The sequence below is a fragment of the Chelmon rostratus genome, chromosome 3 (assembly GCF_017976325.1).
Source record: "Chelmon rostratus isolate fCheRos1 chromosome 3, fCheRos1.pri, whole genome shotgun sequence".
Taxonomy (NCBI): domain Eukaryota; kingdom Metazoa; phylum Chordata; class Actinopteri; order Chaetodontiformes; family Chaetodontidae; genus Chelmon; species Chelmon rostratus.
In genome coordinates this window covers 20,098,040-20,384,225 of record NC_055660.1, presented here as the reverse complement: position 1 = coordinate 20,384,225, position 286,186 = coordinate 20,098,040, and the positions used below count along the sequence as shown (strand labels likewise).

Genomic DNA, 286,186 nt, shown 5'->3' with positions numbered 1-286,186 from the left:
TATGTGCACACCCCAGGACAACACCCATACGTGGTTGTTGACAATTTCATTATAAGCATCACAAATTTCTCTCTGTCCAGTTGGTGTTGGATTGGGTTGAGGTCGGGCTCTGTATCAGCCAGTTCTCTCACACAGCTATTTCTTTATGGACCTTGCTTCGAGCACATGGGAACAATGTCATGCTGAAACAGGAAAGGGCCATTCCCAAACTGATACCACAAAGTTGGAAGTTGGAAGTACAATTCTCTGTGCTAACAGAGGCCTCGCCTAAACCAAGAGTATCCCGGAGTACAACAAAAGCTTGTGGACAGGACAAGCTGTCCACATGCTGTTGATCATATGGTATAGTGTATGTCACAATGAAAATAAATTACTTGCTTAATGTACATTTATTTACATTCATTCCAATGTAGTACAAGGATCTATTTTATGGATTATATAAGCCAATTGTGTGTAGTTTAAAATTCATGTTAATTATTCAGAACTGTTTATTCTTTGGTCTAATTTATATATATATTTTTTAAAAACACCAGCTCTGAAAATGCTTCTCCTCTGCTTCACAGGGGGATGCAGTAATGTGGATCCATAGTGGCTTATTCATGTGAGTCAGTGTGACAATCAGCTACCAACACTATAGACATATAACATAAACTGTACTTGCAAATATAGTAAACCAGTAAAAAGCTACATGATTTGGCTAAAATAAGAGTGTCTGTCAGGGCTGATGGACAGAAGGAAGCGGGTTATCCATGCTGCACGAGTTGTTTGAGAAGTTCCTTTTTTTGCAGCTAGGGGTCACTGTTGGATCGTTAACTTTACTGAATCTAAAACAAGAATCACTTTTCAAGCCTACATGCGGTGAGTGTTTGATTATCTAAACTTAATTTTTTCGTCGGGTTATTTCTATAACACTCTTTAAAGTGGTTTTAAAAATCTAACTCTAAAAATATGATATTGTTTTTTTGTGTTGCGCCTCCTATCGGCGTCATACATCCTATTCGACTATGTGGGCCTCCTGATGAGTGAGCTTCACGGAGGAGGCTTCAGGCCACGGTACAGGTAAGTTAGGAAGTAGCGTTAGTTACATTAAACTGAAGGCAAAAGGACTTAGTGTTAAGTTATGAGATTCATTGTCCATTTTTATTGGCAGTTGCCGTTAGCTTTGTGATTTATGTCGTTCACTGGACAGTTTGTCCCGATGATATGCTCATTAACTGTCAATAGCCGACATGACGGTAGCTGTCAATCACAACGCTAGCTAATGAGAGAAGTTAGCTAAATTAGCTGTTAGCTGTGAACTGGCGCAGAGCCAAAAGGGTAATTAAAAGTCGTTCATTAGAGTTGGGAAGAGCGGATACGTTTTGTACCACTGTACGACGTGGTGAGAAAACATTTTAAAGTTAAAGTTACTGAGTGTGTTGGCCGTTAAAGCGAACATGGCTGTATCGAAGAGGAAAGCATCACCACAGTAAAGCCGGCACAGTGACAAGAACCAACAGTGAAAAATGAACAAAGAATCAATTGCTAGCTGTTAGAAAATGTCCACAGAGCCGAGGGGATTACCTTCAATATAGCTGTCATACCAGGGTCAGCTTCACAATTAAGTCAGTTTATCAGCATACAGCAGCGATTTCACACGAAAGGGATACTTGTGTACTAGACTTAATTTAATGAATAGATTGGAAAATTCGGAATATATTTTGGACACAGTGCAATGGAAGGATACTCGCCACTGTATTTGCCATTTGGAAGTTTTCTTTCAACAATGTCCTCCATGTTCCTCAGTTTAAACACGTGGAAGTATCTCGGATATGTTAACAGGTTCATGTTATGCTCATCTAGTTGATTTTATCGATTTTGTTTCTGCGTCTCCGTTGAATGGGTTAAATACTACAATACCCATGAGTCTCAGCCACTGTTGCTATGGAGAAGAAGCCAAGCAGAGGCGTGACTCAGACTGAGCCATAGTTGCTTAACACGTTTAACACTGACTCACAATCCAAATTATTTAAACTGTATTAACAGGTTTCTACAAAGTTAATCTTTAGACTCAGCTCACAAACAGGATTTAAGATTGGTGATTGGACTTTTCTTATTGAGATGTTATGAGTTTTAGTAGACTTCACTCAGTTTTTTTTTTTAGTAGAACCACTTATTTTACAGTGCTCACCTTAGTTTCATGTCCATCCGAGCCTTGGGAGTAAACTGCAAGTCATCAGACATTCATGTCATTCAAGTCTATGCAGAAAATATCGATGACTTTTACTTTCGTAACCCTGGAAGTCCAGAATAACTCCTCCCACTTTGTTACTCTGTTGACAGTAGTTTTGAAAGTGCATGGAAAACATATTTGGGTTATTAAAGTGGATGCTAAATGAATTATACTTACCTAAAATACACATAAAGAAGTACAAATTGCATTTCAAAGTAATTCATTTTGCAACAGATTTAAAAATATTCAGGATGCAAGTTACATTTGCTCGTTTTATTATTTGGGTTTTTTTGTTTCATAGTTTTTGACCAGGAAAACCAAAATGTATTAAGTATGAAGGGGTCTGGGTCAGGAGATCACCAGAGTCATTAGTATCCATCCTTTTGGGACCATGATGAATGCACCTTCAGTGAATGTAGATACCAAATATAGTTATTCCCAAGTATCTACAATAACTGCTGATATATCAGTTTTCTACGTATCTTAAATTGATCTTTTTTCTACCATTGAAACATCATGCCCCACTGTAAAAAATGCTATTTTTATTAGTCATTGAACTTTTGTTTCATTCTTATATAACTTATATCAAACCCTCCAACTATACATTGCAGGTGACGTGATGCCTCAGAATGATATGAACCTTGAGCGTAGCAGAAGAGGAACGTGTTGCAACACCTGTAAAGGCACCGCTCAGGTCCCAGGCGCAGGTTTGGTTAATGGAGCCGTTGTTCGCAATGGCTGCCAAGCAGCTGCCACTAGAACGAGTGAGAGCACACCAGCTGGCACACTGAGTGGTGCCAAACCACAATGCATGGTTAATGGTTATATTAACCATAGGCACAAGGGCAAAAGCAGGAAAGCACCGCGGCCAAGGACTCACAGGAAGCAAGAAAGCACGATTTCAGCTGTCACTGATGCCTTGGCAGCTGGCAGGGTCAGCAGAGCAGCCATTCCTGGTGGTATTTCAGTGAATGGGGCCACCAGTCTAGACACCGTTGCTTTGCCCTGTAATTCTGACCAAATGGCACCAGAGCCCAGCCGGTCAGCAGCAGCAAGGAAGATGTGGAAATGTAAGAAATATGGACGTAAGAAGAGGTGCGCCACCTATCTTACAGCTGCTTTGAATGAATTATTCAGTCCAAAATATACATTCATGCATGGTTACTGACACCTGGCAGCCAAATCCTCCCTATATAACTCGAGTTTGAGCTGTGAGAGGGCTGGTGAAGACGGTTACACCTGTTAAAATGGAAATGTGTCTGTTCTGTCAGACAGGAGACTGAAAAATACTGCCTGACTGTTTTTTAGCTGTGCCTGCCAAGATGAGTAGTTTCAACTGACAGGGAAGAATATTAAATGTCTGAATTTTCATGTTTCACTACCTGCTGTCTTTGCAATTCAGCGTTAAAGCCTTTCTTGCTGAGAGGTAGTTGAGAAGATTGCTACTCCTCTCATATATGTCTGTTTGGTTATTTGGTTTGGTTATTGTATGGATTAAGCGAACCAGGAACAAGGTGTTAAGTAGTGAGCTTTAAAGCCACTGGTAACCTCTTTGGACACACTGGCAGGCTAGCTCTTTATGCCAGGCTCAGATAACCCTCTGCTAGCTATAACGTTATATAATGAACAAATATGAGAGTGGCATCAATATTTTCATCTGACTCACAAAGCAAATAAACGCATTTCCCAAATTGTAGAACTACTCCTGTAATCACTCCCACTGCTCCCTGACTAAATATTTAATGACCGTGTATTGAGAAGAAACAACCACAATGTCAGAGAATCAAAAATAATGCATGTAATCATTTGGCTAATATCCCTGTTTCTCTGCAGAGATTACATTTTCCTAATTGTGGAATGTTTAGGTTAGTCTGAGACCTTCAATACCATCTTTTATAGACCCCCACCGATGCCGCCACAGGAGGAGGAGGACTGGGAAAATGAGATCCAGGATGTCACCCTCACTGACTGGGAAAAGATGTGTTTCGGAGTCAGACCCTATGGTAAAGAAAAAACATTTAAATGTTAATTTAATAATGTAAGAAATTAAAAAACAGTTTCTTTGTTTCCTCTGTTTCACTTGGATCGCTTGTCAACAGCACTAGCACTAGTCAGAATTCATTGTCAGTCTCAGCCTGCTGGAGCCCAGGCGATGGTTAACGGCTATGAGCAAGTGTTGCTAATGGCAAAAGTCAGCATTTTTCAATTTTTATCTCACAACAAGTTGTTTCTCCTCAGGCTGAGGTTGGATTTCAAAGCTGTTTTTAGGATTCAGGCCAAGCACGAGTGTTTTATCCTGTGCCTCCTCCAGGTCCAGAGGATGTACTCCATTTTGCTTTGCGGGATTTGACACTGAAGCAAACGGACACAGTTGACCCACCTGTGACAGCCAGCTACAGCCCAGCTATACACCACCCACGCCCTGTGAGATGGTCCTGCTACAACATGCCCACTGAGCCTGACCAGTTCGCAGACGCTGACGAGTAAGCCAGATGTATGCTGTTAGGGCATTGATCAATGTTCACAGTCCAAAATTAACTGAGGAGTTCTGCTTTGAATGTATTATTGTATTATTGGCATTGTGAAGATTTTCCGGTCGTGTGACCTATTTGGGGTTTGCTTAGATTATTTGTTTGGTCAGCATTTGTCTGTTTTTCTCATCTAAAACATTAGTGGAAGAAATTCAGTTAAAAACTTAGTTGGGTTCAGAATCATGTTGGTTAATACTGTCCTAGGTGAAATATTATAAGGTGGAGTCTAGGTTGCAGTCAGGTTGTTTTTTTAATGTCGGTTTTATTTTATTATTTATATTAAGATTTTCTACATGTTGATTTTTTTTGCAACATGTTCATTTGTTAGGCTTCTATGAGTTTAAGGACTTATTTTTTAGCAAACTCCCATACATTGCAATTGTACCGCTTCAGTTGTTTCTGGAAATGGTCATGTGTTTGCTGTTCGTCCATTTCATATATTCATATTTTGTTAGCCTTCCCAGTACTGAAATAATAGTTTTTATCTAAGTTTATCTGAAATATGAACACCGCTGGCATGATAAGTTGCTCTTTAGAGCTATACGATCAATTTTATTGTTTAGAATTTGCACGTGTTCACAACAAATGCATTAGGCATCTTTTTCAGTTTTGGACAGCCAGCCTCACTGAGGACTAGTAGTTTGATTATGTAACAACAGCACATCAGTTATCTGCCATGTCAGACCATCATTTTCATTTTCACATCCACAATAAATCAAATTTTCTTGTACCTTGTGGTCGAACTGTGCTCGTTCATCACCACTGCTCCCGTCACAATGAGCTTCACCTGTGTTTCGGGGCTGTCCAGGACGAGCAGGTCCTCCACTGTTTGGATCTCTCGCTGCCACAGATTGACTCGCGCTGCCTGGTTGAAATCTCACTGTTTTCATTTTTGGTAGATTCTTAGACGCAATGACAGCATTTGGCCACTAGATGGGAGAGTGGGTGTCAGATTTTGTTTTTCTCTGAGTTATTCCACACACCTTTGGGAGTTCAGTGGGTTCACTCCCAAGGACTTGGGAGGCATAAGGCACTTACTTACACACTGTTCAAACCCAATTTCTCCTTGGAGTTTCAATCAGAATGCAACTAAAGATGGAGGCAACTGTTACGAAGCTGATTGTGTCATCTAAAATCTAATAATATTAAATCATTCATTTCCACAGACACTATGTCAATAATAGATTGAGGTCATGATATCTGGTGAAATCCACAGCTCTATGTGCTCCAATGAGACTCTGTAGTTGAATTTTAAGTAGAGCTCTGGGTTTGTTTTCTTTTTTCAAGCAAAGGTATGCAACATCAGATCCGTCACTATCAAAGAGATGAAGGAGCTTTTGATGTTCCCAGGCCTTCTTTGTGAATTTCATTGTTGATGTTGAGGGCAAATGTGAGCGCAGGAGCGGTGATGGTAGGGAAAGATGATGATATTGCTGTTCTTTTGTGGTGTTCGCGGACGCTTACGGTGGGGATCGAATGGTCAGTGAGCTCCATGTGTGTCAGTCTCACTGAACTGTTCGTTGGCGTTTCAGACTTATGAGAGTGGAGTGTCATAAATAAGAGAAGCATGACATGAAGTTTTCTAAAATCCCACAGGGAGAATTCTGTTAAGGTGGAGAAGTGTCTGTGTGGTTAGCACTGACCTGTCATAACAGGAGGGTGGAGTTTTCACGTCCTCCCGTGTTTCTGTGGGGTTTCTTGAGGTACTTCATAGTAAGACGACTTGCAGGTTAGATGAACTCTAAAAAACTGCATTTCTTTGTACATACACGAAGGCCTTATGAGCCCTGCCTCTCCATCAGTGCATGCAGGGATCTCCTGAACAGGATAAGAAAGAAATTTATAGAAAATTGATGGATTACTGTTTTTTTTTGTTGGTTGGTTTGTTTTTGGCATTTCTGCATTCTTTGTGAGATTGACAGCTCAGACCTTGATACATGATATGTGCTCTACCAGGTGAGCCACCTGGCTGCCCTGAATGTCAATTTGAATCTGTGTTTGACTTTATCTGTTTGAAACACCGGTTCAGGAAGCTGATCCACACTGAATGTCATTGCACATTTACTCTACCAGTGATCACACTTTTTGAACTCGCCCTAAAGTGAAAATCCACTCCAGATCAGAATTCGCATATGTTATTTGTTTGATCTCAGATGGTTCCATAAATATTTGTGGGCATGGATAACTCTATCTCTTCAATATCTGGAAACCAGAAAACCCCCCCCAAAAAAACAGAATTTTGTCATGTCATCATGAAATCCGGTAGTTAATTCTTTGACAGGAAAAGTTCCACAGTCACTGTTTTTGCATCCGTGTGTCCTATGTTGTTTAGAGGTAGATGCTACTCAATATAAATGTGCACATTTCCTCTTTTAAAGTTCCCCTTAACCCTATTAATCTGTTCCCAAAATCTGTTTTGTGGGCGGCGGCTTCACATTCACAGTTCTTGACTAAACCGGCATCATTTTCATTGTGTTTGCCTTGGATTTCCCCTTGAATGCTGCAGTAGCTGTAAAAGTCTTGCATTAGAATTTTGTGGGGGTGGTATCAGAGTTACATTGTTAAGAAATAGTGTGTCGCTTACATTTTGTAATCTTGGTGAGTGATTAATGCTCCTATATGTGCCTCAATGGACTCTTTCTCCATATCCTGTGTTTGGAGGAATAAGTAGCCCTGCTGGAGGTCTGTACTGTGACCAGCCCTGCTTGCCCTCCAACATGCACACATTAGTTATGGTATGGGTCACCTTCAGCTCATTGGTAGTGCACCAACCCAACCATGATATATTATAGTATTGAGAGCTAGATAGGCTTTGATTATTATACAAGTTGCATTTCACAGTGGTGAGATGGCTTTTAGAAATCAGCTCCAGGCCTTTAGCGCCACATTTCTCAGATGTGAATCACCACCGGTTGTTTCATCTGTTCCCAGTATGACCAGTCATGTAGCATTCAGTGTCTTGATTGATCTGGTAATTTAATGGTTTGTTAGTCTGGCACAGGAAGAGACTCATGAGGAGACAGGAAGGAGGAGTGTGGTCAGTTTAACCCCCTGCAGCTAACCAAAGCAAACAGATTGCGGTCGTGGACACAATCGCACAGAAATCAAAGTAATTTAAACAGTAAATGGCGAATCCTTCCCGTTGTGGAAGCCGCAGCCCAATGCCCAGCCTAGTGGTAGGTACAAGTCGATACATCAGGTCAAGTTAGGTGACAAATCTGGCGATATTCTACTGCATATTCATCTTAATGTAAACAAATACCAAATAATAACCAAAAACGAGAATGAAGAGAATCAACCAATAAGTATTTTCTGTTTTCCAAAATGTATTAAAAAACCTCAGTGAGACACACCTTTGCAATGATGAGCACAGCCACTGTTGTTTATTTTTAGAGTCAGCCCAAATCCACCATCCTGGTGCCGTAAACAACCAAATGTATATTCATTCGCCACTTAAAGTAGTCCCCAACAAATGAACTATTTACTCCTGTTTGAGTAGCATTGGCTAAAAACTACAGTGGCCAGCTGTTTTAGAAATTAATGAGCTTTTTTGTTTTTAAAGACTTTCAACTTCAGTAGGGACCAGTGGACATTTGGACAGAGTGCCACAGACATGGTCAGGGATTTGGAGAGTATTGATAGACATACTTGTCAGCTTTGGTCTCTCAATAGGATTTGTGGACAAAACAAAAATATAGAATATCAATAATTGATATGGATGAATATTGACTTTGTGTGATGGCAGTTTAAACAAGGTATCAGATTTGAGCTTGGGTGTCGTAAAATGTTAACATTCATATAATGTTGGACAGTAATGGCGTTCACATATTGATTGGCTGGTTTCAGACTAATTCATAGGTTGTGGGATAAGTTATCGTGTTAGGTTAAACATGGAAGGGAACTAATATTCTATTCAAGACGGGCGGCCACAAATAAGCCAAGAAGAAGAAGTAGAAGAAGAAGATACTGCGCAATAGAAATATAAGATAAATATAAATAGCACAATATTACTCTAATCTTAGCCAAAGTAATGTGGCCTAAACCAAGAAACAGAGCGTGTTGTGTTTTATAACAATATGCATCAGTCCTACTAATCCAGAGGGCTCTACTGATGCAGGGTGAAATTAGGTCGCCTTTCGGGGAGAATGACCACTGAATAATTTCCTCTGTTCCTTCAAATGTTTCCATACAAACAGCAATATGTGGTGTATCAATAAGATTCTCCCTCCTTTAAATGACCTCGTGCAGTGCATGATGAATTGCGCACCCAGTTCAGACAGGCAGTTAGCTGGCTTTGTCTCCTCTGTGACTCACCCCCAGTCATGGCTTTTTCGTCTCTCCTCAGTGTGTCCGGTCATTTTCTGTGCCTTCTCTTGATTGATCTTGTAACGGTGAGTTGGCAAGTACAGGAAGATGCCTGTGGTGAGCTAAGCACAGCCAGAGCCCACCAGTACAAAAACATAAATAAATTGGCTGTTTTGGGGAGCAGGGATTCTGGTAAATTACAACAATTATCTTCAGTCCACTATTGAAAATTAGTAAAAGATGGAAAACTACAAGGCCCTTTAGGAAAATTTGCCTCAGTCAGGCTCTATCCATGCCAGTGTTATTTAATTTGGGATTTTTTTTTTCACAGAAATTTGGCAGCATTAAATTTAATGACTCCTTGGCACTTTAAATTCTCTCAACTTTCTGGAAATGGTGGATAGTATTTAATAGCTTGTTTTAGGCTGTGAGGATGTGAACACATTGATTTCTCAGTGGTTTCTGTAAAGCCAGTTGTATCCTTCCCAAAGAAGACGGTCCATGGTTTCCTGTCATTGTGACTTGACCCAGTAGGAAGACAGCCAGGGTGAAGGGATCTGGGTGACAGACCATCGACTGAAAAAAAAAAAAATGCACATAGCCTGTGGAAATAGCTGGCAGGAGTGACCGTAAAGGTTACAGTCGCCTGATGACCAAGCACACTGTTTCTAAACTTTGTGATGAAAGAAAAAGTGCTGCAATGCTCCCGAAGGTTCTTCCAACTAGGTTAGCTTGTTACATACTAAACCATTTGTGGGCCTTAACCCTGAGTCAGTTTATTGGTGTTTATTTTTTAGAACTTGGGGGACTGTAATTAAGTTTTAGCATATTTAGTGTTTTTGGTTGGATGGTTCTAAAAGAGATCGTTGCCACATCTGGTGAACAGAGGAAGGGCAGCAGATTTCGCTGAGTCAGAGTGATGGAATCAGAGGGCGTTTGCCTGGAGCGAAATTTTCACCATATGGTGAAACTGGAGCACTGCACCAGAGCTACAAGCCTGTGTCTGGTAAATTCACTTCCTGAGTGTCACTGTAATACTATTCTAGACATTCTTGATGTAACATGATGGCTTTTATTAGAGTACAGTTCAGGAAATACATCTGTTCTAACAGAGATTCCTCCTGACTTGAATAGCAACATATTTCAGCTGTGCTCTATGATAGTCCAGTTTGTGGACACTCACAGCTGTCTCCAGTATTACCAATGAGACAGAAAGCATTGTGCCATCTTTGAGTGTCTAACATCACGTTAACACAGACAAACAGACTGGAAAAGAAAACAAGGAAAATGTGACAGTACCAGGATCATGGGTTATGGGTACATTTTACGCTGAAGAATATTTCAAAATTCTTGCGGATAGGTCGTCTCCATTTCCAAACATAATAGGCTTGGTACAGCCTGAGATCATTTTTGCTCTTGTTTAGACTAGTTCTTGTTCTTGTTCTTGTTCTTGTTCTTGTTCTTGTTCTTGTCACGGCTTCCTTTGCAACTTGGAATAATAATTTCATTTTAAATTGGCTGCAGTTCCTCTTTGAGGTCTTAGTTTTGGAAGCTACAGTTTAAAGTCCATTCAGTTTATTCATAGAGGAATTTCTTTAAGAATTAAAAAACTGGATATTTTTTGAGATTGAAAGATTATTCTTTATTGTCATCTTACACTCAATCAATCCAGTTGGGCTGCAACTAACTATTGTGTTCATTATGAATTAATCTGCAAGTGATGTTCTGTTTACTTAATTCATCATTTGGCCCATGTCAATAATTAGTGCAAAATGTCCACCTTAATTCCCTTATGCCTAACATGACATATTCAGACAGCTTGTTTTGTCAGACCAACAGTCCAAAACCCAAAGGATTTCATTTTGCTTTCAAAGAAGACTGAAAAAAGAGCAAACAATCACATTTAAGGAGCTGGAACCAATCACCTTTGAGCAAAAATACCTCTGTCACAATTCACCAGACAATCAGAATTGTTGCAGATGTATTTCCTGTTGGAGAGCTGAAGCTGTGTTAATTTAATTTAATTCACAAATTTCCACTTAACATTTTTGATATTCTGTGTTGAGTTAATGCCTAAAGCCCAACCTGACCTTAATAATTACTATTCTGTACTATTCCTCCAGTGTCCTCACTCCAAGCCTTACTCCAGGCTTTAGTTGGACATAAAATCTCCTCTTTTGTGTGTTTGGCTGAACATACAGTACTTAAAGGGTTATTTGTCTCGATGCAGGCATCATTTAATGCCTGCAGTACCATGCCAGGCCCAGACAGAGGCAGTGTTTATTAGCCATGCAGCTACTGACCCTCTGGCCCTTTGGGATGCTGGGCTCGTAGCTCGGCTGGCTGCTACGTACCGGCCCTTGACGACCTGCATGTCTGGCTGCTCTGCCTACCTGTCTGCCTCCTACTTGCCTGCCTGTATCTGTCTTCCTACCTGTTTGGTAGTCTCTAACTGACAGCCACTCTGTCTTCCTGTCAGACTACTCGCCTGGATGTCTCAGTGCTGCCTCTCTGGACGTCTCCCATCCAGTTACGTTTTTTATTTTTATTTTTTTGCCTCTCCTCCTGCCTGTCAGTCTAGCTGCAGTAGCTGCCGGGCTGTCAGTCTCTCCTCCTCTCTGGTTTGTCATTCTGTCTGCCCGGTTGCTTCTCTGGCTTGTCTAGCTTCCCAGCTGGGGGATGTCTGGATAGGTGCCGGATAACAAGGACCCCGCAGACCCACCACTCACATACAAGAAAGGAGGCGGGGAGGGAGGGTGCGAGGAAAAGGGGGAGGAGGAGGCTGTGACAGATGAAAGGAGAGATAAATGGAGAAAAAGAAGGAGGAGAGGAAGAGGGAGGGAGCACATACAGTAAGACAGGGTGTGGAGAGAAAAGAGTGAGAAGGAGGGAAGGAATACATGGAGATAGACGTTCATTAAGAGGAGCAGAGGGAGACAATGAGGGGAGCAGATGGATAGGTGGGAAAGCAAGTGAAAGAAGTAGTGATAAGAGAGATGGGGAGACACACACTTAGACACGGAGGCTTACACTGCTTCTTTATTGAATTAACATGCAGATGCACTTTTAGTCTGAGGAGCAGAGCGGTGACTCTATAGGGACTTTATATGCACAAACACACATGCACGCTGTCTGTCTCACACCTACCTGTACACATGCACACCCACACAGGCACTTCATATAGTGTCTGTGTGCACAGTCAGTGCGGTGAGACCCGCATCTACACATGAGACCAGCTAGTGTAAAGTGCTGTAGTCAGAGTTACACATTTACAACTCATTTGTACAGTGCATCATTTTGACTATAGTTAATCTCATGAAGTAACCTGCCCCTGCTGTGTGTCTTTGTGCATATCAGCCTGCTCTGACCCCATTAAAAATGAGTATTTAGAGCCACAATGAGCATGAAAGAAAGCTCTTCATGAAAAAACTTTAGCACTGTAGCATTAGCCTACATGCTATTTGCTGAGCTTGTAATTCTATGTTTGTGTGTGTGTATGAAAGAGCTGGAGAGAGGGGGGTGGGGGGGTGGGGGGGTGCTTTTGTATCAGCCTCTCTGCTTGTCTTTGATGAGCGGGGCAGAAACCAGAATCCTCATTCTCCACATTGCTCTGTGGAGCGATAAGAGGAGTTATAGCTAGCTAGCTTACACCTCCCACACCATTTTCTACAATACACAAACACACACACACACACACACACACTGCACACCATACATCACCCAGGAATCTGCCCTTTTAAAGATGAATTACATTCTCTTTCCTGTCTCAGTCTGCCTCTCCCTTTTTCTCACTCAGTCTCTCTCTCTCTCTCTCACACACACACACACACACACACACACACACACACACACACACACACACACAGTCTACAGACTGAACAGGCTAATACCTGATAAAGTCCAAGGCTCTCCGGCTCTCCTGCCATCCATTCAGAAAAATGTAACCGTTTTTCCACGCTCCGTCCTCCCTCCCGTCTATCTCAGCCCACGTGTTGTCTTTCCATGCCTTTTGTAGCTGTGGTCAGCGGAGCCATCTTTGCAGCTGCATCCCCAGTTATAACCAGCTTTCCATCGGGGAAGGCCCATCAGACAGCACATAACAAAGGAATGTGACCTCACTGTCACAGCTGATAGAGATATCTGCAGCCTTGTGTGTTCATTTGCACCCTAGCAGTAGCCGGTGGCGGAGTTCAGCTGTTTCCTCCTTTATTACAGTATCGGGTAATTATCCTGTGATTCAAGTCTGACTTTGTAGTATCACAGCGAGCAGTGAGCCTTCCTCACTCTTTATCTCCCTCGTATAACTCATGGCTCAAAATGGTGGCGTATGAAATATATTTTTTGGAGATGAGAAGCTGCACGTCTCATTTAGCCGTGGCATTGCAGTGTGTTTTTGGCCACCTGCTGTGTTGGGATGCTGCCAGGGTTTGTTGGTGACACTTTCTCTTAAAGTAAAGCTGTTGTGTCATTCATGCAGATTCAAATCAGTGGGCTGTCGGAGAACAACATATGTTTGTTTAGTTAAATTTGAGTCTTTATTCACTTTATTCAGGATGACATGCAAAGGAGTATACCAATGTGACGATTTTGATCAGGACTGAAGCAATTTGTTTTTTATTTGATTAGTGGATCAACAGAAAACTGAAACTTCAACAGTTTTTGTAATCACTTAATCCTTTAAGTAATTGTTTTGAGCAAAAATTCTCTGGTTTCAGCTGCTCAAATGTGACCTTTTGCAGGTTTCATTCGTCTTTTATGATAATTAGCTGAATACTTGTTGGGACTGTAAATTCAAACAAACAATTTGATTATTTGAACATATGAAATTGTGATGGGCATTTTCACTATTTCCTGATCAGGGCTGAACTAATAAATCGATTAGTTGATCAAGGAAAATTAATCTGCAACAATTTTGAAAAAATAGGTTAAAAAGGCACTCGTCGTTGTTATGAGTTTCTGCTTCTCTCTGTGCTATATCATTGTGAAGTAAATACATTTTTCAGACCAAAAAATAACAATTTTAAGATGTAAGGAAATTGTTACGGGTGTCGTTTTAGACCAAATGATTAACTGGGAAATAATCTACAGATTAATCAATAGTGAAAATAATTATTTTCAGCCCTGTGTGTACCAAACGATTAATCAATCAATCAAGAAAATAATTAGCATAATAATCAATAATGAAAATAATTTAGCTGCAGGAGTAATTTTGATGCATGTTTAGTTTCAGTAATGTAATCTCCTGATGGGTCACAGCAGATTATTGTTGAGTTGCTGCATCGGTTCCACTCGGTTATCCCTGATTGTGACTGATTGTGTCATTTACAGGATTTCCTGAATGATGCCTGATATACATGTTTTTTTTATTTATTCACAACACTGTTAAGGAATGACTCTCACTCATTCCCTCCGTTTCACTTTGGCATGCATCCAGTTTACCAAAACTGTCCCTTCACGATGAATAAATCACTTTGTAGTAGCACATCATCATTGCATTTGAAGAGGGAAAAGATCCCCCACATACTAATTAACCTGGGCATGTCTTGTCATGATCCCTGTCAAAGACTTCTCTTAACGCAATACACTGACGTAAAACATAGTCTGTCTGCCATCGAATTTTGGCACAGCGCGGGCAGAAAAGTGGGCATCTGGTGGAACGGCACCTCTGTGCTCGTGGCGGTGTAACCTGGCACCGGCTGCGGTGAGATGGCAGCAGGATGGCAGCATAGCAGGCAGTCAAACAGAGGGAGCGGGCACCGTATCCAGGACGAGCAAGGTCGCCGGCAGGTTGATTGAGTGCTTGTAGGAGTGGGTGACCTCCTTCGCTTCCCCTCAGTGGCAGGAGAGAGGAGGAGGAGGAGGACGAGGGGAGGATGGAGCAGGAGAGGAGAGGAGGGAGTTCGTATCGCTGCTGTCTGTCCCACTTTCTCTCTCCCCTCTCTCTTTCTCCATCTCTGTCCCTGTGGTCACACTCACAGACACGTTCTCTGTTCCCATACGCTCTCATATTTACACAGCACATTACAGTATACCTCCACGCACACTTATCGGGCCGTGGTTAAATTCTCTTCTATTTACTTCGTTTCTCCATGCAGTGCACATGTTGAGTGTGCTTTGGTGTGCCTACACACCATGTAGAACACCTTGGACCCTGACCGTGTTCATTATGTAGCGTCAAAGCAACGCCCTGTAATTTAGAGCCTAAGTTAAGTCTATGTGTGACTTTCTCTTTGTCTCAGCCACCTTATTCATCTCAGCCAGCTCCTTTTTGTACAGGCAATATTATTGTACATTAGCACAGCCATGGTTGCCGCGCAGCATTGATCACACTTAATCACTGTGACAGACAAGCAGGTTGGTGAGTCAGCGGGCGTGCGCGTCCATTTGTGTCAAGGGGGGCCTGCCACTGAAATGTAACAGGCAGGCTTAAAAGCTGGCCATCGTGTGCAAATGTGAAAAGCGCAGCGGGGCTGATCTGTGGAGGACAGAGAGGAAGATGAGGAGGAGGGTGAGGATTTAAAGGAATAGTTGAACATTCTGGCACATGAGCTTATTGGCTTTTTTTGCCAAGAGTTAGGCGACAGGATTGATACCACACTCGTGTTTGTACATTAAATGTCAAGCGACTGCAGCCAGAGTTGCTGGAAGGCAGATTTTTTAAACTTTGGACTGAGCCAGGCTAGCTTTTTTCCCCCCGTTTACAGTCTTTATGCTAGGCTAAAATAATCTGGCTGTAGCTTCATATTGAGCATACATAGTGGTGTCAATCTTGTCATCTAACTTGCAGCAATAAAGCAAATCAACGTACCTCCCAAAATGTCAGGCTTTGCCTTTAACACTGCAGCCATTGATGTCGGTGCTTTTTTTCTTGACATTGAGTTTTTTTTAAGCGCCCTATCTGTTTCATGCCTCGTTTGCCCTTTGATTCCTTCTGCCTCTGTCCTCATGCGTCAACCCTTCACTCCTCTGTGGTCTCTCTCTCCTCTCGAAAATCTCTCTCCCTCGCTCTTTTTCCATTCTCTCTACCTTCAGGCCTTGGAACAAACCTTTAAACTCCCACACTCACGCTCCTTTTTGGCCTCCATTGCAGCCCGAGTTTGATTTGCTCGTTTTATCTCCTCATGCACAACCGCACAATGCGATTCAGCTGCAAATTGTCGAGTTGCGGGGCTCCGTCGTCTCCTGGTTTTGAGGAGTATTTCTCGCGCCTTCTCCCCTATCGCGCGTCCGCTAACGCCTACCTCCAGGCTTGGGTTTTTGGTGCTACGATAGGTTGTCTGGAATCTAGCCTTCCGGATGTTTCTAACAGGTGCCTTTAGACCCCCTGTATCTATGTCTGCTGAGATATGTGGCCTGGATGATGTGTGTGTGTGTCCGTGTGGGTGTGTGTTTGTGTGCGTGCTGGCAGCGACTCCTGCATCCTCTGGGGGGTCATCGGGGGCACTCACTGTAAACAGATCTTTGTTGGCATCAGCAAATCCCCTGGCTGGAGCACGTGCTCTATACCATTCTATCATTTACTCTTCACACACACACACACACACACACACACAGAGGCAGGCACATAAACACTCCCACCCATGCATTCACACATATTCCTTATCTGTTTAGCAGAGGTATCAGTCTCTCCCTCTCTCTCTCTCTCTGCAAACTCTTTGTCACACAGTCTCTCTCTACCCCTCTCCCTGACGGTGGGGCCTCCTGCTTGCTTTACCGTTTCCAGGAAGCGGGTAAAACCAGTCTTGAGTTTCCCTGCCCTCCATTCCAAGCTTCCAGGTGGAGAAAATAGACTCCGCTGTCACCCTTGTCCAAATCTGTCCCCACGCTGGAGTGGAAAACAAACAGTGGAGCTGCCTGACAGGTCCGGCGGGACATGAGAACCTGCGGACTGTTTGAACAGAGTCCAAGACGAGAAATGAGGGGTTGTACTTCAAAGCTGCACTGCCATGTTTCACCCCGTTCCCTTTTTCTACCTTGTCACTCATTTGTCATTTCTTCCACCTTCTACCCCTTGCCAGACAAACGGGACGGTAAGCCTGGCATCATGGCTGAAGCTTTCTCTTACGTCGCAGCCTGCCGTACGCCATCATTTTGAGTCTGATGGTTTAGTTGCTTTCAAGGTATGAACTTGATGATATGCTGCCACAATCAATGTAACCTCTAACGTCGAAAACTGTTCTAAATTAAGCTGTCATGATTCCTAGAAGGGGAGCAATTCAGGTGCTTCTAAGAAACCATCGTCAGTCATGTGACAGCATTGTCTTTTCCCGCCTTCTTTCACATAAAGTCACAAGAGGCAGGACTTGAAATTATATTTTAGTCACAAATGATGCAATTTAATGGGACAAGTGTCATAACATGACCACAAAGTCCTGTAAAGGTGTCATTTGTTTACACAGAGCCATGTATTCTACAGGTGGCACTTGAAATTATATATTTTAGTCACAAATGATGCAGTTTAATGGGAAAAGTGTCACAACATGCCCGCAAAGTCCTGTAAAGGTGTCATTTGTTCACACAGAGCTATGTATTCTTGAGGATTGATGATTTTAGGTTGTCACTCAACATCTTACCTCTAATGCTGCCACACAATTATCTGTCATCGGAGAAGCATTATTATTGCTTTGAGTCACAGTTATTTTCAGAAAAGATTGTGTGTACGCCACTCTCTCTCATCGATTTTATTATTTTTTTAAAGATTGTATTGAAAGTATTTTTGTCAGGCTGCCAGGCAAAGAAAACAACAGATTCTCCGAAAGTCCTTGTAAACTTCTCACACAACAGCTTTCTTCCATTTTGGCAGGTCTCACAGTGAGCAGCATTTTGGCAGATCTCCCTCTTGTGTGTGTGTGAGTGAGATAGTTTGCTGAGTTTCAGGAAGGCTCACTTTGCCAGCAGAGCCTGAAACAATAGAGCACGTTTTTCTCCGATTGTTGCTGCTCAGTGTAGGCCTTCGCCTGCGAGAGCAAGAGGGAAACTCCGGACTTGCCGCCTCCTGCTTCTCCTCCTCCTCCTCCTCCTCCCCCCCCTTCTTCTTCTTCTTCTTCTTCTTCTTCTTCTTCTACTTCTTCTTCCTCTGCACCTCCTCCTCTTTCTCCTCCCTCCCCCCCACTGATGACTCAGAGAAATGTGCTTGGCTCAGCTCCCGCTGCCAAAGCGCAAACCGAGGTCTGATGAAAACGGAATGAAACTGACAGAAGATTCCTTTATAAGAGTTTTGGCTGGATTAAGGCCCTAAGCTATTTCAGATGTAGCGGGGTTCAATAAGTGCAATAAAAGAGAAAGATTTGTTGAAGATAGACCAAATGGTTTCATGTTTCTAAACTTATTCATACATGTTTATGTGCTGCAGTGTCGTGCTGGAGCTGGTTGAAGGCAGCCAGTTGCTGCCAAGCACAGTTGCAAACATCGTAGCAGCGCTTCGTGGCTGTGGGCTCTTGAAAAAAATATGCTGATAAGATTTAACTGACTTATGCTGTCTGTTTTTGATATAATGGATTTTAATACCTTTCTGACACATCGATGTCTGTGTTTTCAAGTATTTATTTTCCTTCACCGTCAGTTCAGTTTCAGTTTGTTCACAAAATATTTAAAATGCAAGTACACTCAAATGAGACATGATGGAGATTTGTGAAATGGGACACTCTGATCAGCTGTCTGCGGCGTGAGAATAGGGGCTCAGACAATGAGATGATGATATTTCAAATCTATGTCTACTAACACAATGTCTATATTTGAAAAAGTGCATGCATTACACAGTAACATTTACAATCTACAAAGCACCCAACCGAAGACCGTAAACAAAAACTATCCTAAACCAAACCCTAAGCCTAAACTGAACCCTCAACTACTAAAGGCTCCATTTATTCCTCAGTCTCAACATTAAATTAAATTGATAAGACACGATAAATAGGGACATGTGGTGACTGGAAATAACCACAATTTAAAAGGATTTTAAGTAGCATAAGCTTCTGTAAAAAGAAGACATTTGGCTTGAAAATAAAACATCAAAAGTTTTTTATGAGTTTTATGAATAAGAAAAAAGTCATCTGATATAGTTAAACAGATGCAAGTGTTGCTTTGTTGTACTTAATTTATCTGTTTAAAAGGGTTGCCTGGACAGAAGAATATAATCAAAATAATCAGCCTCATCATAATAAGCTTTGTGTAATCTTTTCAGACTGTGGTCAAGGTGATGGTATAAGAATTACACAGAAACTAAATAAAATGAATCCAATCCAGTTATTTCACTAAAATATTTCAGATGGATTATTAATTATTCAACTTTGAGCAGAATCATTTTTAAAGATAAAAGCTCATTAAAGACAAAATCCAGTATGTGGGGGAGAATTTTAAAATTATATTTTCTTTTCCTGTTAAACAATGTTTCATTAATTCAACAAATAATTACTCCCTTGAGAAGTGATTGCAGTCAAATAAAAACATTCAAATCAAGTCACTCAAAAATAGATCACAGTGATACTGAACAGTATATAAAACCAGTTACGTACTACAGGTCTGCTGCTAAAGTAGACAAAAATGTCTTGATTCATTTCACTGTTTAACACATTAATCATTTTATCACAGGTGCAATTACCAATTTTCTTTTCACACATAATCATAACTAACGGCATCAGTTATTCTCTTAATTGTAGGGCTGACCAATATATCAGTAGTCAATATAAATTTCCCTCATATGATTCCTATTATACACACTTATTCCCTTTTTTTATTTAGTGAATAAAATGTACTGTCTCTCCTCTATAATAGAAACATGTAAAAACATGCAAGCCGAGGCTGAGGAAATGGAAACAAACTCCTTTGTCGAGAGGTTTCATGAGAATAAATGGATTAACAGGCACAGATTTATTCGATCTTTTTTTTTTTTATAACCAAGAACAATATTAGAAGTGAAAATTAACTATGTCAATCACATGTGTTATTTGTGGTTTTCTGTCAAAAGTTAAAGACAGTTGAATGAGCAGGAAAGAAAATTAGGTTTTAAATTTTAAATAGATATAATAATCATATATAAATATAAAAAAATAATATATCTGAAGCAGTTTGAGTGTAATGCTGCTAAAACACAGATTTACTGTTTGCCAGTAGGATTTGAGATGATTTTGCAGAGTGACTCAGAAACGGTTTTGCGGATGACTGATCAGTCTTGTTGTTTCTTGTCTGACCGTTTGGCTCTTTCGTTCAGGTTTTATGTGTCATCATGGCCGATCTGAAGCTCCAGAACACTAAAACGGTAGCTTTGGCATATTTCTGTCCAGTTGGCCTTCCAAACTTGGCTTTTCTCAGCGAAGTATTTTTAAGCAGTCGGACTGTGAGCCAGCAGTGGTGTGAAGGTATGTGTGTGTAAGTCTGACAATGCATAGTTTCTGTTCTTGTTTGTCTTTAGTTGTGTGCTTTTGTAGAGACCCTTTCCTCATCCACCAGTCTTTCCCCTCCCTCGTCCTCCTCTTTTTGGTTTCTTTGGCCATATCTCGCTCTCCTTCTCTCCTCACTTTACTACTACAAATTATCTGTCTTTCACCAGCCCTCCCAACTGTTGCTCCTCTAAAACTCCATCACACACTTGATATGTGTCTCTAATAAGAACAACTTGTACTTTGTGACCGGTCTTGTATGATCATGCACTCTTTGTGTCTGTTTATGTTTGAATTCTGCTTTGCTTTATCATTCCTTTTCTTTCTTTATTCATCGCCCACCCTCTGGATGCCAGAGATCTGACACAACAATAAACCAAAAACCCCTGATAGTGTCTGTCAGAACTATCAACTCCTTGTCACATGCCCTCCTTTTGGGAGGGAATTCAACTCTATGAATAAGAAATTTGGACAAAACCCCCCAAAATTATAATATTAGAGCACACTTCAGACAGATGGTTAAATGTGTCGATAATAGCGCAGCAGATTTTCTTGGCAGTGCCTGATATTGTATTGGGTTTTAGCTGTTGGCTGTAATATATTTGGCCAACCACAATAGCTGCTCTGAAGCTAGCATTGTTGAGGGTGGTCCCCCAGGGCTTGCATGTTGGCCCTGCACAGTTTCTTCTCTGGAATAGCATCTGCTTTGTTCTCGAGTATCATCCTTCAGATCGCGTATCTAAACCACTATACTGATCTTAATAGCTCGAGCATACGGCCCCCTGATCACACTCACAGGCAAACACCCACAGAGACACCATCACAGAAGCTCTGTTGGTCACTCTCTTACATACAGCGCACGCACACAGTCATGCACAGAGCGAATCGATTGGCTGGTGCAACACCGGTGATAAATCTGCTTAAGGAGATGGCCCATTGTAAAGGAGAGAGCAAGATCCTCCTCATGCACTTCGGGTGCTATTTAAATGTGTTCATGAGAGATAGAGAATATATTTGCTTCTTTATCTATTAGCACTCTTGTGTAGATGTACAGTATGTTTACACACAGTTGTTCCATATGCAAACTATTAAGATAGATAGATAGATAGAGAGATAGAGAGATAGATAGAGAGAGTGGGTGTGAGTGTGTGTGTGTACATGTGTATGACAGTCCTTTCCATTGCTCTTTTGTGTGTTTGTTCCACAGGAAATTCGCTTTTTCTGCAAGCTTATCTGTATGATGAACCTGTTTTGGCCTCTGTGAGCAAGCTTTATGCAGCTGCTGTACATATGTGTTTATCTGTGTGCATGTGTCATTGCACGTGTATGTGTGTGTGTGTGTCACACAATGCAGCATGCTCAGAGGGACTTTATACGGCGGGCCCTGTTGCTGGTAGACGTCCCGGTGTGAGCAAGAGAAGCAGAGCAAGACAGCTCCACAGTGTGTGTGAGTGTGAGCGTGCGCGTGTTTGCATAATGTGTGTGGGTATGTGGACGTGTGTGTGGGTATGCATGTGTTAGACAGAAGCAGGACAACAGTTTGTTTGAAGCCTGCCACTGAGACTAGCATCAAATGCCACCTCAACTCTTTGCCCTTCGGCCTGTAATCACACGGACGCACAGTTGCACATCCTCAACACATCTCTGATGCATTCAAAAACACACACTTCTGTCCTGATCTACTTCTGATACTGGTATAAAAAAAAAAAGGCACAGAGGGAAGTAGAAAAAAAATCAAACAGTCCATCTGCAGGTAGTTTACAATCTCCTCTCCTTCCATTCCAGGCAGTTATCTGTCCTGTCCATCTGCCAGACAGACAAAAGAAGACAAACACAGGTTGTCTTGTCAATCAAATTGTATATTGGTTTGTTAAGACTCGCATGTTGGATCCATCTGGACTCCTCTGAGGTCAGCATATATCAGGTCTGGGAAAAAATGGAAGTGGAGTGAAAGCATTCAGTGGAATAAGACCACAGAACTACCATTAAGTAATTATTTTAGACATTTTCTAATTTCCATAATTGCTTGACTAAAACACTATAATCATAGAAAAACAAGTGAAAACAGATTTATTCATGTTTAGATGATCGCTAATGTGTCTTAAGTGAAGCTGAAACTTGCAGGCCTTGGTGCACATGACCTAGATTACTTGATGCCACACTTCTCCATACAAAGTTCAAAGTAAGAAAGACTGTCTTTGGTTAAAAAATGTGTCAGGGAAATTCCTTTGTGACTCATATTCAGTTGGTGCCGGCTCGTTCTTAGTCTGGGTTGGTGCAGGGTTTGGTAAAGTCCACCACCCTCTGGTCTGCTCCTCACCCTGTCTGAGTGTTTAGGGATGGGTGGATGGGAGGAATGGAGAGTGGGCGTGGGGAGACAGGTTTTCACCCCCGCCCTTTATAGTGAGATACAGTCTGGGGTGATGACACTGAGTCATCCTCGCTTTCTAAGCTCTCTTTCTTATTAGTATTCTCCATCATGGCTCCTGTTCTCACCACACCCTATCCTGCCAGTGTTACACACACACACACACACACACACACACACTGTTGAGTGTGCTGTAGGTCTACACAGTCCCCTACAGGCTTTTTTTTCTAAATCTGGGTCAGGACCCAGTTGAGAGTTAAGGGAAGATTAAAATGTGCCTCGAATATTCAGAGAAAATTGCCATGTAAAACTATTGCCTTTGCTTTTGAGAGACCTAAAGCCTTTCCTGTACCCCGTGCTATGTGCGGATGAAATACGCAGTAGCCTGTAGATATGTCATTTTTCATGCCAAGGGAGAGAGTTGCATCATTTGCACAGTACAGTACTCCAAATGATGCAACTCACGCTGCAGATAAGCAAACACAATAGTCTGAAAAATCTGTCTGTGTCCACAAGGAGAAATATGTTGAAAATGTGTGCAGTCTACCGCACAGTCTCCCTGACCGTTTGCTGATTGTCAGCTTTACTCAAACAGCGCTGTGCTGCCATTACAGCGTGCATGGATCTGTACTCCATCGATGCTCACTGAAGGCCTCTTATGCAACATGCTGTTCATTCATTCAGTTCACAGAATCATAGACACTGTGTTGTCTTGTTAACATTGCTTCAGGGGTGGCAGTGTTGGTATGTCAGTCTGTCAGTGTGTTGGCTATCACGTGGATCACCAGTAGATTTTGTACAGACTTTAATGTGTCTCAGACGAGGAATGGTAATGACTGTTGATCACCTGACCTTTCTTCTAGCGCCACCACAAGATTCACATGTGTAGTTTTGTTTCAGATGTCACAATGATTATTAGATGGATTGCTATGACATTAGTTACAAATGAATCTAAATTTCCATCATCAGGTCAAAATTTAAATTGACCAAATACCTGCAAAGCAGTGCTTTGTGTTTAGGTCCACTTAGCAAATGTTAGCATGCTGACACACTAAGCTAAGATGGTGAACATGGTAAACATTACCTGCTAAACTAAAATCGCATGCTAAGATCAGCATTTATCTTAAAGCACTGCTGTGCCTGAGCACAGCCTCACAGAGCTGCTAGCATGGTTGCAGACACTTAAGCTTATTTGACACAAAAACTTGTTGTAACATCTGGACTGTGTTACATAAGAATACACACTCCTGGCACATACATTTCAATTCCATCGGCAGTATTAAGCCAACATTTTCCTGAGTAAGATCTCCTGGGTCTGAATGTTTCATTTCGAAGAAAGATCTGCAAACAGTATAAGTTGGTCACCCCAGGCAAAAAACATCAAGAGGTAAAATGTACTGGCATGCTATTCATGTCCATAACTTTATAACCTAGATCATGAGTGTAAGGCTGCGCATACACTGGACCTTAGCCAATGTAAATATATGTTTGGCTGTGCTGCCGCAGTTCATTGAGCTGAATAAAATAACTGAAATACCTCTGAGTCACAATTATATCACTAATGTAATTAATGGGAATTTGATCTGCAGCATATTTAAATGTTTGTTTTTTGGAATTTAATGGAATCTGATGTGAGGAAGCTCAACCCTTAACGTGCAGATGCTTGACTTGATTGAAATGCTCTTTCACACGTCGCGTGATTATATGTTATGTTGTGTAAGAATGGATGTATGGAGGACTTTTTTGCATGCATGTTTTGTATACAGCAGATAGCAAGAGAACATGCACAGACCATTTCCCCGCAGGAATGGAAGAAGGCAGCGGATGCTTTGTTTGTGTATAATTGTCTAAGATCTCATACTTACACAGTTACCCTCAGGGATCACTCCTGCCCCCCACCCCCCCCAACCCTCATCCTTGCAATATCAAAGCAAATATGCTGAATAATCTACTTGCTTTTTGACTGGGAAGTCAACCCCTCATGCCTGGAGAGAACAATCAGGCACAGAAGGAAGCTTTTCCAGGCAAATTAGCTCAACTGAACTCTAGCAGAAGCTATTTCTTTGAGAGGCCTCTTCCATCCCTCATTTCATTTTGTTCAGAGCTGTCGCTCATGGGAACAGACTTTTAGTTTAAAACTGAGCAGCAGAAGATAAAGGTTACCATTACACTAGCAAGTTAGGCTAACAGAAAATGATCAGAGAATAAGATTTTCACTATGAGACACACACTATGAGACAGGATTGTGAAAGTTTCGTCAGAAATCTCTGAACCGTAAAGAAGGTCAAGATATAGACGATCATGAGATCAAAAGGCCACAAAACTGCAGTTAACTGTCTCCTTATGGGCCTATTATCACAGCCTATACACACACACACACACACACACACACACAAACGAGTGTGTGACTCAAACTCAGTGACCCACAGAGATTCCTCCTATGTTGGCTGCTGGTGTGAATACTGGCACAGTGCCCAGAGAAATCATGTTTGTTGACATGATAAACGGGTTTAGGTAACATAGCAGAGATCCTGGAAATCCCTTTAAACAAGCACATCAACGAAGACAGGGTTTCACAAGCACTTCTGAAGCTATATAAGTAGACAGTTCTTCATTGTTGTTTGTTCACTTTAGTTGTCAACGAGGTGTACATTAGCAACCAGGTGTATATTAGCAGGAGCAGAAAGCAGCTAAGCCAATTTACTTATGTACTTGCATTTTACTCTTTTTTTACTCTTACTCTACTCCATTTTGTTGCTTTATACAGTGCTACTATATTTTATTTTTTTCTCCATTATTGCAACCTTTGATTTCAAAAATGTTGGGACGCTGTGTAAAACATGAATAAAGCAGAATGTGACAATTTACAAATCCTTTCTGACATTTACTCAACTGAAAATAAACCAAAGACAATATATTTAATGTTCTACCTCATCAACTTCATTGATTTTTATTAATATCTGCTTATTCTGAACATATTTAAAACAAGTTGGGACAGGCGCAACAAAAGACTGGGAAAGTTGTGGAACGCTCCAAAAACACCTGTTTGGATCATTCCACAGGTAAACAGGTTGATTGGTAACAGGTGATAGCATCATGATGGGGTATGAAAGGAGCATCCTGGAAAGGCTCAGTCGTTGTCACATCATTGTATAAAAGATGTTACTACATGGGCTCAGGAACACTTTGTAAAACTGCTGTCGGTAAACGCAGTTTTTTTTGCAAATGGCTTCATTCTGTTTTATTTATGTTTTACACAGAGTCCCAACTTTTAGGAACTGGCATTGCAATTGCTCCACCTTAACTAGCTACAAGATTAAAATGCTGCCTAAATTAATAATTCAATAATAGTAATGTCATTTTGATTTTTGACTTTTGCATGTGGAAACCTTGGTTTGTATTGAGTTCCTAATTTTCATTTGATTGAGCGCAGAGATCAGTTATAATACATGCTAAAAAAACACAAGCGAAGAAACAAAACCCGACATCACAAATTCATTTTGGGATTGCTACTCATATATTACCAAAGGACAAAAAAACTGCAAAAATTTGATTTTTTTTTTTTTTTTTGCTTGCTGTGGTGAGTTGCAGCCCAGAGCGTAGGTCTGTGAAAAGGCCTCAGAGTGTGTCATGCGGGACAAAAAAGGCAACTGAGGCCTTGTTTGAGGAAGGAAGTCATAGTACTTCGAAATAGATTTGGTTTGCTCATATGGTTTTTATCTTTTTATCCCGCTTTCTTTTCTCGGCCTCTCTCTCACTCACACACGCAGCCAGCAGGCTGTGCGATGTGGTGGGAAGACCTCAGGAGGTTTGGCTCCTGGTGGTTTCTGGGAGCAGCACCAGCATGGTGACTTGACTTGATCCATGCTCAGCGACTGGATTGGCTCGATCTGGACTCACCGCTGCCATGGCGAGCTGGTTTTACCTGGGGATTGAGAGGGCGGGGAAGGGCCGGGGGGGTTTCATTAAGAGGCAGCCTGGCTCGAGTTGATCAGGAGTGTGTGTGTGTGTGTGTGTGTGTTTTGAATGGGGCTTTTTGTTCCAACGTGACTCACCGTGTTCTAGCCACGGTTGGTGCCTGAAGGGAGAGATGGAGGGAGGATGAACAGCACAGAAGAAAAAGGGTTGATGTGGTTAAGTCATTAGGAGACTGCATGTTGGGCTGCTATGTCAAGCTTCGGCCTACTTCTCTGAAGAATCAATAAGCCAAATGTCTGCCTGCGAAAGAGACTCACAGACAGGCAGATTCGATCTATCTTCTGGTTGGCCTGGCCTTCAGATCATTTAAACTTCTAGCCAACTCCTCTGCAGACCGTGTGCGCTAGCACGGCTAAAAGGACTTTCGATACGACGTTAGTCAAACCAGATGGTGCATGTGATTGCTCACTACTGCCTATAAATTTGTCAGCGAAATTTTATTGAGTTGACGTTCATAAACCCTTTTGTCATGGTTCTGATTACTCTGTGAAAACACAAGTGAATTCAACCAGAATGATTTCTTGGTTATGTTTCTTAGAAACCACTGTTTGCCTGTGTTTGTTTGTAAGTGTCAGATAGAACACTAGGATACTGTAAGCAACTTCCCCTCACTTTTTCCCCTTACATTAATTAGTAATATCCATATGTTTCAGTTCTTGCACACCAGGAAGTCTTATTGACGAGTACGTCTGGTCAGGAACTCAGTTTTTGAAGAAAGCCAGAAATCCTGCACCCTCTCGATTGCTTAGAGCCAAAGTGGAGCCGGAGCTTCAGGGTCCAGTTTCGCAAGTAAGAGAACCTTGTATGACATTTGTAACAACACTAATAACTAGAGCAGAACTGGAACAGAGTCTTTCTCAACAGCAGGTCATGTGAGTCTTTTTATATGTTTAGATAAGGGTGGTGTCATTTCTGCTATTTCATATTTCTGACCTTTGAGGAACACCATTTCCCATGTGCCATAGGCTGAGATGGGGCTGTCGAGGGGCTGCGATTCGCTAAGATACTGCATGCATGAGCTGTTCTGGGCTCCGGGCTCACAAAGTAACTGTCTAACTTAACAAAGGTTGAAATTTTCAATGGCAAGTGCCGAAGCGGCTAAGAATTTGTCTCAAAACATGGAAAGTAACCCCTGACGTGACGCCATGAGTTCAGCTCTCTGCATCCATATGTTGAAATGTTATGAATCAAATGCCCGCCACCTGTTGCAAGCACGTACAAGCATGCACACATCACCCCTCCTTTGTTCCCCGGCACTCATTGTCATCCAAGTGTGAAAGAAACCTCCACTTGAGCCCCACCCGTGACCACCTCTCCGGAGCTCTCCAAGAGGTGGTCACGCACTTGTTGGCTCCTCCACCCCTCCACTCCAGCACCGTTTGCCATGGATGTTTCAAAACCATCTGACCTGGCTGTGCTAACGGGTCGCTATTTTGGGAGAGGGATGGCAAAACCGTCTGCTACTCGCGACGGCAATTGGGGGAAAAAAAAAAAGAGAGGGATCGCTAAGAGGGAGTGCTCAGGGGCGAGTGGAGGGTCCTCCTGTGTATGAGTGTGTGCAAAATATGTCCGTGTGTGTGTGAGTGTGTGAGAGTGACCATACCAGTGACCAAGTGTGGTGTTGCTGTAGGCCATAGGGACTGCTGTTGAAACTGGAGATTTCATACTCTTGCAAAACCGAGACAGACGCTTAAGTTCAGTCTCTGGCAAACTACTTGTTGCCAGTTCAGCCTTTCACCCACATCACTGTCAACATCTTGGTTTCATAAAGGCCAAAATAGGGTGTTTGCTCACTGCAGATCAAAACCCTGCTTTTTTTTGGGGGGGGGGGGGTTAATCAGTGTGCGTGTGCATAAGTTACACCGACAATATGCCCAACTTATGGAAAAATTAACATAAATACATCCATTTAGCTCGGGGCAGTTGGCAGACAACACCACCTGGTCTTGGTGCTGCTTCTGACAGAAACAGCCCATAGTGAAATGAGCATTCAGGCCCTTTGGGAACGAGCCTGATCAACAGGTTGAGCAATGGAACATGCCAGCGAGTGATCGTGGTATCTCTCTCTATTTGCATCTGAAACATCATCTCCCTCTGTGGGACCTGACTAATGCAAGTAAGAAAAGCATTTGATGAGCGTGAAAGGCATGAGTCATTATGCTTGTCGCTTTTTATGGTAACTTAGCAAGTAGAAACACCAGTCATGTACTCAAGGCTTAATAGGGATTTCTCTTAAATGGCCTAATTTTGAGATAGTTTTAAAAGTGAACATGAACTGTGGGCAGAGCTGAATAATGTGACGTTTCCTGAGAAGCTCTTGGTTCATGTTCAGTATTTGAAAATGGATTCTGCTCCCGCATTAGTTCATCTAACATGCTGTACCTTTAAACTCTGCAGGCATGTTGCAATCCCTGTGAGTTGCAGTAATATTTTCATCCCACTCTTAAGGATGAGGACATTTTACATTAAATACTGACACACACACACTTAGAATAGGGACTGGTCTGTAGAGTGAGTGGGCCAGTTCCTCCTACTATTTCTCTTAATGTGTCCCTTGTGCTGAAGGTGTGGAGCTGCCAGCATTGTTCACTAGCTACACTGGACGCTAACAGCTGTGTGTATTTACCGATGATAAACACACAAGTTACTGCGGACATTTTAGCCTTGTAACCACATTTAGATATTGTTAACAGCGGGTGTTTTGAGCCCAGGCTATGAGGAGCTGGATTGAAAGTTTGTAGGTGTGAGTTCATCTGGCTCTGTGCCTTTGCCGCTTCATCTGCGAGTGTCTGATCGGCGTCTGGCAGAAACGCAGCACAGATAAGGCGTGTCTGCGTGTTTGCAAATCATAGACTGGTCCCGCTGGACTATGTAAGCAGTTCCTCCGATGCGGCTCCGGGGTGTGGATTGCAGGCTGTGCGACCGGGCCTCCTGATGCAGCTCCTGGCTCATGCTCACTGGTGTTCTGGGTAGACCTCGAGATGCTCCAGGGTTTGGCCCATAGGCTTTGTGAATGGGCCATGTGATGTAGCTTTTTGAGTGGGGCGTGTCACCAGCCTCCCACACTTAAACTGCTTTCCAGGTCTTTGTCGGAACCTCAGGTCTTTCATAAATATTGGATAAGTAGAATAGTTGGCAGGTAAAAGATCTTTTTTCCCCCACTTTTGTCTTTGAATGTGTCGGTTAAGTGTTTTCCCACAGCTCAGGTGTGGGGCAAGCTTTCATGTGGTTTGATAGCACATCAACTAGGATGGATTAATTTTAAAATCGCAGTTCTCCATGTTAAGATGAGCCACCCTGCCTGTGTCCATCAACTCTCTGTTCTATCTAGGCATCATGTGATCCAAGCAGTTTACAGTTTGCTTTGTTTGGAGCAGTTAATAATTTGGCGGGGTCGCCTCAAGACCTCGCACGCCACGGATTCTTCAGACATGAATAACAGTGATATCAGCACATACCAGATAAGGCATTGAAAACTGCTGCAATTACAGTGCGTCTATTTTAAAACGTCTCAAAGTATTGCTGTCATTCCTCTTTCTCTGAGAAAACACCAAACTCTTTTTTTTTCTTCTTCTTTTTTTTGATTTAGAGTGTTTCGCTGGCAAACAGCAGCATGTAGCATACCACAGAAACTCCAACACAATGATCTAGCTTATCAAACATTTGTGTGAGAGAGCAGCGTATTTTATATGCATGGAATGTCTGACTCATTAGTTGTGTGTGTGTGAGAGAGAGAGAGAGAGACTGTCATATTGTCAGACAGGCTGAACTAAACAAGTTTAGTTAGATCATTTACACATTTCTTCTCCCTTCCGGGATCACGGGACTGTCTCTTTAGCTGTCACTTTGCATAGTGAATGGAGGCTGAACTACTCTGTTTTCCATACTGTAGCAGCTGAAGCCTGATAGCACAAGTAATGTTTTCAAGAAGTGGATAAGCCTCTTGCCTCTACCTCAAATGTAATGGTGTGTGTGTGTGTGTGTTATACTGTAAACGATTCTGAATTGTTACATCAGTGTTTTCAACCATAACATATGTTCTAAATGAACAGAGAATATTGTGTGACTTTCGTTGTCAATGGAAAGCTTAAAGCTGCATGTGACCCACAATGAATGAATCAGACTTGCTGTCTTACTGTGTTTATTGGAAGCAGGGTACAAACACTGCAGCCCAGCAGCCCCTCATCAGAGTGGTTGCACAGCAACTGAAGAAACTTTGTATGGATAAGTAGAATTTATGCAGAGGAGCAGGTCACATGACCTATCATACAGGCTTTTTTAATGGGAGATATGTGTAACGATAAATCTGGTGATGTTATTCCGCTGCTGAAAGTAGTACTCAACAGATGTACTGTTACTCCTGTTTAAGTAATGTTAACCAAAAACTACAGTACCTAGCTGTATTCATACATTACACTGTTTTAATTTAAGTATTTTTGTTTCTTTACAGATTTACACCTTCAGTAAGAACCAAAAACAGAGTCAACACCACTGTTATTAGGACTTTGAACAGGATCTTTATTCAAATTATTAACAGTAATTAGTACACATAATCCAAGAATGAAATGTTTTACAAACCTTGTTTTACTTCACTGTATTCTCCCTGAAGGCAGCCGTCACTTAGTGGGACAGCGTCCGCCTTTACATCCCTCGATCCATCCTGTGGCTCTTCAGTTCACTCCACAATCAGTCACGGTCACATATATAGGCCTGCAGTTCAAAGCTTTTTCACTTCGCTTTCATGCAGCCATCAGCGCTGCACCAGACAATCGGTCCTTTTTTTTATCTGGACATTGGATGAAACCAGTAAGCTTGTGCTAGCGAGCACTGCTTTGATTTAAAGTGCCCTAAGTGGACTGCGGCCTGCTGCCTGGGGGGCGCTGCTGCTCATTGAAGCTACCTTGTCATGGGACAGCCGGCTTTTACACAGACACACACACACACGCAATAGCGACTGGTATCCTCACACATTTCTGCTCAATTTGATTTCACCCTTTTGGTCACACTTTGCTAGCCTGTTGCAGCCGTCAACCAAGTCAAAGAGGGAACAATCTGAGAGGATGTACGGCAGTAAACTTTTATTACCTTCATTTCCTCTCCTTTTGTTCTCGCTGGCCTCCGTTTCACTGATTTCTAAAAAGATACCTTGCCCTGGTTGTGAAACAGGTTGCTTTATTATCCGTTTTTAACACCTGCAGAAGCATTTTAACTACCTGCCTAGGAAACCTACCGTGCAACATTAAAATATATGGTATGTTCTCAAGTGTTAGCCTCATTGGGCCCCAGAACTGTTACAGAGGTTTCAGTGCAAACATCCGTACTGCTTGAAAGTCAGTCCTGTCACTGAAACCGAGATTTGGTGAGGTATGACTCACAACGTTGAGGAGACTGTGAGGAAATGGTCCCTGTAAGACATGAGACACACGACTCATTACTCCAACATACAGATATTATCACCATTATGACAGCTAAACGATACAAACTCTTCAGCAAGACACGGAGAAGAGATCAGTAAATGAGATAAAACAGCATAAAGCTTCTGTTATTGGAATATTTGCATTTAGCTCTGCATGACTGCATAAGCATTTGGAGGCTTCAGGGTAAATGCATGAAATATAAACCAACCCTTCTCACAGAGGCACGAGGCCCTCTAGGTGAGACATTTATAGCAAGCGACAAAAAATTCAAAGGCTTCATTCTTGCAAAACACGGCTGAAAAATAAGTCTTTTGCACGTCCCCCCGCCCGGTTAATGCCGCTCTCCTCGGGCTAAGCAGCTGATTTATTGACGAGATGCCGCCAACATTTTATGGTCTTTGAACCACGAGACACAGCGTGGCGAACGGGATGGAGACCTCATGACTGCCGATAGGCAGGGAGGCACAGTCTCCCCCATCAGCTCGCACTGTGGGACGCTTTTGTCCGATAAGAGGTCATGCACCACGGCGATTTAAGTCATGTGCTCCTCGTTGCATGACGAGCAACACAAGACAACAGGGATGTGTTCTGCCGTGTATGTGTGTTTGTTTGAGCTAAGTCCGGCGAACGCATCAACATCTGTGGCTGGTTACTACTTGTGCTCATCTTCTTTATCTGAGAAACGTATGTTTGTTGTTTAAGTTCATTTCCTTCTTGTCTGTCTCCTGCCTGCGTTTGTCGTGTTCTTTGCTGCGTAGCCAAAGTATGAAAGCATGAGCTGGGCTGGAAGAGCGTTGCTGTGTCCCTGTGAGTGGGTGTGTAGGGTCTGGGTCAAGTCTTCTTAGTACTTTAAGACCTTAACTCTGCTCCGAGGGACTCTTATTCTACACCCACGTCTTGTTCTGTTACTCTGTGGAACAACATCAACATTCCTGGGATTAATGTAGACACAAGCTCTATAGCTGCTCATGCACACGCACACACACAAACACAAACACACTGTATTATTGTTGTGAGATACATTCGTAGAGCCAATGAAAAACAGTTTGTCAGCCCCCTTGTGCGTGCTAAATGTGGTTATGTCCAGATACAGCTCTGTTGATATGATAACCACGCTCTGTAATTGAAGACGGGTTAGAGGGTTGTGTCACTCAGATGTCCTTGAGGTTCTCCTGCCAGTTTTGTTGTCTAAAGGCCCCGATAAACCCAGAACACAGATGCAAATATGCATCAACTCCGTGCACTCCTTGAGAAAAAAAAAAAAATCAAAATTGATGCACCACAACCAGTGACATCGCCTTCTTTTAATTTATGCATTCTTCTTCCTCTACATTATCCAGAAAGCAACTCAAGCAGTAACACTTCAATTGGAGGGTCCGGTGGTAGCGACTAATGTAGCGTAGATGTATGTTAGGCTTGCTTTCTAACTCCTCAGCCCGTGGTTTTATTCATTCTCGATCATGTTGTCGTCAGCCCGAGCCTATGCTGCCTCGAGTGACATCACTGGAGGCACTTCTTAAGATTTTGCACAGCTCCCTCTGGAACCACAAAAGACAACTTTTTTCACATGCAGTAGTACTCATCAATGCCTCTAAACAGACTTCTGTGTGTACAATCGAAGGAGGTTGCCTTTTTAGTTGCTCAAACTTAGTGCACCTTAACCTTGTAGTTTATGCATAAAAACCTTCCCCTGGCCTTAAAAAGGACTTTTGGTTACATAATAAAACCATACATCAACTATACTACAGTTGCCACTTGTGGATGTCGGAAACAAAGGTTCGCAGTGAGCGATCAAAGCCCCTGAGGTCTAGTCAATGATGTTATTCACGTTGCTCATGACGTTCAGTGACCCAACGACTGTGCCTTGGGGTAGATTTGTTGACACACGGTTGGGTGATGTTTCCACCAACTGTGTGGTAATGTAGTAGGTACAATACAATTCATTCTCTTCAGTAAATACGGTTACGCAAATAGTAGCCTCATGGATGTAGCCACAGGAACCTTTTCCCTCACACTGTGTGAGCTAAGAAAGGCAGTCCTTGATGCCCTGTCTCTAATTGATTTTAAAAATGGAATTAATTTGGAAGGGCATGACATCATGGATTTTTCTCAAAAAATCATGAAAACATGTAATTGTAGTACAAAATAAGCATGGAAATCGCCATAGTTTGCAGGTAGGCACATACATGCAGAGTGAAGCATTAAATGTGTTTTATCTGCACACTTTTCATCACTAAAAACAGACAATCCATCGTAGAGATACTTTTTTTCCATTTAAAAAAAAGAAAAGAAACAGTGCACTGAACCTGGAGCTTGTAAACTTAAGCTGCTTGCTTCATCCCATCATCAGACGGCATGTAGATGATCCTGCCTGGGCCATGATGAAGAAGAGGGTTAATTTAGAAGCACATACTGACAAACTTATGCAGCACATGTACTGTACGTGCACATTGCTGTCTTTACGCAGTATATATACAGTCACATATTGATTGATGCTGTTCCTCACTGACTCACTCATGCACACACACACACACAGACACACACACCTTCTGCTAAGCCCTTAATTGCAAGCATGCTCATTTTCACTTTACATGTTTACCCAGACAGATCAATCCAGCTGATCCAGCAGCTGCCAGACCTTGACCTTAAACTAACCCTGACAGAGAGAGCTCCTGTAAAAGGACAGGCTCACTTCACAACATGCATGCAAGCACGGCATTTGTTTTGTGTGTGTGTGTGTTTAAGAGGTCACTGTGGCGCTAACTTGAATAAAAAGGTTAGGAATGTGAGTAAAGGCACATGCAGCGGCCATCTTCATCTACCATCTGGTCCAGTGGGGCTACACTCACTGCCAGTGGGGTATCATTACGTGGGTGTACTTGCATGTGTGCATACATTTGCATTCGTCTGCATGCCTGCAGACAGTATTTTTTTTTCACATTATGTGCTCCCTCAATGCATGCGCCTGCATGTCTACATACTGTACACGTTGAAATCTGTATGTGTGTGTCTGTATGAGCATGTGTGTCAGGAGCATGGGCTGTAACTCACTCTGACTGCGAGCAGAGGCCCCTGGCAGGGAAAGCTGTGGGTCTGGCAGGTCTCAGCAGGGCTTTAGAGCAGCTCTGCAGCTCAGCTCGGCTCCGCTGGTGGCTGACGGCCCGTCTCCATGTCACACCGAAGAGGCACTCAAGAGAACTCCTTACTGGGAGGCCTCCAGCGTGAACACAGGACAAAGTCTTCATGTCTCATTGTTGGCAGCCATGTTAGCTCCACAATAGGTTGTGAGGCACCGGGCTGAGAAGAAGCACGGACATTTATGCCAGTTGATTTGTACAGTGTTTGCCATTTTCCCATGATGAATGGTAGCAAGAGCACTGTTATAAGTCCTGCAGGCCTGCCAGGTCAGCCTTGGAGAGTAAGCATCAGGGTGTCACCTCTTAAATCTTCAATCAAACTCGATCACTGGCTCTTTAATGGTCTTTGAGCAACAATACATCCCATTTCCCATAATGTAAAGGGCTCGTATGGTCAATGTACAGTTTCATGGCTTAAAGGTTTCACCAGGAGTTTTTAATACAGAGATCGACATGTTTGGCCTGTGTCGCTACAACAAGCAAGACAACTAGCACCAGAAAAGATGCATTCCAGCAACTGCACACATTGCATACTGCACTTCTACACTTGTTGGAAAAAAATCAAAGTGCTGGAAGTTTTGATGTTTTCTTTTAGCAGAGGCTAACTTTTCTCCCAGCATGCCAAGATAGAGATGAATATAGGCAGAGTTGAAACTGATATCAGTTTCCAAGCCTGTCAAGCCTAATTCCCAAAATAAGCATTTATTAAAATTATGTTTACCATATAATATGAGTACCTGAATTTTATGTCCTGTCTAAGTGCTGCAGCGACAGCTGCGCCTGGTTTTTCGTCAATGCTATGAAGTAGAACTGAATAGACTTATTGTAACATTCATAACTCGTCTGGCTGCCACTGGACCTGCATATGAATCATATGGCTTACACCCGCCTCCAATTTTCTTAATTCCTCATGGGAGAAGAGCAATATTTAAAAGTCCACCACTGTATTGTCAACAATTTAAGTTTAAAAAGACATTTCTAGATTGTTTTTACATTCTCATCTCCTTCATTTACCATGCAGCTAATGTGATCTTAATCTGAAGATGCTGTCTGTGAGAAACAACACAGGCAGACGGTAAAGCTGCAGCCTCTGCAGACGGCTCAGGCGGCACATGCTCGGCATATGGAGAGAAAGGAAGACGAGAAGGAGGGAGGAAGGTAGAAGGAGTGAATGAAATACACGCAGTAAAAAAGATGTGGATATGTAAAGTGGGTGAGGAGAAAAGACAAAGAGAGCAGCAGTGGGATGAGATGAAGGAGAAATGGGGTGCAGAGGAGGGAGTGTAGAGCAGTGGTGAGTGAGGGAGAGGTTACAGCTTGGACTCTGACCCAGATTTTAAATATGGTCTCTGACAACCTGATCTGACCGTGCTGCTGTGTGGTCTTCCTTTCTTTCCACTCGTTACGGATGCACGGCGACCACACGCCTCTCCTCTCGGCGCTCTGTGCAGTCACTCGACGAGTTGAAGCACGTTCATTTAATGCAACATTAAAATGATGACAAGCTCGAGGTCACCAGATTCTCTCTTCCAGGGGTTTTCAAAAACCACATTGCGCCTTTCAACATATGCGTGTGCTCATCAAACACCAGATTACACCTCAGGCATAGAGAGAGAGGGAGAGAGAGGGCTAGAAAATGTAGGTTCATGTTAATTACATTGGACGGTATGTAGCTGCGCTCAAACGTATGTGTTATGAATAAAAAGATTTTTCACGCAGGCATAGAAATTCTGTAATTCAAATAGGTAGGCAGAAAATTTCTCTATGTACCAGTAAGAGAACAGTGGGTGCAAGCTGAAGTCTTTGGCAGAGGTTGTTGGCATTCGTCTTTTGCCTTTGCTGGTTTGCTGGCAATGCACCGTTTGGTTGTTTTATGGCCAAGCAGGAGCTATAACGAAGCCAATTCCTTTAGAAGAAGAAATCAAGATTTTGGTTGTTTGGCTGGGTTAATGGGATTGTTTTTTAATAGCCAGTATTAATAATTCATAATAAAATCATATCAAAAAGACACCATGTCACAATAGTCTATTGTAAGGACGCAATTATTATTATTATTATTCATATTAAAAGGAGGATGCACATGTCTTTATATGTGCGAGGTAGTCTAGTCTCTTTAGCGCGGCAAAGTGTCGGTGTACATTTCTTGAATTTATAACCCGCCTGCCTGGATAAACATGAGCGCACACACAAACGCCTCCTGTAATGTGTGTGTTGAGATCCTTGGGAGTTAGGTGACAGATACTGAGAATGTTTGGACCTAAATTAAGCCCACTGCTTCATCAAAAACATCAGGCCTTCCTGCTCGGACTGAGATCGTGGTGACTTCTCATGGGCCGCGCAGGTAAACTAGTGGGAACAAACACTCGTGCACATGGATTCAGTGCGTCTGTGGCGGGTTAAATCCCAATACGTTTTGTTACAGCTTCTCTGAAAAAGACAGGAAAGTTGTCTTCACAGTTTATTTTTAGTAAAAGAAAATCACACACTGGTGATTCTAAATATTAACAGTCACTGTGATTCAGTTTGTTTGCGGCAAAGCTGCAGTCATTTCAAACAAATTGAGCTGTTTCCTAGTAAATTGCAATATTGCAAGCACTACTTTTTCCTTAAATTGCAACATGTACTTCAGGGAGGAACTGCACCACATGCACAAAAGCCTCAGAGTGTACTGTATAGATTCTATAGTGTAAATGATTACATAGGGCTTAGGCTGTTCATGCATAGACACACACACACACATGCATGCACACAGATAACAGATGTGAAAAGAGCAGAGGCAGAGCGTTGACAGAGCACAGTTTCTCAGTTTCTTGCGAGTTCTGTGCATCTCAAAGTCGTGTGAACTCTTCAGTGACACCATAAGTTAAAGAAAAGGGGGTTCCACATGCAAAACATACAACAAGCTCATAAAACTCAGGGCTCGAAAAGGCAGCGTTTCAGTGATACTACATCGATGCTGAATGGCTGCTGAAACACTGGAAAAACTTATGGATTAAAGTATCAGTATCTTGAATTCTGAAAGGCATCAACTTTCACAACAGTACTTTCTGATGTAACACTTTTACGTAAGTATTAGTTTAAAAGCCTGACCTTCACTTTACAGGCAGCATTGTTCTACTGGGTTGCTACTTTTGCTTAAAGGTAAAGGTTTGGGTACTTCTCTTCATATTCTCCCTGGAAAAGAACATATTTACCAGCGTGTACACACAATTGCAGTATGACCTATATACAGTAACAGAGAGCACAAAAAAAAAAAAAAAAAAAATGGGTGGGAGCAGGGAGCAGAGGAGACGAAGGAGGCCTGGAGGGAGGAGGAGGAGAGTTCTGCACCACTCTGCTCCAGCTCCGCTTCCACTGGTGACCCCGTGGCTGTAAATCAGAAAGTAGAAGACCATTCCTTACTTTTTTTTTTGGTTTGGGGGGTTCTCTCTCTCCCTTTTCACTTTCCGGCACTGCACGTATCACTGACAAGAAGTGACTGTCAGTATTTAATATGGACTCATTCTAACCTTTTGGCAAGTCGTAGTCAGATGTTAATCTGTTTGACAAGTGAGTTCAGAAGGTGAAATCTCAGTGTTTGGTTGCAGATGTTTTGGACTTGTTCACAGAAAGTATGAAATTAAATAGATACGATCGGGCTGAGACAACAACAAATGTCACTTTTGGTCTCTTCGTGTTAACCGACAACTTGATTAAGCAATTTCACTGCCCTGACATTCAGTTCAGTAAGCGGGGCTCCAGTTACTTTAAAAATAACAGAAAATTAAGCCATTTTTACTCTTGCTCATTAAGCATGCACGTCTTCTTATTTACACCCACTCCAAAGCTTCCTGTGTGACAGTTGCCAGTAAGAAAAAAAAAATGAAAGAAGAGGTGAGAATAAAGAATCTTGCTAATGCAGTCAACTTCCAGGAAAACTAGACTGTGACCGCTTAATTATCTTGAAGCCTGCGACACAACACGTCCCTCTGAGCCCGAGCCAGGCGGATCACGCAAAGAACGAGGCAGTTAACATTGTGGTTACCAGCTGAAGTTTGATTAAGGCCAGTCAGAGCTTTTCTTGCAGCCCCCACTGACTTTGACAACCAAGAGTGGATCAGGTGGGAGTTAAAATGAGTCCCCAAAATGACATTAAGACATTGGTATCTGCAGCAGTGTTACAGTGCCCTGCCAGAGCCAAATACGTCTTGGTAATATAACATAATCTGGATGAAACACTGTTCGCCTGTAGATCTGCAGCCAACATACAAATTTGATGTTTGCCGAACTAATTGCCTGCAGCATGAGCGAGGGACTGGTGGAAAGTCGGCCTAAACGTGTCCCACACTTGCAAAACTTTAATGAGCTGCTGTTTTGGTGAATCATTTTTGGGTCTCGGGTACACTACCTGTCTTCCTTAACTACATCAGCATTTCTGAAACGCAATCCCAGGCAATCCCTGGAGCCACAGGCCTGTCTGTTTTGGTTTGGCATTATTGGATTGAGTCTCATGTTCTATTGAGCCATAGATCCATGTGCAGCAATCTATTATGCATTCTGACAACTGTGATCTTAGATTATTGCTCTGGCTTTGTGCAGACGCTGGAAATGTGTGCGCTACTCTTCATGTAATTGCTCCTGTATTTGCTAACAAAAAGCAAAGACGCGCTCAAAGCCGCCTCACAAATCTTTCTATATGCTAATTGCACGCAGCCACGAGTTGGACACAAGCAGAATGACAGCAACACCTCGGTAAGCAACTGAAAGCAGCACATGGAAAAATACTCCTTTTTTTCCAGTTTTCTCACATTAGAAATCAATCATCATATTGCTGATTCTCCTCGGCACACGCTTTCTTCGGTCCCACCAAGATCATGCAGAGATTGTCTGTGATGTTTGTAGCCAAAAATGAGTTAATCTATGGCCACGTTCCTGAGAAACAACAAGGCCTTTTATGACACTTTTTTGACTTATTTTGCAATAAATTTAGATAATGTTTAAGAATGGAGAAAGGCTTTTAAAAACTGAAAGAACACACTGGTAATGCATATGTATGTGTTCCAGTAAGAGCATAAATGGTCTTCAGATGTTTCTGCCGGTGCTTCATATAAGTATGTCGAGTTCAGACTTCAGGATACAGTATAAACCCAATGACGGCCCAACCCAACATATGCGGGGCGTTGGGCAAGAGAATGAGATTCAGGCGCGGACTCGTTTTTTTTGTCACAACTGATGCAGCCTGTGAGACGACTCACGGCGCCCCAAAAAATGGACATGTTTGCTTGAAGGGTTTGATCTTATCTCTCCTGGTCGAGCAACTTCTGTGATGTGTTCCAAAATAAAGTGCATTCAGCACAAAAATGAAATCAGATGTAATGATACTGTAACATCCTGCACACCAGGTGCAACTCCCAACATGCTCCATTAATCAAGAGGTTAGTTTCAGGTATTAAGAAGTTGATGGTTAAGTGTGGGTATGAGGTTACTAATGGCTGGCTTGCGTTTCAGCTGGTAGAGCATGTTGAAGTTGATGCTCAGTCTGAAAGTAAGCACTGCTTGAGAAGCCCTCTTCAGGGGACTGATAATCCTCTCTGCATTAACGCTTTTAAAATTAAGTTTAAGTTCCAGGTTTGATTTTATTTGACCTGTGCTTGATCTACTGGTACTGAATTGGATTATTTCCTGTGAGAAAATGCAGTCGCTGGTGAAATTCTGCGAGCGCCCTTCAGACAAAACTGCAAGCACACACAAATGAGGAATGTTTGAATTTGTGTTAATTATTCCTGGAGGGATTGTTTATTGTGCAAAAGGGTGCTTATTCAAGCTTTTGACATTTAAAATAATGAAATGAAATTGCTCAGGCTGGTTAATAGCTTTTTAGACACAGACTTCGTTAGCTTTGCACACTGTATTAGAGCAGGTTAATATGGACGGGTGGAGACAGGAGTGGCGGGATGTGGGCTGATAAGGGGAATTTGGATACACTGACAAAGTTAAGCTGAGTTTATCCTCCAAACACACAATTGCACACACAATCCCCCCCATCCTCCCATGCAGCCTTGGGAAAAAGGGAAGTGGTGATTCTACTATGTCTATTTTCCTTTAGAACAAATGGATTTTGAAATGACTGTAGCTGTTGCTAAGGCTCTGCTGGCAGGACAAGGACTATATGCTTTTTATATTGATTTTAGTCTCTATTTCCTCAGCTGATGTTGCCTTGAGACATCTTTATCCTCCCCTTGCTTAATAAAGCCAGAGGCTTTGACAATTGAGTGCACAGAGAGTTTAAAATGTCACCAGACATGAGCATATGGAGACGATGAGAGATCAGACTGATGCAGGTGGTCAGAATCTGAACAGACAAGTATTACTTGAACAGTGTCGTGGTTTCCACTTCAAGGCGTGCTCCAAATGAAGTCGAACAGTGTTAATTAGTGAGCTTAAAAGGTGCTAGTAGGCAGATTTCTTTATACCTTTGGATTGAGCCAGGCTAGCCGTTTCCCTTTGTTTCCAGTCTATATGCCAAGACATGTGAGGTATCAATCTTCTCATCTAACGCTCAACAAGAAAGTGAATAATACCAAAAATCTCATTGAAAAATAAACAAAAGGCAAGAAAACATTTATAGGAAAGTAGTCAACGTCAAAAGTTGTTACTTGACATGACGAGTGGAATTTGCCACCATCAAACTGACATAGAAAAATAAATGCACACACTGTTCTTGCACATAGTCATACTGTATGTCATGCATAGTGTTGATCTGACACATCTGCACGCACTGCCCAAAAATAACCCCTCCTGTATACCAAGGAGAGGAGTCAAAACAAACAAAAAAAGCACGGGAGAAATAAAGGAAGAAAAATAAAACACTGTCAAGTAAGATTGTCTATTTGGGAGGAGGATTTAAAAGATATTTCCAAAACTGTTGGTTTTGGAGTCAGATTGACGCTGCGCCACTGTTCTTATGCCCATGGAATGAGATGGAAGTTCCAAGAAGGCACGTTGCTGGGCTTAAGGTCGCCTCGGGCCTGCCTGTCACACCGGGGCTCCCATCACTCCGGTGCCAGCATAAAACAGCTCTTCATTCAACGCTTTACAAGGTACACTCCGCAGACGCAGGGAGTTTATTCATGTCCACATGAGTTGCAAAGGTTACAGTGAAAAAAGAAGTGCAGATGCCGATATTTCACAGACCCGTCAGCTGCACATGTGCTCTGCAGATCAACAAGACTTGCATACAACACCAAAGAGTATCAAGGGTAGAAAAACACATGCACATACACACAGTCTGCTTTTCTTCTAAAAACCAACCATGGAAGGATCATGCTGTCCCCATGACTGATGATTGTGCCAATATGAAGACTGAAAAAAGCAGCAGTTGATGTGTTCCAAGTGGCTTGAATAACTTCCATTGACAGCTACGATAGAAGCGGAAAACCTAATTTCTGTAATGGAAGAAGGTTTTGGGGAAGATGGGTTTTCCCTTTTTGTAATACCCTCAGAGCCAAGCTTGGCACAGAGGCCCTCTGGAGTGGAGGATGTTGGCTCGGGCCAAACAATGGGACTTCAAGTGAGCCACAGCGAGTAGAAAGGAAAGATCAGAGCAGCCATGAGGCTCTGTCACGCCCCTGATTAGCTGAGGATGTTTACTTCATCCCCTTGTTAACTACAAATGGAAGTTTAGGAAAACTGCAGCTTACCTCCACTGCTGTCTCTCTTTATTTTAAATGAGCACCACAGTGAAAAAGGCCTAACACAGCTCGCCATTAGCCCTCTTAGCTCACAGAAGAGTCGTGAAGAGGTGGATGTGTGGACTGAAATGGCCATCTTTCCACTATCACTACTGGAGAGGTTGGCCAGATAAGGCGCTCACCGCCGCAGGTTTGTTCGGTGAGTTTTGGCAGCAGAACCACTTCTTTGGCAAACGTCCTTCCTGCCAAAACACACACTCGTTTTTCCTCACCCCTTATGCACAAACACACGTGAACACACGCACGTTTCACTTGCTGACTCCACACAATGGCATGACTGTATCTGCAGCAGGCATCAAACAGGCATCTGCCAATCGCCCCGCGGAGCTCATTGTTACTCAACACCGGGGCACACAAGCGCTGAGCCGAGTTCAGCCTCCAACAAATTTTGCAATGCAAAGAGAAAGTGCCGATGAGGTCTGCCAGCATGCACTGTTGAGCCCAAATAGCCAGAAAACAACTGGAAACCAACGTGCCCCCGCCTATGGTTGGCGAGGCAGGGGGGACAAGAGAGGAGGGATGACTTTTCAAAAATATTTAGGCTGAATTCAAGCTCAGCCGGTGGAGCACCTCTCAGCTATGCGGGCTGCATTTCTCCTTACGCTGTAGTGAGAGCGCAAGCCGCTGCAGAAAAGTTCACTACCTCCGAGCAGGTTTGACAGTCCACATAAAAAGCAAACACAGTAAAGAAGGAGGTCGAGAGTGTGTGTGTGTGTCCGGCTGCATGCATTTGTAGTTGTTGTGCGTGTGACTGAGTATACGTGTGTGTGTACACAGTGCTGACCCCCGAGTCTAAAGATCTCGTTTCAACACACGTGTGAGGGACCGACACGCCTTTTACACCTATAGCTGAAGCCTGGGAGTCATGTGGTGTTTGTTTTGACCTTTCAGTCTAACCACCGCCCAAACCTACTGCACTGCACTGCACAGCCTGTTGTGTTATTTGTTTACTGTTGTAGCATACTGCTGCCAGACCTTTGCAAAACGATTAACTCCATCCTCCCGAGTTTGTTTATTGATGCTGGAATCCATCAGTGCATCTCTCACATCAGAGAGTTTCACAGGACCAGGACTGGATCCTATCAGCTGTTTGTAAATGTAACTTACTAACTACTAGCTAGTTTCAAGCTAGTGTTTTATTAAACTGGGTTGCACCGCTAAACATGAAGAAATGTCTTAGCAAGTTGAGACTTAAGTGATGTAAATTGGTTGCTAGGAAACATCTGTAGCGCCATCCAATAAAAAGCAATCAGCTATGTAAACAAAACGTCAGTGTAGCATCACAGGCTGTAGCATAGCTTCCAGAAAATAACAGCTTCCAGAGGCCAAAGGATGTATCAAACTGCCAGTCTTCTGTAAATGTAGGTATCACTTTCTTTTGCTACAGCAGCATTCAGTTGGTTTAAAATTTATGGGAAATAAATAAGGCTAACCTAGCTGAAGTCATTTGGTCATTAATTGTATGGCATGTCTACAGAATAGGCCACGTTATTTAATCATCTGTCTCGCTCGTCCCTCACTTTTGCGCTTCAAATCCATTTTTTTCTTCTGTTTCATTAACGCACATAACCACAGTGATCATGTGTTGAGCTCTAAGCACAGCCAAACACAGGTGACCTACGCTCAGCGCTGTGCCTGAACACATCCTGTGTGGACACACAGGAGCACTGAAGCTGCCGCTGCTGCTGCTATGCTAGCATGCTGCTTTTGCTAAGCAGGCTGCGTACACATGGTGCACGTCTAAAGCTGTTGGCGTTTAATTTAAATTCTTTTGAGTTCACACCATTTTTACAACATTTGAAGTGTCTGGACCATACTCACTCTAAACTAGTTGCCTATTAGCACGCTAACATTAGCTTTGTGAGTTAATTCTGTTAGCTGCTTAACAGTAACACCTGGCAGTTATTCTGTGTAAATATTTAATAACAACTTATCTCTGCATAAGAACAAGCGTGTGTGGTGCAACCCATTTTAATTCAGTGATTCATTGTAACAGGGCACAACAGCAACAGCCACCAGCAAGAAGCTGGTAAAATATGCAAGTGGCTGGTAGATTAGCTTCACTCACCAGCCAAAAAACAGTGGCAGACTATTGAGTGGCTGGTAAAAATTTGAACATTAAATAGCCATTCAGTTTGCGACGAAAAAGTTCATTTTTCACCCTGCGTGGTAAACATTCGACATTATAACTAGCCTAAGTTTGAACCAGCCACAAAGACGGTGGACAGCAACAACAGCTTCACACTCTTCTGGCTTTTATAGCATTATTAAGACAATGAAATGATCGTCACACATATGTGAAGGCTGATTATCCTCCTCTCTGTTAAGTCATACCAAAGCCCGGTCTCGCCCGGCTGATTGGCTAAAAGCAGGTCAGGTGGGTTCAGTCTCATTTTTTAAGAAGGGTGCTGCAGGGATCCACACCGGGAAGGTCTGCTCCACTTTTTCTTGCCCTCTCGCTTTTGTCTGCAGTGTTTGCTCTGGATTTGAGTGGTTCTTCTGGTGTCGGAGCACTGTCAGTCCACGCCCTAATGGCAACTGGTAAGGGGGGGGGGGGCTAAACTAGTCTTATGGGCGTGCCCCTTTCACCTGTTGAGTCATGCCACCATGGTGCACTCATCACCATCTTTTTCGCTGAATAGGCAAATATTAAAAGCTGTTTACAACCAAAAATCTTGGTGACAGGTGTACAGAACACACAACACATGCAGCCTGGGTGACTGAGTTTACAGTCACACAAACTTACTGCTCACTCCACCCCCCTTCACCATTAAGCTGTGTGTTAACGTCTAATTCAGCACCACTCACATTCAGGGACATCTGCAGGTCCGTGCTCCTGAGTCTCGAGTAGATAAAGAGAAGCCCCGGTGCGCGTCGAGCCGGTAGTCCTTTCACCCGTCCCTATTCTCTGTCTTGTCATCACTCAGTACAACTTTGTCATCCACAGGCTCGCTGTAGTGGCACATTTATCGGTGTAAGGATGGATTTACGCAGCCATGAAAGAGCTGTTCTGTAAGCTGAACGACAGAGAAGAAAAGAAGCTACCAGACTTAAAATGTCACCCTCTATTCACTGCATTCAGTAGATGCATATTCATGAAGCCGGTTTCAGTTCTCCTATAGAAAAGTGCCTTTGATTAAACATTTTGACAGTATTGCCTAATTTGGAGCAAGAGCAGACAGACCTGCACCGACTTGCTGTAATTTTAAACTCAAATATAAGCAGACAGGGACTGATCTGAAACTCCTGTTTCAAAATGCCTCAATATTTATACTTGATAACACCTCTCAGGTCCTGGCTAAAACCGGGACCTGAGCCAGTGTGGCCTCCCACACTCAGGTGTTTCTAGAAACTACAGCATGCTACTCCCCTAAACTCGAGCTCTATGATTTCACACATTCTCTTCCGCCCAGAATGACGCCAGGCGCATGAAGCTGAAACATGCTTATCAGGAGGGCCGTTCTAGCCTCTGCTGACATTCAAATGGCTTTGCCAGATAATGATGCAGTATTTTCAGCACGCACACGTCAGTCGCACCGAGGCTGCAGAGAGCCAGGTGACCGAGACCAGAGACATTTGGAGGGGCGGGGGAGTCGTGTGACTCTCCGCTACTGGGGTGGATTCGGCTTTGATGAAAGAGTTTAAAAACTCATTTATTGTCAGTTTGTGCCTCGTGACGCCCCGGGGTGCCCGAACTGGACGCTATCCAGCTTTGATGAAAGAATTGAAAGGAAAAAAAGCCTCCCGTGTGAATTCGACCCTGGGCTCACCCTCATCCCCGCCGTCACTCCGCTCTCGGCCGGTATCGGCGAGGCTGGCTGGTGCCTGAGGGAGCGATGGCGGCTGAGCGGCAGCCATGGGGGAAGCACACTGTCAGTCCTGTGATAGCCGTATGAGATTCCACATGTTCTGATGAGTAATTCCTCCCTCCCTCCCTCCTCCATCACCATGTGGTTCGTGGCCCTGAGTCATCGTCCACACTTTCCCTCACTCCCTCTCCCCTTGTCTGTCTCTCTGTCTCTCTCTCTCTCTCTCTCTTTCCTTCCCTCGATGTGAAGAGGATTCTTCCTTCCTTCCTTCAGCGGCAGCCGTCCCACAGGGAAACTCAACAGAATAGCCTCCCTCCGATGACTCACTCACCAACATCGAGAACTACACTCCACACCACCCGCTCTCCAGCCACGGCAGCCCACCTCACCACACCCAGGCCTGGATCCCAGTCCTCCACGGCCTGCTTGCCTCTCTTTCTCTCTGCCTGCATCGCTGCATGTCTTCCTGCCTCTCTCGTTCTGTGTCTTCCTCATCTGCCTGGTTGCCATTTTCGATATCTCGCTCTACGGCTGCTGCCTTGTCAAGATGTCTCGTTGTTTACCTGTTCTTATACCTCCATCTGCCTGCCTGTATTCCTACCAGCCTGTACTGTGTATCTTAATACTCTCTGAATTCGTCTAGGTCTGCTTCCGCCGCTTGCCAGCCTGTCTTATTTGTCAGTCTACCTGCCTTTCTGTCTCTGTTTTCCAGTCTGTCCCTTGGCACTCAATTGCAAAGTCAAAATACAGAAGGACACAGAGCGTCGACTCCCCCGTCTGCATGTTAAACTACCAAGACTTGGGCAGAAATATAATGATGGCGTAATTCATAAGTCTGCCAGAGGGAAACACAGGTATCGTTAGTAAAGAGTCGCTTTTCATTCTGCCAGTGCAGCTCCCAGATAGAGTTGTTAACACATCCAACTTTGTGCTAATCTGCATCAGCAAACGTGTTGTGAAACGTCTGACGAAGGTTACTGTTGTTACTGTTCGATTTCAGCAGCTCCCCCTGAGACCGGATCCCTCCGCTCGAGCGCTCTGCGTTTCAGTGAGCGCTGTGACTTCTACAGTTGGTTTAACCGAGGTTAAGATTTCCTAACCCATGCAAGCCATACATGCACTGTACACGTACATGGCCCTGCGGTGCGACAGGTTGCTTGATGTGAATCCCTGTGCACTGCTCAGAGATCCTCTGCAAGTTGTAACAGGAGATTTGTTGACCATTGCAAGAGCAATAAGGATTTTTAGGGGCATTATGACTGGGTTAATAAAACACAGCTGCCCCTAAAAGTCCCTCACTTTTCTTGCTGCCTTTTCTTTCTCTCCCTCCCTCCCTCCCTCCCTCCCTTCCTCCGTAATCTTTCTATGTCTCATTCCAGACTTTTGAGATCAAACTACAACATTTTGCTGGCTCCCCGAGTGCGATTTGGTGCATAACTTTGGTATCTGTTCAGTCGTGGCTGAGGAAATGCAACAACCTGGAGTGTCCGCGCGTCTCAAGTTTGACCTTTTAAGGGGGCTTGGGTCATATATTTCACGAAGCGCGAGCATGCTTTCCAGTATTTATGAATTGTATATTTATAATGGCAGAGTTTTATTGGGTTTAACAGTGACGTTTTTAAAGGGCGGTTGAATGAGTTCAGAGCAGAATTTCCGAGAAGGAGCGCTCCCTGCGTTCATTAGATGTTCGGCTTTCACAGAAAAGGTAAACACAATCTGAGGCCTTTCGCCGTAGCAGCGCCTTCTATATGATGCTCACAATAACATAGTGCTGATAGAAACGGTCAGTTTGAGAACTAAGTGAACCGAGTGACCCAGAGCAGCGAACAACCCGGGAAATGCAGGGAAAGCCTATTTAAAGTAAGTCTCACAACCCCACGAACAAATGGTGTGAGGAGAGAATATGAGACAGCCGTGGAAGAAAATAAAAAGGTGTAAGCAACACTGCGTAGCAAGTGGCGAGATGAGTCCGATCGGGCCTTTTAAACAATGTGAAATGCCACTGAGAGGCTTGGCAGGCGGTAGCAGCCAGCACTGTTTAATATCACAACTTTAATCAGCACACTTGGTGACTATCCCAGAGCTCCCCGTAGCCACGCTGCTTATTCAAACCAGGCTCATTCCACCAAGCCTCCCTTACTAGGCCCTCAGCTCTCATACCCGCACTGGCTCGCACTCTTCCTGCAGCATATATGGAGAGCTTTTGGCTGGAGTGGTTTTATCTGCTTTCTGTGATGTGTCATCGCGCTTTAGTGGGCTACGTTGGAGGGAATCGGTGCTGATAATTGAGTGCATCTCGACCGATCTGAGGTGCACTGCAAACGTTTTCATGAATTCTTTATATCTGATTTTAAGTGCGCGTTATGGTTTGTACAACTATCTTCCGTGTTTAGCGTGAATTAGCAGCGGGATGCCACCTACAGTTACAAGAAATTTAATTAGGACTTGATAAAGTGTCAACTTTCCTCACAGCAGCTTATTAGAGACTTAACAGGACATAGCAGGCTTGTAAAAAACAAACGACCTGCCACTGATCTGTCACACACGGCCTGCAGAGTAACACACGATCAAGTTTGAACTTCTTCACAAATGAAACCGACGGAGACATTAATGCAGTACTTCCCGCCTACCGCGATGTCAAGGGAGTCTGTTTGGTTTACAGGAGCGTTTCGAGGTGTGTTTTAATAATCACAGAGGTCTTGTGTTTTTAAAATAAAAATCCCATGCTTCAGCGAATGTCTTACCTATGTGTCACTTGCAGCATGGAGATGCCACCATGGCCCTGCGCTCTATTAATTACATAAAGCATCTCGTGTCGGGATGCTAAATTCATTAGTGAGGTATGTACGGCATGCTAGGGTCAGGACGGATATAGAAACAGGCTTCCAAAACAACTTCTTCCCCACTTGACACACTTGTTCGACATAATAGAGTATGGGCACTTATGGGCATTTTGTTTTATTTGTTTCAGTATGTTTATGCAGAGGCTGAGTTGTAAGCTTCCACAGAAATGGTTAAACATTGGATTAGATTGCTCACCGAAATTCAAGGAGGACGAGTAATTTGCTTGTAATGCGGCTAATTTAAGTGTTTGATCATGTGGGGTTCTTTGAAAAGAGATTAATTCAATAAGGTAACTGATTTTCCCTTTAACTTTTTTCATTTTTTTCCAGTTTGCCCGAAAAGCCTGAAAATATTGATTTGTTTGGAAAACTATTTATCAAGAGCTGTGCAGCAGAATGGCGCCAGTTTCTTTCTTTCTTTCTTGTTGTTAGAGAAATGGCACGTGAATGTTCATCACTGTATGAATCAGACAGAAACAACCTCTGCTCTGGTGGAGGCATGCTTCTCTTTCACAAGGCTGTAAAGTTCAAGTTGAACAAATCAAAGGTTTTAGCCAATTATTAAGCAACGATATTCACCGTTTGACCCTCTGAGCTATTAAATAGTTCATTGTACATGCCTTTACATTTCCTTTGGTAGAGGACCTGCAGCCCTCTTTGGCACTTTAATTCTTAGTGTAGCTCACACATTAAACCTTTCCAAAATTAAGTATAATATTCCCTGCAACCTACATTGAGTATGTGGTATTTATTAGTTTGCCATAATATTCCCCCAGAATTCTCATGGATCACATTATAGCCTATATCAGCGGTATTAAATGGTGCGTTTACTGACCTTACTGAGACTTTCACTAGGCCTATTTCGCCGCGATAGCCTACATGTCCTCTCCGCAGGACTTCACGTCTGCTCCCTGTTTCTGTGCTTTAATAGATTAATATGTAACGGAAGTGTATTTTCTATAACTTGGTGGTCACATGAGCCAGAAACTGGGACTTTGTAGGCCAGTTGAACGAATTGAGGACTCACCTTGCCCGCAAAGACCCAGCCTCTGACACACACCATCATCATCAGCCCCATCGCCGGGGACTCTATGTGGAGGAAACCCCAAAGCTTGACCTATAGATTCTGGAAACGTCTTCTGCACCACAAGATTTTGCTTCCAGAGCGGATAATGAAGGAATGGTAAGGGTTTAATGTGTGTCCACGCCGATACATACCCGCTGATCCGCCGCCTGCCAGCGTCTGGAGGAGTCTGTGATGCTGCCCGGCCGCTGTTACCTGCGTACCGGGCAGGTGTCAGCATCCCGGAGCCGTGCGGGGGACTGTGCGTGAAAAGCGCCGGCTGTCTGCTCGTTCGTCTGGCTGCCTGCAGGACATCACGTCTGCGAGAGAAGTTGAACTTCACCATTCCATCCACCGCCAGCACCAGCACCACCGCCGCCCCAGTAATATCTGATCACTTGGTGCTGCACGCATCCCAAATTTAGCAAGATTATCCTTTTGGGTGGGGGTGTGGGGGGGCGAATTGTCTCTTGGAAGAAGTGGGACAGTCCCTCTCGGTCTCTATCCCCCCCTCTGTCCAAGGAGGACAAACATGCAGACGCAACAGTGTCGCGCCTTGTGCCAGTCTAACCCCCTCCTCCTCCTCCCTCCCTCATAAAAAAGAGAAGAAGAAGAAAAAAAGCTGCGTTTACCACCGAGAGATCCCCGGTGCGCACCCAGCACCCAGGCACTCACCCAGTATCCATACCGGGAAGAGACAAGCGGGGAGACGGGGGGAGAAAGCAGCCTGCTGTTGCTCCTGCCATGCTGCAGCCTCGATATGCGCGGGGTATTCCCAAACAGCTGGAAGGAGCTGATATATGGTGCTGCGCCCTCGTGCTGGGCCCTCCCCAAAATGGACCGGTGCTAAGTGGTAACCTGGTTATTTTCAGCGCGTCACTGGCTCGTCTCCAATTATAGATTTCCGTCGGGGTTGGTGGGGCGGAGGGGGGCGCAGTAACGTGGCCCCGTATTCCCAATTATTCTGAAAGAGGACTTTAAAAAAAAAACGGCCCAGAGCGCTGCACGGAGTAATGTTCCAGCGTGCGTGTTCGCGTGGAACCGCACACATTCCTGCGGTGTGCCCGTCCACATGCGCCACGCACGGCCGTGTCGCGCTCGTCTGCGTCCCCGGCGGCTCGTCTGCGGCTCCCTCAAGGTGTTCCTCTGTTTTATCGATGCTGCTCAGGAGGCTATATACATCCCAGGTTCATCGCACCTCTCATGTTACCTCTCTGGCCGGCAACACGTTAGCGTGCCGCGACACCTGGTGGCGGCGCGGCGCCACGACGCCTCGCCGCGTGCATGGGGCCGACACAAGCTTTTATTGTTTTCTTCGATCAGTGTGCGATCACGTGAAAGCAGCACATCGGGAGGCGATTACAGCAACACAGCTGGATTCTGTTGGATACATTTAGTGTGATGTTAAGTTTCTATCCCGTCTGTCTTGTCTTGTATGTGCGCCATAACTTGACTTAGTTTTTCTACTACTACCATGTGCCATTTTGGATTTACTCTAATGTTTTCTTTTGCTCTCTTTTACAGTTACATTTACATTACATACAGAGTCTATTCTTTGTGCTATCTTGCTTTTTTCCCGATTCTGTACTATTCAGCTGTTTCTATTCTAATTCTATTGTGATATTTTACATTCTTCTCAAATGTCAGATTTTACCTATTCTGCTGTGATATGTTGCATTTTATTCTAATATGTTGTTGCATTTTTACTCTATTGTGATCTTTTGCATTGACATATTTTAGAGAATTTTACATTACTCTCTAATCGAATACATTATTTTACATTCTACTCTATTGTGATGTTTTACATATGTTCTCTTCTTATTTTGCATTATATCCTATTCTATTGTGATGTTTTACACTTTATCCTATTTTGAGTTTGCATCCTATTTCTACGCTGTTCTCGAGGTCATGGTCCACTTTCAGTGCTTGTGGTGACGCTCTCATATGGCATCAGTCAGCTGCTTCATGTGGACAAGGAGCCCGCAATGGCACCGGAAATGTGGCGGATGTCTCATCAAGATAAAATCAATGACCTGACACTTCACTCATTAGTGATTTGAATAGCAATTTAAACTTTCGACGTGATGGGTTTCGGCGTCACACTCGTTCTTCCACACGTCTTTCGGCTCTTTGGGACACTTTCTCATACTGAAGTATGCAGTAATTGATGTTGGCACGGAATCGTTTTATTTTTTAATAAATTGTCCGGAAGTGGTGCGTTTGATTCGGGCTGACTTGACGCCAAGTAGCAATGTCCGACTTTGTACCTGACAGGAACAGCCCGGCTTCTCTTAAATAAGACATCTCCTACTCCAGCAGCAGCAGGGCGGGTGTTCAGCATCACCTGTGTCATCACATTAACATCTGACACCCGTCGGTAAGTTTGGACTCCGTTTATAAACGTCTCCGCCTCGCAGCCCGTGTGTTTCGCTCTCTGTGTTGCTGCAACACCGTTCCCGTCTTGTTCCCCATTTTTGCTCAAACTCGGGTTCCTGTTGCACTGCAGATCCGAAGTTTTCTGACCTTACAAGACCAAACGCCGGATCACGTGCAGCCAGTTCAGTCCTGGAGCAAGTTTATTAATAATGTAATGACGTCAGCATATGTTGAAGGAGGCAGTGGAGCACTGTAGAGACCCTCAAGGCATAAAGACACAGGCAGATGATGCTTCATAGTTATGTTGCAGCTGTTACTAACTGGACTTCAGTTAAAGAAGAAGCACCTCACAGCAAACATACACCAGTGCAACATACTTCTTGTACTCAAACTGCTGTCAGAACTTTAGCCTTAAAGTACATAAGGTAAAAGCACCCAGAATAATGGCTGTCTGGGTCTTATTTTTATTATAAACTGTTGCATTACTAATGATGCTGTAGTGTGTAATTAAATCTGTGTTTTTAATGTCAAGCTGGTGTTCATTTGTCTACTTTTTATGCTGGGTAGTTTTGTCTATAACAACATTTTATAAGCAGAATACATGTTTTGGAAGTAAACTCTTAATCTGCACAGTAACTATGCCTGTCAGATAAGAGTAGTAGAGTAAAAAGTACTTGAGTGAATGTGCTTTGTCACTTTCCACAACTGAGATACATAGATGAAACCACAATTATCAATAGAACACAATCAAATGGCAACTATACATTTACTGAAATCACAAAAAGTGTGAGTTTAGCCCAGTTCTGTTCCTGAATGTCCTCACAGGAAGAGAAAATGTAAAGATGGCTGCTTTTAATCAGAGGTTTCACTCTTCTCAGATTTTTTTTGTTTCTTTTTACTGATGCAGCTCCTCAGGATCAAATGTTGTGTTCATGGTTGTAAATATGTAACTGTGGCTGCTGTTTCGGAGGCTGTGAGTATGCCCACACGCTGCTTCCTCCTCGCTGCACCATGTGTCACCCTCTTCTCTCTCTGTAGTGCAGTGGGGCCAATAGGCAGCGGATGCGGCTGGAGCCCAGCTGCAGGCGGCCCTCTCAATGGTCTCTCCCACTATGAAAGCGTTGGTGGATGCCGTATGGGCGGTGTGGAGCATCGGGGCCTCCATTTATGACTACATCCACACCAACGCCATGGAGGAGCGCATCCACGCCCTGGAGAACGTCATCACCATCCACCAGTGTGTGATTGGGCTGCTGTCCGCAGGCGTGTTGGTACTGCTCACCTACGTCCTGTTCAAGAAGCTCTAAAGATGTGTGAAAGGTGGAGGACGTGGATCGACCAGAGTCAGACATTGGTGTCTATCGTGGTAAAGCTAACACTCACCAGACAGGCAAAGGGGAATTTTTACACATAAGGTACATAACACAAGCATATAAGAGCGGGAGTTCACAGGCAACACACACATGGGTGCACTGTCTTTGTTCAGACATGGTGCAGCATCATGTAAAAAAAAAAAAAAAACACTTCAAATGATCAAGACACTAAGTAGCGTTTTTAACATCTATTTAGTGCCACATTTTCCTAAACTGTGGGGAAAACACAATGAGGTTCATGTCCTCCGTCAGTGATGTGGTGGCTGTGGAGGAGGTGAGCATGTGGGGCTCCGGGGTCCGGCTGTTTTTTAAAGGTCTTTTTTTTTTTTTTACTGACGATGACAGATCTTATGTGCCCTTATTCAACATTGTTCCATTTTCATTTAAAATGTTGAGTTGACTCAGTGCTTAATTTTAATGGCTTTCCTACCAAAATGATTAATTTTCCACCCCAAAAACGTTTTTCTTAACCGCCTCTGAAAGGCATTTGGACCATCATGGGACACAGTGACTCAGCAGCTCATTGCAGCCTGAAGCTGTTGACTAAACAATGTCCTCGACACATTTGAACTATTTGATAGATAAAAATACCCAGTGTCAGCACAGTCACTCCATTATATCTGCAGTAAACAACTGCCCAATTTTTTTTTGCATTTTTTTTAGCCGATAGCCCAAGTAGCTCAGTATATCAGCAGACCTCTACACACACTGTAGTAGAAGTGTGTGTGAGCACTACTTCAACCATTTCCATAGACTAGACTCCAGCTGACAGTCCGTGTCTGTGCGTGGCCTCGACTGAGTAGGTCACTCATTCTCTAAAGGGATCATATTGACAGTAATCAGTCGCCGTAACAATTTGTGTCCTGAAGAACTTTCTTTTCACTCTCATGTTTCCTTGTTTGCACTAATTTCCTCAGAGCCTGACTGAGATATCAGAAGCTAATTCCCCTGAAACTAGAGTCTGTGAGTGCCAAGGTACTTTAATTAAACTCAAAGAGTGTAATTCTTATAGGTATCTTTAATTCATGTCATACTCCCCAAAAACTGGCCCCATGGTTCTCTAATGAACACGTCTTTCCATGAATAGAGGAGGCCGATCAGTAACCCCGTTAAACTGCCCAAGCCTGGAAGCATATTTGTGTCAGATGAGAGAAAAGACGTCGTAAAAGCCCTCGTGATACAGTTTAGAGGTCTACATGTGCATTGTCAACGTTATCAAAGTGCAACATTGTGATCCATTTATATAATGCTTTTTTCCATTAACGTTTTGTTATACCTCAAAGCTGTTACATTACTGTAGGTATCACCACTGTATAAAACAACGACTTCAAGTGTCCTTAAAAACTGTAAATATATTCAGATGTTTATGGACAGTTTCATACATGTGTAGCTGTCCCATAGTGCTACTGCTGCTTCATATTTTTGTTATGATAATAAAAGATGATACTTGGTACTGACTGCAAACAGAATTTTAGAGGCTAAAATATGTTTTCTTTTTGTCATAGTAACTTAAATCTGTGTGTAAAGAAGTGGTGGGTCGTTGAAAGCTACTGCAGTGTGAGTGTAGACGAGAGTGTGTGTTTATCTGTGTACATGAGTCAGAGGGAGCACAGCGAGAACAATGAAAGTCTGCTTTAATACTATAAGAACAGCATTGAATTTGTATTTGTCCACTCAAATAAATGCCAAATAAAAGTGGAATTCAGTTCAACTGGACGTCCTCTCAACATTACATGTTCCCAACGTCAGTCTGATATCAAATGCAGCACAAACTCAAAGAACATTTCTCCCCTCAGCACAGCTGGAACCTGTGGAAGAACAGGCCTTTTCCTGATGGACAGCAAACTTCAGAGATTTCAATACTCGCTTTCCATTTGACGGCAATGAAACAATTCATGAATGGACAGAGCAGCGGTCTCCAACAGGACCAGGAGGAACGCCTGCTCCGAGGACGCGCGCTGCCTCTCCAGCTGATAAACGTCTACACAGTTGCTGAACATTGGCTGAACTTACAGGCTGATCTGAGCTACCTGGACCTCTTCAGGGCCGCTCATAAGTGTCCGGTCTGAAGTAGAGTATATTTGGAGGTGAACCTCTCCACACTCTCCCCCTCCAGAAACTTCATGGCTCTCCAGTGGATCTTGCCACAGTTCTCTGGCTGTCCGAGAGGTCCCAGCTCCTCCTGGATGTACTGCAGCCACAGATCTTCAGGGAAATGAAAACAACGGCTCAAATTAAAGCTAGGAGGTGCACAAGGATGTTCCAAATAAATAACACGACACTCAACAAGGGTTCTTCAACTTCCCGTATCCCAATTGACGATTGAGTTTTTTCTAGAGACCAGACTAAAGTAGTTTGTGTGGGATCCACCCTCTGACCAATTTTGAGTCACTCTCATCTTCCAGATAGCCTCCAGATGTAGCTCAGATAGATCTGAGCTACATCTGGAGGCTATCTGATCTATCTGAGCTCAAATAACTATTCAAGTATTTGGCAGCGACGCTGTTTTGGTGCAGTTGTTTTGTTAGTTGGAAACCTGGAATTTAGTCCTCGACACTTGAAAAACAGGAATAAATATTTTGAGCTAACACTACTTTTCCCTTTGACTCTTGTCTTTGCCAACGTTCAACCAGTTTATATTACTACAATGAGGATATTATATGCAAATACACAATGCTAAACATCCCTCCATATTGCCTGAGATCAGCAGAAGCTGGCTCCCGCCCTCTCCGATCCAGACGGGGTCGACTCATGACTCGAAACTCAGATCAGACAGCCCAGTTTATGAAAAATTCTGCTCACCATCGTCTGAGGTGCTGAACTCCTGCAGGGCCCTCTCATAGTAGTCTCTCAGATTGTTCATCTTTGGAGTCTCCTGGAGGAGCAGACAACATCGTTATCACAGCTCAGGATTGTCTCGGCTTATCTGTCCCTGCAATTTCTTTCAGCTATTTGTCGCTCGTTATCTGTCCCCTACCTAAAACCCCAGGGTTTCAGACTGAACTGTAGTTTCCATGTGTGACACAGTACAGTAGCTGTACGTACCTGTTCCTTCTCGATCTGGATCATTCTGGTGAAAAAGGCCTTGGACAGGGGACGGTTTTCCTGTAAGCTACAGAAGAAGAAAAAATGTTTTTCCAAGCTTAAAATCTACATCTTTGTTCCAAGGCACACTTACAATCTCAAGAGTTTGTTTTGTGTTTTGGGAACAAATTACATTTTTTAAATCCTTTTGTGTTATTTGCCATTTCAATTAACGGCTATGCGAGCAGACAACGGTTATTTGCTTTTACCTTGTAAAGGTCCTCCTCGCTTTCTTATAGCCTCCAGTGGAGTACGACCAATCAAGGTAGCTCTCTTTCATCTCCATGGCAACAGCCGCCACTGCAGACAGCAGGCCTCTCTGGGAACAAACGAGAAAACAAAACAGTCTGCGAGGCATTCTTATTCTGGAGGACAAAACACTGTGCAGACACGAGGGGCTATTAACCTTCTCTGCCTCATTTTTAAGTTTCCTTCTGGGGGTGTCGTCGACAACAACACCTGCTCGGCTCATCTGTACACAGTTCTTTACATGACTTCTGCACACGTTTTCCTTCTGAGATCATCAGCAAACAAGAAGCCAAGCCAAACATTTTCGTACAGGTATAAACTAATCGACAGAGGCAGGTCGTTCTGTGCCGGGGAGCTCTTCCTGTCATCTGTCATTGAAGAAATACAAAACAGTAAACGTTGTGAAAAGCGGGGAGCAGGTTCAGGTGCGCTACCTTAAAAACAGCCTCCGTCTCCTCAGGACTCCGGTTGGCTACGCTCCACTGGACCTGCAGCCGCCACAGTGGTAGACTCTCCTGTTGAGACAGAACGGACAAGATTCAGCTGTTAGACGGTTTCTGACCAGAGACCCGCTTGCTCAGCGGGGGGTCCGCTTGCTTGTTGTCAATGTCCAGTGGTTGAATGTAATTAAGTAAACTTGTAAAGTACTGTGCTGAAGTACAATTTTGAGGTACTTGTATTGTACTTGAATATTAGCATTTTATGCGACTTCTACTCCACCGCAGTTCAGTGGTGATTAATCTTCTTTTACATAACAGAGAGAATCATGTTACAGTCACAGGGGACATAGTACTGCAGAATGAGTACTTTTACTGCTGATACTTTAAACGCATTTAGCTGATGATACTTCTGGACTTTTACTTCAGTTGGATTTTGAATGCAGTACTTTTACTTGTAGTGCAGTATTTTGACAATGTGGTATTGGTAACTCGACTAAAGGATCTAAGTACTTTTTCCACCAATCAGTGTTGTACAAAATTTGCATCTGCTTTGAGCCTTAGAGCAAACATGCCCAGTATGCTGAGTTTAAATCAGACATGCTGCAGATTTTGCTGCCCTGTTTTTCCATCATATACAGACATGTTAAAAAGGAGTAATAAGTCAGAAGCCTCTGAGTGAAAAATGACCTCGCTCTGCTCCCGGCTGCCTTAAAGAAAGTTCACAAGTATATAATATCAAGCTGGATTAACATTTTCTTCGTTAATGTATCTATACTAATGTGCCGTGCAGTACGGAGACATTTTATTGTTCAACATACCAGACACAGCCCCCTGGGAGTTTACGCCCATTTCTAAACACTTAAAGAAAGTGTTTATCTTGAGAGAAAAGCCTTTCCTAATCAGCAGCAGTGTAGTAATCCTCCTCACACAGCTACTTCTCAGGGCCACACTCTTGTGAAACCCGCACCACAACAATAACCAGCTATTCTGCTCACTGCTATAAAGGCCCACGGCGAGTCAAAGCATGTGTATTCACAGACATACAGCATGATACTGTGATGCGCCGTGCAACAACGTGGGGGGCAGGGGAAAACGTGTTGCTTACATTTTTAATGTGTCATAGAAGTTGTGTTCAGCTAAACATATAGCATGAGAAAAGCATCAGCGCTAGCTTACCTGGAACATCTGAGGTGTCGCATAACAATTAGTTCATTCTTAACGCTTATAAATCTGTCAAGAGTAGAGCTTTAAATAGTAACTCAGCTTACATGTTTATTTAAGATAACATGTGGTTCTGACCTCAGATAATTAACAATTACACAAATTACTTATAATAATAATAATAATAATAATAATGATAACAACAATCTGAGTTTTTATGTTGTGTTTATAACTGAAGGCTTAAATGAAGAGGAACTTAGTAATAATGGAATATAGAGTAACTGGGACAAAGAGGTGGCCCACTTACACAGCAGTGCGTGTGTGTGTGTGTGTGTGTGCGTGCGTGCTCTGTGCACCTTGGGATTAACATGTGTGAGAGCTTCCTGGAATAGCCTTCCCACATCTCCGTTCCCCAGCTGTATCAGCGTCTGCAGGCTCAGACTCCACACTGACACCGATTGGCTGTAGTGCTGCGTGGCTGCCGTGGCAACGCGGGCCGCTCCCTCCGCATCTCCAGATGAGAGCAGGATCTGCAACTTTATTTAAAAATCAGAGAGAAAGTTACATCAAGGAAAGACTTTCCCCCACCTCAGTGATAAACATGCTTTGTGTGAACAGACATTTGACAAGTCATTATTCAAATGAAAGGAGACTGAACCATTAAGGCTGAAGGGCCCCTATGATTCCAGCTACACTTTTAATGAAGCCATTATCTCACCCAGTTCTTATAATAATCCTCCTTCAGCAGCGAGGAGTCGTGGGCGCGCTGCAGCACTCCCAGCAGCCTCTCCTGCCTCTGCGATACACAAACACATAAAACCATGTTAGGATTTGCCCATTAAACATCCACCTCCAAACACAATGAACACATTTTCCCATGTGTAGTTTTTACCCTCAAACTGTTGGACTGACAAAGTGAGAATTAGATGGACACGTTTCAGACTGAAAGATTATTCACTCACCTTTTCCTTCAGCTCTTGGACGTTGGTCTTCCTCTTCAGCCTTTCCAAGCAGAAGGCCACGTAGCAAGTCCACATGGGCTCTTCAGAACAGAGCACACAAGCACAGAGATGGTTTTTCACACTGATAGCTTAGGTGCGTTGAAATTCAAAGCTAAATTTAAGATGTGTTAAGACTTTTTAAGCCACCAAGATCAGATTTTGTTGCATGAATTTGGCTCAATTCAAATAAAACAATGGAAATGTTGTTGCCAATATGTGCAAAAGAAACTTTGAGAAGGGAATTAATAAAAAAAGTAAAGTAAGTATGTAATAAAATGTTCATTCTAACTATTCAGACTAAAGCTTTGAGTCAACGAGTGATTTTGTCTTTTGGAAAAACAGCCCACATTACCAGGTCTATTGCCCTTCTGTGTATGTGTGAACTCCTACCGGTGTTCAGGCTCTTGACCCCCTCCTCATAGACCTGGCAGCAGCGCTCCTCCCTGCGGTTGATATCGGAGGCCCGGCCTTTAGCTGTCTGCAGCTCCTCCCCTGCCCCCGGAGCCTCCATCTCCCTCTTAGCCATGAAATCCCACGTCAGGCTGTCTTCTGTGTAGTTCTCCTGTAAGCTGCAAACAAGGGGAAGGGGGGCAGGTACTTCCATGCTTAGTGATGACGAAAGCCTGAGTTGGAGAATGCAGAGAAATCACATGGTGTCTTACTCTTGCAGGATGAGGTCCTGGAGTTCTTTGGTGAAGTCAAAGATAGCTGCTACGTTCAGAAGTGAGATGACGAACTCTGCTTCTGTTGGACAGAAAGATCAGAAACAGAAAGGTTAAGTGACCGGATCTGGAAATGCTGAAATTAGTTATTAAAGGAACGTTTAGGGAAGAACGCTTATTTGCTTTTTTTGCTGAGAGTTAGACAAAAAGATTGATACCACTCTTATGTCTGTAGCTTGAATGTGAAGCTGCAGATGGTTATAGCTTAGCTTAGCTCAGCTTAGCGCCAAGACTGGAAGTGAGGGAAACAGCAAGCCTGCTTCAGCATTTAGTATTTGGAGAACTTTTCTTTCTCAAAATACAAAGGGACAATACAAACTGGGAAATTTCTGGTTTAAATCAGGAAATATCATAAGAAAAAAAACATTGTTCCAAGAATAATACTTCAACAGACACACTCTCAGTTGGGAGCACTGATGACACCCAGCCCTAGTTGTTAAAAGTACTGAAAATGTGAAAATGTGACAGCAAGCGATTTTTATGTCTTTGATGTTTTTAGCGCAGAATTGGAAATGAGTTTGAAAATGCCTACCTTTGATTTTCCCTGTAGCATCTCTGTACACCACCTCAGGCAGTTTAGCACTCAGGATCTCTGGAGGAAACTCATATTCCCCCTGGAAGGTGCAAAGAGCAGGTATAAAGGCACTGAACAGGAAGTGAGAGCTTCTGTGTGCGCACGTGAGTGTGTGTGTCGACTTTTTGCATTTCCCACAGTTTGCGTTCGATTGGTGACGTACTCACCAGATCCATCTCTGCTTTCTCCAGCTCTTCCTTCTGCTTCCTCAGTTTCTCACAATGCAGCAGCTCCATACGGAAGTACTGACACGTTGAGTTGTTGGAGATATTCAGAAAAGAACATTTGGCAAACACACAATCGTCACTCTTTCAAAAGCAGCCAAAATCTTTGGGTTAAAAACAAATAAACATGTATTTAGCTTCTGTTACCTCCTGGTAGACTTTCTTGTTGTTTGGATGGAAGCGTAGCGCCCTCAGAAACAGGAGACGGGCATTTTCAGAGGAACCCCTGTCCTCCAGCTCACTCTTGGCTGCCATGATCCACAGGGCTGAAGACGGGGAAGTACAAAGTTACTACTCATATGTATTTATAGGTGATATATCTAATTTGCCTGAGCACGCACAGGCTTAAAATTGGGATTAATGCACTGAAATGCGACAGTGGATGGTACGAATGGGATTTACAACAGGTTGAAAAAGGCAATCTTCCGCACCTGGCTTGTCAGGGTGTATGGCAAGCATGGCTGAGAACACCTTACTGATCTGGCCTTTGGTGGCCTGATGAGTGAAACCCAGAAGAAAAAAAAAAACCTCTTATTAGCATGAGAAGGCACAGTGTTTGGCTTGAGTCGCACTCAAAGCAAATGACGAGCTCATTACTTACCCATTTCTTAGAGAAAGCGACATGTGAGAGCCAGAGCTGCACATCATCCTGTGGGAAAAGGCGGCAATGCAATGATTTAATTGGCACACTACAAAAACACAATATAAATGCTTTGTATACAGTACCTTCCACTTATTTGTGGCTCTTCTGAAGACACTAGTTATTCTGTGGATGATGGGGAACTCAATCTCCTCCTTTTTGAACTGGTAATGTATGTGCTGCAAAAGCAAAGTTGCGCACAGTCAAACGATGCAACACTGAACAGGCTGCTCGTGCCCAATCGAGCTGCCCCACGCTGTTCATCACTCACTCTATTCTGTTTGCACGTGTGTTAATAAGTAGAGTTTAACACTAGAGTATGAAAAAATATGTCAACCATCAAACGAATCCCACCCAAAGTAAATATGAACATTTGATAAAGTAACACAACGCTTCACTTACCGCTCTTCTCTTCTTGATCAGCTCCAAAATGTTGATTTCATACTGTAATTAAACAAAATGTTGAAGTTAGTGTTCGACTCAGATCCCTCATAGCCTCTATTTTTAACACAGTCATGGCATGCTACCTGGACATATGCAATGAAGTCCTCTTTGTTTACGATCAACCTGTGGAGCTTGTATTCCAGGGCCGTCATTCTCTTGATTATGGATCTGAATTAGTGGGGAAGAAATATAGATATTTTATTTTATCTATATAAAAATCTTTACATGTATATATATATATATATATATATATATATATATATATGTGTGTGTGTGTGTGTGTGTGTGTGTGTGTGTATATGTATAATAAGGACTGTAACTGTGGATTTGAAAATGTACCCTGTGTAAACGGTGGACTAATTCATTCATCCACTAATTGTTTCAGCTGCACTTGTGTACATTGTTGGGCAGTTTAATTTTTAATAAAACATTATATTTCGAAAGTCTTTATTTGTAAGTAGCTAAAGTTGTTCAACCACTGCTTTTAAGCACCTCTGGAGCAGCTCCAGGGTCTGTTCCCAGATCTGTCTAAATCTGTTATGTCACTGTACAGCTTAACAGCTTAAAGAGAATTTCACTGATCAAATCTTCGATGTACAGTCTTATGAAAACAGTACACACTGTCTGAAACATATTTTAGGGTTTATTTTTCTTTATATCTTTGAATCGGGATAATAAGATGACAAAAAACGGACGTTCTTGTCAGGCTTCTCTCTGCCATCTCTCCATGTTTCAGTCGACAGTTGCCAAATACTGCCAACAACCAAACACTTCCACTCTCAGGTGGGTGGACATTCCTGCGACTGAATCTTATCTAAACGGTGTCCCGTGGTACGCTGGTGTGTTGTTCTGCTGAATAGAAGCGTTTCATGTTGTCTTACTTGACTTCTTTCTTGGTGAACAGTCCCACTCTCTCCAGCTGCTCCAGCTCGGGGATTCTCTCCTCAATCCGCTGCTGAACGATCTCCGCCATCTTGACGACGCAACCGTTACCTGTTCAGACTCGACTGTTATTTGGTTAAACTAAAGTTACTGATGTCAAGTTTAACTCGATGTACCGTAAGACTGTGGGTAATGGGGCTGACTCTCTCCTCCACACATGTGTGGAAGTTGTGATTCGCTCGCTCTTCCGGTTCCGTCTGCAAATAGTTCCGTCGGGAAACAGAGGCCAGAGCGGCGGTTGTTACTGTAGGAGTCACGTACGTAAATCCCGGTGGCCGACGCACGGTCATCACTGCTTGTTGATGGCATGTAGTAACCAATGTGTGTCAAATACTTTGAATACATACATAACAATAAATAAGTAATTGTTGATGTTGAACTTCTGGGAGAGATTAGAAGACAGTTTGAACATGTTTAATGCCTCAAACACCTATGGAAACTATTTCAAAATTCTTCATTTCCAGATACGAAAGTGCAGGCCTGGTTATTGTTCTGTTTGTGGCCGATGAATCTTTTTTTGTTTATTTTTCAGTGTTTAATTTAGTTTGATTTAATCATATATTATTCAGTGCTTCTAAAGTTTTCCACTCCTGTATCGTGAAAAAAACAAGGTCTTTTGAGTGAAGAGTTTACATAGTCGTTATTTGCCTTCTTTGAACTAAAGATTAATAGATCCATTAAACGCTGCAAAAATAGATTAGAATAACCCGACTTTTTTTCTTCGAAAATTGTACTTTTATTTCGTTATATATTTGTTTTCAGTAATAGCCTGATGCATACAGTTGAAACACTTGTACTTGAGGCATTTAAAGACACAACAGTATTATTACAAATCCCCTAGCAGTCAGTTATTTAAAATTAACTTTTAGCTCCTGACTTTTTTTTGTAGATTGATTTTTTTGCAGACTATACTTGCATTTTGTCGTTGTATTTTTACAATGAATAACTTACTTTCGCAACGTACAGTTAAGTAGAGGATATTCATGGCATGCATAATGACATGCATTATGGACTGTGCAACAAAAAGTCAAATCTCTTGTGAATAGGAGAATTTCAGCTGCAGCGTCCTCCTGATGTGGACGCTGATAAACTCGATTTCCCGCAAAATCGTAGAAAGCGAGAGCGGGTTGTATGTCATCTCCGGAGGTCAGTGGCCAATCACAGCGCCGCATTCTCTTAGTCCGTCTCCCATTGGCTGACAACTGACTAATACTCTGTTGTTCAGTACAAATTGAAGGAAACCACACCGACAATAAATTACAGATAGATAATCAATTATTTGATCCAAAAATACTCCAGCCTTTTCCGATTTCAAACGACATTTGTGACAGCTGAATGCGGGGGGACCTCAGGCGCGCGGAGGCTTGTTTTCTAGTAGACCATGCTAGCACTGCTAGCTAACTAGCCAGCGTCTCGTCGCCTCCTCTTCATCTTCATGGGTTTCTGCTGTTGAGTCTGCCAGGCTTGTGCTGGAGGCAGCGAGGCTAACAAATTAATGCCATCGGCCAGGGTGGGTAGCCTCTATTTATGCCCTACATATGTCGCATGCCGATTTTAGGGGTTTCGTTAATAGTAGTTGAGTAAATGAATGAATTCTACGATGAAATACCAAGCTAACTAACATGTTAGCATTGTGCTTTTAGCCGAGCTAGCTAGCTCGACTGTTAACGCAAGTGTTTGCCTCCTGGCTAAGCTAACATGCTGTATTGCCACCAGTTTTTCTGTAATAATAACTGTATGAACATCACACGCAGAACTCAGGTCATATTATGAGTGGGGCGAGTTGCAAAGCTAACGGCGCCGTGTACCCCGCCTCATCAGCGATGATGAACTCCGTGAAGAAGCCGAAGATGGAGCAGATTCAGGCCGACCATGAGCTGTTCCTACAGGCCTTTGAAAGTGAGATTTCACCACTCGTCACTTTGTGTTGCTGCTTCTCTGTGTCGGTAACATGACAAGAACTTTTCCATTCTTTCAGGAAGCACTTAGCTACCCGCTCAACTTTACTGTCACTTATTTTGTTTTCAGTATTTGGTTTTGGATGACAGGCCTCTCAAGTTAAACTGGTACTCGAAAGGGAGTCCCAGATTTTGTTTGTTGTATCTAAACATGTCGTATGGTAACTACATATATGTTGCAATTATCACACTGGAATTAAAAAAAAAACACATGTGTTGCTATCTGATCAGTTTTTCTTTGGTCGTTGGACATTTGATCTAACCAGCCACCACCTGTTAACACCCCTTCTTTTCTCATATGTTGGTAATAAAATTGATTAATCTCTCAGATGCTGGCATTGAATGTCAGCAGACTGGTGGAGGGGTCTGTCTCATAAAGCAGCTGTGTTCTGTTAAACTCAAGATATTCCAGATTTTAGTGGTTCCTGGTTGAACTCGGCAACGTGATCATGGAATTGTAGTGATAGGTCTATGTGACAGTGTCCAAATTACACATCTCAACAAGGCTTGTTTCTATTTTCAGAACCAACTCAGATATACAGATTTCTCCGCACAAGGAACTTGATTGCAGTAAGTGAATAACTATACATATGTTTTCTTTCAGTCACTTTATTGATTAGCCAATCCGCTTAAAATGAATGATTTATTAATTCTGTGTATTTCCCTTTTTTTAGCCAATATTTTTGCACAGGACGCTCACCTTCATGTCTCACAGAAACGGTCGATCAAATGCCAGAAGGTATGAAATCTGATGTGTTTCCAGTTACTATGCATGAACAGCGTTCCTTCTGATGCACATGAAGGTGCAACAACAGAGTTTAAAAGATGCATAGGTGATATGCTTGTAATCTCATTTGCGTTCCGTCCCAGTGTTAAATTCATTTTTAACAAGTGTAATTTTGAATCCTTCCTCCCAGGAAAGCATTCAAAGTGGATGATATGTTGCAGACAGTGGAGAAGATGAAGGGAGAGCAGGATTCTCCAAGGTAATGGCTCGGCAAGCGTAGAGTGCCCATTTAGTGCTGGATGGTTTTTAGGGACTAAAGTGCCAGAGAAACTGTATTAATACAATTTCTGACCATTCATATTAACAGTCAGAGCACTTGATGTGACTCAATTTCACATGTGAATTTTTCTCTTGTTTCTCTAGTTTGTCTTCGCATCTACAGTTAACCTTCACTGGGTTCTTTCATAAGGATGGTAAGCCGATTTTACACTTTACCAAGTACTTGTGTTTAGTGTGTTTAACACTCGTGCCCTGACTGGCATCAGACATTCCAACAAAAAGCACTTGTCATTGAGTGCACTTACATGCATGCTAGTATACTCATTGAAAAGCCTGATATGCTATGTGTAGTTCTCAGATAGAAACACGAAATCACCTTATTCAGGGTTGTAATCATTCCGTGCCAGGACAAAGATGCCAGTTTTAGAGCGATATAAATAACCAGGTTTCTTGTGCTCCATGTAAACATCATATCCAGAGTAACGTCAAAACCAGGATATTAGTGCGCATGTACACACTCATTGGAAGCGCTGTGTTGCCATGGCATCACCTGAAGCAAGCAGTTTTGCACGCACTGATACTGGTGACAGAAGGAGTACATGCACAAGATGTTTTGTATACCAATAGATAGCCTTACAACTACTGCATAGAATGAAAATCATGACGGCTTCACTTGAAATTGTGCATCAGAAAATGGACAGAAGGATTAACACCTAACTCTTTTTGTTGTCATACAGAAAAGCCATCTCAAAATTCAGAAAATGAACAAAGTTCTGTGTCCTTAGAGGTGCTACTAGTCAAAGTCTGCCATAAAAAACGCAAGGTAAAGTGAAATATATTATTGAGCCAGTCTCTCACTTTGGCAAAAGGTCATTCCATCTGCAGTTACTTACTTGTGATTGTGTTTGTTGATTTAAGTTTGGTCATTCTTCTCTCAGGATGTCAGCTGCCCGATTAAGCAAGTGCCTACAGGTAAAAAGCAGGTGCCTTTGAATCCCGACAGTAACCAAACCAAGCCTGGCTCCTACCCTTCCTTACTAGTCTCCAGCAACGAGTTTGAGCCCAGCAACAGCCACATGGTCAAGTCCTATTCGCTCCTGTTCAGGGTTTCACGCACAGGGAGGAGGGATACAAATGGTCTGGTCAACGGAGAGGCCAACGAGAACATTGGTAGGAAATCCACTATCTAAACCCTTTGTGTGCCGTTTTTGCCGCAGTATATTTTGTGTCGGGATGAATGATTTAATGGTACATTTTCTCAGACCACAATAGAGAGACTATGATAGATCAGATTTGGACCCCAGCAAGCTGCTGTTTAAGTGGAGCCAGCCTTTTTCTGGCCACATCATCAAAAAAACAAATGTTGGATCTAACTGAAATGCCTGCTGCCTGGATATGAAACTCATCCCTCTATTTTTGCATTTCCATTTTTTTTTTGTGAAAAGATGTAACAGATACGCCCAGTAGAAAGAAGAGAAGTTCATCCCACAGAGAGGACGGAGAGGCCACAGAGACCTACGTTGCACAGATGACTGTCTTTGATAAGAATAGGTAAGATTTTACCGTTCGTGCTACACAATCACCTCTTGCTGAAAAAAATCATGGCTCTTGATTTGATGTCCTCTGCAGGAGATTGCAGCTGCTGGATGGAGAGTATGAGGTGTCAATGCAAGGGATGGAGGACAGCCCCGTCAGCAAGAAACGAGCTACGTGGGAAACGATTCTCGATGGAAAGGTGGGGGCGTTTATACGTGTGCCGGCATGGAGTGTGTGTCACCCTAACCCTCTTCACATTGCTGACTATTACTCTGTGTGACTGTCTGACAGAGACTGCCACCTTTTGAGACATTTTCTCAGGGACCCACATTGCAGTTCATGCTGCGCTGGACAGGTGATGCTAGTGGAAAGTCCACCGCCCCAGTGGCCAAACCCCTAGCTACCAGAAACTCTGACAGCTCCGGCCCCATGGAGACTAGAACCAGCAACCACCGAGCTGCCCTCATGAGTATGTACAAAGCCACCACAGGGTAGTTTCAACTTTGTTTAAAGAGGAGGCTGATTTAGAAATGTGCTGTAATGTGTTGGATTTCTAACAATATTCTTGTGCAGAACAGCTTGAATTCCATTTAATCCTGTATTACATTGAAAAGCAGGAGGCAGAAACCATCCATAGATGAAGATGATGAAGGATTTCAGTTTACATGTCCACCTTCTGCCCATAAAAGTGTTCTCAAAGGACACCAAACAGAGAACTGAAGATCATTTATGTCGTGCCAGAGTCTCTGAGCAAAGCTGTATGGGTCATGGTTTTGGATTTTTCACCCACTGAGATATTTGTGTGGGATGGTCTATTTGTAGCTGAGTTTGGCAAAAAGCAATCTGAGTCATAGCCGTTGAGTCCCTTTCAGACACGTACTTCACTCCATGAATGTACCGGCAACGTAACATGTCAGTCTGTGAAAAAGGCCCGGGTGATGTTTCTGGAGAAGTACATGAAGTACATGTGTATGAAGAGTCAGCAAAATTGCTCCATTCAGGCTGTGTCAACTTGGCAGAAGATTCTGTAATAAGTGAGGAAATTTATCAGGGTGTTTAGGCAAGTGAGAAGCGGGGGTTGAGCCTTCCTCCAGCACTAATAACATGATGGTTATTAATTAAGCCACAGAGAGAGAGACAGTCATTCAGCTGCATAATAAGTTTTTTTTTTTTAAATCCATCACTGATGCAACCCACGAGAGACCTGTTAACACTCTTCTTCCCTCTTATTACATTCCAACTGTAACTGTAGTAGGAAGGATTGGAGCTTTTTGTCCCTCTCTTGTGTACCAAACGACAAATATTGCACGAACACTGCTGCTGTATTTGCTGTGTTTTGCACAGAAGCATAATTTCCATGACCGAGACCCGTGTTTGAATGCCAGGGAGCCGCTACTTTAACAGCTAGACAGCATTGTTGTATATTCCTTGTCTGAAAGGGGACTTTTGCATCAGGCATATGTGTGCTGTCGTTTCATATCTTAATATTGTGGTGAAAACGGTGCAATTTCTGCATTTTTCTCAAATCAACCCTGAATGTATCAAGTGGAATTTTACGATTTGGCGATTCTCCAAGAAATAATCTCTCCATCTGTCAGCAGTGAAAGAGTCAGTCAGCACAGACATTCAGACGAGGAAAGAGCAGGTCCCGTGTGAGCCGCGGCAGAAGCTACGTATATTTTATCAGGTACACCACACTACAATAACAATACACAGCTGAGCCTCTGACACTGATTTACAAGAATCTTTGAAGTGGCTGAAAAGCAAAATGTTTGTAATTACTGTCACATTTTCAGACCTTAAACATAACTTCATCTATGACCTGTTTTGACCCTGCTGAGCACTCGGCCCTCAGGTTTTGTTTACCAAAATGAGACATTAACTCTGATGTTGTGCAGTACTTTTAGAATAATCCTTTCATGTCTGCGGAAGGCTGGGCGTCTCTGCTTTACAGTGTAACTAATGTCACCTGTCCTTGTTTAGTTCTTGTACAACAATAACACACGGCAGCAAACGGAGGCAAGAGATGATCTTCACTGTCCCTGGTGTACCCTGAACTGCAGCAAACTCTACAGCCTGCTCAAGCACCTCAAACTCTCCCACTCCCGCTTCATCTTCAACTATGTGGTAAGGAACGGAGAAGGCTTGTCTCTGGCTCTGTGTGTGGTTGACTCAGTCACGTGTCTTTGAAAGATTTCACCTGATTTTAAGCAAGTCCACAAATGTAAAATAATGGGAGATGCTGTGCTGGAGCTCTGGTCTGCAGCGGTTGTGTGCATGTAAAGCCATGTCTCAACTAACAACTAACGGCCGGGACCCACCGACAACCTTTGCCTGTGCATGACGGCTACCTTGCTGGACTGCCACGGCTTGCGTGCATGTGGTGTACACTGCATTCAGTTTGCCTTTGATAATGAACACCCCCCGTACTCTGCAGGCTGTGTGGTTGGAAGTGTGGCAGTGTGTCCCGGGCGTCAGTAACTTGGTGGATGAATGGTAAAAAGCAAGAAGCGTGCTTAGTTTATCCTCCAACAGTTCTTTCAGGAGAGCAGCTCAATGTCAGGCTAGTACCAGGCCTTCTATGTTTCAGCTTCATGTAGAATTTCACTAAGTAGTCCTTTGTTATTTGCAGCCTCACCCCAAAGGAGCAAGAATAGACGTGTCCATCAATGAGTGCTATGACGGCTCATATGTTGGCAACCCTCAGGACATCCACAGCCAGCCTGGCTTTGCTTTCAGCCGCAATGGCCCAGTCAAGAGGACCGCTGTAACTCACATACTGGTTTGCAGGTAAATTTGTAACCTCTGTTCATACACAAAGTCAACGCATGTCAGACAATGTGAGCCATTAATTTTAAATGACTGCTTTAATTGGCTTTTCATTCAGTCTGGTGTAGTGAAGAGCTGTTAATGAATTGAATTAACTTTAATGAGTTGTTCATGAGCAATGAGGTGCATTAGAACCGAACAAGAACAGTTTGTGGCATTTGGCAAAAAGTGTGACCTTTAAATAAATCAGCTCTTTTCAGCTGACAGGTTTCTCAAAACATGTGCAATAATTATATAATATAATGTGAGAATGTAACTAAAATGTGAATAGACCAGTATTGAGTAAAATGAAGTATCAGTAATATGCAAAGACTAACAAATGAGAATAGGACTACTTGAATTTCCAGCGTACATGATGTACATGCAGGATTTGTTTTCTCTCCCCCTCACTCCACAAGGCCCAAGAGGACCAAACCGAGTCTGTCCGAGTTCCTGGAGACTGAGGACGGAGAGTTGGAGCAGCAGAGGACCTACGTTAGCGGACACAACCGTCTCTACTTCCACAGTGACAGCTGCATGCCCCTGCGGCCCCAGGAGATGGATTTGGACAGTGAGGACGAGAGAGATCCAGAGTGGCTCAGAGAGAAGACCGCCACGGTGAGAAGCCATTGCTTATTGTGTCCTTCGTGTCGGCCGTCACAGGACTTATGGCGACGCCTGTAAAGGTCCAGAGAGTTGCTACAGGGCAAAGTTTTTACCGCCTACTGAAGCAAACATCTTTTCTGGGTCTTTACACTTGTCTTACTGTATCGACAGTCGTTACTTTACTTAATGCTGCACAATTCGAAAGCTTTGAGTCGGACTTGAGAGGTATTGATTCAAGTCTGTGGTAATGATTGTTGTTGTAGAAAGAGGGAAAGGAAAAACTGAACAAGTCTTCTACTTACATCCTGTCAACATGCAGAAAGCCATCTGGGCAGTTTCTTTAGCTCAATAATGCAGTTAACCTCGTAACACAATGTACACTTCAGCTTACATTGCAATGCTTTACAGCGATACATACTTGAGATTGACTTTGAAGCACTTGAAAAGTATTATGACTAGGGATGCACCGATTCCAGCATCTGGTCCGATACTGTGCTCATGTACTCATAATTGTAATCGTGAAACTACTCGGATACAACAGCACTCGATACCACTTTACAGCAACATAGCATTAACCTCTCGTCAGCTGAGCAGGAAGGCGGAGGAGGGGCAGTGTCAGTAGTTTGGAGATGTAGATGCTGTAGGATAAGCAATGATGACAAAAGTAGAGCAAACTTTGCTTTTCTGAATAGTCAAGAGCTGGGCTGAAAAGTACCCTCTTCAATAAGCAAATTGCTAAAACATCTAAAGAACCGGCACAACACAGAGTCCAAGAAGTTTGCTGTCCAGAGACAACCAGCAGGCGGGAAAAGATAAGAGAAACTCTTACCCAGTACATTGCTCTTGATGAGCGACCCTTGTCAGTTGGAGGTAATACAGGATTTTGTCATCTTCGCAGTGTGAGACTCCAGCCGTCACCACAACACAGAAACTGTATTACCAAGCTGCGTGGCTTTGTGAAAATGCACATCAGCAGCCCGTCGCAGGACATTTCAGCCCTCAGCTTCACGTTATCTTTGCTGTAATCCAATGAATGTGCTACAGGCTACATTTAAGTAAGCTGTGTAAAAAAACCTAGAAGTACTCATATCGATTCTCTGTATCGGTGAGTACCCAAATCTAAGTCCTTGGTCTCGAAAAAAAGTGGTATCAGTGCATCCCCAATTATGACTGGAAAGCTTATTTCTCAGCATCTCATGTGGCTGGTAATTGTCACTGATTCAGATGGACAACAACACTTTTATCTCTTAAAACATCTGTGTTCATTTCACTAATGGAAGTAGCAAGAAACCAGTAATGAAATCAGTCAAAGGAATAAATTGTAGTAACTTTGACTGTGGCCAGTAAACCAGCACAATCAGACTGTTTGTGAGGTTTTAAGATGAGGAGGAAACATAAAAATGAACCTTTGGAGTACTGATTTTGGTGTTGGATTACCATGGCAACAAAGAGTCACAACATTTAGGTCAGCCATGCTCGCCATGAATAACTTAAAGGTGCTCAGAGCAAAAACTGTTGCCAACACGGAACACTTCTTCAGCTTGTTCTGATATTTTTAGCACTTCAGTATTGATTTCCTGAACCTGCCAACATTACTTACTGCAGTGTACCACTGTTCATTCCACAATCAGGGCCAGCAGAAAAGGTCTTTAATGAATTGATCACTATCAAAAGTTCAGCTCTAGTATTGAGTAGAACAAACATTAGTTATTAGGTATTCTCATTAATCCACGGAGGGCAAACGGCCCCTTATTTCACTGTTGTGCTGTTTCATTGGATGTGTTCCTGCAGCATCATTCCAATTTTATCGTAATTTGTTAATGTTTTGTTGTTGTTTTTTTCTACTTGCAGCAACTGGATGAGTTCACAGATGTCAATGAAGGAGAGAAGGAAGTGATGAAGCTGTGGAACCTGCACGTCATGAAGCATGGGTACGTTCAGTATAGTATCACAGTGCTGGGAAGTGATGGACATCTCTTCATCTTCATACAACATTCCTGGAGCTTATATTTCAGCAATATAATGTTTGTGCAAAGTGTGTGTATGTGTATATATATATATATATATATATATATATATATATATATATATATATATAATATATATATATATGATGCTGATGATGATGATTTTCAGCATAGTCTGGTGTTCCGTCTACACGGTCATCGTCTCCTGGCGTCGAAACCAGCAAGCATCAGTCACGATCAAAGCATACAGTCAAAGCTAATATGAACAGCTGGTAAAATAAAGGGAGAATATAAGGTGATTGCTGTGGGTGTAAAGGAATTCTGTAAACTTTATTTTTCACTGTTGCATTTGAAGAAAAGATTTAAATGTGATGATGAAGGCTTCAAGAGTCTGGCAATGTTTTGCTTTGGGCGCCTTGAAAGTGCTTTAAAAAGTGCTTGAATTGTACTCTTTAAACACCGTATTGAACCCTGGATGACTAACTTTCCTAAACTCATGAGAATTTCTTGAATTTTGTTGCAATGGAAAACGGTATCACCAAATATTAAGCAACGTTCAAGCAGGACAGTAACTGCAGGTTGAAAACAAATCCGGAGTATCTATTGGAACTGTGTCATCAGTTTAGTCAAATATACAGTAGTTATTTGTAGTTATTTATTATAGTTATATCTATAATATATGTAGTTGCACACACAGCTACTCTTGTCCCATCATTCTATAGAAACACTAGACACTGAACTCTTCTGTCTCTATTTTCCCTGCAGGTTCATAGCGGACAACCAGATGAATCAGGCCATCATGCTTTTCGCTGAGAACCGTGGTGCTCACATCATCCGCCGCAACCTCTGCCGCAACTTCCTCCTGCATCTAGTCAGCATGCACGACTTCAACCTGGTGAGCACGGCCACCATTGACCGTGCCATGGCCCGCCTGCGACAGATCCGAGAGGAGCTGCCGGACGCTGAGGAGGAGCAGCAGGACCAGACTCTGGTGTCAGCGGGGGCCTGCAACGGCAACGCCGTCTCCTCCACTGGAGGCAAACAGGGCAAGAGGACAAAAAGCGCACTAACGGACTGATGTAGGATGGATGGAACAATGATTGTCATGGGTTTTTTTTTTTTTTTTTTTGGTTGTTTTTGATTTTGGGTTTTTCTTTCCTTTTTTTCCAATGAACCTTACCAACCCTTTGGTGCTTAGATAGATGGGAGAACTGGTCACCAGAGGATCTGACCTGAAGCAGACCAGTATACAAGGTAAACAAGTTTTTGGAACTTGAGAATTGAACCAAATATGAACAATATAAAAGTGAATCACCCACACCTACACAAACCAGGAATTTGAGGACTGGATGATGCAAGTTGAACCTACTTGATAAGCATTTTGTAGGTGCCAGTGACGCATCGGCCTTTGGGGGTGAGAGTGTGAACAAACTCAGAGTCTTCTGATGTGGCACGGCTGTCTTTGGTACCGTATGTCCTCGTTCTGGACAACTGTATCAAGACTACAGTTCAGACTGAACTGCTAACATTGTCACTCTTGATTATTTGTACACATACACAATAACCTTGTTGAGAACGTATTCTTTTAGCTGATTTATTTTAGCACTTGGTGTTTGTATTTAGAAAGCTTACGTTGAAATTGTCTTTTTTTTTCTTTTCTTTTTTTTTTATTTGTGCTGCGCCAAATGTTAAAAGCAGCTTTTCCACTGTCACCAGTGGAGAACTTTTAGTGAGTTTGATTTCACTGTTGTGAATGACATTTAATTTGAAGGGTCATACAATTAAGAGAACATTACAGTATAAATCTACACATGGCATCAGTGTCTAGAGTATATAAAAGCCTGTAAAGCTTGTGTTAGGACCCCACAGTGGATAGTGGGTTTTACTGGTAGGTTGCCATGACAATAGTGTTATACTGTAAAGCCTTGGATCCTGGACAGGAGAATACATTCAGAACTCCCACTCCATCACCCCTAAGCCTTTTGGCCTGCATTGATAAACGCTCAAGGAAAGCCAGGGAACTCAACTTTTCTGTAGATTTAAGTTTTTCCTAAGATTTACTGAGACAACCAGCAGCACATCACCTCATGTATTGTGCAGAGTGCATTCAAGATAGAAAAGTCAGCAGTCTCTGTTGATACTGGCACCTGTAGTGTCTTTTCACTTTGAGGTTTGAACATTTAGACTTTTAAACACGGGTGGGAGTATCAGTAGTGGACTGACAGAAATGTGTATACATGTAACCACATCAAATGTTTAGCTGTGCCCCGTTCTGAATCCAATAATTAACAGATTGCAGTCTCTCTCTCTCTCTCAAAGCAATATGCTGTTTATTGGATGGTTTTCAGCTCCAAGTCAGTCGTCTGTCCTGTTAGGTGCAGTTTATGCCAAAGGGGAATATTTTCATCAGACTCTTTAGTTCTTTTTTTTTTTTTTTTTTTTTAAAGTGTCTCTTCTTTTGTTTCGCTCCATGAGAAGTTTTTGAAAAAAAAGCAGCAGTAGTTGAGTTTTATAGTGTGCACATAAATTGGTGATACTCACCATTCATTATTTCATCAGTCTTCCCTTACGGACAACCAAATTTAACAATTTTATTTTTCTCCCTCCACCCTTCATGGAGGGTTTCTGTGCTCATCTGGAAAAAAAAAAAAGGCTGACATATTCATCATTATTGTCAAAACACCCTGTTAGAAATTGTGAACTGTACACTCTGGCTAAGGGGATTTTTATATTTAAAGAAATAAAATACATTTGACTTTACGCATGTGTGTCATGATTCAGCAGTTTAACAATCCCTGCAACAAAAAAAGCTTCATATTTCATGAAATGTTCCCCAGTAGCAAGGCTGTTTCCTCTTGCTTGGATGAGAAAATCCACACCACCAAAACACTTGAGTTTGAGCTGGCAAGCGAGCAACTTTGAAACTATTTTATCAACTGCCCCTTTTCAAGTTTGATGTTTAACATTGGCACACAATTTCATAAAAAAAATGTTCAGCAAACTTTTTTGACATTTTGTTGAGGTTTCATGAGGTATGCTTTGCATATCATGATGTAAATAAAGTGCAAAGGTGCATCACAGTGGCTGAGGTCCAGACTGGATGAGACCTCAAGATCAGACCTGATTTCAGAGTGAATATTCTAGCATGCTAACTGGAGTTTGGGTTCATCCTCGTTTTCTCCCGGTATTCACTGCAGACCTTGCAGATTTCCCAGATACATCAAGTGTCTTCAGAAAGAAGTCTTAGCAGACTCTAATCTGCCTTTCTTCTACAGGGAGGACTCCTCTTATGCCTCTTGGAGTCTTTCTGTTTGTTTCTGGTTAATAATCAAGCGTTTCTGCTCCTGAGAGCTGCCCATTGCCTTAAAGTGTCTAAAGAATCTTTCCTCCCTCAAACTCAGGTGTGTTCATATATATCATATATATATATATACGTATATATGTATATATACGTGTATATATATATGTATATATATATATATATATATATACATATATACACACACACACAACTTTGAGGTACTTGTACTTTGAGTATTTCCATTTTCTACTACGACAAACTTTGACTCCACTTGTACTTTTTACTCCACCACATTGCAGCGCTACATAACAAATAAATGATGATGTAATAATATCCCAGAGGAGAAATTCACAAGCTGTTCAGCAGATAAACTATATAAAGCAGTGAAACCACCTTTACCATCTTCACCATTAAAGTGGTGAACACATTAATGCATCAATAATTATAATCCAACAGTATAATGTATACATTATGCTGAAATATGCCATTCTGCATCAGGAGAACTTTTTCTGCTCAACATGTAAATGCATGACTTTTACTCATGACAGAGTATTTTTACACTATTGCTATTTTCCCTTCAGTAGAAGATCTGAGTATTTCTTCACGTCTGATAGGAAGCACCTGTTCACTGCTGACACCTGTTGTCTCATAACTATTAAGCAGTATCCTTTTCAAGAGACATACAAGTCCCTGACAACCACACACCAGTCCTGCATTAAAGGACCTTTCCTGCAGGTCTCTGTCCAACACCTTCTGCTACTGGTCAGTCTCCTGTTTGCAGCCTGTCAACTTCCCCCCACTTTCTACCACAGCGCTTTCAAAAATCCCACATTTCTCTTTTGCAGCCACTCAAAGTCGAGGATTGACGTACTCTCTCAAAGTAATGCGTGTTAAACACTGCAGCAGGCTTTATTCTCTGATGGTTAAGACAGCAAAATCACAAAAACACAAGATCCAGAAAGATGCACACAGCAGCTGAATACAGTGAGAGCTCCCACTCTGCACTACACAAGAAAAACTGGTTTATGGCTTGAGAAGAAAAAATGTCCACCATGAACGTTAAAGTTAATTTATGCCATCAGCGCTTAAAAAAAAACAATGCATGTTTTCGTGTGATGTGTAGCTTTAACTTTAAGCTCCATCATACCTGAATCAGTTCGTTTCACTTGCTGGACTGTCCGAGAGCCTCCAAGTGATCAGTCTGTACATACACGATCTTTGATCAAGCTCAACTTTCTCGCGCCCGCTTTAAACGTCATCGCTAAAGTTCTGCGCACGTTCTCGACGCATCACCAACCGTCACGGCGTTCAGAGGTTCGGTGTGTTTGTGGTGTTTACCCTTTTCTACTTTTGTGAATTTAGCTAGCTAACACTCGTAGTTAGCTGGCATGGTCGCTGTAAGAGAACATCGACGCTACTGCTTAAATTTGACGTCGCACAAAGTGACGTTACCGCCGCATCATGCGTGACAGCCAAGCGCCAAAGTCAAAATGCCTCCAGAAAGTCTTTAAATGTGAAGTCCTTAACGATGCGAAACAAACTCAAGCGGACCAAGAAAGGTGAGGATGCTTCGTGGCCAAGGGAAGTCCAGCCGAGACCCCCCGCAGTGATAACAGTAGAGTTATCGAGCTGCTCCAGCGATGAAACACAGTCAGCCTTGTTGACAGATACACACACGTATGTATCAAATGTGGCTGCGGCAGCCATCTCTGCCAGAAAAGATGAACCATTTCAGGAACAGAGGAGCACTTTTTGCGCAAAAGACCTTAAAATTGCGCCCATTTTCTTGCGTGCAACGCAGCACAGCAAGAGTAACCGAAGCAGTGATGGGAAGCTGGATCAGCCTGCAGAGAAGCTGCAGAACCAGGTGCTCCCTGCGCAGAGTGAGGGTGTGCAGCATGCGAGGAGTCAGCAGCGGTTATCAGCAGTTTCTCATCTGACACAGAGGTGCAGAGGACAGCTGTCGCCCTCAGCTCTGCACGGCTGTCTGGAGGAAATCCAAGCATCCAACCCTGCATTTCCTGTCCGAGCGGTGTTCAGCACTTTGCAGAAGAAAACACGTCTGCAGGATCTTGGATCTACAGGTGAGGTTAAGCAACAGTGTGTTATTATTCTGAATGTGCATTTATTCCATTAAAGATTCCCTCCAGACATGTGTTCAGACAAACATAAAAAGTGCGTGACTTAAATAAATGAATGTGCAAGCTTCCAGTATCCACATCACGCTGAATGAAATGCTGAATATTGGACCAGAATTATTTGTGATGTCACAAATCCTGCGCATAGGCCTGCGTCTTAAAAGCAGATGAATTAGCAGTGAATATGAAAACAGCCTTCTGGTGTCAAACTGTGCACAGAGTGTCATCATTCTGCACAGTGACGCTCAAATCTTCAAATGTAGGAGAGAGGCACATTTTTGACTGGAGGGAGACTTAATCGTATTCATCATGAAGCGTGATGAACGTTCTAATTGCATTTAGCCATACATCTGAACTTGTGCTGCCATTACTAGTTATGTAGCTGTCTCTTTTCCAAAGCAGAGAACTCCCTGAATCTGAGCCCCCGACAGAACCACTTGAAAGAGAAGAGGAAACGGGGAAATGAAAGCTCCGACAGGGTGCCCAAACGTCTGAGGTCTAGCATCATTACAGACAGTGCTAATGGTATGGGCCACTGTCATGAATCAGCTCAGGGTGTCCAGGAAAGTACCGTCCTGATGGCCGGGAAGCAGCCCAGAAGCAACAAGCTAAGTCGCACTCACAGACTGAGGCATCAGAGTGGGAGCCCTGCAGGCCTGGTGAACAGCTGTGATCTGTACTCTGGATTGATTCATCACACAGAATCTTGCAGCCAGCCAGTGAAAACCTCTGCTATTCCACCAAGAGGTAAACTTGTCATACGCTGATTGTTTGTCTTTTAATACCAAGATGTGTTTTACGCTGTATAAATGGCAGGAAATTAACTTTTCCCCCCTTTCCTTTGACTAGATTCAAGGTTTGAAGGTGTCCTCTGGACAGACAAATACAGTCCTCAACATTCAAGTGAAGTGATTGGCAACTCTGCCTGTGTGAATAAACTGCAGAGGTGAGTTTGAGACAACTCTGATTCCAGAACAGTTGTGACACTGTGAAAAAAATAAATATCATCATTTGCAAACAAACTGTTTACTGACAACAGTTTTACAAAGTGTTACTGAGTCCATGTAGTTGCATTCTTTATACAATCCCGTGTTCACAAAGTGGTGAACCTCGCTCCATCCCTGCTTGTGAACGACTGAGCCTTTCCAGGATGCTCCTTTCATACCCAATCATATACTATCACCTGTCACCAATCAACCTGTTTACCTGTGGAACGTTCCAAACAGGTGTTTTTGGAGCGTTCCACAACTTTCCCGGTCTTTTGTTGCTCCTGTCACAACTTGTTTGAAATGTGTTCAAAATAAGCAGATAGTTACAAAAATCAATGAAGCTGATGAGGTAAAACATTAAATATATTGTTTCAATGGTGTATATGTCAAGTAGGATTAGCAAGTGATCACATTCTGTTGTATTTATGTTTTACACAGCGTCCCAACTTTTTTGGAATCAGGGTTGTATAATGTGCTGCCTCACCCTTTCACTGTTATATTGAACTTAAGTCCAGTGTGAGTAAAACCTTTTGTTTTGTTTTGTTCTCTGGAATTCAGTTGGTTGAAGAAATGGAAACGAAGAGCAGAGTGTGACGAGAGGAGAAAAATGGAGGAAATGAAAGAAGAAAACACCAATGGTACAGCGTGAGCTACCGTTTGTCACACTTTACTTTTGCTCTTGTGTCTCAGCTCAAGGTCAGATATTAATGTGTTTTCTGATGAGCTATGACCAAACATTTGTCACTTTGGCTGCTTATTTTCGGGTATCCCCGTGAGTAGAGTTCATTTCAGAAACACATAATTTCACAGAAATTTCCATATGTGGGTTTTTTTTTTTTGTTGGAAAAGTAACAACTGTCCTCCTGTGCAGACTCATGGGACTGTGGAGACTTCCAGGGCGAGGCTGGGGCAGAGGACGACAGAGAGGAGCTGCTCTGTAACACCATGCTGATTACAGGACCTCCAGGGGTGGGCAAGACCGCCTCCGTGTATGCATGCTCTCAGGAGCTTGGCTTCAAGGTTGGAATCAAACTTGACCAATATCTTTGAATCCAAGGATAAAGATCTCACTATTAGCTCACCAGTGAGAAATGTAATAACAAAAACATGAGCACATGTCAAATCTCCCACATATAACCAGTTTATAACTGACTGTACAAACCACCAGTTCTCTGGTGTCAAGCACCTCATATGACCCTAACCCAGAATGCTGAAAACGATAGGCTATTTAAAGCATTAATATGCCACATGGCTGCATATGCCTTTAGTCATTTTATGGTCTCTGCATACATGACACAAGTCAGATATCTGGTTTACCCGGCAACATCAGCTTTTTTCTTTTTCTAAATCTGACCTAACTGTGAGATGAAACCATCGTCTTGCTTGGCCATCCTCCGTCACTGCCATCTCGTTCTCCATGGTATTGTGGCCTTTGAGGACACATGTTTTCTGTTCTATACAGAACTATGTTACTTATATTTCCATCTGTGCTCATAATATATGCATGCACAGTATAGCTGTTCTTACACTGCTATAATGCCTCCTGACACTTTTATCTGATCTTTGACCTCAGAGAAGATCAAGAATTTGAAATACATTGTGTCACAAACATCAACAATTACACCACTGCTAATTCTAAATGAAAGCGAGTCAAAAGAGCACATTTTAAATTGATTATCAAAGTGGATTACTTGGCAGATGTTGGTGTTTTGTGTTGTGTTTCACCAGGTTCTAGACTGCTTTCAGGGCAAAGTTATCCTGTAATTTTTCTTGTCCCTTTCAATCAAAGGTATTTGAGGTGAACTGCTCCTCACAGCGCAGTGGCTACCATGTTCTGTCCCAGCTGAAGGAGGCTACGCAGTCCCACCTAGTGGAGATGTCAGGGAAGGACCCACTGAAACCAACCTACTTCAACAACTACAGCTCTGCTCCTAAACCTGACACTTTACCTGGTAGGGCTTGGATATAAAGACCCAAATAATCGTATAGAATCTCTTACTCACTAATTCAATTAGATGGGTTTGCAACAAAGATTGTTTTGTGAAAAATCTAAAAAAACAAAAGCTCTCTGGTTTATGTAGTGTTCAAATGTATATCTGTAGACAGTCAAGGAGGCCTTGGTGTCATATTAACATCCTTTACAGGCTTTTGCGTTCTTTCCTTCAACAGGAAAAACTGTGCCTCTGAAAAATGTCACCTCCACCTCGAAAAAGAGAGCAGCACAGAACTGTAGCCGTTCCAGTCGCAAAGGAAGAGCTAATCCAGCCACAGTCACTTTGGCCAACTACTTTAAGATGAAGGCCAAAGCAGATCACTTACACTTTGGTGGCCCGTTGCCATCTGAAACACCAGACAGCAAGACATTGTGCAGCCCATCACCAGGCTGTGATAAATCAGTGCCACAGAGCAAAAAGACAGCCACATCACTCATTCTGTTTGAAGAGGTAAACCATTCGGCCACTCCACACTAAGACATGTAATTTAATGGCTATGAGACCAAACATAACCCAAGCCTGGCCCGGGCTGATTCATTTGCAAACTGTCTGCTCCTGCAGGTTGATGTCATATTTGATGATGATGTTGGTTTCCTCGCTGCCGTCAAGGCTTTCATGACGACCACTAAAAGGCCCGTCGTTCTGACCACCAATGGTAAACACACACTGTCATTGTGCATTGAATAGATTTGAGGACAAGCCCTGATGCAAATTAAATGTCGTCCTCAGATCCCTCATTCAGAGAGAGATTCAACTGCAGCTTGGAGGAAATCATTTTCAAAACCCCATCAGCGGTAAGTTTTTATCTCTACACCCTTGTGCAGCTTCAGTGCGAAACGTGTGCGTGTTTCCTAAGCAGCTCACACTTTCCTTGTATATTTGTGATTAGAAATGACCCTCTGCTGGCTGCTCAGTGTGCTCCTAAGACTCCCCACATATGCAGAATCATTCGAGCAACTATAAGCAACAATGAATTGTCATAGACTTACTCCATCTATTCCAAGGTGAATGTGTGTAGCTACCTGCAGCTGTTGGCTTTGGCTGAGAATGTGCGGCTGGAGTTGGACGACGTCAGCGCCCTCCTCAGACTGTCCAGAGGTGACATCAGACGCTGCCTGCTGCAGCTGCAGCTGTGGTTGCACAGTGGTGGAGGAAGGGCATCTCAGAGTGGAGGCTTTTCTGAGGGGCCTACACGTATACAGGGTAAGTTGCTTTAAATCAGGGGTTCTCAGAGTGACGGCCCTCAGAAACAATTTGTACAGCACGCGAATGTGACATGAAATGCTTGCATTACATTTCAGTCATCCCATTTCAATACTTTCACATTCAATAGCCTACATTTAATGCACTAATTGGCTGCTAGATCAAAATGTGCCCCTGTAACAAGCATCTGTCGGGGTAGGAATGGCAGCATGTAGAGCCTTGTGAATGTCACAGGAATTATGTTCTGTCATCAATGCTAGTGCTGCAGCTGTGTGGTGGACAACTCAGCAGTTTAATGTTGAAGTGAGGAAAAAAAACACTTTGAGGAGTTGAGGAGACAAGGAGATTTCAGGAGAAACTGATCAATTCTTACTTCATCTGTTCAGGGCCAAATAAGGTGATCTGCCTTATATGAAAACGGGTGAATTCAGTGCTCAAGGAATTCTAATGTAACACCAGCATGAGATCGATCATAAATACTACAAGTTCATGGGTTTTCCTGTGCTCATTTGCAGACTCCTTAAATTGGCACTCAGACATTAAAACTTCCAGAACCCCAGCTGTGAATGAACCACAATCAAGCCCTTTGTAGAAGGATTTTGATCCCAGAAATGTTCAGTACTGGCACAGATCAGGAGTTTTCTCACTTTTCTTATCTAGACTGGAGTGTTCCTGAAAGAGGAGACGATGTCAACGGCCAGCTTCCTGACTTTGACACCAGCTGCACTGCGAGCATGCTGGGTCTCCACCCTGTGACCCAAAACCAACTGCTAACCCTTCTAAAAGCAAGTATAGATATATGAACTCTATAAGTTTTTTTCTAAATAAATATTATTTTCAGCTGTAAATATTTTCTTTCTTCAATTCTTCAGTGTCAGTTCTGGTCTGAGATAGACATGATCAAGCTCCTGAGGCTCCTAGCTGAGAGCTGGAGAGGAGGCGTGCCTCTTCTGTACTCCAACCTAGAGCTCTTTCTACCCATCTGGGCTATGGGAAAGTCAGACCACTTCCCGGACAAGGGGCCTTATTGCAGGTCGCACAGTGAGCTGGCACCCGCTGATCTTCACATCCAGCAGCTGGATGGAAACGTCACTCCAAAAGCATCATTCACCGACAGCAGATCTGTCAGGAATATCTCCAGGCTTAGCAGAAGGAAATATATCCCAGCAGTGTTTGACTCCACATCATCTTCCAGTCTAACACAAACTCCGCAAATAACGTCATTATCGTCAAAGAGGGCCGATTCAAGAGCCCCTAGTCGGAGAGACAAGACTGAACAAAACGCAGCCAAAGTGGCAACCAACTGCTTGGATGCCTTGGCCGACTTCTTTGACCTCATGTCATACCTCGATGCCACGATGCCGCAGGCTGCAGCGCCTGATGCGTTTGTCTGGACGGGAGCTGAGGTAAAGGATGGCATGTTGGATGAGAAGAGTGAGGAGGGGGAGAGCAGGACTTGGAGCCAGGAGAGTCTGTTGGATATGCAGGCTGCTGTTGAGGGCCTGGGGTGTCACAGGTGCTTGTGGCGAGCATCTGAGGCGTGGACTGAAGCCCAAAAGTACAGACAGGAACTGGGAGGTGCAAGCTGGGGGAGGCTGGTGGAGAGACTGATGTTCCCTGCCTCTTCCAAAAGACAGAGCCTCAGCTTTAGTTTTCAGCCTCTGTGTGCACCAAGGTGAGTGTGTTCTCCAACTGTTTGGCATTTCAGTCTGTTAAATAACTGATATGAGTTTTGTGCCATCATATTTCAGTTGTCCAATTAGCTTTATTCAGTCATTTGGATGTGTATCTGTAAAAGCAGAAAACAAAAATGTGTCATTCTCGTGCCGGTCTCCACCAGCGTGTCCCAAAGGAGGTATGAGCTGAGCAGAACGGTGCTCTGCAGCAAGTCCTTCAGCCTGCTGGGGAACAGACGAGCTGTTGGTGTCGACTACATGTCGTTCCTCCGCTGCATCTGTCGCTTTCAGAGAGAACAGCGACAGAAAGAGGAGCCAGCCAGGTGAGACAGACACAATACATGCTTAAATCAATGTCCACTTCAGGACTGTCACTTCAAATAGTCATTTAGATACAAAGAATTGTTTTTAACAAGTTATTTCATTATGAACAAAACATGGTCGCATCAGGGTGGTCAGTGTGACAGCGAGCGTGATACCACACTGCTTCCTCACTGCTTTACCATTGCTTTTTGTTACATCTGAGCCAATTTATGAGCCAAATCTTCCATTTTAATCATTGTTGGATTGAATGACATTTTTTCTCCCCCCAAGTGTGTATTTACAGAAAAAAATCTCATGATTTATCCCCCACGTCAGGTGTCTGAATTACCTCAGGAGCACACAGCTGGGCCTCTCAAAGTCAACTATTCAACTCCTGGCAGAAGATTTCTCATGAAGACAAGTCTGGAAAAAGACTGTAGAAGCTCACTACCTCACCTATCTGCAGTCTCTATTTATTTTACTGTGCCTCCATCTAAACACTGTTGAGAGAATGTAATGCAGCAGAGATGAGAAGTCACTTTTTATTTATATATACATACAACCATGAAAATTAAATAAAAATTTGATTGTAGTAAATTATGCTGATGATTTTTAAAGAATGTGGGATCAGTGCAGTGCTTTTCATTCTTGAATTATTTCATAATCCTAAAAATCCTTGTTTCCCAAACGAACAGGAGTGAAAATCCCCAGACAGCAGGAAGATGGCAGACAGCTGTTTATGCAGGTGTCTGGATCGAACGTCGACAGCAGAAATAAAACATCACAGCAACCCTCACACTCACTGTCCCAAAAAACAATACTTTTATGTAACCGAAAAAAAAACAACTTAATACTTTACATTTGCCATCAACCACCACCAAATCTGTCCAGGAAGTTAACATTTGCTAAAAGTCCAAAAGGGCTCAGACTGCCTCTCAGGATGCTTGTTTTAAAGATAGTAGTGCCCAGCTGGGGCATGAGATCAGTCCATGTGGTGGCTAACTTGAAGATTCACTGAGCAGCTCGTAAAAAGCGACAGCCTGAAGCAGGGCGTCGCAGAGTTCCTCCCCTCCTCTTCTGCTGCCCATTTGGAAAGAATTCCTGTACTTCACCAGCAGCTCTGGGGGGAAGTTTATCCTGGGAAACTTCTGCGTCACCGACTCGGTCATCAGTTTTTGGACTGTCTGCGCCCCACTGGTCCGCGACTCGCCCACCATGAGTCCAAAGTGACGTCCCACAGGAGTACGCATCATGTTCAAAACCCTGCAAAGGAAGGAAGAAATGAAGGAGGGAAGTCATTTCACAAACCTGCACTGACTTCAACACTCATTAAAAAAAAAAAAGCCAAACTCATTTCAAAATAAATTCTGTGCGTTTGTGCAGAATTTTGGTGCTTTTCAGTGTTTCCCCTTTTTCCCCACCTGGGAGGAATATTGGCCTCAGGTGGTGAGTTTCTTGGCTCAAGCAGAGCAAACAGCATGGCCTCCACAGTCCTCATGTGGGCCATGACGGGGAACAGAGCGGTATTCTGGACTGAGATGGAGGATTTCTCAATTATGTAGAAATCAGCTGATGGAAGGAGTTCCACAACTGCAGAGACCTAACGGCAGAAAATGGAGAAAAAGATTAATTGTGCACTTATTTATGGTTTTCGATTCTGCACACACCATCAGTTCCACACAAATGTCAAGTTAAAACACAAGGACCACGGCTGATAGTTCCTCAGGACCATTCAACTAGTCATGGTACAACATTTCAATAATAAGATGGACTCTGACTGTCATACTCACATCATTCAAGTAAGCAGAAGCCATGTACGTTCCCCTCAAGAAATTTGGACACTCCAGCTGTTGCCAGTCCAGTACTGTCATCCCACGGTCCACATGAGTCCAGGCGATTTTATTAGTCCCACATACTAGAGACACAATGGAACTGGCTTCCTGAGTAGACAAATACAGAATCTTGAGAGGTGGTCATAGTGAATTACCATGCTTTCTGTTTTTACATTTAACAGTTTGACAACTGAAATGACGTGAACTGAGTCTATCACAGGGAAGTCTGGCATGTCAGTTTATTAGACACAGGGACTACTACAGGGCATGTGAAAACTGTTGTATAATATCATCTGTGGTTCATGGGAAACTTTGTCAAGAAATATAAGTCAGCTGACATTAGTTGAGCAGTCTTGGATAGGGGACTGCATCTTTTTAACACAAATCCTGTTACAAACAGGGGGCGTAGAGTTTGAAAGGCATGGCTGTAACAATGATACTGATTGTGGGAAAAGTAGGATCCAGCATATTTACATCTTAACCCACACTGAGAACTAAATGTAAATAAAGACATGGGCAGGTGTGTGAAAACATGGTAGTTCTGACCAATAAACATACATAGAAATCAGGACCCCACCTCCAACCAGGACCTGTCCACCTCTGGCCTGATGAACTTGGCCAGCTGGATCTTTACTTTCTTCTCCTTCTTCGCCGGGTTGAGTATGCAGTTGAAGACCGTGACAGCACTTTTGTGCTTCAGCAGCGGCACGTTCACCACACTCTCCAGAGTTTTAAAGGGTCCGTTTTTAGTCCTGTACTCGACAATGTTGAGCGACTTGCGGCCTCTCAGGAGCTTGACGCCGGCCAGCTCTGACTGTGTGGCGTTGTTGAGCAGCTGGAGGATGGCGTCTCGTTGCTCGGAGGTGTAGCAGGCGTCCAGTGGCCTACTGTCATCTTTGCAGGGCGCGGAACTGGGGGCGAGGGTGGCGTCCAGGGTCTCAAAGCCCGCCACGGGGACCCGGCTCCGCCAGCAGCATGTGCACTGGAGGTACCGCGGCTCCAGCTCAGGGAGGGAGCAGTGCTGAGGGCGCCGGAACAAGCCGGGCTGTCCTGCATACTGACCTGCAGAGGAAATACACGAGGGAGCTCGGATGTAGAGAGAATGAAACCTTTCACACGAGTGGAGAGTCTTCGTGTAACTTAATATGAACTACAAATATATGCCAGGCTGCGTAAATTCACGAAGAATGAGTAAAACAGTCGAGAACGCTAACCTTTAATTGCTAATTGTACGTTAGCGATTACAACTAGCAAGTTAGATCATCTTAGTTTGCTAGTCTGTGAATTCAACTGTATGCAGAAAGTACAAGACAAACCAAAACACCTACTCCTCTGAGCGACCGACGAGAGGACTCGCCTGGTGAACCACATCGTCGCTAATTAAAACGAAATGATGAGATTTTAGCTACAACATTGTACAGGCTAAACAACTTTGTCCTTTAGTTGTTGTCCGACGGTTCTCTACGGGTCGGCGTGGCACCACAACACCGCTACGATTGGTTCCGGAGTGCTGCTTCTTCTTCGCTGAGTTTACTGGATGGTGTGTACCGCCATCTACTGTATGACAGTGTTTATCAAACGTGTTGGTTCCATATAGATTAAAGTGCGAAACCATATACAGTATATAGTTCACATTTTCTCCACCTTCAAAAGCTAAAATAGGAGAATGCACGTTATACAGTAATACAACATTGAGAGAGGCTATTCTGCTGTATAGTCAGCACTTTTAATACTTTAGGCTCATTTTGCTGATAATACTCACATACTTTTACCTAATCAAGATTGTGAATGCAGGACTTTTAGTTTTCAGTAAGTATGTTTACACTGTGGCTACATTTGCTTAAAGGGTCTGTGTATTTTTTTTTTCCACCTCTGCAACCTGCAGCCTCCAAAGAGACCATAGATTTGAACCAACACCTCTCCAAAACAGTTTCAGTAACCTTCACAAAGGTGGGATTTTTTTTTTTTTTTTTGCATTTTTTTTGCATTTTTCGCATTCAACTGGGAAGTAAGTGTGAGTCAAAGCTTTGTCTCTGTCAGTTTGTTTGTTAGGTCTCCTTCAATACGTGTGCTAACGCAATCCAACATAGTTGTGAGATAGTTAACGGCATAGGTGCGCAGAAGACCGTCCTTTCAATGTGATATGAGAGGTGGATGTGGTAGTGGCAGGTCCTACGACCACCACAATCATGTGGATGTGACTTCACACCTTTATGAAAAATATGTCATGGTCTGTGAACAGGTAAGTGGCGCCATTTTTGAATGACTGTAGCCAGCTATTGTAACCGGAGGGTAAGAGAAAAAACTGGAAGTGAGGCCAACTATAAAAGGGCGGGCCGCATAAAGTCAATACATTGTCAGTTTCATAAGTAACTTATTGTAGATTTTGTACATTTTAGCAATTCGGCTGAATTCACACACACACAAAACCCATGCACAGTTGAAAATGGTATATTTAGTATATAATTTGTCCTGCCCTAACAACTACAAATAAAAATCTAACTCAGATGTAATAGATGAAAAAAAATGTGTAGAGCCTTCTAAAACTTCTTATATAAATCTCAAAATTAGATTTTACACAATGAGCTATAACATTGTTCCAGTTTCCAAAACGTGAGTGTTAAATTCTTATTCATCTACAAAGTACACAGAAATGATTTTGTCATGTGTACCCTCTGTTTTAATTAACTGCAAAATATGCTTATATGAACAAAATTTGATTTCACATATTGACAGTGTGCCTCTCCTAACATGGTAACACCTCGCCCACACCAGTGAAAACTATGAGTTTTCTATGAGCTACATGAAAGTGTATCAGCCTTTAACTGTAAGTCAATCACCCCGTTACATGCTGACGTCTGTTTCACTTCCTTTCTCTGTTATTTCTGGACCTCTGCGTTTGTGTGCAGAACAATAAACTTCATGATGCTGTGCTGGTAAGAGGAAATGCTGGGCCACTGGCCAGTGAGGAGGAATTACGTTTTTCACCTGCTACAGAGCTCTGCACCATTCAATGTGTAGAATCAATATGGAGTCACTACCTAGTAGCTCCTTTGTTGGGACTCGACGGTCAGTCTGACAGGAGTAAACTGCCTTCACCTATGGCCAATCTGGAGAGAAATAACAAAATCCTGTTCGATTTGGTGCGGCAGCCCGGCAACAACTTGTGCGCTGACTGTGGAGCTCCTGGTGAGTACACCGCCAAAGATTCATAACCACAATATATTCATTTTGATATGACAACGCTATCATTTCACTGATTCCCATCAAAACACGTTTTGTCAACAGCCATTCTGCCTGATCTCTGTGCGAATTAACATGTTTTATTTATTAAAGTCTAAAGAACGGTGAACAGCAACCTGCACAACAGGCCACGTGATGTTGTTTGTTAACAGAACTGTCTTTAAAGGAAACTTTTAAAGCCACGTTTTATGATAAACTTAATCAAGGGGAAGTGTTGATCGCTCTATATGCTGTGCTATGACCTCACTGTTCCCCCTATAACAGTCTCTCACCATCACTGGCAAGTTCATAGAGTGACAAACAAGAAATGAGATACTTAAATTCCCTGTTTTGTTTTAATGCACATTAACCAACAAAAGGAATCAATAATGTTACTCTCACTTTACTGCCGTCTGTACTTGCTGCTCACACGACTAGTGTTCGCCCTGCTTTTAGTTCCTTCTCACAACGCTGTGATCTGTTCACAGAGCCTGACTGGGCCTCCTACACTCTCGGGGTTTTTGTGTGCCTGAGCTGCTCAGGGTTGCATCGTAATTTGCCTGCTGTCAGCAGAGTGAAATCCATACGTCTGGATCGCTGGGAAGATTCACTAGTGGAGGTATATAGTTTGCATTCCTTTTAAAAGGATATCTAATAAGATGTGTTTATCATTTATTCAGTTTGTGCAAAGGCCCCTGAATAGTAGGACCGTATATGAATATGATGCGCTTTTTTATATTGATTTTTTATCCTGCATTTTACCGCACATACAGTGCGAGCATATCATATAAAAACCTTTTACATGTTGAATCTTATCTGTCCACCATGGTAATGCTCCATTTATATCAACAGGTAATTGTTAAAGAGCACTCTCTGATCTCCACATGGAGCCATGTTTTGAGTAGACCCTCATTAGCTCTGTCTTGGATAGTTGCAAATTGAGTAGTGCTGCTCTGCGAGGCAGATATCCACAAATATGAAATGAATATTAATTGTCTTGTCGTAACTTCTTAAATGTCACCCTGTTGATGCAGTTCATGCAGGAGAGGGGAAATTCTGCAGCCAAAGCCGTTTATGAGAAGTGTGTGCCTGCCTTCTTCTACCGGCCACAGGAGAAAGACTGCGTGTGAGTGGCTGTCAACACATTCACCTCATTAGTGCAGTGGAAGTGCAGTGAAGAATCAACGACACAGTGTGTCATTGTGAATGTGAAAGGGGAACAAACACAAAGAGTTGGGTGCAGAGGTGGAGCTTCTGCCACAGTGATGAGTCTACACCTTCTCAGTGGCTGGTATTTACGTTTCATCCAAAGGGAAACAGTAATGGGTGTTTTGCTTTGCTTTTAGTGTGCTTAAGGATCAGTGGATCCGTGCAAAGTATGAAAGAAGAGAATTCACGGGAGAAAACTGCTTTCAGCAAGCTTACAGTGCTGGTAATCATCCTGTGTTTGGACTAACACAATTATTCTTCACATCAGCCAAATATTCAGAATTCTGCATTTATTTCTATGCACAAGTTGCAGTTTAGGTGCTTCTCATCTATTTTATTTACTTGATGTATCTAACCCAGACCTGTTTGAGTCAACGGTATGGAAGAAGGGCAAAGACAACAAGCAGTTTCTGAAGAGGATCTTCCTGCTGTCCAGGAAGGACTTCACCCTCAGATACTTCATTAAAGAGGATGTGAGTAGCTCTTTTGCCGTATCATCATCATTTATTCTCTGTGCTTTATGAGCAGGCACGGGTCACAGTCGAGTACCTTGTTTCTGAAATCCACCCTCAATCGTCTCATTAAAACCAACCCAGGCCAAGGTTCCCAAAGCTGTCATCTCCATGAAGGATCTGAATGCAGGTTTCCAGCCGGAGAAGATCAGTCACGCTCACGGTCTGCAGATCTCCTACCTGCACGACGAACGGATGAGGAATCTGTTTGTTTATCACGAGAACGGACAGGTGAGCTCCAGTGCTCTTGGCAAACGCATCAAACAAAAACTTTAGCACGGACACCAAATCAGTGCATGTATAGAGTCGCTTACCCTCGAATCTTATGGTTATGGTTAGATCTGAGAAATGCAGTGTGATCCAGACCGTGCAAAAAAAAATCCCCCATAGGCTGCAGTCCTGCTCAGGGTCCAGGGGCTTTCCCACCATGTATGAAGCAGACAGTACACTTGCATGAATGAATTCCAGATATGCTCTCCTGCGTCTGGTGTCTTGCAGGTCATCGTATCCTTGTTCAATGCTATCAGGGCGACACGCTTGGCATACCTCCAGAAGAAACACCCCACTCTTCGTGATAATGAAGTGAGAAAAATATTAAAAATATATAGCTCCGATAGATTAAAGTTAAACAGTTAAGCAGCAAAATGCAAATCTGGTTCAGTTAACGGTGTCACCTGCCTTTCTTTGCACAGTTAATACCTCAGATAACAACACATTGCCTGAAGGAGGGCTACATGGAGAAAACTGGCCCGACGGTCTGTCAATCTGAATTTATTTCAAAAATCCACTGGACATTCTTTTTTTCTTTTGTTATACCTGGCAAAGTAAATTGATCCATTGTTTTCTCTTTCTATTTGTGTGTGTGTGTGTTCTCAGCAACGGGAGCCATTCAAGAAGAGGTGGTTCACTCTGTGCTCCGTAAACAGAAAGCTCCTCTATTTTAAGACCCCACTGGTAATTAACAATAATCCCACAGTGTCTACAGCGTGTGTGAAAAGTGACTGTGGAAAGAAAGATATATCTTTTTTTTTAATTTAATAACAAATAATAAGAAAGTAAAAAAAATCCGTGAAATTTGTAGGAAATAAAAAGATCATGTATTCAAATAGCTTGCTTAACTGGTTTTAGAAGTGGACAACATTTCCAGGTTTTAATCAAATGCAGATATGATATAAAACAATACTGCAATGAATGACAGCTGTGCTCTTTTTTAAGCGCCTCTGTGTGCTGTATCCCTGTTAGGATGCCACAGAGCTGGGTGCCGTCTTCATCGGCACAGAGAGCCATGGCTACTCTGTTTCGGACAGCAGTGGGCGGTGCACGAGGGGAAGCCGCTGGCACTGGGGCATCACGCTGCAGACTCCAGGCAGGCAGTTTGTGTTTATGTGTGAGCAGGAGCAGGAGCAGAGGGAGTGGCTGGAGGCCTTCAGAAAGGTCATCTCTCAACCCATGACCCCAGAGGACTACGCGAGTAAGATGCTGTTATTGCACCAGATACAGCGTCTGTGTTCATCAGACAGCATGTGAATGCCCACTCCTAACTCCTTCATTCTTTGATATACTGCAGATGAAGCCAACTTGAGAAGGGGGAAGTGACTGGAAGAGCCTTACCTGCTGGTTTGCAGGAGTCCAGGATGCAATAAGTATCCTTTTGGGACATAGCAGACTGAAAGCCTGACTCCCACAAGATGCTCCTGAACCTGTCAGTGGAAAGTGGACACTAACTCTCTGTTTAACTGGCAGGACTGCGTGACACCACTGACGAATGACCAGCTCTGACAGTGTCTGGGATTACAATGTGACATTTTGGAGAAGCAATATCTCTTGAATTTAGTGTCATTGCCACAATGACACCACATAAAAGAATTCTTCGTAATGCATTATGAATACACTGGAACCCAATATTGTATTTATTAAGAATAAGGACTAGATTTTTTTTTACATAATTCTAGGTTTTTGTACTGTATGTTGTATGCTACACGTTTAACTCAATTTGCACATTTTGAAAAGATTCATTTTATCTTTCTCACACACTTTCATTTTAGCTGTCTGTATGTACCTCTGTGAATCTGAACACTCTTTATGATTTTAATAAATTGAAGACACAATTGATGTCTGCAATTAATAATTTATGTACACACACACACACACAGATAGATAGCTAGATAGATTGCTAGATAAATCTATCTATCTAGGTAGATAGATACCGACCTGGCCAAACACACAACTGCCATTGGGCCCCCAGACCCACAGGGAACCTGAAGACATCAGGTTCACCATGTAACGATTAGTTTGTGGTTATTTGATTTACAAATGGGTTAATTGTGTAAAGCACACTATAAACTGAAAAGACAAGGGCCTTAAAACACCACCTGCATGATACTTAACCTTGAGACCCTCACTAGACGGGCCCTTTTTAGGCCTTTATTATTTCCATTTATAGTGTGTTTACATGGTACATTGCTCTCATTTGTGCTTAATACACAAACTATGCAAAGTAAAACATATATACTTAGTATAAGCAGGCAGTATCTAGTTGCAGCTGTTAGTTTTAAGGACTGTGTACTCCTTTCTTGCCTGTGTCGCGTGTTGCCAGGCGCTGTCGAGCTGGGGAAAAGCACACAAGACGTCTCACTCTTCGCTATTATCAAGGCACCAGAAATGTAATCGCGTTAACCAACCAACGCAGCTAATACTGAAAAATATTAAGATATCGATTTGTAATGTACGTTAGAATTTGTCATAACATTTCTTACTTTAAACTGATTGCAAATTTCTCACATGCGGGACGCGTACACGGCCAAGTTTTTACGTTATTCTTGTAACGATATACGATCTTTGCGCGCCCTCGGAGTCAGCTGAACGGGAGGGGCGTGGCGGAAAGCTCGGTTGCTAGCACCGCTAACGCTCCTGTGACGGTCAAGTTTGTGTGTGTGTAGATTAGCAGGTTGAACGCAGCAGCTGCTGCACTGTTTGACGGTACCTGGCAGGGGGGATAAAGCGGGTGAAAACGCCTCGTTAGTATCAGACGGTTGAACAGATATCTAACAGTCCGCCGCCTGTTCTGAACCAGCGCAAAGCGGAGCTGAGATGCGAACGTAGCCGTTACCAAGCGAGCCAGGCCGAGGAGAGAGCTGGCTGGCTGGCTGTACCCTTCATCCAGACAGGAGTATAAATGTTTCACACGTACCAGTTTACCGAGTTTGTCGACGCTGGAGAGGATGCGCAAGGACGTGAGGATATTATTAGTGGGAGAGCGTAAGTAAAGCTGTGTTTAACCCGCGGTGTCGGGCAGCAGCGGTAGTCCGCAGCGTCAGCCGCTAGTGTTCACTTTGCGCTGATGCTGCCTGCTGGCCATGTGATGCTGACAGCCGCACCAGTGTCTCATGACGATGGTGTTCGTTTCAGATGAAAAACTAACAGGAAATAAATAAGAATGCATGTTTTTAAAACGGTGGATATTTGCTTTTCCTATTACCCAACTACAAATGACACGAACACTGAAAACTGTGCAGCCTGCAGAGAGGCAGAAAAGCCAAAGAGATGGATGCTGTTTTGTTCTCTCTGGTCATTAAATTCCTGGAATATCCTGGAATTTAGGGGAGTGAACTTTAGACAGATGGAGGATTTGATTTTCCACTGTGGCTTCTTCTCCACAGGAGGCTCAGCTAATTTGGAAATTATGTTGTTTTCAGGATATTAACAGAGCAACTAGGTATAAAGTTTGTAGTTAATTGAACGGCTGTGAAGTTATAGAGAAGGCCAGTAGGTTTAAAGCAGTGCCAAGATTAAAGCTGCAACTCATGGATCGCACACACCCATTGAAGATGGGCCTGTGGTGTTCATAAATAACGTTCTCACAGATTAAATGTTCTCATGAACTGTAATAAGTGTATGATAGGATCCACTGAAGAACCTGTATCATTTCCAATTCTTGTCTCTTCTTCCCTCATCAGCCAAAGTGGGGAAGACGTCTCTCATCATGTCTCTGGTCAGCGAAGAGTTCCCAGAAGTGGTATGGAAAAAGAATTATGCCATCAGTTTTTAAAAACCTTGATGACGCCTCTTCACCTCCAACTTAATGAATGCTTTCCTTTTGTGGAGATTAACACCATTGATTTGGCTGTATTCTTGAAGCGGTGTAAGCAGCTGTAAACATTATTCACCCCAGGTTCCCTACCGAGCTGAGGAAATCACCATACCTGCAGATGTCACACCAGAGAGAGTCCCCACGCACATTGTGGACTATTCAGGTGCATTAAGCCCGCCGTTCCTGTTTGTTTTTCGCTACAGCGACTGACAAATGACAAAAACAGGAGAGCACTCTCCTGATTTTAACTGTGGTGTCTGTGTTTTTGTTCTCACAGAGGCCGAGCAGACAGATGAACAGCTGTTTCAGGAGATCTCCAAGGTCAGTCAGTGCATTTTGCTTGTCTGTTAACTTGGAGAGAAGTGCTGAGTCCAGGTAATAGCCTAATGGACGTCTGTGCCGGTCTCTCTCACAGGCAAATGTGATTTGCATTGTCTACTCTGTGAACAACAAGAAGTCCATAGAAAAGGTGAGCGTCTTCTGCTCCTAGCATTTCCATAATTTGTTTTTATAACACATAAACAGTGCAGCATGTGGGACTGTCAGCCTGTCATCTTTTCAGTTTTTTTTTTTTCTGCCCTTGTTTTCCTTAGGTGACCAGCCACTGGATCCCTCTCATTATTGAGAACACAGACAAGGACAGCAGGTGTGAGCTTGTGTAAAAAATAGTCCAGAGTTTTCTCTGTCAGCTCATTTTTGGACAGTGAAATATGGGGCGAAGAGGGTGCCGGTTTCTCCATTTCACAGCATGACCAGCTCCTAACGCACCATCAGCCCAGTGGAAAGTCTGCCAAAGACCATTTTGTGTAGCGAGAGGCCGCACATGGAAATGTTCTGCTGTGTTTTCTGTGTTTGGAGTGATGACTAGTAGTCACAGGGTTGAGAATGTCTCACCAGTGTTACTCTGTAGACAGGGAGCAGCAGTGGAAGAGCAGCATTTCACACGAACCCGGTCCCTGTTGTGCTGTGAAATGAGCCACTGCTTTTCCGCGAGGGAAAATACTAAATTACATTAAAAGAAATGTACTCTTTTGAATAAAATGTGGCCTTCAGGGCTGCAGCTAACGATTATTTTCATTGTTGTTTAATCTGTCAGTTATTTTCTTGATTAATCGATTAGTTGTTTGGGCTGTAAAATGTTAGAAAATGGTGAAAAACGTTAGTCAGTTTTTGACAAGTAGTAGATTAATTGTTGCTGCTCTGGTGTAGTTGAGTCACATCTTTTAAATTTCATGTTATTTATTATGTTTGTTTTTGGTGTGCCCAGGGTTCCTCTAATCCTGGTGGGGAACAAGTCAGACCTGGTGGAGCACAGCAGCATGGAGACCATACTGCCCATCATGAACCAGTACAGTGAGATAGAGACTTGTGTTGAGGTGAGCGGGTTATTTTAATTTTAAGATTTTAATTTAGACAACAGACAGACACAAACATGGTCCAGTGAACGGCAAATGGAAACTAGAAAATTCCCCCTGGGAAATTTTGAAAGGGACACGGGGTGTGTTCGAGCCGACAAAATTATCTACGTTTTAAAGTTTGAATGAAGTCTCTAGGACAAAGTATGGCCGAGCAGCGGACAATTGAAAAAGGCTGAAATTTGAGGAAATTTCCCCATTCATTTCTTATGGGAAATTTATCGCAGTTGTTCGCGTCTTACGTCGGCCTTCGATGGTCATAGCTCGAAAACCGTAAGAGATATCAAAATGTGCCGAGGGTCATTTGGAGCCGACAAAATTATCTACGTTTTAAAGTTTGAATGAAGTCTCTAGGAGAAACTATGGCGAAGCAGCGGACAATTGAAAAAGGCTGCAATGTGAGAAAACGGCAGATATCAGAGGCAGTCAGTCCCTGATTAATGAATTGCTCTCAGCTGTGTTTCTGTGGCTTTCTCCTTGTCTGTCTCTGTTGATCACCTCAGCTGTCTGTGTCTGCTTCTCTCCTCTGCTTCATGTCTCTGTTAACATGAATTAATGAACTGAATCAATAAGCATGAATGGAGTTAATGCTAACAGAGCTAACAGAGCTAACACTAACGGAGCTAACACTAACGGAGCTAACAGCTAACGGCGCGAATAGAGCTAACAGCGCTAACGCTAACAGAGCTAACTGTGCTAACAGAGCTAATAGAGCTAGCGGTGTTAACAAGGGGGCGGGGGGATGGGGTTTTCATTATGCATTTGTCTGTGTATGTGTGTTTATGTATCTGTCATTGTGTGTGACTGCGTATGTGTGTGTCTTGGTCTGTTTGTGTGTGTGTGTCTGCTTGAACTACACAAGCAGCCCAACCAGCTCCTACATGGAGATGTGTATAGTATATATGTGTCTGAATGTGTGTGTGTGTGTGTGTGTGCGTGTGTGCCTGTGTAACTTCTGCCCCACCTGCTGATAATTACCTCTCTACCTCTCCCACTTTTTACCTGTTCCTGTTCAGTTTTGACGTGCTGTTTTTAATCACTTTTTAGCTGTTGGTTAGCCCTGCTTGTGTGTGTGTTTGTGTGACTACTGTCTCAACCTTTTTGGCAAAGCGCTTGGTGAAGCTGAGTTTAACTGTTTGTTGGATGGAGATTGTTTTCAAACAATGCCCTTGTTTTGACTGAGCTCGTTAAGATAATCATTCTCAGGCTTGTTGTCCTGCAGATGTGTGTGCGTGGGTTATTGACCGGTGTGTGTGTAAATGACAGTTGCACCTGTTAAACTCTTCCCTTGAAAAGCGGCTTTTTCGCTGTCGGTTTCTTCCGAACAACTTGCGATTGTGTCAAAACCGTAGCTGCTATCAAAAAACCGATTACACTGTGAGATGCGGACAAGTCTGGGCCAGATGTACGTGTGTTTTATGTCCAGATATTCTTTAGAAAAATGACAAAATGGTCGACTTAAAAAGACTCTGCGACTCAGAGAACAGGAGTTTGTATTGTATGCAGTGAGATTTGGGTTCGGCGAACCTCCCGAACTAAATCCTCTGGTGAGAGAACCGTACCTCGTATCAGAGTGTACTATAGATCATCGGACTCCCGAGAACTTCCTGAGTCCGGCCATCTCCTCGTTTTATTCCTGACACAACAACTTTTCGTTTTATGGCGATCTAAAGACAGGAGGCATTTCTGCTTTGCTCACAAAACAGCTCTGAATTTTAACATGGGACTTAATGGGAGAACAGGAGGGCGCTGGCTGCACAAAACGTCTCACTATTTAAATTCAGTAAGTCTCTCGGCTTTTTCGAGGACATCACACGAAAGAGGACAAGTTTGTCTACAAACTGATCCCAAAATTATGCGTGTAGAGTGTAATTTGTGGTCGTAGCGACGAGAAAACGAGAAGATTTTCAGATCGTTTTTAGACTCTGTGCCACTCTAGCACGCACTCTAGCACGAACATTCCGCGCAATACACACCCATTATAATCTCAAAATTTCCCGCCAAACGATCACTGTCATTGAACAGTGACTGATCAAAAACTATAGGACCAATCAAAATGTGGATGAACACACCAATAGACCAGACTTGGGTCTACATTTTAAAGTTGAAATGAAGTCTCTCGGTGAATGTATGCCTGAGCTACAGATGTTTGAAAAACTCCAATTTCAATCTTGTTTTTTTCGCCCGTCCCATTCATTTCTTATGGGAAATTTATCGCAGTTTTTCGCGTCTTACGACGCGAAAAACTGCGATAAATTTGAGAAAAGTAATAGCACACCGATCCCGAACAATACGCACGTTTTGATATATAATTTGCGAGGGTTTTCTCAAAGCTGTGGGACGAGTTTGAGGACGAAAACTTGGAGGAAGATGAAAAATAACTAGAAAATTCCCCCTGGGAAATTTTGAAAGGGACACGGGGTGCGTTCGAGCCGACAAAATTATCTACGTTTTAAAGTTTGAATGAAGTCTCTAGGACAAAGTATGGCCGAGCAGCGGACAATTGAAAAAGGCTGAAATTTGAGGAAATTTCCCCATTCATTTCTTTTGGGAAATTTATCGCAGTTGTTTGCGTCTTACGTCGGCCTTCGATGGTCATAGCTCGAAAACCGTAAGAGATATCAAAATGTGCCGAGGGTCATTTTGAGCCGACAAAATTATCTACGTTTTAAAGTTTGAATGAAGTCTCTAGGAGAAACTATGGCGAAGCAGCGGACAATTGAAAAAGGCTGCAATTTGAGAAAACAGCAGATATCAGAGGTAGTCAGTCCCTGATTAATGAACTGTCCCAGCTGTGTTTCTGTGGCTTTCTCCTTGTCTGTCTCTGTTGATCACCTCAGCTGTCTGTGTCTGCTTCTCTCCTCTGCTTCATGTCTCTGTTAACATGAATTAATGAACTGAATCAATAAACATGAATGGAGCTAATGCTAACGGAGCTAACAGAGCTAACACTAACGGAGCTAACAGCGCGAATACAGCTAACAGCTCTAACGCTAACAGAGCTAACTGTGCTAACAGAGCTAATAGAGCTAACGGCGTTAACAAGGGGGCGGGGGGATGGGGTTTTCATTATGCATTTGTCTGTGTGTGTGTGTTTATGTATCTGTCGTTGTGTGTGACTGCGTATGTGTGTGTCTTCGTCTGTTTGTGTGTGTGTGTCTGCTTGAACTACACAAGCAGCCCAACCAGCTCCTACATGGAGATGTGTATAGTATATATGTGTCTGAATGTGTGTGTGTGTGTGTGTTTGTTTGTGTGCGTGTGTAACTTCTGCCCCACCTGCTGATAATTACCTCTCTACCTCTCCCACTTTTTACCTGTTCCTGTTCAGTTTTGACGTGCTTGTTTTTAATCACTTTTTAGCTGTTGGTTAGCCCTGCTTGTGTGTGTGTTTGTGTGACTACTTTCTCAACCTTTTTGGCAAAGCGCTTGGTGAAGCTGAGTTTAACTGTTTGTTGGATGGAGATTGTTTTCAAACAATGCCCTTGTTTTGACTGAGCTCGTTAAGATAATCATTCTCAGGCTTGTTGTCCTGCAGATGTGTGTGCGTGGGTTATTGACCGGTGTGTGTGTAAATGACAGTTGCACCTGTTAAACTCCTCCCTTGAAAAGCGGCTTTTTCGCTGTCGGTTTCTTCCGAACAACTTGCGATTGTGTCAAAACCGTAGCTGCTATCAAAAAACCGATTACACTGTGAGATGCGGACAAGTCTGGGCCAGATGTACGTGTGTTTTATGTCCAGATATTCTTTAGAAAAATGACAAAATGGTCGACTTAAAAAGACTCTGCGACTCAGAGAACAGGAGTTTGTATTGTATGCAGTGAGATTTGGGTTCGGCGAACCTCCTGAACTAAATCCTCTGGTGAGAGAACCGTACCTCGTATCAGAGTGTACTATAGATCATCGGACTCCCGAGAACTTCCTGAGTCCGGCCATCTCCTCGTTTTATTCCTGACACAACAACTTTTCGTTTTATGGCGATCTAAAGACAGGAGGCATTTCTGCTTTGCTCACAAAACAGCTCTGAATTTTAACATGGGACTTAATGGGAGAACAGGAGGGCGCTGGCTGCACAAAACGTCTCACTATTTAAATTCAGTAAGTCTCTCGGCTTTTTCGAGGACATCACACGAAAGAGGACAAGTTTGTCTACAAACTGATCCCAAAATTATGCGTGTAGAGTGTAATTTGTGGCCGTAGCGACGAGAAAAAGAGAAGATTTTCAGATCGTTTTTAGACTCTGTGCCACTCTAGCACGCACTCTAGCACGAACATTCCGCGCAATACACACCCATTATAATCTCAAAATTTCCCGCCAAACGATCACTGTCATTGAACAGTGACTGATCAAAAACTATAGGACCAATCAAAATGTGGATGAACACACCAATAGACCAGACTTGGGTCTACATTTTAAAGTTGAAATGAAGTCTCTCGGTGAATGTATGCCTGAGCTACAGATGTTTGAAAAACTCCAATTTCAATCTTGTTTTTTTCGCCCGTCCCATTCATTTCTTATGGGAAATTTATCGCAGTTTTTCGCGTCTTACGACGCGAAAAACTGCGATAAATTTGAGAAAAGTAATAGCACACCGATCCCGAACAATACGCACGTTTTGATATATAATTTGCGAGGGTTTTCTCAAAGCTGTGGGACGAGTTTGAGGACGAAAACTTGGAGGAAGATGAAAAATAATAACTAGAAAATTCCCTCTGGGAAATTTTGAAAGGGACACGGGGTGTGTTCGAGCCGACAAAATTATCTACGTTTTAAACTTTGAATGAAGTCTCTAGGACCAAGTATGCCCGAGCAGCGGACAATTGAAAAAGGCTGAAATTTGAGGAAATTTCCCCATTCATTTCTTATGGGAAATTTATCGCAGTTGTTCGCGTCTTACGTCGGCCTTCGATGGTCATAGCTCGAAAACCGTAAGAGATATCAAAATGTGCCGAGGGTCATTTGGAGCCGACAAAATTATCTACGTTTTAAAGTTTGAATGAAGTCTCTAGGAGAAACTATGGCGAAGCAGCGGACAATTGAAAAAGGCTGCAATGTGAGAAAACGGCAGATATCAGAGGTAGTCAGTCCCTGATTAATGAATTGCTCTCAGCTGTGTTTCTGTGGCTTTCTCCTTGTCTGTCTCTGTTGATCACCTCAGCTGTCTGTGTCTGCTTCTCTCCTCTGCTTCATGTCTCTGTTAACATGAATTAATGAACTGAATCAATAAACATGAATGGAGCTAATGCTAACGGAGCTAACAGAGCTAACACTAATGGAGCGAACAGCTAACGGTGCGAATAGAGCTAACAGCGCTAACGCAACCAGAGCTAACTGTGCTAACAGAGCTAATAGAGCTAGCGGCGTTAACAAAGGGGCGGGGGGATGGGGTTTTCATTATGCATTTGTCTGTGTGTGTGTGTTTATGTATCTGTCGTTGTGTGTGACTGCGTATGTGTGTGTCTTCGTCTGTTTCTGTGGCTTTCTCCTTGTCTGTCTCTGTTGATCACCTCAGCTGTCTGTGTCTGCTTCTCTCCTCTGCTTCATGTCTCTGTTAACATGAATTAATGAACTGAATCAATAAGCATGAATGGAGTTAATGCTAACAGAGCTAACAGAGCTAACACTAACAGAGCTAACACTAACGGAGCGAACAGCTAACGGTGCGAATAGAGCTAACGGCGCTAATGCTAACAGAGCTAACTGTGCTAACAGAGCTAACAGAGCTAACGGCGTTAACAAGGGGGCGGGGGGATGGGGTTTTCATTATGCATTTGTCTGTGTGTGTGTGTATGTATCTGTCATTGTGTGTGACTGCGTATGTGTGTGTCTTCGTCTGTTTGTGTGTGTGTGTCTGCTTGAACTACACAAGCAGCCCAACCAGCTCCAACATGGAGATGTGTATAGTATATATGTGTCTGAATGTGTGTGTGTGCGTGTGTGCCTGTGTAACTTCTGCCCCACCTGCTGATAATTACCTCTGCACCTCTCCCACTGTTTACCTGTTCCTGTTCAGTTTTGACGTGCTGTTTTTAATCACTTTTTAGCTGTTGGTTAGCCCTTTTTGTGTGTGCATTTGTGTGACTACTTTCTCAACCTTTTTGGCAAAGCGCTTGGTGAAGCTGAGTTTAACTGTTTGTTGGATGGAGATTGTTTTCAAACAATGCCCTTGTTTTGACTGAGCTCGTTAAGATAATCATTCTCAGGCTTGTTGTCCTGCAGATGTGTGTGCGTGGGTTATTGACCGGTGTGTGTGTAAATGACAGTTGCACCTGTTAAACTCCTCCCTTGAAAAGCGGCTTTTTCGCTGTCGGTTTCTTCCGAACAACTTGCGATTGTGTCAAAACCGTAGCTGCTATCAAAAAACCGATTACACTGTGAGATGCGGACAAGTCTGGGCCAGATGTACGTGTGTTTTATGTCCAGATATTCTTTAGAAAAATGACAAAATGGTCGACTTAAAAAGACTCTGCGACTCAGAGAACAGGAGTTTGTATTGTATGCAGTGAGATTTGGGTTCGGCGAACCTCCTGAACTAAATCCTCTGGTGAGAGAACCGTACCTCGTATCAGAGTGTACTATAGATCATCGGACTCCCGAGAACTTCCTGAGTCCGGCCATCTCCTCGTTTTATTCCTGACACAACAACTTTTCGTTTTATGGCGATCTAAAGACAGGAGGCATTTCTGCTTTGCTCACAAAACAGCTCTGAATTTTAACATGGGACTTAATGGGAGAACAGGAGGGCGCTGGCTGCACAAAACGTCTCACTATTTAAATTCAGTAAGTCTCTCGGCTTTTTCGAGGACATCACACGAAAGAGGACAAGTTTGTCTACAAACTGATCCCAAAATTATGCGTGTAGAGTGTAATTTGTGGCCGTAGCGACGAGAAAAAGAGAAGATTTTCAGATCGTTTTTAGACTCTGTGCCACTCTAGCACGCACTCTAGCGCGAACATTCCGCGCAATACACACCCATTATAATCTCAAAATTTCCCGCCAAACGATCACTGTCATTGAACAGTGACTGATCAAAAACTATAGGACCAATCAAAATGTGGATGAACACACCAATAGACCAGACTTGGGTCTACATTTTAAAGTTGAAATGAAGTCTCTCGGTGAATGTATGCCTGAGCTACAGATGTTTGAAAAACTCCAATTTCAATCTTGTTTTTTTCGCCGGTCCCATTCATTTCTTATGGGAAATTTATCGCAGTTTTTCGCGTCTTACGACGCGAAAAACTGCGATAAATTTGAGAAAAGTAATAGCACACCGATCCCGAACAATACGCACGTTTTGATATATAATTTGCGAGGGTTTTCTCAAAGCTGCGGGGCGAGTTTAGGGACGAAAATTTGGAGGATGATGAAAAATAATAACTAGAAAATTCCCCCTGGGAAATTTTGAAAGGGACACGGGGTGCGTTCGAGCCGACAAAATTATCTACGTTTTAAAGTTTGAATGAAGTCTCTAGGAGAAACTATGGCGAAGCAGCGGACAATTGAAAAAGGCTGCAATTTGAGAAAACGGCAGATATCAGAGGTAGTCAGTCCCTGATTAATGAATTGCTCTCAGCTGTGTTTCTGTGGCTTTCTCCTTGTCTGTCTCTGTTGATCACCTCAGCTGTCTGTGTCTGCTTCTCTCCTCTGCTTCATGTCTCTGTTAACATGAATTAATGAACTGAATCAATAAACATGAATGGAGCTAATGCTAACAGAGCTAGCAGAGCTAACACTAACTGAGCTAACAGCTAAAGGTGCGAATATAGCGAACGGTGCTAGCGCTAACAGAGCTAACTGTGCTAACAGAGCTAATAGAGCTAACGGCGTTAACAAGGGGGCGGGGGGATGGGGTTTTCATTATGCATTTGTCTGTGTGTGTGTGTTTATGTATCTGTCATTGTGTGTGACTGCGTATGTGTGTGTCTTCGTCTGTTTGTGTGTGTGTGTCTGCTTGAACTACACAAGCAGCCCAACCAGCTCCTACATGGAGATGTGTCTGGTATATGTGTGTCTGAATGTGTGTGTGTGTGTGTGTGTGTTTGTTTGTGTGCGTGTGTAACTTCTGCCCCACCTGCTGATAATTACCTCTCTACCTCTCCCACTTTTTACCTGTTCCTGTTCAGTTTTGACGTGCTTGTTTTTAATCACTTTTTAGCTGTTGGTTAGCCCTGCTTGTGTGTGTGTTTGTGTGACTACTGTCTCAACCTTTTTGGCAAAGCGCTTGGTGAAGCTGAGTTTAACTGTTTGTTGGATGGAGATTGTTTTCAAACAATGCCCTTGTTTTGACTGAGCTCGTTAAGATAATCACTCTCAGGCTTGTTGTCCTGCAGATGTGTGTGCGTGGGTTATTGACCGGTGTGTGTGTAAATGACAGTTGCACCTGTTAAACTCTTCCCTTGAAAAGCGGCTTTTTCGCTGTCGGTTTCTTCCGAACAACTTGCGATTGTGTCAAAACCGTAGCTGCTATCAAAAAACCGATTACACTGTGAGATGCGGACAAGTCTGGGCCAGATGTACGTGTGTTTTATGTCCAGATATTCTTTAGAAAAATGACAAAATGGTCGACTTAAAAAGACTCTGCGACTCAGAGAACAGGAGTTTGTATTGTATGCAGTGAGATTTGGGTTCGGCGAACCTCCCGAACTAAATCCTCTGGTGAGAGAACCGTACCTCGTATCAGAGTGTACTATAGATCATCGGACTCCCGAGAACTTCCTGAGTCCGGCCATCTCCTCGTTTTATTCCTGACACAACAACTTTTCGTTTTATGGCGATCTAAAGACAGGAGGCATTTCTGCTTTGCTCACAAAACAGCTCTGAATTTTAACATGGGACTTAATGGGAGAACAGGAGGGCGCTGGCTGCACAAAACGTCTCACTATTTAAATTCAGTAAGTCTCTCGGCTTTTTCGAGGACATCACACGAAAGAGGACAAGTTTGTCTACAAAATGAGCCCAAAATTATGCGTGTAGAGTGTAATTTGTGGCCGTAGCGACGAGAAAAAGAGAAGATTTTCAGATCGTTTTTAGACTCTGTGCCACTCTAGCACGCACTCTAGCACGAACATTCCGCGCAATACACACCCATTATAATCTCAAAATTTCCCGCCAAACGATCACTGTCATTGAACAGTGACTGATCAAAAACTATAGGACCAATCAAAATGTGGATGAACACACCAATAGACCAGACTTGGGTCTACATTTTAAAGTTGAAATGAAGTCTCTCGGTGAATGTATGCCTGAGCTACAGATGTTTGAAAAACTCCAATTTCAATCTTGTTTTTTTCGCCCGTCCCATTCATTTCTTAAGGGAAATTTATCGCAGTTTTTCGCGTCTTACGACGCGAAAAACTGCGATAAATTTGAGAAAAGTAATAGCACACCGATCCCGAACAATACGCACGTTTTGATATATAATTTGCGAGGGTTTTCTCAAAGCTGCGGGGCGAGTTAAGGGACGAAAACTTGGAGGAAGATGAAAAATAATAACTAGAAAATTCCCCCTGGGAAATTTTGAAAGGGACACGGGGTGCGTTCGAGCCGACAAAATTATCTACGTTTTAAAGTTTGAATGAAGTCTCTAGGACAAAGTATGGCCGAGCAGCGGACAATTGAAAAAGGCTGAAATTTGAGGAAATTTCCCCATTCATTTCTTATGGGAAATTTATCGCAGCTGTTCGCGTCTTACGTCGGCCTTCGATGGTCATAGCTCGAAAACCGTAAGAGATATCAAAATGTGCCGAGGGTCATTTGGAGCCGACAAAATTATCTACGTTTTAAAGTTTGAATGAAGTCTCTAGGAGAAACTATGGCGAAGCAGCGGACAATTGAAAAAGGCTGCAAATTGAGAAAACGGCAGATATCAGAGGCAGTCAGTCCCTGATTAATGAATTGCTCTCAGCTGTGTTTCTGTGGCTTTCTCCTTGTCTGTCTCTGTTGATCACCTCAGCTGTCTGTGTCTGCTTCTCTCCTCTGCTTCATGTCTCTGTTAACATGAATTAATGAACTGAATCAATAAACATGAATGGAGCTAATGCTAACGGAGCTAACAGAGCTAACACTAATGGAGCGAACAGCTAACGGTGCGAATAGAGCTAACGGCGCTAACGCAACCAGAGCTAACTGTGCTAACAGAGCTAATAGAGCTAGCGGCGTTAACAAGGGGGCGGGGGGATGGGGTTTTCATTATGCATTTGTCTGTGTGTGTGTGTTTATGTATCTGTCGTTGTGTGTGACTGCGTATGTGTGTGTCTTCGTCTGTTTCTGTGGCTTTCTCCTTGTCTGTCTCTGTTGATCACCTCAGCTGTCTGTGTCTGCTTCTCTCCTCTGCTTCATGTCTCTGTTAACATGAATTAATGAACTGAATCAATAAGCATGAATGGAGTTCATGCTAACAGAGCTAACACTAACGGAGCTAACACTAACGGAGCTAACAGCTAACGGCGCGAATAGAGCTAACGGCGCTAACGCTAACAGAGCTAACTGTGCTAACAGAGCTAATAGAGCTAACGGTGTTAACAAGGGGGCGGGGGGATGGGGTTTTCATTATGCATTTGTCTGTGTATGTGTGTTTATGTATCTGTCATTGTGTGTGACTGCATATGTGTGTGTCTTCGTCTGTTTGTGTGTGTGTGTCTGCTTGAACTACACAAGCAGCCCAACCAGCTCCTACATGGAGATGTGTATAGTATATATGTGTCTGAATGTGTGTGTGTGTGTGTGTGCGTGTGTGCCTGTGTAACTTCTGCCCCACCTGCTGATAATTACCTCTCTACCTCTCCCACTTTTTACCTGTTCCTGTTCAGTTTTGACGTGCTGTTTTTAATCACTTTTTAGCTGTTGGTTAGCCCTTTTTGTGTGTGCATTTGTGTGACTACTGTCTCAACCTCTTTGGCAAAGAGCTTTGTGAAGCTGAGTTTAACTGCTTGTTGGACGGAGATTGTTTTCAAACAATGCCCTTGTTTTGACTGAGCTCGTTAAGATAATCATTCTCAGGCTTGTTGTCCTGCAGATGTGTGTGCGTGGGTTATTGACCGGTGTGTGTGTAAATGACAGTTGCAACTGTTAAACTCTTCCCTTGAAAAGCGGCTTTTTCGCTGTCGGTTTCTTCCGAACAACTTGCGATTGTGTCAAAACCGTAGCTGCTATCAAAAAACCGATTACACTGTGAGATGCGGACAAGTCTGGGCCAGATGTACGTGTGTTTTATGTCCAGATATTCTTTAGAAAAATGACAAAATGGTCGACTTAAAAAGACTCTGCGACTCAGAGAACAGGAGTTTGTATTGTATGCAGTGAGATTTGGGTTCGGCGAACCTCCTGAACTAAATCCTCTGGTGAGAGAACCGTACCTCGTATCAGAGTGTACTATAGATCATCGGACTCCCGAGAACTTCCTGAGTCCGAATATCATCTCGTTTTATTCCTGAGACAACAACTTTTCGTTTTATGGCAATGTAAAGACAGGAGGCATTTATGCTTTTCTCACAAAACAGCTCTGAATTTTTACATTGGAGTCAATGGGAGAGCTAGAGGGAGGTGGCTACACAAAAAGCCTCACTATTTAAATTCAGTAAGTCTCTCGGCTTTTTCGAGGACATCACATGAAAGAGGACAAGTTTGTCTACAAAAGATCCCAAAATTATGTGTCTCCTATTCACCGTTTGTATTTTACGGCAATTTTAGAAACACATTTCAGGCGATTTTTCACCGGCTGTCTCACTCTAACTTATGACATCACCCACTGTAGAGGGAGAGATTCTGAGCATTTTTGTGAGAAACTTGATGGTCTTCAGATGGTCATAGCTCGAAAACCGTAAGAGATATCAAAAAATGTGCCGGTATTAATTTTGAGCTGACAAATTTATCTACGTTTTAAACTTTGAATGAAGTCTCTAGGACAAAGTATGGCCGAGCTGCGGACAATTGAAAAAGGCTGAAATTTGAGGAAATTTCCCCATTCATTTCTTATGGGAAAGTCTTCGCAGTTGTTCGCGTCTTACGTCGGCCTTCGATGGTCATAGTTCGAAAACCGTAAGAGATATCAAAATGTGCCGAGGGTCATTTGGAGCCGACAAAATTATCTACGTTTTAAAGTTCAAATGAAGTCTCTCGGTGAATGTATGCCTGAGCTACAGACGTTTGAAAAACTCCAATTTCCATCTTTTTTTTTTCGCCCGTCCCATTCATTCTTATGGGAAATTTATCGCAGTTTTTCGCGTCTTACGACGCGAAAAACTGCGATAAATTTGAGAAAAGTAATAGCACACCGATCCTGATCAAACCGCACGTTTTGATATATAATTTGCAAGGGTTTTCTCAAAGCTGCGGGGCGAGTTCAGGGACAAAAATTTGGAGGATGATGAAAAATAATAATAACTAGAAAATTCCCTCTGGGAAATTTTGAAAGGGACACGGGGTGTGTTCGAGCCGACAAAATTATCTACGTTTTAAAGTTTGAATGAAGTCTCTAGGACAAAGTATGGCCGAGCAGCGGACAATTGAAAAAGGCTGAAATTTGAGGAAATTTCCCCATTCATTTCTTATGGGAAATTTATCGCAGTTGTTTGCGTCTTACGTCGGCCTTCGATGGTCATAGCTCGAAAACCGTAAGAGATATCAAAATGTGCCGAGGGTCATTTTGAGCCGACAAAATTATCTACGTTTTAAAGTTTGAATGAAGTCTCTAGGAGAAACTATGGCGAAGCAGCGGACAATTGAAAAAGGCTGCAAATTGAGAAAACGGCAGATATCAGAGGTAGTCAGTCCCTGATTAATGAATTGCTCTCAGCTGTGTTTCTGTGGCTTTCTCCTTGTCTGTCTCTGTTGATCACCTCAGCTGTCTGTGTCTGCTTCTCTCCTCTGCTTCATGTCTCTGTTAACATGAATTAATGAACTGAATCAATAAACATGAATGGAGCTAATGCTAACGGAGCTAACAGAGCTAACACTAACTGAGCTAACAGCTAAAGGTGCGAATATAGCTAACGGCGCTAGCGCTAACAGAGCTAACTGTGCTAACAGAGCTAACGGCGTTAACAAGGGGGCGGGGGGATGGGGTTTTCATTATGCATTTGTCTGTGTGTGTGTGTTTATGTATCTGTCGTTGTGTGTGACTGCGTATGTGTGTGTCTTCGTCTGTTTGTGTGTGTGTGTCTGCTTGAACTACACAAGCAGCCCAACCAGCTCCTACATGGAGATGTGTCTGGTATATGTGTGTCTGAATGTGTGTGTGTGTGTGTGTGTGTTTGTTTGTGTGCGTGTGTAACTTCTGCCCCACCTGCTGATAATTACCTCTCTACCTCTCCCACTTTTTACCTGTTCCTGTTCAGTTTTGACGTGCTGTTTTTAATCACTTTTTAGCTGTTGGTTAGCCCTGCTTGTGTGTGTGTTTGTGTGACTACTTTCTCAACCTTTTTGGCAAAGCGCTTGGTGAAGCTGAGTTTAACTGTTTGTTGGACGGAGATTGTTTTCAAACAATGCCCTTGTTTTGACTGAGCTCGTTAAGATAATCACTCTCAGGCTGGTTGTCCTGCAGATGTGTGTGCGTGGGTTATTGACCGGTGTGTGTGTAAATGACAGTTGCACCTGTTAAACTCTTCCCTTGAAAAGCGGCTTTTTCGCTGTCGGTTTCTTCCGAACAACTTGCGATTGTGTCAAAACCGTAGCTGCTATCAAAAAACCGATTACACTGTGAGATGCGGACAAGTCTGGGCCAGATGTACGTGTGTTTTATGTCCAGATATTCTTTAGAAAAATGACAAAATGGTCGACTTAAAAAGACTCTGCCACTCAGAGAACAGGAGTTTGTATTGTATGCAGTGAGATTTGGGTTCGTCGAACCTCCCGAACTAAATCCTCTGGTGAGAGAACCGTACCTCGTATCAGAGTGTACTATAGATCATCGGACTCCCGAGAACTTCCTGAGTCCGACCATCATCTCGTTTTATTCCTGACACAACAACTTTTCGTTTTATGGCGATCTAAAGACAGGAGGCATTTCTGCTTTGCTCACAAAACAGCTCTGAATTTTAACATGGGACTTAATGGGAGAACAGGAGGGCGCTGGCTGCACAAAACGTCTCACTATTTAAATTCAGTAAGTCTCTCGGCTTTTTCGAGGACATCACACGAAAGAGGACAAGTTTGTCTACAAACTGATCCCAAAATTATGCGTGTAGAGTGTAATTTGTGGCCGTAGCGACGAGAAAAAGAGAAGATTTTCAGATCGTTTTTAGACTCTGTGCCACTCTAGCACGCACTCTAGCACGAACATTCCGCGCAATACACACCCATTATAATCTCAAAATTTCCCGCCAAACGATCACTGTCATTGAACAGTGACTGATCAAAAACTATAGGACCAATCAAAATGTGGATGAACACACCAATAGACCAGACTTGGGTCTACATTTTAAAGTTGAAATGAAGTCTCTCGGTGAATGTATGCCTGAGCTACAGATGTTTGAAAAACTCCAATTTCAATCTTGTTTTTTTCGCCCGTCCCATTCATTTCTTATGGGAAATTTATCGCAGTTTTTCGCGTCTTACGACGCGAAAAACTGCGATAAATTTGAGAAAAGTAATAGCACACCGATCCCGAACAATACGCACGTTTTGATATATAATTTGCGAGGGTTTTCTCAAAGCTGTGGGACGAGTTTGAGGACGAAAACTTGGAGGAAGATGAAAAATAATAATAAGAAGAAGAAGAAGAAACGCGCGGGATAGTAATAAGTGACTCGGGGCTACGCCCCGAGTCACTGGCTCCTGCAGCTATTTCATAGCTGTAGGAGCCAGTGACTCGGGACGTTGCCCCGTGTCCCTAATAAGAAGAAACACGCGGGATAGCTATGAAATAGCTGTAGGAGCCAGTGACTCGGGACGTTGCCCCGTGTCCCTAATAAATATGTTCTCCAATTGTGCACTCATTAAGAGAATATAATGAGGTGAAGAAACGTTGCTGCTCTTTATGACCTTTGCTCTCACATGTGTACAATATGTCAGTTTGTGTTGTCTTACTTTGTGTACATTGACCTGTGTTCCTCCTCATGTGTTACTCTTTAACACCTCCTACTATCACCACGATAAAAGGGCAATACTTATGTGCCTTCTGACCGGTTAATTAGACCAGGCACGTCGCTCAGACAGATCCTGTGTGTTAATACCCTGTCTGGGCCTGACTTAGCTCACACACACACACACGTAGGTAAACAGGGATGGTTCTGCTTTGCCAGGACACTGTTAGCATCACAGTGTCACTGTCCATACATAAACATGTCAGATAGTGCCACACTGTAAAGGCATCTTTGTATGCTACTAGGCTTTACAGTCTCGTATAGAGCTGCACTGCAGCATACATGTATGTATAACTAAACTTCCTTTTCTCGTTTACAGTGTTCAGCGAAGAATCTGAAGAACATCTCAGAGCTGTTCTACTACGCCCAAAAGGCAGTGCTGCACCCCACAGGTCCTCTCTACTGTCCCGAGAAGAAAGCTGTAAGAACACAAATAAGCTGTGGGATTGCTGCACCACTGTCTTTGTCGTCCGGTGCAGCCTGTCTTTGAAAACCTCAGTGAATCTACATTTGAAGCAGCTATTTAATGCAGTTTTTGAATGTTTTAGTTGTGGTCCAATCCCACAGTTATGTCTGAAATTGTATGCGTCTTATGAACTGAGTTTAGTTGTAGTAACTTTTTGCCTCTTTGATTCCCAGATGAAGTCACTTTGTGTCAAAGCGCTGACTCGAATCTTCAAAGTGTCCGACTTAGACAATGATGGGATTCTCAACGATAATGAGCTCAACTTCTTCCAGGTAAACTGATGACTGTCGGAGCTGACAAACGGTTAAACCCAAAGCACAATTTGCACAGGACCCTTTTTTATGCTAGCGTTGACAGCAACAATGCTTTTGTGTGACGGCTCGCAGCGGACGTGCTTCAACACCCCACTGGAGCCTCAGGCGTTGGAGGATGTGAAAAATGTGGTGAGGAAGAATTTGAATGACGGAGTGTGCAACGACGGACTCTCTCTGAAAGGTAGGAATGGACAGACAGGCCTCCTCCTCGTGTTCACACAAATCTCCTGTCACATTATTAGTTTATTTCTGGGATATTCCTCTCCAGGCTTCCTGTTCCTCCACACCCTGTTCATCCAGCGAGGCCGCCACGAAACGACGTGGACCGTGCTGCGGAGGTTTGGGTACGATGACGACTTGGAGTTAAATCAGGACTACCTCTTCCCACCGTGAGTGTCAGTCTTAAAGGTTTAGCAACTCCTGCCTTTCACTTTTGGCACCTTTGCTCATTTTGGTCAAACTGTACACGATATGCACATTTTCACCTACTAATATCTATCATTAATTGTGATATTTAACTCTCCCCCAGGCTGAAAATTCCTCCGGACTGCACCACAGAGCTCAACCACAATGCCTACCTCTTCCTCCAGAGCGTCTTTGACAAACATGACAAGGTGAAATCCTGTCCACCTGGTTCTGTATTTACTTTTACCTCTGCCCTGGAGAGGCACTTAACGAGAAGCTGCTCAGCACAACACAACACCAAAATACACTGCCACAGCCAGTGCTCACCACCTGCTGAGGCTTGATTTCACTTCTTGCCACTGAGGAGGGATTGACCGGAGAATTAGCCGCGGGATTAGAATCAAAGTCAAAGAGTGAAAGTGGCAGCTAGTGCCAAGATCTGCTTCCTGTTGTAGTGATTGGTGTCCAACTGTGTGCGCAACTCGTGTTTGTTTTCTCAGGTGGAAAGTAATTACAAGCCTGATTCAAAAAAAGTTGGGATGGCGTGTTAAACATAAATAAAATACAATGTGATAACTTGCTAATTATTTTTTAAAAAAAGACAATATATTTGATTTTTCACCTCATCAGCTTCATTGATTTTTGTAAATATCTGCTTATTCTGAATTTGATGCAGCAACACGTTTCAAACTAGTTGGGACAGGAGCAACAAAAGACTGGGAAAGTTGTGGAACGCTCCAAAAACACCTGTTTGGATCATTCCACAGGTAAACAGGTTGATTGGTAACAGGTGATAGTATCATGATTGGGTATGAAAGGAGCACCCTGGAAAGGCTCAGTTGTTCACAAGCGAGGATGGAGCGAGGTTCACCACTTAGTAAACACGTGATTGGATAAAGGACATTACTACATGCGCTCAGGAAGGCATTTGGAAATGATTGCATTCTGGTTTTATTTACTTTTTACACAATGTCCCAATTGTTTTTTTTTTTTTTAAAATCACAGTTGTACATTTTAGTTTTTAAATCCCATCTGAAATGTTTTCTTCCTTGAGTGCCATTTTTCTCATTTTGGCATACTTCACCACCCTGAACCTAAACCAACCTTTGTGTCTATCAGGACCGTGACTGTGCCTTGTCACCAGAGGAGCTGGCGGACCTGTTTGATGTTTTTCCCTACATGCCCTGGGGTCCAGATGTCAATAACACAGTTTGCACTAATGACCAGGGCTGGATCACCTACCAGGGATATCTCTCGCAGTGGACGTGAGTGGTTGTTAAGTTCAAGCCTACATGTGTAGAATTTGTGATTCTGGTGCCCCATGGTGGTCGTATTAAAAAGCTGTGTCTGACATGAAGACACTGAGCTGAATGGACGACGGTGCCACCAACTGTCTAAATTCTCAACAAACAAAGACTTTTCCCACCATTAAGGTTAAGTATCAAACTATGAATCAGCGATTCCAAAGCAAAAATTATTTTTAACTGATCATAAATACATTTCTGGTTTGGTGTCATTGTGCAGACGTTACTCTTTCAACACTGCTGATCTCCAGTAGCTTTGCACTCACATGTAATGTGCATCTAACCAAACTCCTAATGTAGCAAGAAAAACTCCTAATGTAGCAAGAAAAAGCTGTCCAGGACCAAAAGTTGGCTTTGATATGTAACTATTTTTAAAGTTGTTTTCTTATGACTATTTCTCTGAGTGGATATAAAAATACACAATCTCATTCATGTTGGTTTCTACGTGTAATGAATCTTCAATTAATTTTTTTTTTTGCTTTAAAACTTACATTTGTTCAGGTTAACAACGTATCTGGATGTCCAGCGATGTCTGGAGTATTTGGGTTACCTTGGTTACTCAATAATTGCTGAGCAGGAGTCCCAAGCGGCAGGGATTACAGGTGAACAGCGTTATCACACATTAATTTTTGTAAGATAAGATGTAGATTTGTATAAAATACATGTTGAATTTGTCATAAATACTCACACAGTCTAGTGTTAAAGCCTTGAGTATTATTCAGCATCGTAATAAATAAAATAAATAATTTTATTCTGCAGTGCCGTCAGTAATCGCATCATTGAATCAACACTGTCATAACGGTAGTGACGCAACAGCTCAGTCGAATGCTGTTGCTGACTGACTGCGAGCATGTGTTGTGTACAGCAGCAGTCTAAAAGTGATCCTTTGATGCCCGCGTGTGGTTTGCCCCCCTGCAGTGACCAGAGATAAGAAGATTGACCTACAGAAGAAGCAGACCCAGCGCAGCGTCTTCCGCTGTAACGTCTTTGGAGACATTGGCAGCGGCAAGAGCGGTTTCCTCCAAGCCTTCCTGGGCAGTAACCTCATGGTAAACGGAAACAAACAGCAGCTATGACGTATTTCGATGTGTGCTTTGCCCTTGCAGATATTTCGATGTTCCAAATGTTGGTTTTACTCAAGAGCCACAACCTCACAGACACTGCAAAAAGCAAACAGTACAGTGCATCACATATATGAAAAGTATTCCTCTTAAATATTTCAGGTCTGATATTTCATTCGTGCATGTGTGGAATAGTTTCAGTATTGATTTTTAGTGTCATGATCATTCATTCACATGATGTTTCTTGTCTTTTCTCAGCGCCAAAAAATGATAAGAGAGGAACACAGATCCTTCTATGCCATCAACACAACCTATGTTTACGGCCAGGAGAAATACCTTCTTGTGAGTAAAGAAAGATGCCTCCAATAGTACTTGAATCACTAGATCTTATCTTGTCTTATTTGTGTTGCAATCATGACTGCATCTGCTAAAAACAGGAATTAAATAATGGAGAAACTGCTAACATCATATATTTTTTATTTGATCTTCATGTAAATAAAACCTACATGTGACACTATGGATTGTATGTGAGGTTGTCAACTGTGAGCCGGCCAAGCCTGAGGTCGGCTGTGCTTACCTGGCTGTTTACATAAGCTTCTTATCATGTTCACCTAATGCTTTTGACAAGAGAGCATTTCTGCTTGCTTGTCAAAAGCATTAGCATTGCACTACTTACCAGCAAACGCAGCAGGCTTTGCATGTCCTGAAGTATGGATAGTTTGATCGTGTTTGTTTACCGAAGCACCTGCTGCAGTGCGTCAGCTGCACTCTTTGCTGTCTGCGCTTGTTGTTCGTTTTTGTCAGAAAGTTTCACGCTCGGGCGCTCCCGTCCGTGCCGACACCACACTGAAAGACAAATGCTCTAGTAAAACAGCAGTCACTGAACATCCTCAGCAGAGGACTCTTCTTTTAAGTGATTTTTTTTCTGACAACATATCAGCAATCCATATGCCATGTGAGTATAATAAGAAGAAGCTTGTTCGAGCAATATGGACACTCAGTGAACAATATGCACACTCAGCTGCGAGAACCAAGACAAACTCTCCGTGTAGTTCCTTCCACCATCCATTAGTGCTTGAAAATGATGGTTGGAGTAAACCAGGCCACCACAGCTGGCCACAGCAGTACAGAGGGCATTTTTATGGGACTAGCGCTCATCTTATCTCAGTGCATTCGATCTTAGGGGGGCTTTTCTGCATTCATTGTCGAGTGTGTTCAGCTTTTTTAACGGACCTCCTCTCCTCTCAGCTTCATGAAGTGTTCCCTGACTTCGACTACCTGTCTGATGCCGATCTGGCCTGTGACATCGTCTGCCTGGTCTATGACGTCAGCAACCCTTACTCCTTTGAATACTGCGCCAACGTCTTCAAGGTAAAACTGTGAGCATTGCTCACATTATATCAAAAGATAAAGGTTAACCCACTTCAAGATTTGGAAAACATCTAAATCACGTCTATCCCTCTCTCTCTTTCTCGTCTCAGCAATACTTCATGGACAGCAAGACTCCATGCATGATGATAGCAACGAAGTCGGACCTGCCAGAGATCAAACAGATGTATGGCTGCAGTCCTCTGGAGTTCTGTAGGAGGCACAAGATGCCACCTCCCCAGTCCTACACATGTAACACTGCAGCAGCACCCAGCAGAGACATCTACACCAAACTTGCCACCATGGCCATGTACCCGTAAGTATAGAGACACTTGTTCTGGTTTCCTTCAACTTGCAATTTTTGCACTTTAGGTTCCTCAAATGGAGACAGAGTTAGCTCATTTTAACAGCTGTTTTACTAAGAAGTTACTTAAATTGATGCAAGCTATGTGTATTTGGATCTGAAATTGATATCATACCCACCCAACTCTGCTTCACATGATTTGAGCAAGGGCGTAGTCTTTTTCTTAAAGAAAGCAATCTACAAAGTCGTTGCAGCTTTATATGCCAGTTTATTAGGTGTGCCGACCTAAAAGTTATCAAGTTTATTGTCACATACACGATCATACACAGTTCAAGGTGTAGTGAAATCAGTTCTTTGCATTTAACGGCCACCCAGCCGCAGGGACCATGATCGAATTGTCACCCACCAGATGAAGATTTTCAATTTTTGTTCCCAGTTGTGTGAAAACAGGAAATGCAGTTTGGTAACTGCAGCTAAGATATTGTCTCTTTTCTTTTCAAAACACGACACAAGGCCTGTGCTTTAATAACTGCTCATGTGATCATTGGTGCTGGGAGATATTTTAAACAATGAGACTTTGTTTACACGTCCTCCTGGGTCTATGGAGAATTGTGCTGGCCGCTGAGCCTTGTAAATCCTTAATTATGGATCATCATTTCTTCTTATGGCCTGAGGTGATGAAGTAGCTCAGTCAATGAGTGCCTGTTTGCTGCTGTTAAATAGACAGGGTTGTCTTTTAGTCTAGTTTTAATTCTGTATTTCTTCTACACTGTGACCGTTTCCTGCTAATTATGATCCCACTATAGAAATGAATCTGTCTGAAACAGGTTGGATAGATGGGATGTTTTTTTTTTCTTTTTATAGTCCACCTTATCTTTTAATTGGCCGTTTAAATACAAAGCTTTACTGTGTGTAATTTCTGTAACTTTACTCCATGCCTCAGGATAAACCTGCTCTCTGTGGGGATGTTCCTCCTCTCTGAAGTGTCACTATCAGACACGATGCACTCCAGTCCACATTAATGCACTTCACTGCCCTCTGGACATGTTGCACTAGTCTGATGCCACAGTGCTTTGCATTGTGGGTAAATGGGATTCCCTGCTGAGCAGTAATGTTGATCTCTCCCAGAGGCTCACACTCCTACAGGCAGTCAGCTTGCAGAGTGCAGTCAACACAGTTACATAATTACACACAGCAGACCAGCTTTTATTGAATCCACAGCCGAGTCGAATCCTGTTCTAAGATTCAGAAAAGAGTTTAGTTTAAATATTTCACAAATGATGTTATGAAACACAGATGCATATTTTTTACATCCTTCTGTGAGAGAGGGACTTTTTTCCTTTGTTGAAATGTGTTAACTCTTATTCCCCATTGATTTACTGCTTAAAATTGCTGTGATTTACTGATGCAGCAGTCTGACCATTTTTAAGATCACAACAATAATGAGATTGAGTCCACACAACAAAAGTATGCTGCGATCACAAAGATTGCTCATTTGAAAATGACCTGACAATGATTCACTCTGAACACTGTCTCTTAAGAATACTCCAGTTAAAATAATCTTTTACAGATAAATGATAATTCCTTCTTCCAAAGAGATAATCGAGGAATCTCATTCGAATAAGGTTTGTTGTCCTCGAAATCTGTTTTCATTGTCCCTCATGGGATTTGGCTCCAAAGCGATGGGTCACAGACTATTCATTTCATGGTGGTGGCATCTTTTAACTATCTGTCGTTTCATTCTCTTGTGTGTTTTCATATGTAAACCGTGGGCCGTGTTTCTCTCCTCAGCCACGCCCGGCTGCGCTGCATGTGCACTTGTAACCGGTGCACCTTCTGCTTGTGTCAGAACTTCCTCAACTCTGAGCTGCTGCAGACGGTCAGGGCCAAACTCTACGCTGTTGTGCTCAGAAGGTCCTTTTTTTACACTTTTTTTACAACCCTCTCTTTACCTGTGGTTACCTCTCAGATTTGTCCCCATCACCACCTGATGCTTGTCCCATTCATTTCCCCTCATTTTGGGCAAAGTTGTTCTATTTTTCTGTTTTATATCCAAAATATTAACATAGTTTTTCTTATCCTCTAAGTCACTCATTATTTACATTATAATTTCCTGCCATGTTTCTTTTTCCCCTTGTTTCATGCTTTCAAAGACCTTCTTGGCTTTGTCCGTTTCCTCTCAGAAACCATTCTGATATCTTCATTTTCATTCAGCTTTCAGTGACATTGCTTGTGAGCTTCCTGCGCTAGGATTGAAATTGTTATTTGGTCGGTGTTGACTTCCTTCCTCATGTCACTCTGCCTCAGCCGTCTCATCTAACCGAGATGTCATAGCTAATTTCTGGTCTTGTTGTCTCATGTCATAACTGTAATCCTGCATGTCCCTCATCCGTTTGAGTGGCTTTTCCTCCAGCATCTCCATATTTCGAGGCTTCATCACTGTTCTGGCATCAGTTCATCCAGCTTTTCTTTATGTTCATGTTGCTTATTTTCACATCATCCTTCTTAGCAACATGTCTCACAGCTGAGACTCACATCAAAGATGTTAGTTAAAGAGAAACAGTTGTTTGTATCAGTTTGGTTTAGATGATGCATCTGTTCATCTCTTTACTGTCCTTCCCTGTATTTATCTCCCGTGCACCCGCTTCTCTCTGTTTAACAGACATGTGAGCCAAGCAGACCTGAAGAGCTCCACCTTCTGGCTGAGAGCGAGTGTGGGGGCCACAGTGTTTGCAGTGCTGGGCTTCGCCATGTACAGAGTGCTGCTCAAACCACGGTGATCCTCGGGCGACCCGAGTCCGACCCTCTTTGCACCCATGGTACATATAGAGCCATTTTGACCAGATACAACTTTAGGCTTTCACCCTTGCATTTTGTAAACAACAAACATGTTGAAAATCCATCATGGTTTTGTGATTTAATGGGTCCCAGTTGAAAAAAATGTGTTTTGTTTTTGTGTGTGTGAGGGAAAAAAAGTGAAAATCTTACCTGAGCAAACATTTTCTGTCCACTTGTAAATTTCTCTTCTTGGGAATAAAAGAGAAACAAATATTTAATTTTGTACCAAAGTTGATAATTTGCTGAATCTGTTTGTTTGCAAGTATTTGCAAAGCAATATATCTATATTTATACCGAAAGTGAGGGCAAGCTGCTGATGAGCCGTGATGAGTAACATTATGAGTGAGATACATATATAGCTATTTTTTGGATGCTTGCTGATTGGAATGAACAGCTTGGTGTCAGTTGTGAGGGGGATTGTGATGTGTGAGGTGTGCAATAGCTCTGATGCTTTTATTAGACTGAACAAGATGTAAATAGTATATGTAATATACTAGACTGTGCATTTGTTTGTCTTTGTCCAAAAGGGCCGTGTCTGATTCACACTCAAAACTCTGAATGCAAAGGTATTAGTTTAGCAGCCTGCTCATGAACTCGCACAAACATTAGCATTGATTATTCACACTGACAGCAACGCTCGGACGCACACTTTTTTTCCCCCTAATGTTTGTACATCAGAGCAGGTCAGTGTTTGATCAGTGGATGTGTGGACGGGTCTGCTGCTCTCTCTCATGTCTCCCCATATTGGTCACTTTGTCAGCTTGTGTGTGTGTGTGTCTGTGTGTGTGTTTGTGCGTGTGTATATACGTATGTGTGCGCTAAGATGTTAAAAATCTTCACTTTACGGCCATTCTGTACATTTTTGTTTGCATGCTTTCGAATTTCCGACCACATTCCAGTGTTTTAAGACTTACTGTACAAAAGAATTACCACGGCAACTTGTCTGCATCGCTCTCCAGCTACCCGGCGATGTAGTAATGTTTATTGACAGGAGCACTGAACAGAGGATAGTTGAGTCATAGTCATGTCTGATGGTCATTTGACCTCTGTTGTGATTGCCAGTTAGCTCTCCTGATCACAGAAGATGCAATAATGTGGCCCCAGATGTTAATTTCCATGCAACTGCAACTGTTTGCCACAAGACTTAGTCTGACTTCTTCACTCATCCCTGCCTTTACAAAAGTTTACAATAAACAAATGTCTCTATTACATCTGGTGTGGTGGAATTATTCTATTCAGTTTGCCAAGAGATTGAAGATTTTGCTTTCCATACAGCATTAGCTGTAGAACGCTATGAACAGTAAAGACACAAGAGGGCAGCATTGCTCAAAATAGAAAATACAAAGTGTGCTTATCAAGCTGATGCCTCTATAATTTAGCAGCACCCTTGGGTCGTCACAATGGGTGTTGGGCTAATAATAGATTTAACCCACAGATGGTATTTTGCCATTAATTCACACTGAATATGGAATAATTTGGTGATAATGTCTTGTCTTCCAGTACCTATTTTACCTCAGTTTGACCTTATTTGTTAGTTTTCTCATCAACATGTCATTTTTAGGAGCACATTAGTCTGGATCAAATGTGGTTGAATCAGCTGGGCATGATAAGGAGTGACTTGATGGGGGATGTGAGAAGATATTCTGGTGTAAGTCTTGACCTTGAACTTTCATCTTTTCCAGACTAAATCAAGATCCCAAAATCCTGCTCAATCAAGCGATACCCTGGGCCTCTGAAGAGCCACTAAAAGGCTTGGGGCTGTTAAATCTATATAGTTCTAAGAAACATGGCGTTTGGACATCTGAAGCTGGCTTGTCTGTTGCAGCTGCTTTGTCAGGACATTTAAAGCACCACTGGTTGTCTCACTAATGAGTATCTGTAATTATGTGAGACAGTTGGACACTGTGCTGCATGAGAACTTCTTCTTAACCGTGACCATGAAGTCCCTGCTGGTAAAGCCTACTTCCTGCTGATGCCGGTGAAGTAATCTTAAGGTGTGTGTGTGCATTTCCTTAGAGCAGTGATTACAGATTTCCATCAATGTACTTCACTGGGGACTTCTGCAGTTTCCACAGGGTGTATATAGTATGCACATTATACATATAAATGGTTAAAACATTTAACATTAACTAAACGTAGAGGATGAATGGATGAAAATATTTAGTTAAAAGCTATTATTTATCATTATTAATATTAAATGGATGAAAATATTTAACTAAGAGTAATGAATGGTTGAAAACATTTAGCTAAAAGTAAACACTAATGCTAGCTAAGAGCGGCTGAGTAGCTGAAAGTAATGGTTAAACTATTTAGTTAAAAGTAATGGATAAACACTTGAAATTAGCTGAATAAATGGTTGAATAATTTATAAAAAGTTGTGGATAAATGGTTGAAAGAGTTAGTTAAAAGTAATGGATACGTCTAAATAGTTGACAGTTAGCTAAAAGTAGCAGATAACGCTACATTGTTGACACGATTAGCCAAACGTAACGGATAACGCTAAACTGTTGACACGGTTAGCCCAAAGTAACAGATAACACTAAATTGGTGACACAGTTAGCTAAAAGTAGTTGATAAAAAGTAGTGGATAAATTCCTGAAGGCAGTTTGCTAAAACTAAAGGATAACACTAAATTGTTGACACGGTTAGCTAAAAGCAGTGGATAAATTGCTGAAAGCAGTTAGCTAAAACTACTAGATAATGCTAAATTGTTGACACGGTTAGCTAACAGCAGTAGATAATAGACTGAAACATCCAGCTCCTAGTAGCACGAGTGAAAACCTCACTAAGACACTGACAGTTCAGTTGTATGAAAAAGGTATTGTAAGAGCGTACACTTTAATACAATCAACACATTTGGAACATCACTGATGGTGCTGATGAAAGGTTTATAGTTCATCAGTGAGGGCCTGTGTGTAAGTCACACGTCAGACAGAAAAGGTTGCAACCACTGGCTTACAGAACAGTTAGTGCCTACAAACAGCTTTGAGAGCCGTCAAAAGAAAGTGTACTCCCCAGATGTTAATTTATGCATGATCTAAATTCTCCCACATAGCAGGTGTTTTTCTTGTATTTCTTGTCTTTCTCTCTCCGTTCTGTTCACACTCTCTCAACTCATCGCCCGATCCCACTCCATCCCCCCTCCTGTTACAGCTCTTCAGCTGGCGTTAGCACATAACTTGCGAAAGCAGCCGTCAAAGCCTCTTCTGTCCAATTAGCTGCTTTTAATGGAAATTCCCATTGGCGCCTGTAACTAAACAGACAATAACTCCCCTCACTCCACAAGAAAGATAGCATGTGATGTGTCCTCTGGAGATTGTGGGTTTATTTATAAATTGATTCTTTTACTTTTTTCAATTATTAAATCATGGAACCCAAATAAGGAATTTGGACCAAATTTGTTGCCATGTGTAAAACCTCCAGGGCGTGTAGTGTTATTATTCCTTCTCTTCATACACAGTTGTTTAATATAGTGGTACCCTTTAATTGTATGTGCTTGAATGAAGGATTTTATCTCTGGTTTTTCGAGGAGCAGTTGATGATTAGTTGTGTCAATTGTTGTCAAAGTTTATGCAAGTTAGACAGACCTTGCATCTGTTATGGAAATCATCTTAAAACATTTTTATACCTTAAAGTCCTTACACTCTATTAATGAATATTCAATAGATTTCATTACCTAAAATGTCAATGTAGTGTTTTGTCTTAAGTTCTGTTTTTTCTGTTTTAATGATTATCAGGATGTGAGAGGTAAAAGTGAATTATTTTGAGACTGTTTGTATTTGTATAAGCCTGAGTTCTGGGTGAGGCCACAGTAAGTTAGTAATGACATTTCCCATCCAGAAAAGACCACGTAAAAATACAGAATCTCAATGTTTGGCCGTGGTTTGCTGATCTCTGACCACAGATGCTTTTTTAGCAACACAACTGATTCCAACTTTGACCCAACACTGCTGTGTAGGAGTGAGGAAAAGACCCCTCGGGTTAAAAATATCAACCGGCCACATTGTTTCCATGGCAATGCGATCACATACTGGACTTGGGGGAGTTTCACCAGAAGGATGCTGATCAACCTACACACTGCAGACCACACCGCCATCGCATAATTTCTCCTCATAAATGGATACCACCCGACTATTAGGTTTGTTTGATGTCTCTTGAGGTAATAGGTGGGTGTTTGTCTCTGATAATTTGGGCGGCTGTAGCAACAGAATTGGAGGGGGCAGTTTATATTCCCTCAAACAACACTGGAATTTACACCCGCGGACCCTCCCTCCTCTCTGAGCCTTCAAAGGAAGCAGGTCACGCTTGCTGTTTCTGATATTTGATCTTGAGCAAAACATTAAAAATATACAGTATACCAAGAATAAATAGAAATTCCTTAAATTTGAAATTGAGGGTTTACATAGGTGTTAATCACATTTAACTTGTAGTTGGTGAGAACTGATTAATAATTGGTAAATATGGACAGACTGAAATGGTGTCTGCTTACGCTCATCTTCATCAGAACTGTTACTGTGTGGTTTCTACATTCGCACAGACCCACTAGAAGACCATGCAGGAGGAGTATTGATTTGACTGTTTGATAACACTGAGTTTTCATTGAGACACAGACACTACACAGCAACGGCTCTGCTGGAGACGAGCGACAGATGAATTCCAGCAATTGTTGAATTCAGCTGCTGTTTTTCGAGGTCAATATTAAAGCTTTTCATGACACGCTGTGGCCAATGGATTGCAAGGAAGTACTTGAGCTGAACAGTGAATATTCTGTTGGATGTTTTCTGTTTGTCAGTTGATGGCTGAGGTTGAATGTGAACAAGTCTTAACTGAAACAGTAAAGTATTTCCTCCCTAACACCACTTTCATCCTTTGGTCGTTGTAACTAATGTGTTTGTCAGTGGTTAATTAGGGACACGGGGCAACGTCCCGAGTCACTGGCTCCTACAGCTATTTCATAGCTGCAGGAGCCAGTGACTCGGGGCGTAGCCCCGAGTCACTTATTACTATCCCGCGCGTTTCTTCTTCTTCTTCTTCTTCTTATTAGGGACACGGGGCAACGTCCCGAGTCACTGGCTCCTACAGCTATTTCATAGCTGCAGGAGCCAGTGACTCGGGGCGTAGCCCCGAGTCACTTATTACTATCCCGCGCGTTTCTTCTTCTTCTTCTTCTTCTTATTAGGGACACGGGGCAACGTCCCGAGTCACTGGCTCCTACAGCTATTTCATAGCTGCAGGAGCCAGTGACTCGGGGCGTAGCCCCGAGTCACTTATTACTATCCCGCGCGTTTCTTCTTCTTCTTATTAGGGACACGGGGCGTAGCCCCGAGTCACTTATTACTATCCCGCGCGTTTCTTCTTATTAGGGACACGGGGCAACGTCCCGAGTCACTGGCTCCTACAGCTATTTCATAGCTGCAGGAGCCAGTGACTCGGGGCGTAGCCCCGAGTCACTTATTACTATCCCGCGCGTTTCTTCTTCTTCTTATTATTAGGGACACGGGGCAACGTCCCGAGTCACTGGCTCCTACAGCTATGAAATAGCTGCAGGAGCCAGTGACTCGGGGCGTAGCCCCGAGTCACTTATTACTATCCCGCGCGTTTCTTCTTCTTCTTCTTCTTATTATTATTATTTTTCATCTTCCTCCAAGTTTTCGTCCTCAAACTCGTCCCACAGCTTTGAGAAAACCCTCGCAAATTATATATCAAAACGTGCGTATTGTTCGGGATCGGTGTGCTATTACTTTTCTCAAATTTATCGCAGTTTTTCGCGTCGTAAGACGCGAAAAACTGCGATAAATTTCCCATAAGAAATGAATGGGACGGCCGAAAAAACAAGATTGAAATTGGAGTTTTTCAAACATCTGTAGCTCAGGCATACATTCACCGAGAGACTTCATTTCAACTTTAAAATGTAGACCCAAGTCTGGTCTATTGGTGTGTTCATCCACATTTTGATTGGTCCTATAGTTTTTGATCAGTCACTGTTCAATGACAGTGATCGTTTGGCGGGAAATTTTGAGATTATAATGGGTGTGTATTGCGCGGAATGTTCGTGCTAGAGTGCGTGCTAGAGTGGCACAGAGTCTAAAAACGATCTGAAAATCTTCTCTTTTTCTCGTCGCTACGGCCACAAATTACACTCTACACGCATAATTTTGGGCTCATTTTGTAGACAAACTTGTCCTCTTTCGTGTGATGTCCTCGAAAAAGCCGAGAGACTTACTGAATTTAAATAGTGAGACGTTTTGTGCAGCCAGCGCCCTCCTGTTCTCCCATTAAGTCCCATGTTAAAATTCAGAGCTGTTTTGTGAGCAAAGCAGAAATGCCTCCTGTCTTTAGATCGCCATAAAACGAAAAGTTGTTGTGTCAGGAATAAAACGAGGAGATGGCCGGACTCAGGAAGTTCTCGGGAGTCCGATGATCTATAGTACACTCTGATACGAGGTACGGTTCTCTCACCAGAGGATTTAGTTCAGGAGGTTCGCCGAACCCAAATCTCACTGCATACAATACAAACTCCTGTTCTCTGAGTCGCAGAGTCTTTTTAAGTCGACCATTTTGTCATTTTTCTAAAGAATATCTGGACATAAAACACACGTACATCTGGCCCAGACTTGTCCGCATCTCACAGTGTAATCGGTTTTTTGATAGCAGCTACGGTTTTGACACAATCGCAAGTTGTTCGGAAGAAACCGACAGCGAAAAAGCCGCTTTTCAAGGGAGGAGTTTAACAGGTGCAACTGTCATTTACACACACACCGGTCAATAACCCACGCACACACATCTGCAGGACAACAAGCCTGAGAATGATTATCTTAACGAGCTCAGTCAAAACAAGGGCATTGTTTGAAAACAATCTCCATCCAACAAACAGTTAAACTCAGCTTCACCAAGCGCTTTGCCAAAAAGGTTGAGAAAGTAGTCACACAAACACACACACAAGCAGGGCTAACCAACAGCTAAAAAGTGATTAAAAACAAGCACGTCAAAACTGAACAGGAACAGGTAAAAAGTGGGAGAGGTAGAGAGGTAATTATCAGCAGGTGGGGCAGAAGTTACACAGGCACACACGCACACACACACACACACACACACATTCGGACACATATATACTATACACATCTCCATGTAGGAGCTGGTTGGGCTGCTTGTGTAGTTCAAGCAGACACACACACACAAACAGACGAAGACACACACATACGCAGTCACACACAATGACAGATACATAAACACACACACACAGACAAATGCACAATGAAAACCCCATCCCCCCGCCCCCTTGTTAACACCGTTAGCTCTATTAGCTCTGTTAGCACAGTTAGCTCTGTTAGCGTTAGCGCCGTTAGCTGTTAGCTCCGTTAGTGTTAGCTCTGCTAGCTCTGTTAGCATTAACTCCATTCATTAATCAGGGACTGACTACCTCTGATATCTGCCGTTTTCTCAATTTGCAGCCTTTTTCAATTGTCCGCTGCTTCGCCATAGTTTCTCCTAGAGACTTCATTCAAACTTTAAAACGTAGATAATTTTGTCGGCTCAAAATGACCCTCGGCACATTTTGATATCTCTTACGGTTTTCGAGCTATGACCATCGAAGGCCGACGTAAGACGCAAACAACTGCGATAAATTTCCCATAAGAAATGAATGGGGAAATTTCCTCAAATTTCAGCCTTTTTCAATTGTCCGCTGCTCGGCCATACTTTGTCCTAGAGACTTCATTCAAACTTTAAAACGTAGATAATTTTGTCGGCTCGAACACACCCCGTGTCCCTTTCAAAATTTCCCAGGGGGAATTTTCTAGTTATTATTTTTCATCTTCCTCCAAGTTTTCGTCCTCAAACTCGCCCCGCAGCTTTGAGAAAACCCTCGCAAATTATATATCAAAACGTGCGTATTGTTCGGGATCGGTGTGCTATTACTTTTCTCAAATTTATCGCAGTTTTTCGCGTCGTAAGACGCGAAAAACTGCGATAAATTTCCCATAAGAAATGAATGGGACCGGTGAAAAAAAACAAGATTGAAATTGGAGTTTTTCAAACATCTGTAGCTCAGGCATACATTCACCGAGAGACTTCATTTCAACTTTAAAATGTAGACCCAAGTCTGGTCTATTGGTGTGTTCATCCACATTTTGATTGGTCCTATAGTTTTTGATCAGTCACTGTTCAATGACAGTGATCGTTTGGCGGGAAATTTTGAGATTATAATGGGTGTGTATTGCGCGGAATGTTCGTGCTAGAGTGCGTGCTAGAGTGGCACAGAGTCTAAAAATGATCTGAAAATCTTCTCTTTTTCTCGTCGCTACGGCCACAAATTACACTCTACACGCATAATTTTGGGATCAGTTTGTAGACAAACTTGTCCTCTTTCGTTTGATGTCCTCGAAAAAGCCGAGAGACTTACTGAATTTAAATAGTGAGACGTTTTGTGCAGCCAGCGCCCTCCTGTTCTCCCATTAAGTCCCATGTTAAAATTCAGAGCTGTTTTGTGAGCAAAGCAGAAATGCCTCCTGTCTTTAGATCGCCATAAAACGAAAAGTTGTTGTGTCAGGAATAAAACGAGATGATGGTCGGACTCAGGAAGTTCTCGGGAGTCCGATGATCTATAGTACACTCTGATACGAGGTACGGTTCTCTCACCAGAGGATTTAGTTCAGGAGGTTCGCCGAACCCAAATCTCACTGCATACAATACAAACTCCTGTTCTCTGAGTGGCAGAGTCTTTTTAAGTCGACCATTTTGTCATTTTTCTAAAGAATATCTGGACATAAAACACACGTACATCTGGCCCAGACTTGTCCGCATCTCACAGTGTAATCGTTTTTTTGATAGCAGCTACGGTTTTGACACAATCGCAAGTTGTTCGGAAGAAACCGACAGCGAAAAAGCCGCTTTTCAGTTTACAGGTGTAACTGTCATTTACACACACACCGGTCAATAACCCACGCACACACATCTGCAGGACAACAAGCCTGAGAATGATTATCTTAACGAGCTCAGTCAAAACAAGGGCATTGTTTGAAAACAATCTCCGTCCAACAAACAGTTAAACTCAGCTTCACCAAGCGCTTTGCCAAAAAGGTTGAGACAGTAGTCACACAAACGCACACACAAGCAGGGCTAACCAACAGCTAAAAAGTGATTAAAAACAAGCACGTCAAAACTGAACAGGAACAGGTAAAAAGTGGGAGAGGTAGAGAGGTAATTATCAGCAGGTGGGGCAGAAGTTACACACGCACACAAACAAACACACACACACACACACATTCAGACACACATATACCAGACACATCTCCATGTAGGAGCTGGTTGGGCTGCTTGTGTAGTTCAAGCAGACACACACACACAAACAGACGAAGACACACACATACGCAGTCACACACAATGACAGATACATAAACACACACACACAGACAAATGCATAATGAAAACCCCATCCCCCCGCCCCCTTGTTAACGCCGTTAGCTCTATTAGCTCTGTTAGCACAGTTAGCTCTGTTAGCGTTAGAGCTGTTAGCTGTATTCGCGCTGTTAGCTCCGTTAGTGTTAGCTCTGTTAGCTCCGTTAGCATTAGCTCCATTCGTGTTTATTGATTCAGTTCATTAATTCATGTTAACAGAGACATGAAGCAGAGGAGAGAAGCAGACACAGACAGCTGAGGTGATCAACAGAGACAGACAAGGAGAAAGCCACAGAAACACAGCTGGGACCAGTTCATTAATCAGGGACTGACTACCTCTGATATCTGCTGTTTTCTCAAATTGCAGCCTTTTTCAATTGTCCGCTGCTTCGCCATAGTTTCTCCTAGAGACTTCATTCAAACTTTAAAACGTAGATAATTTTGTCGGCTCAAAATGACCCTCGGCACATTTTGATATCTCTTACGGTTTTCGAGCTATGACCATCGAAGGCCGACGTAAGACGCAAACAACTGCGATAAATTTCCCATAAGAAATGAATGGGGAAATTTCCTCAAATTTCAGCCTTTTTCAATTGTCCGCTGCTCGGCCATACTTTGTCCTAGAGACTTCATTCAAACTTTAAAACGTAGATAATTTTGTCGGCTCCAACACACCCCGTGTCCCTTTCAAAATTTCCCAGAGGGAATTTTCTAGTTATTATTTTTCATCATCCTCCAAATTTTCGTCCCTAAACTCGCCCCGCAGCTTTGAGAAAACCCTCGCAAATTATATATCAAAACGTGCGTATTGTTCGGGATCGGTGTGCTATTACTTTTCTCAAATTTATCGCAGTTTTTCGCGTCGTAAGACGCGAAAAACTGCGATAAATTTCCCATAAGAAATGAATGGGACGGGCGAAAAAAACAAGATTGAAATTGGAGTTTTTCAAACATCTGTAGCTCAGGCATACATTCACCGAGAGACTTCATTTCAACTTTAAAATGTAGACCCAAGTCTGGTCTATTGGTGTGTTCATCCACATTTTGATTGGTCCTATAGTTTTTGATCAGTCACTGTTCAATGACAGTGATCGTTTGGCGGGAAATTTTGAGATTATAATGGGTGTGTATTGCGCGGAATGTTCGTGCTAGAGTGCGTGCTAGAGTGGCACAGAGTCTAAAAACGATCTGAAAATCTTCTCTTTTTCTCGTCGCTACGGCCACAAATTACACTCTACACGCATAATTTTGGGATCAGTTTGTAGACAAACTTGTCCTCTTTCGTGTGATGTCCTCGAAAAAGCCGAGAGACTTACTGAATTTAAATAGTGAGACGTTTTGTGCAGCCAGCGCCCTCCTGTTCTCCCATTAAGTCCCATGTTAAAATTCAGAGCTGTTTTGTGAGCAAAGCAGAAATGCCTCCTGTCTTTAGATCGCCATAAAACGAAAAGTTGTTGTGTCAGGAATAAAACGAGGAGATGGCCGGACTCAGGAAGTTCTCGGGAGTCCGATGATCTATAGTACACTCTGATACGAGGTACGGTTCTCTCACCAGAGGATTTAGTTCAGGAGGTTCGCCGAACCCAAATCTCACTGCATACAATACAAACTCCTGTTCTCTGAGTCGCAGAGTCTTTTTAAGTCGACCATTTTGTCATTTTTCTAAAGAATATCTGGACATAAAACACACGTACATCTGGCCCAGACTTGTCCGCATCTCACAGTGTAATCGGTTTTTTGATAGCAGCTACGGTTTTGACACAATCGCAAGTTGTTCGGAAGAAACCGACAGCGAAAAAGCCGCTTTTCAAGGGAGGAGTTTAACAGGTGCAACTGTCATTTACACACACACCGGTCAATAACCCACGCACACACATCTGCAGGACAACAAGCCTGAGAATGATTATCTTAACGAGCTCAGTCAAAACAAGGGCATTGTTTGAAAACAATCTCCATCCAACAAACAGTTAAACTCAGCTTCACCAAGCGCTTTGCCAAAAAGGTTGAGAAAGTAGTCACACAAACACACACACAAGCAGGGCTAACCAACAGCTAAAAAGTGATTAAAAACAAGCACGTCAAAACTGAACAGGAACAGGTAAAAAGTGGGAGAGGTAGAGAGGTAACTAGAAAATTCCCCCTGGGAAATTTTGAAAGGGACACGGGGTGCGTTCGAGCCGACAAAATTATCTACGTTTTAAAGTTTGAATGAAGTCTCTAGGAGAAACTATGGCGAAGCAGCGGACAATTGAAAAAGGCTGCAAATTGAGAAAACGGCAGATATCAGAGGTAGTCAGTCCCTGATTAATGAATTGCTCTCAGCTGTGTTTCTGTGGCTTTCTCCTTGTCTGTCTCTGTTGATCACCTCAGCTGTCTGTGTCTGCTTCTCTCCTCTGCTTCATGTCTCTGTTAACATGAATTAATGAACTGAATCAATAAACATGAATGGAGCTAATGCTAACGGAGCTAACAGAGCTAACACTAACTGAGCTAACAGCTAAAGGTGCGAATATAGCTAACGGCGCTAGCGCTAACAGAGCTAACTGTGCTAACAGAGCTAACAGAGCTAACGGCGTTAACAAGGGGGCGGGGGGATGGGGTTTTCATTATGCATTTGTCTGTGTGTGTGTGTTTATGTATCTGTCGTTGTGTGTGACTGCGTATGTGTGTGTCTTCGTCTGTTTGTGTGTGTGTGTCTGCTTGAACTACACAAGCAGCCCAACCAGCTCCTACATGGAGATGTGTCTGGTATATGTGTGTCTGAATGTGTGTGTGTGTGTGTTTGTTTGTGTGCGTGTGTAACTTCTGCCCCACCTGCTGATAATTACCTCTCTACCTCTCCCACTTTTTACCTGTTCCTGTTCAGTTTTGACGTGCTTGTTTTTAATCACTTTTTAGCTGTTGGTTAGCCCTGCTTGTGTGTGTGTTTGTGTGACTACTGTCTCAACCTTTTTGGCAAAGCGCTTGGTGAAGCTGAGTTTAACTGCTTGTTGGACGGAGATTGTTTTCAAACAATGCCCTTGTTTTGACTGAGCTCGTTAAGATAATCATTCTCAGGCTTGTTGTCCTGCAGATGTGTGTGCGTGGGTTATTGACCGGTGTGTGTGTAAATGACAGTTGCACCTGTTAAACTCCTCCCTTGAAAAGCGGCTTTTTCGCTGTCGGTTTCTTCCGAACAACTTGCGATTGTGTCAAAACCGTAGCTGCTATCAAAAAACCGATTACACTGTGAGATGCGGACAAGTCTGGGCCAGATGTACGTGTGTTTTATGTCCAGATATTCTTTAGAAAAATGACAAAATGGTCGACTTAAAAAGACTCTGCGACTCAGAGAACAGGAGTTTGTATTGTATGCAGTGAGATTTGGGTTCGGCGAACCTCCTGAACTAAATCCTCTGGTGAGAGAACCGTACCTCGTATCAGAGTGTACTATAGATCATCGGACTCCCGAGAACTTCCTGAGTCCGGCCATCTCCTCGTTTTATTCCTGACACAACAACTTTTCGTTTTATGGCGATCTAAAGACAGGAGGCATTTCTGCTTTGCTCACAAAACAGCTCTGAATTTTAACATGGGACTTAATGGGAGAACAGGAGGGCGCTGGCTGCACAAAACGTCTCACTATTTAAATTCAGTAAGTCTCTCGGCTTTTCCGAGGACATCACACGAAAGAGGACAAGTTTGTCTACAAAATGAGCCCAAACTTATGCGTGTAGAGTGTAATTTGTGGCCGTAGCGACGAGAAAAAGAGAAGATTTTCAGATCGTTTTTAGACTCTGTGCCACTCTAGCACGCACTCTAGCACGAACATTCCGCGCAATACACACCCATTATAATCTCAAAATTTCCCGCCAAACGATCACTGTCATTGAACAGTGACTGATCAAAAACTATAGGACCAATCAAAATGTGGATGAACACACCAATAGACCAGACTTGGGTCTACATTTTAAAGTTGAAATGAAGTCTCTCGGTGAATGTATGCCTGAGCTACAGATGTTTGAAAAACTCCAATTTCAATCTTGTTTTTTTCGCCCGTCCCATTCATTTCTTATGGGAAATTTATCGCAGTTTTTCGCGTCTTACGACGCGAAAAACTGCGATAAATTTGAGAAAAGTAATAGCACACCGATCCCGAACAATACGCACGTTTTGATATATAATTTGCGAGGGTTTTCTCAAAGCTGTGGGACGAGTTTGAGGACGAAAACTTGGAGGAAGATGAAAAATAATAACTAGAAAATTCCCCCTGGGAAATTTTGAAAGGGACACGGGGTGCGTTCGAGCCGACAAAATTATCTACGTTTTAAAGTTTGAATGAAGTCTCTAGGACAAAGTATGGCCGAGCAGCGGACAATTGAAAAAGGCTGAAATTTGAGGAAATTTCCCCATTCATTTCTTATGGGAAATTTATCGCAGTTGTTTGCGTCTTACGTCGGCCTTCGATGGTCATAGCTCGAAAACCGTAAGAGATATCAAAATGTGCCGAGGGTCATTTGGAGCCGACAAAATTATCTACGTTTTAAAGTTTGAATGAAGTCTCTAGGAGAAACTATGGCGAAGCAGCGGACAATTGAAAAAGGCTGCAATTTGAGAAAACGGCAGATATCAGAGGTAGTCAGTCCCTGATTAATGAATTGCTCTCAGCTGTGTTTCTGTGGCTTTCTCCTTGTCTGTCTCTGTTGATCACCTCAGCTGTCTGTGTCTGCTTCTCTCCTCTGCTTCATGTCTCTGTTAACATGAATTAATGAACTGAATCAATAAACACGAATGGAGCTAATGCTAACGGAGCTAACAGAGCTAACACTAACTGAGCTAACAGCTAACGGCGCGAATAGAGCTAACGGCGCTAGCGCTAACAGAGCTAACTGTGCTAGCAGAGCTAATAGAGCTAGCAGCGTTAACAAGGGGGCGGGGGGATGGGGTTTTCATTTTGCATTTGTCTGTGTGTGTGTGTGTTTATGTATCTGTCATTGTGTGTGACTGCGTATGTGTGTGTCTTCGTCTGTTTGTGTGTGTGTGTCTGCTTGAACTACACAAGCAGCCCAACCAGCTCCTACATGGAAATGTGTCTGGTATATGTGTGTCTGAATGTGTGTGTGTGTGTGTGTGCCTGTGTAACTTCTGCCCCACCTGCTGATAATTACCTCTCTACCTCTCCCACTTTTTACCTGTTCCTGTTCAGTTTTGATGTGCTGTTTTTAATCACTTTTTAGCTGTTGGTTAGCCCTTTTTGTGTGTGCTTTTGTGTGACTACTGTCTCAACCTCTTTGGCAAAGCGCTTGGTGAAGCTGAGTTTAACTGCTTGTTGGACGCAGATTGTTTTCAAACAATGCCCTTGTTTTGACTGAGCTCGTTAAGATAATCACTCTCAGGCTTGTTGTCCTGCAGATGTGTGTGCGTGGGTTATTGACCGGTGTGTGTGTAAATGACAGTTAATGACAGTTGCACCTGTTAACTGAAAAGCGGCTTTTTCGCTGTCGGTTTCTTCCGAACAACTTGCGATTGTGTCAAAACCGTAGCTGCTATCAAAAAACCGATTACACTGTGAGATGCGGACAAGTCTGGGCCAGATGTACGTGTGTTTTGTGTCCAGATATTCTTTAGAAAAATGACAAAATGGTCGACTTAAAAAGACTCTGCGACTCAGAGAACAGGAGTTTGTATTGTATGCAGTGAGATTTGGGTTCGGCGAACCTCCCGAACTAAATCCTCTGGTGAGAGAACCGTACCTCGTATCAGAGTGTACTATAGATCATCGGACTCCCGAGAACTTCCTGAGTCCGAATATCATCTCGTTTTATTCCTGAGACAACAACTTTTCGTTTTATGGCGATGTAAAGACAGGAGGCATTTATGCTTTTCTCACAAAACAGCTCTGAATTTTTACATTGGAGTCAATGGGAGAGCTAGAGGGAGGTGGCTACACAAAAAGCCTCACTATTTAAATTCAGTAAGTCTCTCGGCTTTTTCGAGGACATCACATGAAAGAGGACAAGTTTGTCTACAAAAGATCCCAAAATTATGTGTCTCCTATTCACCGTTTGTATTTTACGGCAATTTTAGAAACACATTTCAGGCGATTTTTCACCGGCTGTCTCACTCTAACTTATGACATCACCCACTGTAGAGGGAGAGATTCTGAGCATTTTTGTGAGAAACTTGATGGTCTTCAGATGGTCATAGCTCGAAAACCGTAAGAGATATCAAAAAATGTGCCGGTATTAATTTTGAGCTGACAAATTTATCTACGTTTTAAACTTTGAATGAAGTCTCTAGGACAAAGTATGGCCGAGCTGCGGACAATTGAAAAAGGCTGAAATTTGAGGAAATTTCCCCATTCATTTCTTATGGGAAAGTCTTCGCAGTTGTTCGCGTCTTACGTCGGCCTTCGATGGTCATAGTTCGAAAACCGTAAGAGATATCAAAATGTGCCGAGGGTCATTTGGAGCCGACAAAATTATCTACGTTTTAAAGTTCAAATGAAGTCTCTCGGTGAATGTATGCCTGAGCTACAGACGTTTGAAAAACTCCAATTTCCATCTTTTTTTTTTTCGCCCGTCCCATTCATTCTTATGGGAAATTTATCGCAGTTTTTCGCGTCGTAAGACGAGAGAAAAGAAATAGCACACCGATCCTGATCAAACCGCACGTTTTGATATATAATTTGCAAGGGTTTTCTCAAAGCTGCGGGGCGAGTTCAGGGACAAAAATTTGGAGGATGATGAAAAATAATAATAATAAGAAGAAACGCGCGGGATAGTAATAAGTGACTCGGGGCTATGCCCCGAGTCACTGGCTCCTGCAGCAGAGCTGCAGGAGCCAGTGCCTCGGAGCGTGCCCCGTGTCCCTAATTATCAGCAGGTGGGGCAGAAGTTACACACGCACACAAACAAACACACACACATTCAGACACACATATACCAGACACATCTCCATGTAGGAGCTGGTTGGGCTGCTTGTGTAGTTCAAGCAGACACACACACACAAACAGACGAAGACACACACATACGCAGTCACACACAATGACAGATACATAAACACACACACACAGACAAATGCATAATGAAAACCCCATCCCCTCGCCCCCTTGTTAACGCCGTTATTAGCTCTGTTAGCACAGTTAGCTCTGTTAGCGTTAGCGCCGTTAGCTCTATTCGCACCGCTAGCTGTTAGCTCCGTTAGTGTTAGCTCTGTTAGCTCCGTCAGCATTAGCTCCATTCATGTTTATTGATTCAGTTCATTAATTCATGTTAACAGAGACATGAAGCAGAGGAGAGAAGCAGACACAGACAGCTGAGGTGATCAACAGAGACAGACAAGTAGAAAGCCACAGAAACAGACGAAGACACACACATACGCAGTCACACACACAGACAAATGCATAATGAAAACCCCATCCCCCCGCCCCCTTGTTAACGCTGTTAGCTCTATTAGCTCTGCTAGCACAGTTAGCTCTGTTAGCGCTACCGCCGTTAGCGATATTCGCACCGTTAGCTGTTAGCTCAGTTAGTGTTAGCTCTGTTAGCTCTGTTAGCATTAGCTCCATTCATGTTTATTGATTCAGTTCATTAATTCATGTTAACAGAGACATGAAGCAGAGGAGAGAAGCAGACACAGACAGCTGAGGTGATCAACAGAGACAGACAAGGAGAAAGCCACAGAAACACAGCTGGGAGCAATTCATTAATCAGGGACTGACTGCCTCTGATATCTGCAGTTTTCTCAAATTGCAGCCTTTTTCAATTGTCCGCTGCTTCGCCATAGTTTCTCCTAGAGACTTCATTCAAACTTTAAAACGTAGATAATTTTGTCGGCTCGAACGCACCCCGTGTCCCTTTCAAAATTTCCCAGGGGGAATTTTCTAGTTATTATTATTATTTTTCATCTTCCTCCAAGTTTTCGTCCTCAAACTCGCCCCGCAGCTTTGAGAAAACCCTCGCAAATTATATATCAAAACGTGCGTATTGTTCGGGATCGGTGTGCTATTACTTTTCTCAAATTTATCGCAGTTTTTCGCGTCGTAAGACGCGAAAAACTGCGATAAATTTCCCATAAGAAATGAATGGGACGGGCGAAAAAAACAAGATTGAAATTGGAGTTTTTCAAACATCTGTAGCTCAGGCATACATTCACCGAGAGACTTCATTTCAACTTTAAAATGTAGACCCAAGTCTGGTCTATTGGTGTGTTCATCCACATTTTGATTGGTCCTATAGTTTTTGATCAGTCACTGTTCAATGACAGTGATCGTTTGGCGGGAAATTTTGAGATTATAATGGGTGTGTATTGCGCGGAATGTTCGTGCTAGAGTGCGTGCTAGAGTGGCACAGAGTCTAAAAACGATCTGAAAATCTTCTCTTTTTCTCGTCGCTACGGCCACAAATTACACTCTACACGCATAATTTTGGGATCAGTTTGTAGACAAACTTGTCCTCTTTCGTGTGATGTCCTCGAAAAAGCCGAGAGACTTACTGAATTTAAATAGTGAGACGTTTTGTGCAGCCAGCGCCCTCCTGTTCTCCCATTAAGTCCCATGTTAAAATTCAGAGCTGTTTTGTGAGCAAAGCAGAAATGCCTCCTGTCTTTAGATCGCCATAAAACGAAAAGTTGTTGTGTCAGGAATAAAACGAGATGATGGTCGGACTCAGGAAGTTCTCGGGAGTCCGATGATCTATAGTACACTCTGATACGAGGTACGGTTCTCTCACCAGAGGATTTAGTTCAGGAGGTTCGCCGAACCCAAATCTCACTGCATACAATACAAACTCCTGTTCTCTGAGTCGCAGAGTCTTTTTAAGTCGACCATTTTGTCATTTTTCTAAAGAATATCTGGACATAAAACACACGTACATCTGGCCCAGACTTGTCCGCATCTCACAGTGTAATCGTTTTTTTGATAGCAGCTACGGTTTTGACACAATCGCAAGTTGTTCGGAAGAAACCGACAGCGAAAAAGCCGCTTTTCAGTTAACAGGTGTAACTGTCATTTACACACACACCGGTCAATAACCCACGCACACACATCTGCAGGACAACAAGCCTGAGAATGATTATCTTAACGAGCTCAGTCAAAACAAGGGCATTGTTTGAAAACAATCTCCGTCCAACAAGCAGTTAAACTCAGCTTCACAAAGCTCTTTGCCAAAGAGGTTGAGACAGTAGTCACACAAATGCACACACAAAAAGGGCTAACCAACAGCTAAAAAGTGATTAAAAACAGCACGTCAAAACTGAACAGGAACAGGTAAAAAGTGGGAGAGGTAGAGAGGTAATTATCAGCAGGTGGGGCAGAAGTTACACAGGCACACACGCACACACACACACACACACACACATTCAGACACATATATACTATACACATCTCCATGTAGGAGCTGGTTGGGCTGCTTGTGTAGTTCAAGCAGACACACACACACAAACAGACGAAGACACACACATACGCAGTCACACACAATGACAGATACATAAACACACATACACAGACAAATGCATAATGAAAACCCCATCCCCCCGCCCCCTTGTTAACACCGTTAGCTCTATTAGCTCTGTTAGCACAGTTAGCTCTGTTAGCGTTAGCGCCGTTAGCTCTATTCGCGCCGTTAGCTGTTAGCTCCGTTAGTGTTAGCTCCGTTAGTGTTAGCTCTGTTAGCTCTGTTAGCATTAACTCCATTCATGCTTATTGATTCAGTTCATTAATTCATGTTAACAGAGACATGAAGCAGAGGAGAGAAGCAGACACAGACAGCTGAGGTGATCAACAGAGACAGACAAGGAGAAAGCCACAGAAACAGACGAAGACACACACATACGCAGTCACACACAACGACAGATACATAAACACACACACACAGACAAATGCATAATGAAAACCCCATCCCCCCGCCCCCTTGTTAACGCCGCTAGCTCTATTAGCTCTGTTAGCACAGTTAGCTCTGTTTGCGTTAGCGCCGTTAGCTCTATTCGCACCGTTAGCTGTTCGCTCCATTAGTGTTAGCTCTGTTAGCTCCGTTAGCATTAGCTCCATTCATGTTTATTGATTCAGTTCATTAATTCATGTTAACAGAGACATGAAGCAGAGGAGAGAAGCAGACACAGACAGCTGAGGTGATCAACAGAGACAGACAAGGAGAAAGCCACAGAAACACAGCTGAGAGCAATTCATTAATCAGGGACTGACTGCCTCTGATATCTGCCGTTTTCTCACATTGCAGCCTTTTTCAATTGTCCGCTGCTTCGCCATAGTTTCTCCTAGAGACTTCATTCAAACTTTAAAACGTAGATAATTTTGTCGGCTCCAAATGACCCTCGGCACATTTTGATATCTCTTACGGTTTTCGAGCTATGACCATCGAAGGCCGACGTAAGACGCGAACAACTGCGATAAATTTCCCATAAGAAATGAATGGGGAAATTTCCTCAAATTTCAGCCTTTTTCAATTGTCCGCTGCTCGGCCATACTTTGTCCTAGAGACTTCATTCAAACTTTAAAACGTAGATAATTTTGTCGGCTCGAACACACCCCGTGTCCCTTTCAAAATTTCCCAGGGGGAATTTTCTAGTTAATGTTTTACAGATCAGTTTCAAGTCCAGACAAATACTTTGACTGCTGTGTATCCTCCTTCACTTCACTTGTTCTGTCCTTTGAGCGCTTTCATTTTTTTAGGAAGACACTTCAATGGACCGTGCACACCACTTAACTTCTGGGAAAGAGCTGCTTTGTAATTAGGACCAAAATCCATTCAGCAATTAACTATTTATTGGTGATACATTATTGTTAAAAATAAGTATAAGTGACTGATTATGACTAATGCAAACATTACAGCTTATTAAGTGCCTGTCCTTTTATTAAAGGCTTACCAACATTTCTAACCAATAGAGAGGATAAACCAATGTTGACTCTCTTGTTAATGTCGTCTAACTGATCTGTAAACCACTGATAAATGATTTATTTAGCCTATAATTAGTAGCCTAAGCACTTGCTTGTAATTGTTTTATAAAGAGACCTTACATTATGAATATTAGACTGGTGGACTAAATTACCATAAAGGCTAATTAGCTAATACAACTGCTACATTTAAACATCATTCCCAAATGACCCACAACCTCCGAGCCAGACAGTGACAGCCAGCTGTTCAGCAGGGGATCCGGAGTTCCTCGAAATCCTTGAGCGGGAGTGGCCGGTGATCCCTCCTCACCTCCGGCCAAACCATCCCCCTGCCCCCCCTCTCCCTCCCTTTCTCCGCCCCCTCCTCCCTCTCCATCTCTCTCCTCTCTGCGCTTGGAGGGACGCATGCGGCTGGAGCCCCGGCGACTCCCGGAGCATCAGCGACCCTTCCGACGGAGGCGGTCGGTGAGGTCCCCCCCACCCCTGTCAGGCTTCCCGTGGGCACGCGGCGGAAAAGCAGACGGCTGTCCCCGCGCCGCGCCGCGCCGCGCCGCCGACCGACGGAGAGCAGCGTGCCAGGTATCATGACGCACCAAATAAAACAACACTGGGCACTTGCCTGGACTCCTCTCTCTGGGAGCGCGCCGTGCGACTGTGCCCACGCTGTTTGAGTCGAGTTTCAGCGGCTCCCCTGGATGCCAGCGGCCACACGAGACTCGTGCGTCATCCAGTCCGGTTTGTCATTGGTGTCCCGCGCTTCATGCTGCTGTCAGTGCTTGATGATGTCATTATTTCTTTCAGATGGATCCGCGCTCTGCTGCCGCCGCTGCGTCGCATCCCTCGAAGTGAGAAAGACCCGCTCCGCCAATGTGCGTCCCCCCTTGCCTCACAAACTTGGACCGCTGCCTCTGATCGTGGCTCCTCTCCAGCTCTGCAAACCTAACGACGCGGTGGACGGTGGTGTGACACCGCAGCAGGACTTTACAGACCAGAACTATTACTAAACTATCACCACATCAACTTTTCCTGCGCGGATGAGGATTTGTTTGCGCAGTTGCTGGGACTAGGCTGTCTGGAGTGCAACCTGAACGCACCTCTTTATTTTATCGGTGTGTCATTTCACCTGGACTCGTTAGACCGTCTAAAATACCAGATTTCCAAAGATCGGACTTGAAGGGATGCGCAAGCGGGCATGATGCTCGGCTTTCTTAGCTGCCGTCGTTGCTGACGCACATAGGGAGCGAAATGGGACTGTAAACTATGTGGAGTCATCCCTGAGGACTGAGTCGCTGCTCTCCGCGGGTGCATGGAGAAGAGCAGCCCGAGGATGACGGGCGGAACCCGGGAGACGCCGGTGAACTCCTCTCCGGCGGTCGCGGCCAACGCGGAGGGCGAGGAAATCGAGGTTTTGGAAAGCACCGACGTCCTGCCCGTCGCTCCAGAGGACGTAAGTCTGCTCGCAATACAAAGGAACCCTTAAGTGCACATAGACCACCGTTATCTTTTCACATTTTCACAATTACACAGCTGGACCTGCAGCTTCCCTGGCACCAGAGCAAATTCACACAGTGCTTTTGGATTCTATGACACAGAATATTATAGCATGAGCCATAAACTGATTTGAGAAGGTTATTCATCCAGATGTCGGGGCATAACTCAAAACTGGAGTTGTACAGTGATAACAGAGGGGATTTACAATGCTGAGTATCACAGGACAAACACAGCTCATCCTTTCTAGGAATAATAGTAGGATATTTGAAAGGGACACTCACACACATGCACACACACCGCTCTTGCTCCATTAGGTGTCTCAGACTTTCACATAGCATACTATAAAAGACCCCTTCACATAACGATCCACACTTTGGCACATTATTATCTTCTGCTGCGGCTCATTGACCACAGTGATCAGATAGTCTAATAACAGAGTGTGATGGCAAGACTGCAATTAAGGCAAATGCTGGCCAAGATTCATCGTTTCCGAACAGGTGCTCGTCTCTGCTCTGGCACCTGTTTCTGAGATTTTCAGTGTGCACCTTCTTCCTCCTCTCACTCTCTCCCTTTCCTGTCTTTCCTCTTCTCAGCAATGGAAGTCTCTGTTTGACAAGGTATGTAGTGCGAGCTGCAGTGGCTTGAATGTCTTACCATGTGCATGTCTCACTCATTGTGGAGCAGTTGTGTCTTCGAAGGTGCTCATCTGTGTGTGAACTGTGGGTGACCTCTGACGCACTGTAATCTCTGTCATCAGCCTGAAGCAACGCAGATGCGTTGAGCGTCTGAAATGCTGCATTGTCCCGCTTAATGGTCATGAAACATGGGGAAGATTTTTGGATGAACTGAGATGTAGTGTTGCGCCATTAGCATCAGTGGAAACAGGAAAAATGGATAAAGTTACTTTTTAATGTGAGAAAGGTCAATGTTTAGTGCTTTAGTGTCATGCATACCTATAAATTACTTTGAGTGGCGTGAGTTTTGCAAATTTTGTCCATGCATCATGACCTTGACATTGCAATTGTGCTTTAACACTGACTTATCACTAATGGACCACAATGGTGCCAAGAATCAGCTGTGAGAAAAATGTTAACTTCCATGCCTAGAAATCATGCATCATGATATTTTACACAGCTCGCTTGTGTTTGCCATCCCTCTGATCTGTGCTGCTTTAAGCATCCCAAATGAGCTCATGCAGGTAAATACAGCTATTTTTTGAGTGGTCGCTCGCTGCTGTCTGTAGTTTATATACCAACTGATTAGTTTCCTTTTGTGGGTAAACATGCCCACCTCCACAATTTCATTTGGCTAAATGAGGTGAAACTACCAGGTCTCAGCTGGTGGAGTTGGCAGTCTTGTCTCTTTCAGCTCCAGTTTGTGATTTAGGCTGATTAGACAAATTTATTTTTAGATCAAAATCTTGCCTTGTGCAGCTTCAAATCCATTGCCTGTTGGGTAAAATCACGGCACAACAGGCGAGCGTGCCATGGCTTCATCAAAACAAGAACATCAGAGGAGTGGGAGCACACTGGAGGCTGTGGGTGTGTCATCCGCTGACATTAACCCTGATAATGCAATTACGGTGATACATAATCCTCGATGCATTGATCTATCAGTCAGACTGATCTTGTGAGACACACACACACACACACACACACAAAGAGACATGCACACATTGATACAGCCAAGAACCCCCAGGAGAAGAGAAACACAGATCGGCTGATCATGCAAGCAGCCCAGTGGACTGACAGACGGCAAACGGGCCCCCTACTATCACACATGCACAAACACACACAGCACCTGCCCACCCTGGGCCCCCCTACTTTCTCCATGGGGGAATTGCTTGTGTGTGTGCACGCTCGGGGGGTTAGCAGGGAAGTGTAGGGTTGAGCCAGAGGCTCGTGTCAGGCTCACTCTTTCAGGGGGAGACTGAGGTCCCATGGGATTACGGGAAAGGCAAGATGGGGTGTGGTGTGTGTGTGTGTGGGTGTGTGGGTGTATTAGAGGTGGAGCATATTCTATGGACAGGCATTAAGTGGGCCTCTCAATCCGCTGTCTTTATGCGTGCGGCACAGCTTTGAATTTCTTCAAGTGGACGCCTGTCTAAAAAAATGGGTGTTTGTCCAAATGGCGAGGTCACTGCCCGGTCTGGCAGCAACAAATGTCCTTTCACTCTTTTATTCTCCTTCCCGTCTTCCTCCTCACAATGAGTTGCTCCATTTGTCAAGGGGCTGACCTCAGAGATCTCAGGCTTCTGTGAAGCGACTAAGGAAGAGAAATGATGGGCCACTAAAGACAAGGAAAAGAAGGATTTTAAACCAGTCTGACAAGCTGTGTCACTGCATGAGAGACAAAAGACAACAGAAAACAGAGCAAGGTCTTGGCTTTCATTTGGCTGGAAATACACACAAAGTCCAGTGTGTGTGTTCAGTTTATTTTGCAACAGAATGCATTTACAAATATCAAGTATGACATGTTATATAGACAGCATGGACAGCATTTACTGCCTTTTATAAGTTTGCCTCTCATTCAGCTATTTACCCACATGACGATGGCTGGCTCAGGCACTGGCCTAACCATCAGCGGCAGCTGGGGTTCAATGTCTTGCTCAAGGACACGTTGACACGTGGACAGGAGGAGCTCGGGGTCCAACTGCCAATCCTGCAATTATTGGATGATCTGCTTGTTCCAGACATTTTGATTGTGGAACTTTACGTAAAGAGAGTAAATATGGTGTTAGTCCAAGTGGCTGGGACACGTCACACATCCAGCAAACCACTGCAGGCTTTGGCATGCTTCAAATGAAGTTAGCGTCTAGACCCCCTTCCCTGGGATGCCTTTTCAATGCCAAACCTGGAGCGGACAGGTTTTGGAACTTTCCTAAACTGACAATTGGACAGACATGCCCACCTAATGCAGGGTACACAGAGGGGAGAAAGTTAGCTGCCACACTGCGACACCATCAGCGTGTTTGAGCCGAGGCCGCCTGAAAGTGTGCACCATGATACCCATTTGTAGGATTCATCACGTCTGATCTCTCTCCCATCTTCGAGTGTGGCCAATCAGAACACCTCCAGCAGACCTGCAGCCTTCAGAATTGGTCCCGCAACACTTGCTGCAAATCAGTTTCTCTGTTCTTTACCCTTCCAAACTTCCCATAAGCCACAATTTGACCTTCCAGTCAGTGGCTGTTACTTATTCAGTCAAATTAAATGTTCCAGTGAGTGAAACACACTGGCAAAATAAAATGTCTAGAGATGAAGACAATGATGCATCTCTTGTGTTAATCAACTCTGGCATCCCTGCCTTGTCAAGTACAGAGCACATTAATTTCCGTCCATCCCATCAGGGATGTTTACACAGCAGAGAAAAGACAGGATCGTCTTCTCTTCCTTCACCTTTTTTTTTGTGTTTGTTTGTTTGGACCGTGGCTTCCCTCCAGCTGCTTCAAATCAGTTTGTGCCATACAAAACCTTCCCCATCACATCATTTTTACCAGCTCCCACGTGGACTGGGTACATACAGCTATCAGTTTCTGGGTTTCAGACCATCAGGGGCTGGAATCAAAGTGCTGCGTCGCTCTGTTCACTTCTCCTTTCACTCCTCTCTCCTGTCCCCGGAGAGGATTTTGTTGCTGTATAAGTGCTTTCCTCCTCAGCGTGCAGGAAGTACCCCAGAACGCTTTGATTCTTGTTGCCCATCGCCTGAAACAAACATGAGAACTGAGCACAAGCAGAGGCGACGTCTAATGAAGCAGAGAAGATGCTGTTGGAGGGAGGGCAGCTGCACTGCCCTCTCTCTCCCTCATAATCAAAGTGTCCCAGCCTCTATCTGTCCTCTAGACACACACACACACAGACACACACAGACACACACACACACACCAATCTGGAAAGATTTGCAGTCATGGTAGCCTGATTACACACAGTATGTGTATCATCCAAAAGATGAAGCGGAGTGTGTTTTTGAGTCTCCATCCTGTGCTGATATGCACACTCACTGCTGCTCCTTTGTGGGGTTTTTTTGGAGGATTTCTGGGGATTTCAGGATGGACCACAGTTTATGTCCAGGATTTATCTGATAAACCGTATTAAGTGTGTTTAGATTGCACCCCGACGTGAACCAAACACTCGTTTTGTACTCCCTGGGAGGGCAGGGATGGATTTCCTGGCATGACTGTGGCGGGAGGAGCTAAAATAGAAATGTTTTGTTTATTTTTCCTCTCGTGTTCATCTGTGAAAAGTGGAATCTAGAGGGCTTCTCTGTCTTTAAGTGGCCTTCGCACAGTGAGTGATTTTTGTACAGCGCGGATTATGACGGGCTACGCCTAAAGCACAGACGCAGTCGCTCGTAATCTGAGGGGACTGGGAATGTCCCAGTGCTTGTAAAGCCTGAGATTGGAAGTCCCCAGGTGTGCAGACTGGAAAGCTGAAAGTAGATGGAGTGCTTGTAGAGACAGGATGTGTACAAACCATTGACTGTCTGTCTGTGGCTTTTCTGTCCAATTGAAACATGTGTGTCTTTTTTAAACTTGGCTGGCTCCTCCCAACAGGAGAGGGTAGAGGACTAAAAGCACCCCAGCTATCAGTGAACAGCGACACTCCTTTGACTCTGGGCTTTGTGTCCGTGTGTGAGAGAAATCCAGTGTGCGTCCACAGTTGCCTTTGTGTTGATAGCCTGCTCCCAATGGCATGTTGAAATGCTCCAGGCACGCGCCTGCAGGAGCTTGGCGATTAAACACTTTCACATGGCTGCATACTTTCCATGGAAGTGTTTCCCCTTTAATTTCTTGCTTGGTGGCATAGAAAAAGCCCCTGAATGCAAGTTATGATCCCAAAACACCTCACTGTAACTGCACAAGTAAAAGCCTTTTACATTTTTTAGGGATGTCGTCATACTCAGCGCACACTGTTGTACTGAAAACACTGTATTAGCCATGTGGTGCATGATTTATAATCATCCCATCGCTTCTTGATCCTGTAAGTACACCGAGAGCCATTAAAAACCAGAGTCAAATACCTTGTTTGTGCACACGTACTTGCCCGATAAAGCCGATTTTGATTCTTAACTTAAGTAATGACAGTGATGTCTGTTGTTAGAATTGCCCAGCTAGCATCATTAATTAAAACAAGCAGAAATTCAATGATGGGAAGCCACCTGTTCCCGATGGGACTCGTGTTTCCCAGAGTTTCTGTCGTGCGTTTCAATGAGCCTGTTTGTTAGCGATTCAGTGGCCGTGGCTGAGAGAAAAGGAAGGTCATTATTTAAAGTAGTTTTGTCTCGCAGCGCCGTCTCGCCTCGTCGCATGGCACAGCTGCCACCTTCTCAGCGTCGCTCTGTCTTTTATTTTTTAAGCACACTTCAAATGAACTGACCGCCACTCAGGTAACTGGCACTTAATGGATAAACCAACTGGGAACCCTCAGCTGCGTCTACGGGTGCACGCATGGACGGCATGTCTCTCCACGCCCTGTCAGTTTTACATATGTTAAAAGCAAATGGAGGTTTCGACAATGAGATCATAACAGCGCTCACTGCAGTTACTGATGGCAACAGAGGCAGAGACTCTGTGCAGCTGTGAAGTCAGTTTTTTTGATTAGGTGAGGGTGCCTCTTTCTTTAGGTCCAAGGAGAGGGTTTCAGGTGCATTGGTTCAAAGTTTAGGCACCTCTGCTAATGTGTAGATTACTTGGTCTTCTCTCTTTTGTCTATACAGCTTCGGTATGCTGATGTGCTTGTCAGCCTAATTGCCATTGACACACACAGATGGCGGGGTCACAGTCTGCTGACCTGCTCATCCAACTCCACGGCAGTGATTGACACCAGCTGAGTCTTGGAGATGACTCGACGACGCAGAGTTTGTGGCGATATTGAACGGCGTCATCTCGATTCGGGATTGCAGAAGTAGCGGCAAACTGCGCCCCACCCCGTTCTATTAAAAAGCTCCCGGGCTGTGCGGTGATGAAATAACAGCCAGAGCCTCAAACATTTTCATTGAAAGATTTAATCAGAGCTCATCTTTCCCTGCTTGTCTGCCTCTCCCCTGCTCGGCTCTAAATAGATTTCCTTAATGAAAGGCACAGTTCCAGTTGGCGGAGTGTGAAAACAGCCTCTGCTTTTATGCAGAGGTAAAAATAGCTGCTGTGCCTGTCGATTTGTAAATGGGAGAAAGAGGATGCGCCAGTTTACCCGTAATTGGCTACAGTGTGCAAACTCATAGCAGCAGCACCATGAAATAAAAGTGTCTCTTTTGATGGTTGAACGGCTCAGCGGTCTGGCGGCCTCCATATGCTTTGTGTGTGCATGTGTGTGTGCGTACAGTATGCCCGTACTCACCAGACCTAAAAATGTGAATCCATTACTCGAGGTCAAGGGAGGGCAGTGACAGACACAACCCCCCGCTGAGGGGTGCGTGTGTGTGGGGAAGGCTGGGTGCGCCTGCTACCTTTTAGGACCAGTGGCAGTGGGCGCTCTTGCACAGATTAGCATCCTGTCTCTTCTTTCATCTCTCTCTCACCGTCGCTCCGTCTCCCGTCTTTTTGTTCTGAAGTTCGATTCCTCATCAGAGTTAAGTGGATGACACTGCAGGTGTGAAGAGGCTTCAGTCTCAGTCTGCTCATTGACGCTTTCATATCATCTCTCTTCATTAGCGCTGTGTCGAGTTCACGGCCGTCACCGCGCACTCGTTCATCAGTTCAGCGATAACAGCAGAATAACTGAAGGGATCCAGTGGAGAAACATTAAATCAGGGTTTTGATTAAGCAGCGTGGAGTGTTTTTCATTGCGGTTGCATATTGTGTCATTGTGAGCTCAGTGTGTGTCACCGCTGGCTGTAACCTACTTCTGTCTGGGAAATGATCAGGTCGTCAGTCATGGCCGTGAGACAAACTGATTGATCCCTGATTGTTTTAGTCCTCGTTAAGCTGAAGCAGTGACAGTGTTTCCAGGCCTTTTCTAAAGCTCCACCTCCCCTCTCCTGCTCTCCTGTTTTTCTATTTTTTATTGTCAGGCAGTGGGAACAAGTACGAGACTGTGATTTGATTGCAGTTTATAAATGCTACCCGTTAAGCAGGCAAACAGTAATTCCTGCACCAGCGCAATCAGGCCGCTGTTTTATGACACCTAAGCCATCTGACAAAATAGACACAGCTTTATGACAACATCTGTATTGTGAGATCAGCATCAATTAAAATGAGTGTTCACAGAGAGTGCTAAAGGTTTATGACTGTTCCTGCGGAAGCACACTGCATTGTATATAGCAAAAATGTATAGCTGGGTTGCATGTGTTTGGTCTACACGTGGCAGCAAGACCACCTTTGTTCAGGGCAAGTTGAGGAATGTCTTCCTTACCTTCAACTTACCGATCAGCCAGCTTCCAGTTTCCTATTTCAGTCCGTCTCTGATCCTCTGGGGATCAAAGACAGAGCGCACGTCCACTCATTCCTCACGGCTGAAGCTGTAATACCTTCCCACAGGTTACAGTTACAGAGCTGTTGACGGAGTGATGTGCTGGCCATGACCCATCGCACCGGCACGCGGGGGCTTGTGTGTGTGGTTGTGTGTGTGTATGCGTGTGCTACAGACTTTTCAGGCCTTCTGTTTTCTCGTGACCACTCAGAGGTTCTGGAGGCCGGTGGAAAATGTCTGCTTTTTGTCGCACATCTTTTCAACGCCACAGGAATGTTCACAGAGTAAGATACCAAGAAACACACAAACACATTTGTACTTTTCTACTTGTGAGGACCCTCATTGATACAATGCATTGCCTAGCCCCCTTACCCTACCCTTAGCCATCACAACTAAATGCCTAACCCTCGCCCTCACCTGATCATCAGTCCCAAAGTCTAACACTCTAACTGGTTCTCACAAAGATGGATATATAAGTGCACCACACCCACATACATATTTCAGGGCACATTCCTGCACCATGGGCCCACAGTGAAGCCTGGCAGGTGCACTGTTGACACAGGTACAATAACCTTGTGTTTGCCGTGTCCACCTGTTTGTGTATGTGCTCATGTTAACTGATTTCAGCCTCTTCAATCAAGCTCTGCCCATCAGGGAAGGCTCCACACGAAGTGTACTGCTCCACTCTTTCACCCCCCTCTGTTCTGCCTTCAGAAGAAAAGTTTAGTCCTTACGGAGACAGATGGCAACGTTGACGACCACCACAAACGAAAGCTGACAACCGCCAGCGCAGATGTTTATGCCTGCGTGCTGGATTTATGACGGCAACCACACTTTTTTGGATTTCCAAATTGTTCGCTGGCTTTCAGATCACTTTGTCACGCTGTGTGTTCAGCTGTCCGTGAAGCACTGCTCAAACAAACCGCCTCACCAGCATCTCCCTGTTTATTCCTCCCTCTCCTCCTCTCCTGGGAGAGTCTGCACTAAGGTCATGGCAGAGTGCAGCGTACGCAAGATAATGTGAGACGCTCATAATTCAAAGGTAATGGCATTTTTTGCTGTGTGGCATGTGCCCACGCTAAACCTGTAGGTGGAACGTTTAGTTTGCAGTTCACAGACACTGCTCTCTCCGGATTCACTCTTTTCATTGTCTAAAAACTTTCTTTGTTTAGGAGAATTTCTTCTCTATTTTGTCATCCGAGTCTCCACAATAAGACCTTGCAAAGGCATCAGGCGCAACCCTGTGCTTATTCTCTCGTTTGTCTTTCCTCAGCGCTGCCTTCTCTGGATTGTGTTTACACGACAACTTCCCAGAAGCTTAAAGGTTTCCTTTAAACCAGCAAAGCACCGTCTCTTTTCCTGACACCACACATACGGGAATAAAAGCAGTTTCCACTTGCCGCAGAGCAGGTGGGGTCTCTGTCAGTTGATAACTGTGATAAACACAGTAACCTCTCCCAGCCCTGCCTCAGACCCCTCTGTCTGACGAGACCTGTAAGATTGCTCAAATAAATTAAGCACACAAGTGGCTTCCCCCAGACTCTGTGTTTGTCCCAGTTTCTAGATCAGAGAGAGTGCCAAATGGGTTTCTTTTGTTAATCCACATTCAAATGTGGTTATTTTGCTTTGTTTACCAGCACGTTCTACAGTTATACACACACTGGTACCTAGTATATATATTAAAAGTGGCAAGATTTTCACTTTTACTTACCAGTGTAAGAGCCTCTGTAAAACAAATAACAAAAAACATCAGAGATTTCAAGTAGAGAAATGAAATGTTTTGAAATTCTGAGAAAAACTTCATAATATCATAATAAGAGAAAAAGTCAAAAGTCACAGAAGTTCCTCACTCACAAAACCGTATGAAACATTTGTTTTTGGATCAACTTCATGTGTAACTTTTTCATCAAATTTAAAATGATGAATGGAAAGCTCAGGTGTATTGTCTGAGCCGTGGTCACATTGGTCATGTCTTAATGCCTTTAACACACTGAGTTAATCAGGTTAACGTCAGATTATTAGAGGCCGTGAGTGGAAAACATCAGTGTCGTTTTCAGCATCACCCTCCGAACCATGCAGGACGTTAGCTGGGCATGCTGGGTTTTGACCTGACAAATGAAAGTTATTCTGGGATGCCCTGGCTGTTTTGCTGTTGTCATGGCAACCTGGCTCAGCCCAGCCCGGCAGGCTCAGCAGATGCCCAAGGTGAGCGACAGTGCTTAGCTTTCACCCAGATCTCCGTTCCCCGTCCTGTCCCCTCCGTGTCGTCTTACAGGGCACCGCTGCCAAAGCTCGCCAGCAAGGCCAAAGTGCTGAAGTGGCGAACTTTGACAAGGAGAAAGTGCATGACACACACACACACACACACACACAGAAAAGCAAACAGACCAAACCAAATATAGCCATTTTGACCCTTTACTGCCTGATGTGGTGTCTGTCTTCGTAGCAGTGTTGTTGCCGACTACTGGTGTGTTAAGAGGTTGCTCATTTCCAACATAATAATTGAATTATTCAGCGTATAAAAACCTGGCCAGATGCCTTGTATATGATTCACTGAAGAAGGCTCTTGCCAAAATAGGTAAATAAAATTAGGTCACAGATGGATTTGCTCCCACTGATAATAAAAAGTAGTCACATTTGCTCTGAAGGGTCTGGGAAGCTCCTCTTCTCTGAAGTATTTTCTTGGCCTACATCAGGAAAGAAGTCTATAGACGTTGTTTGTTGTTGTGATCATAAAAAGAGATTAACCTCTGCAAATATGATTAAAACTACTTACTATTGTTATGTTATTCTATTGAAGAGGTAGTAAATCACTATGCAGTATTCACACTGCGGGCAACAGGTCATAGGTCTTTGGGCTTTAGCCCAAATATCTCGTGACACCTGCTCATTTCATGGTTGAGCAGATGGAAATTCATGGAAATTGGGTGGCCAGGTCTTGAAAATGAACACGGAAGGCCAAAAATCTCCCCTTCTTAGTAAGAATGCTGATCCAAGTACCAAGTACTGATCCAATAGCAGTGTACTGCTATTCCCAATTTCAATACCTGTTTACCTCATTGCAGGAACCTCATTTTCATCATGTTTATAGAAGGTAAAACGAGGCTTTCTTGGGTATACGCTGAGTTGGCGGTCTAATTAGCGGAGCCACGATTTTAAAATGACATCGTCAAAGAAACAGCATGTAATGTGGACTGGTCACATCATGACCTATAGCCAATCAGCTGAATAAGGTCAGTATCTGGGTCTTTCAGATCTAAGTATTCCCACTTCAAAGTGACCTACTGTTGGCATGATGCGGTGTTCCCGCTTCCTCAGAAATGTCTTATGTCTTTCCATGTACAAAAATGAACTGCAGTGTCCTCGTCTTCTTGCATTTAAAAGCTGTGTACAATTTCAGTTCAGGTCAGTTTGATTTATAAAACCCAAAACCACAAGTGTGTCTCAGAGGGCTTTAGAATCTGATGGCGTCACACTCAAATGTGTCCCCACAGCTTTGTTGTCAAAAATAGGTAAATAAAATGTGTTGTCCAGAAACATAACAAAAGAAGGCATTTAATATGCAACACAACAGAATGAATGCTATATTCTACATATAAGCTTTTTACTGAAAATGATATTTTTGGATGTAATCCCTTTGTGATTAGTAGCTGTAATCTAGTATTTTTTCTCAGTAACTGTAAGACAGCACAATTAATTTTTTTTGCCTGCCAGCCTAAATGAGACAGCACTTTGAGCACATACAGTAACTCGTCTTCTTGGAGAGCTGTTGTATCCTTTTGTGTTATGGGGCAGTAGACTGTTTTTGAGGACCTCTCCACCAGCTGAATTCCCACTTTCTGTGCGTTTGCTGTAGCTCTATGGTCTTGAATCCCAGCAGTAACTGTTAGGATGACATGTTGGGTGTTAAGAGCTGTAGATAACAGGGAAGCTATCATCCTTTTATAACAGCACATTCAGAGGCTTTTCGCCGTGTGACTCTATCCCAAATCCTTGGCGGTCATGTCACTTCAATAAGTGGCTGCAGTGATCGAATCCCAGTGTGTCGCTGATGCATCTTGTGTGCAGTCTCACTTACATTTACAGTTTGGCGCTTGGAATCGGATTACCCAAACTGCATGATAGTGCCAAGTGTGAAAACAGGGCTATGGAGAGCCTTTAGGCTGTCCTGTCCGGTGACAACACTATCATCCTGACAGTGTCGCTGCGTCTACTAGAAATATTTGGAGAGTTTTAGGGGCAGTCGGGGGAATTCTTATCTTTGACGCTTTACCGCAGCCACAGTCGCAGATACTGCCGCTCATCATGGTGCCTGTCAGGGCCTGGGACTGAGGGTGTCATTATGATAGGAATTATCTCCTCCGGGGGAACAGCTGCCAAGGTTGTGATAACTTGCAGTTCCATTACAGGTGCAATAAGGATCCCTTTTTATTCGTCGATCCAACGGCAGAGCCTTTCCAAAGTGCACGTAATGCTTTTTAATGGGGTAATGTGTAACCATGTTTATGTGGGTACAATTACACACACACGTATGTTTGGCAGTGAAATGCGAAGTCTTAAGTTCAGGTCAGTAGCAGCTGAGTGGCGTGGGTGTTTTTGTTTGTCTGTGTGCTCTAATGAAACAGCTCTGTGTGTTTTCATCAGGGTCCACGTCCAGGGTCCTTTTCATTATCTCGGCTGTCACTGCAGATCTCATTATTTTCAGTCTTCCTTATACCTCAAAAAGACGTGCGAGTTGTGAAGCTGTCGGCTCTGAGACTCTTAATCGCAGGAAGGATGGAAGAAGTGAGAAGCAATTTGACTTTTCTTTTAAGCTTTCAGAAGATATTTAAGATATTTATTTCTGAGACTTCCATGTCATCACCATGAGGAAGTCACTACAACCCCCCCGACCACCACCCCAAAATCAGTGGTGATTGGTGAAGCTCCATTTAAATTTGTGTCGAATCATGCAGAGATGATGTTGATGATGCTTTAGATGTGTTTGGAGGAAATGTTGTTACCTTTGGACAGAACCGGGCTAACAGTTTCCCCCTGTTTCCACTCTTAATGCTAAGATAAGCTAACTAACTGCTGACTGCAGCTTTGTATTTAGCATACATACACGAGAGTGGTATTTTTATCACCTTGAACTACCTTTTGTGCAAGTCTTTTGTTTTGTCCTGCTCCGGTAGTGCAGTTTGAAAGGACTCCTGTCTCGCCTTAAAAGGAAAGGGGAGTTGGTCATAGAGGCAGCAGGACTGTTTCTTGCTGGCTGACCTCTGAGGATTATGGGAATAGGATTGTGAAGGAGAGGGTGCCCTAGTGGGGCTTTCCACCGGCACCAAGGATCAGGAGACAGCTGACTGGCTGAGCGCCTGATTGTAGCTCATTAATTAAAGCTCCTGGTTGCAGAATAGCCTCAACGCAGCCCAGGAAGTGAATTGTCATTGGTGGCAGACGCCATTTGTCCCTCATGCTGTTATAGTATGTCCTTTCCTCCCCACAGACTTATGCTTCTGGTAGGCCAGGGGCTCTTGCTTAAGATTGACGGACAGTTTGAAGGGTCCCACACGACCCAGGTGGCAACCTTGAAAATGCTTCAGACAGTCCTGCTAGCTCCCCCATCCTCAACCCCGGACTCGCTCGCCTGCCCCCCCTGCCCCATGCCTTTTCTTCTTGAGATTTGAAGAAAATAAGTCGGGGGGCCTCCCATTGGGGCAGCCCCAGCCTCTGGTCGATTTGGCAGCTATTAGAGATCATAAATCTGCACAGTGAATGGAACCGCTGCCATCAGTGGTGCAGGGTTTTGATGGTGTTGTGGCAGGAGGGGTTGACCTCAGGGCAGGCCTGGAGCAGAAGACGGGACTGAATGGGAGAGAAAGACAGCCCGGGGACGTCTCGTTAAACAAATGTTTCTCTCCTCTTTTTGTTCCCCTTCTTATTCTGTGAGGAGCTGCTGAATGCACGGGCCGGTGAAGGGATGCTTGATCGAGGGCTTGGCCCGGCGGTAATGAGGGGTTCTCACCTCGGTGTAAATGGGAGGTTTGGGGGGAAAAGGTCACCAATCTCTGTCTTTGTCTCGGTGCTGACCTGCCTGTGCCCTATGCTTGAGTGACACCGATGCTCCACCACAGCTTTGTGTGTGCATGTGTGTGTTTGGCAATTATTTGACTTGTGTCTCTTGGCAAATAGGGCTCAGGCTTGTGTCACAGTGAGAGTGACATTAATAGCCGCAGTGGTTAAAGCTTTCCCTTCCTCGTGGGCGTTTGTACGTCCTGGATCTTGAGTCCCGCTTGTGTGCGTGTGCTATTTTTTGTTTGTGTGTTTCATTGTGTATTCATACATGCTTTTCTCCAGCGTGAATGCTTTCACAAGCAGCGACGGGGGGTAAAGTGTTTATTTGAACACATGCTCGAGAGCCTGCTGAGGGCCGTTTGGCTGTCTGCTGCAATCCCCTCTGCTTCTGGAGACACCCTGTGGGGCGGTACCACTCTCTCATTTAGTCTGTGTCTCCCCCTCTTTTAATCTATCAACCTGTCCGTTGTGCTCCATCTCAGCTTCTGTCACACAGAATCAAACCACGTCCACATTAACGCATATCATATGTGCTCATGTAGGCTTGAACCAACCAGTTTCAACCAATAATGTCATGACATCTAGAGCGTAGACAACGCTGTGGCTCTCATGACATCCACTCATCAATTATTTGTCATCTTTTAGTTGCACAGAGTGAAGAGTCATTAGTTGGCTAGCTATCAGCAACATGGCACAAACAGCACCTCTCTCTCGCCTTCCTCCACCTCCTGCAGTTCGAGGGTTATGTCTGCCTGCTCTGGTAATGGGGGGTTATGAAGGTGTTGAAGGAGGTGAGTGGTTCTAAACGATTGAATGGAAGCTAGCGTCCGACTCACATGCTTTTAAACATTCAAATCAAATTCTTCCCAACGTTGCGTCCGGCCTGCCTGTCCACACGTCATGATATAGAAGCTAGATAGTCTGGAAATGCTGTTTTATCTGGACTTAAAATACTGGCTGGGGCCTCCAAAGATGAAATAATCAGGAATCAGGAATCAGGAACTTAATGAATGAAAAAAGTTTTACTGGGAAAACTGAGCTTTAGGCCATAAGGTGAACTAAAAATCATTTTCATTCCCACATCTGGGCTCTACTGTGTTTTTGCATAGACGACACCCTTTTAGACTTTGTATTAGAAGTTCTCAGCAAAAATGTTAGTAAATATGAATTTTAAAAAATAATCTGTTGCTACTGGTTTGGCTTGTAACTTTTTTTAATGTTCATATTAACAACATCTCTCAAACTGACATTTATACTTTACCTAAACATCTGAGACAAGTATTGACGCATTAGTATAGTAACGTGTGTCTCATGTCTCATCTTTGCATTCATGTAGCTCCTGTAGCTCAGCTGGTAGAATGTGGCACTAACGATACTGATGTGGGATTGATTGTGAAAAAAAGAGTAAACTTATTGACTACTTGTACAGACAGTCAGTTAGAGTCCACCCATATACTCTGATTGCATTACAAAACAGGCATGGACAGAGCAGATGACATGCACACACTTCTGTTCCTACTACACTGGGTGTCTGCGGAGGCGGAGAGTCACACGTTTGTCGTCATGTAATCTGGTGGAGTGCAGGAAGTCACATGCTTCATGCACACCAGGATTACTTTCCACCTCAGCCAAGCATAAAACGCTTTGTTTTTTCTTTCTGTGTGGACTTTTTTCCCGGCTTTTGTACTCTGTTGTCTGCATGCAAATGCAGTGTAGTGTAGTGAGAGCTAGACATTCTTGCAGGATTACAGTACAGTGATCTGCTTTGGTAACCTTTTTATACCAAAGCTGAACAGTGTTGGACCATGTTGAGTAATATGTGTTGACCTATGCACACTGAGGGTGAATACAGGTTTATCTCAAGTCGCTGCACTGATGCCTTTTTTCTCTGTGGAGCTGATAACTAGACCTGCAGGTTGTTGAGGTCATAGCATCCAGAGCCCGTATGATGAACAACCTTCCAATGCTGTCAAATATAAGCCCTGGTGATATTCTGGTTGCATCTTGTCTCCCAGAGACTTGAGTGCCTTTTTGTCTGGGGCAGCATTAAACCTGCAGGGGAATATGATTTTGAACTTTAGGGACCGAGTTTGCAGAGGGGAATGGGGCTCTGCGCAATAACAGTGCACTGAAGTGTGTGTGTGTGAGTGTGTGTTAATGAATGCTCTGGGTTCAGACAGAGAACAGGGATGGCGAGTGGGCGTGCAGTCGTCTCCTGTAGTGCTGAGTAATAGATCTCAGTGGCTGTCTGTGGAGCGAGCTGCTGTGATACGATGGGCATTAGTAGAGATGTCGATGGAACAGAGACAGAAAGTCGCTGGTTGATTAAGCGTATTGCGTTGCCTAGAATTTAATTTGGAAGGTGGTATCAGTCCTCAGGTCTTTGTGGTGATGTGAAACAGAGTTTTTTTTTCATTCAACCTGGAAATAAGCCTTTGCTGACTGCACTGCAGTTTTATATGCATCTTTAACCTACAAATAAAGTCAAAAAAACTTCTCCTCCTCATCTTGTGATGAGCAGGATTGCAGTATGATTCACAACGATGAGGGGGCTGCTTGCAGGGAAAAGAAAGGTTGCACATTTCACACGTTCAGCAGAAACTAATGTTACATGAGGTTTGCAAAGACCTGATGAACACAAGTTACATAGCATCAAGGGCGAAACTTCAGTCAGACGCTTTTATCCCATCTCAGTACTTCAGCCATGGTTCTGGTTCTGGTTCTGGTTCTTGTCAACTGTTAACAACCCGCCTCTTCCACTCGTAGCTGTGAACTCCAGTGTTAGCAATGGCAGGTGATAACCAGCTTCATGACACCGGTCATCCAGGGTCACCACAGTTGGTTTTCATGAGGCAAGTAACCCAAAGAGAGACAGAGACCTCAGGACAACAGCTAGCGCCATTGAGGTTGGCTGCTAACCAAGCTCCACAGCACTTTGTTTTCTTGCTGCAGACAAGCTCTGAAATAATGAACTTCAATACACCAAACAACACACACACATACACACTACTGCGGATTATCTTCTGCCTCTGTTTCTTTTGTGGTATGCCACTGCACTTTGTGCAACCAATGCTCCATCCACCCATCAGAGTGTCAGAAAAATAAAAGTATGAGCTTGGACCTGCATACGCTTAAACGTATACGACAATTTGTGGGGGGGGGGGTGTCAGTTTTCCCTCTTTCGTACATTAGAAGGACGAGTCCCCTGAAGCAATTACGCACATGCACGGCATATCAGCTCTTCAGACACCATTCAAACCTGAAGTGTCGATGACAAAGAAAAAAGCAGAGTGCACCTCAAGTAGACGGAGCTCACGCAGTCAAATAGCTGCTTTGATATCACCTCAAGCTTTGAGAGAACTAGACAGTGATCATTATCTCCGTTAGATTGCCCGCCGTGCACAGACAAACTAAAATGATGACCGTGAGATCTATTTTTTTTTATGTCTTCCTGATCCACGGTTTCATTTGTATGATCTAAAGTGGGTTTTTCCTCCATCTTACCTTGAAGGCGTCACCTTGCTTAAAGCACCTTGTTCAATTTAGATCTCCCACTTCACTCTCAAGAACATGAAGAATGCTGAACGATCAGGGTCACATGCGGGAGATGACCTTGTAGACAGACAGCAGTGGTGACTTGAGGTGAAACAGCTCCTGTGATTTGCATGTAATTTGCCTGTTGGATCAGTGTTTGCAGCTGAAATAACTGTGACGCTGCTTCAGTCTTCTTATATAGTCTGTGTGTGTCCTTGTGCTCATACGCTGTATCTGTGAGCTTCAGGTCCAGCACAGTGAGGGGATCAGATGTCCAGGGATTTTAAAGTAATAGTATCTCAGTGTCTGACACCTATCCACATATCAAGCTGCATCTCTGTGTGTGTGTGTTTGTGTGTGTGTGTGTGGCCATGCGCATGTAGACACTGAAGACATCTTCACACCGACCAACGTTGCCTGGTTACAAGCCAGTTGGCAAGGAAACAGTCATGGCCCGTGCTAATTTGTGATGGCCTCAGCCCACTGTGTGTGTGTGTGTGTGTGTTTGCGTGATTGAGGGCTTCTATCTGTCATACAGCACAGGTGACCCCCCGTTGAATATCCCAGACAATCATCCCTGCAGTCACCATGAGACAACTAGTTCAGGACTGTCTGAAATCCATGTCAGTTATACTGACTGAGTGAGCCATTGACATGACTCACCTATAAAATTTTATTTTGAAATCAAAGTGGTCCAAAATGTAGCTATTGGCAGGAGCTGAACAGAAAGCTGAGAGCAATTATTTTTTACATCTTTGTATGTTTATCATGCAATGTTTGATTTAAATGGGAGTAAAAGGATTTCAGCCAGCACTGCAGTCTCTGCAGGATTTCCTTGCTCTTGTTAGTATTGCATGACAGGACTGAAGTTAACAGAAAACTACATTTGTTTTGCATATAGCCCTGAATATGGGCTGCGTGTAGTCAGTGTGATCTGTTTTAGGGTAAAGGAGACGGAGTAAAAAGGAATGAGAGCAGAGAGAGTACATTAGACTGCATGTGAGCAATTACCTGTGGCAGACCATTTCCCATCTCAGAGCAGTGGAGAGAGGAGAGAATGGGAAATGAAAAAAGACAGAGTAGAAAAGGGAAGGACAAGGAAGACAGGAGACAGTAGAAGAAGGGAGAGGGGATACTGTGGCCGGCAGGGCCTGCCAGTCAGCTCTTTCTGTACCTGCTGATAAGATTAATTATAGTGTGATTATAGTTTCACAAGTAATGCCGTGCACTTGAGAAATTAAATTTTTTTGGCCTGATATTCGGACTTCGAATTGGTGTCACTTGCAGGTCAAGGTAGGAGCAACTGCTAGGCTGAAAGAGCTTAAACTTCACCGCAGGAGGGAGGTGGATTTGATTCTTATTCTTCCCAGTGAGCTTTTTCCCCAGTGTATTCATGCATTTTTCCTCTCATTTTCCAAAAACATGAAAGTCAGGTACAGCTCTAAATTACCCATAGATATGAGCGTGAATCCCTGGCAGAGTTCCCCGAGGCTTTATTTAACCCTTAAACCTGTAATTTAGGTCTGCTGAAAACATTTTAAAGGTTATTTTAACCCCTAGGCTTGGCTAATATAGCCAAATCACAGTGTAATCTTATATCATGTTATTTGTGTATATCACAGTCTAGTAATTGTTCTGTAATTTCACTTCAGAGATGGTTTAAAAGAACTGTAGCAAGCTTCATCACATTTGATGTTTTCTTCTTTTATTTGGAACACTTGACGGCAAAAACGTTCTTTCATTATCACCACAGACTGTCGCTCTCAGGTCACATGAGATTGCTACATCGCGCTGCAATATACAGGTGAGCAGGGCAGAGTACAAAGCAGCCACACTCACCTGTCATCGACACTAGCTCGCTGTGTAGCAGAGTAGCAGTACATACACCGTCAATGACTGGGTGTAAATATGGCTTAGTGGGCTACGTAGTAAACGACATCGCCAAATCTCTATCATCATCGCACAGTACCATCATACTGCCCAACCCTAGCAAGGCCTTTGAGATGAATTTGAATGTAAGGATTTTGAAGATTTATTACATTTCTGTACTTCCAGAAAGGGAAGAAAGGGAGACACCATATGTTTGGGTCCAGTCTATTTATACAGTACATATGTAGTATTACAGTACATGCTCATATTCAAGTACCTCCATTGCACCACCAGCCTATGACAGCCTGGAACAGTGGTTGGTAAAAGATCGATGGTGATCCTATTTAAGTACATTTATCCCAAAAGGGTCAATAATTCAGTTTTTGTTGTTGTTTGTTGCTGCTGCAGTTTGCAGTAAACCCAAATCACACTAACCTCTGATGTGATGGCTGGAACTGCTTCTCTTTGGCAAGGCATTTGATGTCAGATGGTAGTGAAGCTACAGGTTTGGGTCAGTCAGTCTTGATGGGAACTGAGTCTTTGCGAGAGTCAAACAGTGATGCAAATGTTACGGGTTTCAAAAGGTAAATGTAACCGAGGTAACAAATGAATTGAGTGGTGTTCACTGCCCTTCACTATCCTGGATGGGATCCTGGAAAACAGAAGTTTGGACGAGAGTTAGTGAAGGAGTGAACCACCATTTCTTCTCCGAATCTCTGTTTTTTTTATTTATTCCATCAAACACAGTGTGGATAACCATAGCAATTATAATAAACAGAATAATAAACATTTCCCTGCATAGTTATGTCTCAATTTAAATGTCTCAGTACCGTTGTCTCTGCTATTCACATTTTCATCGACAACATCTCACTCAAACTCACATGAAAAGAAAGAATAACTTTCACAATAACACATAAAAATAACATAACTAAATAATAATTTACTAACTTATACATCACTTTCTTTTAGTGCAAAAACCTCCATATTTTAACAAATATGGTTATGTATTTGTTTTCAACTCAAGTGCAAACTTCAAATGCACCTTTCATATATTTATAATAAAATAGTTAAATCTTGAACCCTTTCTGGCATTGAAATGAATATTCAAGTGACTTTCAAAACCATGAAATGACACACACACACACACACACACAGGGAAACATCATCCAACTTATAGTGTCTTTGAACACAGACCAGACACTTATTTACGTTCCATTAAACATCTATGCAAGTTACTAAAAATGTTTTTTTTTTTCTTTCATTCAACATTAACTGTACTCTGTAAGTGTAAACTTTAACATATTAAAGTGCCACAGAAACCGAAATGAAATATGTCAGGGAGTGAGAACACCAACATACCGAGTCACACATACACAGTCACAGGATGCACATGTTAAATGGCCGCTAACGCTATCGTTTACACAGCTCGTACCTCGCGCTTATAAACGCGGCTCGTTAACTCGGATACACACACGAAGAAAGCTCACGTGAAGAAAACTCATTTCAGTCACAATAAGTCACAGTACATTCAAGGAGGGAACAGTTTGTTTAAGTTCTACCGTGTACCAACCTGGAAAACAGAAGTTTGGACGAGAGTTAGTGAAGGAGTGAACCACCATTTCTTCTCCGAATCTCTGTTTGAGAGGAGAGGGAGGGGGAAGTGATACCATTAACCTCGACTGTTGTCACCTTTCTGGATGTAGAATCAGCCTGATGTGACTCTGGTGCATCGGCCTCAAGGACCTTGACAACATGTTGGATGGTTCCCAGGGCAGTTCTCTTTGGCAGGGTGACCTCATGTTGTGAGTGATTGGAGATGGGCACCTTAACATAAGGCCGTTGGGTGTTATTGACTTCCAAGAGGCCTTCTCCTACACTCAACTGCCCTAAGGCTGCACTCTCTTCAGCAGGTTCGTACAGGACAAGGGAGTCAGAAACATCAAAGTTTTGGGGTAGCCTACACCACACATGGATGGTTCGACCTGGGGGAATGAGGGCGTGATCTTTGCCCACTCTTACAGTGACTGGATCACAGTATGTCTTAGGGGGCACCTGAATGAAGTTCACAATGGCTTCCACTTGTTCTTCCTCTATTCCAAATGCACTGCGGAGGAGGCTGATGACTGTTGCAACTGCTTCGCCAGAAGACTCCTTCCTCATGATGATCTCCCCCAGAACATTGGCTCCTAGGAGCGGCTGGGGTAGTGGCAGCTGGCTGACTAGGAAAGGAGCCTGTATGGTGAGGTTGGGGTCATCATTCCCTGCAAGATTGACAGTGAGTTCAACCCATCCACTGTACGGGACGGCGTGGCCAGTGACTGCATACACACTCAGTTCTTCCCCTAAGAGTTCAGAGAGAGGTCTCACTGTATAATCAGGGATGTGAGCAGCAGTCCATTGTTGGTCGATTATACTCACCTGCGAACCTGAATCAAACAGGACTGTTGTTGGGTAACCGCCAATCAAACATTTCAGAAGACTTTTCTTTCCAACTAGGGGTGCTTTGCAGGTGATGTTACTCTGACAGGTAAGTGTGTGTAGCTTTTGTTGTTTGTTTTGCTTGGAGTGTTTCGTTGTGTGAGTGGGGGAATGGCTTACTGTTTGGGACTGAAGCTGTTCACTGGTCTCTGGGCGTCCCTCCGCAGAGACCAAGCCCCGTTTCCCTGCACCTTGGCGCGCTTCAAGCATCCCACTGCTCGGTGTCCTGCTTCCCCGCACACGAAGCAGTGGTTACACAAACCTGTCTCCTCAGGACGTACATTTAGTTTATAGAAGTCGGGCTGAGGGCGGTTGTTGTAATTAGCTTTGAGCTGTTGCTTTGCAGCTCAGTGATGTCAGTTGTCAGGCTGGTTCCACATTAAACGGCGTGGCGAATGTGCTCAGTTCCTTTTCATGTCCTGGACCCTCTCGCCAAACGCCTGAAGGAGGTTTCACACTCAGCAGCAGGTTCAGATGTCGTAGCAGGCTTTTGTTTTTGCAGAGCAGGAAAATGCACAGTGTTAACCTCTTTCCACTTGCCACAGCTTTAATTTCACTTCAGATGATTTCACATTTGAAAGCAGAGAGCTGAGAAGCTGGCTGGAGCCTGAGGTTCAGTTCTGAGAGGTTCTTGGTAACGTCCATCATGAGGGCACAGACACTTACTATCACTGAGTTCCCACCACAGGTTTTCCCTTCATGTCCATGAATCCTTCAAGACAGACTTTGAGCTGAGCTGTATGGACGCTCCAGATTGGTTTGTCCATTTTGGTCGGAAAGCGCGGCATTCCATATATGCTTCTCTTTTACTGACAGCTGCATTGATGAATGTCATTGGTTGCGTTCTGGGACCACCCTGAAGGACGTGTTAGTCTACGATTTTACATTAGTTTCTTTTGTCACAGACAAAAGTAATTGCTGTCTAGATTTTTTTTTTTTATTCCTTGCAGAGATCAAATGGTCTCATGTACCGCATATATCCCCACCCCTGCATTAATTACCTTTAAAAGAACCTTTGTGAAGCTTAAAATGCTAAATCTTTGTTGAGAATGAGTCAGAGGGATGTCTATTTAAATCTGTGGTCATTTCTATGGCTGTGGGTAGAGGGGTTGTTCTACTCTATTGTTTAATTGAAAAGAATAGCATTTTGCCACTTCCCCCCTTTTCCTTCCCAACCTTTCTATTAAAGGATGACAAACAGCACTTCACAATCATCACCTGTTCGTGATTAGTCTCCATCTTTTGTCTCACTTCCTCTTCCTGTGTCTCCGTCACACTTCAAAGCACAGCGGATTCGTTCTGCTCCCTGTGCTACAATAATCATCTCCTCGCACAATAAGCCAGGGAAATAACAAGTTCAAGTGTGCAGCCTGTGCAACACTTGCCCCCTCAGTCTTTCGCCGGAGTTTCCCCGGGGAAAACACTGCTCGTATTCAAACATGAGTGACGAGAGAGAGAAAGGAGAGTGGGTGAGAAATTGTGGAGGAGTTTGCTGTTTAATGAAAGTGGGTTATAATGGAGTGCTGTGCGGGGACAAGCGGGGCCCTTTCTCAGCTTGTTGATCTTGCTGATATATGCTTTGTCAGATTGTTGCTTAATTGACTTGGTTTGTGCACAGCTGTCATATGAAAGGCAGCAATTTCACCTGCCAAGTGCCATTCCAGCAAGCTATGCTGGTTTATATCCATAACTAGCAAAGTCTGAGTATGTTTTTAGATGCTATTAAAGCACGTTCTGTTATTATGTAACGCATGACATAATTAAGAGAAGATGACAAATCAGCGCAATAGCCAGTGCTGAATAGCAGCTTTTAATATCAAAATGTCAAATACTGATATTTTGTTGTTCCACTGGTCTGATCTGATTTTTCTGATTTCCTGCAGTGCCTCTTTTCAGTCCAGGCCAACTCATACTGAGGTCTCATCTATTTAGACCTCCTCTTTTTAATAAAGGATTTCAATTCTTCTCCCTATTTTTCTGTCAAGCTATCTTGTTTTCTGCCCAGTCCACCATTTCTCTTCCTCTGTCCTCCCTCCAGTCCTCCCCTCTCTTTCCTTGGCCTTGGCCTTAGCCTCCAAGTCTGGGTGTTCTTTATGGCCGTGTTAACAGGCACTGCTGTGGCATTTTGGGGGCTATTAGAAGTCTTGTTGAGGCATTAGTCATGTCTCGCAAGTGTGACGTGGGCAGAGCCCTGGCTGGGCCAGCGGGGGCCGTGACATGCATGGCGAGCTGGTCTTTATGCATGCCAGACGGCTGACCTTTTCCTGCTGAATCCTCCGCAACGGGAGAGGCAATGTCTGGGTAATTAATGGTGTGAAACCTCGGCGGCTCATCACATCCCTTCCGCATCCGTCCCCGCTCCGCCGTCGCTCTGTCACTCAGCTGTCAAGTGACACCGGCGGGCTGGAGGGAGGTGGGGGAGGGGGGAATTGGATCTGCCCGTCTGTGTTCATCCCAGGTGGAAATTTGTTCCCAGCTGAGATGCAGGCAAAGTTCAATTTGGATGCTTTGATGATAATGAAATTGAAAAGAGGAAGGAGAATCTGAGTGGCAGCCGGACTGAAGAGAGTGATGGCGACTTGAGCTCACCGTTTCTTTCGTCGGCGCAGACAAAGGTGTTATCCTCTGAGATTTAAAAGAAGACAAACGCACAAACAGAGAGCACAATTAGAATAACAATTTAGAGTTTGTACTATTGGATGCTGCAGCATTCCTGCATCTTCTCCTTCTCCTCCTCCAAATAGTGCTGCTTTTGTCTGAGTAACTGTGAATTCTCTCTCTGTCAGAGAACAATGAAACAGCCCACTGGCTGCTGACTGGTACCCCGTCAGCATCAGTGCCTGCCCGAGCTGTCAGGTCGGACCCAGACTGTGGTACAGATTAGACCTGCTCATGTCAGATTGACCTCTGTGAGCGTGATGCTGAGCTGTCAGGTCGGACCCAGACTGTGGTACAGATTAGACCTGCTCATGTCAGATTGACCTCTGTGAGCGTGATGCTTTATTCTTACAAACTGCAGTGACCGCAGTGTCGGCTTGTGTGTGCATTTGTGTGTGTTTGCAAGTCTTCACGTCCCTTTCAGTTACTACAAGTTGCTCTTAATTAAACAGAATTATTTGTGCCGTTTACAAGGTGGTCTCATTTAAACCCGTGGGCAAGTAAACCTGAAAGACTGCTCACAACCTTTGCTGAATGTGACTTGTTTATATTTTAAATACACGATGTGCATTTTTCTTTTTCAGTTTCCATCCAAATGAGTAAAATTGTTCAGTCCTGGTATATAAATGCTGCCCAGAAACTGAGGCAGTACAACAGTAATTCCTGCAAGCAGCTGTTGGATTTGTCCACTACGAAGCGTTCTGAAAGGGCATTAACAAAATGAAGAGTCGTGTTAGTGGCTCTGTGAGGCTGCTCGTAGGCACAGTGGTGCTTTGTTGCTGATGTCAGCATGCAAACATGCTGACTTTGAGCATGCACAATGTCCACCATGTTGCTAATTATTACTTAATGCAAAGTAGAGCTGATGATGGCATTGCAGGAAAAGTTAAGGAATCACAAAAGCTGTAAACATTTATCCTGAGGGGAACATGATTGGCATGATAGTTACAAATGATAATAGAGTTCTGTTATATAGTTAGTATGATTATATATAATCTTGAAATGTTACAGAAAACCACAAATGTTAACCTCATGGTGGCACTAGGGGAATATCTACAGGATCATCAAAGTTGTTATGATATATCCTTTGGGAACCATGAATGACATAATTTTGTGGCATCCAGTAGATATAGTTTATTGAATCAGTAAAAATTTGGGGCAAGAAGAAAAGTCAGAGGGATTCATCCTCTGGGCACCATGAATGTCTGGAACAAATTTTCCAGCAATCCATCCGCTATGTGTTGAGACATTTAATTAAAAAGCACACATTTCACAGTGGTGCTAGAGATAAAGTATTAAGTTTCATCCTCTGGGGAACATGAGCGTCTGTCACAATGTTGCCAGTCCATCTGATGATTGTAATTCCTTTCAGTCTGGCCCAAAGTGGTGGACTGACTGAAAACTTTGGTGTGGATAGAAGTCTAGTTCAAATTGAGCCCACATTGTGTGGACATGGACACCCTCCCTCCCCTTCCGTCTTTCTCACACCACATTAAACCCCCTCGCTGACATAAGGACTTCCATCCATGACGTCTGATTGCCCCACAGTCTCGACTGTGGGCCTCTGGCCAATGTCAGCTGTCAGTCTGACTGTTTGACTTTTCACCTCTCCATCACTGTCCCCGCCTCTCCCAATTCAGCGCTGCCGCCTGCTGACAAGCTGTCGACTCTACTCAACCTGAACTAGTCTCCTGAATGAGACCAAGTCTAAACCCACGGCACCAGCAACACCACGATAAAGTACTCTTACAGATGTGTCCACATAATGTGACACAAGAGCAAGTGAATGAATGTGTGTGTGTGTGTGTGTGTGTGTGTGTGAGAGAGTGTGAGAGAGAGAGAGACAGAGATAGAGACAAGACAGATATCACAAGTAAAAACCCCTGGTGTCAAGGGCACGGTCTCAAAAGCCTGATTAACATGAGAAGGTGAGTGTGTGTGAGTGTGTTTCCATTGTATCTGCTACGTCAGAGTGTAAGTGTGTGTGAGTGATGGCCAGTGAATTAGGTGCCCCTGGTTCTCGCCTGTCCTCCCTGGTGCTTCAGTGTAATTAGCGCAGAGACTAACGAGCCTCTCCCGCTCTAACGAGGCTGGCTTTTTATTAGAACTGCTAATTGCTCCATTTCAGGGGAATTCTCTGGCTTTGTGTTCAGGAAGCACCGGGAAACAAAGTAACTGTCTACAATTTACGTATTTAAACAGGCACGTGTGTAAAATAGTATATACCTTATGTCTGTATGCGCCTTCACGTGTGTTTGTCTCCTGTGACCCAAATGAGCAGGAGAGTGATAGAGATGTCAATCAAGTGTAGTGTGAACGTGATCCTCAGGAGAGGTCTAATCAAGCAACAGTGAAAACACGTGTGGGCGTATTTATAGTTATTTAACACCTTCCTGGCACACGGCCGAGCAGTGCTATCCAACAGTAAACAAATCGGTAGTCACCATTTTTGTTTTTTTTTGGCGCACACTCGTCACACAAAGCAACAATGAGCGTGCCTGAATTTAGGGGATGATGTCATCACTTCCCAAATGCTTCATTTGACATTTACACAGTGTTGCTGAGCTCCTGTCCCCTGTGTTCAATATCATTACAGGGTTGACATCACTGATAGCTGAACGCTTAAAAACCGATGTGTTAATGCATGTATATATGCTAATTTTAATTATATTATAGAAATCTTATTATTACTGTGTTCTATTTGTTAGTTGCAAAAAAGTATCATATTACTGTAATGCATTACTTTTATACTGCATTACCCCAACACTGCTAATAAGAGGACTTTTTAAAGGCTTTTCATAGCTGGATGTATAATGTACAGAGAAAACTGCTACAGTCAGTAGGAGTTGAGATGTGAATGTACAGTGTGTGTGTGTGTGTCTGTGTCTGTGTGTGTGTTGACTCCTCACATGTATACCTGGACCTCAAAGCTCTTCAGTCAGCCTTGATTGATTCATTGGTTAACCAGCATGCTCTTAATTGCCTGCCACTGTTTCCATTCCCTGCCCTACCCTCTGATGTCCCATTTGGAAAGGATTTATTACTCAAGGCGATTGTAATACTTCGTATACTACATGTAACACTTGTGCCGATCAATGATTTTAATTCCATCTAGACAACACGCATGTTTGGTTCTTATTAATTATAGTGTTAATTATAGTCTGAAAAAAAACATTTTTTTGCAAACAAAAAGTCTTATCTGAACAAAGTATCTGCACCAATAGCCTGCAGTCCAGCTTGAGAACCCTTATGACTAAGGGAAAAGAAAGGAAAGTCATTAGCAGACTAAGACCCTGCCAGCTCATTAAATGGGCTGTTATAATGTCAGCAACTGGTAATTAGACTGTCTTGGCTACTCTGCCTTCATACAATATAACAGATTTTATGTATAGTGCAATATACTATCACCTCATACAGTTGTAACCTAATCCTCGAGGACTGCACTTGTGCAGGAATGGATCAAATGTAAAAATGGTCAATAAGGAAATTGTCTAAAAGACTCTTATAATGTCTAATCTAACCGCTGATATCTTGTTTTGTCTGTGGGTCAGCAGATTGAGAGCGTCGAGGCTGCGTTTTAGTGCACAATCCTTATAATAGCAACAACCCAGAAGTGCACACATGCAGGCTGACTCGGTGGGGGGATTGTAAGTAATTATACTGCTGGACCGGCTGTCTGCTGACTGGAATTTGCCAAAGCAGTTATTTAGCTAGAAGGAAGCAATGATAATATACAGAGATTCAGTAATGTAGTAATATATTTTTGAGCTTCATACCCAAAATAACAGTATGCAGCATGAAGTAAATATCCAAGATGAGCACAGTTTTGCAGGATCATACTTTCATGTGAACTGTTTTTCCTCACACTAATCATACAGGTACGTTTTCTATGTAATGACACATATACTGTATATACGCACAATATAACAGAGTTTGTTCTTCTCTGATGCTTATTATATAAAACAATGCATCTAAAGTAAATCTCATTCATCTTAAAGACATTATTCATTTCTGACACTCACACACAACCATGCACACACACCTCTTTGTCCCCTTTCCCATCATTATAGCCTAAGCTAAGGCCCGTTGGAGCTCCTGTTGCTGAGGACACATGTTATTGCGCCCTCACGCGTGTTGCCGCGCTGATTCACCACGGTCATGAGGATGTTATTATTAAAGACTGTGACACGGAGAAGTCTTCCCTGGCCCCTCGGGCAGCAGCCACATCTCATGAAGTGTATTTATTGCTTCACGTCCTTGTCCACCGACACAACTTTGCAATCATTTCAGGCACTCGACAACTTTAGTTATTCTTTTTACAGTATTTCTACCTGAAACAAGCCCCACCTGCTGATACCCTGCGTGTCACTGGATCCCCATGAGACAGGTCACATGTGTTACGCTGCTGAATGACTTCTTCATGCTTGTTACTGCCTGAGCATGTGTGGTTGGATTATTTAATAATAATAATAAGATTTGTTCACTGATTTTCAAAGAATTTGAAGTTATGCACATGAGAGTAAAACATTGTCCTACTGCTGTGTGATTTTCATGCACATGCACAACATGATTGTCACTTGGCAGCATTCACTGCATCAGCTCTTCAATGTGAGCCGGTTTCAGTGTGTGTGAGGAAGGTGTAAGAGTGGCCATCAGTTAGCTGTTCATAGACCAGGATGGGATTGAGTTACTCACAGTCTCTCCTAATTAACTCTCTTCATTCACACCTCACGCCTCCGTCTTCCCTTTAGTTTGCTCTTCCAGACGTCAGCTCTGAGCTCCTGGACAGTGGCCTGCATCAGTCTGGGTCAAACGTCAGAGGTCACTTAAAGTGCTGGAGGTCTGCCAGGGCTCAGAGTCAGTAGGGACGGTGATCAAAAATTCTAAAACCTTTAAATCCTGCCAAGGCTTGCTCTTTTTCTTACTTTTAAGGGATTTGATGGTTTGTGGTGAATGTCGTGTAATCACCCAGTGAACTACAGCAGAGGACTTTGTTTTTGATCCATCCCAATCACTTAAAGTGACTGAATATGACTCATTTAAAAGATACAACAGCAGTAAGATAAGTGAGAGAAACTTGGGCAATCTTTCCCAGATATTTTGCTGTATGAATAAAATGGACAAGACAGTTTAAATGGTCAGAAAATATGATATGTGCTTTCTTTTTCTAAAGGTCTTGTGATGTCTCGGTCGTTCACCCTGAAAGCTGTTTTGAGTAGCATTTTGTGGAGTTTGTGTTTGCCCAGGCTGCCTCATTTCTCCAGGCTCTCTGTGCAAACTTGAATACTTTTAGTTGAATAAAACTCCCTGACCATTACAAACCGCCTGCCCTCTTGTTCCTAATATTCAGCTTTATGAAAATGAGGCCGAAGACAAAAAGCCTTGCATTGTGTCCAATCTGCACTGCCCCCCACTATAACCCGAACCAACCCTCCTTTACTCCCTGCTCCCCCTCCCTCCCTCTGCTGTTTTTCTCCTCCGCACTGACACCAGGCTTCCTGAGAAGCCCTCAGTATGAAAGCTCATTGGCTGTGAATGTTTTGTGGTATTATGTCTGCACCAGGATTTGTGTGTGTGTGTATGCCTATTTTAATCTGAGGGATTTGCATCACACACCCTTCACTGTTTGCAAAACAAGCCTTATAGAGCAGGGACGATAACCTAGTTATGAAAATGAAAAATGGGCTGGGATAAAAGTTCAGTCAAATTCACAATCTGGTGAATGCTCCTACATGCACGAGCTAAATACTTACCAATATGCAAGTACAGCATTACCCAAAATCCTCTGCTCATCCACATGTACGTACATGTGGTATTGGTAACGCTGCAGTAACTCTGTAGTAAATAGGAATCTCCAATGCATAAATAGATAAAAGACAGATAAATAAGGATAACACAGTCAATACAACTGAGTGCAGCTGACAGAATTGAATATTCGCTTAATCATTAAAGATTTCTTTTCTTTTAGAGAAAATGCCTATAATTTAGTGGTTCCAGCGTCTTAAATGTAAATATTTGCTGATTTTCGTAGTCTTCTGAGAATAAATTGAACATGAATAAAACAAATGTACACTTAGCATTTTTCACAATTTTGGGACAGGTTATAGACCAAACATTGATCGATTCATTGAGAGAAAAGTTATTCTTGTATCATATAGTGTCCTGCCCTGCGTGGACCTCTGGGTGCATCAAAAGGAAATGATCACTAATTGGAGTGAAGGCATTGGGTAAACCTTGCATGAAATTGCCATCGGAGGCCCATTGTTGAGTGTGTGTGTGTGTGTGTCCCTCTGCTGCTCCACCCCCGGCAGCCAGCCTGTGGGCTTCAGAGAGTGCTCACTCAACTATTAGAAGCCTGTGGTGTCGCAGAGAGGAGCGACGGAGTGTGTGTGTGTGTGTGTGAGGAAAATAACGTATGGCAGCCTGCGTCTGGGAGTGACAGCTGAAGTGATAACGGCCAAATTTATTGAACTATTTATTTTTTCTTCTGAGGGAGCCCACGTGTTTGCTGTAAAGAGAGGAAGTGAAGGGAGAGAGTGGAGGAGAGGGGAATGAATGTAGGGTGAGGGGGTGTTCTGTGTGGGGCGGGGCGAGGAGGGTGAGCGGAGGCTGACTAGGGTTTTAGGGGTGTGTGTGTGTGTGTGTGTGTGTGTGTGTGTGTATTTGAGAGAGAAGGATGGGGGAGGTGTGCATTGAGGGTCTTGGATTGGACTGTAATCCTTTAGTCCTGGTTAGAAATAACCCCGGGACAAACAATATGACAGACACACACACACACACGCACACACACGCAACACATTGTTTCGCTCACACACTGAGTGGTGCGACTGGCTTTGGCTGACGTTACTTCATCATGACAAAATGTCCTCGGCAGAAACTGGCTGATTTACTGCAAGTGAAGGTTGGTTCTTTCTGTGAAGTAGAGTTCACATTTTATGCATTAAGTGTGTGTTTGTGTGTGTGCCTGTGTGTGTGTGTGTGTGTGCGTGTGTGTGTGTGTGTGTGCGCCTGTGCCTGTGTGTGTCTGTGTCTGTGTGTGTGTGTGTGTGTGTGTGTGAGAGAGAGAAAGAGAGACGTAGAGAAGGTGTTTTGGTGTGTAATGCTTGCAGGAACTGACTAGTGTTTTGAGTATGTTGGACTCTGCAGTGCAAGTTTAATCATATTCAGGAGTTAACTCGTATTTGTTCTCCTTGGAAGACACAAAATAGTTTTGTAAAAATGCAAATGTCATCTATACTTGCTTAAATACACAAATGATGTCTGCAACACCTCCTTCCTCCTCCCCCTCTTCTGTCTGATGCCATGGGGCAGATTGCACACATTCAGACTGGTTGTCATAACTGAATGGCTCACTTCTGGTGTGGTTACACTGGTGATCCCCAGTTTGCCTTTTCTGATCCAAGCACATCAGAATCCATTAATGTTGCTCCAATCTATTGTACTGAGAAAAATAAATGAAACGGCCTAATGTGCTTGCTAAACTCAGAGTCTTGCCATACAAACACCAGTTAGCTGTGGGCGTCCATGCCTCCCCGAGCAGATGCACTGGGACGCATTTAGATCGAAAGCCGGGAATACCGACTTGACTTCCATCTTGCAATGGATTGCAGCCCAAGTGAGCATGTGGTTGCACCAAAATAGGATGTAACTCACATCACTGTCACACCTCCCACAGCGGGTATGTCACAGTCTTGCATGAAGTCCAGATGCAGTCTAGCTGAGACAGCCCTAAGTCAAAGTGGGAAAAAGTATTGCCATAATCACATCAAAATGTCCTCATCTCATTATTTGATTTTATTCGATTTGTACATTGATTCATTAATTTACTTGCGTGCAGGTCACGTTAATTTGATGCTGCATTTAGAACGGGCTGGAGCTTCTTATGCACGTGTGATTGAAGTGAGGAACAGACTTACTTTAGTAAACTGGCTGAACTGTGGTGACTAAATTATCTCTGAGCCCGTTAGCCAATGTTGTGTAATGTAATCTGGAGTTTTAATATGGTGACCAGGCGCTAGGTAGATTAGCCACAGCGGGACATCCGACAAACGGGTTGGCAGCGCAGGTTCATTTGATCATAGCAGAGATGTATTCATTCATAATTATGACGGCAAATACAACCGATGTGAATACAGTATGTTGTCTTTTTGTGTGTTACTAAAATCAAAGTATGCTTGCTCGCTGGGTCATCGCGTGTTCAAGTGCTCATTTTACTAAACAGAATTAGTCTGAGCACTTATCTCCATTGTAAACACCCAGTTATTATCTCTGCTGTTGGTCATGAAGTCCTTCGTCAGGTTAAAAACACACGCAGAGCTCACTCAGAGGCAAGAGCTGATCTTTTCTATTTATAGTTTTCCCATCTAGAAGCCTCTAGCGCTTATTGCTTTTGCTAAACATGTCAATTACAGACTTCTGAGCACTCCTCTAACACGTTGCCCCCACTCAGCACAGTGCAAGGTCACATCTGTGTCACAAATGTCATCATGGGCCTCACACTCTCGAACTAATATTTTATATACTTCTACATGTGTTATGGTCCACCTCTCAAGGGTTACTCTCTGCCACATGATAAACTGCAGCCACAGGAGTGGATGGAATACGCATGATTATTACAGCCAAATCTCAAAGATGGCACAGAGTGGAAAAGTGCACTGACGACTGCAGCTTTAACAGCAAAGACAAAAAAAAAGCATTGTCACTGTTAGGTAATATGGAGAAAAACAACACGAGCACCTGCTGGCAGCCTGGCTTTACTCAGAGTCTGCCAACACCGGCATATGGCAAACACACACTCGCACGCACACGCACACACGTACTCAGTCACTATTTCTGGTTCAGGGGAGTAGGAATCTGGCAGGCGGCTCATGGATGTCTGAATGTCACATCTTTATGCACGACTGCGCTGTATTTACACACACAGACGTGGTTACACTGACATACGTGAATTTGCAACCATGCAGATGCAAAGACACACGCAGATACCGTACATGTGCATACACACACTCACACACAGGCCAGAGGTGGAGAGGGAGCAACTGTCTTCTGTCTGCATCCACAAACAAGCTGACAACTCAAATCAAACATTAAGCCTGGGATTGTCATACATTCCAGGCCAGTTTGTCCTCACTTGAACAGACAAACAGCTGTTTTTCCTCTTTCATCCCTCTTTTCGGGTATCAAGAGGAGCTTGATTTTTAGGAAATCCAGGCAGAATTACTGCCAGTTTACTCCTTTAGAAACAGAGAAGACCATATTAAGAGACTCTGCTCATTTCTCGGGAATCAGTACGCCTCCTTTACAGCTTCTAGCTCTCTTGGCTATAGTTCACAACATGAAACACAAAGAATATGTATATTTTTAAGTGGCGGCTTCATTCTAAAATGCCATTTAAGATTTGGAGCCCCAAGCTACTAAGTGCAAAGGAAAGAAAAGAGTGTGATGACAGGATGACAGGGGCAACAAGGCTGGAGAAAAGCGCCAAGCTCTTTTCGCGTTCAAGTGCTGAAGTAATCAACGCTCTTTTGAATTTCCAGCTCTTTAAAATATCTTTGGTTTTGTCGGAATATTTGGTGTTTTTCAGATGCATTTGAATGCCTCCTCTGTTCTTGCTGTGAATAAGCAAATAAAAAAGTGGTTAAATGTGGCACTCAGTGTCATTTCAAAGTGAAAGCCAAAGCTGTTAAAAGTTAGTGCTGCCTCTCAACAGTTGGGCCTTTCTGGAGCAATTAGGGCTCTTTTCTAAGACGCTAAACCGCTGCCAATGGCTTTTTGATCTTTTGATGTTGGGCTGCACAGAAAATTATGCACTGGAGGTTATTGACTGCTGATGAACTTCTAACATGTTTATTTGTATCTGCTGCTCATTTAATATGCTGCATGTGTGCTGTGGCTGTAATCTACTGTCGGCCATGTTTGCTTTTGTTCAAGCAAAGAAGTGTCTTTGTGGCTCTCATATCGTATTCGTGCAGGTAGATACTGTCTGTGTGTTCATTCGCAGTATGACCCGGAGAATTCGGGCTTCATCAGCACGGAGCGCTTCAGGGACCTTCTGGCGACCCACGGCTCCGAGCTGGACCCCCACAAACTGGAGGTCCTGCTGGCCCTCGCTGATGGCAACGCTGATGGAAAGATCTGCTACCAAGACTTTGTCAACCTGGTGAGATGTTTTGACCTTTTATAGGCTTGCTGACATCATTGTTCAGCAGAACTCCGTAGTTCATTATCACCTCTTACCTCACACCTTAAATCTTTTTAATTTCAGTATCAGTCGATGTGTTCGCATGCTGTGGTGAAATTCATGCAGGAAAAACGCAGTAGTGTGGGTTTGAGTCAAATGAGTCAGACTCAGTCATGAAGCTGATTAGTTTGACTGGACAGAATCAAAAAATACTCACAATTCAACTTTGATTTTTGACTTTGAAAGAAAAAAAAAAACACACCAAGACACATCTGATCATTTTGCCTTTCAATTTGAGAGTTTATTTCACAGAAATGCAAATTTTAAAGAGGTATTTGTTATTTAAATCCAGGACTAAGTTTTACTCGTAGTGAAAGGGTGCATAATGACTTGTTTAAGGAAAGGTTTCAGATTTTGTCTTGGCTTGGTTCTTGACTCGGGGCGTCATAGTAATACGGTAAAACTTCACCGTCCATGTTATCTTTTTTGCTGCACATCAAACTTTTTGCCATTTTTACATCCAGCTCCAAGAGCCATATTCCAAGATCACCTCAGCTACAAGGTGGAGAGGTTTCCTAATAGGAAATGACTTTCAGTCTGGTGATATATTCCCCTCTTAACGCTCACCTTGTCCCACTTTCAGTTTCACCTTCAAGCGGCAGCCTGCCGCTGATTGTCCGAGGCCTCACTCAAGCATCTCCAGCTGTGCTCGCTGCCTCATAACCTTCTCATTTTCTGTTTTCCGCCGTCTCGCTGTTGTTCCTCGTGGGAGGCTGAACTGCTGACCCGAGACAGTGTGGAGTGGTCTTGGAGTGGGAGTAGTTGTGTGGTACACAATAACTACTGGGTGGCTGAGGGATGGAGTTGGGTGTGTGTGTGTATGTAGAGACTTCAGGGAATTCATTGTTGTCTGTGAATGTGAGCTTGTCCATCTCTCCTTTTCTCTCTGGTTCTTCAGAGCTGCTCATTGTCTGATACAGTGGGTGAGGAATGAGGCCTGTAGGAATCTTGGAAAAATGTCAAAAGGGCTTTTCGCTGCTGGTTCCCAATTGGTGCATTCATGTCATGTGATGGGCGACGGGTCATGCTGTGCGACTGGAAGTGGGACAGAGAGGGATGGGGTGCCAATGTTTGCGTGTGTACATTCACTTTCTTTTTTTCTTAGACACTATTGTGTCCACCCCCTCAATGTTTTATACATTCATAGAGGCAGCAACAGAGCAACAGAGGCCAAACACAGAGAGGGAGGAAAGCAGTGACATGTATTCATGATTATGGTAATATGCTGCGCAATGAATAAATAAGTGGTGGAACAATTAGTTTAGATTACATGAATTGATTAGTTTATCATTTATCGAGCAAAAATGTGAAGATTTTCTCAGAAGACCGAAAAAAATGTTAATTTTCTGACATTTTATGCACTGAGCTACATCCATTAGTCGAAATATAAAGTGACATGTGTTCATGATTACGGTAATAAAGAATGTGCTGAAAGGACTGTTTGATGAATCAGTTGAACAGGAGAAAGATGATCATTTAATTGGTCCCTATCAGTTAGCGGGAACAGCAGAAAAGCTTCGAAAATACGCAGATATTCTGCTTTTCTCTTTCGAAAAGCTTTGTGAATGGAATATTTGTAGGTTGTTGAGAGTTGGCCAGACAAAACAAGCAATTTGCAGAGATCACCTTGGCCTCTTTAAAAGTGTTGCAGTCATTTTTCGCTTTTGCCTTTTCTATTACAAACAGCAAGAGAATGAATGAAGAGAAATTTAATGAAAATAATTGTTCGTTTTTAGAATGAAAACTTCCACTGAGAGGAAAGGCGTGTGAGAAAGGAGCCAGCTGTTCAAGGCTAAATGTTTAGCGTTATTTGCAAGGATTTCTGCACATGTGAACCCACACTTCTGTGAGAAAGCTTGTAAATATGATACCAATATGGAGAGGAATGTGGGGTATGGCATTAATGGTCTGGAAGATAAAGATCAAAGGGTCAAAGGGAACTTGAGAGAGAGTTATAATTCTTTCAACAAGTTGATCGTCTGGTTTCTGCTTCTATATTTCTCTCTCCCTTCACAGAGGAAAGGAAAGAAAAATGATACTGTGTGGGGTTTATTTGTCGCGCCATCTCTCCTTTGCACCGCAACTCCTCCATCAATGTGATTGTCAGTAATTGCCTGCTCACTGCTCCGTCACAGTCGGCGTTCAGATCACCGCTCACTCCCTCTCTAACCTCTTCCTCCCTCCATCCTCTCTCCCTCTTCTTTCTGTCCTTCTGCCTGGCTCTCTCTCAGGCATACATACATCACGCTGCGATCGTTCTTGGTAGAAACTGGCTCAGGAATACGTTCATACTTCCCGAAATATCTGCAGAAAACGTTGAACCGCTCTGGGATGAGATTGTGGAACGACCATGATGGATTTGTGGCAGTGCTTACAGATGTTGTGTGTCCTGTGTCGGGTTGTGTATGCCTGCTAAAGTTTTTATGTTGCCTGAGATACACGAACTCAGAAGTATGTGGACGCCCCTCCCGTTTCTCACGGTTTGGGTTGATGCTCTGCATGGAAAAACACAGTCCCCTTCCTTTATGAATGGGTCCACTCTGTTGACTCAGTGGGGCTGCCAACACAGAGGGATCTGGCTAAAAAACACACAGGTTCGTTCGGCTAAAAAGTCGAATCTGGAGGCACCTTGGCCTAGGAATTACACCACAACATCACTGGTTCTAGGCTTGACCTAGACCTTTGTTCATCATCTCTCTCTCCCTGAAACCGGCTCCACTTTCACAACAAAATTCAGCATCATCCGGCTAGGTGCTGCGTTGGCCAATCAGATACACCCAAGTACACATTCCTGGTGGATTACTTTGCAGAGTGAAGGCTGTATTTCTAATGTTTACCTGCTGATTGTTGTGACAAAGGATAAAATGATTGCAACTCATGGATCTGTTATTAAAACTGGGCTTCCTGGATTGTCTTAATGGTATTTGGAACAATACCGGCAATGCATTTTTTTGTAACCCAGCACTGCTTTCCTGCAGCCTGGTTCCACAGGCTTCTCAGAAGAGTGGAGGCTGTTACAGCAGCATGATAATGCCTGCAAGGGCATAATGCTCAGGTGACCACACATGTTTCACCCTGCTGTGTATTTCTGTGATAAAGCTAATGCACCTTTTGCTTTTACTCCCCCTTTTCCAGCCTTCTTCACCTTCTTCCGTCTATCCTCTTATCCTCCCTCTTATCCATCTCTTTCTCCCCCTCTCTGTCTCTGCCCCGTCCTTCTCCTCTGACTGTGTTTTCCATTGATCAGACTGTGAAATTGTCTCTTGCTGGCCGAACACCCATTTGTACCCCTCGCCTCCTCTCTTCCCCTCTCCCTTCCCCTCTCGCCAGTGGGTAAACAGACAGAATGTCTTGCTTTCTTTTGAACCAGACAAAGAGGAGAGGAATTGCAGTCACTTCACAGGAAGAATTGACTGTCTTTATGGAGCCTGGGGGAGGTCCGTGTTTGTGTGTGTGTTGTGCGGTCTGGAAGTGGCCATGGTAACCTGTAATCATTTTCCCACCGCTCTCTGTGCTGAACATCAAGCCCAAAATAATTGGCTTTTTTTGAAGCTTATCACCAAACAGTGATCCATGCAGAGACACTAAACGTCCCATTAAACAGTGCCAGAAGAACCATCAGCCAACTGCTCATACAGAGATTTTATTGATATTCTGATTTTACATCTGTCTTCCTCTTATCAGCATTTCCTCTTTTCTGTGTTTGAATTGAATGTGTGATTCATACCTTTATTTGCAAAGTGTTCACAGATATGTATGTCTGCTATCTTCAAATGAAAATGTTCCTTATTTCTCTGATAAGGCCGTTCTCGTGCTTTAATAGACATCAATCACAGCTTCAAAACACATGCAACACTTTAAAGTTGTCGCTTTTGAAGTCGCAGTAGCTATCCACTGTTTCTTACACTTTTACTGCCGATAGCCACTTTGCCAATCTCTGCCCTTGCTGACAACAATGTCACTCACCCTCTTTGCCTTTAGAATAACACCCATTAACCGACACATCTGGGCTTCCTGCAGTCCTACAGACACGAACGCAGTCGTAGAGGTGAGTTATGGAGTGTGACAGAGGCAGAGCAGAGTAAGGAAGAGATCGGGGAAGGAGAGAAAGAGGGTGACAGACAGACAGAGAGGAAGGGAGACTGTGGGAGAGAAGTGGGACAGGAGTCATTGCATCTCCATGGTGAATCTTAAAAAAAAACACAGCGCCTGTAATAAAAGGCACAAAGCTTGGAGACAGCAGTGATGAGGCTGCCACATAAACCAGAATCTGTTTCACATCGATGCAATGAAATGGCCCTTTTTTGTGTGTTTGCATCGGCTGCTCTTAACAGTGACAAACTCAAACCTTTAACGTTTATTTTTTTCTTTTGATTTGACATTTTAGTTGATACAAACACGTGTGCATGTCCGTAATATTTCCTGTTCCATTGCTCCCTCTATAAATGTGTTTCTAATCATCCTCACTCACAGTGTGTGTTGAATTTAAAATATATTCGATATGTACGTGCATTGTCAGTGCTGCCCAATAAATTGCTGCTCATAGAAAATAACCTGATTCCCAAACCAGTAGCTGAAACCTTTGGATACAATTTTTCCCCATTTTATGCTTTGGGATGAGGAATAAATGCATGCGCTCTCGTTATTTCTGCATTTGAAAGTCAAGGACATGCTTCTGTCGTTCAATCATAGATTCTCTATCTGAAGTACAACTGATGTCAGACTCTGAGTGAGGTCTGTGAATAATTTTAACATTTTACTATTAAGGACATATCCACTCCTGTGTGTCAAGGTTGTGCATGTACGCTCAGTAGAAAGTGTGTGCATGTATGGTGTGTTTGAAAAATGTGACACCTGTCCTATAGAAACGATCGCACTAAATCAAAAAGAGATGACAGTGCTTTTGAAATGAGAGCAGAAAAGTCATTTCGTCAGGTTTGAAAAAAAAATGATACTGGCTGACAGGATCCTCCATCACTGAATGGTTCTCAATGATGGACTTCTTGTGAGGTCCCCACCCATAAATAAATGGGCATACAGCATATAAGAGAAAATAAATCTTTATTGATCCCAATGTGACCAAAGACAGATGAATAGAGAACATACTAAAGGAATAATAAGAGGCATATAAAACTAGAATAATGATAGAATAAAAGATAAAATTTCACAAGAGAAGTAGGAGATAAAATGACAAGGTAAAGTTTACTTAATTAATAGCAGCAGACTAATATATGATACGATTAAGTAATGATATTTAGTGCTTGTCTGTATTATTATAGAGATGTAATATAAATTTAATATAGCATATGATGAAAAGATCTATGTAACATATTAACTTAATTCTACTTAATACTACTATAATATGGTAAATAAAGATATAGTAGGGTAAGTATATGGTAGTATAGTATAGTAAAGTAAAGCAATATAACGACAGAATAGAATATATTCTATTCTATTCTGTATATGGTTATTGTATAATAAAGTCTAATCTAATAATAAGTATAGTGAAATATATAACAAAATATATCATCATATATAGTGAGGTATATAATTAAAACATTTATATAATTGAATACAGTATATAATATAAGTAATATTGTGTTTCTATTATAATATATATACTTATATCTGTAAATCAACTCTTGATAGGCCGGAAGAGATGTAGAGAAGGGTTTGGTGGTTGCTAGGTGATGATACAGGCATTCTGTTGTCTTGGTGAAGTGGGAGGGGATCTGTTAGTGTGCTGGAAAGGGGGGGATTGGTGTGTGTGTGTTTGTGTGGACCTGTGTTTTACTCCTGTTGTAGGGCCATGAATCTGTCACATTGTGGTCACTCGTCTTCCTTATGGGGCCAAAACACAAATCCTCATAACATAAATCATTAGGTTTTAGGATGGATGCTCGGGTTAAGGGTGGGGTTAGGGTTTGGCAAGTAATGGTTAGTTTCCGGGAAATGACTGTAAGTCTGTGTGATGTGCCTGACAGTGATGGAAACGAGGCTCTGTGTGGGTTTTTTGTGTGTGTGTCCAGGTTGGTCATGCATGTAGAATCCCACTGCACTCGCGATAATAAAGCAGTGAAACTGTCTGACCTGTCTCTCACCCCTCCCTCCTTCCCTCTCTGCTCTCTCACTGTCCACTCTTCTGTTTCCTCCCTACGTCTCCCTTTTAATCCCCTCCACCGCTGTCCTCTTCTCCTTCCTCCTCTCTCCAGATGAGTAACAAGCGCTCCAACAGTTTCCGGAGGGCCATCCTGCAGGGGAGCCGGCAGCTCAAAGGCTGCAGTCTCCGAGATGAAGTGGGCTTGGGGCTGTCCCAGCGGCTTGTCCGACACGTCGCCTACGAGACGCTGCCCCGCGAGGTCGACCGCAAGTGGTACTTTGACAGCTACACCTACTGTCCCCCACCCTGGCTCATCCTGGCTATCACCATTGCTGAGGTAAATTGTTGGAAGCATGAGACCAACATACCAAACCCTCACAGCCCTGTTATGGTGCCATGTCTTGATAGGCGTACCTTATGGTTGTTGATACAGGTGTTATAGTAATCAAGCTATCGGCCTGTGAAGGGCCCCTCTGTCACTGCGCCGTGTCATGAAATGTCCGAGCCTGCTTTATTATAATGTTAAATGTCTGACACAGCAGACTTTTTCTGTTTGGGTTGTGTCAGTCATGATATGACCTCTGTTTTTACGCTATTCCACTAACAGTGCAGTGACTAAACACGGCAATGCACCAGCAAAAGGCAGGGAAGAAGAGGCAGCTGGCTGATGTAAATATGGATGTAAACAATGCAGGTTTCAAAATATTCAAATTTTTGCTGTTGCAAATATTTTATGAGGATGGAAAAACTTTCACCACTTTTGCGAGGACTCAAGGATGTGCTCAGCATGTTTAAGTGAGAAACACTCAGCGTGAACATAACTGTGTTGTTACATGGAAACTCCACAGGGTACCCTTAAATATGTAAGAATGCAAGCAGCAGAAAGTCTTGCACGGCGGACTGCAATGCTCCGCACAAATGTTGAGTCATTGTGTGCATCTATGAAGCATATTTTTGTTTTAAGTTTGATAGAATAACTTGGGTCCAATATCGGTGCTCAAATACGATAAACTACAATCATCTGGTCTTAGAAAGTTGATAAAACCTTGCTGATGCCAGGACTGTTTCACAGTTAATGTAATTTGCCTGCTAACTCTCAAAGAGAAGTAAAGAAATTAAGTTTAAAGGTTGTGTTCAAATCTAATAACCAGAGCGTTGACTGTGGTGTGTTTATTAATGCCATTACTCCTGAAACCACTTGTTCCACTCCCAGGTAGCCGTGTTCATGTATTACGGCTTCCAGCTGGACCGCTTGGTCCTGCAGGTGTCCAGCCCGTACTTCCTGAAGAGCCCTTTGCCGTACCATCCCCAGCTCCGAGCCCAGGCCTGGAGGTACCTCAGCTACATTTTCATGCACACCGGGTGAGTTCACATCTTGCCATCGGATTTCTAATTAAGAGCATAAGGCCACGCTGCAGGTCCCGTGGACGCAGTAGAGTGTTTCTGTAACTGTCAGCAGCTAAATTTTGGATGCTAGAAATGCCTCAATGACACATTTCGCGTGACCTGGACTCATCCTTTACAGTTTGTGCACGTCGGTGTTGTGATAGGGGAAATTACGTATTGATAAAGTCGAACTAGATGTGCTGCAGCCTCGGGTGATTCAGGTTTATGACCTTTAAAAAAATTCAGTGAGTCAGAGCCTGTTGCATAATTTTATAAGGAAAAATACAAAGTGCTATTAGTTTTCACTTAAACATACCAACTAAAAGCAATTAAATCCTTTTCAGTCATGGAGGAAAAAAGCGGATAAGCAAGAGGAGGAGCTGTGCAAATGATGCACTGTGAGTTGGTTTGGATGCAGTTTGTGAATTGACTGTATGAGAAGTTACAAAACAAATAAGCAGGTGCCAAATAATCATGTAGGAAACGTAAGTGAATTCTTAAAGGAGCGATTATTATTAGATTATTGGTGTAATGTGTACAAACTGCAGCACTACTGTCATATCTGAGTGTGGGGAACATTCGTCTCCATAATAACTGTCGTCTAAATATTGACTTGACAGATAATTTGATAAAACCTACCACAATAGTTCTGCAGCCTACCTGCTCTCCTCTCCTCTGCACCAAAGACATATTTTATTGTCAGTTCAGGCCAGGTCATTGGGTGTAATTACCCTTCTGGGTAAATGTAGTCTCAAGCAATAGTGAGAACTAATAAAATGGTAATTTAATTAGGAGGACCTGGAGGTGCCGTTGGGGTGAGGGGCGGCGGGGGTGATAGTGTATGGTTAAAAGATGAACTAGAAGGGACGAACGGAGGGATAAAGGGATGGAGGTGGGATGTTTGACACGCGCTGATTACACAGGAACATATTGAAATGATTTCGGTCCTCAGGGGAAGTGATCCAGTCTGACAGAGAAATCAGTCTACCAATGTGTCTGATTTTATGTGGAAGTTGTTTAATTATTAGCATGATTCTCTGCTCTTATCATGCCTGTGTTTGGTTGGTTAGTCCCGTTAATGCTCTTACATTGTGTCCTAATACGCCTCATCCTCGCTGACTCGGACCGCTGGTTCCAGTCGGGTGAAACCTCATTCGCTGTGGTTCTCCAGTCGTCGCTGCTTCAGTGAGCCGCCCACCACTCAGCGTCTGCTCCGTGTTTCAACACAAGCTGGTGGGGATGTGTTAAATGGCTTTAGCTGGACCCACAGTTTCCTGACTACAAGGGAAACATGACACGCTGATATGATGATGAGCTTGATGATTGACCTGATTAGATCACGATTGAGTGGCCTTTAGTTTATTTAGTCAAGTAGATTTTGCAGATATGTGTGTCAAAGGGCGTTTGTGATTAACGCACACAAATCGCAGCTCTTGTTCAGAAATTTGCAGCGGTGATCAAAAATCATTTTCAGAGAGTCAGAGAGCATCAAAGCTTGATTGCTGCTGCATGTCGGAGCTCGTGGGGTGACGGCAAGAAGAACATTGCTCGTGATACGCTGGCTGGCGTCACCACCTCAGCCCGTCTGCTGATGCTGATACCAGAACCACTGGGAGAGACCTTCAGTAGAAGGAGACATAATTCTCAGAGCCTCTGTCCTCCATATCATACAGGAGGTGAAGTTCATTTGAAGGGTGAAAGCAGTGAGCATGGGTCACATGGGTCGTACAACAATTAAAGCGCCCCAGTTCTTGTCACGTCCTAGGAAAGGAAATCTTTAATGCATTCTGTGATTCTAGATAAATGGCAAAAGTTAGTAATGGAGGATGGAATGACCTTTAACAAAGGTCAAGGACGGGAGTTAAAAAGCACGACTGTGTGTGCACCCTGATCCACCGGCGCCGACAATACTGTGCTGCCTGCGACTCAGTGCGCACTGCTTAAAGTCGTTAACAGTGACACTGCCTTCTAAAAACCTTTTGTGCCTGCACACACAAACACACACACACACACACACACATACACACACACACACACACACACACATTCTCTCTTACACACATCTACAAACCATGTAATCCCATCAACAGCTCAGTAGACTGATCCTTCCCAATTCTCTACACCAAAACAGAGTGTAAATATTGGCCCCAAAACATCCCTTAGTAGAGCGTTATGCAGAATCGCTCGATTTTGCCCTCTCTCTCTCTCTCTCTCTCTCTCTCTCTCTCTCTCTCTCTCTCTGTGAAAACTTGAGGAAAATCAGCTTCCTGCTAGATTTAACCGTGGCTCTAAACACATTGCAGCATAAAAAAAATTCTTTCCAGTCGCATTTGTCCTGCTGTTGTCCACTTTTCATAAATGAGACTGCTGCAGTACAATCTGTGGTGGCTGAATGTTGATATGCCGAGCCCTTCTTTTTTCATCATTCTTGTATGAAAGACCGTCCGCATTGTGTCTCTTTTCCTTTCTCTTCATAAATGCAGCAATCTTTTCATCAGTTTGATGCAGCTCAAACGTAAAAAAGAAGCGAGTTGTGCAGAGAAATGATTTAATAGTTCAGCTCGGCTGTAGTTTGTGAACCAGTGGTAAAAAAAGGAAAAGATTAAACAGTGCTCCTGTTGAGCACACTGATAGACCATGGTCATCTGGTCACAATAGGACCTCTCATGGGTATCCACACATCTGCCTGACAGTGCAGCCCATCCCTCACAGCCTCATTAGCAGTATAGAAATAGATAGCCGCTGTTATCTGGAGTGGAGTTGTCCTTCTGCGTTTGGACAGGCCTCCCCCAGCCAATCAATATCCCCCATTGTCTCTGTGATCACTGGAACAATCCTCTCTGTCGGCATTGTGTTTGAGGTGGCTGGGTTGTTTCAAACTAAATAGATTATTGGCCGTGTCTTGGTTTTTCCTGTGTGTATTGGGGGAGTTGTGTGTATGTGTGTGTGTGTGTGCACCTGTTTGTTTGAGGAGTGTTTGCATTCATTTCTAGGATGCAGAAGCCGTTTGATGTTGAGCTTATTTGTTTTCAGAATGCCTCGACAGGACAAACAGCATTCGACGTTTCAGTTTGTCAAACTGTCGAATGATGGTTAAAAAAAAACAAGAGTTGTCTCTCACTTTCATCCTGTCTTCTCTCTTTGAGCATATGTGAAACACTGTTGCCACTATAATTCAGACACAGGGAGAGAAAGCAGATGAGGGAAGTGACTGACACGAGTGAGAGACAATGATGAAGATTATGAGGGAGAGAGAGGAGGCTGAGAGGCCAGATTATGCCAGCTCGCTGTCCTTTTGGATTCTGCTGTGACATCCAAATGTGTCTGTCCTGCTGACGGAGGTTTGGCTGGAAGGACTTGCTAGCCGTGAAGGGCACAGTGTGTTTGTGTGTGTGTGTGTGCGTGCGTGTATGTGGTTGTGCATGCGTGTGCAAAGCTATCCCTTGCTTATAGCCGTCACACTGAAACACATGCTGTGAGCAGATCTGGGTACATTTGCGCCTCTTTTATCTGTTATCATGCAGTGTGTGTGTGCGTGTGTGTGTGTGTGTGTGTGTGTGTGTGTGCGCGCGCGCTTGTGTGCGTGCATGTGTGCGTGCGTGTATGTCTGTACTGTGTGTGTGCACGTGTTCATATGTGCTGTTTGAGTGCACTGGAGTGTGTTGATGATTATCTGTTGATAGCCAAGACAGTGTGGTTTTATGAAGGAGCAGATGTTCTGTGTGTGTGTGTGTGTGTGTGTGTGTGTGTGTGTGTGTGTGTGTGTGGTTCCGTCAAGCATAATAATATAGTGTTGGAGAAAAAAGGCTGTTGATAATATCTTAATAATGTCAATAATACAAACCACATATTGCATGGACTTGTACTCAGTGACTGATCTGAGTATTCTTACATTTGGATAAAATATATTAGATATATCTGAGGCAGACAGATGATAATTGTTATTACTATTATAATTACTTGTGCCCATCATCTAAATTGTCCTTTTCTTTCTCTTAATTTCTGGTCATGTCTGTGCACAGTCAGTAGAGAGTGAGATATCTTGTTTTCTTGCTTTCAGAAGAAGCCATTTGCTGCCTTTCACTGTTGCACAGTGTGGAAAACAACTTCCATAAACCCAGAATTTGATTTTGTCACAGTTTCTGTTTTATCATTGCATGGTGCCAGAGTTGAGTGTGTTTCCTGTCAATCATCTGACACCTCACCCACAGGAGGAAAATGGAAGCATGTCGCCCTAGCAGAGTTTATTATCATATCCACGTCTGCACAATTTGAGCATGTTATTGGCGTGGAAATAAGTTATTTTCAAGCTGCCTGTGATTGCAGGTTTGTGTAAAAATCTAAATGAGTGCATCAAGGATTGAAAAAAGTCTTTGTGGACAGACATAAAAGGCACGAGCTTGTGGTGTGTGTAGGTTGTTTTGCAATGTTTAGATGACACGATGAAAAAAATAAGAATTACATTAAACTGCTACTAAGCAGCTTTGTTAGCAATTCAATTGTTATTTGTCAGCCACGTAGCTGCACACACACATACATTAACCATGTGATCCCACCAACAGCTCAGTAACACTGATCCTTACCAGTTCTCAAAACCAGAACAATGCGAGAGTGTGTGAATATCGGCTCAAAAAACTAACCTCCATGGAGAACTGTGCAGACTCCCTGTTTCCTTCTCTGGCTTCTTCTTTATCTCGTTTCGTTTAATCAAGCACAAATGGTTAATATTGGTTGGTTTCAGCCTCTTGAATATGAAGATTTGTGGCTTTTCTGTCAATCAAAATAGATTAATCAATAATGATAGAATTATTAGTCGCAGTCCTGCAGATTTGCCCAGGCTACCACCACAATACAGTGGAGGTGGTGCAGACGGCAAATTCGTTTTGCTGCGATATACAGTGTCTTTCCTAATCCACCAAGCTTTCATATGAACTATTTCTTCAGTTAAAAGTAGTCCCAGTGAAAAAAAGTGCCGCTGCATGTTCTGTTGGTTTTTGTGGGGAGTAACTGGGGCAGTGCCTCTGGAAACACGCTCATTTTTAAATGCCATTTTTCAATACATTGAAGACAATCCTCTATGTCCACTTCTGCTCTTCTGTTGAGGTACATTTGTACATTGTGTTCACTAAATTGAATTTTATGTCACTATATTTCAGACTGATTGGGTCAATAAGATTAATAAGGTTATTCTTAAAGGTGTTAAAATCAACTACTAACGCTCAGAGTGTGTGTGTGTGTGTGTGTGTGTGTGTGTGTGTTTGTGTGTGTGTGTGTGTGTGTGTGTGTTTTACAGGATTGAACACCTGAGCCTGAACATGGCCATGCAGCTGCTGGTGGGAGTCCCTCTAGAAATGGTCCACGGGGCCTTGCGGATCGGACTGGTCTATGTGTGTGGTGTGCTGGCAGGTGGGCGTGTGGTCTTGCGCACACACACACACACACACACACACATGCACACACAAACACATGCAACAATTACAATCTCAGTCCTTTTCCACTCACTGCGTACATTTCCCTCCCTCTTTTGTACACATACAAAAACACACACACACACACACTTCCAACCCCACCGCTGTTCCATCTGCTTGTTGTGTGTTTTTCATGCATTCAGCAGCCTATCAGGTTACAGCCAGTGTGTTGGTGGATACTGGTCAATGAGAAAATTTTGCATATGTTTATCAATGTGTGTGTTTATGTGTGTGTGGGCCAGTGTTGAGGACAGATGGCCTTGTGTTACTGTTTTTCCTACCAGACGTGGCGGGATGTAGGGGGTTGTCAGCACCCCATCAAAGCCCCCTGTATCCCCCTACGGTCATGTACAATAGGGCAGAGCAGAGCGACTCATCTCAAACGGAGCTCAATCAGAGGAACACACGCTCTCACACAGAGATAATGAAATAGGGAAGGGGGAGCGTGTGAGGTAGGGAGGAAGAGCGTATATAGACGGAGGAAGGGAGATGAATTCGTAAGAGTTAATAAGCCTTCGAGGGTTTGGAGAGGGGGGGACCAGGATATGAGACACCTCGAGGTGGGAGAGGAGAGGAGGTGGGTGAGATTTAGGAGGAACCGAGCGAGCAGCGACGAACGAGGAAGAAAAAGCAGACGCACAGCTTTGAACAAAATGACACCACTCCCTTCCTGCTTCCCCATCAGTCGCAGGCACTGGTGCGATGTTAGTGTTCAGCCCTGTTCAGCTGAGACAGTAACTCTACATTTCTGTATGTGTGTGTTTGATCATGAGCTCTGTTTTTTTTTCTTTGCTGAATCAGTACACACAAAAAAAGTCCTTCACTGTTGGTTTCTTTCTCCAAACCAAACATTTAATGCCTTTCCTCCCCTTCATTTGGAGCCCAGAAGTGACTCTTCCAGCTACGAGATAACTGAAGTGGACTTATTGAGCTATTTTTTGAGATGATGGTTAGAGATTTTGGGGGACGCAAACATGATGTCCTGTGGCAGTGAGTATATGATGTGTGTGTGTGTGTGTGTGTGTGTGTGTGTGTGTGTGTGTTACTGATTGCAAAAAAAGAGGAACACAGGATACGAATTGCAGCCAGGGCGATTTTGTTTAATATTCATGAAAAAAATGAGTCTCCAGTTGTGTGTGTGTGTGTGCGCGCGTGCGTATGCAGGGGTCAGTGACAAACCCCTGGGGATACCAGCTGTGGTGGCCTGTAGCATTAACCTCACAATGAAATGAGGAGGAAACGCGCCATAAATCACACACACTTATGTACACACACTGACCAACACAGGCGTGTACACACACACACACACACACACACACACACACACACACAGGCCCGTCTGCTGTTTTAATTAGATATCGACCAGCAGCGGAAGAGAGGAGGCACGTTTTGGTTGTGTTGGCTGTGATCTTTGGGTTTGTTGTGTCTGACTGGGCTTTTTTTCGCAGAAGGACTCCAGCCAAAGTCACAATTCTCAGAATATTTAACATTTAGCCACAAGTGGGTGGATGTGAAACATTGACATTTGCTTATCATTGTTTGTATGCCGTATACTGTATGCATGAATGTTTTATAGGCTGCAGTTCATTTTTGTGGCATTTCTGACTTAATGGGATCATATAAAGAGGGAGGAAAGTAAGCCATTTACTGTGAGGTTTACTGTTGAGAATGTATTGCTGTCTTTTTGTATATTGTGTATTGATCAACTTTAAAGCATCATAGTGAGGACATTTCTGCATTGGGACATTTTTGCAAGTCCACATCACTTCAAAGGACTGACTGAATGGTCCAGACTTGGTTTTAAGGTTAAGGTTAGCAATAGATTTGGATCAGGGTCACGTTAAAAGAGAGATGCAGTAGGTGTAGCTCGTGGTGCAAAAGCACAGGTAAGGATTTGGATTAGGGAATACATTATGTCAGTGAGGGTGCTACAAGCATAGAAAGAAAGTGTTTGGTTTTGGAGGGAAAATACAAATACAGCTAAGCAAAGATATTTTTATTTTTCGCTTTGCTAAAAAGTGCTTTATTGGTCAACTTGAATCAGTCAATAGATTAATAGATACTAAATAATAGTAATGAGATGTATCTTTTATTTATTTATTTATTTACGTCACTGCTACACTGCCAGATTGTGTGAAGAAACACAACAATAGTGAACAGAGAGGGCCTCAGCTGGCACATACAGGAGCCAGGGCAGAGTTCAGAGGTCAAGTAATGACCCCTCGAGGGCCAACACACACTTTAAGGGCAACAATGGACTTGCACGTGAACAGACAAGTACTCACTTATGGACAGCAGACAGCAACACACACACAGTAACACACAGTGTCTGCCTGCACAAAGAGCATTAGCCATGTGCAGCAACCGAAAAACGGACGAGCAGACACAGAAGTAAACAAGAGAGAGAGGGAAGTCGCACAATGTCACACAAGCGCAGAGTCGACTACAGGCACAGATGCATCAACGTTCAAATGCACTGCAGCCAAACTGTTGGCTTCTTTCATTATGAGTGCTGATGTGCATTGTTATTCCCCCTCATGCCCCCTCTTCTTCCTCTCCAGTTTGGAAGAACAGCAAAGATAAATGAGATGCCACTTTCATCTCTGAAAACTACAGGCCTCCTGGGGCCCGCTGAGGAACCACGAGAGACTGTGTCCTTGTCTGTGTGTGCTGTGTGTGTTTGTGTCCAACTAACAATGTTATTAGACCGAGTTAATGAAAGGGATGGAGGTCACCCTGCCTAGACACACTTCCTAAACAGAGGAACTACAAAGGTGGAGGCAGGTGGAGTTTGACTCTTTGTGTGTGCTTGAAGAGGAAGGAAGTAATGTAGAGTGCTTTAAAAGGGTGTGACACAGGGAGAAGAAATCCTTGAGCAGATTGCTGCTCAATTTATAATTGAGGGTCACAATTACAAAAAAAAGTCAATGCTTGATTTTAAATTTATTCCAAATTCATTAAGGCAATACCTCAGAAACACAGAAGAAATCCTGATTCCTGCACACACACACACACACACACACACACACACCACACTGCTTGTATGCCTGTTAGAGAGAGGAAAACGGTGTGTAAGCTCATTTGAGTGTGTGCTGGTGTGTGTTTGTGTGTGTAATCGCCTAGCTGCTAAGATTACTCTGCAGTGTTTAATGACGCGGTGTGTCAGATGCTGTTATTACACCACCTCGCTGTGCTGCCATTACGGGTCACACACCTGAGAAGGCCACACAAAGAGGCAAAGAGGAAACTCCTATTTGGCGCTAAATGTCAACTCCAGCCTTTTGAAAGGTCCCTTCATTTCAGTTTGAGTCGCATATTCCTTTAAAAACACAGGGGTGGAAGCCAGCGCACTGATTTTGAAGTCGGAGGATTGAGGATTGATCCAGGAGGATTGGAAATAATTTCAGCGCAAGTTTTGAAGGCTTATAAAAACATGCAGACACCACACAGCGGTCATCACTGAATTTCCTCAGGACTGTCCACTGTGCATCCCCATTCTTCATCTAAACACAGTGGCAAATGCATGCAGCTCCTTATTATTTATAGCAATAGAGGTGCCTGCAACGAATAGCATGATGTGGTGTGTGTTTTAATAAAGCAGCGCCATGTCAAATATGCAGTATTATCAGTTTATGTTGTTCTGTCGATGGTTTAATCACACTATTATATAATTTTTTATTTCGTTATATAGTGTTTGCTGCATGAAGTATTATTGTATCATTGTACAAAAGCCCATAACTTAACTCTTTTTATTCTGTTCCTCTCCCACGTTGTACTTTCCATATTTTTTTTAATAAATCCAAAGAAATATCACTGTGAAAACGTAATTAAGAACCCAAACTCTATAAACACACTGTCAGAACGAGGCCACTGTAAGGAAGCGGTTCAGTTGTTTTTGTATCATGCTTGCCACATGTTTTTGGTATTATTTGCACGTTTGCATGCTGTCATACATACTACATAGTTTGTCATACTCGTGTATGCGGACCAGTGTGTGTGTGTCGTTGCATGTTTTCTTTCACCTCATGCTGTGCCCACTCCCATACATAGCATCGTGATTGAGATGCCTGGCTCGTCCTATCATCCCTCCTTCTGGTGATTTGATATCTGTGAACTGCAGAGGTCCAGAGCCCTTTCTGTCTTCTGTAATTACATACAGTATGCCCATATGTAACATACTGTGTTGTTGTGTGTGCGTCGTGTATTTGTGTGAGAGGGACTAAGCGTAGCCGGGAGAAATTGAGCTAAATGTTTCCTGAGCGTCGTCCAAACCACACGCCGGCATTAATGTACAAAGTTACGAGGTCGGCTAAATGTGGCTTAAGCTTAGCTGGTTGATTTTACGGCTATTTGACGGCTGAGCTTTGCCAGCTCAATTTTTTTTTTTTTTTTAAATGAGAAATCACACACAGGCTTAAATATCTAAATGGGGTCTGCTGCTCGGTGGGCCTGTTTATTTTGTTGATTTACCATGGAGCAAATACTGGATGTTCTTGCTCCAGACTTCCTGCAAGAAGTGGGATTATCAGTTGATACAGACAGAGTGATGTTTCAACAAAGATCCACGTCTCCATGTTAAATGATCATTTAACATACTCTCATTCGCCACCAGCTACATGCACGCACCCTCGCTTGACCATAAGCTCATTTTGGAGGTCTGACCTTTGGAGTCAGACTGAAAAGACGAAAAGTTTCATGAATCATGAATCACTTTGCTGAGTTGAATGATTCCCTTCAGTTCAGTTCAATTTCACACATTCACACTAACTCACGGTATAGTTAGTTAACTTTTCATGAACGATTCAGTATAGTCAGTTCAGTTTAAAGATGCATTGTAGTAGATTTGTACATGTACTGAATGGCTCTGTTGCCATAGAATTTGCATTTTGTTATCCTGCCTTTCTTATTATAGGGCAGTGACATTTTGGCCTTTGTTTTAGCATTACCAATAAAACCTTGAAAGCTCACATTCTTCACCTCCACAGCCCACAGAAACAGAGCAGAACTGCAAATAGAAAAAGAGATTCGGGAGCCACTTGTCCCAAAGTGGTCCCGACTCTCACCAGTATGATTTATGGACACAGCACAACCCATAAAATGACTTACGTTTGATACAGCTGGTTCACAAACACCGGCCAAGTCCTTCTTTACCATCCACAAGCCTCAAGACTCAAAGTAATGGGCATCAATATTGATCTGTTATAAACAGTAGAAGCAAAATCTGGAAAAAACAACAAACGACAATGGTACCACACTCTGTATATAGATTTATATGTAAATTATAATGCACAGTATATATGCATACATGCATTTATGTGTTATGCAAGTGAAGTGTTTTTGTATTTGAAAGGGAGACAGAGGGAAGGTGGGTGAACATCGAAGGAAAGTATAAGACCATTCATCAACAGCTCCATGCGCTCTCCTGTGCAGCGTGGGCAGATGTCTCATGTACTTAGCATCAATAATGTACACAGGTCAGTGCCATGGAGACAAGGGAAGGAAAAGTTGTATACTGAGAAATGAAGAGTAGATGGAGTGTGTGCACAATGGAGAGAGAGAGGGAACGAAAAGAAATCAAATAAGAGAGGATGACAGGTTTGTAATTGCATATTTTAATTGTCAAACTAAGTATATCTCTGTCTCCTTTTTCTTGTTACGCTGCCTCTTGCACCCAGACTGGAGTGTGAACACATCCTCTTCGGGGACTCTGAATATCCCTATATTTAAACTTTTGAATGCTTGAATAGAAATAAATAGAAATGCTTGATTGGGTCTTTTGTGCAGGCGATGAATTGGTACCAAGGTGCTAAAGAGAGCAATTCCCTGTTTGTGGCAGGCCAATTTGTGTGAATGCATTTGTTTTACACAAAAATCACAGCGTGTGCTGGTAAAGCATGAGCAAGCCTCTATTCACTACGGCCCATTTATGATACACCCGCAGTAAATAGCGAGAAGCAAAGCAGCCTTTATGCCATTCAAAATAGATATCTTCAATGCACAAATGTACGCAGTTTGTACAAAGACCGTTTAAATTAGCCAGTTAGTCACAGTGTCTGCCAGTATGATCCTCTGCAGGAAAAGTATTCAAATTTCCTCCTGAATAATGAAAGCTCAGACTCAAGATTGTAGCACAAAACACATTTGAAATAAACAAATAAAGAACTGCATTTTATCACATTATAGAAAAAATGCACAAAATATATCCATGCATTAATCCCCAAAATGGCCAACTGCCAGCCTAAACAGATCGAATCTAATCTAGATGAGGACAGATTCTCATCCATCCTTCCATCCAGCACACCCATGTTCTGGAGCTTTCGATCTTATCACATGATCTTATCAGCAAATGAAGTTTGATCAGTTGGCACAGATGATACACAGATTATTTTGATTGAGCACTTTTTAAAGGGGCCATAATCAACATTTTGATTGTAACAATGGATAACATGAGTGCTCGTACGTGAAATGGGTCTCTCATTGAGATGAACACACGGAGAATTATCACCAGACTCACTTCAGCTCACCCTTCACCGCTCTCGTAGTGGAGTTTTCAGCAGCAGGCAGCCGTTCTCAGCAAAAGAGCTCCGATAAACCCCACTGAGCACCACCTGCTCATCACCACACCGCGTGCAGACAATGTTAGCACATAGCTGGTGAACATAGTGGAGCATTTAGAGCCACACATTCCCCTCAGGAGCTGGAGGAGACCAAAAACGGAGCTTAAAAGGAGAGGTGAATATTGGACTTAGATTCATCGGGTGAACACCAATACGTCTCCAAGTGAACGATAATGTTGCTCCGTATGTGTTGGATGTGTTAAACTGCAACTGTTTGCAAATAAGTATCAACAGCCTCTTGTCCATGTTGGGTTAAAAGATAAGGTCCAAAGTTCATTCTCTACCTTGAGCTGAGATTGTCTTCTGTTCCTCTTATGTAATATTTCTGATTTCATATTATCTTAACTGATAACACTCCTACTCCTACATGCCCTCAGTATGCTCATATTTAAATGCGCTCTTATTCAAATTTGGTGTGTATTTTGTCATTGCTAAAGGGAGAAGTCTTCAGTGACATTGCCCTTCCTGGGTGTCTTGTTGCTTTTTAGATGCAGATAATACGACAGCGCCCTCATTTGTTTATTTCCCAAACTAACCCCACTACAGGGTCTCTGGCAGTGTCCGTCACCGATATGACGGCTCCCGTGGTCGGGTCATCAGGTGGAGTGTACGCTCTGGTCTCGGCACATCTGGCCAATGTAGTAATGGTAAGTGTTTGCGTGTGTGCATGTGTGTGTGTGTGTGTGTGTGTGTAGATGATTATCACATCACTCAGTTGTCCTGTCACTGCAGAGCATCGCCACATCATCAAAGAAGCCTGCCATGGGCCCCAGCAGGTTCTGCTCTATCTACAGATGCCATACATTCCTCACATCACCATCAGTCTTTCCTTTTCCCAAAGATCAGACAGTGTGTGCGCACGTTTCTGTGACAGCATGTGAAGAAAACCCACTACTATCACTGCTTTTCACTCATGATTTTGACTTCAAACCATTATGAAATCAAGATAATTGAGATAAAATATTTATTGTGTCACATTCTTGCCTTGATGCTCTCGTTTTGTCATTTGTCATATCTCCAGTGCACGCCTTTCCTTTACAGCGGTCTGAGCCAAACTCACCGTTAGCCAGGCTGTGACATGTTTAGTTCAGCTCACTGTGATAAAGTGAGCTGTTTGCAAAAAGTTGGATTTTGATGCACATTTCCCCATGCTGGTGCGGTACTGGTGCCAGGAGCAGCCAAAAAGCATGAGAGAGTCACATTTCAGCCATCCTTTCTCACATTTAACATACCAAAAATTATACTGTAAAACAAATCTTATACTAAGGTTATTATTATTATTTTAACTACTATTACTATTGAGACTATTAAAAAGACAAGTTATTTTAAAGTCCAATAAATGTATGATGTTTCCACAGTCAATGAGTTCTCGTGTTAAATAATCATGTTCTTAATACTGAGTCGTGTTTACGATTTTTGCCATAATTGAGCAGCCCTATAATCCCTAGAATCGGATACTCATTCTGTTCCCCTCCACATTCTCCACAGCATTCTTGGTGTCGGGGTGGAGGAGATTGTTCACCTCCTTCTCATCTTAAATCACATTATCTAACGCAGCGAGAACAGATTGCGGGTCAGAGTGTCTCTGGGGCTTTTCACAATTGACATGCAGACAGAGGGCGAGATCTCATGTCATTTCATGTCAGCGTGTGTGTGTGTGTGTGTGTGTGTCTGAGGAGGATTTGACCTTGTAGCACAGTTTATTCTGTCTCTATGATCAGAACTTGAAAATGCCCTCGTGAATTCTCCATCCTCTCTATCTCTCCTTCTGTAGAATTGGTCGGGAATGAAGTGTCAGTTTAAGTTATTCCGGATGGCCATGGCTCTGGTGTGCAGTAAGTCTGAATAAAGATACCACGCTCCTCTTTCACCTCAGTTTCAGAAGAGTTGTGCTTAATTTATGTTTTTGTACTCCATCACCAGAATTTATTCTCACACCAAAGGTTCCTTGTTATAGAAATATGATTTTGCGTCAAAGGCAACAATATTAACGTTTTTGGCAGAGCAGCTTCAGCATATAGAGGATTTCTAATTAGAAATTTACCCCTATTCTTTTTATATGTGATGTGAGCAAATTGCTTTGCAAAGCAGGCAGCGTGGGACTGGCTAGCAACACAAAAAAGTTGAAAATGATTTCCCCCAAAAAAACTTAGAAGCAAAAAATAATGTAACGTTCAGACAGTTTAGTCCTTATCTGCTGCAGATACATACATGTGGAGGAGAAGATCATTATTGTTTCTGGGATGAATTCTTTGTAAGTCCAAAATTACAGATCCAAACAAAAATCAAATTCTGTTAGACACAGCGTCAAGCAAGGATCAAGTTGGATGATGTGGTGGGTTGTTTACTCACACTGCAATGAGACATAGAAGACAGAACAATAATGTCCAGTGGGAACCTCCCCAGTTTTGTTTTATTGTAGATCATTTCAGCCTGCTAGTGTTTTGGTCTTCTGGTGTATCACGACCACAAAACGTGTTTGCTCTTGGCTCATATTGTTCAGTAGAGGAGTGGCTTCGAGCCAGAAATTCCAGCTCTTCAAATAATAGAAAGTTGGAGAACATTAAAAGCTTTTATCGGCACAAACCTTGTCCTCCTCGCCCTCACAACAATTTAGAAATTTTATTGATTGAGTTTGTGTGAAAAGACGAGCTCAGACTGACTTGGACTAAATTCTTTCTCCGTTGGATTAAAGGAAAGGTTATCTGTGAACAATAGTCAGGTGCCGTTGTGAATATTAAAACAGTTTGCTATAATCATTTCTTTTGTTCGAACTGGACGTCTGGAGATCCCTTCATAATGTGCTTCCAGTGTAAGTGATGGGGGATGAAATCCACAGCCCTCATTTTTAGCAAAAATAGATGATGTGTACAAATCACATTTCCTCCTTGTGTTACTGTCCCTCCACCTCCTCTCACCATAGAAACGCTAAGGGAATTTTTTTATCCTTTAAAATCATCTTTGTTGTCACAAGCTCAACAGCCCAGTGCTGTTGGTAACAAAATAAAAGCACCTGTAATTCCTCTGCCTTATAGAAGAAATTGCTTAATTACATTTTGATTCCTGCCTGGTACATACCATACTTCCACTCTGCTAATGTTTCTCCCTCTCTCTCTGTCTGTCCACTCACAGTGAGTGTAGAGTTTGGTCGGGCGGTGTGGCTGCGGTTCTACCCTCCCGCCTTCCCTCCGTGCCCCAATCCCAGCTTCATAGCTCACCTGGGTGGGGTGGTGGTTGGTCTGACGCTGGGTGTGGTGGTCCTGCAGAACTACGAGCAGCGGCTCCAGGAGCAGTCCCTGTTTTGGATCTTTTTCTTTGTCTACACCTTGTTTGTGCTCTGCGCCGTCTTCTGGAACATCTTCGCCTACAGCTTGCTTGACGTGCGACTGCCGCCGCCACCGTGACTCGCTTATTAGAGGCAGACAAAACACTGCATTCCCTTTATTGCTCCATCGGTAGATGCTTGACCGCCTGGCTGGATGAGTCACCTCGGCCCTCATGTTCGGGGCCTCATCGGGGGGGGATCAGAGTCGTCTGACAGCCGCCCTCCTCGTACATCCAGATGCAGGAAGGCACCTAACATGCAGCAGACCTTTTTCTCGCCCTCATCACACCTTTCTCAGCCCACCTGCGACCTTTTCAGGTTAAGCCTTACCATCAGTCCTACTTATCATGCAAGCTAACCTCCACCTGCTCTTTGTCTACATGTCTGCTGGACGTTTGTCTCAAGAGTATCAGCCAGTAGGACATTTGTTGACAACATTGTGTTGAAAAATGAGAAGCTCTGGATCTAACACAACAGCAACAAGCAGGAGCAGTGCTGTCCACATGGCTTAACCTTCTCTGCCTCTCCCTCCTCAATCCAACGGTGCCTTCTCGTGGAGATGCCAGTCTGATGAAAGTATTTCTGCACAGTTGCCTCTTGTGTAGGGTGACGGCAGTGAAACCCTGCAGTACAAACCATTTTCAGACAGAGACGTTCCTGAAAGTCCTGTAATCTGCCTGCACCGTCATCATCAGCAAATGAAGAATAAGGTCATGTGAGAATTTAGGCTTAGTTGGTGTTTTGTCGTTGTTACAAGCGGCTCATACAAAGAGAAGACAGTGAAGCTGCAAAGAGGTTTAGATTAAGCAAACAGTAGAGAGAGCATGGAGGATGTAAGATACAGCCGCCTTCAACAGTTACAACCCAGACTCTGAGAAAGTTGTGACGCTGTAAAAAACATAAATAAGACAGAAGTCAGTCATTTACAAACAAACTGTGTTCACTGACAACAGTGTTTCAGTTTGTTCCCGAGTCCATGTAGTAACATCCTTTATACAATAACATGTTTCACAAAGTGCTGAACCTCGCTCTATTCTCGCTTGTGAGCGACTGAGCCTTTCCATGATGCTCCTTTCATACCCAATCATGATACTCCAATCAACCTGTTTACCTGTTGAATGTTCCAAACAGGTGTTTTTGGAGCATTCCACAACTTTCCCAGTCTTATTTGCTCCTGTCACAACTTGTTTGAAACATGTTCAGAATAAGCAGATATTTACAAAAATCAATGAAGCTGATGAGGTAAAACATTAAATTATTGTCTTTTTACTGTTTTCTACTGAGTATATGTCTAAAAGCAAAGGATCACATTCTGTTTTATTTATGTTTTACGCAGCGTCCCAGCTTCTTTAGAATCGGGGTTGTATTGTGAATTTACCTTTGAAGGAAAGTGTGGGTTAGTCTTCAGTGTTTGCCTTCAGCATTTGGCAGTTCCTCAGAGAAGGAATAATTTTATGTTCAGCTCTATTCGAACCTCAGACTTGTGTCTTTGAGGTTTTTTTTTTGTGTGTGTGTGTGCGACAATTGTAACATTGTGTGTATGAATTAAAAAAAAAAAGAAGCAGATGTGCCATTCAGACTTTAAGCTTTCAAAAATGATGCCAAAACATTGCTACAAGCACCAGGGGAAGAGCTCGTCCCCTGACAACAATTGCTTTTGTATAAGAAAAATTAATGTAATTTTGTCTGTATGGAGCCAGTCGAATGTAACAGAACATTTTCATGCTCTCTAAAGGATCTCTCACTGACACCCTTGGGACAACCCAGAAATGCAGTCAAATTCTTGTCATTTTGTTCTCTCCTCTGCCCATTTGCAGTGATTTTTTGCCAAGGTTGAAAATTGCAAAGAAGTGGCAGACGTTTATTTATTGATTGTTGAATTGTGGAAAGCGGGATTAGACTACTGAAAACGTTCACCGATGGGGACAGCCAGCCATTTGGAAGAATGTTTTTTTCTCATAACCAAACGCAGAAGAGCACACATGCCTGACCTCGACTACATGTGGGCTGGGGTCGTTTCACTCTCACATCAGGAGGCAGTGGGGGAAAGAAGTAAATCAATGCGCTCTCATTAGTTCCTGTCACAACTGAAAATGTTAATTGATTGAACCGGGGCACAACGCGACCCTAGCCCTGAGCAGTAAGTCTTTAAACGTACTGTACTTTAACCTCATGTTACAGTGGCAACTGCTTCGCACAAACACTATTAAGGCGTGATTACATACAGATTAATATTTTAAACTGCATTTGCTGTTGATTTTTTTTTAACTTGGTGATATTGGTATGTTGTGTACATTGTTTGGTCGGTCTGCATTGTGATATGTTAGCTATATCCTGTATGTATCCTATTTAAGAATTGATTAAAGATAGTCTGGGATTGTATATAATAAGGGCTATGACACAAAATGAGTGAGGGGAAAATCGCTGATAATATTTTAACATTGTGCATATTTTGTAGATTTGATATGTACATACTGGAGTACATTAAACAGTTTTATACAGAAACAACATAAAATTTCTTTGGATTTTTGCGCTCATTTATATCAGTGTCTCATTAATGTTCCCATTTTTATGTGCAATGGTAAAATCGGACTGTCCTGTTGTACAGTAGAGTTTTTTAATGTGATTTTTCTGTTTAACAAGTAGAAATTAGAGGGAAAAAATAGTGTGCTTGTCATCTGTCTTGTCAGTGCGACTTGACATAATTGCATGTCTGTCTGCATGTGAATGAAAGCTTTAAAGCGTTTAAGTCCAGTTTTCTTGCCCAAAAACCTCACTGTCACCTTATATCAGGTCATACATGCTTGCACACACACATACAGTTCCAGTTTTATTCCAGATTCAGGCAGAGGATTTACCTCCCATTGTGCAAAGAAAAGTACTCAAAAAAGGTCTGCAGCCTTGAAACCAGATTAGCTTCCAACTCCAACTCCAAAGCAGACGTCAAAGTGATCAATGAAATGTGCGAGCATACAAGAATCGGCCATAATTCATTCAGAGGAGGGACCCTTTAAGCTGTCACTGAGCGTATTGTCTGTCTCGCCGGCACAACCATATGGAGAGTAGCGGTTTTGAAGGCGTACAATGAAAAATTCATTAGGTGGCCAAGGAAAGCCGCCTCAGTTGTGTTTCCCCTTCATAAATCTCCAATTTCAGAGGTAATCATTCACCTTGGTGAGAAAGAGAAGACAAGTGAAGCTGCAGGGAAGGAAAATCTGTCTGAATGCATTTGTAGTGTCTCTGCATTTATGCTGCTGAGAGCAGCACTTGTTACAATTTGGCCCTCTTTTAATATGCATTTCACATCTTTTTAGATGCATGCAAGAAGTGGGACTTGACAGTTGATACTCTGATGAATAATTATAACAGATGTTTCATGGTGTGGCAGTGGCATTGCTAGTGTAGCGCTATGCTAGAGACTATGCTTCGGCTAATTCAGTGGTCTCTGGTATTTACGTGGCATGGGCAGTTTGTGACACTATGTGGCCCAAAGTATGTGGACACCTTCACGTTACACCTATATGTGACTTTGAACGTCTCATTGTAACACGATGTGTAAGTATACAGGCTCCACTCTCCCTGGTTGCAGGGATTTGCTCAAATTTATCCTCATTAGTGAAGTTGTTGTCACAATTTATACAAAAGGCACTTGTTAAAAAAAAACAAACAAAAAAAAAACGTAGCAAATGTGCCTATTTGGATGCTCCTCCAGTAGTAAAAACATGAGAAAACAACCTCTACGGTGGCCCAATGTGCCAACATGCAAGAACACTTGATAAAGTGCCCTCTAGGATAACCCTTAAGTGAAGAAAACATGATGCAGTGCCATATAGACTACTTTACATGCTAGAAAAGAACTGGCACTCTTTCACCATGAACACATCGCAACATTCTGCGCGCTGGTGGCCAACAGCATGCAGCCCTTTTAATTTTGTGCCCCTCAGAAAGCCTAAAAGGTGATGGATGGTGTTGAGGTCAGGGAACTGTACAGGCCAAGTTTTTACACACCTGGGAAACCATTTCTATTTTGCCCTTGGTTTGTGTGTGGGGACACTGTCATGTTGAAAGAAAAGAGGTTTTTGCCTAAACTGTTGTCTTGTTGTTTTGTTTAAAACAGAAGTGAGTGCAGTGACATTAGCATGTTCCTTAATTAGAGCAGAGGAGGCGTATCACAATCCATTAAAAACTGCCCCAGATCAAATGTACAAAAAAAGATTGTGGGCAGGGGTTTCTACATTTGTAATTCTGTACAAAATGCACAACTCCTCAAAAATCACAGACTGGATATTACACACATCATGCCAGGGCTTGAGACTCAGTTTCTATTAGTGCAACGTTGCCTCCATCAAGCGGACGACCTAGCAGGTTGCAGTCGTTTGCATGTGCAAAGACGTCTTGCGAGGTCAGACAGCACGCCCACTGATACGAGACTCACCGCCCACCCAGCGTGCAGAGGGGTCTGAAGATGCAGCCACCGCCAAGCCTGCCAGAGAGAAAAACCCGGATAATTTCTAAATGTCATTAAACAGCCGATGAGATGCTTTAGAGGAGCTGGAAACGACAGAAATCTGCGTTTGAGATCTCCCATATGACACCTGCTATTTGACAAGAGATACAGTATTTAGTGAAGCTTCTTGCCACCGTGCAGCCACTAAACACACACTTACTGTAGTTGTTACCAACACACATTATTATTCTAATGGCACTGTTTATTTCTCTATTTGTTTATTTGCTATTTATTCGTGCAAATATATGACATTACATGTGATATGGTATAAATCAAGGTACAAGGTAGAATTTATTGTCATTCCTTCCGTATACAATATTCAGCTTAGAGAGGAACGAAATGTGCGTTTCCTCATACTTACGAGATCTACGATTTGCACAGTAAGAACAAATGGAAGAAAAAAGACACAAAACAAGGACAAAGGTGGTTAACCTTGTAAGGCCCACTGTTGCAAAACTACAACATCAGTTTTTGCTATACTAACAAAAAAAGAGACGATTTTACATAGTCAATAGATCCTACCCTAACCCTGCAACGCTATTATGGTAAATGTGTTTATTGGTCCGGACATCAGGCCATGAACTCACAGGACCGCACACTTTGGGGTTATTTGGGCCTTACATGGTTAAATGTAAGCAGTATTAAGCTTACGTTACGTTATATAGATGTATAACGTTATATCTTATTGTTTTTTTACTCTGCAATGTGCACTTTATTTGAACATGCTCATCTTTTCTTTCATTTTTTAAGCTTTTATGTCGTAAGTAACCTGCTATCTGTAGCGAAGCGGCGTCCCACATATCAACACTACTTGAGGCCTTTCAAATCATCAAGGAAACTCGCTGAAGAAATCAAGCAGGGACTCTTCATCTTATTAGATAATTGTGATAATTGATGGTCATCTGTCTCCAAATCTAGGGGCGTGCCTGCGACGTGACGTATATTTGCTGTCTTCGCGAGACTCCTGTGTCCGCTACCGCTTCCTCCAGCGCCATTTTCGGCGTTGTCACGGGACTACAGCATGCTGTTGTCAAACAGATAATAAGACTAGAGTTTTAAGTAAGACCTCATTTTCTGTATTCCTTCAAAATGGGACGAAAAAAGAAGAAGCAGATGAAGCCATGGTGCTGGTATCCTTTTGACTGGACTAGAAAACACCAGCGTTGAAATGCTACAGGCTAGCTTGACAAAGGAAGGCCTAAGCTAGCTTCTCCGTGGGTTTATCGATTTGGAGGCTAATGTTAGCTTATCTATTTGGTCATTTTAGGCTAACAAATCGGTTTATAGGTTGAATTTATCAAGTCTGTGCTTGATATTAATAGACTGTTTGGCGTCGAGTACGTTTATGCAGCAGTAGATTGCGTTAGTTCACTGGATAGCGAAGAGGAAGCAAACAATAATTACCTCCGTGGTTAGCTAGCTAACCTGATAGCAGTGCCTTGGCGGATCGGGGTAACGTGATTCAACCCGTAAAGCTAATAAGGCTGAAACCTTGTTGTGTAACTTAACGCTACAAGTTGCCCTGCCCAGTCATCGACCCTTAAAACTAACCTGCGCCTGAGAGCACAGGGTATTTAGGTGGCACTAACGTAATTTTAGATGTGTACATATGAGCCTCTGTCTTGGTGAGTTTGGGTGTTGTGCTCCTGTCTCCTGTTTCGAGCACAATCCTTAACTCCTTGCTCAAGGTATTGTAATCGAGACTTTGATGATGAAAAGATCCTCATTCAGCATCAGAAGGCAAAACATTTTAAATGCCATATCTGCCACAAGAAGTTGTACACTGGCCCAGGCTTGGCCATTCATTGCATGCAGGTGGGTTCCCTTTCCTTCATCATCCTCCATTCATCATCATACTTTACCTGAGTGTCTTTGGTTCCTGGAACATTTTGATCTAAAAGTGTTATTAGTTGTTCTCATAAAGAGGACAGTGAATGGACTTTTGATTGTTATTACAGTATGCACTGGCTGACTTTTCACTCATTTCAGGTACACAAAGAGACGATTGATAGCGTACCAAATGCAATTCCTGGAAGAACAGACATTGAGCTGGAGATCTATGGTATGGAGGGGATCCCAGAGAAAGACATGCAGGAAAGAAGACGAACGTTAGAACAGAAATCACAAGGTTTGTCCACTTCCGTGTACGTTTCTTGCCAATTTGAGAAAAGGCATGTTGATTGTATCTATTTGTGACATTTAGATGACATAATGAGTTCCCCTGCATTTTGTGGTGGCATTGTGTGTTTGGGATGATTAAAAGTGAAGGGGGATTCCTGGGAATGGGAGCATTATCATGTGGTGAGAGTTAGTGGAGCACAGTGTGCTGCGTAAATACTGCGGTATCATCTGAGTTAATTCTATTCACATTTTCTTCTTTACCTTTTTAGTATGAGCGTTGTCTTTCTGTTTTCAGAGAGTCAAAAGAAAAAATCAAACAATCAGGATGACTCTGATGAGGATGATGATGACGACGATGAAGCAGGACCATCAGCACAGCAGGCTCCTGCTGTCCAGCCCCAGGCAGGCTACGCTGCTCCAATGGCCCAGCTTGGGATGCCTCCTGTGGCTGGTGCACCTGGGATGCACCCAGGAGGATATCAAGGCAAGAATTCAACTTCACAACATCTAAAAGAAGAAAGGCACTCAGAAGTGTCTTGCCTTTATCTGTAAAGAAGTAGGACTACATATACATACAGATAGATATACAGATTACAGAGAGTTGCAGTGATGCTGCTTAACATGGGGGCTCTGCAGCAAGGCTGTTCGGACCTGTTCATCTACCAAGGAATATGGGGGACAAAAAGTATTCATTTCTGACTCCTTGCAACTTATTTCATATTCTAAACTCAGTGTTTAGGTTCTGAGACTTAAATGTGACTTACAGAAACAGGACCTGGTCCCACATCTAATAGTTAGGTGGTCATTTTTCTATTTTTTTATTTTTGGAGTTTAGTTTTTAGTTTTTGAGCTATAATTTCTTGTATTTTATAGCAATATCAAATGAAAGCCTGTGCTGCTGTCTCTACATTACTGGTCTTGTCTTAATCACATCTCTGCATTTTAAAAATCTGTTTAACTGGTACACTGCTTTCGCTGTGAAGCATCGTCTACAAAAAATGAATCCAAACTGAGATCAATAAACTGTCCAGATAAGCAGGAAAACGTTTTAGAGGGTGTGGGAATATAGGACTTGTAGTCTTTTGTTGTGTGTTCAATTGTCTAGGTTGGTAGCTGCCTGTTTGGGGTGGTACAGTGTTGAGTAGTCGGTAAACAGAACATTTCCTCTGACTCATTGTTACAGGAATGCCTCCCATGATGCCGGGCGTTCCTCCCATGATGCACGGCATGCCTCCTGCCATGCATGGAATGCCACCAGGGTAAGGGCTCTGTCATTGACTGTGTTAAAAGATGCCTTTGGATGTGGTATTCTTTTAACCTGATCATATGCACATACAACTTCTTACTGTATTTGTTTTTGGGTATAGATTGGATGTAATTTTACTGTAGTTACAGCAACATCAGGTCATCATTATCTTATTGGTCTTATTATCTTCTGCAGCATGATGCCAATGGGTGGAATGATGCCTCCCATGATGCCAGGGATGCCTGGTATACCCCCTGGTGAGTTGTAATTGTCTTTAGGATTTAAAATCCTACACATATAAGCTGACTGAAAGTATATGTATATATATATATATATATATATATATATATATATATATATATATATATATATATATATATTGATATTGTTTCTAACAAATGATTAGTAACAAATTATGACCTTAGAAAATGTTTATTTCAACATGTCTTGGATCATAGCAACCCTAAAAAAATACCTTGTGTTGCTATAGTTTTTGAATTGTAAAGGATGGCAGATTTAGCTGGATATGCAACGTGTTTTTGTCAAATGTATTATTGCAGGCAGACATAGCATTAAGGATCAGTCTTTGGATTTTGAAATTCCTCCTCCATCAGTGCACTCTGCTTGCTCATTTTGTTCTTTTGTACATTTTCAGTGTAATATGAGGAAAGAATTGTAATTTGACCTGTTTGGTTGATTATTTAGGAATGCCACCTCACATGGCTCCAAGGCCAGGGATGCCCCACATGGCCCCGGCCCCCGCAGCAGGCGCGATACCCAGTCGACCGGTGGCACCAGCGGCCCAGCCTGCTGTCACCAAACCTCTCTTCCCCAGTGCAGCACAGGTGGGCACCATGCACGTCCCCTCAAACACACACACACAGACACATTTCAGACAGTTTCCATGTTTCTGTGAGTCCGTCCCCATATTCTTAGATAATGGCTACACGTGTTATTAAACGTTCTTTTTGGTTTCTTATAAGCACAGCACTCAGGGATATTGTATACATGTTTCATTTCCCAACATGTTCCTTTTCCTCATTCTCTATTGTCAGCTGTTCCTCTCTTTCTGTCTTTTTCACCCCCTGTTTCATTTTTTTTAAATTAGTATCACCGTCATAGTATATTTTATTCTCATATTTGACTTTGGATAGACTGTGGACATGTTACATGCCAACGCTGTGATCTCCTTTTCACCATGCTGCAGATGGGCTCTGGTGTTCATAGCACAGCAGCTGTTTCCTCTCCACTTGCAGACCTTCAGTCTGTCTCCTCCCAGCCTCCCTTTCCTAACACGCCACAAGTACGCTCACAGACAGGACTTTGGCTTGGAATGTGGCAGCTGCATGCAACTCTGCCTGTAAATTCCCAACTAGACCGATTACCCTATAACAGTATTTGCCTTGTAAATGGACTTCTGCATCAAGATGAACACGTTGGACATGATGTTAGTGTCAGAGGATAATTATCCCTGACAATGACTGACATATTCTTTTGTCTGTGAGCTTTATTACTATGCATGTGCTTTAATTAACACAGAATGAAGCATAGCAGTGAATTTACATGGATCTTATTATGCATCATCCTCCCCTCCTAACCTCCTGAAGCATGCATTCTGCAGTATCTTCTCATCATGCTTGTGAAATGACTGAGACATAATGTCAGTTTTTTCCCCCACAATCTGAATTCTGACTAGTATGTTAATTAGTTATACTTGTATCTCAGGTTTATTAATTTCATCTAATAATTAATTTACTACCCTGGATACAAATCATTTAACTCGTTTCATGGAAATTTTGCAAGTGAAACGCATGTTTGAAGACTTGTTTCTAAAATGAATGATTTCACTGATCTGTTGGCATAATGTAATTCACAAGTCAAATTGATATATAATTTCCACATGTAAAGTGACATATTAATACTGTCACTTGCTTCAGAGTGAGTTACTAACAAAAGCATAATTCTGAATTAAATTGAATGTTGGTTTGTATTCAAGTAATTTATTACATAATGATTGTCTCAAAGGTGTAATCCATCGATTCTTTTGTATCTTTAAAGTTGTTTGTGTCTGCCTTGGAAAGGTAAGAAAGACAGCAGCAGGACATTGGACATTTTTTAAAAAAAAAAAAAGCCAGTTACCTGTATTATGTCTTTGCACAGGCCCAGCAGAGCACTTCAGGAGCTGCCGCTTCAAACTCCCACAGTACAGCCGCCTCCTCAGACCTACCCAAAGCAACATTCCCAGCCTACACCCAGCCCTCTGTCTCTTCTTCCTCTTCCACTTCTGCTTCTAACCCCTCTAGCAGCACTGTGGCCAAACCCCCAGCCACAGTGACCAATAAGCCTGCCACCCTCACCACCACGAGTGCAACTAGTAAGTTGATCCACCCTGATGAGGATATCTCACTGGTAAGTTGCTTGAGCTTTCTATTTTGATCTTTTCACAGTAAGTAATGACTGATACATATAATAGTACATATAGTGCTGGATGGTTTGGTACAGTATTTTATATCTGGTTCTAAATATAATGAAAATAGATTTTTATGGGATATCTGCAAAGTGTCAAATGGAGCATTTAGATTGTATATCCTTGCATCTATTTAGTAGTTTCTCTTTTGTGGTTATGTTGAAGGATGATTCTGAACTTGAATATCCTCAGTGTGAAAAATCAGGGCACGCCAACATTGGTACCCAATTCCTCATCATTTTTTATGAGTGTTTATCTTTGTACTGTAAGGGGCATAACTACGTTTCTTTAGCCTGAGTGTTTGCTTTGTGTGTTGTCCCTGCCAACAGGAGGAGATGAAGGCCCAGTTGCCCCGTTACCAGCGTCTCATACCCAGGCCGGGTCAGGCCCATGCGGCTGCTCCCCCAGTGGCGGCTGTGGGCAGCATAATGCCCCCACAGCAAGGCATGCCACCACAGCAGCCTGGCATGAGGCATCCCATGCATGGTAAGAGAATGCTTGTCAGGAAATCAGTGTGTGTGAAATACCCATCAGATGGTCTATTTTGAGTTTGTGAATTAAGTTCAGTCCCTTTGTTATCACAGTCTTACCAAATTGTGGCCTCCAGTCAGTACGTTTCATTCCTCTGAAAGTTCAGCTTTTTTCCAGAGAAGACAGTAATTCTTTTTTATCAGTGGTTCCCAAACTTGTTAAAACCATGGCACTCCAAAGGTTTTTTTTTTTTTATTTATTGGCTTCTAATGATGCTCAACTTTCACACAGTTCCTCATGACCGTCCCTCAATATTAAATACTCCAACATTTCTCCAGCATGTGGGTCTACAACAGATGCTACTTTCCCCCCCATAGCTCCAAATTCAACAGGCTAACCAGCAAAATGCACATTAAAGCAACATAAAAGTGACAAAACTTACAGGCTTTAAGCTTGAAGTCAGAATTGAACCAGCCTTCAGCTTCGGTATTGAAGCAAGTCCTGCTTTGTTTTGGCCCTCAAGCAGTGAGTGTTACCTGTGCAGGCCTCTACCTGCATGTTATCTCAGCCACAGCAATGCATTGTTTTTCACATGCTAAAAGTTTTATCATGGTGATGCAAAGTCCATGTTGTGTCAGAATGTGACACCGGTGACGAAACCAGTGCACTGCCCACCCCGAGGAAGTACTGCTGCAGACCAAAACTGAGTGTGAAAAGTATTTGTTCATTATTTTCTCAATATGTGAAGAGGGCATGTTCATCAAAAACTGAGTGACAAGTTGCTTTTTGACTTTTAAACACAAAATTGCACATTGGAATTACTCGCAGCTTTAACACATTCTGCTTTCCTTGTATTTTCTGCAGGTCAGTATGGCGCTCCACCTCAGGGCATGCCAAGCTACATGCCTGGAGGGATGCCTCCATATGGGCAGGGTCCTCCTATGGTGCCCCCTTACCAGGGAGGCCCTCCCATGGGCATGAGGCCGCCCGTCATGTCTCCAGCTGGGCGCTACTGAAGCAGCAAAGCAGCCACCACATTAGGTTTGAGGTTAACACCTTTCTCTCATCCTTGTGCTTTTTCAAACCTAGCTGCAAGCAAAGAGCAGTCAGACCAGTGGTGGTGAAGACCAACTTTATTTGTTAGAACATGTGGACATTTAATGTAACATCTTTATTGGGAAACAGCCAAAACACCACATAAATTCCTGAAAGGTATTTTGTCGTTTTGATTACATGTGAGGATATATATATATATTTTTCCCCATAGGTTTCACTCAGGTTTATAGAAGTGAAGTGTGTTAAAATGATTCATATTTCTTTTGAAGCTGCTGGAGTTACATGAACGTACCAACCCCTTACAAAGGCAAGTTTCTCTTGTAAACATTTGTTTGATTTTATTTTGTTTATTATCATTATTTTTTTCTGGTAGAATGATTGAGGCCCTCACAGCATGCTTAGGTGCTGTTGGACTTGCGTCCCCAACCTTGGTTGGTGAGGGTCTCAGTGATGAAAATGATTCCAACTAAGTAGTGTTACAAATTCATGACTCATCAGTCTCTAGCTTTATTCTTATTTCAGGTTTGTTTTATATTTTTCCTGGTCAAAAGGGTACCTGTATGCATCCTTTGTAATGTTTTATGAATCTGGTGTAATAAAATTCATCTTGAAATCCAATGCTGGTTTGTCCTGACGTACGTGGAGGTGAGTCATGAAGGTTTGTACTGGTGTTGCATTTCTAGACATTATATGGCTCTTTAACTGCAGGATTTCATCAGGTATTTAAAAACCAAGTTTGCCATCATCTGTTTTTTTTTTGTTTGTTTGTTTGTTTTTTGGAGCCCACCTTACATTGTTTTGATTAAAGACTCGATGTTAAAGTACAAAATGAAATGCTCTGCATTGGTTAAGAACTAAGATGTTGGCCAACTTCTGGTTTCAAATACTGCATGTTACCTCATGATAATGATTTAAATAACTGCAGATTAAATGATACTTGAAGATATACTGTAGCACACTTACACGGCAGTGAAAGAGAAACTAAACTTCATTCCTGGCTCATCATTTTTTTTTTTTTTTGTCTGTACATGCATACCATTCCTGAAACATGCATGAATACTGTAATGTTAATGTTTGTCATAGTCATGTCCCCATTATGCACTACAGGGGGCAAGCAAAACAACAAACCCAGCAATACATCAGTTCTGTGTTAAAGTGCCAATTCTGTGAAGTAGTGCTGTGTTTCAATCTTGGAAGCACCAAGACTTTTTGTTTTTATACTTTGATCTTACCGCCTAGTGTTTGCCGCAGATTTGTCATTGGTTTGTCCCTGTGTAAATCTCAGATGGTGGTTGTCAGATGCTGACAGGAACTACTGATGAAAGGACTGATTTACAGTGGCAGGTCCTTGAATTGCATCCTTTCCTGCACAAATATGAATTGTAGGAAGTACAAGTTCATAATGTAATAAAATAATCCAAACGCAAGAGTGCTTCATCAGACAAGGCCCTCAGCAGCACTGACGGATACCTAACCATGTATTTCTGAACAGTACTTTAATATACAGCCTAAGAATGACAGTAAATCAACACCTGTGATGGTGTCAAGAGAAACCGCTTTGCCCGATGGCTGTTTACTGCAGTGCTAGTTTGTGTTGCTGGGTGATTTTGTGTTTTGTCCCGCTTTCCTCCTCTAAATGTTTTACATAATCAGCCAGTGTCATCTTCAGGGAATCCTGTGTGGGCGATCGCTGTACGGAAAGCGATCTGTCAGAGTAAACCTGATAGTTCATGCAAACATGTAGACAGCAGGTCTGCAGTGCACATGTGGATCAACAAGTGCTCAGTGTGACACAAGTTTATCCTCTGCCCATATCACTTACTGCTTTGTATTTGTTTTTGTTGTCTGTAGCCCATCCATATCAGCCTTAAAACCCACTCAGCTGGCATGACAGGTCAGTTAAACCCAGTAAGTACCTGATCTTTATTATGGTGTGGGTTTGTCCTGTGCAACTGGATGCTAGGCCTTCTATTATATGATGCATTTTAAATACATGTATAGGATGATGGAAGGAGATGGAGTATGCCTTAACAGGCATGTTTATATGGTCTTGTCCTGTTTGGTGTGAGGTGGACTAACACGGTAAGTAGTCGGCTTTAAAGGTTGTGTGTGTGTGTGTGTTTGAGAGTCAGCTCACTGTAATGAGAAAGAAAATGATCACTTCTCTCCAGCACTGTCAGCACAGTGGTTCACAACTTTTTTCTTTCTTGTGACCCCTATAAAGAGTTATTTTCACTTTGATAAAGTCGGGGGACTTATGTGAGGGATTTAAATGATAAACAGAATAAAAAAAAAAAAAATAGAAGCAGCAAACGCTGAGATATCCTTCCAGTTCCTACACTTGTACAGTGCAACAGGATAGCCTCTTTCATTAGACCCTGCCTGGTGAACACCTGTGTCACCATGACTCAGCCTTCCTGTCCAGAATTGTGGACTTTCAGAAGCTCCTTCCTAAGCCACAAATGGCACAAACTGTTTTCTCAGTAATGGTTCTTGTGATGAGCATCTGATGGTCGTGAGTAAAATGGTGGAGTTAAAGTGAAGCAACGTCTCCTTGTGACTGCATGTCGGAGGTCATGGCCTCAGTGTGAGCATGGACTGAGAATTTGCTTCATTTGGTCCTTTTCGGATTGTTTCATCTGATGGATGTTTGTGGGAAAACTTAAATGCATTTTGTGTTAACAGAAATATTTTTTTCTTTAAGCCTTTAATCATCCTGTGACCCTTCGCATTCTTTATAGGACCCTGACCCCGGGTCGGGAGCCACTGGTCCAGCTGATCAGCTGTAAGACTCAGTCTTTGTCTCCTGTGAAGTTGAGGTGAAGAGAATTTTGTTTGTGGTCAGCACAGACTTAAATAATAAATGAATTAATTAAATATATTTAAATAAATGAAATTGCATCATAACAGACTGTCCCTGTTAGTCTGAATAATCCACAGGACACAGCCAACACTATTTATAGGAAGTATTTAAAACAAAGTACTTGAATGAAAAGAGAACATTGTTTTGGCAAAGTAATGATGCAGTCGAATTTTTTTTTTTTTGTGAGCACCACAAACAAACATTTGCCTCAGATGTATTTCAGTATGAGAGAAAGAAACCATCAGTGTCGATTTGGGTGAGCTGACTCTTGAGGTAGAAAGTATTAGTGACAACATGTACTTCAGTATCAGAAGTAGTCCGTATGGCGATTGGCTCTTAACTGTCAGCATGTGAGGAAAATGTTTGACAGTAATGAAAGTTTGAATGTATTAAATTTTAGAGAAACATGTTTTTCTCCATCAGTTGAAAGTCCATGTAAGCTGCTGTCCCAGACACTCAGACTTTGCTCTGTCTTCTTTTGATCAGGTGTATTTGTATTTAAATGAATATAAGCTGTTCTATAAAGAACATTTGTCCAGGAAGTAACTTGATAGTTGAATGAAAATGTGATGCATCACAATGTTCATGTTTTGTTTTATTCAATAAAATAATTGTATTTATTAGCTGCCACTCGTTTTTCTTCAGTTACTGGATTTAAACTTGAGGTCAAAGTGAAGCTTGAACACGATCAGATGCTCATTGTGTGTGAGACGTTCAGGAACCAGCGCACCACCTAGTGACACATTTGGGGCACTACAGCCCCCTTCAACAGAGCCACATTAGGCCCATTACTCCACATGATACAAGGCCAGAGGAACCCTGTGGTGCTGAGAACAGTCTGATGAACAAAGGTTTGGCAGGACAAACCTTAATATGACAGGATGCCAATAAGATGGAGTACAAAGCCAAGCCTTATTAAAGCAGTGATGGTTCAGACAGCTCGGTGAAACAACAACAACAAAAAAAAAATCAATGGCTCAGTCATTTTTTGTGCCTCATTTCAGGAGCAGCCTTTAAGATGAGAATACCGTCAAGTGTTCACTCAAAAGTGACTTTTGAAAGTAAAGTTCTGCAGTGAAATGAGGTCAATATGAAAATAACTTTTAAATAATGTGTTACAATTTGATTTATTGTGAACAGGATTATTTCCTAATGCTGATTAAGACTTAATATTGTGCAACACATGAGCCTTATATATGTTTTCAGTTGAAATAACTGACAACACAACTAGGAAGTGCAGCTGTTACATGTCAAACGTAATGAAATGGAAACTTTTTTTCTGAGCTGTTTCAAAGCATTTAAACCCACCAAGCAACGATAACAAAGCTGTACACACCCGCTCGCAGGCACCGACAAACAAAACCTGAAGTGATTAGATGCATTTCAAAGAGAAGACCCTGGAGCTGCTGCCTCCTCAAACCAAAGCAATAAACGAAACCGCCTGTTTGAAACGTGCTTTCCTGCTGGAGGAGTATGGCTCTTCAGAGCTGGTGGAGACTGATCTACATCAACCACAGAGAAAACTGCCCCGTTAAGTGAAAAACACCACCTTCTGCTTTTAGAAGCAACTTTCAGTGAGAATTGAGTCTCAGCTCCTCCGGTGTATTTATAGGAGAATAACACTTGCATGGTTAATGCTTCTGCAGTCTTGCACCTCCTTGTGTGCACACTAAATTTAAGCCATTAACTATCTGGTCTCTATTTATTCTGCATTCAAATTGTGTTACATCAGTCAATAACTGACTGTGTCATTTTCATTTAGGACCTTTTCTCAAGTCTGAACTGCAGATCAGTGAGTGAAAGAGAAAACCATCCAGATGTCTTTGTTGCTGTTTGACTCTTTCAGAAGTCAAGTCACAGATCTTGGAAAAAGAAATTGCAAGTCTTTAAGCCGTTTATTGGAGACATTTGAACAGCTTCCTTTCAAAACTGTGTGAAAATGACAGGTTACATTTTTTTCCTCTATCTCAAAAACATGGCTCATCTGTACACTGAAAGAGTTATTAGTGTTTTTTTTTTCAATGCATAGGCCTAATAATCAAATAATGAGGCAGTACAAGGCCTGACAGGTGGTGCTTTATTCATTTTGTTGTTGTACCAAGTCAAAACTTGAAAGCTTTTTAATCCTGAAGTTCACATATGTGTCACCTCTGTCAGACTTGAGGTGTCAGGTGTGCAGCTCCGTCTCTCTCACTCCGTCAGCTGCCCTTTGTTGGGTCGACGGTCTTCCCACTCATGCAAATTGTTATCATAAGCAGACACATCCTGTTCAGAAAACCATTTCCTCTGGGATGTGCAAAAATATTCTGTCTGTGGGCAGTTTTTCTCAAGCATGTTAAACACAATTAATGCAAATTAAAACCAAAAAAAGTGAAGCAAATTGAACTTTAAAGAGTTAGACTGCCTGAAACTAAAAAAAACACGAGGCATCTGCAGGCACCTCCGCGCGCATGTTGGCTCCTGTTGCTCGGGCGCTTCTCGCTCTGATCCTGAATGTTCAGTCTCAGCTGTGTTGCCGCGTTTCTTAACTTCTTCACCAAAAGGCCTCGTGCGTGGTGTCGGGTCGACGAGCGTTTCCTCTTGTGTTCATCTTGAGGTTTGAAGGTGGAGCCTCGTTGGAGTTCCTCTTGCTTTCATTTACAGTTAACCAAACCTTTGGCAGCCAGTTTCTGAGCACTTGCATGCTGTCATGGTTGACGCCAGCGGCCTCCCTCAGGATCTTTATTAGCGCCATTAGTGTTAAAGATGCCTGCGCTGCAGCACCTGGCCTGCTTGTGCGCGCTGCTCCTCGCGCACGCTGGATGCGGTGAGTTCACGCCTGCTGGTCAGGCCGCTCTGATCACCTTTCAGTTGTTCTTTCTGAAGAGCGGGCACGAACATTTCTGAGGGACATCAGCCGGAGTTCATTTCTTATACGGGGGGTGGACAAAATAAGAGGAACGCTTCATAATGTAATCCGCTGTGAGAACATGTTTGTTGCAGCATTAATTTAACTTTGCTCATATTTTAGGCTGCAGTTCTGTTGCTGTTCTTTGTCTTTCTCACTCATATTGAATGGTTGCTCTAAAGATTACTAAATAGGATTTAAACATTTTTTATTCATGTATTCATAGTGTGTATTTGTGAATTAATCAAACAGAATTTACATACAGTATTTAGGCTATAACATACGTACATATTATGTACAATATAATCGCTTCTCTCGGATGTATTCTGAACACTTTTCTTTGTGCGGATCAAGTGTGCGGTGACGTGCGGTTCTTGGAGAGGCGTGAGGGGGAATCTGTGACTCTGCCCTGCGAGGTGGGGCAGAGAAACCCTTCGCCCTTCGGAGTCTACCTGAGGCGCAGCTGGCTGCGTCCCGGCAAAGTGCTGTTCATGTACACCAAGAGCGACTTCAACACGGACGACAACGACGACAAGGCCCGCATCAGCGTGAGCGGGGACCCGAGCGGCCACTCCGTGAACGTGACCCTGTCCCAGCTGAGGGCCAGCGACACGGACCGCTACTACTGCGAGTTCGTGGTGGAAAACCCTTCCTCCGAGGACGACCGAGTGCCTGGGAAAACCGAATACTTCCTCCTTGTGAGCGCCGGTGAGTTGCAGCTTCTTCTCCCCCCGTTACATCACACACACCTCACATCTGTCTGCCACCCACGGGAGGTTAAAAACTGATGCTGTTGTTGTTTCAAGGCTGTTAAAGTGGAGGAGTTCAACACAGCTCTGATCATCTGATCCGCCTGTCTTTCCTCATTTCAAACCTCGATGACTCACTCTGGTCAGGCGTGTTGTGTTTAGGCCGGCTGACAGTGACCCCCCCTCTCACTGCGCGGTGCTGGCCCCAGGTCTGAGAGCAGGGCCCCGTGGCTGCCGCCTGCAGCATGAAGCTCAAGTCCCACTGAACTTTGCTAAAGCTGAGAATTTAGAAGAATGGTCATTATAGAGCGCTAATTGAGGCCTTATTCTGGGGGCTTGGGTTATTAATGGTTTAGGTCAGGTTATTAAAATCATAGATGTTCAACAGCTTCCTTTATTCCCATCAATAAGCAGTAATTAGGAGGTTAATTTAGAGAAAACTCTTAATTAATGCAGAATAAAGTATTAATAAGTGCTTTATAATGACTAATAAAGATTCAGTGTGTTACTAATATGCATGCTAATAACAACTAGTTAATAGTGAATGTGTGTCCCATAATATGAAATGTAATGCCACGGCTCTAAATACTGTATATGATGGATTGAGAACTCGCTCCAATAACTTCCAGAAATGTTTTGATTGTCCAGAGGAAATGGACAGTAGAAATGTGTCCCTCAGCTCCAGCACACCACCGGTCATGTTCTAAATGTTATTCCCTGTCCCCTCTGGAGATGCCCCCGGCTCAGTGGACATAGGGCTGGTAGAGACGTGCGCCGGCGGCTCGGCCGTGCTCCCCTGCCTCTCCCCAAACGGGGGAGGCTTGGCCGTGGAGGGGGTGAGCCTGAAGCGGCAGAGGGGCCGGGCGCCCGTGGAGATGCTGTACCACTCGAAGCGTCAGCATGGCGGCAGCCCTCCATCCTCCTCCTCCTCCCAGTTCCCCTTGGAGAAGGTCCAGCTGACCCCTGCGCCCGGCCCCAGCGGCATCACCTTCAACCTGACCCTGCAGCAGCTGCAGCCGGAGGACAGCGGCCTGTACAGCTGCCAGCTGCTCCTGCGGGGCAGGCCCGACAGCAGCACCAGTCTAGGGAGACAAGCGGTCTTTCTTTCTGTGCAAGGTGGGTCACGGCGGGACTCGATGGACGAGTCACTTCAACTAACCTGCATTTTATTTGTCAGGCTTTCAAAAAATGAAAAACTTCTTTTCATAGCAGCTGTTGCTCTGCTGTTTCAGCCACGTTTCCTCCCTTTGCTCTGTACTGCTGTTTCAGTGTCGGACCTCTCGGTGCACCTCTGGTATCTCAGGATGTTCTATGATCAAAACCACTGCTGATGGATGATATTAGCAACAGTAAAAGTTCTGCCGGTAGAGTGTTGTTGTTTGTTCCTTTCTTCCTTTTCAAATAGTGATTTGAGCTGCAAAGCTTCAGGTTTCAGGTCTCACACTCTGAAACATGTTGTGCAAAAGCCTTTCTGTCATTTCTTTCACAATAGCTTTGTTCCCCTTCTGCTCGACTTCAGCGTTTGTGAGTGTTTTCACCGGTAGCACCAGATAAAAAGAGACGTCACGAAAATATTCATTTCATCACTGATGGTTGCATTGTACGCAAGCAATAAGTGGTATTACTCATTCAGTCAGTGAATCCATGAGTCAGCCTGCTGATGTTTGTCGTCTGGAGCCCATGCAGTGGCCGACAGTGTGCAGGTCGGTTGTAGATGCGGTTTGGCTCATAGTAAATTTGGAGTAGAGTGATCAGAATGAGGCCCCCATGTAGCAGCTGCAGCATTTCAGTGATGAACACATGAATGCATCAGTATTCTTATTCTTATTATTGTATAATAATAACAATAATCTGATAATAATAGAATAATAAAAATAACAACATCAATAATAATCATAAAATGAAATTATAAAATTATACTGTATGTATTATTCTGAAAGAGGCCATTGTACTTTTGATACTTGATGTATATTTTGATTGAAATAGGTTTTTTATACTACTTAAATAGTTTCACTCACAGAGTATTTTTACACTGTGATGCTGCGACTTTTACTTCAGTAAAAAAAATCTGGATTCTTTTATCACCAGAAACAATGAAGTCATCCTACTAATAACTCTTGAATGCCCATTAAATCCATTCATTTGTAAAGAATGTTTGAAACAAATGTAGGAAGGGCTTCCCTAAGTAATAAAAGCAAGATAAATGAGATAAAAGACAAAAACAAGAAAATAATTAAAACAGAACATGTAAACGAGCTCAGCAACAAATGTATATATATACGTATATATATATATGTATACGTATATATGTATATGTATACATATACGTGTGTATATATGTATACATATATATGTATATATATATATATATATATATATATATATATATATATATATATATATATACAGACGACCACTGACTAATCTGTAAGTAAAATGATAATTGTGTTAGATTACGATTTTGGTCTTAATTTCATAGTTTTGTTATATCAGTATTGCAACATGAAAGACATATATATAAATATATATATATATATATACACACACACACACATATATATATATATATATATATATATATATATATATATATATATATACAGTTTTCCCAAATTAGCACAGCCTCATTTGCATTGACTGGGCCTGAGGAGGAAGACATTAGTGTTTTTTTTTTTTATTTGACAGTGAGGAAAACATCATCACTTTCTGACTGTAAAACATTTGCACATATAATTTAGGAGGCTGACTCAGAGTTTATTTCAAACAGATGGTAAAATGCCTTTGAGCTCATTTTAGCTCCTTTCAGCGAGCAAACCAAGCTGCTATCACCTCCTGATGATATCACACCAAGCAGAGCAATGTGTGATGATAACAGGCGCTTATCTTCCTATTCATGAGCAGTTTGGGTGGTTGATCTTCACGCTGCACGCAGCCTCGTCCTCCCACAATGAAGGATTTCCCTTCAAAATAATAGTCTCTGGTCACTGCTGTCTGGAACCAGGGAGGAAGTCTGGCCTGGTGCTTTCTGTCATCTACTCGAATGTTCTGCTTTTATTTTCAGGCCTTTTTACATTGCAGCGTTTTATGAATGCACGTTGACGAGCCGGACGCAGAGCAGCGAGGAAGCTGAATGGTGCCAGTGTGGTTTCTCGGGGGGGGGCGTCCTGGCCCCCAGCGTTTGTGTAGCAGCAGCAGCAGTGATCAGCCCCTCTCCCTCTCTGCTTCTCCACAGGTCAATGTGGCTGCTCCACCTACTCCACCCTGCTGTACGCTTTGTCTTCAGCTGTGGCCGTCCTCCTCCTCCTCCTCGCACTCGTCGTGATGTGTCAAGTGAGTGGACTTCCTGTGCGGTGCTCTCGATGCAAGAGGGGGGAAAATAAAACTGCTGTGTTACCACGAGCAGCACCTGCCTTTTGAGAGCGTGCCATAGAGTTCCTCTGCAGCTCACCACAAAACCACACTAGTTTCACAATTTGTTGCTGTCAGTTGTCACAATGTTTTCCTTTAAATTCAGTGCGGAAGGCAGCAAAACCTCTATTCTACTTTTTAAGTTGAGTTTTGAGAAGTTTCTACTTTTCTCAAGCACTGTGTTTTTTCCTCGCAGCCGTGGAACATGTCACAGTGAGGATTAGGCCTTTTGCTCGGCAGCTTCCTGTTCAGGACGCTCGAGAGAAAATGACAAACTCTGATTTTAACACAGGAAATCGAGAGTGTGTTAACTCTGTTTGTTCCCTTCACTGATTTGTTTTCCCTCCTGTCTCGATGGCTGCCAGGTCAAATCTCGCCGCCGCCGCGTCGCAACGCACTCTCAGGCCCCCATCTACGAGGAGATGGCCGGGGTGCAGACGGCCTCCCGAAAACTGGCACGTCTGGAGGAATCGGAGCCTTCTGAATACAGGAACTGCCCTGTGAAGAGATCCAGTCCTGAAAACCATTACGAAAGCCCCAGCGGGGCCCTCTGCCCCCGGAAGGAGTCTCAGAAATGAAATGTTAGACCTCCAGACCAGCTTTCCAACAGCTGCCTGAAACTCACTGGACTCCTGTTCGCACTTTCCTTGAAGAGCTTAACAGCAAAGATTTTTTATCTCATGTTTAATGGACTGCTGTTTGAAAGAGTGTTTGTGTTTTGGCATTTTCTTAAGAACTTTTAGAAATGTTGGCTGCCCGTGGGGCAAGACGCATAAAATATATTTACTGATGTGATGCACTTTCTAGAAACTGAAGAAGCTGTTAAAATAACGAGATGTGAACGTGTGTTTTTCAGCACATTAAAGCTGTGGACAAGCTGAATGCATTTCCTTCCTCATAGAACATGCAGAGCTGATCTCGGCTGCTGCCAGTTTATTAGGTACACCTTGCTGAAACTAACGCAGTCCTGCTATAAACCCTCCGTTCAAGGCTGTAATGTTCAGATTTGGTTGAAAATGTTTTAGAGAGCTGTTGATTTAACTTTATTAACATTTTGGCAGTCTTTTGTGGTGCATTGAACTGTACTGCATTATACAGGAAGGTGCTTCTGTCATTTAGCCTGCCCCATTGATATAAATCGGGTGGACAATATAATAGAAACACCTGTCAGTATAAGACAACACACTTTAAGCATCCTCTGAAGTGTCCATACACTTGAAACAATGCACTCTAAAACATTTTCAACAAAAACTAAACATGAACCTTCATGAAGGGAGGGCTGGTTGCAGGACTGCTGTATTAGACTGCGTTAGTTTTACTGAGTGCTCTCTGTTTAGATCCATGCTTGTTTGCTGGCACTCTCGGTCTTTCCGGCATTACACCAAGATTTCCCTGAAGTCTTCCTGTTGGCAACATTTCGCACAATGAGCCTACACTGTATATCCTGTCATCTCGCCCACCCCTCACCTGTGTACTGTATCTTAAATATTCACTGCTGTCTCTCGACTGTTCTTCTGTTCAGTATGCAATGCCTTCAAAAAATAAAAAGACTTTAAAATCCTTGAGTCTTGGGTGAAGCACACCAGAACCCAGATTAAAAACAACAAGACACACAGTAACAGCCAAGAAAATTTGCAATTTATTAATATAGTCCGAAAGAAGCTCCATAATCCATGGAAACATTTTTTTCCGGTGCATGTCCTTAACAATCACATTCTATGAGGAGAAAAAGAACAACATTAAAAGCCACAACTTTGTATTTCAGTTACAGACATTTTTCCTTAATGTTTTTTTTTTTCAAAGTAAAGAGAAAGGCAAAGGCAAAGTACCCCCCATTCCCCCTCCCACCCTCCTCCCCTTAAAAAACAGACAGCCTTAAAAGTCATGGGCTTTTTTTTTCAGTACGACCCACAGTGCTTTAGCAGAAGGATAAGCGCTCATTGGTTAAGGATTACACAGCATGACGACGCAATGTAAAGTTTTGCTAAAACATTAGATGATGGTGATGATAATAAGGAGGGTGGGTGGGGTGGGGGAGGAGAAAGTAGAGCGGAGGAAATCTGAGCAAAAGACAAAACAAAAACAACCCTACATCAAACCCTGAACCCCAGAGTCTGAGTCGACAAACGCCCGCAGTACAGCAGCTGGGTTTGGACTCTTCCCTCCCACTTGTGCATAGATCATGATCCTTTAAAAACCAGCTTTATTCCTCCACGTCAACCCGCCTCTGAAAACCACCTGTTACATGTTGAGAAATCTCTCCACGACTGACTACCTGTCACAGCAACGGACGCGCTAACGGACAGGAGAGATGATTAAAAACGAACGGAGCGAACGTCTTGCAGGATGGAAACAAAGAACAAAACATACAAATGCATTTTCTGTCACCGTCTTTTTGACAATCAAACCATTGATCGTTGTTTAAATGTAAAGCAATTTCTACTTAGATTTCACATGTAAAGCACTCCACTTTTTTCAAAGTTGATTCTCAGTCTTATTTGGTAAATATATAATTTGCTACGAACTTTTTGTTGTCGTCGTTGTTTTAAAGAAACAATGGTACTCTCTATATTCTGTTAAACGTATAACCTTCAGTGCTTGCTTGGAGTTTAATTGTTTTCAGTTGCTTGTTTTTTTTTTTCACACAAACATTAAACCTAGAAATGATGGAGTTGGTATCTGGAACCCTGGCCTTCCTGAGACAAAATCCACATCTTTTTTTTTCTTTTTTCTTTCTTTTTTGAGTGTGCAAGATAGTGAGCAAACTGCGTCGCTTACAGAGAACATAAAATCAATACGTACAGAGATAGTCTGTCGACACTGAAAGAGAAATTAAAAGTTGAAATATGACACAACACTGATCAATCCCAGAGTTCTTAAAGTAGCATAAATCTTCATTTTGCAAGATTTTCATGTCCATATTTGATGGAGGATGAACTTTGTCCTTTTTTTCTTTTTTTTAAACAACATTCCTGTTATAAATTCTATCCTATTTCTCAAACTTCAGACAAATGAAATGCTTGTAAACGACAGGTGGCTTTTGCAAAAAAAAAAAAAGATAGGCACCTCTGAAATGAGTCTTGTAACAAACTCACCTCCCACACTTGATCCCTTTCCATTTCTCCATGAAGTTAACATAGGGATTACTAGTCCATCTACAGCTATCTATGGCCACAGTTCTTTGTTTTTTTCCCCCTTTTTTGATTTTTTTTGTTTTTTTTATTACTTTTTTTCTTTTTTGATTTTTTTTAACTCTTGTTTTTTCATATAATTGGAACAAAATGGTGCAATACTCAATGATAATCCTTGTTTTGGATTATTCCACAATAAAAGCCACTATAAGGTAGATAAACTTTTTACAGATAGAATGAAAAAAAAATCCATTAAGTCCTTGAGTAAACATGTACACATGAATTGTCACCATCTCCCCTCCGTACTTAGACTCGTTTATCTACGATTAGCTGAGTGAGGGGTAGAAGACACTCAGTGCAACGTTAGAAGATAATAACAATGTCTATCAGAATATTTTTTTGACAGAACAAAAAAAAAAAAAGATAAAAACAGACACAAAATATAACATACTGAGTGGAACAGAACAGCAGGCCATGTGCCTGGTACACAGTTTCTTGCGCACACATTCATACAAACATCTGACTTTCAAGCACACATCTAAGATGCCTTTTGCATTTTTTTATCAAAGATTTTGTAATTGTAACTTAATGCAATACATTTTTAATATTCTCTAAAAGCCCCTAAGTGTACCTGTCAGATGGCGAGAACAAAAAACTACTTTATTACTGACTTCACATTACGTTATTGGCGCTCCATGATTCAAGTATTTGAGTTCAATGTTTTGTTTTGTTTTGATATGTTTGTGATTTTTTTTTTTTTAAATCAACTGGTTGGGTTGGGCTTTTAGACAGGCTAATTAACAAATACACATATATACAGTACAAGCACTTCAAAGTACTGTAATATGTCATCAAAACCAGAACGTGCATATCCAACTCCATAGAAGAAAGACGTAGCTTTCAGTCAATCAAGTATCAGTTTACTCCCGACCCGAATTCTTTCCTTCGTATCACTTATTTGCGGGGAAAATACATATTGCTCATTTTCAGTTGTATTAAACCACGAACTTTCAAATGAAAATGAAAAGTTTCAGAGGTTACGATCCAAGAAGTCTGAAGAGGTGATACCACACACCATACTCACAGTATACATGTGTGTGTGTATATACATATATACGTATATATATATGTATATATATAGTGTATACATATATACTGTTATCTAGAACAGAGCTGTAGAGAGGAGAGCCTCTCGATGCTGGTGCAGCATGGCAAACCCCCTTCACTGTCAGGGTTCTCCAGTTAGTACAGGATGCTGGGAGGTCCTCGGCTATTGGGTCTGTCTGAGCTTGGATCAAGGCAGTTACAGAAACAGGCAATAGTGATTTTTGCTTGTGTGCTGCAGGACTGCGAGTCCTGAAAGGTAGCCTTTTCCCGTTTTCTTGTTTATTTTTTTTTTTAATTTTAAAACTTTTTTTTAAAATGCTTTTAAGACTTTGTACCTCTTGAAATGTGCCGCCCCCCCTCCTGCTGATGCAGAGTGAGGGGAGTGAGGCTGATACAGTGGGCCCAAGCCATCTGGGTCTGTGGAAATGTACAGTTCAGTGGGCCCGCTTTGAGCGGGACACAAACATAAAAACGAGATAAATACAGCATCCACAAAAAAGGCACCCCGGCCAGCAGTCTACTCCTTTAGATGGTGGTAGTAGAGGCTGATGACCGGAGACGTTTCAGCTAGAAGTGCAGAGCTTTAACATATTATAGATCTTTTTTTTCCATTTAGATTTTTAAGCATTTTTAAGATTTTTATGTCAAACTTCATAAAAATGACGTTAAAATGCGATTTCATTTTTGGTTTTAAAAAAATATGTACCCGGGATTACCCATCATCAACTGTGCACTGTAGCAAACTGGAACCCCCAACTGAGTAAAGATTTTCTCCTTAGCGTGGGGCATTCCCCACAAAAGCATTACAAAAAAAAAAAACAAATCTCAGTCGTTAAAGGGTGTGATGCTGCCGCCCATTTGTTTGATCCCTCCTGTCCCCCGCTGCACCCTCCGCAAAGGTTATCAAAGCTCCTCCAAACAGGGAACAGAAGTGCTGCCTATAAAGATACAGTATGACACAGCAAATTTATATTGGCACATTACGTTGGCATCTTTTACATGCAACAAGGAGCCCCGAAACAGGAACGATAGGCCACCTTTTGAGAAAAGGATTCAATACTAGCCTTTTCCCTTCCAATTAGGATAAAGTTGGAGGCATGAGGTCTGTACATGTTGTTGCGCAGATGGCCTTGTAATTTAAGACTTTGCTCTCACAGTAAAAAGGACAGATACGGAGAGCTGCATCTCATACTTGGTATCATCAACTCCCCTACCCTGAGATCAAGCTGGACAGAAGCGTCTTCAGCGCAGAGAGAAAAGGCCGACCGTCGATAAAGTGTTTGGATTTTAGTATGTGACAGTGCTCTGGTGGCTTAGCCTGACTTTACAGAAACGGTGGCCATTCTGAAGTGCTGACAGAAGTGCACGGGGGGACAAGTGTTAGGGTCTGCCAAGGTCTGGGAGGAGTGCTCATTCCCAAGTCAGGTTTGGCATGCTGTAAAGGGCCCCAGCCTCTAGTCTTTTGCATAGAAACAGATAGGAGGGCCTGTTGGTGCCTGGTCAGGGGAGGGCTACTGGGTCTGGTTGAGGTGGAGGAGGAGAGGAGGTCGTAGCGTAGCAGCTAGGCAAAGGGCGCGGGGGGACAGCCTGCGGGCAGGCGGAGCAGCTTGGAGCGACAAACACCCACACCCCCGTCTGAGACACCCTATTTTTTACACATCTCAAGATACTACCTGGAAGTACTACAGAATACTGTCAAACACAAAAGCATGATCAGTTTAAAAACAAATAGACAATCAATAACGCTCTGTAGTATTGATCCTCGTTTTGCATTCAATACACAGGATGAACATACAGAGGCACCTCTGACCAAAGTGTTTCTGCATATGAACAGTGAAGGGCTAGTTCAGCAGCCAGTATTTTGTAGACCACTGCATGTAGACAAAAATAACAATAGAACACACTGAAAAAAATAAAGTCAAATGATCTTCTCAAAAAAATAAAAAGCACACTGGCAAAAATTCCAGAAATATGACTATTACATCTTCCAGCTAAAGTGATCTTTGTGTCAAAGAACTGAGAGATGGGAGAGAGGGCGGGAACGACAGCAAGGTCGAGCGGTGGCTGCCCCCCCCCTCCCCCGTTGAAGATGCCGTGTGTGGCGGAGAGCCGTGATTGGCCAGTCTTGGAGGAGCTGCTTTTTTTTCTTTTTTTTTCTTTTTTCTTGCGAGACTGAGGGAGGGTCAAGTGGAGCCCAGGAGGAAGTGCTGCGCCGTGGGGGCTGCCGCTCGACATCCGGAGGACCACAGCAGAGAGGCACTCGGTGGACGCTCCCTCTCCCCACCAGACTCCGACTGACTGGCCAGCGCGTGTCAGAGATGGCTGCCGTTGTGAGTCTAGTGCCTCCAAACAGAACAAGGCTAAACATTTGGAGTAACAGTGATATTCACTTTGATATTGTTCAAAGAGGGAAAAAAAAATCATAGACTGCAGTTTTTTCCCCAAAGTCCAATGGTACATTTCAGTTTTGTTTCCCTTCATCGTTCTACCAGAGGAGCAACGCCAGACACATTTCCAAGGAACAGATATAGTACATAGGAGAGCAGTATAGGTTTTTTTGTTGTTGTTTTAAATGTTTTTACTGCTCCTTTTTTGATTTATTGGATTGCAGTTGAAACGATTTGCTCTTCATAAGTGCTATGATAAAACCCTTTGAATTTATAAAAGTCTTAGTCTTTTCTGTTTGTACAGTACCAAACGCAAGGAACACTCGTAGGTCTACTGCATTAGGAGAAACCCCTCTTATTTGGTATTGTGCCAGATACCCAGAACCGTCCAATCCCACTGTGGATTCAGTCTCTGTTGGGTGTGGCTGTGGCATGCAGAGAGGAAGTGTGCATTATTGTGTACCCAGTGTCACTCTTTAGTACAGTTTGCTGCATGCACGGTTCAACAGCTGCTTCTTCCTCTTTGCAGAGTTTTCCCAACAGTTTCAGGGGGATTGGCGGCCTGGAGGGAATCCAAGTTTTGAAAAGGGGTAAGGTTTTTGAAGTTCCAAAGTCTTTTGCTGCAATCAGCAACAATCAAAAAAAGAAACACAAAAAAGAAACAAAACCAAAAGTAAATGAGAAACCAGCTCCGGTGGACATAGACTATGGACGGAAGAAAGGTCTATGGTGTATATTGCACAATGTAACTGTCACATGAAGGAGAAATTGTGGTCTTTCTTTCCTCCGAAAACTGGCTGACCATACAGATCGCCGGGCTTCATAACAAATCGGACAATAGAAAATTCAACAGAGCACCAGTGAGCCACTGGGTTCCAAGTTGAAGGTGACCAGAAGGATCTCGGCTTGTAGACGTCAATGATTAGGTGCCACCGGACATACACAGACATGTGCGGAGACATGCAGCCAAGTTGAAAAATAATCTTCTCTCAGCTTATGTGTTGTGATAGATATTAAAAAAATGCGCTTGGGTTTACAGGAACAAAAAAAAAGAACATTTAAGAGCTGTGTCAATCCCTTTGAGAAGACAAATCAAAATACTTAAGCTGATGATTGGTAGGGCCAGTCACACTGCCAGGCCTTCCTACTGCCCAGTGACAGAGCTGGTCACCGGTCATGTCCTGTACCACTTACTGGCTCAGAGGGTGAAACTGTGCAAGATTTCAGCTATTTCTTCAGTTACAAAACAAACGGGGGGGAAAAAAAGGCGGCTTGGGAAGGACCTGGGCCAGAGAGCACTTAAGGCTAATATTAGTGCTGAGAAACAAACGTTAACATAACTAGTAAAGGTCTTTGAACCACATCATTGGCCATGAACATGCTGGGAATGGTCATTTTAAGTCTTATTTTGGGATGATTTTTTTTTCTTTTGGAGGGAAAAGGAAAGTCTCAGATGGCAGCTTTGATTGCTTCTCCTAAAAACACTTCACACAGAATGTCATGTATACTTATGGAAAAACTAAAAACACTTAAAAGGTATCTTTGTGTTGTGTCTCAGTTCAGTTTGTTGTTATATGATGCATTTCAAAAATATCAAAAGGGAAAAAAAAAAACTTTTTTTTTCTTCCAAAAAAGGTAAACCAAACAAAAAAAAGGACAAAAGTAAAACAGAAGGACTGGAGTCTGCAGTCTGTGTGGTAGGGACCCCGGCCTTCTGATTCACAATTCACAGTTCATAACAGTTCAAACTGATACTGATTATCGCCACATGATTCGCTTGGGTTTTGCTCCTGTTTTTTTGTTTTTTTGTATGTTTTTTTTGTTTTGTATTTTTTTCCACCCACCCTCCACCGATGGCTTACATGACATGGTGGTGGGTTGGTTGGTTGGTTGGTTGGTTGGTTTGTTGGTTGGTTGGTGTGTCGTGGCATCATCCTACATGGATTCCCCACTCAGCAGATCTCCAGGCAGCAGGGTGTTAATGGGCGTGGGGCTCCCGATCACACGGGCGTCCTCTCCGCTTGGCGGTCCCCACAGGCTGGAGTACTGGGGCACCCCGCCCCACAGCAGGTCCCCTCCGCTGGCCTTGCCTCCACCGCTACCGCTGCTCCACTGGCCAATAGAGTGGGACTGTACTGCCCCCATCCGGTTTTGATTGGTTCCCGGGTTGGCCTGCCAGCTAGTGGTGTTTGCCCCTAGCGACTGGCCTTGTGCAAAGAAGTGGTTCACCTCCTCCTCGCCAGCAAACTCTGCCAGGATGGTGGTGTTTCCAAGCACACACCTTACAGAGGACAAAGGGGTAAATTATTGGTCTTACAATGATAATATAACCAGGAATAAGGAACCAGTGCTTTTGAAGGAAATGTGTTCTGTAAGTTGTGTAAAAATGGGACAGCATGCACCTGACATACTTTTAAAGCAAATGGTACCACTTTTCTTTTTTTTTTACAGCTTGATCTGGCTATTTTACTTGTTGTGCGCTGCCATAACCACATTTCGTGCTGCTGATAATGAAAAGTGGGTCACATACTTTGCATTTTGTTTCCATGACAACCAGCTGCAGTGGCTGCCACTGCTTGCAAAACAAAATTAGGGACAAATGTAAAACACAGCCAGTGTGCCCCCAGACTGGCTCGACACCAGTGTTTCCTACCATTTCACTCAAATATTACAATACAGATGACTGCAGCATGACTCTACCTCCTCCCCCACATGACCGCCCAGATACAAAAATAACACCGTCTGCGCTAATCCAAAAAGCTGAACTCTTCTCAGCATATGAATATGAAACTAAGAACAATGGGTTTTCCCTAAGGGTTCCCCATTTTCTTTCTCTTTAATAGCTGCTTCACTTTAATATAAAAAAAGCAGCGGAGAAAAAATGGGCGACTAGTTCCTTAATGTCCGTTTGCTAAGCTCCCTTTGGATGATGTACGAGGCTTACATGTGCAGAGACTTCTGAGCCTTTGCGGCCTCGTCCTTGGAACTGTAGCGCACCACAGCGTTCCCCTGGGTCAGGTTGAGGTGGAATGTGATCAGGGGGCCATGCTGCATGCACAGGGTCCGCAGAGTCGAGCCGTCAATCTGGAGCATGACAGAAAACACAAGGACAAAAGATTGCAGTTAAAACTAATACCTAAGTTTATTCATCTATATTATACCCGATTTTCAGCCTCTGCTTACGTCCCTTTCTCACTGTCCAAGTTTGTTTTTGTCCATTATTGTTTTGTTTGTCGTCTTTTTTGAGTACTGTTATGCTGATATTTAATTTTGCTTAAGAAAGACCTTTGCTATTTTATCTTTTTTTTTCATTTTACTTTCATTTTCTCCACTCTGCAAATACATTAATAAAATACAAGTGTTTTATAAAAAGCATGCTAAAAGTGCATATTTATCACATTTTAAGCATCCTACACCTGATCCATCAGATGATTTTTGTTGATCATGACAAGAATTAGCAGCACAGAGGACATACTTGTGGGGTGAGATTCCTCAGCACCAGCCAGCTGCTGGTCCTGTTGGAGCTGTCAGTGCTCCAGGTGGTTCCCTCTGTAACAGACATGTAGTCAGAGTCAAACACACTGTGAAGTCTTAGTATAGCAGAGTTTTTCCTGTTGTGTTACACTCATATGACTCAATGTAAATAAAATAAAGTTGGTCCAATGGGCAAACATGAAGACAAAGGGAGTATGTGATAGAAAAGAATTCTAAAAGGGTAACTGCTCAAAATGTAATTTCCTGTCAAACCATTTGTGTCAAACCGCTGTCAGGGCTCCTTAGCGCTGGGCTGAAGGTTTGAAGAGAACTTTAACCCTTCTGACACCTTAAACCAAATCTTACCAAACATAATGTACTGATTGCAAAAAGATTCTCGTTTGCACTACTAAACGTAGTCTTTCCTCTTCAATATGTATGAATCTAGATGTGTCATGTCCAAACAAGGTTGCATGTGTGATGTTTAAAGGATGCCTCTTGCAGAACCGGTAAACCTCAAAATGTCAGTTTAGCCGGGTGCGCTCCCTCAGCCTTTGCATTGTGAGCTGTGAGTGCAAGGTCATAGCTGTGAACTTTGCCACACCTATGCTTCTTCAGTCACCTCTGTGCTTGCTGTGGTGGAATATATGATAGAGGTATTTATATATGTTGATTTCAGTTTGGTGAAGGTTGCCTTCAATTTGAGCTTTTGTTGAACCTTCTTGATTTACTCTCATTGTGAATAAGAGATTTTATAAATGGCTTTTAATTCTGCAATCTCAGAAAAACATAAAAGAGGCAACATTTTTACATCTAGTTTTCCTTTGATATTATACTTTGAACTGCAGCTGCAATTGCAGGTTGTTTGAAAAGGTTGAGTTTGAGTTTTTGCCCGACAGATTCAAGCCGCTTCTCCTAAAAACACTTCACACAGAATGTCATGTATATTTATGGAAAAACTAAAAAAGCTTAAAAGGTTTCTTTGTGTTGTGTCTCATTTTAATGGTACATGAGTTGGTTCCTGATAGATTCAAGTCAGTTCCATGAGGTGCTACCAACAGAAATGAAATGAGTACATTGTGGTTTAGAGGAGAGCGCTCACCAGAGGAGTAGGAGCCGCTCCAACCTTGGGCCAGGCCCAGCGAGTTGCCGCCCCAGGTGGAGGAGGGCTTGTTGTTGGTGAGGCCTGGCGGGGGCCGGGAGGGGGCTGTGGTGCTGCGTGGCCCCTGAGGGACTTTCCACAGCTCATGGGACAGAGAGGCTTGGCTCTGGGAGATGGGTCCTGGGGACCAGGTGGACTTCATGTCAGACAGTTTACCTTTACATGGAGAAAGGACGAGGAGACAGAGGGCGGTTCAGAGAAAATCAGTAACAGGCTAAGATGTAACATTACAATGAAGTTGGTTAGTGGTTCACAGCAAGGTATTTATGTTCCTGGTTGAGCTACTGCCACAATAACCTCAGTGGGGCTTAATGTAGTTAAACTACAATCAGACAATATTTAAAAACATGCAAATAAAGTTGTATATTTGGACTAAAAAATGTGCATCGAACTGAAATCCTTCTGCTGTTAAAGTGATCAATCATGATCCAAAAGAATGTTGAAATTGACACAAACACTTGGTGAAGGGAAAGTAGAAACTGTGTCTGCCAAACAGTAACATTTTCAAAAATCACTTTTCGGGGATCTCTGCCTTCCTTGAAATTTTTTATAAATGCAAAATATAGAAAAATAGTGGCTATAAACTATATAGTGTAAGAATCACATCACAAAAATGAACTGAACTTGAATTCTTTGTGAATCTCTATCTCTAACACACACACACACACACACACAGACACACACAGGGTGTGTACTGATGTCTTTGTTTTTTGGGGGTTTTGTGGGTTGGATCAAAGAGGAACAGCTAGTTGAAGGTCACATAAAGGTGCGGTTGCTGTCTTAGCTGAAGGTGTTGTTTAAAAGCACTGAGGGATCAAGTTTAGGCGTGGCTTGAGGTATGAGGTAAGGTCATGAAAACGGGTCAGGCTAAGGTTGGGTAAGGTGTTCGATCAGTAGGGAGCCTAAGAAAGTGTTCAATCAAGGCTCCCATTTGGATGAGGAGATGTTTGACAGGTCCACACATGGAGGGAAGATACTATGGATGTGTACCTGAGCTGTTTCCATCAGAGGACGAGAGACTGAAAGAGCTAGAGTAGCCACTGACTGGCCAGTCACTGCTGGTTGGAGGCATTGAGTCATTCTGAAGTGGCGTAGCTGGGGAAGTGGCTATATGGTCGTAGATGTAACAGTGTTGTGACCAGATACAGAGAGAAAAAAAATCAAGTTCATGTATGTATCAGTACAAGCAGGGTCAGCTTGTGGAAGTGAAGTTATGATGAATTTAATGTGATTCACTTTACACAGCATGTTTTTGGTGTTGGGTCAGTGACTGTCTGGTGCTGATATCTGTGTCCTTGCCTCTGTTCGTACCTCCATTCCTGTCCCGCAGCAAGTATCGATTGACGTCATGGATGTTGGTGTTGATGGTGGGACCGCTGGGGACGCTGCCAGGGGTCATGTTGGGGTCATTCTCGGGGTCGATGTTCTGAAGGCCCTTCCATGGAACACCTGGGCAGAACTCTGAGGGAGCAAAATAAAGTGCTTAAGGAAAGGGTGTCTTTTTAAAGAACAGGAAATTGAGGAGCCACCTCATGACTTCCCCATAGTGTAAACAATTTGCACAAGCCTCCACACCACGGCTTTCTTCATAGTTAATCTTTGACCGGTGCAACTGCTACTAACACAAAAAAAACAAACAAACAAACAACCAAAAACAGAAAAAAAACAAAAACAGGAAAAGATCCAAAGCTCCAAGATCAAAAGGAAAAAAAGAGCAACCACTATAAATATAAGAAATGATGACAGGTCAAGTTGGAGGATGCAACAAAGCTAACAACAGAGTGAGGCAGGAGAGATCTAATCAGGCAGCATGAGTGAAATCGCCTCGTGGGTTGACTGAAGCTTTAACAGGTATTCATTTGTATCTTGTCCTCACCTGGAGGCCAGTTAATGTTGGTCCCATTGGAGATCTTTTCATTGGGGCTCTTGCCCTGGCCCCAGCTGTCCGGGGGCACCAGGGGGCTGGTGGGGGACTCAGAGCTGGACATTAGATTGTAAGGGCTGTATGAGTCCTCCAGCTGGGGCGGCTTCCCAGGGGGGCCCAGGGTAGAGGCAGCAGATATGGCACCTAATATGCCCAAGACAAGTATGAGAATAAACAGAAATTAGTTTTACTTTATAATAAGGACAAAGTATATGTAACATATGAAAATACTGTAGTTAGGAAACAACATACAGTTTTTCTTTTTGTTTAAGTAGTTTATTTTGTTATTATTTTGTATGTCAGACTCATTCTTGTTCGTCATAAGCTTTAGTTCAGTATCAATACTATTTATACAGATTTAAGGCCTTTTCAGAATAACATGTCACTGGTGTGATGTCTACACTGAGTTTATATACTGGGTGTCTTTTAAGGATGTCAGCACACATCTTCCATAGTTCAGGGAAGAGAAAATGCATGACACTGAAAGTGTTTGTGGCTGATAAGATCTTATCCGAGTATCAGTTTGAAGACAGAATGCGTTTGTGTATGTGTGTGTGTGTGTGTGTGTGTGTGTGTGTGTGTGTGTGTTAACATGGAAAGTGTAGTCAGCCAATTGAGTCAAAAAGTTAGCATCAGTAAGCTAGTTTCTCATCACAAAACAATATACAATCCGAATGTGTTCCGGCGAGTGGCTAACAAATAATTCATGTTGGTTTTCCGGGTGTATGGACACGTATTTTGGTGGACACACACCCACACCCACCCCCACCAAATGCATATTATATGTCATTGAATACTGAACATTTCCATGCTCCAGGTCTATAAAAATGTAGCTGCCTCCATTTGGGTGAGGAGAGGTTTAGCTTGTTCTGCACCTGAGCTATCGGTGAACGTCAAACGGAAACAGAAAGAGCAGCGTCTGTCTGACCTGTCGCAACGAATGGGAGGTTTTCTGACACCTCAGGATAAGTGCTTGCGGTTGTGAATGAGCTTGCAGCCAGAATGTGTGAGAGAAAACACAAAACACATGCAGAAATGGTGATGAGGCTTCAAGTGCTGAGATGAAAGCGATTATGATTTTAATGTTTTACAGCACTTGAGAAAGTCCCTGTTATTTTCTGTGAACTATCACCATTGCACTTTCATTTATCTCTAACAATCACAAAACTTCATCCATCTCTCATGTACAGAAGTGAGTTGATGAATCTACTAAAAGGAGTGACACTTTTCTCAAAATTAAAATGCCTTTTGAGCTATTGCTGCTCTTGTACATTAGCTGCTTAGTGGTACTTTACAATACAACAAATGAGCAGGGGGCTGCACAGAATCTGTATAATGTGTACATGTATTTAAGATGGCATGGGAATTTATTTATATTTTACCTGAATATTGTGTACATATGTGTGAATGTGTGAATGCCTGGCTGGCTGTATTTTTCGTCCATGTACCGTGCTTATTGAGGTTGTTCTCCATGTTTGAGGAGTTGCCAGAGAGGCTGTCCATGGAGTTGGAGTGTGTCCACTGGGACAGGCGGGATTGGGGCTGAGGGGGCTCCTTCAGGGACAGACCCCCAACCTCCATGCAGTTTACATTCATGTTTGGATTCAGTCCAGCTGTGCACACACACATAAAAAAACATCAATATTTAATTTTTGCATAATAATAATGCAAGCAAGTCAGTGCAGTTTTTAATCCAACAACAAAATCTAGTCGAAAAACAAAGCAGGAATAATCCACATTAATTGCACCAAAAGTATTGTTCACTGATGCTAGTTTCGAGGGTGATGTAGTCATGTTGGCAAAAGATGAAAAACCCCAAATGTGAATCTGCATGTTTTTCTTAAAGAAAATTTGTCCGTGGATGGATTGCATTTTTGGCGGGACGCAGTCATTAGTGGTTCACAAAATGAATGATTATTATGAATTGTGGGTGGCCACACTGTATAGTATGAGCATAGATGTAAACATTGCAGGGTTGCTACCTCAATTGCTATTCTCAACAAGCAAGCTACATTTTGTTAGATTCACAGTGCTTGATGTTGTCCCCACGCAAGACTCACAGAGAGGGTAGGTGCTGTAGGCGCTGGGTGAAGACGGTGGCTCTTTGGTGTGCAGTGTGTCGGCGAGGCCCGGAGCCTGGCGTGGGCCTGTGAAGGGGTCCAGGGTTGATTTGCCGGAGCCAGGGCCTCCAGCGGGGCCACCGGGAGGATGCAGACCAGCGGAGGAGGAAGAAGAGGAGGAATGAGAGGGAAGTTGCTGCTGCTTCATCAGCAGCGCCTGGTACAGCTGACGCTGGTGCTGCTGGATCTGCTGCTGCATGTTGGTGATTGTACGTGCAACCTGGAAAGGACGAAAAGCAGTGTCACCACGACGTGTCATAAAAAGAAGTCTGGGCAATGAGAGAGAGGAAAAAAAAATTGTCAGATTATGTGGTGGCAAAAGCAAGATGGATGGAAAAAAAGAGGAAAAGATAGAGAAAGACATAGGAAGAAGGAAGACAAAAGCAGACAGGTTAAGAGGGTGAGAGGAAGAGGATGAAAAGGTGTTGGACAAATGAAGGTGAGTTCTGAAAAGAAGAAGCAAAAACAGAATAGCAAGGTGGAAGGAGAGTTGGTATGGGAAGATAAGATTATTAGAGAAAAATAGTATGAGAAACAAGCACTTGTTCACTCCTCAGGCCTCCTCTTGTGGCAGGCCACTTATATCCGTCACTCGAACCAAAACTTCAAAAAAGGAGAACCAAGTCTTATTCCTTTTTCACAATAAGAGAAAGACTGGTTGGCTCATTATGAGAAGTAATCTGTTCCCATGCAGACGCCTTAAAGTCAGAGGACAGAGCAACAGCTCATGTTGCAACAATGCATGCTTTTTTTTCCTGTGTTGTTGTTATGCGATCATGTGAGAATCCAAAGATTTGTTGAGAAAAAATGAAGTTGTGAGTCGGTGCTCACATGAGGTCGCACATATAAAATGAATGACCATTGCGATCATACTTTTTGTGCGTGCGATGATGCATTTGTGATGATGATGCACATGTTGACTCACTTGCTGCTCTTGTTGTCTAATGGGGCCGGAAACGTTGCGTTGAGCCTGCATCATCTGCTGCTGGATTTGTAAACGCTGGTACGCCTGAACAAAGGGAACCAAAGGTACAGTCAATAATCATTATTTTAACCCATTTTAGCTCTTATTCCTTCATTTGACTGACAGGCAACATCAGAAATCATATTAACATATCAACATATCTTCCAGAAAACACACATTCTTAAGTACAGGCTGCGCTACAAATAAAGATGGAAGGAGGGACTCTCACTCACCATTTGCAGTTGCTGAAGTTGGTACAAGAGAGTCATTTGTTGAGGGTTTATTGGTGAGGTTAAAAGTGCAGGATTCAGACCAATGTTTTTTGCTGCAAACTGCAAGAGCTGTGCTTGGACCTGGGGGGAAAGGGAAGAACCGGGAGGCAGAAAGGAGAGATGACAAGTTAGTCATCGAAAATCACAACATCTGTACAAGAACAGCTTCCGGCAAGGTAAAACGAGTCACTACCACACACATGCATGCAGGAGATGAGGACAGAAAGGGTCTGCCATCGGAGTCTTGTTAAGCGAAGATTAAAGAAAATCTTCACAATAAATTACCGTTGATCTACTTCTACTGAATTTTCAAAGGATATGATATGGCTGGAAATGATACTACTTCTGTAGCCGCCACAGTAACAGAAGCAGAAGAAAGGTGTACTAGTTGAGAAATCAATATTTACAAATCTGGGTGTCGAATCATGTTCTATTGTTATTGGGTCAACAGGTACAATCTGCCAGTGCAACTTTCACCTGGTCCTGAGTGTTAAGCATCGACATAGCGCCATGCAACACATCCAATATGTACATGTTTATGTGTGTGTGTGTATATCTACCTGAGGGGAGAGAAACTGAGGCACTTGAGCACGTAGACTAGGCTGGGAGGAGCTGAGAGGTGGCACTGGTGGCTGAGGAGGCTGCTGCTGCATGGCCCGGGTTTGTGCTGCTCCACTACTGCCAAACATTCCACTGGGTATCTATGCAGGAGTCATAAAAGGCACGATGTAATTTCTTCAAAACCTCCATACTTATTTAAATAATTGAAGCCATTTCCTTACTGGAGAGCTGAGCCACTGAATTGGGAAAGAAATGCGTGTAGTCCTTACCACTTCAGAAAACATTTACAGAACACCTCAAGCAAGCCAGCAAAGAATTGAGCATTCAACTGCCAATTTGATGGGATCATTCACTACATGAATGAGTGCACTTGAATTGGATGAAAAAGAAAATTTAAAGTGCACTCAAAACCCTAGCATGGTTCGATAATATTCCCAGCCCACATAGCAATGTCTAAAAACATTTTTCAAAGCATTTATCCTCAAGGTCTAACTTAGAAGTGCACCTTGTGCACCAAAAATATCCTGAATGCTAAGAGCCGCTAGTTGTTAGATCATGAAATTGTGACCATTCTGCTTTATCAAAAGGGCCCAAAACAATTAGCCTGTACAAGGCAGCTTCATCCACATTTCTGACTGCATATCGTCAAAGAGGTCTTTCTATTCAGAGCAAAAAAAAAAAAAAAAGACACGCTTACAGTTTGTTTGGGCTTCAAGGACATACTATAATTTTTCTGGGCCATGGTTGCCTCTGGGGCTGGTATTTGATAGAGCATAACTATCTGATTTCAATGGCCACTTCAGGCAAAGTCATACACACATAACTGAGCAAAGGAAAAGTAGTAATAGAAAAGATTTGGGAGAGTGAGTGGGTAGGATTGTGCATTGAACAGATTTCAAATTCAAATTTGGACAATTTATTGACTAATCATTAAAACAGAGCAAAATACAATAAGCACCGCACAACAATTTGCTGTAATATACCACCCCATAATTCCATTAACATAAACAGAACATTTTAAGCTTCAAAAAGGTCGCTTTTACTGCAGCTTTATTATTTGGATTGTGTAATGCTGTCAAGTGTTTCTGTTAATATTTCCTAACTCAAGTTAATTTGTGTGACTGTGTGTAGTGTAACTGCGTATGCACGATGTGTTACCTGCTGTCTGTTGTTCAAGTTTTGCATGGCCAGCCCCGGGTTGCCCTGTCCCAGACCCTGCCCAGGAAGGCTACTGTTGGCCAGGGGGAGCTTCAGGCTGGGGGAAGGCAGAAACGGTGATGGGGGGGCATCATCTGACAGAACACCATCCTGGACCAGATCAAAATAAAAGGGAAAAGAAAAAACCATTAATCATTACATTGCCAACATGAATGACTACATGAGTGAAGATGAGGTTAAGTTTTGCACTGACAAAACTGCATCGAAATAGTATCAATGGAAAAATAAACAAAAGTATCAGTGTGCATTAACTTTTTTTTTTTTTTTTATACTCATCCTTTCCAGCAGATGTTTGGACAAGATCTGATGGGTGGTCAGTTTAATGTCTTACCTTGTCAAGATAGGTGCTGCGGTCAGAGGGGTCTTTGGAGAGCGCAGAGGGCCGACACACCATGGGCTTGTTCATGCCGTTGCTGTAATCAGACATGCTCATGCCCCGCTTGTCCAGGTCCGTCTTCTTCTCCAACAGGGCGCCTGGGAGCAGAAAGGAAGGAAGGTAGATTAATATAAAGTCTACACAAGGAAACATACTGTGACATAAAATCAAGTGATAATCCGGTGTGGTGTACTTTAAATGCAATTTGTTCCTTGTATACATATCAAATAAATAGACTTGTTATATATAGTTATATATAGTATGCTGGTACTTGACAGCTAGCAAAATTCAGCATTCACTGAAATTAAGTCCCAAACTTAGTAAGAAAAGTATGGCTTGGTATTATTCCCAGTTGAATTGAGGAGCAAAAGAACTGATTTCAGACCTTAATTTCTCTAAAGTAAATCAGTTGCACATTTTTGTTGTTGTGTTCAGTAAAAGCAAGTCATACTAGCATTTTTTAAGACACGCACAGAAACACACACTCTCCACAAATATGTTGGTGAACTTACTCATGGCCTGGTCAAGGTTCATGTTGTTGCTCTTCAGAGCCTCCTCAGCAGGGTCTCTCTATAACAGATGAAGAAATCGCTTGTCACTGACATAATTGTGCATACACTGTACAGAAGAGGATGCTGTAATTAATCCAAATTTTAGAGGTCTAAAGACTGACATGTTACCCAACTGGCCTTGTTAGGTAAAAAAACTTGAAAGACATATTTGCCTACAAGAAAGCGTGTCAGTGTGAGAACTTCTACCTAAATTTATTGCCACATACCGGAAAGCCCATGTCTGTGAGCTGTTTGATGAGACGGCTCATGATCCAAGTCTCATCTGGCTTGTTGGCAATCTTCCCCTGGTAACAGACAAGAAAAACATAAAAATATTGTTTTTCAAGTGACAATAATTCCCACAATTAAAATGTACCAGTATATGTATGATTAGAGTCAGGTGTGTTCCCTGACCTTGCTTGGGCCCTTCTTGGGTCCATTGCCCCAGGAATTGCAAGAAGAGCTGCTCTCCTGGGAGGTGGGGCTGTTCCACATGTCCCCATCCTCTGTGTCCCACTGGCCAGTTGACATGCCCATCTCCTCTCCTCCATTTCCCCAGCTATCTTGCATAGGTTTGGGGCCTGTAAAAGGCATTAAAGAGACTGTCTGTTACAGCGTTTCCGTATGTGTGATGTCACGTACATGCACATTTACAATATGCAAGTGATTCAGAGTGAGCAGCAGGTAATCTTCAACCTGACCACTTGGTGCCACTGTTGCCATTTGACATGCAGCATTTTCTCCCTACAGCTTCCTCTAACATTTCCAGCATTTCAAACCAACAGCACAAATACCCAAGACCTACTGAGGCGTGCAATTGCTTTAATCCCAGTGACACTCCAGTAGCACTAACAAAAACCTTCAGAACTGCCATAAATGGTACAGAGGTCTGAAGAAATTTCCTATTATTGGTCTCTTAACTGATGCCTGGTAGTGCACACATCCTGGGAGTTGTAAACAATCAGTCTTTTACAGGAGGTGTGGTACCACTGGACCCAACCCAAATCTAATCTGCTAATTTCCTATGGTGGACATCATGCACCACTGCAAGTATCATTCATGGGTAAGTCTTACCTGGCTTGCAGGGTGCAGAACCTGGGGGTCCATTGGCCCTGCCATAGGGTCCAGAGGACTCGTGGCCACCGTCTGCCCACCCTCCTACTCCTCCTGGAGGCTTGCCCCAGGCGGAGGTGCCATTGTCCACAGTCGATGTTGGAGCTGCTGGCTCTCCCCAAGCAGGCTCCGACTTGGGTTGAACACTGGGTAGCTCTCCCCAACCTGGAAGAAAGAGGTGAATTCTAAAAAATTGCAAAATGTGTTTCACTGCAGTACAATTCATTCATTCACAGGTAATTTTTACTTTTAACTTGCAGTTTATTCCTATTAAGTCATTCCTTGAGTACTATACAGTGGATCAATGCTCCTAAGTAGAAAGAAATTGCATTTAAGGCATGTCTGAAAACATATCGTCTTCAGGGGAGCCTTGAAATCTGCATGATATTCAGGCACAAGTCAGATCCTTTATTATCTTTTACCAAAAACTATATTATGATAATCCAAGCAACTGAGAAACTCTGTATTGCTTTAAACTACTGAAATTTTATATTACTTTTTTGTTACAGTCTTTTCAGGCCCTCATGATGCGCTGATGATGTTAGTAAGAGAGACTAACTGTAAACTATATAGAGGCCTTTCATGCCAGCCTCCTCCTGACAGCAGTAGGCCCTTGACCAGTTCAGTCTGCCCTGTCAGGTGGTGTGTGTGTGTGTGAGAATGTGTAGGAGAGGGAGACTAATGAAAGCAGCAACTCAGGTGCAAGCTCTTCTACTCCTTCTTTTCTCTCTCCATCTATAATGGATACAGCAGGGATGGGTTACTGGGTATAACTGTTCAGCACAAGTGTGTCTTATGATGGTCGGGATGCACTTTGGTAGGTGCAGTATAAATGAGAAACAGCAGGGGGCAATGAGTTCATTCACAATCAAAAGGAGAGGAGAATGTTGGGCATTAAAGCTGTGCCATGTCTATATGCATGACCTTTGTCTGCACAAAGACTTATTTGAACTGCCTGCAATACTAACTTAAGCTTGCTGTACAGAGTCTTAATTATATAAGAATGACCATTAAGAGACACTCTAAGAATTTCTACTTAATAATAACTGAGAGAATTCTTTAAAAGGAATAACCATTGCTGCCAACAATGGTTGTTATTAGTAATTCAGTCATTTCACATATTTCAGTCAGTAAGTGTCAACAACTATTTAAGATTTGTCTCTCCATACTTTATTCAGCTCATTGCCAAGGCTGACTGTACAGCTTAATACAATTAAATTAAACACACTTATAATGTCAGATAAAAACTTTGGATTGATTAAACATAATTTTTTAGAAGTTTTTTACATGCAAAGTGCATTTTCGTTTGCATTGCTTCTAAGAGACTGGCAACATTTTCTGTATTTTCAGAATATGAAATATTATTTTAATTTCAGGATGTAAAAATCTGAGGTTTAAAAACAACAGCACAGCCATTCTGTTACCTGGGTTGGCAAGGGGGGGTCTACCCTGGGGGCCCGCACTTGGATGTGAGGCACCATTGTTGGGTGACCCATTGTTGTTTCCATGGTGTTGCAGGTGAGTTGGGGGTTGGCCATGATGAGGATGGTGGTGCATGTGGTGAGTGTGATGATGATTGTTGTTGCCAGGGCCGACAGAGTGATTGTTGTTGTTGTTGTTGGGGATAATCACTCCACCATTCTTACTGGGAGGTGGGCCGCTGTTGCCTGGGTTATTATTGGGATTGTTGCGATCCCACATGTTGACAGTCTTGTTGTAGGTGGTGGGGTCGCCCCAGGTGGACGTTCCGTCGTCAATCTCCATCTTCCTGCGGATAGAGGGAGGGGAGGGCTCTTCCCAGCCAGTGGGCTCCATGCCCTGGTCCTGTTTGCTGCCATTTCCCCAGCTACATGTGTTCTGCTTTACAGAACCCGGACCACCCCATGAACCAATGCTGCCACCTCCTCCGCTGCCAGTGCTGCTACTGCTGCTTTCCTGGGGCTTGGATGAACCCCAGCCTCCCTGTGCTGGGCCATTGGTACGTGGAGTCTCCCCCCAGTTACTATTACTCACAGTGGGAGCAGGCTTACTCCAGCCTCCTCCTCTATTTCCTCCTCTGGGGCTCTCCTTCCATCCGCCATTTCCTCCATTCCCTCCTTCTCCTTCCCACATGCTGCTGGAGGATCCACTGTTCTTGACCTCTGCTTCTCCCCAGTCCCCTGTGCTGGAGCCGTTGGAGCCCCCATTACTATTGCCCCACCCGTGAGAGCTTTTGGGGCCCTCCCCCCAGCTAGTAGGCTGACTTTTGGTCATGCCATCATCCCAACTGAAAGTCTTGTCCTCAGAACCCCAGGATGGTGTGCCTCCATTTCTAGGACCACTGGTAGGCACAGGGTCCCCCCAGCCACTAGTAGTGCCATTTGGGGCTTTGTTGAGTGACTGTGGAGGGTCCTGCCATCCTGATCTGGTCTGAATTGGCTGAGGCGGAGGGGCTCCCCAGCCAGAGGAAGATGATCCTTCACTGTCACTTTTTCCTCCAGACCCAGGCCTCTGAGTAGGGCCAATGTTTGAGTTGATGGTACCTCCATTGGCGGATGAAGGTCCACCATTAGAGCTAGAACCTCCTAAGGTGTCTGAGCTGCTGTTGCTCTTCCCATCATCAGAGTTGGATTCTTCCATCTCCCATACAGTGTGCTGTCGAATAGGGGTCTGCCCCCAACCTGTGTTACTCAGCACCCTAGGGTCCAGGTCCTGCCGGGGTAGTATTGGGGAAAACTCCATGCTTGAGGACCTGTCTCTGTGGTGGGATCGGCCTTCACTGCTGTCCCCACTACCCTCACTTGCTGGGGCAGTTCCAGGCTGCTGGCCCCATGAGCTAAGTTGCTGCTCTTGGCCTGAACCAGAACTACCAGCGTCTACTGAGTCCCAGCCTTTAGATGCATCTCCGCCTCCAGAGGATTTCCCCCAGTCCCCCCAGCCACCACTTCCACTACTCCCACCACCACTGCCTTGGCGACCCCAGGCAGAAAGGCTTCCAGAGGGAGTTGAGTCCCAGCCTGAGTCCTTGGGAGAGTCAGCTGCCTTGGTTTCTCCACTTCCCCATACAGAGCTGCCTGTTGTGTCCCCATTGAGCTGGGATGATTCAGTGGGTGAGTGGCCTCCCCACCCGGTTAACCCATGGATAGGGCTCATAGGCTCCTGAGCTTGCTGCTGTTGCTTAGTGTGGTTTGGTCCATCAGTGTTAAGGTTAGCAGGTTCCATATTGAAGGACAAGCTTGTGTTGGTTGAAGGGTGCTGTTGCTCATTTTCATTTGCACTTATCATGCCAACCCAACCTCCCCCACCATTATCTGCACTTCCAAGGCTCCCATTTCCCATATTTCCATTGCCATTAATGCCTGGTGGGAGGGATGGGGAGTTTGAAACTCCATTTGGGCCAATACCACCACCTCCCCCACCCTCATGGCCCAGAACAGGCCAGGCTGATGGGTTGGCATTGGGATTGAGGTTCAAGTTAAAATTGGGAGAGCCCCAGTTATTGGGTGCTCCTACTCGACCACCATTCATACCATCTTGCTTTCCATCCGAGCCCCAGCCTCTATTACCAGCTAATGTGTTGGCTGACACAGATCCCGTCATCATGTTATTATTAGCTTTCAGAGAGGGGTAGTGGGCCTGCTGGCCTGCGGTACCTGTGGCCATACTCAGACAACTACTACTACTGGTGGTAGTGACAGCACTGGTGTCTTGATTAGAGCTAGCTGAGCCCAAGGGGCATTCTGGTGCTGCAGGGTGGCTGGGGTCACTACTGCGGCTGATGGAGGGCCAAGCTTCTGTGTCACTTCTGTCAATAATCACTTTGTCCCAGCTGTTGGCACTGGAGGGGCTGTCAACTGGCAAAGAGGCTCCCCAATGAGAGGTCTCATACTGGTCAACAGGGCCACTCTGGAGGGATATGTCTGAAGAGAAAAAGGGAGGGAGCGTGGGGAAAGAGGTTGGGGGGTGGACAGAAAAAATACATTAGGTTAGACTAAAGAACATCATGTAGTACAGCCCCTGTTAGTCCCCTGGACCCATTTTATATTCTTGGTTGGTTAATGCTAGCTATCAGAATTGGCAGGATGAGATGGGCACACACTTGCACGTTCCACAATCCAACACATAATCAGGATGCACAGCCAAGCGTGCTGCCTGTCATATCAGCTATGGCATATCCATATATCCTTGCCCTGGCGCAGTCAGCCAAACAGAAACATGGAGATGAGCCCTCGCTTTCTTTCATTTATCCATCCTTCTGTCCTTCTCTCGTTCTCCTCACTTTTCACTTAGCTTCGTTTGTCACTTCTCTTTCCAACTCGTTTCCTCTTACCTCGGCGTCTTGTTTTGCACCTCACTTCCTTCTCACGCTGTATCTGCTCTTATCTATCATACAACCCCACTTTCTCTCTCTGTCCACGTCTCCTCTCTCACTTTCTGCCCCCACCTCTTTCCTCACCCTTTAATTTCTCCCTCTCTCCCCTCTGCTCTCCTCTAACACCCAGCAGTGAGAGGCCCATCCGTCTCCATCGTGGCTCTGCTGGCTGGGGCTGTGAAGGGAAGCCCAAGTGGAACGCCGCTCATTTATTGGAATGAAACCAGGATGGCTTCTCATCCATCACTCCCCACGCTCCGCCAGGCCTACTCCTCCTCCAACTGCACTGCACTAAGAAACCACAAAACACTTCCTCCAAGTGTATGTCTGTTGGCTTCTCACTACCTGCATACACATAAAACTGTACTTGTATGCATGCCTGTTTTTATCACAACCTGGAAACAAAGGACTGCATGCAAATCTTGTCCTAGTACTGACAAGCATGATCTGAACATTCAGTACCACACTTCCAAAAACAGAGCATTTCCAACGATTCGCTAATCAACATGGCATCGTGCACAAGCAATTTCATTAGGCACAAATGCATCCCATCAGAGGGGGAACTAATAATAGACTGATTCGATGCTGTAAAGGGGTAATCAATCAGTGGAAGGCAGCTAATCAATGATCTTATTAATGCTAGTGGGTGAGAGCAGGGAGGCTATCGATCCAGCATGCAAACATCCTAACTGCTAGGCCAGCCTCATGTAATGAGCTAAAAACCAATGAGAACAGCTATGGCTCTCACTGGCACACAGGCCAACCCAGCATACGAGGGGAGAAATTAATCCAGTAACTCTTGGAGGAGAAAGGAAAATTAATGTGTATTATAAAATGTGTACATAAGCTGGGTATTTATCTGACTATGGGTGTTTTCAAACATTTAGCAAAAGTGGTTGTTTCAGTGGTAAAACAGTAGATATGCTCCTGCACACACAGTATAATATATTTTTATGCAAACATCATATTTTCTTGTTAAAATATACAAGTATACAATATACAGGTTTTTAATGTCACTGCTAACCTCCTGCACAACTACAGTAAGCGTGACACACTAACCTAAAATTTTAAGACCCAGGCTGTGTTTGTAAAATATTTGCCTTGTTTGGTAATTAAGTTGCCCTACCTTCTATTACTCCGTCATTAGTTTTCATCATATTGTTGCAGTGATTTCCATAATAGCTCTAACTTATCCATCATGAGATAAAGACCGAGTGGTCAAAACAATCCAGTCAGATGAGGGAAAAGTCCATTTGTTTGAGGTGTGTGGACACACACACACACACACACAGACAGACACACACACACTGGCAGATATGTGGCTTTAAGATACTGCGCAACACGCCACAGAGTGGCTGCGAATACAATTTTTGCCTGAACACACTTATCTCCACTCCCCAGGCAGCCTTATCGCACAGGGTCGTCAGACTGATGGCACACATACACACACACCACAACTACTCTGCAGTCAGTTCGCAATCAGTTTAACACAGGGGAAAAAAACGACTGAAACATCACAGCAAAAGTGATCCCTCACAACTGCTGTAACAGTACCAATTATTTTTCTGGAGGAAAGTTCCTAGTTGTCCAAGCTTAAAAACAGGCTGGATGTGAGCCTTCAATTAGACAGCCAAGGCCGGCTAATCTAAGTTTGCATGACAAATGTACACAGAGCAGACACAAAAAAGTATTCAGGTGAAAACTGCAAAGACAGCAAGCTCAAATAATATTGAGAAATAACATTCAAGAGACTTGGAACTTTGGCTCTAGTATATGTGTGTCACTGCACATTGAAGGATGAAATTCATTATTGTCTAGGTAGAAGGTTTAGTGAATGATACAGCTATCAAAATAACTGAGCTACTGTACTCATTGACAAATTGGTCAAAGAGGTTCCAATAGTTTGATTATTTCCTCTTTGGTGCTGACGTGGATAAAGTTTTGCCGTGAAAGTACAATATCCTGTCTCTAATTTTATCTTAGTTACACAAACATTTAACATCCATCTAAGTCTAGGTGTTTTGGTATCAAATATCACTGCTTGCAACACTGAATGAGGTTTGAATTCCACTGCAATTGTGTGTGTAAAGTGTCTGTTTCACAAAAGGCTGGTTTGGCAGTATTTCAGATCTATTGATTTGGCGCATGCCTACTTGCCACCCAGTCAAATTGTAAAGAAAAGAAAGAAACAAAACCACAAACAGTTGGTCTTTTTGGTTATCACTGCAAGCTCTCAGTGGCTTGTAGGTGTTTTGTTTTCAAAATGCAGAGAAAGACACATGACAGCATGATTAAAAGCCACTGATGCCATTCTCTTTCTGCTGTGTCCCTGCTCTGTCAGTGCAAGCATTCCGAGCAAAGAGGAGCGCCATTTTATCAGATTTGAAACATAGCCAAGAAGCTAAGAGGCTGCAGCCTCAGGAAAATTTTGTTCGGTCAACCCCTCACCCACCCGTTGTCTCTGTCTCTCTCTCTCTTTGTCCAGTCTAATTTGCACATTTAGTTTCCTAAAGAGCTTAAGAATAGGTTACATGATAAGTTAATCAAAGTCTGGAAATGAGCCATACTTTTATCACGCACAAACCAAACAAAAAAACACACATATAACAAAAAAGGAAAGTAAAAGGTGTGTGTGTTGCATGTGGTGGAAAATAAGGGGTCAGTCAGGGACAGAGCAAGAGAGAAAGAGTGGAAAAATACCTGAGGAGAGGTGCACCAGCACCACTCTCAGAGAGTGCTTACAAAGATCTGTGCAAGGATGGGGAACACCAGACATCCTCTTAGTATGTCTGTGACAAGCTACCTGGTCAAGTTTTACCAGGTACGTGAACATCAATACACAGCTGCTTCTGGATAACTGAGTCGTATCTTGGAGCTAAAATATCAGCAGTTTGTGCAGGCATGTGTGTAAATGTGTGCAATGTAAATAGCAAATGTGGGTATCTGCCTCAACAAAAATAAAACATTGTGAGCTTCAGAAAAAGAGTATCTATTGCAGGACTAATATATTGTATTGCATTATATTGTATAGGTGCTAATACGATTGCGTCTACCTCTGTAAATACGTACATGTGTGCACTAATGCATAATAGCCTCTTTTTCCTTTCACCTCAACATGCCTCAATTGTTCTCCTTTCAAATCCCTCCCCAGACATTCCAACAGAAAGGTCTTGGTGACTCTTGGCAAAGCAGTGATTTGGCAGGGGGGGAGACGAAAGCAAGCTGAACATAAAAAACAAAGAAAAGGGGCCAATTATTTCCATCCACCATTTGCAATCATCTGTCAGTAATGTGGTGCTTTCATTCTGGTTGCAATTAGGAGGGCAGTCTCTGATTATACTTTGTGAATAAAAGGGGTCAAAAATAAAAACTAAAAGGGCCCTCTATAGTTCCTCATGCTACCAACAGGGAGCATGGGCACCTTTGTGTATGAATGTACGTGCAAGTCCATGCATGCAAGATGTAGGCTTGCTCTGTAAATAGAACTTGGACTACAGCGACATGATACTGCAGTTAATAACCCTAATGATGAGCACACCAGCAGTGCTTGTGCTGAAAAGAAAGTGGATTTAAACAACAACACACTAAAGCTGAGATGCCAGTTTGCCAAAGTTGAAGCTGAAAAAGCAAGGGATGAACCTCTGATAATGACAAGCTGCCATCATAGAAATGGGCAGGTAGCCAAGAAATAAATGCCCCCCCTGCCTTTGAATGAAATGAAAGGCTGGGTGACAGAAAGAGAGAGGGTGGCAGGGAGAGATGGAGGATGGAGGAAAGTCAGGGGGGGATGGGGTTGGCACTTGCAATGTCAAGGGTAAAAAAAGGGAGATTGTGAGAGCGAAAGCATGACCAGAATAGGAGAGATGGTGTGGTGACATAACACCAGAACCAGAGCAGGAGGGGACGTTTAGTAGTCTTTTGTCCCCAAATAGACCCTCTCCATCTCTCTTTGAGGGGTGCTTCACGCCCACGCGGATCAAAGACGGCATGTGCTTGTTTTTCCGGAAGCAGGAAGAAAAAGAAAGACTGAGGGAATGGTCACAGGAGGGTTTAAAAAGCTCATCATTCATGTCTGTTTACCTCTGCTGAGAGAAAATAGGAGAGCGAGACCATGGTGACTTCTCTGGTTTCACTGACAGAGGCTGGATTAATGAAGCCACTAGGGGGTTCTCTCACTGGTGTGCGTGTGTGTGTGTGTGTGTGTGTGTGTGTGTGTGTGTGTGTGTGTGTGTGTCACAGCCTGAGCACATGGGGCAATCTATATATACCTCCCTGGCTTCATTAGAGCCAAGCAGTCTCTTGATTACTTGATGATTTAAAAAAATAGAAATTACCATGAACTAAGTGGTAGTTATTTTTTACATCTTAATGGCACCATGTTTGAAGAAGGGCACCTGCATTTGCATGAGATGGTACTTAAAGAACATTAGGTAATTGGTTAAGGATTTTTAAAAGACAACCCCATATCAAATCATTAAAGTTCCTGCCTTACTCTGCAGGACAGTTTTTAACTAACACATATGTTTAACTTCAATAAGATGAGCTAAAAAAGAAAAAAAAAAAAAACAAAACTCTGCCCTACCTGCAAATCAAAAGAGCCCAAATGAAAGGGCCAAGTGTTTTAACAGCACCCGGCAGAGTGCCTTCTGGCTACATGCTCTGTCTGGGTGACCAGCAAACAGCTGTTGGGCTGCAGTTCCCACAGTCTTAAGAGACCCCCGCACCAGCACCTGCTACTTGGGGAGCCTGTCTGGACGGCTGCTGGCTGCTCCGGACTACTTAATGGTCCCCAGTCAGCTGGAGAGACGGGGATGGTGGGTGCGAAAGAGGGAGGGAGAGGGGACAGGGGGATCTCTGTCTGGTGTTTGGGACAATTAAATGGGGTTCAGAGAGCGAAGGTTGCGTGGGAGTTGTGTGAATGCCCTTGAATAATTTTTTTTTACCATGTGTGCAAAGGAGCCAAATAAAAAAAAATAAAAAAAAATTACATGTATTTAAGTACCTTTGGACATCTACCTGATAATACTGCAGTACTGTTATCTTATAAACATATATGTGTGTGCATGTGTGCATTCCCCTTTAAACATTGAGCCAGCTGGCCTGCAAGGCAGACACAGATCTGAAAGGACACAACTAGGTCAGACTAGTGTGTTCTTGCTGCTGCAAGGCCTCGACATCCATATGCATGTGTTTGCATGTGCACAAGTAAAAAGAAGTGAGTATCTGAGTGAAGGAACCATGACAACATCACATCCCTTAGGGCCACAGTGACCTCACCAAAGAGGTTAGAAAAGTGTCCTCAAAACAGAGTTCATCCTGTGCTTACAGTCACAGTGAGGAAGAAAACTTTGTATCGGTACTTGCAGGCATGGAACATGAAATCATACCCATCATGATGCTGTGATTTTGATAAAAGTTGGATAAATTTTGATTTAGAAAAAGGCTATAAATTATTCTCCTATTTATGATAATGATGCACATAGTTCTCGACTGGGTGATTAACTTAATTCCATGTACTCTGTTTACATGGTTGAGTGTGTTCATACACAGAGTTGCAAATGTGCAGTCTGACAAAACCAGAAGCAATGCATAAATTAGGTGTTCTGTTTGAACTCCATTTCAGATCCCTCATATTGCTCCAAACACAACCACTGCAGCTAGGCCTGGTGCTTACAAGAGCAGGACCTGGTATAGTGCTAATAGGATGATTTGGGTGTGAATTTTAAAGTAAGTTATTTTTCAAGCTCTTCTACTTCAAAAGTAGTGATGCTTTATGTAAATAAAGCAGAGGCTTGGGCATATATCTTCAAGCGCACAGTAGTGAGTCAAACTACAATGTCCACTCTCTAAATTCAGCAACAACAGCAGGGCCATTAGCTTGAGGCTAGTGGCTGAGTAGACAGGGAAGAACAGGTTGTGAAGGTGAAGCCCTTGAGACAAAAACGAGAGGGGAAGGGGGTAGAAGCCAGGCGAATGGCTACTCTGCCACTGGCTGTGTTGTACTGAGAGGCCCCTGGGAGAACCAGGGCGAGGTAAAGGCCAAACGGGACAACGACTGCTGGACTAGGATAATACTAAGGATATTATAGGTTAATACACTCAACCAGGGGATCTTCACTGTCCTTAGCCAAAAGGAGAAATTTATTCTTTTAAATCTAAAAGGCTTAGAGGTATTGCTTCTCCTGAGTGAGTTAAGCCTGTAGCCAAATTTAGATCCCGGCCCACAGCTGAGGAAACCCTGCACTAAACCGGTGAGCACAGTTAGGAAATATCTAAGAGAAATTGGAAGTTTCAGCTTCAATTCAGCTTCAATTAATAATCAATAAAGAAATTCCAAGATAAAGCAAATGGATCTCAATTCTTAATGTTCAAATATCTTTTGTGAAATTTAAAACAGAGAACTAATTCAGAACATTCATCATTACATTTTAACAGCGCAGAAACACATTTAAGCTTTTGTTTGATGCTGTGATTGGGTGACTATACAGAGCATGACAGGGACCAGTTGCCTCTGTGATGCACAGAGCTGTAGTTTGCTGACTGGCTAGCCATGCACCACAGCTGCTGCAGATTTGTTTACTGAGTGCCTGGTGTTCTCCCAGCAAATGTTGAGTCAGTAATGAAACGCAGCACAGGAGGAGCAAAGGAGCATTGATGAAAAGAAAGAAGAGTAAAAAAAAAAGAGAAACTCAACAAAGATGCAAGCTCACACTCATGCTAGCTCCAACTCTAAAACTTTAAAATATCCTCACATCTATGTCTTCAAAGCTACAGTTTGTTATGTTAGAGGATGTCAGGAAATGCTTATGATTGCTTTTTGGACAGGAAATTAAGAGATAAACCTTTAGAAGAATGCAAGGTTGTGCAACTGTTGAGTGTGCACGTGAAAAGAAACATAGCAATGTTCACTGTCTGAGAGAAATACAGCTGTAATAATGATACAAATAACTCCTGGCCTTCATTTATCAACACACTACTTGCACACAAATACACACAAACTGCTGCACAGCGAGCACCTTCAGGCATGTTCAGTATTAGTGATCTTAGGAGCCACCGGTGAGTTCATTAAAAAGCGACCGCTGGCTACAGAGGTCTGACAGAGAGAGTGTGTGCATGTGTGGTTCTGTGAGTCGAGGAAATCAAGCATGCAGAGGCTTAAGTGACTGAAACGTGTTCTTCTATCTTACACTAAAGCATCTACACAAGATTTCCCAAGGCTTTGAGAGAATTTGCCATTGTTATTGCCAGCGTTATAAGCAGCGGGACCCAGACTTGCAGACTGAAATAGCACAGACCTGGAAACAGCGATCAGAATCCTTTCAAAAGGCAAACGGAAGGAAGAGAAGAAAAGCAGGGCCAGCAGCTAACTGAGAACAGCTTAGACTTGAGTCCTACATTTTAATTTGCTTTTAATTGGCCAGCCTACCCACATAATTTAGCAGTTGTATTGCATCATTATTGTATACTGGCAGAAAGTGAAGGTGTTCTGTTGAACTACAATTATAATCACCATTAATTTATTGCGCCTTCAACGCAGTAAATCTGTCAATGTTGATTTTCATATCACTGTATCTGTGCTATGGCAAACTGAATACAAACTCTGAACTGAAGCTAAATGACAGACTCCAGTAAAAACTATTAATAACAGCCAACATGTTTCATTTGTCTCACAAAAATTGAGAAAATCAAAGTGAGAATATCAACGGTTGAAGCAGTATGTTAGATTTTAAGGATGATTCACAAAGTGAAATGTCACTACATATGCAGCCAATATCCAGCTGACATGCGGCAAAATGAAAACCAAAAACAAACTGAATGAAGTTTTAGGAAGACACATTTCGCACACAGCCACTACAAAAGCATTGGCATGAAAAACCAGTAAAAAATCTATTGTAGGGCCACTTTTCTTTTGACTGTATTGACACAAACCTGTGTGGCGTTTGCCCCCAGTGGATGTGGCAGAGTTTGGGGTAGTGCTGCTGGTCGTCGTAGAAGAAGAAGAAGAGTAAGATGATGAGGGCGAAGAGGAGGAGGAAGAGGAGGAGGAGGAGGAGGAGAGGGTGAGAGCGCTGAGGGCTCCTGCGGGCAGTGGCTGGCCTCTCTTCAGTAGCTGCTTGTGCTCCTGCTGACGGAAGCGCGGGGGCACCTCTCTGGGCGGGTAGCGAGCACTGGCAGAGGACAACTGGCACTGCTGCTGAGGGGGAGTCTGAGTCGGGAGTTGGCTACTGGAGGAGGCGCGCTTGCCATTGCCAGAAGAAGAGGAGGAGGAGGAGAGGGGCAGCGTAGGGCTGGCGGGGTGGAGGTGGTGGGGTGGTGGGCCGAGACTGGGCTTAGTGGGAGCAGGCTCTGGCACTGGATGGACACAAGACAGAGGCATACACACACGCAGACACATGCAGGTAGCAAGGTATTAATGCCAGGGTTAACTCACGATTAGTACTTCACAGAACAGAAGTTATATCTGGCTGGGTGGTAATGACTTTGGACAACAGGTGATAAAAAACAACAATTGAACAGTAGCTTTTTTAAAAAAAAATAAGTCCTGATGTTGAAATGTCTGTCAGTTAGGTTTTCCTGAGTGTTAGTTGAATCAATTCCTTGGCAACCCAAATTGTGTTTTTTAACTTTACAATACCACATGACGTGCACATGTGGAGACAGCACAGAAAACAGCTATCTTATCAAGTTATATTCTGAGGATCCTTGAAGAACGAGCGGCGGACATGTCTTACGTCCAAGTTCATGCAGTCGCCGGAAATTTAATCTCTATTTCATGCATAGTACTTGGCAGGTGTTAATAATTGAATCGTTGTGTCTGTCGGCGTGGACTATCCCTTTAAGTTAACTGCCTCATGCAGCCTTTTGTAGAACATATGTTACTGGCCCAGACGCACTTAATGAAAAGGTCATATTTTTTCTGCTGACTGAACACCGACGCACACACAAACACGTGGAGACACCTCCTTTCCTCTTCATTACACTCTCTCTCTTGCTCTGCCTTCCGCACACACCCACAAACACTCACACACACACCTTTCCCTGCTGGTTTGGCCTCGGCCTGACCCTTTCCCTGTGGTTGCAGTGACCAGCCAGCCGTCTAATTGAGCGTTAGCCTGAAAGGTGTTATTATTAGCAGGACCTGGATAGCTAGCAACCAAACAGATTGGCTTGGCTAAAGTTTGCTCTGCGGGGTGCTGCAAGACTGAAGGAAAAAAAACTGCCTGACCTATAAGGAGTGAATAATTCTTATTGTGGAAGCTGAGGGGGATGTTGGCGTGAATCTGTGGGTCTATGAGCTGTTGAGTGTGAGTTTAGGTGGAGAGGGAAACTGAACTAGATGTGGTACAGCAGGACTTAACCTGCTGCACAGATATTTGGCTGCCAATAGCTAGTGACCTAAGAGCTGTTGTAAATTAGTTCTTTAGCTCAGGGGTGAATGCATGATGAAAAGAGTTGATGATGTTTTCTATAGTGCCTGGATAGATTTGGCCGTTTTACACAACAGCTGAGACTGCCTTCACTTGAGGGAGGGGAGAGAGACAGTGCAGTTTGCTTTGTTTTGTGTCTTTTTTTTTTTTTTAAACATGAGTTAGTGGGAAATAGATGACATAGAAATAATGTGTTAATTAAAGCTTAACTCCATTCCAATTTAAGAGTCTGAACTGTTCGTACAGCAGTCCTGCGCTGCAGTGCTGGCAATTAACCACACAGTGACACGCACACACAGGCTAAAGCTGCCACACTGGAGGTTAAAGTAAATTCAAAGCGCAGAGGCATTCATAGCGCCTGCCAAGAGCTTGTCTGAAAGCACGCCTAAAAACAGAGGCCCTCTCAGTGAGCGCAACACTAATCCAGATGGCTGCCTACCTGCTGACACACAGAAACCGCAGTGATACGTACGAAACTCGATTTTGCATGAACACACACAATTCTAAACTATAACAACTGTACGTGGAAAGAACCATGTATGTGTACGTATTTTGTATTGATGCACTTCACAGACACACACTTCCACAGGGGCACAGACACGTGTGCGCATACACATCGGAAAAAACCGTGCACGCAGAAAGACGCTTTCACAGTTGCTTTTCACCGACAAGATTTTAGTCAAACACGCATGCAGGGAGAGGGAGGGGGAGAGGGACTGCCCCCCTCCAGCAGTATCTGGCTGGCTGTTGGCTCGGAACTGCAGCCGGTGACGCACATCTCTGATTAAATTCAGCTCAGCCCGCCTGACGCTGCCTCGACCAATCAGACAGCAGAACGGTGAATACACGCAGCCCTGCCCCCTTTCCTCTCTGTCCTCACCACTCCATTTTCAATCCCCCCCACCACCACCACCCCCACCTCTGTCTTTCCATCAATGGCTTGCTCCAACACCCCACTGCTCACTCTCTCCCTTCTTCTTTTCTGTATCTGCCTGTCTCTCATCTTGGTGTTCTGTTATTCTCCCTCTGGGCCTTTATCCATCTTGATCCCTCATCTCTTGTGTTTCTGTCTTTTACTCTTCCCTGTCTCCTTACCTTGCCATTTCCCCACTCCAAATCTCTCTCTCACACCTCCACCCAACCTCTTTCTCTGCTTACTTTCTTTCATCTCTTCCAACTCCAACCAATTTTTCTACCAAGTGCATGTTTTCTCTCCTCCTGCTGTTAGATGTTACAATAGACTGAACTTTTCAGGAAACCCAGTAACCTTGTGAAAAACTCAGAAAGTTTCAACTTCGTTCTAGTTTTGGTTCTTGGACTCTAGCTCTTGCCACTGAGAAGGTGTCTGGACACAAAGTAATATTTTCCAGTGGCCCAGGGACTAGCAGGATGCTAGGACAATCAGATGTTGCTTACTGCAAGAATACAAGTCTAGTAAAGTTGCAGAATTACAAGCACATACTGGTTGCTGCTAGAGTCGGACTGACTGAGAATGTAATTTGATCTTCTTGAAATTTAAATGATAACGTAGCCAGTTGACAAGAAAAAACAAACTGAAAGTTTGTATTTACTAATTGTTTTGGGTGTAGTTATGCAGATAAGCAGAAAATTAACCCAAAAACAAACAAAACAATACAATTCAATAAAAAAGTAGCTTCAAGCTATTTCAAAGGTGCACATTTTGGCTTTCTGTCTCTTTCAATCTCCTCCACCTTTGCACATCTCCTTTCTGACAAACATCACAGTCACACAATAGATTCGTCTCAAACAAAAGGCACTCCTTTTTAATCTGTTTCATCTAATTTGCCACATCTTTGCAATTCATACATACAAAAACTCGCTAAAGGGACTTTCTGAGCTCTTGAGGCGTCTTATTTCCCAGAACAATTTGGCCGAAAAAAAACACACATGGGTGGTACTCAATCAGCTTGCTGTTTATTTCTGCCGCCAGCCTGGTACAGGAAGCAGAAGAACCCAGAAGACAGACACACAAGTCCCTTAGCTCAAGTATGCCTCATACACACCCTGCTTCATACCGCCTGTGTTTGTGCTGTTGGTAGTAACAAGGGTGTATCCATGCTGCAACTCCCTTATGCTGCAGATGACCACATTCAATTTCTTCTGCACAAGCAGTGACATATTTCTCTAAAATAATCACAATAGATTTAAAATCACTTAGTCACAATCCTGTTCAATGACATTAGTCTGTGCTCGCATAAGGGAAAGTGCTGTTATAACACTATCCAACCGGGTGATATGTAACCATCTATGGCATAATCTGTATTTAAGAAGTATATCAGTAAGAATTAATGTTCCCCTGAGAGGGAAGGTGTGTGTGTGTCTGCGTGTGTGTGTGTGTGTACACAGACATATAGACATATTACGAAGAGGAGAGACCTTTTCTTAATCCATGATGGATGAGTAAGTGCTTCTGAAGAGATGGGGGTGGGCTTTATAGGAAAAGACTACCAAGGGAAAATAGGGAGAAAAGTGGGGAAATCCCTTAGATGAGAGTATGTCTGTAAAAGATTAAATGAGGAAAGTGAAGAGTATGCTGGCTACGCTCACTGCCAGTGAAAGGCAGTGAAATCCACACGGTAAATTAGTGAAGCTGCAAGCTTATTGCATTTGAAATCAACTGGATGACAGAATCAACAGAAACAGGGTTTCTCTGATTATTAAGTACTTACTGGCTGGTAGGTGTATGTTTCTGTCTATGACTAATTGACAGCTTCTAATATTAAACATATTCTAAAAATATCTACTCAGATGAAGCTTCTCAAGAAATCTACAAACTGACATTTTGACCGAATGTTGAGTGAGACATCAAGGGCTCACTTTAATGATTAGTAATCATGCTGTGCTCTGACCACAAAAAAGATGGAGACAGACAACCTGATTCTTTGACTACTAGAGATATCTGTCCAATCACATCAGATAGTGGTAACTTTTAGACATCAGCTTAATAAAAAAAAAAAACAATTAATGATACGAAGAGACAAAAACGTGGAATAATCTGGCTCACTGGCAGAGGTAAATGCAGAATGGTTCAAGTTACAGCAGTGCAAGTGTGAGTTGTTTCGTGAAAACCAAAGTTAGACTTTTATGTGTCGGCGGCCTTAGTACCTCTAATTGAAGCTGAAAAGGACAGCCAATTAAATAAGCATTTGTATCAAAGTGCACTGTAAATTCCATTAAACCCTCCAGCTGAGGCGCTCTCTGCAACCTCGCACCAAACTTTTAATTACAGCCCTTCTTCACACTAAATGGTTAATTACACACAATGAGAGAGAGCAAAGAAAGAGCAACAGTTGAAGAGAGCAAGTGAGCACAGATGAGGGGGGGGGGCATACAAGGAAAGGGGAAATACATGAAGGAATCAGATATAGATTCGGCAATCCATGAACAAGGCATAATGGGCAAGACGATAGGGTGTCTGGTATTGTAAAGAACAGCTGTGATTGGCTCCATGAGCCTAGTGCCAGGCAGCGCAGGTTCCCACATCCCTTCTGTCTATTGTCTGCAGAGCCACTTTATTATGCAGCCATGTTTATAGAAGGGGGAGGGATGGACACAACGCACAGGCCTGTGCGCCCTACACAATGGTGCATTTCTTAATCCAATAAGGGCCAAGAGGTAGGGGAGGTAAGGAAAACACTGGGCTCACATCTGTGTACAATAATTTTGTACCGGCTGCTTTTCAAGCAGCTTCACGCAAATGTACGGCTGCGTGTATCAATGCTTTCCTTTAACTTACGAAAACAAGCTACAGACGAGTGAGAGAAGAGGAACAAGGCCCACTCAGTTTTGCCTAAGAAATTGGATCAGAACAATGTGGAGGCAGAGGCAAAAACAAAACAGAAAACGGTATCAGTCTGGACTGAGTTCATGGCCATATCAACATCACACCTCTCATTTCCTTCTGCAAATTCACAACCATACGACTGAATCCTCTTCCATGGATGTTGCTACTTATTACACTACTTACTACTTTCGGTCTCCAATTCACAATATTGGTGACTGCATCCTCTTTCATCTGGAGAAGTCACAGCAAATTCTGGTGACTAGAAATTCAAAATTAACAAATATTAATTTGAGTGGAAGACAGTGACACCACCCCCTTCTGTATTGAAATGTCACACCATTGTATAGTGTGTCTCTGTGAAACATTACTGGCAAACATATTAAATAAAAGGGCATTGGAAGCATATTCCAACTGTAATAAATATCTAAAGTGACTGACATTGGAACTACAGGAGCGTGTTGTTTTGACACAATAACCAAGAGGGCCTGTAAGTCACAGGAGGCAAATGTCTGTGTGTGTGTGTCTTTTTGCACACAGGGGAGGGTCAAGTGGGTTCATCTCTATGAGATCCCATCTGTCAGTATTAGTAGAGAAAAACAGAAACACCCTCACTCACACACAAAATAAAGGCAAAATTTCTCACCCCTCACCCTTCCTATAACGGGCCGTTGCTATAGAGACTGACAGTTGCCTGACGCACCTCCATTTGCTTCTTGTGACCCCCTGTGCCTCCTGTGACCTGTTCCCATAGCTCGCCTCTTCCACCCTCTCTCTCTAATTAGTGCCCCCACCCCCCTCCCTATGCCAAGCTCTTTTCTCTCTCCCACACGTCTTGGTTGTTCATCTGAGCTGTGCCTCTCTGGCCTGTTCAGATTAGTTACCCCAAGATACCCCCTTTTTGCCTTTTTAGCCCTAATAGTCGCTAATTCACTCTCTGGGTAAAGAGCTTTAACAGGATCATACCACACCTCCATCTGAGGTCAGTGCCTGAGGGCAACAACTGCCTGAGGATACATGTCTTTTGAGTTTGATAGGTAAGTAGCATGACGCAAGGTATCTGAAACTTTTTAAGGCTAACATCCAAAACAGTCAGCGCCTCAGGGTCTCACCTGGGACGCAGTAAGCTGTTGGAGAACCACTCATTTGTGGACGAAAGTGAATTTCTCTTAAATAGATTGGTCTTATATACTTTGACGAATATTCCAGAGCATTATAACCTCACACTATGTATGTACAACTAATAAAAACAATCTCAAGTCAACTTCACTTCATAAAATAATGTGTTTTAGTCTAACTGCTGGACAATGGCCTGAGGGAAGAGCGAGAGAAACACAGGCACCCTTTGAACCTTACAGAAACACATATAGGTGAACACCTTGGCCTCAAAGCACAGGCGGAACTGTCATTCACATCAGTTGAGCTACATCCTATTAATCTGCCTGATATTTGACATGAAGCAGCTCACTGTTGGGGGGAGGAAGAGATGATGGGGGAGGGGCAAGAGGCACCGAATGGGCTCTCTTGTCAGCAGCTTGTGAGTGATCATACAACATGAATACACAGAGAGGAGAGCATTGTTTGAGTTTGTGCGCCCCTCGTTTCCTTTCTCTCTGCCCCCTGTCTCTCCCTCCATCCCTCACTCTCCTCCAGCACTTGACATGCATGCGGGGTGAGCACACGGGGAGGCGGGGGTAGAGGAAAAACAATTATGCTTGGCAGTCATAAATCCACAGGACGTAATTCACAAGCTATTTACTATAAATTCATTGAGTGTTTATAAATGTGGTTAAGAGAAGAGAAAAGCAGCTCGAATGCTAAAGTAAATTAGCCCCTAATTAGATTGTGATTCATGAAATTCCCTTTCAAAAGTGTTTGACACAATTAATAGCATGTGAAATTGCAAATTAATCCAATGCAGAATTGTATGCCACACTCGTGTTTATGTGCGTCTCTTGCCACTTTGAAAAACATAATGCTGTTATCACTGTGGTGACACCGTGTAAATATGCTTCCCCCCCATGTGCGGTCGTGAGGCGAGGACATCGAGGGTGAAATGAAAACCGGAGAAAGACACGGCGTGGGAATGGAGGAAAGTGAGAGACGAGGCGGTGACAGGCATTATGTTGGTTCTCTAACCTGTCAGCAGTGAAAAGTGTGCGAGCAGCAAAAATGGAGATAGCAGACTTTCTGATTATCGGGGTGTGGGAATGCGACAGATGCAGTATTACTGTGGCTTTCTGTGCCTGCGTGTAGCCACCTGTTTCATGAATTGCACTTGTGTAACTTCCTGCTTGAGCCGTGTTTTCTCATAACTTCAATAATATTTGTGTGTGCGTGTGTGTACGGGCATGCCAAGAACCACCATGTCTAGTATATTGGCTAGTATATTATTGCCTTTGATGTTCTGCAGATCCACAATATAAGTATTAATTCAGTCTCTGAGAATAGATTGAAAGGCCCCGAGTCACTGTAGAGAGGAACGTGCATGTCTTTTAATGTGACTGTGGGTATGAAGGGTGTGCAGCTAGACAGATACAAACGCTTGTCTCACACTCCTATGCATGTGTGTGTGCGCGCATGTACTTTGGCATGTGCATGTTTTTGTCCAGGTTGGTCATACGTGTAGCAGTCAAACCGACTGACTGTGATTGCATTGGTGGCGGCAGAGATTGTGAGAAAGCTGCTTGTGTGCAGAGGTTTGAATAATAAGCATCCCTCTGAGGTAATAGGGAGGAGGAGGGAGGGCCCTTCATCAGAGGTCCAGCCTGTCTATGTGTGTGTGTGTGTGTGTGTGTGTGTGTGTGGTGGTGGTGGTGGTGGTGGTGGTGGTGGGGGGGTTGGGGCAGTGGGACGCTGCCTCCTGGAACCCTACGTTCGGTGAAGCTCCATGCCTAATGGGGGGCAGAGAAGTTAATTCCTCTGCGCCGAAGCTTTATCTCATTTTCATACATATGAACGCGCCAGGCCGAGATCGATTACCGCAAACAAATTGAAATGCCTGAGACCAAGGAGGCCTGCAGAGAGGAAAGCAGAAAAGACACTGAGCATGGGGGGAGGTGGTGTGCATGTGTATGTGTCTATGAATTTCTGAGAGTGCATAAGGAAGGCAGGATTCACTGATATGGATGGAAAGGCACAAATCACTACCGCATACTGATTTTCTCCCCTCCCGCGCACACACACACACACACACACACACACACACACACACACACACACACACACACACACACACACACACACACACACACACACACACACACACACACACACACACACACACACACACACACACCTCTATTATTTAGTGTCACGCATTAAAACTCAACTCATTTCAGTTGATGCCAGCTTCTCTTAAAGAGATATTGCAGACGGGAGGTTATGAGCAAACTTACAGAGGTCCTGATGGCTCATTGAACGATTAGTCTTCAAACAGGCCCTTTTTCCCCCTACTTTCTTTATCTTTCTGTCTGCATGAGTACCCGCTACATGCCCACAATCACTTTCTCATTTTATGTCGCTTTCTTTCTCCATCTCTCATCAAACATACCATAAAATAAATGTCCATGTCATTAGTCCTCTTCTATATTAGCTCTGTCATTGACTCCCAATGGTCATTTTTGGCACTCGTCTAAAGCACTCACTGCTTCATTACTTTCTTTCCACCCTTTCCTTCCTTCATTTTTGCTTTTATCTGGCCCCACAATGCCCTGTTACACTTCTTCTTCTTTCTTTCCCCCTACCTCTGTCTCCTTCTTAGCTGTGCCCCTGTCCATGGGCCTCTCTTACAAGCAAAGTTTTCAATATTTCCCCTCTGACTCCTAGTATTTCCTTTGCCGCGCCTGCCAATAACACTCGACACAGTCCTCATACACTATAGCCAGAAAGTATGAGGGCTGTCATATACTTTTCATTGTTTTGGCTTTAATCCAGCATATTGGATTTGAACATGTAAATATCATCTTTTTGTACTGTATACTGCCTACATTTTAGAACAATACAGACGCACACAGATCATAAACAAGCATACTAGACAAACAATGAGGTTTTTGATAGCTAAACTATAACCCAAGTCACTCACCTGACCTCCACCCAATGTGGCACAGCTGCACCAGAGGCCTGTCAGGGCATCATCAGGGAAGATAACAAGCGTCTGCTGATGTACGCAACTTCTTTTGCAATGACTTTCCATCCATCAAAAGTGGAGGAGTATGTTTAAATGTGACCACAACCCCACACAGTTTGTCCACTGTCAATGTAAAAAGCCTCAATTAAAGGTGAAGGTCTGCGCTTTAATCTCAGTTTGTTTCATTTCAAATCCAACGTGCTGCAGGGCAGAGCCAAAACAAGAACAACCACTGCTGTATTGCTTTCGCTGCACCGTGGTTACAACTAAATGTTTACCTGTGAGGAATATATGGACAATCATATAGAGATCTACACAGAAACGGGCACTGCGCTGCCTGCAAAGGCTGCCTGCCTTATTACTGCCACTAATAAACCGCTGAGCAAGGCAATTAAAGCCCAACTGCTCAAGTAAAGCTGTTCAGCGTCCAACAAATAAGACTATGGTTGTAAAAGGCAGCTACCAGGTGTGAATGTAAACTATGTGAGTGTGAAGCAGGGTCCTGGAAAAGAGCATTCATGCTCAGCGAATCTTCCCTTTGTAAAGAAATTTTAAAAAGTCACTGTACATTATTAGTCTGTTTCTCTCCTAATTATTGCTTGACAAGGACCCTTTGTAAGAGTACTTTACACACAGATATCGTGATGATTTATTTTCTCTTAGAAAAGTATGTCCACTCAAGCACGAGAACAGTGACATTAATGCTTATTCAAAACAGAAGCAGCTAGCTTTGTGCAGAGGCTTTGGAACTTGGTTAATAAGCTTGCAGCTCACAGTCAGGGCAGAGAAACACAGGGAGGGTAATTAAATAGACAGGTTCATAGTTCAAGGCAAGCTGTGGTGACCTTTGTTGAAGCCCAACAGTTACGCCCAGATGGCCAAGCTGCTGCTCAGACTGGGGGAGGATAGCCACTAATAGACATGAGGGGGATTTAAAAGGTAGCCCCGGTGCCAGATCATGCAATAACAAAACCTGTTTCGAACATTTTGCATTAATTACATCATCTCCAACTGTAAATCCAGGAATCACACCACAGTGGCGCCAGGTGAAAAGACAACAAAGCAGGATGCTCTGCGGGATAATTAGCCTGGCCATGATGCGAGAAAATTCAGGTCTAAAAGCAGAGACATAATACAGGACCACAGGAAAGGGACGAAAATGGAGGAGATATATCTGCATAGGAGATGATTCACTTGATCACACTCCCATCCATTTATTTGAATTAATTACAGTATATCTTAACTTGTTAAATCCTGCCAATCAATGCCAGTGTCAAACGTAACTCTGCATCCTAAGTCTATTCAAAAACCAAAAGTATACAAATGAAATGACTAGACAGATGTTCATCAATGTCTTGTCTCAACAAATGACAAATAATTAAAACACAAGGCAGTTACTGGGACTACTGATGCAGCATTTGGCATTTTGTAAATATTTCAAACGAAACTAAAGCTAATTTTAGAGGAATACATAGAGAAATCTGTTTCAGCATTTAAAAGAGGACACCAAGGGTATGTGAGGACACTGTTCTTTCAGTGCTACTCCCTCTCTGCATTTCAGCCAGCCCCCATCCCCCTACCCACACTCAGCGTGTGCAGTCTGGGTGCCCTCACGCTTCACTGCCTGGTGCTACGGGCGTACTGGGTGTCACTCTGCATCACTCCGCATTAGACTCCACTGTATTCATTCTGGAGTGTGTGTGCACATGTGTGTCTGAGAAACCGAGAGTCAACTGGCACAATTGTGCATGCATGTGCAAACTGTGTGCGTCCATCTGGGTACAAGAGCGCTAAATGCTATGAGTGTATAATGCGTGTATAAAGTGTGTGTGTGTGTGTGTGTGTGTGTGTGTGTGTGTGTGTGTGTGTGTGTGTGTGTGTGTGTGTGTGTGTGCCTTTACGGGTCAGTGTGTGTTAATCAGAGCTGATTAATGTATAATCAGTGGTTGGAATGCATTCTTAGAAAATGAGGTAGATGAGAGGGTGCAGTTCACATGATCATGACACTGACCTTTGGGTTTCTGATCAGCAGCCTGCAGGGAAAGAGAGAAAAATGGATTTCGGAACTTAATACTGTGAGGGTGACACTTAATAATCATTCAAAGCTGTAAATAAGTCACAAGTGTTAAGACAAAACCTGGAGCTTTAATCAACAGGAAAGGGCCTGGTGTTACTCATCTAGTCTTTTCAAACCATTTAGAATTTGTTACTTTGAATGGAAAAAAAGAAGCAAGATGTTGGTTTGCTGGAAGTTTTCCTGTAAAACTCACTCTTACAGAGCCAATTTAAGTGCCAATTAATAGACTGAAAATTGATATGCACAGCTTGTTTAATATGAGTGTTGTGTGAACATGTGCATAATTTTCACCTTCACCTTTTTCTGAGCGATGTCCGTCTTGGTCTTTTCTTCTTGTTTTTTCTTTTTCTTTTCTTCCATCAAATGGTTCTCTTTCTTCTGTTGCTAGCTTCTCTCAGCTGTACAACAAAAAAGGCAAAGAGCAATGAGTGATAGATAAAGTGAAGCAGAAACGGTAGGAACCAGCTCAAATGCTTAAGTGGCCTTCACGTTAGACATTCCACATTATTACAATTATGTCGACCGATGTGCGTCGCATTCAGGGATATTCACATAATCTGTGCAAAAAAAAAAGTATTCAAATTACACACACACAGAAAGTCTCAGTCCATTCCTTTTGATCCATGTGTAAGTCAGAGCCAAAGTGCTTTCAGTGTCTGGAAAAACTTTTCCATCCACAACCATCAGTTCATACAAAAATCATGTCAGGGAGTTCAGAGCAGAACATTTTCCCTCATGGTCAAAACTGAAAAAGAGAAGACCGAAGGGGGGGGGGCACACACGTGAGTTAGAGAGAGACAAAGACAGAGAGAGAGTGAGTGAACAGCAAGAGTGAAACGCAGTGTAAAAGGGCTGGTTTAAAGACAGCAGCAAATGGCGAGAAAACAAAAAGGCAAGGGAAAAGAACTGAAAGGAAGTCAACGTAAAGGCCAACACACTTACTGAATAGGATACAAAGCCTTTTTAAAAAAGATCTGTTTCCAGTAGGCGTGAGTCAAGCTAGCTAGATAGCTAGCCCAAGGGCCAGGGAAACTATGTGCTTCAGTTTAGCCTGTATTTCCTTTGGCTCGACTTTAGTGACAGCTCCTGGAAACTATTAGAGGCATGAACTGAGCCATAGGGACAGAAAGTGTGTGTGTGTGTGTGCGCGCACACATGTTTGTTTAGTCTTCACTAAGGGAAATGGACACTTATCTGTATTACAGCATCATGTCATATTAATTCAATGATACAACTCTGTAAAATGTGCAAATACAATGAACCATCTTCATGTCAATCTAAAACAATGGCCTATTTCTATTTGCTGTTCATTCCAAACAGTGTATGTACACATGATGCAAGTGTGTGCGCACACACACACGCATGCCTGCCTTGTACAAGAAGCCTTCGTGCGTCATTCTCATTAACGGGCAGGACATGACTGTATTCCAGCTTCTTATGTGTGTGTGATACTCCTGACAATGATATATGTCTTAGAGAGTTTGTTTTTTCAGTTGTTAGTTGATCATCTTGCCTCATAAAGTTGGACTCCGTTAAGAGTGACAGCTAAATGATGACACCCGAATGTGCTACTTTTCATTTCATATCTCTGGATTTAAGATTAATGATCAGGCAAACAAGATAATTCAAGGCATCAGCCTTCTGAGAAATGTAATGGACATTTTTCACTATTTCACTAGACATATTAAATGTATGTTTTTTCATTGATTGAATAAAAAATTGATAATGAAATTCATTAGTTGACGCCTTATTGTTGATTAACATGTACTGTCCCTGACAAGAAACTAAATACAAAATACAACGTGTGCCTACACAGGGTTTGGATATGAATCAAAATCTGAATGTATGAATGAATCACAACGCTCATAACAGAAGATTAACGAAAGGCCTGCCTCCCACTGTGCTGCCCACTGGCAGGGGGATGGAGCTGTCAATCAAAAAGACAGGAGAGGCCTCACAGAGACTGTCTGATGCTGTGGTAATATCTCCGAGGCAGTAAGGGAGGGAAGGAGAGAGAGGAAGTAGACAAGGGTTAGACAGACATACAGATGGGCAAAGAGAGAGAGGTGGCGGATGAAAGGCATTGAACACTGTTGTCAACAGTGAGTTCAGAGCCAACCCCTGGGGAACACTGCCAGACTAGGGGCCATGGCAGCAGGGTAAAATGAAAGAAAGGAGATATCCCTACATTACTTTTTTTCTCCTCCATCTCGATTCTCTCTTCCTCCTTCCCTTGCTCTCTAATGTGCTCTCTTTCCTCCCTCTCTTTCATGCATTCGCAGTCCTATTTTTCAAACTGAGGAGTCTGTGTGTGTGCCATTGTGCTATCTCAGCAGCTCAGGGAAAGCAGCCCTCAGGTAATACATAGGAGCTCAAATTATGTGTGTGTGTGTGTGTGTGTGTGCATCCAGATACTTATGTACAGTATATGTCATATGTGCGGTTTATGTGCTGTAGTTTGTCAGTCATTCTCTTCCAGTACCTGAGCCCATTAAGCCTCTCCCCAGCCACCTAGCATGATGGTAACACAGCTACCATCCACAAACCTATTCAGCACTATAATACCAAGAATTAGGGTTTGGGCTGGAAAGACAGTGACAGCGTGTACACAGAGAAAGGGATGGGGGATATGAGGGACTACTGCCATTAACTCCGCGTGCTAGATTTTTCTTTCTCTATCACTTGCCAGGGACAGAGCCTCTGTGCTCACCCTTAACCCCCCATATGATAGTGGATCCACCCTATCTGGTTACTACTGCGGCTGTCACAGACATCCACAAGAAATTAGGGCTGGGTAAATCTGAACAGGCGCACAAATCTAATTACATGTGTCAATACACCTTGGGAAGCTTACAGTCAAACTGTTGTTTTTTTCTAATTTACTGTAATGTTGGAGGCAGGCTGGTAGAAAAAGCAGTTGATATGTGAAATGTGAGAGGGCAGACAGTTGTTTTTTTGAGCTGACATTGTCAATGCCAAAGTTAGCTTCCCTTCTGACCTCCTTTGCTCTCACATATATACTAACCTGCCTCTCTTGTCTCCCTAATCTCACTCGGAACTGCTGACACCAGCACCTCCTCAGCACTGACCCTGGAGTGTCTCTGCTCTGCCTTCCAGCATCAGGTTTACCCTTGGTGGCAGTATGACTCTGCAATTAGGCAAAATGTGTCCTGTTTTGAGGTTACTGACCGACACGGCCGCAGTGTGTCATTCACTCTTCTCTTATATTAAAGGGGCTTAGATCACCTTACCCAACAGACTGTAGCCAGAAGCTGTAAACTGCCTTTGAATTGGACTCATAGATACATATTTCGAAAAATTATACTCATATTCTCACCCAACCTTTTCTATCTTAAGTCCTGATCTATCCAGTGTTCTTACATTGACTTAGTGGCTTTTCTTAAGAATAGAGTTGAGCAGGAAAACATCCCAAGTCTCAGCAAACTGGGGCCGCTGGGATATTGTGAAGAAATTGCATAGTGAGGCAGTATCCGCTTTTCCTGTGCAGCATAAAACTGTTCCATATCCTGGGACTATAGGGCGAAGCTATAGAGAAGGAGGCATGACAACAAGAACCCACTGTACAGGAATGAAGGGGCTAGAAATACACGCAAATCCAGCCACACAGAAACACACAGGGAATGAGTGTTTCTGTGTGCTTGATGTGCACAGGCAGGAGGCAGTCTGTCTGATGCCTGTCTTTTTCCACCAGGGATGAAGAGGAGAGGGAGGTGGGAGGAGGAGGAGAGACGAGGGTAGGGGGGGTTGGGGATGAGTGAGAGGAAGGGAAGAAACAAGCGGAGGATGAAAGCAGGCGCAGAGAAACACCAATTAAGAACGACAGCCGCCGGAGAACCAGACAGGGTATGGAGGGAGAGGAGAGAACTGGAAGAGGGAAAAGACAGAAAGAATCCTCACTGGAGGAATGGAGGAGTTGGAAAAAAACTGAAAGGAGCACTATTGAGGTTGGCAGACAAGGAGAGACACGGAGACGGGGAAGGGGGAGAACAAGGAACTGAAATATCCATGCACCTTGATCGCTAGCATCTAGAGAAAAACGAGAGGTGAGGGGGAGAAACCATGCAAGGGTGAAAGAATGAGGGGAAAGGGGGTAGCAAAGAACTGCACTAACATGAAGACTGAGGAAGACAAAGGAAGAGAGACACCAAAACTGAGAGAAACTCAAAAACAGACAGAGCTGCAAGGAAAACATGCAGCTTCACGTGTTCTGAACGGCTGTTGGATCAACCGCAGATGCAACACCAATCACAAAGAAGGGGGAGAGGAGGGAGGAGGGAGGAGGAGGAGGAAGAGAAGAGACTATCCTCTCTCTGCAAAAAAGTGATATGGTCAGAGCTGTGGCCACAGTATGTGGTAAATCCACTCTCTACCAACATTACCATTCAGCCAGCCACCCATTCCTGTGGCATTAGAGAAGCCACAGGGCTCTCCTGAGCCTTATTACAGGGAACATTATCATGGACAGCCCTTACACCTGGGGAACAGTTCCTCAGAACCTGCTACTGCTGCTACAGACCAACCGCTCTCCACAAATGTCCTGGGGTGTGCATTTGTGTTTACTCGGCCTGAACGGCACGCGGAAAACAAGCCTGTAAATTCCACAGCTGATAAGCAGTAATAACAATGTTGTTGTTGGTGGGTGTTTCCATCCCGCAGTCACACTAACAGTCTCACTGGCTCATGGTTTGTAAGCATTCTGCGCATACCAGCATCGCTTTTAGCAGGTGGAGTGAGTGGTTTGTGAGAATATACAGCACGCTTTATTGCTACGAGACTGGACTTGCTCAATGAGCTGTGGCAGAAATATTCTTGGCCGCTGGAATCGATAGAGGGGGGACCAAACGAGGGCGAACGGGTGGGTGGAGAGTGGCGCTGAAGGGGGGCGCAAGATGGAGAAAGAAAGTCAAAAAATCAGAGAGCGGGAGAGTCAGACCTGCACTATAAATAACAGCTTTGAGGTTTGCCTCCAGAAAATTAGCTCTCAGTATCTTGGCTGCTTCCTCTGCCAAGTCAATATGAAACTTTAACACGATGGCAGCTCATTAAATAGGAAAACAGCACAATGCACAAGACCAAGCAGGCCTGCTCTCTGCCAGCACTACAGCTAAAGCTTATTGAATTCGAGAAGAAGCTGTCAAGCCGAGTGTGTTGGTGTATGCATTTGTCTTTGCTTATGACTGCTTTGTGTTCAAGAGAATATGCAGCTGTACATTTTCTGCATATGCCTGCATATTTTGCATATTTGTTTTAATCTGTGTGCCTGCCTGGCAGCTTAGAGGCTGTGAGGTGATTCCCTGTCCAAAGGTCTGCACAGCTAAGCAGTGCTATTAGCATTAATGCAATGACTGACCTCTTATGATTAACCTTAAGTAAGAGTACCAGAACTGAGCACCTCTAAATGTAGACCCACATTCTTTAATGAAGCTTTATACCACAGTTACAGAACATATTTGGCTGACATATTGGCTCACTGTTTGCAATTCAACCTGTATTTTGAGACACTTCACACATAGCTCTGGTCACCATTCAGCCTTCAGTAAATCAGGCTGCAACTAACCACAACAACAAAAGTCAGTCTTTGGGCTGTCACTGGTGAGACTTACTAACAATCAAATCAACTGAGGGTTAAAAGAGACATGCAAAGTTAGCCGGAAAAGTTCAGATTCAATGCTTTGTATTCTTTGTGAGCAGTCATGTCATACACACTACGATCCACTTTAATATGTCCCAGTATACAAATTAACAGACTACATAGTGGAATACTGTACCACTGTTTGCCACCTCGGCCTGCATGATTACATAAACACTGTTATGATATCACCTTTGTCACAATTTTGTTTACTTAACTTAGAAAACATTATTGGCTGTTTTGTAAGAAGAGCATTGTGCCAACCATGATAAAAACAAAGAAACTAATGGTAGACCAAGGCATATTCAAATCTGCTATTTACTGTAGATCAGGCATGTCAAACTGATTCCATAAAGGGCCGTGTGGCTGCAGGTTTTCGTTCCAACCAAGGAGGAGCACACCTGGCTGGAATCAATTAATCAGCTGATCTCAGTCTTCAGCTGATAACTAAGTGATCCCTTGATGTTGATTGGTTGGCCTGGTGTGCTCCTCCTTGGTTGGAACAAAAACCTGCAGCCACACGGCCCTTTATGGAATCAGTTTGACATGCCTGCTGTAGATGAATCTATCTATCTATCTATCTGTATTCTAACATTGACGGAATATACTGATGGCTTTCTGCTGGTGTCAAGATGTGATTTAAGCAATGTAATGCAGTGAAGAGAGCTCAGGAAATGAGGAAAATAGGGTTCACAGTATGTGTAACTGCCTCCTCCTCCCTTAACTGACGTTTGGGAGGAGGAGAAGGATAGAAGTATGGTCTGAGAGTGGTCTTTACCTTCTGTTTCAAATGCTGCACAGCCACGGTCAAACTGTCAAAATCAGAAGAGCCAAGCTAAAGCAAAGGACACATACATGCACATATGATGCATGCAAAGACAAATCAGCTAATCAGTAAGGCTATACTCAAGGTGACTTTGACATTCAGTCAACAATTCCCTGGCTGTCAACAGTGTAAACAATAACACAGACCTTGAAAGACAGATAGAAAATAAGTGCTGTGCTCACTTGTGGAGATAAAGCCTGCTCTGATATAAGGGACAGAGAGGAAACCAGCCATTTCAGCATCAAAAAGCTGAAAGAATTGCAATTTATGTGTTGGGCAGCTTACTTGCCCTAATTCTTTAGTATCCTCAGATACTCAGAGCCTTAATTAATATGAATTAGGCTATGCCAAACTCCATTGTTACAACTCAATCAGTCCACAAGAAATTCTGTTTTGTAATTCATCTAGGTCACTACTCAAACATCACAAGACAAGTTTTGTTGAGAATTTCCAGCAGTTCTGCTGTATCAAACTAGGTTCTCCAAAATGTACTCTTAACAATCAAAATGCACACACACACAGAAAACGTAAACACTTCAACTTCATTGACTGCATGCAAGTTTATATTAAGTGGACAAAACAGTCCACACAGCAAACAAATGACCTAAGCTGGCTAGCCTAAGCCATGAGCCCAGCATAGAGGCAAGGCAGTGCATGCTAGTGCTATTTACATAGCCCTCACTGAGGGCTTTGGAAGTGCAGCAAGTCCTTTTACATAATGGGTAAGGCTGTCTACTGTTGGTTTGGAGCAGGAAAAAGGGAACACTGTAGATTGGATGTCCTGCATATTCTCTGTCAGTTTCCATGTGATGCCCCTCTGCTTCTCTCCACGTCTCTCCAATTAGCCGACATGGAGCAGAGGGAGGGAAGGAGGCCCCCACCAAACCTCGGCACATTGAACATTCCCCTGGACCCCTGCCAAGACTCACAGGCAGCAGCTCGCCGGCTTCGGCTTCGCCTCCCCCACCCCCCTGCTTCCATCCTGGCCGGGCTTACCCCTGGTGGGCCCCCTAAGCCCCTGCCCCCTCTATTGGCACACAAGTTGGACAAGAAATAGGGGGGTTACACAGAGCTCTAACCCCCCCACCCCACTCCTCGAACACCCATAGGACTCTTCAGTTACTCTACTACAACCTCTTTCAGGCAAAAACCCTGTGTATGACATAATAATGAACAGGAGTTCAACCACTGTTTATCTGCGGATCAGGACTACCAGTCACAAGCAAAAACCTGATGGCTGCCCTTCACACTGGACTAAAATAATACTTTAAAGTCTCTGAAAAATTACATATTATTTCACCATATAAAAAGTGAGTGCAGCTTACACTTTCACACACTTGCAATCAGGAAATGTCAAATTTACGGTGCACTAGAAGATAAGAATATGACTACCATAACATGAGATCACTGTCTCACACCAAAGCAGATCAGTGGCAGACCTGCAGTGAACCCTGGCTGAGACCTGGGTCACATAGACCAAGAAGACTGCCACTGTCAATGGCAACACAGGTTTTCCCTTAGACATTACTTCACTTGAAAGAAAATTACAGACTTGAGACAACCCTCACAGGCAACCTGTAAATGTCAGTCAGTCTGAGCGTTTGGAAGTGATAATGACAGACTGATTGTGTATTTTTTTTTCAGGGTGATGTCCATCCAACTAAGGACACTACGACTACTTATCTCTACTACTGTCAACACCACGGTCAACACACAATCACCCCTTGCTGACTCTCACACACATAGATAAACACTTGTCACTTAGTACAATGACCACACCAAATACATAACCTGGCAAGTCTTTATACTGCCACCCTCGACTTCAGAATAGCTGCCCATAGAGCAAAAGAAGAGGGTAATGGTTTTTGGCAGACTCCAATTGAATCCAGCTGATTCTACTGTCAACGCCTCCCTACTGGTGCAGCACCCTGCGGCAGTGTTAAGCGTGTTATCTATCAGGACTGTGCCAGTTGTTTGAAAAGCCTCATAATCACAGGCTCAGTAACTACCATGGTCAGGCCTGGGCTAAGGTCAATGACGGGGAAAGGGGATAGACAACACGAGACACTTTTCCAAAGCTTGACTAAGTGGGAATTACCAGGGCAACACACAAAATGTCTGACGAGGGATAGAAATGTTTTTATTTGTTTGAATCTCCAGGGCAAATAGTTGTAGCCGCTGTACAGAAATAAAAAAGTTACAGTTACATTTGAAAACCAGGCTAATGACAGCAACCCGAGGACTGGACCGGTGTTTGTGCTTTGTCTGATAAAGGTCAGACGGGGGGAAGCATGCTTTAGGATTCCTATTTAATAAATGACCCTGCCCCTCCAGTGATAAGGGGCTGCAGATGGAGTTGCTGCCCGGGTTTCTCCTCATGGCTTTGTTACAATACACTCTAATCAAAACAATGTCTAGATGCCAACAGCCTACAGCCTGGTTGGGGTTAGAGCCAACATGGGTTATGGGTTTCCTGCCAGTACGCTGCCAAAATGGCAAAAGGAGTAATATAATTCATTGACTCTGAGCCCAAGTGAGAGACTGAATTTCTGACTTTGGGTCTTCTGCACCAGGAAAGAACTAATTATACGTTATATATAAGTTATAAGTTATATTATAAGTTTTGCAATTTTTGTGTCTAGATTTGCAGATATTGGTATAGACTGACTATCAGTGCTCCCAAAGGATAATTTATGCATTCCCTACGACTCCTAAGATTGAACATTTGTAAGAAGATTAAAACAGAAACACAACTGACTTCTTCATTGTCCCGAGGGTAACCCCAGTGCTGGTGACCTAATGCCCATACACACCCCTAATTTGCTCTAATGCCCTCCAGATGAGCCACCTGCTGTAGCTGTAGTGATAGCTATGGTGCTAATGCAGCTGTGTCTGGGAAGGGTAAGCAGTAACAGTAAAGTATTTAAGAAAACTAGCAGACTCCCTTCCTCCTCTTACCAGGCTTTAGGTCTTTCTTTTCTCCCTATTCACTAGTTTTACATACACACCAGAGGGCCCCTGCAACATCTTTTCACAGCCAACCCCTTACTGCGAGCTCTTCAGCGATTTGGAAAGAAGGGCGTGCATATGGGAGGACCCTTGACCCCAGCTAAGAACAGGGTTCTGTGTGTGTTTCTGTGAGTCAGCTGGGGTGTCCAGGGCACGCAGGAGGCAGCTCACGACCTGATTAACAACTGCAGGGCATTAACCAACTGCCAGGGCTTTGGGCTCGACATAAACGGTCACACACTCCCATGGCAGAAACGGCAGGCGTTCCCACGTGTGTGTTCACTGGCCGATTCAGACACAACCACACGGCATCTGCGACAACAACACGCTCACATTCCGAGACGTGGCACAGACATATCCAGAAACAGGAACAAAGGCATACAAGCAAATATTTATGTACCATACCCACGAATAAATGCCCCAACAGTCTCCCCAGCCGACTGCAAATGTACACATGTATGGGTGCCAATGCTGCTCACGCACGTTTCTCATTTCATCACCTCACTGGTGTGTGACGATAGAGATAAGACAGTGGTGACAGAGATGTCAGAGTGGGGGAAAGGAAAAGGGGGTTTGAAATTGAACGGGAAATTATGTTCTTCAATTAAGACACGCGGAGGAGATATTAAAAGCTATACTCCAGTGCCTGGGGACAGGATGCAGGAAGGGGGGGATGCAATGGAAGGCGACAGTTCAATCAGAATCCCTGGCTTTCTCACCAAGCCGGGGGGGTGGAGGAAGGGAGGGAAGAGAGACAGGACGGCTATGTTTAATATGTACTTGGAATTAGTGTAGAGGAATGTGCAAGATACATGGTGTGATACAGCTCCAGCATGAACCAAAGACTACAGAGGAGCAACAACGGACCAACAGAATGCAAGACTGTGCCTCTGCCACACTGAGAAAACACCGCAGCTACAAATGTGCAGGCAAAAAACAGAAAATCTAACAAAAGTGTACAGTCTTACTGCCACAATCCGGTTCACTCTGTCAACAATCGACCTACAGAGAGTCCCGTGTGAGCCCACTGGCACACCATCACCTTCTGATAACTAGAAACATTGAAAAAGACCAGGCAGTTCTCTCAGGCAGGTCAAGAAACCATCACATTACATGCTCACATGTGCAGAGTGTGTTCCAGTCCACTCAGCCAATCATGAAAGAGCGATGATATAACACAAAAGTTCCCAACATTTCCATGCCATGCCACTCCAAATAAACACGCAGCAAATACAATCATCAACCTTATTATGAATATCCTAAAGCAACTTATGCGAGAGCACCCCTCATCAGTCAGCCTAGGGTCTTCTTATCCATCCAGCAACACATAAAACACTATTCCTAATTCTGCAGGGTCCCCCCTCCTCTTAAAAAAGCCTTCGGGTGTTTGGGTGCTCACTGAGCAGACTATTGTGTCTCACTTTAAAATCATTTCCGAGAACACACAACAAGAATATTCTGAAGAAATCGCTTAATTCTGGCACCACAAATAAGCACAGATATGGATGTTTCAATTATGTGGCTTGCTGTAGTATCAACGTTGCAATTGTAGCTAGGCTGAATTGAGATATACATATATAAGATTTAATGCCACGAAAAATAACAGCACGCTAATGGTTATTTTTGCTTATTTAGTAGTAGCTTGTGTCTACTTTCCTCTTGCCGCTGCGACTTTGATTTTCAAAGAGCGATCAGCAATGACATTCATCAGTTTATCAAAATTATTTGAGACTCACCTTGCGTTAACCACAGCTTGGGCAGCTTTCAGTGATGAGTCGGTGCATGGCAGAAAAAAAAATATGCCGAAAAGCATTCTCCGTTGTCTTTTCTAAAGTTACCCGTAAAGAGATGGAGCAGAGATTCAGTCGCAATTAAAGTCAGACTTGGCAGAGAAGTCGACTGCTGCTGAAGCAGCTTGGTGACGAGATACCGAGGTAAACAACGGCTTCCCAGCCAGATACACACACAGCAAGTACGGTAATTTAAGCTTTGAGCAAAAAAAAATAATACAAAAATGTGTCGTGAAATTACACACGCTGAGAAACAGTTTGTTAAAACGTCACGATATAACGGGGGGCGGGGAGGGGAAAGAAGCACCACTAACAACAACAACAAAAAACACGAATAAAATGATTTTTAAAAGCAGCTAAATTATGTAAGCTAAGGTTAGCGCTCGTTGGCGCCGCAAGTCGTCGACCGTTGCGAGGTTTTGCGAATCACAGAATTCAGGCAGTTTTCGTTAAAAAGAAAAAAAAACGATGACTTCTCGCGTATTAGATCAAGCTGACGGCCAGCCAGCCAGCCAACTTGTTTTAAAGTGCAAAAGAAATGTTTTTGTTTAGGTCGCCAGCCGGACGACTAGCGACGCGCCGGCTACCGCGAATGCAAAGTGAGAAACGACTCCGGGGAAATACATTCTGTGTGGATCCAGACAGCGGAGCGGACAGTCATGGTAGGCGTTCAGTGAGCTCTCGTTGACAGCGGTCTCGCAGCCATTTTGTTCAAACTAACAACACTGCAGTCTCCCTCTCCTCCTCCCAGAGAGCAGACAGACCAGGAAGTGGCTCCAGATACGTCACTCCCGACCAACCAAAACACCAGACGCTAACTCCGCCCGCCGCCCTCCGGCCGCCCCCCGCACTCTCCTCCGAACCTCCCAGCGGCCGCAGAGGATGGACGGGCTCGAGCTCACATTTCCGAGGTAATTGCTGAGGCATGCAGCTAACAGTGGGCGCTTAAAAAAGAAACAAATGTGATGCTGTTATAGAGTTTGAGAGGAAGATATTGTAGACAGCAAAACCTAAACCACATAGACATTAACTGTAATTCAATCAGAAGTATAATAAATAACTGTTTATTACCTACTATGTACTTATGCTGCTAGCGGCAACAGTATGGACCCTTCACTTAAAGCTGCTCCATCAGTTTACTAAATCAACAATGGATGAAAAAACTGTATGTAATAATCAAGGTGTAGCTTTTGGCACAGAGAATTATCACCCAACTCCGTACTTTCCCTCTGCTCTACAGGGTCATTTAGCGTCTTTTAACTCATTGTTAACACTTCATTGTTGGTTCACTCTCGCACTCAGCATCATTTTCAGACACATCAGGCGATAATGTTGTGTTTAAAGATTGTTGCGCTGCCCCCTATTGGTCTAAAAAAATAGAAAGGTTACTGCAGCTTTAAAGCGGAAACAGATAACTTTAATCTATAATCTATAATGGAGCCATGAATGCAGGTAGAAATGGTGCCAGCCTGACTGGGTCTCCAGTCAGCATTCATTTTCCCAGGAGATCATACCCGTAGGCTACAAAATTACGTAGTGAAAGAGAGGCTTATAGGAGACTAATCGAAACACTGATGGTGTCATTATTCTATAGCCATTACCTTGTGCAATCAACATTTACCTTATGATGATTCGTTAAAGCAAACTGTTGCCAGTTTAAGTAAAAGTGGTAATACCTTTTCGTAAAAATACTTCAATACCAGTTCATTACTACTATAAGTACTTTAAGTTATTTGCCCCCTTCAGAATGTTATGCTACTTTATTACTGATGAATCAGCACATAAGCAGCATTTCAATATTGTGTGTGGTTGAAGCAAAGCAAATGTTTAACTATTTTAAGTTGTTAAATCTTTAAATTTATATAATCTGTTCAATCTATAACAATGCATCATATTTTAGAAACTGGTGATATGCTTTGTAAGTAGAATCTTGACCTTCTGAAAAACTATAACAGCTGGTTAATAAATGTAGTGGAGTAAAATGTGCATTTACCTGTGAAATTTTGTGAAGTAGAAGTATAAAGTAGCAGAAAATGGAAATACTCAAGTCAATGTACCTCAAAGTATGTATGTTTACTTACTTCTGACTCCTAGTTATAGGGTTATGTAATACTTTAGGATGTAGAAATAAGGTACTATTATTCATGCAACTCATGACCAAAATAGTGCAAAAGAGCACAGAAATGGATGAGTCATAAAAGTCTACAAGTAATTTGGAACTTGCATCATTAGCTTTATTTAGCAGACTCAAATGTCTCTTAAAGGGCCCACCTCAAGTTTCTCTACCCAGGATGACCTTTGTCAAGAATCTCTTGATCACATGATGTCCAGAAACTTGGGGCGATAATTCCAGGCTATTCTCAACGTGATGGATGAGGTCGCCCTTGTGCCCCTTAAACCGCGTCTGCAGCCGCCTCTGAGAAAGCAAATGCGGCCCCTGTCCATTCTCTGCACTCCTCTCTCATGGAAATGACCGGCCCTCGCACAGACAAACACACACACACACACACACACACACACACACAGTGTGAGGTGGGACCAGGTCAAGGCCACAGTCCACAAAGGGGAAGGCTGACCAGTGAGAACTCTCAGCAAAGCTCCAGGCTTCTATACATCACTGGGAGAGACTGCTAATGAGAAAGCCAGGGGCCCCCGGCCAAATTTTTTTTCATCCTTTTCAAGGCAAGATGCCCAGAGCTATTAAAAACTGAACAACTGAATGGAGAAAGCAGATGTTCCATGCTCAGGGTTAAGAGAGGTGAGAGCAGGGAGGAATGCCTTCAGAAATGCCTTCAGGGATATGTAGTTCATTGTGGATCACAGACTAAAGTGCATGCAGGGATTTGCTGCTCATTCATGCCACCTAAATAAATTGTGTCTGTGTAAACATTTTGTCTCAGAGTTAATTGAATGTGCCTACTTGAAGCATCAATTCAATGATTTATTACATCGTGCAATGTGAAGTGCCTGCGTTACTCGTAGCTTAAATGTCTCTGATGGAGACTCACAAGAGTTATCAAAGATGGAGATGGAAATCTGTGCACCACAAAGGACAACTGAGACTTGAAATATAGTGGCTTGACATGATCTCAGCCATCAAAGGCAAGAACTGCTTCGGTGTGTGTGCGTGTGTGTGTGTTAATGTTGGTGAGAATAAAAAGGACAGGGAGAGCACACATGTATCTCTGTGTGCAGGCATGCACACGTATTTACGTTAGGGTTGTGATTTAGGGTTAGGGGTTAGGGAGTGTGCACACGTCTTTCCTTGTGCATGTCCACTCTTCAGCTCACCACAGCTATTCTTTTAGGAGTCCCTGAGATGCTTCTTTGACTCCACCGATTTCCTCATTTGCCTTCACATTTCAGCAGACTGCTGACAGAAGCGAGGCGCCTGACATCCTGATAAGAAACAGCCCAGTAGGACTGCAGCAGCAGAGGCGATCGCTCGCTCCTTCCCCTCTCAGACAATACGCTTCTCCTCCTCCCACTCTCGCCATTCGCCTTTTTCTCCCCTCCTCTCTCAATTTTTTTTTCAGCATGCTCTTCTGCCTTTTGTTTTAATTCCAGTCCAATCATGAGCCGCGTTCCGCATGAGGTTTTAATTTCAAGCCTGCCGCCGGAGTCTGCCAGACTCACACGCACACATGCACAAATTCACCCGGGCATGTGCATATGCCAAACCACAGATTCTTATGCATCCCATACGCGCACTCGCTTTACAGTCGCATCACAAACACACGCTTATGTGTGTTACGTGGTTACATGCATATTTAATGCCAGGGATCTGTGGCTACATTTTATCATTTAAGCATGTTTCCCATGAGAGAAAGTATCTCCATCCGGAAACATTAATAATCACACGCATTCATAAAAGGCAGACACATCACCAGACAAATTACATAAAAAGGATTCCACCAGGCTATAGTTTGCTTTACAAGTCAAAAGATATTCCATAGTTTATGACAGACCAGCTGAATTTATAGGATTTTCAAATGCATTTTAGTACTCAAAATCTATTTTTTGCTTTACTCCAAAACACAAAGCCCCTCTCCAAATGCATCATCTTAACATTTAATCTTGCGGAATTAACCACACAAACATGATCTGAGGGGTAGTCAAACATTTCATGACAACAGTGAGTACAAAAGCACATCAAGGTTTTAAATCCTCAATCCCCAGACACTGCATTCTAGAAGAAGACATTTATAGTGTGCTGTGTGATGCAGAATGACTAACGGGTTGGGGGTGTCAGTATTTTAGTATTGATTATGAATACACAGTCCTCCTCCACAGTCTGGACTTTATGCATGTGAGTAATCAAAATGCAGACAGCGAGCTACTGCTGCTTCGCTCAAAGTGACATTTCCAAAGGCATGACTTGACATATGCAAAAGGACCGTCATGATGATAATTCTGACAGATGAAGGAGCCAAATGAAACCATCTCCTAACTGCACATAAAAGAAGAATGTTGCGCAGCAAGTCTCCCAGTCCTGCTACTTCAAGGCAAAATTTGCAAGTAGTGGCTGTGCGATTGAGCTGAAACGTTCATTGTGAGTTTTTCTCACTCTGATTAGCAATGTGATTGAAGTGCCGATCCATTAAATAATAGTGAAGAGTGGTAAAACCCTGCTGAGTTGCTCATTGCTCATCTTTAAAGTCTGCAGCGTTGCAACGAGCGATAAGACGGACTGTAAGTAGCCAAAAGCGTGGTAGTCCGTAAGAGGAGGAGGGATCCTTTTCATTAACTTTCATTAAGAGAAAGAGTGAATTACCCTGAACATAGAGGTCCGACACTTTAAAACTGCAAGTGAAATATGTGTATACATACTGACACTCCCCTGCACTGAAAGGCAGGTTTATACATGTGCATACAAACATGGGTGCAGTTACTGTTACATGTGCTGATACACTACTTGACTATTTCTTGCATACAAATACAATGCAGCCCCTGGCCACAAAATGCTTCTAATCCTCCACATTCTGCTGTGCCTCTGTATATACATAATATATTATGGGGGAAGGACAATAGCAAGAAGAAATAGACTGTGCAGAGGCTGGTAAAGGGGCAATGTGAGGGGTGGGGAAGGGGTTACGCAGCCTCTGTGTGTATGAGGAGGTGTCTTGTGTGCATGCATGCTTGCGTCTGAGCGCATGTCTACAGTGTACGTATGTGTGTGTGTGTGTGTATTTGCGCGTGTCCATATGTGTGTGCTGTATGGGTGGAAGGAGGCAGGGCGGAGCGGAGCGTTGCAGTGCAGTAGGACGGCGTTTCTGAGCTGTGGTAATTTCCCCTGAGGCCATCGAGCAGGTAAAGGCCAGCGAGAGAGGGAGGGAGGGAGAGAGGGATAGAAGAAGGCTGGAGCAGAGGGAGGAAGGCAGAGAGGCAGCGGGCGAGTGTGTCAGAGAATAATGAGGAATGATACAGCGGTGGCGGAAAAAGAGGCCGGCAGATTCGCCCAATCAAACGCGCACGCACACTGCATTAACGGCAACTCAAGGTTGAGTGCAGTAGCCCTCATTGTCAACACATTAACGTTTCTATTTTCATTTCAAATGCCTTATCTTGTTAATGAGTGTTCCTGAACTGAGTCATTGTTTTTGTAATGAATTCATCTATTAATTACAAGTGCGCCTTTTCCTGATGACCTTGCTTTATTTTGTTACAAACGGCAGACCTTAATATTAGCATACATTAAGCCCTGCTTATCTTTCATCCCCAATAGCTAATACGTTAAATTATCGTCCTCCACCCCCACCCAGCCACAAAAAAAAAAGCATCAGCCACAACAGTGGTTTGTATACTGGGTTATGTGTGAACGTGTGTGTGTTTGCGGGTGAGCACCCTCACTTATTAGCCCCTTCCCCCTCCCTACTTGCAAACTCATTACCAGGGTATAAGACCTGCGTGGATTTTATGGTGTTTTGGGAACTGACTGGTTAATCAGATTTATTGCACACTTAAGCTTAATTGATTGCCTTTATGGATTCAAATGAATAATTAAGTACTAACAAGCCTAGTTTCTGTTTCATCATTCTGAAATGATGATAATGACCCACAGAGAGGGAAGGTAGTGGAAGTGTCAATCAAAGCATGCTAACATCACAGGATCCACTTTTTCTGCCTTAGTCCTCTGTTTACTATAGAGGCTGATTATAATAATGCCATGCACAAACTGTCATCGCTCAAAACACATAGTCCACCTCATCTTTAAACTCATTCTTGTGAAACCAGAAGCAAGAGATGTATCTTGTGTGTGCAGCTTTGCTCTCCATAGGCCCTCCGCTGTTATATTTGATGTTTCTGTTAGAAATGAAGTAGTACCAGCTGTTATGTACCTGCAGTGAAAGGACAGACAGTGTATTAAGATCAAGGCGGTCCAAACAGAGACAACATATCCTGACCTTCAGATGATCTTCACCAGATCGATACCATCATCAGCGCAGACGAGCGGTCACAGATTAACCCAGCCTCCTCTCACCACCCCCAAACCAAACACACACAAGCGCTGTCTCTCCCTCCCTCACACACAGACACACACATGCACACCAAAACACACACCCTGTTCAGTAAGGGCCCTGGGTCTATTGATTGGTTTGTATTGACTGACACACAGAACAACCACATGTACACACTTGCTTGTTGGCTTTATTTTTCACTGGCGAGATGGTGTTGCCTAGTGGGGAGGATGGAGGGTTAAAGTCATATATTTGGATCAGGAAAGTCCTGTTGTAGCTGTATGGCATGGACGTGTGGAACACTGTAGAAAAAGGAGACATGGATGCATTGGCGCAAACTGTCAGGCTGAAAATGGCCAAAAGCACTGCTAAAATGTTTAGTCATTGTTTAAAAAAGTTTCAAAATAACTGAAAATGAAGCACCTACATGCACAAAGATAATCGTTGCTTCTGCATTTATATGTATGCTTGACATCAGAGAAAAGGGCACATGAATAGGTCAATATGTTTGGTCTGGCACCGCATGTCATGTCAAATGCCTCTGCAAATTCATTACATGCACACATGCATTCAAACAAACACCCAAATCTGACTCCCCACCAGGCGTTTCCACAAAATATGCACCAACGCAGAGAGCAAAACAAGCAAATCGATATCTATGCGCCTGTGAGTGGCCAGAAGGCAACTAACTCAATCCCGTATCCAATGTAAATGTTGGTGGCATATCCACGGGCATGGGCTGATATTTAGAAGTCCATTAACACAGGGTGGAGATGGGTTAATTCACTGTTTGTAGCCAGGGATCCGGAGAGGGTTTAGGGCATACAAAGTGGAGGAAGGAGGGAGAAGGATGATGGGAAAAAAAGAGGAGAGAGATGAAAAGAAAGAGAGAGAAAAAAAAGAGAAGGGGGTGATGTGTGAAAAGCAAGACAACAGAAAGAGAGAGACAGAAAATATAAGACGGCAGAGGAGGAATGCAAATAAATTTGGAGGGAGGTAGATAGGCGAGGAGGGTTGGCGGGGGTGCTGGTGGTGGTGTTGATGGGAGGGTGAGTGTTGGGGGGCGGTTGTTTTGAGCATTGCTGCCTGCTATCATCCGCCTCAGCCTGGGCGTCAGTTTGATTAATGCTGCTTTCCTCCAACTGACCTCCAAGGTCACTGGAATAGTGGGTACTCAGCCTCTCCCATTCGCTGCCGCACCGGAGGGGGGTAACGGCCCTATAATACGCGCCCCCAGAGGCTCTTTCTCTTGGTTTTTTCTCTTTTCTGTCTGTCCGTCTCTCATTTAAACTCTCTCTCGTCCTCAGTCTCTCCTCTGTCTGTCTGCCTCCTCGTACCTCCCCTTGATCTGCCCTTCCTCTCTTCCTGCGCTCTCTATCGCTCATCCTCATCCATCTCGCTCCCTCCGTCACCATTTCTCTTCCTCTCTATCCCTGTCTACCTTACTCTTTTGCTCTCTTTCCACCAGCATTCTCTAATCTGAAATGCAATCAAAAGCGGCAATAATGGAATGCGTGTGAAGATGCTGGGGAGGGAGAAAGGGGGAAAAGGCCTGCGAGGGGCTATTAGAGGACTCAGTGAGGTTTAGATAAACACACACACACACACACACACACACACGCCACAAGCAACAAGCACCCCCACTCTTCCTCCCCTCCCTCTGTTCACAGACAAGACTGCCAAGGTGAAGGCACATGAATAGAGTTGTCCTACACCAATAGACACTTGGCAACGACACACTTCCTCTGGCTGAGAAGCTACTTGTTGTGCCAGCTGGTCTTTCCAGGCATGGACCTGGCGAGAGAGAGAGAGAGAGAGAGAGAGAGAGAGGGGGGGGGGGGGCATAAGGAGACACATCAAAGTTTTTGATGTGTGCCAATCTTTTCTGACTTTTTCAAAACTGTCTTTTTTAAGATTATTTTTGCTACACTGTCAAGGTGACTGTACTTTCTGCTCATTTGTGTTAAGACGGAACTTGGCCATCGTCTGCACGTCGCCAACAATTACATGCTTGCATCTGTCTGCGGCAAGCTGCACGGCACGTGGTATGGGAACATAGCATTGTACAATAAACTGCTGGTTCTGGTGTTTGGCAAGTGTTAAAACTCATGTGGCACTCAAACCAGGCTCTGGCCTGTAGCAATATGACCACACCAACACCTCTTGGGATTTTTATCACAGTGCTGTCGGTCTGAACGCCTGCTTAGTTCAATGAAAACTAACTCAAGGTTGGGTTAACACAGGTCAGTTCATTTGTATACTTGAACTGAATGGCAGCTGCATTGTCGCCGGTCTGCAAAGAAAGAGACGTCTTCATAGGTCCACTCTTTTCTGGGGGAATGAGATCCAACAAAGGACCCAATGTGCGTCCAAATTCTACTTGTTTTACTGTCACATTTCTTGGGTCTGTGTGTCATTATGTCTAATACCGGAGTGGGTCTGAATGGATGTGAGAGCACTTAACCTAGTATCAGCTCTGATCATGTCATAATCACTGTGGGAGAAAACATTTTAGGCAATTATTAGGCTATGCATTTATGCTATTTGTGCCATTAAATGACATTTTTTTTATTCTCAGATATTAAATTGGTTTGGAAAATTATTATATTCTGTCTATTTATAGCCCAGCTGGCTAATGCTTCATTCTTGGTGCGGGAGGTGAAGCTAGGCACTAAATTGCAACAGAGTTTGGAATCAGTTTCAGTGACT

General features: G+C 43.2%; 10 protein-coding genes across 18 annotated transcripts; 7 read left to right on the top strand and 3 right to left on the bottom strand.

The window, feature by feature from the left end:
- Nucleotides 1–56,134: 56,134 nt before the first annotated feature.
- Nucleotides 56,135–64,182, bottom strand: utp6 (UTP6 small subunit processome component). The gene is made up of 19 exons (XM_041933387.1): nt 63,938–64,182; nt 63,140–63,224; nt 63,015–63,056; nt 62,699–62,791; nt 62,574–62,621; nt 62,404–62,467; nt 62,120–62,238; nt 61,916–61,993; nt 61,707–61,788; nt 61,115–61,196; nt 60,843–61,021; nt 60,414–60,493; nt 60,170–60,247; nt 59,808–59,987; nt 58,285–58,365; nt 57,811–57,920; nt 57,563–57,629; nt 57,320–57,392; nt 56,135–56,722 (listed from the first exon to the last, which is right to left on the bottom strand). Exons 1-19 carry the CDS (start codon nt 64,027–64,029, stop codon nt 56,568–56,570), a joined length of 1,788 nt encoding a protein of 595 aa, XP_041789321.1. The 5' UTR covers nt 64,030–64,182; the 3' UTR covers nt 56,135–56,567.
- A 1,026-nt stretch (nt 64,183–65,208) lies between these two features.
- suz12b (SUZ12 polycomb repressive complex 2 subunit b) lies at nt 65,209–76,582 on the top strand. Of its 2 annotated transcripts, none has more exons than XM_041933332.1 (17): nt 65,209–65,508; nt 65,753–65,897; nt 66,480–66,526; nt 66,631–66,695; nt 66,874–66,942; nt 67,107–67,156; nt 67,700–67,785; nt 67,901–68,132; nt 68,408–68,513; nt 68,592–68,697; nt 68,790–68,967; nt 70,100–70,185; nt 70,482–70,625; nt 71,131–71,288; nt 71,726–71,924; nt 73,764–73,843; nt 74,645–76,582. In XM_041933332.1, the coding sequence occupies exons 1-17, from the start codon at nt 65,494–65,496 to the stop codon at nt 74,955–74,957; spliced, it is 2,079 nt and encodes a 692-aa protein (XP_041789266.1). In that variant the 5' UTR covers nt 65,209–65,493; the 3' UTR covers nt 74,958–76,582. The 2 variants fall into 2 exon arrangements, with proteins under 2 accessions (XP_041789266.1, XP_041789265.1); XM_041933331.1 differs by having other exon boundaries at nt 70,097–70,185.
- A 2,051-nt stretch (nt 76,583–78,633) lies between these two features.
- atad5b (ATPase family AAA domain containing 5b) lies at nt 78,634–86,044 on the top strand. Of its 2 annotated transcripts, none has more exons than XM_041933330.1 (14): nt 78,634–79,264; nt 79,721–80,065; nt 80,168–80,264; nt 80,866–80,945; nt 81,179–81,276; nt 82,097–82,259; nt 82,477–82,751; nt 82,863–82,956; nt 83,031–83,095; nt 83,306–83,504; nt 84,165–84,289; nt 84,377–85,179; nt 85,345–85,503; nt 85,820–86,044. In XM_041933330.1, the coding sequence occupies exons 1-14, from the start codon at nt 78,709–78,711 to the stop codon at nt 85,896–85,898; spliced, it is 3,138 nt and encodes a 1,045-aa protein (XP_041789264.1). In that variant the 5' UTR covers nt 78,634–78,708; the 3' UTR covers nt 85,899–86,044. The 2 variants fall into 2 exon arrangements, with proteins under 2 accessions (XP_041789264.1, XP_041789263.1); XM_041933329.1 differs by having other exon boundaries at nt 81,179–81,327.
- Nucleotides 86,012–88,802, bottom strand: tefm (transcription elongation factor, mitochondrial). Its single transcript, XM_041933333.1, has 5 exons — nt 88,644–88,802; nt 87,893–88,377; nt 87,274–87,423; nt 86,905–87,083; nt 86,012–86,746 (listed from the first exon to the last, which is right to left on the bottom strand). Exons 1-5 carry the CDS (start codon nt 88,684–88,686, stop codon nt 86,482–86,484), a joined length of 1,122 nt encoding a protein of 373 aa, XP_041789267.1. The 5' UTR covers nt 88,687–88,802; the 3' UTR covers nt 86,012–86,481.
- Nucleotides 88,803–90,249: 1,447 nt separating this feature from the next.
- On the top strand, nt 90,250–94,354 carry LOC121604041 (arf-GAP with dual PH domain-containing protein 1-like). The gene is made up of 11 exons (XM_041933430.1): nt 90,250–90,504; nt 91,026–91,156; nt 91,572–91,663; nt 91,884–91,969; nt 92,107–92,219; nt 92,343–92,489; nt 92,757–92,840; nt 92,951–93,013; nt 93,135–93,212; nt 93,501–93,729; nt 93,826–94,354. Exons 1-11 carry the CDS (start codon nt 90,417–90,419, stop codon nt 93,852–93,854), a joined length of 1,140 nt encoding a protein of 379 aa, XP_041789364.1. The 5' UTR covers nt 90,250–90,416; the 3' UTR covers nt 93,855–94,354.
- Nucleotides 94,355–95,159: 805 nt separating this feature from the next.
- rhot1b (ras homolog family member T1) lies at nt 95,160–122,098 on the top strand. Of its 2 annotated transcripts, XM_041965231.1 has the most exons (20): nt 95,160–95,516; nt 96,215–96,273; nt 96,430–96,511; nt 96,626–96,669; nt 96,764–96,817; nt 96,942–96,994; nt 97,616–97,724; nt 113,169–113,270; nt 113,489–113,587; nt 113,702–113,810; nt 113,898–114,018; nt 114,159–114,243; nt 115,154–115,299; nt 115,840–115,940; nt 116,257–116,387; nt 116,658–116,741; nt 117,648–117,770; nt 117,881–118,083; nt 119,863–119,985; nt 120,734–122,098. In XM_041965231.1, the coding sequence occupies exons 1-20, from the start codon at nt 95,480–95,482 to the stop codon at nt 120,849–120,851; spliced, it is 1,983 nt and encodes a 660-aa protein (XP_041821165.1). In that variant the 5' UTR covers nt 95,160–95,479; the 3' UTR covers nt 120,852–122,098. The 2 variants fall into 2 exon arrangements, with proteins under 2 accessions (XP_041821165.1, XP_041821173.1); XM_041965239.1 differs by lacking the exon at nt 119,863–119,985.
- Nucleotides 122,099–142,499: 20,401 nt separating this feature from the next.
- On the top strand, nt 142,500–200,645 carry rhbdl3 (rhomboid, veinlet-like 3 (Drosophila)). The gene is made up of 9 exons (XM_041934034.1): nt 142,500–142,640; nt 143,278–143,301; nt 176,687–176,845; nt 183,139–183,363; nt 184,240–184,388; nt 189,706–189,818; nt 197,044–197,144; nt 198,272–198,332; nt 199,630–200,645. The coding sequence occupies exons 1-9, from the start codon at nt 142,500–142,502 to the stop codon at nt 199,899–199,901; spliced, it is 1,245 nt and encodes a 414-aa protein (XP_041789968.1). The 3' UTR covers nt 199,902–200,645.
- Nucleotides 200,646–205,310: 4,665 nt separating this feature from the next.
- Nucleotides 205,311–211,783, top strand: LOC121604147 (BUB3-interacting and GLEBS motif-containing protein ZNF207-like). 2 transcript variants are annotated; one of them, XM_041933579.1, is made up of 11 exons: nt 205,311–205,459; nt 206,018–206,144; nt 206,319–206,457; nt 206,746–206,934; nt 207,634–207,709; nt 207,892–207,953; nt 208,402–208,541; nt 208,904–208,999; nt 209,857–210,105; nt 210,493–210,649; nt 211,499–211,783. In XM_041933579.1, the coding sequence occupies exons 1-11, from the start codon at nt 205,419–205,421 to the stop codon at nt 211,648–211,650; spliced, it is 1,428 nt and encodes a 475-aa protein (XP_041789513.1). In that variant the 5' UTR covers nt 205,311–205,418; the 3' UTR covers nt 211,651–211,783. The 2 variants fall into 2 exon arrangements, with proteins under 2 accessions (XP_041789513.1, XP_041789512.1); XM_041933578.1 differs by lacking the exon at nt 208,904–208,999.
- Nucleotides 211,784–217,108: 5,325 nt separating this feature from the next.
- On the top strand, nt 217,109–223,183 carry LOC121604817. Its single transcript, XM_041934434.1, has 5 exons — nt 217,109–217,359; nt 217,795–218,148; nt 218,922–219,305; nt 221,422–221,519; nt 221,963–223,183. Exons 1-5 carry the CDS (start codon nt 217,299–217,301, stop codon nt 222,173–222,175), a joined length of 1,110 nt encoding a protein of 369 aa, XP_041790368.1. The 5' UTR covers nt 217,109–217,298; the 3' UTR covers nt 222,176–223,183.
- Nucleotides 223,184–224,195: 1,012 nt separating this feature from the next.
- tnrc6c2 (trinucleotide repeat containing adaptor 6C2) lies at nt 224,196–277,706 on the bottom strand. Of its 5 annotated transcripts, none has more exons than XM_041934428.1 (22): nt 276,966–277,706; nt 266,042–266,142; nt 265,679–265,700; nt 254,238–254,660; nt 243,382–245,856; nt 241,919–242,122; nt 241,259–241,425; nt 241,072–241,149; nt 240,806–240,863; nt 240,249–240,391; nt 239,858–240,007; nt 238,699–238,839; nt 238,100–238,219; nt 237,828–237,911; nt 236,843–237,122; nt 236,231–236,395; nt 234,735–234,926; nt 234,158–234,319; nt 232,799–233,014; nt 231,698–231,771; nt 231,167–231,306; nt 224,196–230,503 (listed from the first exon to the last, which is right to left on the bottom strand). In XM_041934428.1, the coding sequence occupies exons 2-22, from the start codon at nt 266,102–266,104 to the stop codon at nt 230,158–230,160; spliced, it is 5,703 nt and encodes a 1,900-aa protein (XP_041790362.1). In that variant the 5' UTR covers nt 266,105–266,142; nt 276,966–277,706; the 3' UTR covers nt 224,196–230,157. The 5 variants fall into 5 exon arrangements, with proteins under 5 accessions (XP_041790362.1, XP_041790365.1, XP_041790366.1 ...); XM_041934431.1 differs by having other exon boundaries at nt 234,170–234,319; XM_041934432.1 differs by lacking the exon at nt 254,238–254,660.
- Nucleotides 277,707–286,186: the final 8,480 nt, after the last annotated feature.

Coding starts and splice junctions, on each gene's coding strand:
- utp6 (XM_041933387.1), bottom strand. CDS start 64,029: ATGGCGGAGATCGTTCAGCAGCGGATTGAGGAGAGAATCCCCGAGCTG. Junction 63,057..63,139: donor ACTTCATTGCATATGTCCAG/GTAGCATGCCAT, acceptor GTTTAATTACAG/TATGAAATCAACATTTTGGA. Junction 62,239..62,403: donor CATACACCCTGACAAGCCAG/GTGCGGAAGATT, acceptor CCCCGTCTTCAG/CCCTGTGGATCATGGCAGCC.
- suz12b (XM_041933331.1), top strand. Junction 68,133..68,407: donor AGAGGCCAACGAGAACATTG/GTAGGAAATCCA, acceptor TTTTGTGAAAAG/ATGTAACAGATACGCCCAGT. Junction 68,514..68,591: donor ACTGTCTTTGATAAGAATAG/GTAAGATTTTAC, acceptor TGTCCTCTGCAG/GAGATTGCAGCTGCTGGATG.
- atad5b (XM_041933329.1), top strand. CDS start 78,709: ATGCGAAACAAACTCAAGCGGACCAAGAAAGGTGAGGATGCTTCGTGG. Junction 85,180..85,344: donor CAGCCTCTGTGTGCACCAAG/GTGAGTGTGTTC, acceptor GGTCTCCACCAG/CGTGTCCCAAAGGAGGTATG. Junction 85,504..85,819: donor CAGAAAGAGGAGCCAGCCAG/GTGAGACAGACA, acceptor CCCCCACGTCAG/GTGTCTGAATTACCTCAGGA.
- tefm (XM_041933333.1), bottom strand. CDS start 88,686: ATGTGGTTCACCAGGCGAGTCCTCTCGTCGGTCGCTCAGAGGA. Junction 87,424..87,892: donor TGGACAGGTCCTGGTTGGAG/GTGGGGTCCTGA, acceptor TTGTCTACTCAG/GAAGCCAGTTCCATTGTGTC. Junction 86,747..86,904: donor GAGGCCAATATTCCTCCCAG/GTGGGGAAAAAG, acceptor CTTCCTTTGCAG/GGTTTTGAACATGATGCGTA.
- LOC121604041 (XM_041933430.1), top strand. CDS start 90,417: ATGGCCAATCTGGAGAGAAATAACAAAATCCTGTTCGATTTGGTGCGG. Junction 92,220..92,342: donor GATACTTCATTAAAGAGGAT/GTGAGTAGCTCT, acceptor AAACCAACCCAG/GCCAAGGTTCCCAAAGCTGT. Junction 92,490..92,756: donor TTTATCACGAGAACGGACAG/GTGAGCTCCAGT, acceptor GGTGTCTTGCAG/GTCATCGTATCCTTGTTCAA.
- rhot1b (XM_041965231.1), top strand. CDS start 95,480: ATGCGCAAGGACGTGAGGATATTATTAGTGGGAGAGC. Junction 96,995..97,615: donor AACACAGACAAGGACAGCAG/GTGTGAGCTTGT, acceptor TGGTGTGCCCAG/GGTTCCTCTAATCCTGGTGG. Junction 113,588..113,701: donor ATGAGCTCAACTTCTTCCAG/GTAAACTGATGA, acceptor GACGGCTCGCAG/CGGACGTGCTTCAACACCCC.
- rhbdl3 (XM_041934034.1), top strand. CDS start 142,500: ATGGAGAAGAGCAGCCCGAGGATGACGGGCGGAACCCGGGAGACGCCG. Junction 176,846..183,138: donor ACCAAGACTTTGTCAACCTG/GTGAGATGTTTT, acceptor TCCTCTCTCCAG/ATGAGTAACAAGCGCTCCAA. Junction 184,389..189,705: donor TACATTTTCATGCACACCGG/GTGAGTTCACAT, acceptor TGTGTTTTACAG/GATTGAACACCTGAGCCTGA.
- LOC121604147 (XM_041933579.1), top strand. CDS start 205,419: ATGGGACGAAAAAAGAAGAAGCAGATGAAGCCATGGTGCTG. Junction 206,935..207,633: donor GCACCCAGGAGGATATCAAG/GCAAGAATTCAA, acceptor TCATTGTTACAG/GAATGCCTCCCATGATGCCG. Junction 209,000..209,856: donor CCTTTCCTAACACGCCACAA/GTACGCTCACAG, acceptor GTCTTTGCACAG/GCCCAGCAGAGCACTTCAGG.
- LOC121604817 (XM_041934434.1), top strand. CDS start 217,299: ATGCCTGCGCTGCAGCACCTGGCCTGCTTGTGCGCGCTGCTCCTCGCG. Junction 219,306..221,421: donor GGTCTTTCTTTCTGTGCAAG/GTGGGTCACGGC, acceptor GCTTCTCCACAG/GTCAATGTGGCTGCTCCACC. Junction 221,520..221,962: donor CACTCGTCGTGATGTGTCAA/GTGAGTGGACTT, acceptor GATGGCTGCCAG/GTCAAATCTCGCCGCCGCCG.
- tnrc6c2 (XM_041934428.1), bottom strand. CDS start 266,104: ATGGAAGAAAAGAAAAAGAAAAAACAAGAAGAAAAGACCAAGACGGAC. Junction 238,220..238,698: donor CTCAGTTTCTCTCCCCTCAG/GTAGATATACAC, acceptor CTTTCCCCCCAG/GTCCAAGCACAGCTCTTGCA. Junction 231,772..232,798: donor GAGCGGCTCCTACTCCTCTG/GTGAGCGCTCTC, acceptor TGTCTGTTACAG/AGGGAACCACCTGGAGCACT.